Source organism: Dermacentor albipictus, chromosome 1 (assembly GCF_038994185.2).
Source record: "Dermacentor albipictus isolate Rhodes 1998 colony chromosome 1, USDA_Dalb.pri_finalv2, whole genome shotgun sequence".
NCBI classification, from domain to species: Eukaryota; Metazoa; Arthropoda; class Arachnida; order Ixodida; family Ixodidae; genus Dermacentor; species Dermacentor albipictus.
The window spans coordinates 185,930,630-186,145,307 of record NC_091821.1 but is presented as its reverse complement, the minus strand read 5'-3'; the positions used below and the strand labels follow the sequence as shown (position 1 = coordinate 186,145,307).

The 214,678-nt window shown below is 44.6% G+C and overlaps 3 protein-coding genes across 6 annotated transcripts; 1 reads left to right on the top strand and 2 right to left on the bottom strand.

Moving 5' to 3' along the window:
* Positions 1–14,456: 14,456 nt before the first annotated feature.
* LOC135921947 (luciferin 4-monooxygenase-like) lies at positions 14,457–27,830 on the bottom strand. The gene is made up of 10 exons (XM_065456374.1): positions 27,708–27,830; positions 26,340–26,544; positions 22,491–22,597; positions 21,693–21,895; positions 19,482–19,653; positions 18,029–18,194; positions 17,682–17,782; positions 17,123–17,267; positions 16,289–16,549; positions 14,457–15,033 (listed from the first exon to the last, which is right to left on the bottom strand). The coding sequence occupies exons 1-10, from the start codon at positions 27,828–27,830 to the stop codon at positions 14,897–14,899; spliced, it is 1,620 nt and encodes a 539-aa protein (XP_065312446.1). The 3' UTR covers positions 14,457–14,896.
* A 25,810-nt stretch (positions 27,831–53,640) lies between these two features.
* On the bottom strand, positions 53,641–81,376 carry PIG-T (phosphatidylinositol glycan anchor biosynthesis class T). Its single transcript, XM_065456367.2, has 11 exons — positions 81,164–81,376; positions 79,732–79,909; positions 77,099–77,327; positions 69,620–69,706; positions 63,946–64,033; positions 62,345–62,439; positions 61,453–61,654; positions 60,031–60,186; positions 58,349–58,598; positions 54,673–54,861; positions 53,641–53,905 (listed from the first exon to the last, which is right to left on the bottom strand). The coding sequence occupies exons 1-11, from the start codon at positions 81,351–81,353 to the stop codon at positions 53,764–53,766; spliced, it is 1,806 nt and encodes a 601-aa protein (XP_065312439.1). The 5' UTR covers positions 81,354–81,376; the 3' UTR covers positions 53,641–53,763.
* A 178-nt stretch (positions 81,377–81,554) lies between these two features.
* On the top strand, positions 81,555–183,371 carry Jarid2 (Jumonji, AT rich interactive domain 2). 4 transcript variants are annotated; one of them, XM_065456363.2, is made up of 22 exons: positions 81,555–82,111; positions 86,066–86,204; positions 90,864–91,051; positions 91,976–92,160; positions 103,809–104,113; positions 105,989–109,084; positions 116,548–116,618; positions 117,552–117,633; positions 117,730–117,855; positions 118,786–118,989; positions 122,700–122,783; positions 123,022–123,114; positions 124,570–124,688; positions 130,781–130,807; positions 138,393–138,463; positions 138,544–138,658; positions 141,908–142,016; positions 150,555–150,737; positions 162,066–162,190; positions 166,236–166,401; positions 167,499–167,603; positions 173,340–183,371. In XM_065456363.2, exons 2-22 carry the CDS (start codon positions 86,166–86,168, stop codon positions 173,457–173,459), a joined length of 5,613 nt encoding a protein of 1,870 aa, XP_065312435.1. In that variant the 5' UTR covers positions 81,555–82,111; positions 86,066–86,165; the 3' UTR covers positions 173,460–183,371. The 4 variants fall into 4 exon arrangements, with proteins under 4 accessions (XP_065312435.1, XP_065312436.1, XP_065312433.1 ...); XM_065456361.2 differs by lacking the exon at positions 86,066–86,204 and having other exon boundaries at positions 81,556–82,111; XM_065456364.2 differs by lacking the exons at positions 86,066–86,204; positions 122,700–122,783.
* Positions 183,372–214,678: the final 31,307 nt, after the last annotated feature.

Below are 214,678 nucleotides of genomic sequence, written 5' to 3'. Positions count from 1 at the left end.
TTGAGATCCGTTTGATGAGGTGCGTTAGTTGCGAAAGGGTGCGTTCTAGTCTCGGTAGGCTGGCAGCTCCCGATCCGTCTTTGTGGATGTGGAGTCCAAGTATTCGCACGCTGTCGACTTTCGGGATTGTTGTCCCGTTGAGTGTGATGCTGGGGTCGGGCTCTTCATAGTTGGGTGGTCGGCCTCTCGTTCTTGCTTTCAGGACGAGGTGTTCAGACTTCTCCGGGGCGCAGCGGAGGCCGCAGTTTCGGAGATAGCTTTCGATGGTGTCGACAGCTTCTTGTAAGCTACTTTCTTGCCTTCCAACGTTCGTAGCTCTGGTCCAGAGCGTGATGTCATCAGCATACATCGCGTGACGCAGATCTGGTATGGTCTCGAGTAGTGGGGGTAGCTTGATCATAGCTACGTTAAAGAGTAGCGGTGAAATGACCGACCCTTGCGGAGTGCCTCTGTTTGGAAGTAGGAAGCTTTCACTGCGGATGTTGCAGATTCCGACTGTTGCCGTGCGGTCCATCAGAAAGTTTCTGACGTATGCGTAGGTCCTAGTGCCGCAGCCGGTGCTTTCGAGATTGTTGAGGATCGCGTCGTGGCTAACGTTATCAAAGGCTCCCTTGACGTCTATTGCCACTATGGAGTATTTGCTTCGATTGTTTAGGTGATCTAGAAGGCCTTCTTTTAGTTGTAAGAGTACATCCTGCGTTGAGAGGTGCTGCCTGAAACCGAACATGGTGTCTGGTAGCTGGTCGTTGTCTTCTAGGTACTGGGTAATGCGGTCGTGCACCAATGTTCGAAAAGCTTTCCCGCGCACGAGGTGAGGGAGATCGGGCGTAGGTTCTCCAAGCTGAGAGGTTTGTTGGCCTTGGGGATCATGGTGATGTCCGAGTGTTTCCACACAGCAGGCAGTTCTCCTTTCACCCAGCACTCATTGCAGTAACGGAGGAGAGCCTCGGTGGCCTGCTGCGGTAGGTTGCGTAGGTGTTTGTTAACGATCCTGTCTTTACCTGGGCTAGTATTTCTAGTCAGCTTGGATAGGGCTACGTGGATTTCGGCCTCCGTGAAGGGTCGGTCGAGTTCTGGGTTCGGTTTTCCAGAGTATTCTTTGCAGCGAGTTGACGCGGTAGAGGGTGCATCTCCGCATAGTTTCTTTTGTAGTTCTCGCAGGAGGTGTTCTTCTGATCCGGCGTGGTTGTGGATAAGACTGTGAAGATGTTGCTTCTGCTTCGTTTTGGTGGGTTCAGTGGCGAGGAGTGCGCGTAGGAGGTGCCAGGTCCTCTTCGTGCTCAAAGTCCCCTGTAGCTTGTCACAGAAAGCGTGCCAGTTCTGCCTGAGGAGGTGTTCCGCATAGTCTTGAGCCTGCTTGGTAAGGAGAGCGATGCGTGTTTTTAGCTTTCTGTTACGCTTTTGTCGCTTCCATCTCTTCAGGAGGCCACTTCTTGCCTCCCAGAGATGTAGGAGGTGCGCGTCGACCGCGGGTGTATCGGCATCGAGTTGTATGATCTTGGTGTGACGTTCTGCTGTGTCTAATACATTTTTGAGCCACTCGTCAATGTCACTTATGCTTGCTCCGGAATCTAGCTTGTCCCTGAAGGATTTCCAATCGGTTAGACGTGCAATTCCGGTCTTGGTCTGTTTACGGGTGTGTGCTACATCTAATTGGAGAATATGGTGATCGCTACCTAAGGTTTCCTGGAGTCGACTCCACTCTGCCCAGGGGACGTCCGCAGTAAAGGTAAGATCGGGGTTTGTGTCCCTGGAGACGCTGTTTCCAATTCTCGTGGTCTGGAAGGGATCATTCCAGAGGGTGAGTCTGTGTTGCTGTGCGGCATCGTGCACTCTAGCACCCTTCTTTGTGGTGGTAGGATAGCCCCATGCCGTGTGCGAGGCGTTAAAGTCACCCACTATGGCGAGTTGGTGTCCATTCGTGGATTTCCTGATTTCTCGTACAAAGTGATCGAAATCCGGTAGCTGGTCGCGAGGCGGGCTGTACACGCTGGCCACGAATAGGCTTTTCTGCGTCTTTCGTTCCGGTAAAACCTCGATTAAGGTGTGTTCGATCTGGGTGTTCTCTATGTCATGTTTTTGGGCTGTCAGAGTTTTCTTCACCAGTATGGCAGTTCGTCGGGTTTGTGCATATGTGGCGTATCCTTGCAGTCGGACATTCTGCGTATTCGTTTCTTGTAGTGCTATGACGTCGGGTTGATTCAGCTTGACGAATTCTTGTAGATTGGCGTGTCGAGGGCGGTATGATCGACAGTTCCATTGCCATATGCGTATAGTAGAATGCTGTTTCTTTGCCTTGTGGTTAGGAATCGCCATCGTCGATGGATTCGAATTCGCGTCGGCGATCGCGAGTGGGCGAGACCGAGCAAGAATCGCTGTGGCTGTTCGCCCGTGCCTTCTTCCGACTCGTGGGGCGCGAATTGTCGAGCTGTGCCTTGGTGATGTAGTTGTTCTTTACGTGCGCGATAAAATTGGTGAGCTGTGGTGCGATCCCATCTATTTTGGCGTTTAACGTGGCGATCTTGTTTTCGAAGGTAGCGGCTGTTTTTTCGACTGCTGATTGTACAACTTTTTCCAGTGTGGCGTGAATGTTCTTCATAAAGGCTTCTTGAAATATCAGGCACCTTGCATCTACTATGGCTTCAACGTCGGCCTTAGTCAACGTCGTTCCCGACGCTCTGTTTATGTTTTCGAGCTCCTGGCATTTTTGATGCAGCTTGTCTGTGAGTTCTTGTTGCTCTTTGCATTTTTGAAGCAGTTTATCGGTGAGCTCTTGCTGTTTCTGTTGACTGCGGAGTAGCTTGTCTATGAGGTTTTGCTGGCTTTGCAATTGGCTGTGCTGATTCTCCAGTTTGCTCTGCTGGTTCTGCTTTTTGTTTTCTAGGACCCGTATGACTGCGGCTTGGGCCGATGCATCCATGCTGCTCGTACCACCCGAGTCGCTCGAGCCGCTTACCGCGTCGGCGTAGCTCGCGCGCTTGACTGAGCGGGAGCGAGAGCGGGAACGTGAGCGCGAAGCACTTCGCAGTATTGGCTTGGAGCTGCTGCGTCTAGGGGAGCTGCTCGCGCTGGTGGCCGAGGTGCCCAGCTCCGGGAACTCTTCACTGCTGGAGTTCCAGTGGTTGTCTCTTTCTTGCAGTCTGTTAAGGCGCTGTTGGCGTATATTGTAGGGTGGAGGACCGGAGGAACCCCGGAGGAGAATATATTTTGAGTATAGTTACAGAAATACCCAATTTTCGGAATGAAAATTCTGAATTTTTCCTCTGATTTCTAAATCGACGGCATGCCAGTAGAAAGTGATCAAAGCGTCGGGTGCCCCGCACAAGCATTGCGGTAAAAAAGAGGAAGAAGGTTATCCTATCCTACCTTATTCACTTCGTACACGCCAGTGGCGTAGCCAAAAATTTCGTTTGGAGATGGGGGGGGGGGGGGAGCTTACGTATATAGAGTTCGGCCTCCTCCTTATGGAATTTGTTGAGGGATCAAATACATGAATAATTGCATTGCTATTGCCAAAGATGCTGCAAACGAATTCTTGAACGCTACGCACTATCGGAACAGGTAAAATATGCATTTTTTATATAAAAGAATATACTAGTATGTCCCAAAAATTGCGCCCGAAATAACTATCAATGCTTCTATGTTTTTTTGTCAGTTTAGTGTGTAAATAAAATATTACACGAACTTGTGACATATATCAGTTAGAAACCAGTAAAGCCGTGCATGCTGCTGATATGAAAAATGTAAAGGCCATAAAATGAACAAGTTGAGGACAAATGCTTTAACGCAACTTTGTCATTCAAGAACGTTGTTCAGATTTTTGTACATACGCAATGGACAGGGAAAACTCTCAATGACGCTGTCCTTTGTTCCAATACATTGCGTAGGAGCAGCTGTCGCCGGTCCTGTATTGTGAGTAATTGCACCGAAATTATAGTCTCAACAGAGAGAATATATATAGAGCAGAAGTGCTGCAAGACATACAAGGGCGAGGCAAATGAAAGTGAGCCAATGCGAATATATGACCAAGTACTTTATTTAAAGTAGCCTGCGTGAGCATTTAAACATTTGTCCCACTGACTAACGAGTCGTATGATTCCAGTCTCATAAAACTCCTTGTGTTGCTGCTTCAAAAAGTATGTAATTATTTCACGTAATCGTCCGACACGAATCAGGTTCTCTTGAGCTGTTTTTTTCAATTGCCCCAAAATGTGGAATCCCAAGGCGACCTGTCTGGGCTATATGGCGTATGTTGCAGCGTTTCCTACTTGAACTTTGCCAGTTTTGTGTTAACCAGATCAGCGACGTGGGGACGGCATTGCCGTGGAGCAAGATGACCCCATTCGTAAATTTTCTACGTCGTTTGTTCTTGATTGCGACACGCAGCCGATCCGGCGTTTCACAATACGGGAAACGATTGATAGTCTCTCCAGGTTTAGCAAATTTGATCAGTAACGGCCCCTGACGATCGAAAAAAGAAGTCAACAACACCCTTCTGGCGGTAATGACGGCTTTTGCTTTCTTTGGGGTTGGTGACTTCGAATGTTTCCACTTTAAACTTTGCCATCGTGTTTCAGGTTCGTAGTAGTGGTACCATGATTCGTCCCCGTTCACAATTGCAGACAAGAAGTCGTCACTCTCATTGTCATACCAGATCAGATGAGTCAAGGCAGCGCCAAACCTCTCCGTCTTCTGGTGGTGGTTAAAAATGTTGGGCAACCACTGCGCACACAAGAGCCGATAACCGAAATGTTTATGAATTATGGTGTGAACCGAACCATGGCTGATGTTCACACGCTCTGCCAGTTCATTGATGCTTATCCTTTGTTCTTGTCTAATCAGCTCATCAACCTTTGCGATTGTGTTGGGGATGATTGCACGGTGACTTTGCCCGGTCTTGGATCGTCTTCGCAACTCTCACGTCCTTCTTTGAACCGTTTGCTCCAACGCTTCACAGTGGCCAATGAAATTCAATGTTCCACGTAAAAGGCAGCCATACGGCTACAAATTACTTTTTGGGAAACACCTTTCAGCTGTCAAAAACCTCGCGACACCACGGTGTTCAACTTTTTGAGCGTCCATTATATTACGTAACCATGTTCAATCCAGTGTATGAAAGCATTAAAGAACATCTATCCTCACACGTGCGTGTCACTTTTGTAAATAAGAGATGCCTGTGTGCTACGCGCATGCCTCGCAGATAATGAACCGAATCATTATTGCGTGGGGTGGGTTGGCTCACTTTCATTTGACTCGCCCGCGTACAACAGAAATGCGAAGATACAATGAAATATACAAATGTGAAGATACAGCTTGATAAAGGGCAAAAGAGTGCCAGCGGAAACAAAGTTCACTGCACGTATACACAAAACCTAGCAACAAGAAAATTAAATATACGTATAAGTCTCGAATAAATCTAGGTATCTAAGAAAAAGTCACTATATGTAATGCGTCAAGGAGAGTAAACATGTTGCGAAATCACAGATCACAGAAACCTAAGGCCCGCCACCCCTCCCTCCACTCCCTCTGATAATCGCGCGCGGCGGAAGGCGGCGCGCTTCCTCCCCGCTTTTCTCCCTTGCGCACACAAGCCACCATCGTCGGCTCACCCATGCCACCCCTACGCTTTCACTCGCACATACAGCATGCGGCGCGCGGTCACGATGTTATCACCCTTGGACTTCATACGGGAGATGAGGGAGACTGTGACGGCAGGAATGCGCCTGGAGTGTCCACATAATTGCTATCCCAATAATATAATGAGAGTATCCGGCAACGTGGCCGACTACTTTCCGCAAAATAAGAAGTAACAAAATCCAACTCTCACCACGCGACAATTCGCTGCGCCACAACAATGTCTTTTCTTTCTTCCTTTGTGGGGCGGGGGCACCGAAATGAAGAAACGCGAAGGAAAGCATGTTGACCACAGTCGAATGCCTACTTTGGGCACCTACCGAAGGAATATCGAAGAAAACGTGAGACGTTTTGTCCAAAGAGAACCATACGCATACTGCTCGGTATCCTACATCCGCGAGTCAAGATTTCCCGGGGAAATTGCGCTCAAGCGAACGCGTTGCAAACCGTCGAGCCCCCAGGGTGAAGGCGGTGAGCGACCATTGTTTCTTTTTCTCGTCTGCTAGCCAGAAAGCGTCCAAAACACTGCCAGGCGAAAATCCACTCGGCCAGAGAAAAACGAACGCCCACCGAAGTGCGCCGCGCGGTGGTCGGGACAACACGAGAAAAACGCATGCGCTCTGACTGGCTCTGACAGCCCGCGGGTAACGAGAACAGGAAAATTGAAGGGGATGAATGTGTCCTCGCGAATAAAGGTCAAAGTAGAAAAATAATTAAGAACGTAGTTGCCTTTGCTGGCTTTAGTGTTTTCACATAGATGCTTTGGCGCAGGTGAAAAGAAATGTTGATATTCTTTTCTGTTGAATGACGGTACATACACATGAACCACCACAACGCTTCGTCTCATCAGACCTCGCTGCGAGCTTTGTCAACTTTAGAGTAGTCAGCTTTAGCTTGTCTCGTTGTATGGTCCGATGCACGACTTTAGAAAAGTCTATGCACCTTTGGCGTCTAATGTTTATAACAACATTAAACCCACAAAGTTCCGGAATTGAAAATTTAAAGGATGCCTTTGGAAATGTCAATGCACCTTTCGCCTCAAAAGTTTGTAAGAACATTATACCCACAAATTTTCGGAATTGAAATCCATGCGATCCGTAGATTCCGCGGTCTCCGCGAGATGCCGCGACGAGCCCACTCACCATCGAAACGCCCTTGAAACTTTGTGCTCGGATGGGGCTCCTTGCTTTATGTGATTCCCGGTGCATGAGCGTTGCCACGAAATGCAGCCAGAGTTCGCAATGATCGCGCCGAAATGTCTTTTCGAGCATAAAAAAGACTTTCTAGACGAAATCCGGAATGATTTCCGGATACAGGGATCGTTTTGGTCGGCGGTGCATGACAGCACGAAAAAATTTCGGGGAGAGGCTGAAGTCCCGTCCGAGACGAACAGAACAACGTAAGTTCTCTTTGTATTATTATTATTATTATTATTATTATTATTATTATTATTATTATTATTATTATTATTATTATTATTATTTCTGCTCGCTACTTGATTAAGTACACAAGCTTTAAATGTACACTATCCTGTGCGCTCATTATTTGTAAGTTCTCTTCGCCTTTCGCACCAAGTTGCTGCAGTAAAGCAAGCTTGCGTGTATCGATACGGGATGATGAAACTGCTTTTATTCGAAACGGCAAGTGTCAGAGGAGCTTATCTCCCCTCCCTTAGATGGTGGCTAGGAGCCTTTGGGTCCTAGCGGCATCTTCGGCTTGCCTGATGACTTGTGGTTGGACTTCTCTGTCTGAGCTGAGCAGCGCGGTCTCCCACTATGTTGGGGCAAGCTGTAGGGGTTGAGGGACGGACTTCGAGATGAAAACCCAAACTTGCGAGTATTTATTTTACATTATTTACAAGGAGGTGAGCGACAAGTAACATTCGTACAGTCGTTACGGGCCGGCAGCAACTCGGACGCTGCGGCCCGCGGCAAGAAGTTCGAGAGAGGTGAATCAGGGAATCAGGGAATATCCTGGTCTCTCTGGAAGGCTTCTTATAAACCCTTCGAGCACTGTAAGTCACATCATGTTTGACCAATAGGAGAGTCCGCTCAGATGACGCCATTTTCAGCCAATGGTAGGCGCCCGTGTCGCGGTGTCACACCTGGCGCCTCTCTGCGGTCTTGCCTCGCAGACTGGCAATGCACTTCTTCTAACGAGGAGAAGGGGAGGGTTGCTCATGCTCCATTGTCCGAGGCCCACCTGCTCCCGGTGCTACGGCCCCACAGCGGTAGCAAATGTCTTCTTCAAAGGCGAAGAGAGGTACGCTTGGGCCTTCCCGGCACGTCTGGCTGTCACGGCGCATTACCGCCGTCTTGGTTTGCACCTGTCTTGTGGCCTTCAACTTGTTTGCCTGGGCGCTCCTCTGGAATGTGCTTTTCCTGCTTCTGCATTCCTCAATTCGCTGTGCTGCGTTTCGAAGTGGTTTGGGGAACTCGAAGTAATCGCAGGAAACAGCTCCATATCTAACAGCTCGTCCTCGCCCCGGTTGTTCTGAATGGCCGGTGAACTCAATTCGCTGGCCATGAGGAACGCTGAAAGAAGCTGCAGGGTACTGGGGTCGAGCCTCGTTTGACAACCCTCGGGATCCTGGGCCCTGGAGAACATACGTCAAACAAACCAAACAACACAGCGCTGCACCACGCGTAAGCGCAGGCTCTTCACCCCTGGCTCGCCAGGCTATTACTGAGTCAAAATCAACCCTGATCTTTTAGTTCCCCAATTTTGACAAAACAGTTGTAACCACCCTTCCAAACAGCCATCCATTTCTCCTCGAATGCCGACAAGACCAGAGTACTATTGTTGTTGCAAAACAAAAGGGTCGTTGACGATGCAAACAACAAATGAAAACAGCCGAACATAACTTAAGTGGCCTAACTACACGAACAGCATGTTTCCAATCTATCGCAGTGGCGTACTTATCGCACGTAATGGTGCCACTGAACAATCTGGTCAATCTCACAAGTACGTAATCACAAGCGCACTAGCCTTGTGGTCACTATCCAGAACGCATACTTGTGTCGTAGGCAAACTTTGCATTCACGCTTACTCACGTTTCTTCCCTGAAAGTCCGACAGGACACGTGACTTAAACGAACAATTAAACTTGCGGGACTTACACACTCCGCAGAACCCTTAAACTAATGCGTCTTTTAATAACTCGTTCCACGCGTACTTATCAGAGAAGTCAGGGTACGGCTGCCATCAACACACACGAGCAACCCAGTCCTAAATCTGCTTCCTTCAGTCCACACAGGACATGCGCTAATGGAACTAAGAACGCTTCTCAGTGCAAATCATGCACTCACTCAAATCTACGCGCTTAACCTTACAAAATTCAAAAACGCTTAAAAAGAAAGAAGGTTAAATAACACACACGCGCGTTACGATAGGCCTTTCAACAATAACCTTGACCCTGAGGTTTCTCACACACGCAAAAAAAAGCCCATCTACTTATTAATGAACATCTCGGGAGACTACAGGTTTACCTAAAACGCATCTTTCAAATCTCGAGCTTCTCGAACGAAAACATAAACAAAGTTCAAACCTTACACATAGAAAGAAATCCTAGTCTCAATTCGCGAAAACTTTCCGATGTTCAAAAATAAAACAAAATAACACGTTTTACTTCTACGGAAGCTCTCTTGGCTTCCCGTTCCCGATTGCTTACGACTGACTCATACTTTCAGCCTGACCCGAGGTGGGCGTGGTTTCAAAGCTACTCTGGCTGCCGAGAGACAACAAAAGGGCTGATTCACTATCAGCTCCCCCAAGACGTTACGGTCTCCTGCCAATTTGCGTCCTGGCGCCCCGCTTTCCTCACAAACTCGACTGACCGCGTCGCTACTCCCCACCTGGTCTCGTCCTGCCACCTTGCGTTTCTTCGAACTGCACGCTGAGCTATGAAAAGAACTACGGAACGACGAGGAGTTTATCTGCCTCGTGCCCTTTGTCCGCGTCCGTGCAGAACATGCTTCGCGGTCCCCCTTTGACCTGTGGCTCGAACGTTCTGGATGCGTCAACATCGTCCTTGACGACCGCACCTTTTTTCTCCTCGCGCCCTGCCCATTTGGGTTTCTCGCCATCTTTGGCGGCGCGACATTAGTTACCGTCTTTCGGTCTTTACCGCGCTTCTTTTTACGGCGCTTTCTCTTCGCACTCACTTTCATGTCGCCTTCTCGTGCCTCGTGCTGGCCGGTACACGTTTCGTCGGCCCGGATCGGTCTCTTACCCGCACAGTCTGAGTGATTTACATTTAAATCAACACTCTCTCTGCCTCGACTGGCGGACAGCTCAACCGACTCTGGCACAATGCAGCAGGCTTTACTCGAGTTATGCAACTCGCACTCTTGCGAACTGCCCTCTACTACATTGCCCAGCGCACGCTGTGCATCGGCACACAGCCCGTCGGTATCGATCGCTGTCTCACGCGCACAGTCCGAATGATTAATAACTGAATCATCCCTCTCTAGGCTACCTAGACTGGCGGAGAGCCGCACCGATCCCTGAACAATGCAGTTGTATTCTCTTGAGCTACGCAGCTCGCAATCCTGAGAACTACTCTCAACTGCATCGCTCAGTTCGCACTTCACTTCTGCACGCAGATCTGGCTCTACATGGGTGCTCGCTTCTGTCGGGTCAGAAGTACCCTCTTCTTCGCTAGCAACCTCGCTAACATTACCAGCGACGCACACACGCGGTAACTGTGCCAATTTGTTCGCAGCTGGCCTAGCTGTCTCTACAGTCATCTGTTGGCACAGCACCTCGTCGCTCTCACTACGGCCTTTAACGGCCTCTGTTGCCACTAAGGCATCGTTAGCAGCTAGCCTTTTCCCTTCACTTAAGAATCTGCAGCCAATCTCACAGGCACTACCCTTTTCGTCGGCTTCTGGCGAAAATCTGCTAGACACTTCCTCATTCTTTCGCTCTGTACTTCCTACAGAATTCTCAGACAGCCGTTGTCTCTGTGCCAATAACTGATCACAATACTGTATCTCTTTGATCAGTGTTGCCTTCTCTCTCTCATACTTTTGCTCACGCTCAAGCTTACGTTCCTGATACTCACGTTTGCGTTCATTCTCACGTTCGTGACGCTCACACCTAAGAGTAAGTTCTTGAAGCTCATGCTTCCGTTGATTCTCGCGTTCTTCACGCATACGCTCACTCCTAAGTTCACGACGCTCTCGCAAACGTACACGACGCTCCCGCTCCCGTGGCTCCTGTATCACCTCCCAAGCAAGCTCAATGCTTTTGCCATCATTGCCACTATCGTTAATCGCCTTTATGATAGCCGGCGTTTTCATCCGTTCGTCCGCCTCAACTCCCAAATCGTCGCACACCAACAACAAGTCCAACCTCGTCAACCTTCTAAGATCCATGGCAGCTGCCCCGACAGGTGGTTAAAACTGTTTTCCTTAATTAATTTGTGCAAACACACAATGCATCAAACTCCCGATTCCCAGAACCGTCAAAATGAACACACAACATTTGAGTCTGGCGAATCATAAGGAAAAAAACCACGCGCTCACTTACGGTTGCAGCACCCTGCCATCCGGTTCATTCGTCCGCTGTTCCCGGTTCCTCCGGACTCCCTGGGTCGAAGGCTCGCTCCTTCTTCGCTACTCCCAGTTTCTTCGGACCTCTTTCGACGAAGGCTCTCTCTTCTTCGCTCTTCCCGGTTCCTTAGGATCTCTCTCGACGAAGGTTTATCCGTAGCGCTGCCACCAGCTGTTGCATTCGGAGGCGATCTCACCGCTGCCAACCAGACGTAGGGGTTGTAGGACAGACTTCGGGATGAAAACCAAAACTTGGGAGTATTTATTCTACATTATGTACAGGGAGGTGAGCGTCAATTAACATTCGTACAGTCATTACGGGCCGGCAGCAACTCGGACGCTGCGGCCCGCGGCAAGAAGTTCGAGAGAGGTGAATCAGGGAATCAGGGAATATCCTGGTCTCTCTGGAAGGCTTCTTATAAACCCTTCGAGCACTGTAAGTCACATCATGTTTGACCAATAGGAGAGTCCGCTCAGATGACGCCATTTTCAGCAAATGGTAGGCGCCCGTGTCGCGGTGTCACACCTGGCGCCTCTCTGCGGTCTTGCCTCGCAGACTGGCAATGCACTTCTTCTAACGAGGAGAAGGGGAGGGCTGCTCATGCTCCATTGTCCGAGGCCCACCTGCTCCCGGTGCTACGGCCCCACAGCGGTAGCAAATGTCTTCTTCAAAGGCGAAGAGAGGTACGCTTGGGCCTTCCCGGCACGTCTGGCTGTCACGGCGCATTACCGCCGTCTTGGTTTGCACCTGTCTTGTGGCCTTCAACTTGTTTGCCTGGGCGCTCCTCTGGAATGTGCTTTTCCTGCTTCTGCATTCCTCAATTCGCTGTGCTGCGTTTCGAAGTGGTTTGGGGAACTCGAAGTAATCGCAGGAAACAGCTCCATATCTAACAAAGCACAGATTGTGTGTCTGAGGTCCGCCCGCTGATTAGTCTTTACATATATCTGAGTATAGTTCTGGATAACAATTATCATAAGCGATCGGGTTTGGGAAGGTGTATGTTTGTAGTAGGCGCCATGCCGTCGCCTTCTGTTTAGTTAATGAGGAGTGTGGTAGGGGTAATACTGCCTCCCTAATCTGTAGTGTTTAGTGATTTCATTACATTTGACCATACGGTCTCCACACTCGGGCTCCGCGTTGTTCCTGGCCCTGCTCGGGTCGCTAACTCTCCAGCTAGGATGTGTGCGGTTTGGTTGCCCGGGAGGGAGGAGTGGGCGAGCGTTCATATGACATGAACGTCACCCTCCCCGCGCAAGTTAGTCATCATTCTTAGCGCCTCTTTCGAGACCCTCAGCGAAGTTATGAAGCATGGTTTTAGAGTCATTGATTACGACGCCGGCCACTGTCGAGGCGAGTGCCAGCGCGATGGCCTCCTCCTCCGCGATTTCCGAATTTCCTGCTTTAATGGTGCCGCTGGCAAGTTGGCGGCCCGCTTGATTTCACGCGACCACTGCCACGTGTCGACCGTCTGCATACTCCGCCGCGTCTACATAGTTTCGAAACGACCACGTCCGCGTCGTTTCCAAACTTCTTGCGTAGTGCTTTTGCTCTTGCATTCCTCCACTCTCGGTGATGTTCAGGGTGCATGTTTCTGGGTAGCGGGGGTGTGATGATGCGCTCTCCGTTTTCTCTTGTATACTGGATTCTTTTTTTGAAGGTAGCTACGGGGTGAAATTCGGGGTGGGGGTGGCGGGGGGTAGGGGGGGAAAGGGGGGGGTCAGCCAGTAGTGGGTACTTTTGCGTATATCTCCGCTCGTGTTTTCAAGCACACTAGGAGGGAAAGTAATTTCGTCACCGTCGTGTGACGGCCCAGGCGCCGGTGTTGTCCGTGCCCTCGCATTGCGACACCCTTGGTGACTGCTGCGCGACAAGTAGGCTCCTGCTAAGGTGACCGTATATGAGAAGTGGTTTTACTTTAATATCTGAGAGCCCCCCAGAAAACGAAGCTACGTGCTGTGTGTGGTAGTTGTATATTACTTTGCGCATCTGATGGCAAATCAAATTCTCAAAGCTTTTTCTTTCTTAAAAGCTGTCTTTGATCACGTTTGTGCGCACTTGATCACGATCAAGTGCGCACAAACAAGGACAGAGTGAGGTGTAGACAACACAAGCGCTTACGACAGTGAGGAGCCCTTCTCCGTGCTCTTCGCTGTCACAGCGCACTGGCTGCCCGCTGCTGGGTGACGTAGGCAGAACGTCGCCTCGAGTTGCGTGGTTTGGCACTCGCAGTAGTCTCTCAGTTTCGGTTTCGCGCGCTCTGATAACCGAATTTTGTCGTGCCACAGTTCCGCAGGCAATCGCATTTTTTTTTTCTTTTCAGATCCAAAATTTGATATGGCTTGCACTGGGATGCTCGCTTCAATTTCCCATTTACGATGATCCCGCTGAAACGAAAAGTTAATTAATGTATTTTATTGTTAATCAGCGACTAGTTACCCCGCATTACCTGACGGCATGTCTCCGAAGAACCGTCCTTTTATTTCAAAACGGATATTTTTAAATATTACTTAGTGTCTTCGTAGAAACACCCGGTATCTGGTATAGCTGCTTGATGTACAGTAAAGAAAGAAAAGAAAGGTCGCTGCTTTTTTCATAGTGACTGCAGAATGAGCTCGGCTCGATCGAAGCCAGCCGGCGACGGCGAGAGAAGAGCAGGTAGGAATAGATGCGATGAGAGGTGGCCATCGAGAGCAGCAGAGGCGATGCAAAGCTGTGGCGATGGCACCGTCGAGTTCGTCAACACCGTCTACTGGCTACTGTCGCGTACACCTTTTGACGGTGCTGCCGCGTGACAAGTGAGCGCTTCCAGTGTCTCAGTTGCGCATGAGAAGTATAAGCCGTACTTACAAGTGCATTGAAGTCGGGCTCTGGACGAAATGACTGGCGTAGAGTGTGAACAGGGAAACTGGGCGTCCCCCGGTGGACGCCGCACACACTTCGCCGCACGATAGTTGGGAGAATCCTTTAATTTTCTTGACGTGGTACTCAGCAAGAAAAACAAATATAATTACATTATACAAAGAAAGTGTGAGCTATACACTTCTTAGACTACTCTAGTACATACAACGCATTTCTGTTCGAACGCTCCGGTACATTTAGACGCGAATATGCTACGATGGCTCCAAACAGGAAGACAAACGCCAAACATTGATTGTATCAGTACGTGTCTGGTATGTTATTTTTCAGCCCCGATAATGAGTGCAGCGCCTGTAATGTAATCGACAATACACACATCTTGCTCGTGCAAACATAAAAAAGGTATATTAAAAAAAAAGTTTATTGCAAATGTTTTACCATTTTGGTTTGGGTTATTTATTGTTTCCAATCGCGTTTTCGCCTTTGCAAATAAGCGTACGGTCGCAACATTGTGTCTTGAAAGCTGGGCGAGGCTGCTCACTCTGTTACGTCGGAATGTATGTACACGCTGCTATCAATTGGGCGTTCGGCCAGCTACGTAAAGCAGTGCACAGCGTCTCCATCAAATTTTCTAAAACAGAAGTCGCAGCAATTAGGGGACAACTATGCGGTGAAAATTCTGACCGATTGATTGAAGTAAAGGACCGCGCTCACAGCACTGCGGATCCAGTTCGTTCGCTGTACTGTCAGAAGCTGTGATTAGCACGTAAACATGGTTTTTCTCTTGAGGCATTCCGTGCATCTGTATTTCAGATGAATATATGCGATGAACGGAGGCCAGCTTGTATGTTTCACTGCCTCATAGAAAGCTGCCTTCGGATGTGCGCATCCCTGAGAGCTGCACGAATGCTCTTGCCTGTCTCGGACTTTGGTATGTGGTCCACAAACTCGATTCCTCCGTGCAAGTGCTCGTGGCTCGGTAGCACCTCTGCAAGGAGCATACAAAGTAAAGGATAATTAAAAATATCAACGAGGTGATGTCTGTGTTAGGAAACTGCTTTTTTTATCCTTCTGAAATGTGGTGCGGAAGGAGCAACGAAAGCATCAAGGAAATACGTTCGTGTGCACTGGCTGGATCAGACTTGTACGTAACATATTATTTTTTAATCAATTACATTTTTCGTAGTTTTGCAATTGATCGATTACTTGTTTCCACTCCGTAACGGTCACCGTCATTCAATTTCTTAGTAACCATTTTCTTCATTGACGAGCCAAGCTGTAACAAGCGATGCAGGTTTGAGCATTCGAATTTGGCGGGAACTATACAGTATAGAACGCCTGCGGTCGTGTGCCACGCAGCAGCGTCGCGGAGCTCATGTTCAGACAGGCAGACCGGGGCGCTCAGTATTTGTTCCCTCATTCTAACGCTCCACCAATTGTTGGATGATCTTTTCAGCTTTTCATTATCCCTGCCAGCAGAGCATTCACCGAGCTCCAGCAACAGTGAAGGGTCGCGCTTCACGGGTGACCCAGACGTGAGAATCGCGGCATTGAGTAAGCGCAATGTCGTGCAAAAGGTGTTCGTACGTTGCCACCGACGCCTTGTTCCGTCCAGCCCACACACCTAGCGAATTTTTAGAGTGGCTGCTGATGTCTTTACAAGAAAACGAGGGATTACCGGCGAAAAGTTTACGATATACAACGTGTGAGGTGCTGCAGAGGATGCACTGAAAGTCAGTCCAGTTCGTTTTATCCTTTTATTTACTCTACATTTGTGCAATGTTAGCAAAATAGGAAGGAAATGGGAGGAAAGTGACGTAGAAGTTATGAATTACTTTTTAGTAATCCTTCAACTACTTTCGGGGGGCAGTAATTGTTTAACAAATAAAAATTTAAAGACGAAATAATTGTGATTGCAATGGGTAACTTTTTTTTTCTCTAACGTGTACAAGTCTATGGCTGAAGAGCGTTGTGCAGTCACTGATGCAGCTGCCCATTCACTCGGTCGCTATCTCTTTCCCTCTCCTCTTTCACACATGCATGATCACTCACAAGCGCACGCTATGTATGTATGTATGTATGTATGTATGTATGTATGTATGTATGTATGTATGTATGTATGTATGTATGTATGTATGTATGTATGTATGTATGTATGTATGTATGTATGTATGTATGTATGTATGTATGCATGTATGTATGCATGTATGTATGTGAACGAACGAAGGGGCCGACACACGCACCAGCCACCGCTCGCCGCAGTCTGTCCTCGGCGTCTCCGGCGGCGGCCGCACTGCCGTCGCGTAGGACGACGAAGGCGCGCGCTGCTTCGCCGAACCGTTCGTGCGGCACGCCCACCACGAGCGCCTCCCGCACGGCAGGGTCCCGCAGCAGCAGCCGCTCGATCTCGGCTGGCTCGATCTGCAGCTCCATGCACTTGATGAGCTCTTTCAGCCGGCCCGTCACGTACACGTTGCCCTCGCCGTCGTAGAAACCCACGTCTCCTGCAAACACGCACTCGGTGCCGGTCTCATTGTGCGCTCACTGTCCCGTGGTTGCAGGACGCCAAGCCAAATGGCCAACTTTATTTATGGAAATAGTACTCTTTTCGGAAGCCCGCGGAGGGACGCTACATACTGCAGTGGACAGACGTAAATAAGTTACTGTATCGCTCTCCTTATACAGCGGTGCCAGTACAACACCTCCTGCACGCGTGCGCGGAAAGAAAGGCAGTCGAACCCTAATACTTCCGTTTCACTGCTTCGTATCATTGTGAGGCAGCTGTTATACCTCAACGCTTTATTCAGCAAGCGCGCGCTGAAGATGACTCTGGCCGTGATGCTGAACATATACAGATGAAGAAGATGAAAGGTTAACATAATGCTCACATGCACGTCCTTATATAATTAATTACTGTGTAATTTCGCAAAAGTCGCGGTATAGGGAAGTGCATTGCGATCCAGTATGCTTTACGTCTCCCGCGAACATTTCGTGCTTCACGAGTATGGGTAAACTCTTGCTTGCAAATGCAGCATCGGTTTAGGAGCAGTGTCAATTGATCGACGTCTCACGCGTACCTGTTCGAACGAAGCCCTCGTCGTCGTACGTAGCGGCCGTCTCCTGTGGCTTGTTCACGTAGCCCATGAAAGTGAACGGCGCTTTGACGCATATTTCGCCTTTTTCTCCGACGCCGAGCTTCGTTCCGGTTCTTGAATCGATCACCTCTCATGCAATGAAATAAAACGAGCACCCTACGACTTCGAACGAGTGCAGGAAAAAAAATATATTCCGTCTGCTCGCAAAGCAAAAAAGAAAGAAAAAAATATGGAAAGAAAGAAAATTCGAGCTCTCTTTTTTCCTTTTTAATATTGCTCGTAATGTATGCGAAGTGCTTGCCGAGTATACTGAAAAGCAAGTCCGATTGATTCCAAGCGTTTGAGTGGCATTTAAGCCCACGTCCTTGTGTGTTCGCAAACGCGCATGCTGACAGGAGAAGCTGCGTGAAGAATTCACTTTACATTCTGTCGCCCCTCACGTAACTGTTTCGATTTGCAGTTGTGTCTATAGCGTTAGTGTTGTCGTTTATAGTGCTGGAGATAGTAAAAGTCAGGCTTTGGTGAGCCGTGAGGGCCTTACTTTCAGCTGTACCATTGGAACTGGCTTCCCCACGCTCCCGAATCCGCAACTCTTCAGTCCCGTAGATGTCACGCTGCCACAAGCTTCGGTGAGACCGTAACCTTGGTACGAAACAATATGTGCAGTGGCGAATTAAGCAAAATGGTACCAGACAATTTTTTGTTTGTTTGTTTGTTTGTTATTTTTCTGACTTTCAAGTTCAGTCTGTCGCAACTTGTGCTTGAAAAGAGCATTTCTATCATCGGACACACAAATCAGAGTCGGTGTCACATCACTGCCAGCGTATGTGATGCCCCCTAAACGGGGATCCTTAAGGTAATAAAGTGAAGTGAAGCTTTGGCGCTTACCTTGTGATATAAACTTGAAACCGAACTTGTCTTGCGCCTCATGTAACAGCGATACAGGGGCGGTGCTTCCGCCAATGAACATCTTGTCGACGCTTTCGAAAGCGTCTGATGGCGCACTGTCGATGAGACTTCTCAGGTAAGATGGATATATCATGATGGTAGAAACCTGGAATATATAGCGAACGTCATTCACTCCAAGAAGAAGATAGTAGAAAAAGAATGGAAAGTAGGGTATATATAGTTAACCGATCTCATGTCGGGTTGGCTTTTGATACGCGCGGGGAGGAAAATCAGAAAGAGGAGGGAAAGTGCAAGAAGTACTGATAAGTGAGTTATACTGCTCTCGAAGAGCCTTTTTTATGTACTGCAAGAACAAACTAGGCATAAGAACGATGTATTTGTGGCACATTTTGTGGACCTGCATGATGCTCTCTGACGAAACTGATGCTCTCTGAATCAATTAACATGAAAGAGAGAGATAGTTGCCAAACTGAATTAACGTGCCAATTGCGCACTTGCTGGCTAACTTTGTGCAAATTGAATATATGCCCAAGAATAATTAATTGTAAACATATTTAGTAACATTTTGTTATTGGCTACCTGAGCTTTGTAAGTTATCATTTAAATCATGCTATAGCGTTTCCAAATAACAGGAAATTAGAAGCTAAATCGAGCCATGGTAAAAAGGAAACAAGCCCATATCGGGAAGTATATAGGGGAAAGAGAGTACACAAGATGTCGTGTTGGCGGGCATGTTTGTACTGTTTGAAACGGCTGATAGCGTGCGCAGTGCAGCATGCAGGGTATGCACGTCTGCTGCACTGCACTCTGGCTTTCTAGTCACTGAAGCTAACGGAGGACGCCTGGATATCAAGATGACCTTGCATAATATCCTTGCGTATACAAAAATGCACCCGCGTCCGCATTTTTGTCCTCGCATAAAAGGCGAGTTTTGCAGAATTATCAAGTACAGAGAGAGAGAGAAAGAGAGAGAGGGGGGAGAAAGATAGAGATAATTTATCAGAAAGGCAGAGAGGTCGGCCTGAGCTAGCATGCTCTGGCCTGCTACTCTGCACAGGGGAAAAAGGGGACAGAAAAGAGTGATGAAAGATGATGATGAGGACAGGAAGAAGGGATGCATATATACACAAACACAGTAGTTTCCTTAAAGCCTTGCGGCTAGTCCGGTGATATTTAAGTAGTCTAGAGCAGCCCTTGTAGCTATTGATGCTACTGTACGGTCACACATTGTGGACAAAATAATACTTTCAGACAATGCTTGCCTGCAAATACCTGCTAGCGTCGGAGCCAGTGTCTTCCGCTAATATCAAGTACAGTTTTCTAAGCATACGCAGGTTGCGTTGTGAATGATGGGGCTGCTTAACGCGCGAACTCATTCATCAAAGCCCAATTTGCTTCTTCGCGGAGAACGGGCGGCGCGATGGTTGCTCACTTTACGTTTGCGCACTGCCGGCACGAGCAGGGCGGGGTCGAACGACGGCAGAAGGAGCAGCGGGACGCCCAGCGTCAGGCAACTGCAGCACAGCCAGAAACCGCTGATGTGCGTCAGCGAGGCCGCACACAACACCAGGTCCTCTGGTCCCACCTGGCCAGCCGCCTGCTCCCTGCGTTGTCCGAAAAAGCTATAGACTCCGCTCAAAGGCTACAGACGCACATGTGAAATCCAGCTCTTGATTTGATCAATAAACTTGATCAGAATAAATTGATTAATCAATTGATAAATTTGATCATGGGTGTCTCGAATTATGTGCGATTTAAAAAATAAAACATTAAGGGTGGATTAAAATGTGACGGCCTCCAAATTTGCCATTTAAACAACTACTATAAAAGCTCTAATAAAAAGTTATAAACTTTTTTAATTAGTCTTGGAAAGCTCACGTTTTTAGCGGCAAAGTACGTCGACCTCACCTGAAAACTCGTCTGCATAAACGCCACATTCGCTGCGATTGTAGCTTTCTTTTGAAAAATGTGTGTGGTCTGAGAAAAAGAAAAAAGCACCCTGTATATACGCTATGCGGTGTATATGCTTTGAACTGTCTCCAGAAGCCCCTATAGCAGTCGCACCACTTCTGCCAAAGATGCATCTCTTTCCTCGCAAATCGCGCCGTTACCCCGGTAGATACACTACAAACAACAGGGGAAGCAGGCTTGAACCGGCGCGCTATATATTATTTGATCTGGAGGACAATCTCACCGGGGTCCACCAGTTATTGGATCTTGCCGTTGAGTGCGGGAGTTGGCCGACGTTGAGGAGGATATTGAGATGAAAACTGGAGGTTTATTTACATTATTTACAGTAAGAATACAAAGAAATTAACAGTAATAAAGTCATTGATGGCCGGCAGCAAGTCGGACGCTGCGGCCCGTGTTAAGAAGCCCGAGAGATGAATGAATGAATGCTTCTCTCTGCTCCCCGTCTCTGGCTTTTAACCCCTGCAGTGTCTCGGGGTCAAGTCATTTTCGGCCAATCGTCGAGCCCGCTCAGGTGTCGTCATTTTCGGCCACTGGTAGGCGCCCGTGCAAGTGCAGTCACATTCGGCTCAGGGGGTCGCTCCAAGTGCTCCACTGTTCGAGGGATGACTTGCTACCGGTATTGCCTCCAGGTCTGCAACTGCCGTCACCGTCGGCAGATGGTGTGGCTCCGAGGGCTTCACGGTGACTTGCAGCCGGCGTTGCCTTGGTGTTGTATCCCCTTCTGAAAGCGCTCAGCTGGAGGAGACGGGTTGCTTTCGAACGAGCCTTCAGAGCTACAAAGCAGCTTTGTTCGGGACCTAGCTTACCTGGAACCGTGCCAGGCTCCCGTTGCACTTTCGGCAATAGTCAAGCAGGGGGACAATAGCTCCACGTGCGGCGCACGAGGTGGAGGCCGCAAACTTGTCTGGACGTGCGGCGCCTCGAGTGGGGGTTCGCCAACTTGTCTGACAGGTCCAGGAACGTGTTAGACGGGCTTCTGCGCACCTTAATTGGGTGCCACGGCGATTCGATGTGGTCTGGTGAACTCGAAGGATGCCAGGAAAAGGGTCCGTATCTAACAATACAGATCACGAAATTCCCACAGAGTCTGCTACTATACAGAGCACACAGGACGGGAGCTGAGCAACACAAGAATCTATCCTCACTGTACATGGTACATACCGTACTTGTATCCACCTGAGACTCCACCTCGACAGAGCTCCGTGATATCCTCTAGCGTTCAGCATTTTCCCCCTGACCTACACTCCGACCCCAGTTATTTTCACCCGCCCCTTGGCGGCTTGCAGAAGAAAAGACTTTTGCATAACGAATTCTCCGCACTCATTTTACAACAGCTACAAGAACACTTAGACCAATAGCGATTGTCTGGCCCTCGAGGGACTGTTAGGGAATAAAGGAGCTGTGAGATGTTAACGCAAGTTCCCGACAAATCCTGCGAAGCCCGGGCACGTATAAAGGTACCCGGGTCGCTCGGCTGTCGTGCACTGACCAAGTGGTTGTCCGGCTGTCGCCGGAGCAAAGCAACTGGATCTGAATAAGCGGGCCTCACTTGAAGCCGCGGAAGACGCTTGAAGTCGACACGAGCCCGAAACTGGCGTATACCCTTCGAACGACATTCCCGCCTCAGGCGACTGAGGCAACCCAACCATAGCGAGCGTTGCGCACACACCTGGTGGCCAGCAGCTGGGCGATCCACTGACGGTGCGAGATGGCTACCCGCTTGGCCACGCCCGTGGTGCCGCTCGAGTAGAAGGCGCCCATCATGGCGTCGGTGGCCGCGCCGCGCGGCGCGCGGCATTCGAGCGGCCGAGCATCCCTCAGCAGCTTCGAGAAGCTGACCAGGCCTCCCACCTCGCCGAAGACTACGACGTGCTGTAAGCGGGGTTGGAGGACCGTTTATTGTGGGCATGCGCTGAAACGGCCGCAGCAGAATGAAAGCGGTCGGCAACAGAGCGCGCCTCTGTCGTCCTGCAGCCTGCACGGGTTTTCTCCCGTTTCAGTATCGTCGGCAGACAGTGCGCTCGCGACCAGGCGGTGCGTCCGCGCTGCTTACCATACGTGATACGCGCATTTGCCACGCTCATGGACGCGCCTAGGCAAATCTATAACAGAGCGGACGAACAAGCACGCAAACAGACGAGAAGGTACAATCGCAGTAGTTCTATATACATAGAACGCTTGCTTTCACCATTTGCGCCGAAGGGAGAACTCCTGAACATAAATATGTGAATATGTTCTTCAATCAAGTCCAACAAGAGGCTATAGTGCAATTCCTTTTACATGTCCGTTGTTTTACGTTCCGTTTATTCTAGCGTTCAACTTAACCGCTGTTACAGGTTTTATCGCGTGACGCGTTCAGTGAGTATAACGCTGCTGCTGTCTCCTTAACTTTGTCTCGTTAATTAACTTGCAGAATACGTAAGGTTCTTTATTTTCCCAGCAAACTGAAGCGGAACGTTGCTCTTACCTTTACTGAAGGCGCAACGGCGCGCGCTTCTTTGCACTTGTCTGAGTTGCCAACATCGCAGAAGATGAAGCTGGGGCACGTTTCTTCTATTTGTTTCCGAAACTCTCCTAGGCGAAAAGCAAGCAAAATTTTGTCACAAATACCACAATGTGTAAAGAAAATGAAAAGGTAGAAGGGGAAGGTTTAAGTGTACACTCGCAAATAATACAGATTTGCCATTGCAGCTAATTTGTACGGCACCAAGAAGCTTTTGTGCAGGCGCATTTTACTATATACTGCTATGCCGCATGTAGTTCTCGGCGTTTTCGACTAGCTCCAAGAATATAAGGTAGCGCGGTAATGCTGTGAAGGCACCCTATGCTGCTGCGGCTGACGCAGATGACATGAGCATTTCATTGGAAACGTGGTGGTGGCCTCGTTCTTTCAATATTTGTGGCGTACACTCGAATATTCAAATACCTTCACACACGAAGCAACATTATTCGCAGTAGAAAGTTCGCATGCGTTCCATCCCATTGCGCCACCAATCTTCTAGCCGTCTCAACTGCGAGACGACTCCACTGCAGTATAAGTTAAAATTGACTCTCCATGGCAAAAGCTACCTGATTCCACATTCATAGCTGGATGGGTACCCTGCCATTCAAACATAATATACTCAATGGCATCTGTGCCATTTCCACGCGGCATCCACGAATCGTCTTCTGAACAAAAATATCATATGACTACGCGTTACCAAACACCCTTATACGGTTTCAAACAGTATAAATAACTGCTCTTTGAACTATGGTATAAAGGCTTTCTTTTCTGACTACGTTTTTGCTGTATGTAGTTCCACAGCTGGCTTCCTCTCCGTTTCTCCTATCCCCTGCAGCGTTTCTGTAGCTTTGACGTTACATTTAACGCCTCTCTTTCGCGTTATCCACCACATTGGCGTAGAGGGTAGAGAGAGAAAGAAATGAGATGCGAAAGGCAGGAAGTTTAAGCGGAGAACAAACATCCAATTTGCTGCCCCACATATTAGCGCCTACACTGCGTATTAACGTAGCATTTACTGGTTGATTTCCTTGTCATTTGTCTACACAGCGAATTATTATTATTTTTTATATACAGGTAAACCTAAAGTAGCATAGCTGCCCATATATTTACGTTCATTAGTGGCTAGCTCTCACGAGTTACGTCAGTTGGCGCCGCGCGGCCGCGCCGAGCGCATGCTTGCTATACAGGGAGAGTGTCGATCAGCCAAGAGTGGGATGATGCTGCAGGTGCTTGCTGCTCCTACTATAGTGCAGAGGTGAACTACCTTTGGCATGAATTTGATTGCGATAAGAAGAAATATAAATGCCGCACTGTTTACTTTCAACGTTTTGTAAAGTTATAATAACATTTCCCTTGAAAACTTCCCCAAGTTATTTTTTTGCAACTGCATCAGAGCAAGTTATTTATGTATTTGTTTATAAGGGAAGAACTTGCATAATACGTATTTGCAAAGAATGAGTCTGTTAATATGCATGTCGTTATCCAGAAAAAAAACTGCTTTTCGATGGTTATGAAATGGCGGAAACTTTTCGTAGGCGTATAGTGATGTGTTACAATGCTGCCCTGGACAGGAAAGTTAGGCTTGACTGCATCCACCGCGTCAGTATATATACAGGGTGTCCCAACTATCGTGCACCAAGATTTAAAAATATGCAAGTGTCACGTGGCTCTACAGAGCCAAGGTAATGTTGTTTGTCGTCGCTTGGAGATACTCAGATTATTTTTTTGTATTCCGCCCAGTTACATAACTCATATGTAATTAGATGAAAAGTGTCAATGACATAATTGTAGAGCAACACGAAAGACACCCGATACAGTTTTCTGTTGCTCAATGCGTGCTGCATAAGAATGTTTTTCCGAGCGCGAAAGAAGCCTGCGAGTACACGCAAGTGCCTCGAGCGGCCAGTCGCGCGGCAATTTTGCGTGCATTCGCGGGCTTCTTTCACGCTCGAACACTCGAGGTTCGTTGCCGCCGTCGCCGTCGCCGTGATGTCATGTATAAAGTTAAAGTGCGAAAACATCGTGGCCGCGCACCGTGCACTATGTGTGCGAGTGAAAGCTTGCGAGGGTGAGCCGACGTTGGAGGCTCGATGTCGCGCGTGCTAGGGAGGAAGACGGGGAAGAAGCGCGCGCGCCGTCTTCCATCGCTCGCAAGGTGTCAGGGAGGCGCGGCTGAGCGCGGCCCTATTTTGAAAGCGATCTGCGATGGAGACAGTCTGTAGGTGCGCTGAGGGCTGACAGCTTCGTGCGTGCTGTCTTCTCTCCCCTTGGTTCGCATTGACGCGAGAGGCAGCACGAAGGTCAATTCGCTCGCTGCTGTTGCCGCTCTTCCTCACGCCAGCGTTTTGACAGCGAGTGTCCGCGGTCATCGAGCGAGATGCGTTCATGTTTGTCCGTGTGCGCGTGACACCATGCTTTTTAATTTAGTTAGTAAACGAATGTTTGCAAGTTTATACAACCGATAAAACTACCATCCTTACTTCGTACAGCTGTCTAATAATTTGCTATCGCAATCTATGCTTCGCTTTTCGGGCAAAACTGCGACTTTTTCTGGGACAACAAATTGACAGCCATAAATTTTGCTAGGCATTTGCTCGATCTCTTACTGTATAAGGTATATACTGTTGGTGCGAGTAAAGCGTTCTTGAGACAAAATATTGCTTGCACGCTATGCAAATATAGCGCCAAAAGATGACAATGAAGTGTATAGTGCCCTTTATCTGCCTCTTGGACATGGGAAATGAAACTTCAGCGTACCAGAAGTTACAGCTTGAGTGATATTGTAAACAAACATTAGGAAGAACTCGGAAGCAATATTTTTTGTAACTTGTTTGGGCAATAACTAGCGTATGTAATGCTGTCCCGTACAAAGGGTTGGGGGCCAGGAACCGCAACTAGTTGCCCAGATGATCTCGTTTTGTTCTCGCAACTTTCGCAGACGTTCCCGTTTGAGTGCCCGGATAACGGCTGTGTATTTCATGCTTATAAAAAAAGCATTTCATGCTTAAAACACCGATTCAACGCATTTATAGTTTATTTTTTGCATTCTCGCGCACACCGTTATTATGGGGTGTTGTGAGAAAAATGGGTGCTGAATAGGTGTAATGGGGCTGTAAACGGGAAATATTCTGTTTTAACGCCGTTTTCTCAACTTTTCCACAACTGTAGCGGCTCATAGTATTTGTACTATGCATTGCATTTTAAACTGATTTGCTGCTCTGCTGAGATGTTTGTACCTCTCTTTTAGTTGTTCTTCATACTATATCCGTGTGTATGAGTGTTAGTGTTAGTAAATAGCATAAGTAACGGTAGTGCTACTAAGAGAATAAATAAATAAATAAATAAATAAATAAATAAATAAGTTAAGGGCGTTAACATGTTTACGAAAGCTCGCGCATGCATGCGCACTCTTGCAATATACAAGCAAGTGGGGAAGCGGCGGCTGTAAACGCCGCGTCCCGCCCTTCCTGTCACCGCTCCTTTGTCGCTCTCCGGCGCATTTCTCAGACGCCGGCATAGAAACAGGTGAGCGTAAGTGCACCGTGGAAAGAAGTAAGGAAGGAGCAAGAGGCTGCCGGCGCCTCTCCGCTGCGTGGCAACGCTCTCTCGAGGAGGAACGGGCAAATAAGCGTATAGCGCTTATTTCACAGCATGCCATCTTTACCGGTCTTTGGCGGCGGGATATTTTAGACGCCCGCAATGCAGTGAGTGCATATTTTTCATCCCCCCCCCGCCCTCTTTTTTTTTTCCTTCTCTGCGTTAATAAACGAATGAACCAAATGAAGAGCCACATTGGGCAGAAATGTAACGCACGGGGCGTCATGACTGCCTTGGAGAAGACGACGGCGCCCCCGGCGAACAACGCGCCGCCGATGGCCAGCAGCAGGTCGGCGCTGTTAGCGGCGTGCACGCACGCCCGCTGTCCGGGCCCGAAGCCGCGCCGCTCGAGCGCCTCCGCCACGCGAAGCCACCCGTCGAGCAGCTGGCCGTAGCTGCAGCTGGTGCCGTCCGCCACCGTCTGCGGGCGCGCGCGTGGCTCAGACGAGGGCTGCCGCACCGCACCGGCCGCCGCATGGCCGCACGCGTGCGGCCGTGCGAGGAAAAATTGCGCGCGTCGCACACTGTTGCACAAATTTCGGTTTACGCTGGGTCCGCACGCGCAGTGCAAACCTAAATTTGTGTGCACCAGTGTACGACATTTGTGCAGCTTCTTAGCACGGCCGCACGCGTGCGGCAGGTGGCCGGTGCGGGGTGCGGCTCGAGCGTAGATCGGCCGGCCCTATAAGCAAACAATTTCCACGCGTACTTTTGTGCCAGTCCATGCCTGCGAAGGCAATTTATATATATATATATATATATATATATATATATATATATATATATATATATATATATATATATATATATATATATATATATATATATATAAACGAGAAGAAAGGGGGTTAACCGAGGGACCCGATAATTATTAGTCATATAATGAGAAGCCAACAAACACTGACACCAAGTACAACATAAGGGAAATTGCACGTGCTTAATAAATGAAATAAAGTAATGATAAATTAATGGAAATTAAAGTGGATGAAGAAACAACTTGCCGCAGGTGGGAACCGAACCCACAACCATATTATATATATATATATATATATATATATATATATATATATATAAGCCTGCGTAACTATATATTCGTTACTTTTAAAAAATTCTGCGACTTATTTACCATTGTAACTTGTTGGTGTCGCGAGCTTATAATAGATGCCTTGTTTATGTCGACATTAGTAACCGTTCTCGTGTGCTACTTATTCGGCGAATATTAATTGCACCCAAGGAACGGCAAACCGAAATATGTAACATATATGAAATTAATGAGATTAGATAATGACCTGTGTTGGTGCATTTGTTTTCTTTTCTTTCTTCAGCACTTTAGTCTTATGCAGGCATTCAGCGCATTAATCTTAAAAGCCGTGTTTTCTTCCTTTTTTCAGCATTTTAGTCTTATGCTCTAGTTTTGCTTATCAGTGCATTGATCTCCATGAGTTTTATTTGTTTCTTTCTTTTTTCCGTTTTCGGGATTCCGCTTCGCTATATGTGCCCTTTCTTCCTAATCCCTACCTATCCGTGCTATTTAATGTCCTCTTGAGGTTAAAAATTGGGTAACGTTATATCGTCTGTGCATACCACGGCAGTGCGATTCCCATACTGCTCGCAGACGTTCCAGAGGAAAGTACCGAAGTCCACCTCCGGAATGTCCATGTCCTGGATCCGGTGCCTGACCACGCCAGCTTCGATGGTGACAGCCATGTTGGCGGCCCGCTCAATTCACTGACCTGACCGACTTGTCCGTACTGAAGGGTCGAGGTAACCTGAATCGAAGTTACGTCGAAGATGAAAACCGAATATACAATTAAGAAGTGTGCGCGCAGTTGCCAAATGGTACAACCTATACTTTACCCAAGGGCTTGTGATTCGCCCTTATTAAGTTACGAACATATTATTCGCCTTAATAATAATAATAATAATAATAATAATAATAATAATAATAATAATAATAATAATAATAATAATAATAATTTCTTTTTCTGGCATCGTCGCTTGCTACTTCGGGATAAAAGTGAGCGAATTCAGAAAGCAAATCGAGCGCAAACGTCTGTGACAGACGGTCACTTACTTATTCGACTGTTGGTCGTTCATTCTGGAAAAATACCTCGCAAGCAAATCAAATTTTCATCCAGGTACAGGTGCTTCCTTGGTTAGTCAACCAAGGGAGCAGCCTGGCTTCAGGAAAGGATACTCTACAATGGATCACATCCATGTCATTAATCAGGTTATCGAAAAATCTGCAGAGTATATGGCTTTCATAGATTACGAAAAAGCATTTGATTCAGTAGAGATACCAGCAGTCATAGAGGCATTGCGTAATCACGGAGTACAGACCGCTTACGTAAATACCGTGGAAAATATCTACAGAGATTCCACAGCCACCTTAATTCTACACAAGAAAAGTAAAAAGATACCCATGAAGAAAGGGGTCAGACAAGGAGACACAATCTACCTAATGCTATTCACTGCGTGCTTGGAAGAAGTATTCAAGCTATCAAACTGGGAAGGTTTATGAGTAAGGATCGACGGCGAATACCTCAGCAACCTTCGGTTTGCCGATGACATTGTTCTATTCAGCAACACTGCGGACGAGTTACAACAAATAATTTTAAGAGACGGAAAGAGAGCGGTTTGCATCACAGAGCAAACGGGTATAGACGATATTGTAATAGACATTAAGAGAAATAAACGGCGCTGGGCCGGTCATGTAATGCACCGATTAGATTACTGTTGGACCATTAAGGTGACAGAATGGGTACCAAGAGAAGAGAAGCGCTGTAGAGGACATCAAAAGACTTCATGATCCGACGAAATTAGGAAATTTGCGGGTGCTATAGTTGGAATCGGTTGGCGCAGGACAGGGGTAATTGGCGATCGCAGGGAGAGGCCTTCGTCCTGCAGTGGACACAAATATGATGATGATGATGACGACGACGACGACGACATTCTGCATGCGAGGCATCATACACAGACGCCTTGGTCGTGTACACATACCGACAGGTCGTACAAATGAAGGGTGCGTCACTGACCGTCGTGTTAACTCAGAACGACCGTCAATGGGCTCCAAGTATGTGATGCCTCATTCGCCTCGCCGTAAGCTATAAACGAAACGTTGAAAAGAAAGAAATACCCACAAAAGTGAACCGTAAATACACAATTCGAGGATCTTACTGCAAGAAGCGCTATCCGACAAACCTGAACGTTCGTGCCAACTACTACAAGGGTGCCAACAGATGCCCGCCTAGATGTGAGACGCGCAAAGTGGGATCGCGCAGTATAGTCGCACAAAGTAGGGCACGTCCTTATTCACATATAGGGCTGCTGTTTTATTTAGCGCTACGTGTCTGTGAAAACATTACGGCAGCGTTGCGATGATGTCATTTCCATCGCAAAACGAGGACGAGAAAAATTCGGGTCATAGATCGCTCACTCAACTGCATACATACCCCGTGTGCTACATTACAGCGGCAGATGGTGCAGTACTTAGCCGTATTCGCCGCGCACTAGTATGTAAAAAGCGTTGCACTGGTTACTTATTAAATTATTCTGTTCGTTCACTTATTCGTTCTTCAAATGTCCCTGTGGTGGGGCGTTACATGACGGGTGGGTGCATATGTTGCAGGCGTGTATATATCTGCATAGGCGCCGACTACGGGGGGCTCCGGGGCCCGAGCCCCCTTCAGAGTTTTCCGGGGAGAAGGGAGGGCGATGCCTCCCCCCCCCCCCCACACACACCTAAAGTGTCATTACTACAGCTTTTTCACCCACATCATTTAAAGTTTCTTTGGACTTGCCTCGACCAATGGTCTCTAAATAATAATGTATTTGCAAGATCCGTGTCTACTAAATTTCTTGGTGTAGTTCTGTATGAGAACCTAAAGTTCCAATGCCATATTCAATCACTTATTCAAAAAATCTCATTTGGTATACACATCATAAAAATTATCTCTTTTTTTAGCAAACCATTTTCATGTCTTTATATTACGCGCAAATACACAGTCATCTCTCATACTGGCTGTCATTTTGGAGTAATACATATGCCATACATCTTCATCAGCTAGAAGTTTTGCAAAAGCAGGCATTACGATTAATTGCATTCCAATCGCATACATCTCCATCTACTCCCATATTCCGTTCCCTAAACGTTTTACCTTTACTCATGTTATTCAATCATAAGCTGTCACTATACTCATGTTTCGTCTTATAAATACCGAGTTTAATATTCCAGGTTTTATTCGCTCTAGCCTCATCAATTATAACAACACAAGATTTTCAGCATAACTCAATCTTCTCCTTCCAAAAGCAAGAACTAATTATGGAAAATTTACCTTCGCGTTATCGGGCATTTCTGTTTGGAATTCAATACCATCTGATATGAAGTCATCTACATTATTATCATTCAAGCGTAGAACGAAGGAACATTTCATGAACACTTTATCTGACGCATAATATAATTTAACGAGCCTAGAATATAATTAGGTTTTGTTCTGCTTTACCATTATGCAATGTACTGTTCAAATTACCGAGTCACTGAATTTTGCCTATAATTGATAATTCTCCTCGTTGTTAGATTACGGCGAGTTTATCCTCGTTTGAATTTCTGCGAGTCATTTTTAAGATTTCTTCAATTTTTTTGTTCTTTCTTTTTAACTGTGTTATTATACCTGTGATATTTTTAATATATTTTTTTCTCTCTTACCATTTATTTCCGATGATGATCTAGAAATTGTATATGACATGACTCACTGTTTGCCGCGATCTTACTATCCCCTTTTCATGCCTTGTTAGGAGGTCCCCCCGACAGTTGTTACTTTGGGACCTCCGAATGTGTACTTATACCCATCTTGTATTTGATTTCTTTAAAAATAAATAAATATTGATTGATCAATTTATTTATTTATTTATTTATTTATTTATTGTTTGATTGATTGATTCACCTCTTCACTTAATATTTATTGTGGCTAATGGTTACTACATCATTGTTGGCGCGGACGTGCATGGCTTTTATTTCGTGCTTTCGCTTTATTTCTGCAAATCCTTAAAATAGGAGGACAAGCGCATTAGAAGCACCAGCGGCGGCTGCCTCATCCGTATTGTCTGACTTCAACGTTGTTTTAAATTTACATTGTAAAAATTATGCACATATAAAATATATTTAAATACATACACAGGACAAATTTCATTATATTTTTGAAAGAGAAAAGGGTAGCCTATTAACAATTATGCCTAAAGGTTTGGGTAGTCTATGTATAGAGAATGAATATGTTGCTGTATGTTTACCTCGCTTCAAATTCCTTTGCGTGCTTTTTTGACCTTGAAAAAAAAAAACTATAGACTTCGGTGACCCTTTCGGCAGAGCCTTTTATCAACAGCGTATGAAATGCACGTGAATAATATGAGTCTCAGTATTGCTTCTCTTTCCAGTAAACAATGCTAAAGACTAATGAAAAAAATTCTAATAATTTATAACATTTATTAGGGATGGAAACATCGTCACTTGCATCCAGAGGTCATAAATATACATGTATACAGAGTGTCCCTATGAACTCTCATTCACCAAGATTTTAAAACGAGCAATATGTTGCTCGAAGAAAATCTAGTGCATATGGTTTCCAGTACCGTGGAGTAGCTGCCAGCAATTTTTCGGTTACTAAGATTTCTTCGGTCATTGTAATTCATTATGTAACTCGATACGTACTATCCTAATTATCAGAGCGTCAATGAGGCATTTGTAGGCACAGAAAAGGGACATCTAACTGCGGTGTTTTCAGCGACGTACTAATTGAGAACTAATTTTTACAATTGATAACTAAACCCTGCGGAATATGGAGAATACCACGTGACTGCGCCCCCACCCGCATCACAAAGCAGCGCCCTCAACATGCTCCCTCCGAGTTTGCCAGGACGAAATAAAGGAAACAAAGAAAAACAGCGTGATCGAGCTAGTGCCTTATCTGCCGCGCCCTGGCCGAAGTAACACGCCGCGTTTGGTGTCAGTTGGAAACAAGCTGCGATAGCTGTTGTCTTAGCATAGATAAAGTGCACGGATGGTTATTTTTCTTTCTTATTTTGCCACAAAACCTATCACCACAAAAGCGAATTGACAACGTCAATGCAAATGTTTAAAGGTGCATTTTGGTCCTTTAAAGGTCCCCTAAAGGTTCTTTTGATAGGGACATGTCTAATCGACTAGATTTCTCGAATTGGGTCCTCACAAAAGCTGATGCGTCCCTGGACTTCTTGAGCAACATCATGTGCACAGATGAAGCCAATTTTCGCGGAAACGCTCAGGTGAATTTGTATAATGCAAACTATTGAAGTGACTCCAATCTACACGGCAGTGTGGATTGGAGTCCCCATGGGTATAGCGCACTCGGCACGAGTACCAGTGGTCGATCAATGTGTGGTGCGGAATTTACGCCGGCGCTATAATCAGTCCCATCTTCTTCGATCACACACTGACTGGACAGCGTTACGTGGACGAAATCCTTGAAAGAGTGGTTGATGAGTTCCTCAGTGAAGTCCCGTAGTCCCATCTTCCACTTCTGTAGCATCAGCAAGACGGGGCACCCGCACACAGCAGCAGCTGAGGACGAATTCGGCTGGATGCGACTTTTCATGCGCAATAGATTGGAAGGCACGGGCCTGTAAATTGGCCGGCTAGGTCACCTGACCTTGTTTCACTCGCTTTCTTTCTTTGGGGCTATGTCAAGGATCGTCCTTACATTATCAAGACGGACGTAAGATTAGCTTAAGGCAAGGATAACGGATGCCTGCATGCTGTATAATTCCAGCGTCTGTCATCAAGGAAGTCACTGAAGATGTGATGAAGCGGACTCAGTACTGCGTAACTGCAGAAGGAGACCTATTCGAACACGTCCTTAGGTAGCAGCTGGTGTTCAACGGGGTTTACGAATTCTTAGATAAGGACATACTGAAATCTGATGTTTCTTTTTTGTGCAGGTATACCGATTGCCAATTCGGCTCATTTAGAAGTGGTATATTTTCTTGCTTGAACGCATCAGTTTTGCCTTTTCTCTACGCGTGGGTCACTTCTCGGTCTGTTTGTTTCGCTTTTATTTTTTGCCACGAACCTGTTTTTACAGCAGGCATACACTTTCATGAAAAATAAAACTGTCACTTTAATTTGGCTTTAGTCCGAAGCAAGTTTCTGGCGCAAAATATAGCTGCGCGCGCACTATTTCGACGCGGTGCGAGCAGAGCCGGGATTTTGAAACATTTTATGCCTGTTCCATTGCTTTTCTCGTTTCGTGCGTGGTCAGAGCGGCGCTTCGGCCGCGTTATCAAGGGCCTTCTGTTATCAATGTGATCTGTCGGCCTCGAGAGACGGATATTAATTAAGTCTGTTTGGATTTATCGTGTGTGCAGTGTGTTGCATGGTGGAATGCGCGAATATTTTATCAGTGTGTGTGCGCACGCACGCACGCTGCTGTCTCGCATCGTTACAGCTTCACCCTTATGTCTGTGCTCCTGCGTTTAAAATTTTTGTTATAACACGAAGACACCGTGCATAGTGGTTCCGTCTTCTTTCAATATACAGAGGCACCCTGTTTTCTATATCTGCATTTTGCTTTGTTTTACCGCTAATTTTATTCCCTGTATGTCGCTGTCTGTTTCTGATGCAGATGTTCAGCCTGATCTCGAAAAGCTGAATGACAACACAAGCGAGTCGAGTGCATGCTCCGACGATGACGAAGGTACAGCAAATGGCACAACACCTGACCACCGCCCTATACAAGCTAAGAGAAGGGCTATTTGGAAGAAGGCGAATCTAATCAGAGATCCGCGGACACTTCAGTTCTACGGGCAAAGTGAACTCCCAGAGTACATTTCACAACTAGAGACACCATTCCAATACTTCAAATTTTTCTTCCCCGGCTCGCTGATTTCGCTAATTGCAGATCAGAGCAATTCGTATACGCTTCAGAATGACGTGAGTCAGCCCCTTTGTACCACCGCAAAGGAGATCGAAATGTTTATTGGGACGTGCATGTGGATGTCGATCACTCAAATGAGGAACTTGATGTGGTACTGGAGTGCAGAAACCAGGGTTAGCCAAGTGGCTGACAACTTTCTTGTGGGCCGCTTTGAAGAACAGAAGCATAACATACACTTCATTGACAACGTTACTCTTGGCCCAAAGGACGCTCCATGATGAGACCGGCTTGCGATCTTTCTTTAGGAGCTATCAGTGTTTCGGCCCTTGACAAAATGGAAGTACGCTCCTGTTCGCGTTTTAACGCGATAGCGTTAAGGAGCTCGTGTCGCAGAAAAGCCAGTGTCGGTGGCGTTGGCAGTGAGCGAAAAATGGCGGAAGGCAATTCATAAACAAAAACAACTTGCAAGATGGACTGGGTGGGAATCGAACAGGGGCTTCGGAGTGTGAGACGGAGACGCTACCACTCAGCCATGAGTTCTTTTAGAGCGCAGCTCTTTGGCGTCCGTTCCTGGGTTTCGCGTCGTCGTCGGCGTTGTCGTCGGCCTCGTAACCAGCTCCGCCCCCCTTTCATCCCCCCAGCGCTAGCAGCGACCGACTGATACCGCTGGATGCCGCTGACGCCGCTAGAGAGTCAAGATAACGTGACATGCATAGAACACCGTCGCCGCCATGCGGAAAGAGGAGGAAAGGGTCCCCCCCCCCTGTTCTTGTGTGGCGGATAGGGTGCTCTTCAATTGCCGACGCGCCGGTTATTTCACGTAGGCCCCGGCACGTCGACGAATACGTGACCACCTTCCCACGGCTAGACCTGGTTCTTAGCGCTGCGGAAGCGAGGGTATCATATTGTTTGTGTCGGCATCGGCGGCGTTGTCCCTGAAACCAACTCCGCAGCTGGGGTTGACTCACTATCGGCGTCAGCGGCATCAGTCAGTCGCTGCTATCTCTTCCCTCCTCCCTTTATCGTGTTGTCCGCTTGCTGCGCGCACTTCTGCCCCCATCGTTTGCCGCTGGGTGTACACGCCGCCCCCCTCCCCCCTCTTCCTGCGAGTCTCCGGTTGTCAAAGCGCCGGCTCGAACTTAATTCCTTTCTTCGCTCCTCCTCCAATGCAACCCCTGTGCGGTGGTACCAAGTCGAACATATATCAGTCTATTTCTCCGACCACAAAGCTTCCTTCATGACTGTCAAGAACTGTTAGTGGAGTCTTTGTTAAAGGAATACGTGTGAAAAATTAAAAAAAAATTCTGTGATAGCGCATACATGTGTTGCTCGATTTCTTTGCCTCAATCTATCGAAAAGGTGAAACAGCTTACTTGCTGCGCTCAAATTTCGCATTAGGAAGTAACGTAATCGTCGGTAATTTTTTTTTCTTTATCACATCTCAGCCATGAGTTCGATGCTGATCGTGATGATGCTGATGATGATGAGTGCGATTTTGTCCCGCTTTGAAGCATCGATCTCAGCCATGAGTTCGGTGCTTCAAAGCGAGACAAAATCGCCTCTAGTGAATGCGGTGTTGCCTTAGAAACGTGCCATAGAAAGTTTTACTGCGGTGTATATCGGTAATTGTGAGTATGTAAATTACAGAAGTCGTAGTTAAACGCTTAGCGAAGTACGTTTCCGCTACATTTCTTCTGCGCTTGGCACGCACGCAGAGCCATCTTGCGGCAAACACAGAAGACCCCCCCGCAATGTACGGCGCTGCCCCGACAGGTGGCGCGCCACTCACCCGCTTCGACTATCCCATCGAGGCGTCAGCCCCATGATCGCGTCCGCCTTCATGGCGCGTCGCGGCCCGGCTGTCCGTGCCGATCACGGCGTTTGGCTCACGTAGATCGTTTCTCCCTCCGAGACATCGAGTTCTTTGGTTCGTTCCGCTTGCTCAGGCGCACGTTTCGTCTTTGTGTGACTCAAAAGCATGCCGAGCGAATGAGTGGGCGGTGCGAACGGGGTGCGATAACGCTATCGCGTTCCACTCTTGAAGGCGAAGCTTAAACGTCCTCCATTTTTTTGTCTTTTCTTTTTTGTCGAAGAAAGAAGGAACCAGGTCTGGCGAATAAGGATGGTAATTAATTATGCGGAGTTTTACGTGCCAAAACCGCGATATGATTATAGGGCACGGCGTAGTGGGGGACTCCGGATTAATTTTAACCGTCTGGGGTTCCTAAGCGTGCCCCCAATGCACGGGACACGGGCGTTTTCTCATTTCGCCCCCATCGAAATGCGGCCGCCGCGGCCGGAATTTGATCCCGCGACCTCGTGCTTAGCAGCGCAACACCACAGCCGCTAAGCCACCGCGACGGGTGCCTAAGGATGTCAGTTGTGCAATTGTTTCACCTGCAGAGTGCGACGAGGCATTGTCATGTAAAAGGATGACACTTTTGGCAAACTTTCCTCAACCCGCCGTGGCTGCTTAGTGGCTATGGTACTGGGCTGCTAAGCACGAGGTCGCGGGATCGAATCCCGGCCACGGTGGCCACATTTCGATGGGGGCGAATTGCGAAAACATCCGTGTACTTAGATATAGGTGCACGTTAAAGAAACCCAGTTGGTCCAAATTTCCGTAGTCCCCCGCTACGGCGTGCCTCATAATCAGATCGATTCGTGATATTATCACGTAAAACTCTAGTAAAAGAAGAAGTCTTCCCTCAATGTTTCTCTTTGACGTTTTGCTTAAGCTGCCTCAATAGGCAGGTTGCGAACGTAGTTCCCGCGCCTACTAGGGCGCCCCTCGCGGCGGCGAGCGCGGAACCGGCAGGATACGACCGGCCCGCTTGCGTTCGGAAAGCCTGTCTGGGCACTGTTTCGCGCGTAGCTGTTGCCTTTTCTGAGCAATGCCGACGTGTAACCCGAGCTGTTGAGTAGTGGGCTCGCAACAGCACGTACACCAACTCACGAGGAACAAAGCTTTACAGGTTTCCAAGCCGACCGTATGAAGCAGAACGGCGTCAACACTGGATAGCGCTCGTCCGACGGCATAAGCTGTTTTATGTTCCGGCGTTATGCCAAGTGCGTTATAACGCTGAATTCTTTGCTTTTACAGCAATGATGGCCGCAACGGGACACCTGCAGTCAGTGGCGTAGCTAGGTCGTCTGGCACCCGGGGCCCATAGGTCTTCTGTCCCCTCCCCCGGGTTTATTCGAGGAAGGCGAGGTTATCAACAATTTCCGTGCGTCTCCAGACGTATATGACACCTCACCCCCCCCCGTTGCTACGCCACTGCCTGCAGTCAGTGGCGTAGCCAGAAATTTCGTTCGTGGGGGGCTCACTTTGCCGCTCGGCCTCCTCCTTGCAGAATTAGTCGAGGGATTTTATATATATATATATACATATATATATATATATATATATATATATATATATATATATATATATATATATATATATATATATATCATTCAACAACCTTGTTTACATTTTCGTACATATGCAACGACCAGGGGAAAATCTCAATGACGCTGTCCTTTGTTAGAATGTATTGCGCAGGAGCAGCTGTCACCGCTCGTGTATTGCGAGCAATTGCTCCGAAATTATAGTCGCAACAGAGAGCACATGTAAAAAAGCAGGAGTTCTGCAAAATATACGAGGGCGAGTCAAATGAAAGTGAGCCAATGCGAATATATGATAAAAGGGGTGCTTTATTTAAAAGTAGTCACCATGAGTATTTAGACACTTGTCCTACTAACGAGTCGCGTAATTCCCGTCTCATAAAACTCCTTGGGTTGCTGCCTCAAAAATCTGTAAATGACTACACGTCATCTTCCGACACGAATCTGGTTCCCTTGAGCAGTTTTTTCAAATTTTACCAAATGTGGAAGACGCAAGGAAACAGGTCTGGGGTGCATGAGGAGTGCTGCAACGTTTCCCACTCGAACTTTGCCAGTTTCGTATTAACCACATCAGCGACGTAGGAACGGGCAATGTTGTGAAGCAACATGCTCCCAATGCTCAATTTTCCACGTCGTTTGTTCTTGATTGCGACACGCAGCCGATCCGACCTTTCACAATATCTGAAACGATTCAGAGTCTCTCCAGGTTTAGAAAATTCGATCAATAATGGCCCCTAACGATCTAAAAAGAAGTCAACACTTTTCCGGCAGAAATGACGGCCTTTGTTTTCCTTGGGAGTGGTGAATTCAAATGCTTCCACTGTAAGCTTTGCCGTAGTGTTTCAGGCTAGTAGTAGCGGCACCATGAGTCATCCTCGGTCACAATTGCAGACAAAATGTCGTCACCCTCATCTGGGGTTCTTTGACGTGCACTTAAATCGAAGTACGCGGGTGTTTTCGCATTTCGCCTCCATCGAAATGCAGCCGCCGTGACCGGGATTCAGTCCCACGACCTCGTGCTCAGCAGCCCAACACCATAGCCACTGAGCAACCACGGCCTTTTCAATTGTGTTGGGGATGATTGCATAGTGGCTTTGGCCCGGCCATGGATCGTCTTTGTAACTTTCATGTCCTTCTTTGAACAGTTTGCTACAATGCTTCACAGTGGCCAATGAAACGCAATGTTCAACGCATACGGCAGCCATATGGCGAATAATTTCTTTTTGGGAAACATCTTCATTTGTCAAAAACCTCACGACACCAAGCTGTTCAACTTTTGGAGTGTCCATTATGTCACGCAACCCTGTTCAACCCAGTGTATGAGAACATTAAAGAACATTTAACCTCACCTCTGCATGTCACTTGTAAATGAGATGCGTATGCGCTACGCGCATGCCTCGAAAATAATGAACCGAACCATTATTGCGTGGGGCGGGTTGTCTCCAGTGGCGTAGCAACAGGGGGGGCCGGGGGTCCGTGGGCCCCGGGTGCAGGGGGCCAGTGAGGGGGGGGGGGTGTCATATACGTCTGAAGACACCCCTCTTTCCGCCGGCTACACCCGGTGAGGGGGGTGACAGCAGACCTATGGGCCCCGGGTGCCAGACGACCTAGCTACGCCACTGGTTGTCTCACTTGCATTTGACTCGCGATCGTATATTAGAAATGCGAAGATACAATGGAATATACATATGTGAAGATACAGCGTGATACAGGGCAAAAATTGGCACTGGAAACAAAGTTCACTGCGCATATACAGAAAACCTCACAACAAGATGTTTAAATATACGTAGAAGTCTCCAATAAATCTACGTAGCAAAGAAAAAGTCACTATATATAATGCGTCAAACAAGGCAAATAAACAGGTTGCGCAACCACAGATTTACAGATCACAGCACCCCCCCCCTCCCTCCACTCCCAAAATGTATCGCGTGCGACAGAAGGCGGCGCGCTTCCTCCCCGCTTTTCTCCCTTGCGCACACAAGCGAACGCGTTGCAATCCGTCGAGTCCCCGCAATGCAGGCGGCGAGCGACTATGCATTGTTTCTTTTTCTCGTCTGCTAGCCAGAAAGCGTCCAAAACTCTGCCAGGTGAAAAGGCAGTCGGCCAGAGAAAAACGAACGCGCATCCAAGTGCGCCGCGCGGTTGTCGATGCAGCACGAGAAAAACGCATGCGCTCTGGCTGGATTGGCAGCCCGCGGGTTGCGAGAACAAAAAAAAAAAAGGATGAGAAAGAGGCTTAATGTATCCTCGCGAATAAAAGTCTAGGTAGAAAAATAAATAAGAACTTAGTTACAATGGTGGCTTTAGTGTCTTGACATGGATGCTTTGGCGCAGGTGAAAAAAAATTCATATTCTTTTCTGTGACCTGATGGCACAAATGAACCACCACAACGCTTTGTCTCATCGGACCTCGCTGCGTGCTTTGTCAACTTGTCTGATAGTATGTTGATTTGGCTTGTCTCGATGTACGACTTTAGAAAGGTCGATGCACCTTTGGCGTCAAATGTTTACAACAGCATTAAACCCACAAAATTCCGGAATCGAAAATCTAAAGCACGACTTTGGAAATGTCAATGCACCTCTCGCATCAAAATGTTTTGAGAACTTTATACCCACAAAGTTTCAGAATTGAAATACAAGCGATCGGTAGATTTCGCGGCCTCCACGAGATGCCGAGACGGGCCCGCTCGCCATCAAAACGCCCTTGAAATTTTGTGCTCCGTGGCGCTCCTTGCGTTACGGTATGTGAATCCCGATGCATGGGCGTTTCCACGAAATCCAGCCCAATTTCGCTATGTTCGCGCTAAAATGTCTTTTCGAGCATGAATTCAGGACATTATAGACAAATAAGAGCATGATTTCCATCGCCGGGAGTTGTTTTGGTCGGCGGCGCATGACAGCACGAAAAAATTTCGGGGGGGGGCTCAAGCCCCATAAGCCCCCCCCCCCCCTTGGCTACGCCCCTGCCTGCAGTGCGTACCAGGATATGCAGCAAACAAAGTAGTTTGTTCCCACACTGTACCGCAGTAAAGCTGTGGAACTCTTTCCCCATCCTCTCCCATTCAAACAGCGCTAGGGCTTGCTGAGAGATTTGAGGAGGGGTTGCAGCTGGCTGAGCTGGCATACGCCCTTCTGCGCCCAGCATATCAATGAAGGGGCAGTTGAGATAACCAAAATTTTCGACAACGGGGCTTATTGGAACCTTCTTTGCACGCACTGAAAAATCGCAACATAAAAGTATCGCACTTCCAGTCTCTTGGGCGAAAATATTTTCCCAGCGTAGTCTAACACAACTGGTAAGTTCATCCCCCCCCCCCTTTTTTTTGTGCTTGGGGAGAGCAACGTTAGAATACCTCTGGTAGGTCTTACGAGTCGTTCGTACGCCCCACGTTCTTGGATGAGATGTTTTGGATTCGTATTTGCCGTCCTGTATGTACAGGGAAACTACCGCGGCGTCCTTGCACTTCCCTGCGATGCCAGCACGGCAATCGCAGCTCCCCGCTAGGATTTGTCTGCTGTCGCCGATCTTCAAGGATCAATGTCGCCTATAATTTCATGCGTCCACACCGTAGATAACGAAGTCACTTACGCTGAGCTTCACGCATCTCGCTGGTGCATTATTTTTCGTTTGCGAAATAAACCTAGCAGTCACTTCCGATCAGTGCGAGTTCAACACTTCCCTCACGTCGTAGACGTGCCCTATTTCAAATAGACAGCTTCCTTTCTCTAAATTCTTTTCACGAAAAAAGCTATGAAGATCTTGTAATTCCCGAAACCCGGATAAATTAATATCGGCACGCTGTTTCGCGCCATCGCTACCGTTTGACAGGACGCCAAACACGCAGCGCGGGCTGCTGACGCCGTGAGTAATCCTACCACATTCGCGCAACTATTCGTCAGATGGCGCTAGGGGTCGGAAAGACGGGGCGCCGCCTAGCACTTGCAACGTGCCCATAAAGCACAGTATATCGTCACGTTGTAGTGACGACGAAGAACACAGTAGCGATAACTGTGAATCACAATCATTGGGCGAACCTGTGCCCGCAAAAGGAAATGACACTCAGAGCACAACGATAGCCGCGAGCACAGTCGGCGATCGTCCAAATCTCATCAGAGGGTCAAGCGCATCGGCCTTTATACATGACTCGTCGAAGGTTCCAGCGCAATTTCGCTGGTGCCCGCGTACCTTCCAGAAAGTTACAATCAGATTGCGCAAGGTCCGGTGACAACAGACAACGTATAGAACAATCGATAGCATTCGAGAAATTCTGATATACGCAGGCGCGGCCGGCGCCGAGCGATAACGTTTAACATTTGATAGCCGGTGAAAAGCGGTCACTGGAGGAAGATGAACAAGTACGCGTGTCAATATTTTGCATAAATAGCTGAACCCTGTTGGAGGTAGTCCACCAGCAGAAACCCTTTCTTATTCCAAAGCTGTTGCCATTTGCTTCCACAACGACCTTTTGCGCATGGAACTTCTTAGGCATGAGGCAACCACGTGCCTCCATTCATTGGACTGTTACTTTGTCGAGGTATCACAACGGTATGTTGACCGCATCACCAGTTTGCCCAGGAAATATTACTAATTTCTAGAGCGTGTGTGGGTGTGTGGAAGTGATTTTATAAAAGGAGGCGGAAGAGATGAGTGCAGCGCCGTAACTGTCTCTCACAGGAGGACGCCTCAACAGCACTGCACGGGGAAGGGGGGAATGGGAAGAAAAAGATGAAGGAGAGAAAGACAGGACGAACGTGGCAAGGGGAAAAAAAGTGTGAGTGCGGGGCTCAGAGCCGCGCTCTCAAGTGCGTCGCATTGCAGTAGTCTAGCAGTTGTTAAGAATGGCGGGCTGCAAAACAAGATGGCCACACAGTTACGACAGGGCGACACGACGCGCATCTCCCCCTCACCGTCGCTGCAGCTGGGAGGCGTTCGAAGAAGCGGCCTTTGTGCTGGGATCCGCCGCCTTCCACCCGCCCCATCGACATTGTGACGGAACGAGTTCGGTGTTTGAACAATGATTCCGGAGTTCCCCAACGCGGAGCTGATTTGACACGCATGGACAAGCTGCCGCGGGAACGACGTATTTTGGGGCTTCTCACGCTTCGGCATGACGCAAAACAACGAGCGACCCTCGATCGGCACCGATAGTTCCCGGAACGGCACCCCTCCAACGCCGTCGTTTGGGCTTCGGAATGTGTGTGTCTTTGTGTCTGTAAACTGATCTGCAGACCAGCGGCGAGTTGGTGATGAGTAAACGAACAGTCGCCGCCTCGTATGGCCGGCGGATCGAGTGTATAAAAACTGTGGTTGTGCGAATGCTGAGGACACTTCTCTTGAGCAGTCATGTTAGACTGAGTCACTTCTCTCATGCAGTCATGTTGGACTGATACTCTTTTTCTCAAGCAGTCATGTTAGACTGATTTAATTTCTGTAAATAAACCCTTTTCCTCGTTCTCGATGAGAAACAGTTCTTCACTTCATCCACGATCTCAGCGTAAATAAGTTGGACGACGGCATGGGCCAGCTACCTTCGAATTCATGCCGTACTCCAATCTTGGCAAAGGACCACGGACGATGGGATTGAGCCCCCAATCCTGACAACTGGCTGACAGCGGTGAGATGGACTTTGCGACGTGGTGCTGTATCTGCGGTGAGTGCTTGGTTTTTGCTTTGACTCTCTAGGCTTCATTTTGTTGTTGTTCTGTTTAGAACAGTAGGGAAGCTAGATTGTTGTGTGTTAGCTAGGTTGTGTTTTCCTAGCTAGATTTAGAGAGCAGAATCAAGGCAGTAAAGCAGCAGTCATGGAGTTAAGGACACTGCTGAGAGACGAGTTGTTGATTGTTGGTGAGGAACTGGGCCTAGATGTACGCAAGGAAATGCTCAAATCGGAATTATTGGAGCTAATTTCCAATCAGGCCAGTGAGGCAGATATTGAAATGGGAATGGAACTTCTCAAAAAGAGAGAGAAACGGGAAAGAGAAAGAGAAGAACGGGACAGAGAAAAACGAGAGAGAGAGGAACGCGATAAAGACCGCGAGTTAAGAAAAATGCAACTGGAACTTGAAAGCAAACGTTTGGAGATGTCTCAAGGAAGTGAAGGCGCTCTGGGACGATCAAGTGAGGCAGAATCGTACCGCATGGACAGGCTATTAAAGCCATTTGAGGTCGGGACCGACATAGGCTTGTTCCTAAGCAATTTTGAAAGGACTTGCGAGAAGATGAACTTCGGTCCGAGTACATGGCCACAGCGGTTGCTGTCTATGTTTCCGTGTGAGGCGGCGGAAGTAATCGCCAGATTGAGTGTGCAGGATGCATATGATTATGCAAAAGTTAAGGCTAGTCTCTTGAAGAAATACCGCCTTTCAGCCGAAGCTTTTCGGCAAAGGTTTAGGAGCACAGGCAAGAAAGATAGCGAGGGCTATCCGGAGTTTGCATATAGCTTAAAGGCCAACCTAGTCGAGTGGCTTAAAAGCGCGGAAGCGTACGACAGCAGAGACATGATCATTGAATGCATGTGTCTAGAGCAGTTTTACAAAACCATTCCCCAAGCTGTGAAACTGTGGGTGCAAGACAGAGGTAATGTAAACACTGTGGAAAGGGCGGCTGAATTAGCCGAAGAGTACGCAACCCGTAGAAAGTTGAACGCCGAGGAGGGAAACTGGGACGGTCGAAATGGACCGCGGAAACCATTTCCGTTCAAAAAGGGTGCGCAAACTAGACGATCCGAGCCTGTAGACCTGGCGGAAAAGCCCGCAGAAAAGAGCGAGGAGAAACTTAACGGAGAAACCGCACAAAAAGAACAGAAAAGAAAATTCGAATCTGTTAGACCAATTCGCTGTTACAAATGCCACAAACTGGGACATATAGCTGTAAACTGCGAGAAGTCTAGCGTAGTTTTTTCCTACGTGGAGGAAAAGGATGAGAATATGGAACTTTTAAGTCCATATCTCCACGACCTGCAAGTTAATGGAAAACCATGCCGAGTGCTAAGAGACAGTGCCGCCACGCTGGACATTGTCCATCCGTCTTACGTGATGGTAGATGACTTCACCGGAGAAGTAGCGTGGATAAAACAGGTTGTAGAAGAACACAGCGTGTGTCTGCCCATGGCCAAAGTCAAAATCAGTGGACCATTCGGGGAGCTAGAGACTGAGGCTGCAGTTTCCAAATTTTTGTCACTGCAGTATCCCTACATCTTTTCGAATCGTTCGAATCAGTTACTGCGTGACAGAGGGCTCAAACTGGGAGAGGGCATAGTACAGGCATTGACCAGAGGCCAAGCTCGTAAGATCGCGGCGCTTTCGGCTGAAAATGCTCAAGCTCCTCCAGCTGAAGCAGAAAAGGGGATAGCTTCAATACCCGAATCCGAGCTAGGCCCGAGGGACAAAAGAACAGTTGAGGAGAGCCTGCCAGTTGACCAGCTCAATGAGAGCGTAGCACTAGAGTGTCAGAGTTCTAGCCTGCAGGAAGAGAAAGCAGACGCGCTCACAAGCGAGACAGGGTCGTTATTATCACCGGCCTCAAAGAACTTTGATCAACTCTTACGCGTGGATAGAGAGTCACTGGCAGCTGAGCAAAAGAATGATGAGAGCTTAGCAAAATTACATGACACAGCTAAAGAAGGCATTGCCAGGCGCAACGTAACGATACATGAGAGAGGAGGATTGTTGTATCGGCATTACAGAGATCGAAAGGGTAGGATTTTAGATCAGTTAGTCATACCTACTAAGTATAGGGAGGACCTTTTGAGTCTTTGTCATGGAAATGGGTGGTCCGGCCACCTAGGCATAAACAAATCAAAGGAAAGATTGCTTATGGAATACTACTGGCCTGGCTGTTTCAAAGATGTAGAAAACTTTGTAAGATCATGCGACGCCTGCCAGCGTTCTGGTAAACCAGGAGAGACTTGGAAAGCTCCACTGAAGGTAGTGCCCTTAATAACAGAGCCTTTCAGACGACTTGTAATAGACACGGTAGGGCCTCCTCCAAAAACAAAATCAGGCTACAGGTACTTGTTTACCATGCTGTGTCCGGCTACCAAGTTTCCAGAAGCAATCCCTTTGAAAGAGCTCAGCTCCACCGAAGTAGTAGACGCGCTTTTGACAGTGTTTGCACGAGTTGGGTTTCCAGCCGAAATTCAGGCAGATCAAGGGTCAGTATTCGCGAGCGCACTGACTTCCACATTCTTGCAAAAGTGCGGGGTAAAGTTAATACACAGTTCTGTCTATCACCCTCAGTCAAACAGTGTAGAGAGGTGGCATTCGGTGCTTAAGCGAGTTTTGCGTGCGCTCTGTTACGAGCACAAGGAGGACTGGGAGAACTGTCTGCCGGCAACGTTGTTTGCTTTGCGAACGGTTCCACATGAGGCGACAGGGTTCTCACCAGCAGAACTAGTGTATGGGAGGACACACCGGTCTCCACTGAGAATGTTAAGAGAGATGTGGGAGGAAAGAGGGGAGAGTCCAACCGTGGTTGAATACGTGCTAAATTTACTGGAACGGCTAAGCGCAACCCGAGAACTAGTCGGAAAGAACATGGAAATAGCTCAAAGGAACGCCAAATTCTATTACGACAAGAATGCGAGGCTTCGTACGTTTAAAGTCGACTTAACGATGAAAGCGGAAAAGTGTAGGTTTGGTTGTTCGCAGGTTACTACTTATCTGGGCCATGTTGTCGGTCAGGACATGAGACGGCCGGCTGAGCTGAAAATAGCTACGATTGGAGAATTTTCTCAGCCGCGCACGAAAACGGACCTTCGTTCATTTTTGGGACTTGTGGGGTACTATCAACGGTACATTCCGAATTACTCGCAATTGGCAAGTCCATTAACAGACGCCCTCCGAAAGGGAGCACCGAGTAACGTACACTGGGATAAGGACAAAGAGAACGCTTTCCAAAGTTTGAAAACGCTATTGGTTTCTCGCCCTGTGCTTCGCGCGCCAGACTACACAAAGGAATTCATAGTTCAATGCGACGCAAGAGACAGAGGTATGGGCGTGGTACTTAGTCAGGTCGGCGACGATAACGAGGAGCATCCTATCCTCTATGCCAGCCGTAAACTAAATGTAAGGGAGGAAGCCTACAGCGCTTCAGAGAAGGAATGCGCTTGTTTGGTTTGGGCCGCCCAGAAGTTGTGTTACTTGTACGGAGCGAAGTTCATCTTCGAGACCGACCACTGTCCTCTGACGTGGCTCAATCAAATGTCACACAAAAACGGCCGCTTGCTCCGATGGAGCCTCACTCTCCAAGAGTACAACTTCTCCGTTAGATATAAGAAGGGAAAGTTGCATAGCAATGCGGATGGTTTGAGCAGGCTAATTTGAATTCTGCGTTTGGGGGTCCCGCCTAAATTTTAGGGTTACTAGTGTTAATTTTATTAAGCGAAGAAGAACCCCTCTCATTTGGCAGGATTCCCTCCATGATTGCTGAATGTGTCAGCAGGAATTTGCTTCAGAAATTGGCATAGCGAAATGCAGCATTTTTTTTGTTTCTGCACTTATGTTGTTGTTTTTTGAAGCCTAGCGAGTCTAAAGTGAGAGCCAATGCACGTCATCTCGGCGCAGAGCCGTGTTGTGGGGTTCGTTTTGCAGTTGCCTGTCCTTGGATGTTTTGAGGCGGTGACATCAATGCACAAGTGGTCGCTGCGAGCCAAGACATCAATCCCCCCCCTGACCAGCAGCCGTTCTCTTCCTGCCTAGCGGTTGTCAACGCTAGACAGTCGAGACTTTCCGGGCCATGGAGGCGCTGTTAAGAATGGCGGGCTGCAAAACAAGATTGCCACACAGTTACGACAGGGCGACACGACGCGCATCTCCCCCTCACCGTCGCTGCAGTTGGGAGGCGTTCGAAGAAGCGGCCTTTGTGCTGGAATCCGCCGCCTTCCACCCGCCCCATCGACATTGTGACGGAACGAGTTCGGTGTTTGAACAATGATTCCGTAGTTCCCCAACGCGGAGCTGATTTGACACGCATGGACAAGCTGCCGCGGGAACGACGTATTCTCACGCTTCGGCATGACGCAAAACAACGAGCGACCCTCGATCGGCACCGATAGTTCCCGGAACGGCACCCCTCCAACGCCGTCGTTTGGGCTTCGGAATTTGTGTGTCTTTGTGTCTGTAAACTGATCTGCAGAGCAGCGGCGAGTTGGTGATGAGTAAACGAACAGTCGCCGCCTCGTATGGCCGGCGGATCGAGTGTATAAAAACTGTGGTTGTGCGAATGCTGAGGACACTTCTCTTGAGCAGTCATGTTAGACTGAGTCACTTCTCTCATGCAGTCATGTTGGACTGATACTCTTTTTCTCAAGCAGTCATGTTAGACTGATTTAATTTCTGTAAATAAACCCTTTTCCTCGTTCTCGATGAGAAACAGTTCTTCACTTCATCCACGATCTCAGCGTAAATAAGTTGGACGACGGCATGGGCCAGCTACCTTCGAATTCATGCCGTACTCCAATCTTGGCAAAGGACCACGGACGATGGGATTGAGCCCCCAATCCTGACACAGTGCCGAAACAGCGTGCTTCACGATGGACGAGTGGGCTGCAGGGAATAGCAGCGCGGTCGCCGTATCGCAAGTCAGTCCCAGTCGCTGATAGACTGTACACAAGTCCGTGCGCTCCACACCGAAGGCAGGGCAGTGAAGTAGCAAGTGGTCGAGCGTCTCCAAATCGGCGCAGTTGCTGCACGCGGGGCCGCCAATTCCCTGCAGCCTGTGTGTTCTAGCAGTTCTAGAGCGCAACTCTGAGGCGCCCGTTCCTGCGGCGAACGTCGGCGCTGTAACCGAGCGAACGAGCATAGGGAAAGATGAAAGCGAACGCGGCGCGCAGCGGGGGATGAAAGACGCGAGGAGGAAAGTGCAGGAAGAGGGTGCAGCGGAACCTTGAGGTGGAAAGCGGAGGAGGGAATGGCGAAAGGGTGAGAAGAAAAGCGTAGCGCAGCGACGATAGCTACGAGATGGCGCCAGTGTAGCGTGCGTCTCCTGGGAGGTCTGTCGGCGGCGGCTTCTGCGAATCGCGGCCACGCGTCACCCACGCGCAGACTCTCGCGATCTCCAGATTAGCGAGGCAGTCGCGCCACACTTCGCTCCGTTTGCAACGTGCCGCACAAGACAAACTGTCCGTGCCAGCCAATATATCGGGAATGAAAACACGTGTAGAGCAGCGGTCTCATTGTAAGTGGAAAATCTAAGCGAACTCTCCGTGCAAGCCACATCAACTTTTAAATCTGGAAAATGGGATTACCCGCGGAACTCCGGCACGATGAATTGCGGTTATCAGAGCGCGGGAAACCGAAACTGGGAGGCTGCAGCGAGCGGAAAGACCTCGAAGCGACTTTCTGCTTACGTCACCCAGCAGCGGGCAGTCACCCGCCGTGGTTGCTCAGTGGCTATGGTGTTGGGCTGCTGAGCACGAGGTCGCGGGATCGAATCCTGGCCACGGCGGCCGCATTTCGATGGGGGCGAAATGCGAAAACACCCGTGTGCTTAGATTTAGGTGCACGTTAAAGAACCCCAGGTGGTCAAAATTTCCGGAGTCCTCCACTACGGCGTGCCTCATAATCAGAAAGTGATTTTGGCACGTAAAACCCCAAATATTATTATTATTATTATAGCGGGCAGCCAACGCGCTGCGGCTCTGTGGTCCTCGCTGCGTCGCAGCGCTCTGGTATGGCCCCCATAGCGCTGGCTTCGTAGAAACACCCGATATACTACACCTGGTGTTACAGCTAACTTTAGTCAGAGTTTGAAATTATTCGAATGCCACGTAGCTGGACAGAACAAAGGTAATGTTGTATGCCGTTGCTTGGAGATACTATTTCTTTTCATTCCGCCTAATTACATAATTATAATAGTCTTAACCAATTCATCAACTTCTCAAATATTATAATTCGATGAAAAGTGTCAATGAGAAAATTGTAGAGCGACAAGAAAAACTCCCGATACAGCTTTCTGTTGCTCAATACGTGCCACAAGAAGGTGTTTTTCCGAGCGTGAAAGAAGCCCGTGAATACACGCAAAGTGCCTCGAGCGGCCAATCGCGCGGCAATTTTGCGTGCATTGGCGGGCTTCTTTGATGTTCAGACAAAAACTTTTATGTCGCACGTATTACGTAACAGAAAGCTGTATCGGGAGTTTTTCTTGTCGCTCTACAATTTCCTCATAGACACTTTTCATCTAATATTTGAGAAGTTGATTAATTAAGACTAATTATCTAATTAGACGGAATGAAAAAAAATAATTCGAGTATCTCCTAGCGACGGCAGAGCCATTCAGAGCCATTGTATTCCACTCTGTGAAGGTGGATGACCAGCAGAGCTGTATATAACTATAAAGAAAATAAAATCGAACAACAAAACAATATAACATAAATATGCAAGTTCTCATCTTTATTTCTAAGTACGTTTATCTCGTGACAACAGTAATTAGGGCTTCATGCTCGCTGTGATAGACGGCCATGGGCTTTGTAACGACAGCGAACGTCTATACACGATCGATGCATCGTGAAGACATTGGTCTTCGTGTAACATAGAAGGCCAAATCTTTCCAAGAGAAATGCCAAGAGCCACTTGCCGTCAGAACGAGACACATCGACGTTAAAGTCACACACAATGACGATGGATTGTGGTCCACCGGGAGGCTTTACCTAAATGTGTCACTCATAAAGAGGTCCCTCTTTGACGTTCCGGGATGAACGCATACGGTGGCGACGATTCCGTGTCTGTACGGCGCACGCGTTGGCGCATTCCACGGCAATGCTCTCGGCCGTCGTCGGTAAGGCATAGGGCACAATGGCCACGCTGTCGTTGCTTGCGTCGATCGCAACGCATCAAACCATCATCCATCACCAGTTTTCACACATCTGGCTTCATACGCAGCTTGGACACATAGACATCGCCACCGTTTTTGCCTACGCATATCAGCACTGGAGACTATAGCCTAAGACAGCTCTGCTGGCCGATGCTTCCACCGTAATTAACCCCATATAGTGATTTCTACTTATATATATATATATATATATATATATATATATATATATATATATATATATATATATATATATATATATATATATATATATATATATATATATATATAGCAGTATGTAGCAATAGCTTTGGCTGATATTCGGCGGTCGTCCATGATCATATTGTTACACACGAGGTGTTTAATGCAGAACCAGATGAATCTGGTTGATAGGCGCTTTTCAAGAGCGGTCCCGAGGCAGCTTGGCTAACGTCGTTCTCTTCTTTCTTCCGCCTGGTTGTCTGTGCGGCAGCCGTGGTTCATGAGAGCTCGCGACAATATGTCATGTATACAAAAACAGGCTTTTCACTGGTATCTCACATTCAACACTGAAATGGTTAGCTTTAAGATTCATATGGTAACATATGAAGGCCCACTGTCCTGCAAAGTTTGTGACATTTCATCATGGATCTGCTAAGCACGTTTCCTTTGCAGAAACAGAACTTGATTATTGTCCTATGCTCTTCCACCCTGGGGAGCCATGTTCACTTTGGACTTAAATATGAAAAATAAGCTAAAAACATATAGCTGATTTCTGCACCATTGAAGATAGAGAAATTAGTCCCAATACACGCTGCCATTTAAAGATACCTAGCTCAATTTTTTTCTGGGAAAGGCTCAATACTCAGCACAATGCGTTGGCGGGCTAGTTGGTGCGGATCCATAAATACTTCGTTTAGCGCAATACAACGGACACAAGAAAGCTTCGACAGGACAAAGCACCTTGTCCTGTCGCCTTTCTTGTGTCCGTTGTATTGCGCTAAACGAAGTATGCTCAATACTCGTCAGCACCCCCTTGAAAAATTGGAAGCGCAGGATATCCAGGACACCCAAGGCGCAGTGGGCGGGGGGATCAAAGTTAGAACATAGGCAGTCATGGGTTGGGAATGCCGAGACCGGAGTGTGCCGGGAGGGTTTTCGTGCACAAAATCAGCTGTTCGCTATCTGCGATAGCTCATAGCCCATCTTATAAACACTTCCGGCAGGCTCCATGCCTCGGATGCTCCAACTTAGGGACCAAATTAATCTCGGTTCCGGCTTTCGGGCACCAGTTGCCTCTTGGTGTCCTGGATGTGCCGCCATAGTATATTACATAATGACACATTGTTTACACTTCGGTACTTGCTGAAATTTTCACTTCCCTCCTGGCCTGACAGAGGTTGAAAGCACAGAATGAAATACGAAAAAAGAAAGAGGCGGGCCCATCTGGAACGCACTGTAAAGAACTGCTCCTGCATTCTGTTGCACTCTGGTGCACACAGCATGCTGTGCCTTGTTCAAAGGACTGCACAGAATGTGGCATGAGGTATACAGTATGGTATTCAGAATTACAGCTTGTACTATAGCATATGCCAACATGGTGCTGTACGAGTTTACTGGCTGCAGTCACAAAATGCTTGCAATTTGGTTTTCGCAAATCCCACAGTGCATAAACTTTTGAAGCTTCGCCGTCTAACCATGGCCGGGATAATCTACTGCATATGCGCAGCTAAGGAATCTAGACAAACTCATCTTACATGTGCTATTACTCATGATCGGGCAATGAATGACCGATTTTGCTAAACTTGCATCTGCGCAGGCCCAGCCGTCCGCGCCGCAATGTAGATGGATGTTATGAGCGTCCCCTTTGGAACGGGGCGGTGGGTTGCGCCACCAAGCTCTTGCTATTATACTACTTAATGTTCTACCTATGTTAATATGAAAGAGAGCGGCAGCGCCTCTAGCGGCTTTCCAGAGCGTAACGGAACGCCGGAAAGCCAGGCACACCCTTTCGGTTGTCACTATAATATAAGGTTAGATTAGGGTTTCTTGTCTTACCGGCGGAGCATTCCTAGCTAGGCTCCGTTTTAATGCAATGTAAGCCTATCACTGCAATGCAACGTATGCCCGTCACTACATGTCAGCACAGAGAAATGCTGCTAAAGCGAGTAGCTTTCTTTGGCTACCGTTTTGGCATGGTTGGGCATCGGACAGTTATCTTGTTTGACGGAAAGGGCAGCGCGAGAACGGTGGGAGGAGAGTGCACTCGCCGATTGGCCTGCGCCAGCGACCCTGTCACGACTTAAAGGGACACTCAAGTGAAAAATGATTTCTTCTGCATCAGTAAATTACCGTTCTACAACACCAAAAGCACCACTCTTACAACGACAAGACGTTTGGTAAGCCAGAAAAAGAGCAAGAACGAAACACGGGTGGCGACGCCTACTTAAGTTCCCGAACCTGGTGGCTGTGACGTCTTCGATTTTGATGGCATCTTCTAGAACCTACTAATTATATATAGCGGTACAGATTGACCACATTGTGTTCTAAAGGAACCAAATATTAAACGTGGCAAGTTTCAGGAACCTTTATTCAGCGAACGCGGCCCAAATGCGAAAACATACTTTGGGATCCTTGACTTCACGCTGACGTGTCGGCGCGAAATTCAAATACTGATACTTGGACCTTCATTTTCTCATGTAATAACCAAACTATTCTTTTGAAATGACTGCCTGCAGGGTTCTCAAACAACGCTTCATTAGTCTAAACTGATTTATTGTTTCGCTTTAGTGTCCCTTTAAGCAATTTAAGTCACTCTCGGAAAAGCGGCCGCCGGTGACGGGAGAGGATGGGGGTAAGAGAGAAGGTGGTTGCACAGCAATGAATAAATGTTTTTAGAAAGAATGCTGTGATTTGGTTTTACGTATGCACTGAATGATGACTGTGATGTTCCTGGCCTCTCATGTGCGGTACGGTCTGCGCACCTCCCTTGTTTATTTAAATGTATGCTCCAAATAAAGTTTAGTTGCGAATTAGTGCTAGTCTTGTACCTACTGCTTTTTCCCGTCTATGTACTTGTGTGCATTCCTTTTTTTGTATTGACAGTATCTGCAAGGGAACTTTTACCTGAGTAATGGACAAACGAAGAGCAGGCACATTTAGCATTTTCAGGAGGCACTTCTGCAATCCTTACTCGTCATAAACTATAATATTTGTATTGAACTCAAGCCGTTGATGAGTACTTGCACAAAGAGTGCACTTGCTGCCGGTAGGGGCTGAACCCACAACCTCCGCATAATGCCAAAGTCATGGATTTGGCTCAAACCACTGGCATGTTGTTTTTTCGTTTGCCACCAGTGATGCTGCTCACAAAGGTGATAGTAGCAGGGTACAATGAACACCTGGTGCCTGCCCTGCGGCAAGTGAAACACCGAACAATAACAAAAGCAAAATTTATTAGCACGGTAATTGAACTTGTGTAGCCTTTTATCCACAGGTTACATGCACAAATATGCACACAAAAGTGGTAATTAGTAAATATAAATAATCAAAGCCTAAGTTATTTGTTCTTCTTGTCTTGATCAGAACTGTCGCCACCTCCAGAACTCTCTGAAGAGCTTTTCCGGAACAATCCTTTTGCCTTGGATGCCAAATGCCGTAGCAGTCCCCCACTTCCTTTCTTTGCTTCAACAATGGTCAGCCTGCAGAGACATCAGAGATATATGCGTACAAGCAGGTTCAGGACGATCAAACCACCTTATAAAGAACCGAAATATTTTTACATAGCAAGTACTTTAGTATAGGTATTTAGACATATTGTACAAGGACTTTATCTTCACTGTAAAGAAACACCCAGTAATACTATCTTAAAAACAAGCATCATATTTACTGCAGCCGTACAATTACTGCTTAAAGTAGGTGGAATCTAATTGTCATGGTTTTATGTCTAGCTAGCATGTTTTCCTAAAAAGACAGATGGCATTAGATGTGAGCACAGAACTATTTTACAATAGATGTTCCAGAAGTTACATTGTGTAAAGTAATAGAGAAAATTTCCTTTTCCACAGAGCGTCTAATATCTAGGTTACGTTATATATGACACTACCAAATGTCCATAAACCTAATTCTTCACATCATACTTTTCATATGGTTTTAGACAGAATGTGAGATTCAGTGACAGTAGCTTTGATGCTGAGAAGAGAAACAGAATAAACCATGAAAACAACGTGACATAAACAATGATACACATCCTGCAACAGATGTATTATGCAATGAATTCATCATAAAGAAATGGCCAATGATCTGTGACAAAAGTCCTCAAGGCAATTCTAATCAAAGATGAACTTTTGAAGCTTTTTAGCCGTGATAACTTAGCATTATGATACCATCCATCATTCTAAGCAAGCAACACAGCAAGCAACACAGTTTGTTGGGTACACAAAAACATGAATAAGAAAATACCACTCACGCATTGGTGGCTATGTTATGTATGGGACCAAAGGCCAAAGCAACTACGGTGCATGCCAGGCAGATGACATTGTATGGCATGCTGAAGTCAGGTGTAGGCAGGGATACCAACAAGGTCTCAGTGTAGATGCGCACGAACTGCTTTCCTGGACCGGCTTTTGCGTCAAATGCTGATGCTGTTCCAGTAATACTGAAAAATAAAATGTATACATACAACCATCATCGACCAAGGTGGTGTAGTGGCTTTGGCATTGCGCTGCTAAGACCGAAGGTGCGGAATCAAAACCTGGCCGTGGTGGCCGCAAATAGGGGTGAAATACAAAAATGTCCGTGTACCATGGATTGGGTGCACATTAAAGAACCCCAGGTGGTCAAAATTTATCCGGAGTCGCCCACTACGCCGTGCCTCATAATTATATTGTGGTTTTGGCATATAAAATCCCAGAATGAACAATTAACCACCATGACAATTTTCCTATAGAGCACCCTTGTCAGAACAATGTACAGTGCTCACGGAATGAAACACGTCAATTTATGGCTAAGTAATGCGCATACTTTCGCTTCCACCGGCTGTAGTTCATGTCACATCGACGCAATTTCGGTGCGTACACTTACATCGTAGTCCTTGTCACCTTTGGTGACCAAATTCCTTGTGACATGACATGGTGCTCTCGCATACTTTGCACGTATGCAGGGTTTTACTAAATGCTCCGTGTCGCGTTTCATTCCGTGAGCACTGTACAGTTAAGAAAATGCACCCTTCACATGTGTGCAGGATACAATATGAGGGCTAGGAAAGCACTGACACATACTTTGAATAGCATATATACATACTACACATGCTTCATGCATATTGGTATGGGAAAATAGCGCAAACATTATGAAGTCATCTGTGACCGATCACTACAGTGAGGTACTCCAAGAGTACTCACAGTATATTAATCATTATATGGGAGGAATAACATACATGTAAGCGACTGTAAAATAGTTCTGATTACTGTCCACTCTGTGTAACAGCACCAGCTTTCTTGTACACTCTCTTCTGGAAGTTTCAAAGCCAGCATGTGAGTGACAAGAGTTGCCACATGGCCTTGCATTGGAGTTCTCACAGCATGTTTGATAATCTGAAGAGATCGAGAAGGACTGTATTTCTTAGGCTTTAGGGCTTTAAACCACTGAAAGCCGCATGTGTCCCATCAAGTGGCTTATTACGAGCACCAGTCACACTCAGTGGCTTCAAAACGTTTAGCAAATGTCCTAAATAGTAGTTGTACACAAGAAATAAAGAAAACGTTTTGTGAAACTGGTTCATTTGATACAATGTGGCCGCGGCACATAATTAAATCAACAGTGTGCAAGGTACCAAGTGACACACAAGAGGAACGCACAAACAGCGCCACGGCTGCATTAACTGAAGTTACAGTGAAAGAAGTACTGAGGAGTACAATTTGTTATCCTGTGCTAGCACTCTAAGGCAGCCCAACGATTTCACCACAAGGCGAGGAGGAAATGTATGGTTTCTGGTGCAGCAGAACGACACATGGTGCTTCAAGCATGTTCAGATTGGCTACATGATCATCTATGGAAGTTGGAAAAAAAATGCGTCACAAAATTTTTAGAATTTCAGACACATCTTTCAAGAAAAGCATGAGCGACAGGTGCTTAAGCAACAGTTATTAGTAGATACCACCCGAATAACATGTCATGCAGCCTGCGCAACTAACTACCAGTAGCAATCCACGAGTTGACATCTGCTGAAGCCACAAAGCCACTCACTTGTGTGCTGTGTAAGTGTGCAGGTAGATGACCTTTGAAGACAATGCTCTAATTGATTTAAAAAGGGTAGGGCGTGACAAGCTATCTCATGCCTTGCAGACACTGTTTCATCTGTTTTCGTAAACTTCCATAATTATGATGGTTTGTGCAGACACTTGTGCAAAACACATAGAAATAGGCAAAGAACACTCAACGTATCTACTTTTCTTTAGTGCTATCCTCATTGGCAAACACCTACAAAGGTGTTAAACAATATGTGGCCTATTGCCTGGCTCAGAGATAACAGTTACAAGCAGTGGCTATGAACACTTAAGACAACTAAAGCATGGGGCAAAAACACTAAGCAGTGACTTCTAAATAAAATTAACTTAATAAAAACAGTAAATACCTTAATTTATTATTGCACAAGTTACCCTACACCTGACATGGTGGTTGTCTTACCTCAATCATAGAAGTAACAGTTTGGCATCTGTCAGGATCTTTTCGTAACCTAGTTCTCCGTTGGCTTAAAACGCATTAATTACAGAATGAATGTCAGTTATAGGGAAACTAACAGTATTATTGTTCTTGTTTGAAGCACACATAATCTGGTATTTATCAGTGTGTGGATAGCCGTCTTTCTTTTCCTGCATAGATAGTATGTACTGTTAACACGAAACTGTCAACATTTCCCGTAATGAAGTCATTGTAAAGCACCAATCAAAAGGAAGGCAGCTACGCATGCTCTGGTGAATACATTTCACACTTAAAGAAATGTTGCCCTTTAACTGACAGCCCCATCATAATTATATTTAAACATTTGATACAGGAAGAAGTGCAAGAAATAGGCGCCTCCCTTGATATGAAAGAGCAGCAGGTGGCGGATGACCTGGAACCAGCATGCATGCTCAACATGCTGCCAGCATGCTGCCAACATGCTGCCTTTTGCTGCCAGCAAACTTCATGCAACAGATGGTGGCTCAGCACTGTGCCCTGTGCTGTGACCATATTGGGATGCAGGAGACAGTACTGTTTCTCCTGCTTAAAGGGGCCCAGCAACGCTTCCAAGAAAGGTTGTTGGGTGGCACCGATAGCAGCATCATGATGCAGCGATTTCATGCAATTCTTGCGATGGATGTGACATCAGTGTGTGGAACCATTGGTAAAAAATTTATTGCGTGATTTACGTTCTCATAATATTGAGAGTACTGTAAAAAAAAATATGGCATCACATTTTACAGGCATTTTAACTATCACCTAATTATCATGCAGCCATAAGCAAATTGTTGCAACCATGACAACGACGTGCCAACATGCTGAGCACATGGCATGCAACAAGCTGCTTAGTAGAAGCTGTTGAAACCATAAAAGGGATGCTATGGCCTCCAAGATAGGATCGTGTGCCACCCAATTGCGAATGCTGTCAACAAGCTGAGCAGGCTTGGCGACCATGGTGTGCTAATTTTCATTATGTAACATCCATGCCCCACAGCTATTAGGTGCCACACGTACCAAGTCATGGGAGAGTGAAATGTGGCATCCAGAACCGCGACAATTCAAGTTGTAGGTTACTCTAATTTTTCTTGTAATTTTAACTTTCTGTGACTTGGGTTTATATGCATTGATTACCACAATTTCTTTTGCTCTTAGTTCTGTGACATGCTAAGAAAAGGCCTGAAGCAGAAATAGTGGTCCTAAAGAAGTGTTGCAGGGTGCCTTTACGAATACTTCCTCTATGCCCCTGGAGGTAACACTACAACACACATTCCCAGTGAACGGAGGCATAGATAGCAGTAGCGTAAGATAACTAAAAACAAAGGCATACATGCTGCAATCTTCAGACAAAAGCAGCCACAAGCTACAATGGTAATAGCTTAAGAGCTGTTGTGTGCTACAAGTACTGTGAAAGAGTTACTACTGACCAGTGCCTCAGACTGGGGCAGAGTGAGATGTCACCACTGTAGTTGGCAACAGGTTCATCCAGAAGGGCACTAAGCACAGCTGCCCCAACATAGAAGCCATGGTTGGCATCGGGAGGGTATTCGGTCCATTTGAGGAAGGCTCGCTCAAATTCATATGACACGATTGTCTCTGCTGCCGGAGGGAGAATGAGGGTAAGCTCCAAATGATGTGGTCTCTCTCGATCACAACCTGGCTGGTAGCTGACATGCTCTGGAGATAGAAGGATGAAAAAAGATTGTATGACTACTCAGATGTGAACAATACTTGCATACTCTTTTCAGAGAGCTGTGTACACGGTCGTCCACTTCCAATTTGAACACGGCTCCGGGCGGCCGGCGAGGCCGGCGCTCCGCGGAGCGCCGCTCGTGGGCGCCGGGGTAACTAACGCGCCGGCGCACTGGCCGCCACAAGCCTGGCCGCAGCCGCGTCGTCTGCTACAGCGCGTCTGCACTAGTGTGTGCTGGCGGCTGAGGCCAGGCCTGTGGCAGCCAGTGCGCCGGCGCGTTAGTTACCCCGGCGCCCACGAGCGGCGCTCCGCGGAGCGCCGGCCGCCCGGAGCCGTGTTCAAATTGGAAGTGGACGACCGTGTACATAAGAGCTACTAGAGGATTCACAAAGAACATACCATACCACAGCCAACTTACATGTTTTAATGATGCTGAATGATGATGAGGCAGGCGTAATTTGCATACTTTATTCTTTTTACGTTGCAGTTCTTTCTCTACACTGACTACCTCTGCCTCAAGTGCTTCAGTTGTTCATTAGGTCTTAGAAGAGGACAGAATAAAGAAACATGAGAGTGTGTGGGCTATCAGGTAGCATGAAACACAAAAACAACACATGAAAAAATAATGCACACAGTGTAAGCCTGGTAAAGCACAGGTTGCTAAAGTTGCACAGGTTGCGTGGGTTTATTGACCGGTTGCCTTCACCCAAAAAGATCACGTTCTTGTGACGCCTGCCGCAGAAAGGATGTTCCACGTCCGCCGCCAAGGTCTGTGAGTGGTGCCGCCGGCTAACGCTCAAAGGGTTCTACAAGGAAACATAAATACCCAAGAAAGTGGACGGGAAAACGGCGTCGCGATAGCTCAATTGGTAGAGCATCGCACGCGAAATGCGAAGGTTGCAGGATCGTCCCCCACCTGTGGCAAGTTGTTTCTTCATCCACTTTCATTTCCATTAATTTATCATTTCTTTATTTCATTTATTAAGCCCAAGTAATTTCCCCTATGTTGTCCTTGGTGTCAGTGTTTTTTGGCTTCTTATGATATTCATTATTTCTTTAGTACGAATGGACTATCCGTGGCCAAAAATATGAGTGGTCAATTTTTTCTAACTTTCCTTGATGTGGAATGGTGTTTGAACTTTCTTAGGTTTAAACGAGAAACTTTCCATATCTTGTGTTCTTGAACTACTTGCGGATAAACCTTGACAGTTCAAAAATTATATTTTATATGAAGTATAACAGGTTTGCAAACCAGTACATGCCTTTAGGTTAGAATTACACTCTCAGAAAGTGCTTGTTTTGTCCAAATTCTGATATTTTTAATGTCTTGAGCCTATTGCTGAATGTGTAGTTAAAGCCTTGCTTGAATTAGTGAAAATGCAGTTAACTGAAATAAACCCAGAATGGCTGAAGTACCTGCTTTCAGCTGCCTTGGACCTGAAGAAATCTTCAATGTATGCAGGTACACGCGGAGGAACCAGGGAATGATGTCAAGCAGCACAGCTCGGACAGCTTTTGTAGGGTGATTGTTCTGGATACGACTGACTATTCCACCTCGCTCAAGACCGTAACCTGAAATATAAAACAACTATTCATAGAGCTTTATGCATCTATTGCCAGTACCATTCACGCATAAATCTTACGCAAAATTCTAGATAAAGTTATTTTAGCAACCATGAAAGGTTAAAAAAAAAGATGTGACAGTCATTAGGAAGCAACTTTCTTGTGAGCAACACAGGCATCACAGAAGGAGCGTTGCACTTTCATGTGCAACCACAGTGATGTACATCTCAGTTTCATGCTGTGCACTTAGGCAGTAATAAAATTCAGACCCTTCATGGCTACCATGTTTTGTAAACTGTGGCTGGGTGACTGTTCTGAAGGCCACTGTTCTAAATACATTGTCACTGGGTTGCTGCACTAAATACATCTTGGGGGATTTTTCAAAACGGTTATAATATCTCATAATACTTGCTAGCAGTCAGTTCAAGTAAACTCCTAGAATTCAGTTCAAGAATTGCTAGTTACACTTACCAGGTGCATTACCTTCAAGTTTGTTTTCTTAAACACGAGTTTATAGCATTTAACATTATTCATGCTCCTAAAACTTGCACACTATTACCACTATGCCATAATATGCAGCCTGTAAAGTGTATGTAGATTAGTATTAAGTGAGACAATCCACAATGTAACACCAATGACTACTTGAAGCTACAGCAGTTTGCAGGCTTTTCACCATCCTCTTTTGTTCACTTATTGTCTTTACACCTTCGAATTTGTGAATGCATTATCTTTCATAGTGTTGGTAAAATGTGCACTAGCACTTTTAATGTGACAATTTAACCAGAAGGCTACAGCAATCTTAGAGAAATGACATTTTAAAAGTGAGCACGCCATTAGTGTTTCTATGCAAGTGCTGAATCAAAAGTGCTGCCAGGAGGAGAGCTACATAGGCCTGTTTGTTCCTTAAAGGAAAATACTGCAGGAGATACCTAGTGGCACTTTCCCCTCACTGCATTCACCAAAGCTATAGTAAGGCTTTTATATAACAATACAGTGTGACACTTTCATGCAGTTATCAGCATCATGTACAGTCGGGCACAATGTGCCAATTATTGAGTTATGACATGGCTGTGTAACACATCCTGGACTTGGAAAAAGCGACATGAAATCACTATTGAAAAGAGAAGAAGAAGAAGAAGAAGAAGAAGAAGAAGAAGAAGAACCATAAAATGGCACATTTTAAGAGGACAACGGTCCGTGGTGCAAACAAAAAATTTTACGAAGGGGTAAACAATTTGCACAATTCAGCATGGGTGACAGTGCCTCTCAGCTTACCCCGAATGTAGCGGGTAATGTGCAGGGGCGGCTCTGGGATAAGCCAGAAGATGTGGGGCTTCTCATACTGGGCAGCTAGGTTGAGACGCCCCTGGGCCACGTGGTGCTTGAGGTCATAAATGGCCAGGCTGCGCTGGTGAGCTCCCTCTCCAGAGACTACCAACTGTGTGGGCTCAGGACTAAGCCGGTACGTTCCTACACTCTGCCCCCAACATCAAGTACAGCCACCATTATCACAGCAGCCCTGTGGGCGCAGAATGTGCACTTTGCCAACTGAGAGCAGGTATGCAGCATGTAAATTTCAATCAATAATTTACTAATATAGAAACGAACAAGCAAGATGAAAGAAATCTGAAGACAATGAAGAACAAGAAAAGTACAGTAAACCCTCATTAAAACAAATTCACAGGGACAAGAAAATTACTTCACTGTGAGTGGTATTTTCTTAAAGGCTCTAAAAGAATGGATAGGTGGGCTAGTTGGTAATGCATTATAATAAAAACTTAGAGCACTAAAAACAAAAAGGACATAGAAAAAGAAACACATACCACATGCGCGTGTGGTATGTGTTTCTTTTTCTACGTCCCTTGTATTTTTAACAAAACAGTCGGGCATGGCCAGACTGCAAAGACCTGCACGGCCTTTTTTTAACAGCGGGCATGGCCTGAATGTTCCAACGTGGGAGCGGCCCCCAGCACGCTGAGTCGCGTACCCCAGGACTTTCATTAAAGTTTTGTACCCATCCATCTATCCTTAAAGCCTTCACAAAAGTACCATTTTTTCCAACATGGTAAGAAAAGAGTTAAATACATTGTTACTCTATCAAAGAATAAAAGAACACTGGGCAATCAATGCTAAAAGAAACAAATGATAAATCTAGTTTGTAACTTACACCATTATTAGATATATCAACGTAGATGGTACTCATGGATGATAAAGGGCACGAAGTCTTGATTCCAGCTCCAAATAACTTGCTGAGAGACCATGCTGAAACACAACAATAAAAACTACAGTGAATGCAAAAGGTTTCTGGAGTTCTAACTTCATTACAAAAATTATTGTACTGATCGATAGGACTAATTCAAGTAAGGTACACAAAGTTCTGCTAGTAGACTCTTAGCGGTGGCTGCTAGGGCCACTTAGATTAGAGGAGCAGCTCAGAGTAGACAGCAAGCTGGCACCAAAAAGCTAGGCACAGAAAAAAAAAAAAGCGAGAACTACTATGTACGCAGCTATATTTTGCCTTTAAATGCTTGAGGCACAAGCGCTGCCACCTTCATGGTAGAATTCTAGTTGAGTGGAAGAGCCCAGCTGCATAATTTTACATATTATATATTAATGAAAAAAAAAAGTACTATATACCAGTGCAAAATGGTCAAAAAGGCTTTCTACACACCCTACAGCTGCTTCCACAAGTGTACAGAGCTTCTTGCAAAAGTTGATATAAATAATGCAGCGTCCTTCAGCTGAACCACAATACAACTAATTTTGGACACAGAAATTGTTCAAGCCAGGGTTCTCCCTAAGGGGAAGCTCTGCCCACTAGTCCAGTAAACTGTCCACCCCTTTGAAGGGGTACTCAGCAATCAAAATGGTTGATTTGGTGAAAATTCTCGTTCTTATTTTTTATTTTCATTATTCCCAAGTGCTCCTTTATCATGCGGGGAAATATTTAAAAGAAATCTGAAGTATAATTTGAGAAAACTGCTCTTTTCTAGTGCGCTGTTGACAAAAATTGGGTAGAAAATCGGGCTTCAGAAGGTGCAATCACATAGTGGATCATGAAGCTTCCTGCTGATGCAATGCCACCATCTTGGTATCATTGTAAAGAGATCGAAGCTTCAGATAACTGCACCGCCATATTTTGCTGTGCAAATTAAAAGCAAAAGAAGCAAAGCAAAATAGGAAAAAGTGCCGTTGGAATTCATTACTGCAGTCACGTGCACACAGGAGCTCTCCTATTGGCTGACATAGATTCAAACTGCTATCGCATGTTTCACGTGCATTTTGACAATGGCAAGCACTGCATTTTTTTATGGCAATGTTTGGCAATCGTGATAGGCTGTGTCGCTGGCTCGTGTATTTTTCGTTAATGTGTTCAAAATGCAAAATTGTTGAATGTCCCATTCAAAACGACAGAATGATCCTATAAAAAGAAAACAAAGGTATAAGAAAACCTTATTTGTGTGTTTACCGGCCCCCCCTCCCCACGGCTGGTTTGCAGTTCAATACACAAAAACAATGAGGAACTGGAACTTTCATTTGAAGCACCCTAGCCAGAAGGTGTAATAATAAAGCAGTATACTTTAGTATATACTAACATAGCAACAGCACAACTATGCTTCACTACACTGTAACACAGTTGATAGAAGAGCAAGACGGGGTTAAAAAAAAAAAAAAACGAGAAGCTACCCCACATGAGCTTTGCTACGGAGACACTCTTAGAAGACGCCAGAAGAAACGCTTATTAATACTAGATTGTTGTCAGCTTACTCTGGTATCCATTTTGTGCTGCCACAGTATCAAACACCAATGACACTGACATCTGGAGCTCCAGGGTGGCATGCACACAATCTTCATCCTGATATCAAAGAAAAGAAAGAATGTGACAATTACTTTTATTTGTCGTATGCCCAAACTTGCCACTATTAATGTTTGAACTTCGAAAGATGTTTAGAAAGAAAGGATGAAATTCTTGAATGGGGCATGTAGAGAACAACAAATTGCCAGCTTATTACCAGCAATGGAACCTTACTGATAGTTATACATATGTAAATTCTGTGAGCAGCAGCACACAATTACATAATGCAAAACATGTTTTTCAGTAGGGGTGCTCAAATAGTAAATATTTTGAATTCAATCACATGTGAATATTCAGAGAAAGATTTACTCAATATTGACTAAAATAAAGAATACTGTATCTTCATTTATAAAGCAAGAAAAAGGTTGTATGAAAACGAAGTGGCAAAGCAAGCTAATTTATGTGATTCAGTGCACATAATGTTGTCCACAACAATGTACAATCAACTGGGTAGCTTGAAAATTAGTAGTGAGTGTAAGGTGATAACTCGTACAATCATGATGATGACTAATAAAATACAGTAGTTGCACACTACTAGATGCACGGAGAGAGTTTGTTTCCTTGTGTACTAAACTAAAACCAAAAAATGTAAGCCATTATTATCTCCATCATTTATTGTACCCTTAAAGGCTTCTTGCGGAGTATTACAAAAGGGGTGAGGGGAGGGGGTACGATGTTCAGAAATGCTTGGAGATGTTTCAAATATTATTTAAGATAAACAAAATGTATCATGTAGTGGTGCACACATAGTAAAGTACATTATGAATAGAAAACCTAATTTGGAATAAGTTAAGGTGATTAATCTGAAGGCAACCTAAGTACAGTCTACCAATTCTTTAACAGTACCACGCAAGTGTCAGCTGACTGGAAGCGCAATTTTCGTCTGCTAGGCTCCTTTCACCAGCACGACACAGCTCTTGGCATGACTAACTCGGTGCAAGCTCCCCAGCATATCAGAGATAATGGCTTCCAGTGAATTTCGTGCGCATGTGCTACTCTTGCTGATCTCATCGCTTCGCGTGGTTAGAAGGTGCTGACTGGCCGGCCAGTTGCCACTCGCGCGGTACTGTTAAAGAATCAGTCGACTGTACAAACAACTCTTGATCAAATGACTGCGTGTTGCAGCACAATAAAATTAAATACTCTGCACATTTGCGGCCTGAAGCAGAAGCATTCAGTGTAGTGGCTGCAGGAATGGCTAAGCATTTCCAGCTGACTAGGGTCAAAAATTGACATCTAGAGTAACTGGAATTTGCAACGTTCATGATTCTTAGGTCTAGCATGGCAGACAGAGACGATTGCAACACTGCCAGAATATGGGTTTGGAACAAGGGTGCTGTTGTGTTGCTTTAGTGGCTTCTTCTCTTTACAAAGAATTTTGAACTTTTCTTTCTTTTTGTTTTTTATGCTAGCTACACCACACCCACGCTCCAGCCAATTCTCCTCCTTCTCCTCTATGAGGGATGGGGGAGCGTGAGCTACACGTACATAAAAACGCTGGTAAGGAAAGTAGTTGCTGCCCTAACAAAGACAAGTCCCATAGTCTAAACATTGGCTTAAAGTGACATTCCTTGATGGACTACTGCTCATCATTTCAAGTTTCCATCTTGCTTTGTACTTCTGTCTTATAGTGGCTACAGTACCTCTACGATAAAATGTATTGCCTAGATAAGGAAGTTTCACATTATTATCAACAATGAGTGATGATGAGCACATGTGAAATATCTAATTATGACTAACACTACATGCAGCCTGTTGTTTTGCTTGCATGCAAGTAAGTGCTCAGTGGTTTATCACAAAGCACAAATGATACATTCTGCGCTGAAAAGCGTGGAAAATGCAAACAAGCATGGGTCAATGCAACTTTTGCATGCTCTTTTACAACAGCCCAGTGGAAAGGATCACCATAACTTATAATAATAGAGAGTTTTAGAATAGGGGCCCCCAAACGTTTTGGGGCCCCAAAGAAATAGCGTCGAAGCCACTGCACATGCGCGAGACGCAAACTGCGTTTGGGTTTTGCGTTGGGAACGCTATTTCACCAATTTAGCGGGAGCTCAAATAGCGTTCCCAAAAGCTTTGCGTCAACAAACATGGCGGCACCCATCGAAGCGATGGCTCTAACCTAGCACCAAACCGGGTTCGATTCGCGGTAACGCGTGAAGTTCGCAAGCTAGGAGAAGTACTGCAGTTATCGCTTTCTCTCAACTAACGTGTGTTATGAAGATTGATTCATTAGACGCCGCAGATTCCGAATTCGAGCGTGGATTTTATGGCTCGTAGGCCTAACACGGCTAAGCTTGGCTGGTGAAGGCACATAAAGTTGGTTTTGTTGCTCAAAACTAAGCACAACTAATTGTTTGCTGCTTGAAGAATAACCTCTAAATTGTAATGAAACGCGAATACACGCAAGTCAAATTTACTATTAATATTATAAAATGGTATATTTTATTTTATTATTTCTAATAGCTTTTCTTTATTTTATTTTATTATTTTTATTATTTCTAATAGCTTTTTTTTTTCACTACGCCGTAGTGGCGCTGTCAGCGCAAAACGCTATCCGCAAACGTAAAACCCTATTCTAAATCTCTTCACTCCTGCGTGCCCCAACGCTAACACCCGCAAAGCTCTTTGGGGCCCCAAAATATTGGGGCCCCTATTGCAAAATTCTCTAATATGGTCTTTACCACTGCAGCGTGTCTGTCTAATGAAAATACCGAATGACAGCATATGGCGTTTCTGAAATGCATAGCATATGCTTATGGGGACAAAGTAAGAAAATTAGTGGTGAATTGGTTTTTGCAATGTGACATTTACACTGTTTATTTTTTGCATGTGCGTATACATACTTTTTAGTTTGCAGATATAAAAAAAATTCATTGAGCATATACTGCGATCAGGCCATTCATGTGGATTACCTAGACAGGCAAACATGCACAAAAATAATAATTTTCAGTTACATATTTAATAAACTTCCACAAATATAATTTTTTGAATATTCATTTTGTAAACACATGTTGCAATTGCAAAATTGAAGCCAAGTAGCAGTGAAGCCATCTTTGCTTAGCAGAAATCCTAAGCATGACTTCTCAAGATATCTGTCACCAAAATAGGCTGTAAAATAGGTTGGCATTCCAGTGAATAATTTTTTGAAATCTTCCCTCTAGAAGTTCCAAGATCATATTGACATGTGTACATTGTTTGTCTTTTTCTGGTGACCGCTTCTCACTGGCTAACCACTGTTGCAATGTTATTGCTCGACATAGATGCGCCATTATTTATCCAAACTTTCTTGATCGTTGTTGAAGACTCTATAGCGAAAGAATCTTGTCAGCAATCAGACTGCATGCGCGACGTGAATAGTGGTGTACATTCTAGAACGGATGCGAGCACTAATGATTACTCTGGAATGTATGATCTGACTGAAATATGATGTGACCCGCACGTCAGCTTTCGACGATCAATGACTATGCTCAGCGTTAGTGTTGTGCTTGAGTGTAATTTGCTTTTTCTGGGCATAAGTTTGCTCAGTAAAGAGTTAGTTTCGTAACTCACAGTTGTGCCACTGTTGTTCTTCACTGTCACTGCAGCGTTACAACTACAACACCAATGCATTTTTTTAGGAGACATTAAGGTCAGATGACTCGAAACAGGTGCTAGTCTTGCAATGTCTGCTCAGTGAATACGATTTGATTATGTGGCCTCATTTCTGCATTTGCAACATGCGTGCTCTGATGAATAAGAAAAAATTGAAAAGTAGTATACATATATGAATTTTGTGTATGAAATTTTCAATTTTGCATAGGCCCATATTTTCCAGTTATACATCATAAATCCTCTGTGCACAGTTTCTGTCTTATGTGCTGTGGACTCATGAAGCTACTGCCATTTTGGAATTCTCAGAATTTTGAATATGTCCCTTACTAAATCTGACTCTGTTAGTACATAGAATATAAATTATACTGAACATGAATTATTTTATGCCATATTTACATGGGTGCTTTCAAATGCCATTAAAACAGCAAAAGTTGACACCAACGATGAGTTGACTGGAGTTTACGTGGCAGCCCCAACTGCCATTCACACTTAAATGACAGTTACCCTAAATGGAGGCTGGCAGACATATTTGACAGCCACACTTGTAAACTTTTGAGATTGCTGCCCCCAATGAGGAAAGTATGGCATCCAGAGTGATGGATATAGCAAAGCATTTTGTGCAGATGTGAGCGACGATCGACGCGGTCATACACAACTGGGTTGATTATTTATACAAAAACCACACTGCAATATATTATGAGAAAACAAACAAAACTGAGATACATAAATAAACAACGAGACAGGAAGGCATGAAAAGACACCAGAATAATATATAATTTAAACAGTTTCTAAATGGATTGTCTTGGTTCAATGCCGATTTCACTAACTTATCTCACAAGCCTGTATTGAGCCTTAAAAATGTTACCCCCATCACAGGCGCACCCGCAAACTCCGTTGACATGAAACTCCCTAATGGAGATTTACAGCAGTAGAGTTGTGGCCATGCTACATGGCCCAATGCGAGCTTTCGACAGGCACCGCATGGGACAGAAACAGCGCTGCTGCACTTACTTTCGCATGCAACTGCTCACATATACAGTAGATGTTAAAGGCAGTTTTTTTTTTACGAAATATGTAAGCTAATAAATCACAGCGAGAAAGTTTGCTGTATGTTACTGCAATACTTGTTTTCCAAGCACAGCGAAGCTGAAAGCGATGCTAGCCACACTGCACTCTTGCTTTCTTGCGTGGGCAACGTGGGTCATGTTGTTTGACTGGTGCACTTCGAATTGTGACTCTGTGCTGTGTAATCGTGTGTGCATTTGTGGTGAGCTCAACTGCTTCCAGATGAGTGATGAAACGGATAAACAAACAAAATGGCGGAACGACATTTCCCGATGCGGCATGGCGAAGTGTTGGTGTAGAAGGTACAGGCGCTATGTCCTTAAAAACAAATTAAAAACTCCAATAATGCGGCGCATAAACCAACGCAAAATAAATAAATAAATAATAGTGCTAAAATTTGTAAGTGAGCCAGTTACGATTTTATTACCGTGGTTTTCTTTGCAGCTGTAGCTATCTGGGAATGAGAGTACTCCATCCAGCCGTAATGGTCATTGCCGAACTCCCTTCGCCAAAATCTCCATTTAACTTCCTTGGTGCAAGGGAGACCGTGTGACACGAAGTGCAACTCCCTTGACGTAAAAATGAAGGAGGTAAATGGAGTTTGCGGGTGCCCGTGTGACAGGGGTATATTAATCACTGTAAGAAAGTGGAAGTTCTTTTTCCTTTGTGCTGTATTAGTCCCTGAAAGTGCAGGCAAGTGCAATGCAACTACTACCATATGCGTTACTGTACACTGCCTTCTCGCTGTACTGTATTGATGATCTTCACACCTTAATCGTATGCAACATGTTAATTTTGATCAATGATGAACTTTTTCTATCACAACATAAGAATTGTTGGTACATTATACATTTATGACCACCTACAGTGGTGCTTTGCCCCATGAAGGCAGTCGCTATTCTCATGTATTACTATTTCACATACCTGGCAGACTGTCTTCAGGTCTAGAGCCAGAGACATGTAGTTCGCTGTGAACAGTTGCAGGGCATGCAGCAATGTTGCAAGTCCAGCCTGCCATGAACAGGACAAAAGTTGGTTAAAAAATAAAATCATTTTTGGTTATCAACAGTGAGAAGAAAAGCAAAACAGTGACCAGAGGTCATCATTGTTCACCAAGAAAGTGCCTTGCTTATTTTTAAACCAAACATGGAAAACCACACACAGTGCACCAGACCTTCTACAGCATGTCCATCACAGAAATGCCTAATCGTAAACTGCGGTAGCCTTGTTGCCTCAAAACTGCCTCAAAAGCCATTGTCACACACATCCATTATTTTCACAACATTATAATAACATGCACTGATATCCCCCATTAGGCAATTTCAGCCAACCAATGCAACCCTAAAAACAAGGCATCTACATTGTAGTGTGCACTAAAATATTTAATGTGCACCAAATCGTACAGCTAAATGAAAGAGTCATACTTTGAAAAGCGTCAGTTGCTGAGCTGCAGTGGTAACAGTAAAAGCTGCCACTGTGGACTACTTATGTTTCTGGAATCAAAGTGTGAAAACAAGTTCACATCTATAGGTCGAACTGACCAGCAAGTGCGTCAGCTTTGGTTTTGTTGAAAAACTTGCCAGCCACTTTTCAATCGTACTAAGAAAGGAAAAAAAAGGAAGAAATTGTAAAAAGAAAAACAAGAGTAGTGAAAGTTTAACATGAGCCACTGGCCATGAACTACAGCACCTACATGTTAAAGGTCCCCTCACCAGGCCCCATAGCAAATTTTGGTTACACGCTGGACGTTGTTACAGGGAGCGTTCTGCCGCAAAAGTTTTTCAAATGGGTTCATTAATAGCTGGGATAGAAATATTTCAGTGCTGCAAACCCATGATTTCAGCAGGCGGGCTCCACTGCCAAGCAAGATGCTCTCTCCGCTCACCCCGTCTGGCCTCTGTGAGCGGAATTCCTTCCCTACGTTCTCCCATACCAGACCTCGAGGATTGCGTGACGTATATGTCACAGGCCTTCATTTTTTTTTTCCCTTCACTTCTTTTTTTCCTGGTGCAATGCACATCTGCTGATGGCGGCGCGCACGAGCTGTTGTCACGTTCGTGCAGCGCGCGATTTTGTGTGCCGTGCACAAGGCAACACGACTAGCGGTATAATTCAGTGCTACACGAATACTGAGGCAGAACAAGCAGATCGCAGAGCATGATTACGCGCTGGAACACGGTAGAAAATGGCGCAGTTTCGGTACCTGCGCATGTGACCGCATGAACCGTGGAAATGAGCAGACAAAGCAGAAGTACATCTCTCTTGCTTCGGTGCGAAGTAACACAAAAAACACGCATACATTCCATTTCTGTGTTTTATTATTTCTCTGAACTTCAATTTGTCAATTCAAGCAACAGATCGCACAGATAACAGATGTTGTCTTGAATAATTTTCGAAGTCACGTTTCACCAAGAGCGATGTCACGCTGCAGACACGACTGTGTAGGCGCAGGTACACAAGTACGTCATCACCCGGCTTGGCGCTGTTGGAACCTCAGTGCTGACGCCCGTTATTGCAATCGCACCGCCGGCGCCCGTTGTTGCAAATGGGTCGCAAGCCCCAAGGGTAGCGTTGGCCTGGCGGCCTGGGGCACTACTGGAAGCATCTGAAGGACCTGGCAAAGCATGAGTCGACTGCTAACAGAACAACTTGTTTATTCTAGCATCGCAAAAGAGCGGCCGGTCAGGTCGACCGAAGTGGAGAGACGGGAGAGCAAGCTTCTCGACGGAAGAATTCGGAGCCTCTCTCTTGGCGTCCGGGGGCAGCTGCTCTTATACTCTCGGAGTTGAGGGCAAGAGGGAACGTCACGGGTCGAGGCCACGTGACAGCGAGGCACGGACGAGCTGAGAGACATGTTGAGACGAGTGTAGTGACGCATCAGCCGGGCCGGCGCCGGTCAGACCTCCTCGCTTCACACTTGGGGAGCTCCTCTCCCCGGCTGCCGCGCTTTGACAAGCGTGGGCACACACACACACACGCACACACGAAGACACGTGGCACTGAAACAAGCCTGGACGCGCTTGGCGGGCATGCGTTGCGGCTGCTCCGAACGGGCCAAAATGTCCGCCGCTTTGAACGAAGCCCGGCGTCCGTTGCATCCGCGCCGGCTATACCGCGCGTCGTAGGCGAAACGTAACAGACCGCCCCGCCGGGGGAAGGAGATCCCGATGGTCAGGGGACTGCATCCGCTGTCCGGAGGGATGTCGCTCGATGATGCTCATAAAGGCCGATCCACACGACGGACCAAATTGCTCTTTTAGACCGCGGTCCGCGCATCACGTGATAGGACGTCACCAGTTCCTGCGTACCGCCGTTGGCCCGCGCAAGACCGCGGCCCTCGCGGTCCATCAAATCGCCGAGGCTTTTCCCGCTTTCGTTTTGGCGGCGGACCGCATGCAAACCGCAGCGATTTTGGCTTAGCCAACGAATGTTGTCCGGCAACAAAGTGTCGTCAGCCAAATCCAATCTAGTTTTCGGCTCAGCAAAAGCCAGTCAAGCCAGTAGTTTCATGTCCGCCGTTCCGCCTACACGTGCGTGCAGCAGACATATTTTTTAAACACCGTGTCCTCTTGGAGTGACGAGGAGGTTTTTTCATTTTGTATACCTCGTTGAGCAGTTCCCGGCTTTGTGGGGCTCGAGCCGGAATGATAACAATGATAACACTCTGGCCGAGAGTGTAGCTGGTTGGTCTGCTCTGCTGTCTGCTATGCGGTCCGCCGTGTGGATGTGCTCTGCGCCGGACCGGACCGTGCCGGGCCGTGACGTCGCATCACGTGACCGAGCGGCCCGCGGACTTGGTCCGTCGTGTGGATCGGCCTTAACCGAAGTCGGTCGTCCCTCGGCGTTTCTTGGGCTCAGCGCACCAAGAAGGCCTCGTTCTCACGTTCAGGTTCACACAGGACACTGCTAAGTGACTTCGGGAGAGTTGCCATTTTTCTCTCGTTCCCAGCAAGCGTTAGAACTACGCCGAAACTCAACCGCTCAGTCAGCAAGCACGAAACAACCCTCACTAAGCCATGCCAGGCTCTTTCCCCCTTTTTTTTCTACTGCCTAGTTCCTTACAGTAGTCTAGCAGCACTCAGAACGCGTCCACAAATTGGGAAATTGCACTAGAAAGCACATCATCACTTTGAAACACTACACAAAAGCAATATGTTAAAAATCCTGCCTCAGGAAGAAAAACATCAGTAACAAACAATTTTGAGGCTGATTCCCACGTTAGGGGCTTCGACTTAAGCCATCGGCGTTACCATTGAGACTCCCCTTTTTGTAACGCACCTCAAAGGAATATTGTTGCAAAGCGAGGCTCCAGCGCAGGAGGCGGCCATTTGTGAAAGAGATGGTCTGCAGCCATTTGAGAGGGCAGTGATCCGTCTCGAAGCATGCGAAGCGGAGATCGCAGCGAGCGACCGTACACTAGCTCAGCTGGCGAAAACCCCGTAGCCGCATGCGGCGCGGTCCTCAATGCAAACATCACCCCAGGCAGAAACAGCTCCCAGTCAGTTTGTTGTTCAAACCACAATGCTCTCAACACGCGCTTCATGACGGAGTGGAGCTTCTCAAGAGAATTCGACTGTGGGTGGTACACTGAGCTGTGTAACAGCTTTACCCCGCACCTTTCGAGAGAGGCTGTCGTCGAAGCGCCAGTAAACACTGTGCCCTGATCTGATTGGATTTCCGCAGGAAAACCAACTCGCGCAAATATGGACAGTAGTGCATTGACTATCTCAACTGAGCTGAGTTCTTTAAGCGGCACTGCTTCAGGGAACTTTGTCGCTGGGCAGATCACAGTCAAAATGTGTCTGTACCCCGTGGCTGTTACCGGCAGAGGTCCCACTGTATCAATAACGAGCCGTCTAAAAGGCTCCGTAATGATAGGTACCAACTTCAACGGCGCCCTCAATTTGTCCCCTGGTTTGCCCACCCGCTGACAGGTGTCGCATGTCTTCACAAAGTGGTCTGCGTCCCGAAAACACCCTGGCCAATAGTACTCTTGCAAGAGACGGTCCTTAGTTTTCTTAACTCCTAGGTGTCCGGACCACGAACCCCCATGCGACAAGCGCAACAGATCTTGACGGTAGCACTGAGGCACGATCAGCTGATCGAACTCCACTCCCCTGCGGTCTATATACTTCCGGTACAGGACCCCACCTCTTTCCACAAAGCGAGCATTTTTCTTGGCGATACCTTCCTTGACAATGCAGCGTATGTTTTCTAGGCTGCCATCCTTCTTTTGCTCGGCTATCAAAGCCGACCGGCTGACTTTTAGCAAATTATTAAGTCCGTCTGACGTAGGCGCGATGAGCAAATCTGCAGATAGCTCTTCTAACTTTCCCGCATCGGGAATTTCCTCTCCAGTATCTGGTGCCTTCAACGCTACAGGCTCAATTTTATTCAGTTCGGACGTGCTCTGAATATCAGCTTGCTGCGCCTCTGACCCTTTTTCATTGTTCGACAACGTCGGTCCCGCAACTATCGCCTTTGCAGCGAGCTCCCGAACCTTTGATCTGGTTAAGGCCTGAACGCTAGCCTCACCAAACAAAAGCCCCTTCTCGCGCAGGAGGTGATCGGACCTGTTCGAAAATAGGTACGGGTACTGGGGGGGCAGCATAGATGACACTGCCGCCTCTGTCTCAAGTGCTCCGAAAGGTCCTTCAATAAGCACTTTTGCTACGGGCAGACACACGCTATGAGCTTCCACGGCTTGCTTGATCCATGCGCACTCGCCCGTGAACATATCGGGTTCTACGTAAGAGGGGTGAACTACATCCATTGTAGCTGCGGAATCGCGAAGCACTCGGCACTCTTTCCCGTTCACGAGGAGGTCTCGCATGTAAGGCTCGAGAAGCTTCATGTTCTCATCAGTGCTGCATAATGACAAAAACACTACTTTTGTTTTTGTTTCCGGACACTGCGCCGAAGAGTGACCCGGCTTCTGGCACATATAACACACGCGCGCTTGCCTCGCCTCGAACCGCTTTCTGCGTTCGGCTTCGGCTGCCGCCGTCTCCTTACGTTCGGTCATACTGCTTTCACTCGCATCCGCACTACGTGTGTCCCCCTTTGCTCTCATGGGCGTGAACTTCGGCCTCTCAAACTTGGAGCCAAATTCACCCTTTTGACCGTCCTTAGCTCCGCGAGCCTGACGCGTCACAAACTCTTCGGCTAGCTCAGCGGCTCTAGCCACCGTACTAACGTCTGGCCTATCCAAGACCCAGTACCGCACGTTCTCAGGTAACCGACTATAAAACTGTTCTAGCCCGAAACACTGCAGAACTTTCTCGTGGTCACCAAACGCTTTCTCTTCTTTGAGCCACTCCTGCATGTTTGACATAAGCTTGTAGGCAAACTCTGTATATGACTCACTTTTGCCTTTCTCATTTTCACGAAACTTCCGACGGAACGCCTCCGCTGACAGCCTGTACTTTTTTAGCAGACTCGATTTCACTTTGTCGAAATCCTCTGCCTCCTCTCTATTCAAGCGAGCGACTACGTCGGCCGCCTCGCCGGGTAACAAAGTGAGCAAGCGCTTTGGCCACGTTTCCCGAGAGAACCCCTGCTTTTCGCACGTTCGCTCAAAGTTAACCAGGAACAAACCAATGTCCTCTCCAAGCTTAAACGGCCGCATCAGGTCAGTCATTTTGAACAATACTCGTTCTCCTGCACCGTGTGCCTGACTTCCATTACGAGCGCGTTCCATCTCTAACTCGAGACGCTTCATTTCCAAAGTGTGGTCGCGCTGTTCTTTTTCTTTCTGCTCTTTTCGTTCGCGCTCATCTTTTTGCTCTTTAAGTTCGCGCTCCTGTCTTTTTGCAGTCTCCCTCTCCTCAATGGTCTCAAGGCATTCCGACAGCTCGTCATCCTCAGCTTCTAACTCCAGAATAGCCCTTAGCAGTTCTGGTTTTCTGAGTTTGTCTGAGACATCCAGACCCAACTCTCTTGCAAGCTCCAGCAATTTCAGTTTGCGCAACGACTTCAAATCCATGGCTGCTCTGAATGCTGCTTTCTCTACTGCCTACTATTGTCTTGCCGGAAACTAACCAGGCAGCAACGACAACCACAATTACCAGCTCTGTTTCTGACACTAACAAAAGCCTGGCAAAACTCAGAAGAAGAAAGTCCCGCACTCACCAAACCTCGCAGCCAAGAATTCAGCGCAGTCGTTCCGCTGCAGGCAACCAGTCATCACACAGGGCTCGTTGCACTGCTCCCGGATGGTCGTTGTGCTGCTCAGCATACAGTCAACCGCATATCTTTGCTGCTGGCCTCCGTTGTCGTGATCTCACCGCTGGCAACCAGCTGTTGGAACCTCAGTGCTGACGCCTGTTATTGCAATCGCACCGCCGGCGCCTGTTGTTGCAAATGGGTCGCAAGCCCCAAGGGTAGCATTGGCCTGGCGGCCTGGGGCACTACTGGAAGCATCCGAAGGTCCTGGCAAAGCATGAGTCGACTGCTAACAGAACAATTTGTTTATTGTAGCATCGCGAAAGAGCGGCCGGTCAGGTCGACCGAAGTGGAGAGACGGGAGAGCATGCTTCTCGACGGAAGAATTCGGAGCCTCTCTCTTGGCGTCCGGGGGCAGCAGCTCTTATACTCTCGGAGTTGAGGGCAAGGGGGAACGTCACGGGTCGAGGCCACGTGACAGCGAGGCACGGACGAGCTGAGAGACATGTTGAGGCGAGTGTAGTGACGCATCAGCCGGGCCGGCACCAGTCAGACCTCCTCGCTTCACACTTGGGGAGCTCCTCTCCCTGGCTGCCGCGCTTTGACAAGCGTGGGCACACACACACACATGCACACACGAAGACACGTGGCACTGAAACAAGCCTGGACGCGCTTGGCGGGCATGCGTTGCGGCTGCTCCGAACGGGCCAAAATGTCCGCCGCTTTGAACGAAGCCCCGGCGTCCGTTGCATCCGCGCCGGCTATACCGCGCGTCGTAGGCGAAACGTAACAGCGCGCAGTGGCCGCGAGGAGAAGAAAAAAACGGCATTCGGTTTGAAATTTCAGATCTTTCCACGGCGCGTAGCGATGTAATATTTTGCGGACACGATCATTATCCCGCAATGTATTCTCTGCGCTTGTAAACTCAAAATGGCCAGACCTGGGGAGGGGCCCTTTAACACACTCTACATCCGCATGCATGTACATAACAGAGCTTATGCCTTATCTTGACCTAAATGCACTACTCATCACTGCCTGGCACTTTATTTGATTTTCATGACAAACAAAATAATATGACACGAACATTTGCAATGCACAGTAATGGCCATAATTTTAAAAACCCCTGGCAACAGCAATGGCCAGCCAGTTTGAGCTTTTTGCAAGCTACTCTAGAAATATTACGTTGCTATTTAATGAACACATTACAAGCAAGGCACTGAGAGCCCAAAGAGCGTTTACCTTGCTGCTGCATGGTAAAAGTTTCTTCCATGGAGTCAAATTCTCTGTGCAGACTGACTCGCGGGGCAAGGCAGCATACCGCAGAAGCGATGAGTTTGCTGAGCGAACCCATCCTTGAGGTTGGAAAGATCGCTTAGGACTCACAGTCACTGTATCATCAACAAAGTTAAGCGATGCACACAGCTGGCCTGACAAAGCATTTGTCAAGTTCTTCCAAGCACTGGAGACACTGAAACAGATAAAAAGCTTGATTAGACAGCTAAAAGTGTAGCTCAAAACAGCAGCAGATGAAAATGTGTAACTTCATGGCCAACCATATGGCACATGAAGGCAATAAGCTATGTGCCCACCATAGCACCTGTTTGATATTACCCATGTTAAAAAAACATGATCCTACATTAATTTAACTCCCAGGCTCATCATCATGCGTGATAAGAGTGACATTTTCTTTTCTGCCTGCTAAGTGAACGTGTGCTTTTAAGACGTCATCTTTCATAGGCTATAAAGGCCCAAATTTCGGTCTGGCTTGGTCTGGCTGAGTGCATCATGCAATGCTAATGCAGATGTGCGTCTTTTGTCACCTGAATCATTATCTCATATTTGTGGTAGCCCAAAGCGTTAGTGTCATGACACTGCTTGATGTACTTTGGTAATGGTTCCTGGAGTTCAGCGTCTTGCGGCACTCAATGAATTATGCATTTATTGGCCTTGCAGCCCATGAATGCACAGGTGCATCAGAGATTTAGTTTAATCTTGAACATGGTGACTGTTCCATTAGACACATAGTAATTTAAAAAAATATGAATTTAGCTTTCACACTGCATGTCTTATAACGACAAGTGTAAGATAACCAATGGCAGCACTTCAGACTGCATTCAGATGATTCCAGATGCTTGCAGAGAATTTGCAGACACAAATGTAGGCCAGAGCATATAAACAATGTAAGTCAAGTAGTAAACGAAACATAAGCAATAACATGATCTTGCACAACGCAGTAGGTGGTGCAACTTGATCAGACAATAGCTGTTGAAGACCGGAAGTACAAGATTAAACATTTTCATTGTGTTTTTAGTGAACTGGTGTTTCATCATTTTATAGAGCTTGCCCAACGATCCTACCCGGACAAGGGGGCTGCTGTGGTGCAGCACAACTGAGCTACTACACTCAACACACAAACAGCCATGTCAGTTTTACAAAACTCGAGCCCGACAGACCCTCGGATTGCCTTTACACAAAAGAGGTCAAGGCAAACAACCATGGAGACCACCAAAGCCATCCGCGGGGCAGCGTGACCCCATAGGGTGCACCACGACGGGTTCTGGGTCTGGGCTCCATTAAACCAAACAAAAACATGTGGGTAGACTGGCACACATGGCCAAGTTGAGTGACCCTGTACTTGGTGCAGCAGTGTACTACCCTCTGCCGAGGCAGGGCAGCATGTTTCTGGGAACTGTTGGGTCACTGCAAGTATGGAATCACCAGCTGGAAAGCAAGGCAATTACAGAGGCACTGCCACAATGCGCAAGTGGTGAAGAGAACTTACATTAATGCCAGAAGGTTCAACAAGTAAAAAAAGTTCCATAAGCCACAAATTCCAGCATATCAGCCATGCTTCTGTATATGTATATGTAAATCTGTATAAAAGCGGAGTGTGTTGCAGACGTCTGATGCCTCATGAACTCAACTAAATGAAAGCACCACCTACAGCTGTCATGGACACCACTCCAAGGTGCATGGGCTGATTCCCGAGTCAGTGCAGTACTGCACCGATCCCCGGCAATTCCCACTGCATAAAAGAATGCTTATTAATTCTTTATGGCGTTGTTGATGCATTACAATGTGCTTTGGCACTTTACAGTTTTTTTATACCTGTATAGGTTGCTGGAACAGCCTCTTCTTTCTATGGTGTTTTCTCGCATTACATATAGACTCACGCCATGATCTTTGCTAGAATTCTGTCTATATTGGCTTGGCCACTCAAAGAAAAGCAGTCCTTGTGGTGATGAGTCAATGATGATGCTATGCAGTGAGAGGTTTGAACAGAGTCTCACACTGTTGCTTGTTCTGCTTTGCTCTGGGTGACAAGTTTTTCATAATTCACTGCATTTCTTAGAAAACCGGTGTGAAATTTAAGCATGGAATATTCTAGACCACTACTGTTACAAAACCCAAGACACCTTCAACAGCATCAGTGCATGACAGCATTGTTTATATTTTGGCCATAATATCGGCAGCAGAAAAAATCTGGGATAAACAATCAGCTGAGACACAGGACATACTCTCACACAGAATATATTGTGAAAATGTTGTGTGCTAACAATTCTTGAACAGTTTTGGCTTCAGAATTTTTGAGTGGCTGGCCCAGTCTTTGAACACTGATGAAAAACGTGAGCCGGAAAGGACAGGGCACAATTTCGGTCATATAGAAAGGAATATGATTAACCATCTTTATAAATCGTATATAGTTAATCCTGATTAAATTATTAATTTTATTATTTAACAGGCCATTTAACATGCTTAACATGCTTTAATAATCAATATGCAGAACCAGCTCTGATTGTACATGGTATAGCCAGTCAATTTTTTGCAAAGGGAGTATTTTGTATATGCTGTCTTAGCAATAATAAGCTTACCTCAGGGTGTCAGGGGCAAACCAAGCCCAAAGATGAGCTCCGGGTGGTGCCTCCTGAAAAGGGTAGCCCCACTTAAGATGCTGCCAGCGGCCCTGTGTCAAGGACAGGTGTAGTTCCTGGACCCGCTGCTGGCTCACAATTTCACCAAGGGACAGGGGAAAGAGCCGGAAGTGCTGGACTGCGCATGGTAAAGTAAAATGGAGCATATTTTTGCCTTTTAAGGCTGCAGTGGTTGGGGCTTGCCTCTTTTACAAGTTAGCACATTATGCAAGCAACACATGAAAAAAGAATGTCTCATTCAGAGGGTCTCTGCAAAGGCCCTAGCAAAATGTGCAACTAAGCTTCCCTGTACAGGGTAATTTCTTTTGTAGCTGCCATAGAGAAGGCCTTGAGGCTCCAATATGGTGCAACAGTGGCTGCTTCTAATGTGCATGTGTGGTCACTATGCATCGGCTGCACACTCGCTTGCCCAGACTACACTTCATCTCTTAATTTCCACACGAAGGCTACTGGTGAGATAATGTGCCTCTTCAGGAGAGAAAACGGCATCTGTGGAAAGGAACTACATGGTTAAAAGACATCATGTTGCACTTAATTTTTGTCTTGACGGTGGCCATTCCACCACAATTAAAATTTTGTTTCCCAGGTTTTGCAAAGGGTTCCCAACACAAGCATGCTGTTTTACAACATGCACATATGTATTAGCAATATAAGTAATTGGAGTCTTTGACCAACTTAAAATGGCGTTTTGAGACTCATCCAGGCTTCTAGACATTAATAAGTTCTGACTGCTTCAGTGACATTCATCGAAGTCTACATGCCACGCCGACCTACGCATCGAACAAAGTTATCAAGGCACTGCAGTCACAATGCTCAGACATATCATAGGTACACGTGCTATCGTACTAATTATAATGATATACCTTAAAAATTATAATGAAGAAGCGATGCCTATAAACGAAAATAGCCGCTTTTTATTTATTTCCTTCCTTCGGAGGGGTAGAAGAGGGGGTGGTGTCAAGAACATCAGCATTCCACAAATTATGACAGCAATGTTCCCTGGTTGCAGCCACAGTGCACATCACAAGTGATTAGAAAGTAGAAAAAAACACTGCAAGAGAAGGCTTTGGTTCCCTGCTAATAAGATATACTGGAAGCAACTCACACATCGAAGTATCAAGCAAGCATGTTGTGCAATGAATGCTAGCAATAAGGAGAAACTACCGTCAACGCTCCACATCCAACATATGAGGTGAGTGCGAACGCAACAACCGACACTTCCGCACAGAAAAGACTCACCGATACCAATTTTGCGTTACACATTTGTGCATTCCGCAATGCAACCAGTTCGAGACTAGCACACTGAGGTAAACAGCAACTTTAAACGTCCTGCTTGTGCCGGGAAGCAATATAGTTTACGATATATCCTTACATGTTTGCTTTGCTCTGTGAATGTTCCATCTTGTTGTGAAAAGAAAATAATTATATACATGACCACTAGATAGAGGTTTTATGAAAAGTTCTTCTGTGAAACTATCACTGTGTTGATCCTTAGATATACTGCAGTGAATGACAAGAAAACTACACAACCACCACAAACACAATTTCAAGGCAGACGCCATTTTCAAACAATGCCGGCTTGCATTACATAAAAGCATATATCCAATCGTAACTTTATCAGGCTAATAAAAATGCAAGAAGAACTGATCTTGTTACAATTTTTTTCTAATATTAATAATCTTAGTAATATATTTAAATGTTAAGGAATATAGTATTGCTATTTGAGAACACATGATCGCCAGAAGCAGCGGGCGGCAAGCAAGAACTGCGCGTCTTGTCTGTTAACCAATGCAGGCACCATGTCGCGCGTGTTGTGCGATGGCTGTGCGTGAGGTTGTTTTGTTCCAGTGGCTGCTGTGTTTTTCTCACTGAAGTGTTTCACTGTCAAATTTTAAGTGATTTTGAGACGACAGCGATGTCTACAGAACGATAGTGATTGAAGTGCTTGTAACAGTCGCCTATGCAGTTTGGTGTGGATGAACACCTTTCCCTGGGTCGGTGCGTGCGCGCGTTTTGCACTGAAAATGCTGCCTGGACCGCGTCGGTAAAATGCGCTCGTGGGTTATGCTGGAAAGTTTTGCTTGTTGCTACCGTGACTCAGGAGCATATGATTCAGCCCTGCAGAGCTTTGGCTGTCAAAATGTGGGCAAAACGCCATAACTCCTTGTGAATAGCGACGGACAAGACGAGCTCGTTCTGGTTGGAACAATGAAGTGAATGTGAAAGGTGAAATATGAAGTCAGCTTTCAAAGAACGGCAGCTGTCCGATTACTCGGCAACATCACAGCGGCCTAAGCGTAATGCTTCTACAAAAGGACTGGTAAATATGTTTCTTCTATTCAAGTGAAGGAATGTAGGACGATACTCCGAGCGTCGTCCTGCATACCTAACCCAGAAAAAAAAAAAAAATAGAGAGGAAGGGAGGATGGTTCTTTTTTTCTCGCTTATCCGCAGGCAGTAGACGTGGCGTGGCGACAGTTGCATTCGATTTGTGATTGCATTGTGATCGCCAGTACGTTGAAAGCGAGGGAACCCTGTCCGCAGCGTGTCAACAGTCCATCGTTGGCCATTGCTGTTCCTCGTTGCTTCGTACTTATGTTTTGGATTTCTAAGAATGTCCGCACCTGGCAATATTAGCACCTCTGTATTCTTTGCTAGGAGATTAGTGCCTCTACGTAGGACAGTATAAGTGATAATTACGAGTAAGCAGCTTAATGAGGCAGTCGGAGTAGAGTTGGTGATAGAACAGCGCTGCTGTCAGAGCTTGTGTGGTATTTAGACTGAAAGTGGATGTTGTCTATAAATGTGAACTGTCCCATGTTTCAATTTCTATTCAAATTTTGACTGTGTCGTTATTACCGTCCATGCATCTGCGATGTTATTCTGGCAGTGGCAATAACACAAAGCTGACCATCTGCCAGCTCTACACATACTGGCTTATCTGTGCTCCTGTCAGGTTCATAAGGTGCATATTATCTGGCAAGTGTCAAGGGCAGTTATAATAAGTGGAAATGCGTCAAAACTTGCTATACTCTGTTTCATACTTGGCAGGCAGCACTGTGGAAGCTATGCAAGTTAGTGAGGGTAGCTATGTGGGCTTGTTGGTAGGTAATCTAATTTTTTCTAGTGCAGGTACAATGGCACAGATATGACAGGCACATCAGGCAATACACAGTGTTAAGTTTCAGTGCTAACGGAAATTATGTGGTCGGAGACGTTTCAATCTGTACGTTTTGCACTGCAGTTGTTTCTGATCTGTGATGCTCTCTATGGAATAACTACAGTAGAATCTCCTTAAAAACGAAGTTTCCAGGGACCGGAAAAATATGTTCCGATTAACAGGAGTTCCATTTACCGAGAAAGATGTGTAGAGGTGAAGCACTCGATGTCGTACACCCACTTAACACTGCTAACGTGTTAAGCTTAAAGGAGCTAGTGCAGCAACTAGTCTGTCCTGTGGTTTGGGCACAGACGGTGACCACTAGATTGACTAGACTTTGCTGGTTTCGATTTCAAGAAGGCACTGGCAATGTATGAAAACAAAAACATGCCTCTTACTGCTCCACTTTGTGCTGGAATAACATGTGGTTATGCAGGGGGCATGCAAATAATCAAACAGTGCTCTGTAAGGCATTCAAAATTTCGGTTGTCCGTATGTTGGTCATCTGTGGGGCAAATAGCGGTGCCATGAAGTGTTCCAGGTCTACATTTCATGCAACTAAATTTGTCATATTTTTTCCTCCTTGAGTTTTCCATTGCTTTTGAAAGATGGTTTTCTGGACTGAAGACATATGTCACAAAAATATATATTTCAGATTCTGCCTCTTACTGAAAAAAATTTTTTAAAGCCTACTTCTGTGGTTTCGTTTAGAGAGGGCTGTGAAAATTTGTTCCAATTGATGAAAGTTTTTTTGCACTACCCAAATACAAAACCAGTCAATTTAGGGACTGTTGTTCTGTTTAAGCGATTTCTATTTACCAAGATTCCACTGTACTTCATCTATTACAACTCCAATTTGTGGAGGTAAGGTTACATCAAATTACATATTATTTGTGCACTTCGTGTTTCCAATTTATTATGTTTTGAATGCAAGTACAGGTGGCGCGCCGTAGCTGCTGCTTGCAGAAATGTGTCACTCAGCTCGTTTGGTGGTATATAGAGGTTCAGATTCGCAACACCTTCTATGTTATAAATATGTCATATTTTACACCATTAAAGTATAAAACTTTGTGTTAATCAAATTACATGACGCACACTTGTATATACCTTTCAGAGGTGGTGCATCAACTTTTGTTTGCAAATGTGAGCAGTTGGAGAAGTCTCAGACCTTTGTTGGCTTTCCTGCTATGTATGAAACAAAGTATAAGAATGATGCCTTGCACATATCTTATGCTTTGTTGCAGTTTTTTTTTTTTCGTTTGAGTTGCAGTTTGCATGAAGTGTACTAATCTTTGAAACTGGTATTCCTCATGTACTGAACATACATGCTAGTTAGAAATATTGTGTCAGATATCCAAGCCTAATGCACCAGAAATGTAGGACAAGTGCATGGTACATAAACTATTCCTTGTGTTTTTGTGGCCCTTTTACTGTCACCCTGACAAATAATTAGCTGTGTGGGAATTTTCAGTATTGTCAAATAGCTATATGTGTATTTCTCTAATATGTAAGGGATAACAACACTTATTGGAGTCTCAAAGGAGGGAGAAAAATGAAAGTGAGGACTGCTCTGAATGATTCTGCTGCAGGAGAGCTGCGGTTGCTGTGCTGAGGCACCAGTTTCCGAGTAAACACATGGGACAGATAGCTTCTGCTCAATAATAGGCAGTTCATTGTGAATGCCTCACTTTTAGGCAGCCTATATGCAAATTGATTGTCTCTATGTAGGCAAAGCAATTTATTATTTGACCATTTGCACCATGTTTCCATCCCTTTAAAGGGCCCCTCACCAGATTTAGGCATTGCAAACATGGGCGTGGTGCATAGATTATCCGGTGGCAGTTGTGTGCAAAGTATCAAGCAGCTGCGCAGTGCAAAAACAGCTGAAGTTTCAAACAGAATCCTGTGCCCCCTTGCTCTCAAGGAAGCCCCGCTTCTTGTCAGAGAACCAGGGTCACACACACGAATGCCTCTACGTAAGATGCACTGCCTCTCTAACATCACCGATTATAGCATGTGATTTCGGTAAATTATCCAATGCAGAACGCAAAAAATCGCCAAAAGAAAAAAAAAAAAAAGGCCTGGGCTTGCCACGTAAACCTGGGGTGGTCTCTTGGTTTCTGTATTGTATAAAGCAGGGAAAGAATGTCGCTTGCACATGGTAGTTCATTTGGAAAGTGTGAGTATCTATGTTGGAAGTGAAGCTCACCTCCTCACAGCATGGCAGTGCGACATTTTGATTTCTCCTATTTCTTCTAATGCTGAACCTGTTTGAAGTATTCTAGCAGTATTATAGTGCCCTATCGACATCGCCCTACAACTTCTGGTGTGTATAACCTAAATTTGCAAAGGAGCCCTTCAAACAATGTGTGGTCCTGCAGTATCAGACTTCTGATTTGATGGGCTGTTTCCTTTCTTATCTATTACTGTCATCGTCGCAGTACGCCAGATAACTGAAAGCAGTGGTTCCTCATTTGCCAACGGCATTGCATGCATTTAAATATGCCCGGAAATAATGTAATGAACCCCCTTTTCCTTCGAGGGCCCTACCCAAAGTTGTTATTTCACTCTGTTTAGAAATAATATATTAAAAATGTGCAGGTCGTTTTTCTCAAATATTTGTATTTGATTTGGAAATTTCACTTTTTAAACATCTCTACAAATAATTGTAGATGTAAATGTAGTCGTATGAGCAGATGTCCATCAGAGCATGCTAAGAAAGCTGTTTTATGAGGAATGCAATCTTTGGTCTGTGACACATCCTTATAGAGTCATTTGGGCAGAGGTCATTGGTAGAGTCATTCGGGCAGAGGTCATTGGCATTCTTTTTTTCAACTTAGTTTATCTCAATATGTTTTGATGTTTTGTAATTAGAGCTCCCTAAAATGTTTGACAAACTATTAGTTTGATACATCCTCTACCTTTGTAGAAGATTTATCTGGCACTGGCAGTCTCAAAGTTGATGCTCTTGTCACTGCTGCATGGCGACTCGTGGACTGTGGGCACCATATTTCTTGCAAATTGTGGTGTAGAGATGTTTAGCAGTATAGCCAGCAAGTTCTGTGTGAAGATTTAATGCAGTGTGCCAAACTAAATTTTTTTTCTTCCATTCAGATGCAATGTAAACATTGTATTATAAATGGTTGAGTAGTGTTTACCAACAATATACACTACTTAGGACATCATCGGGAGCTGGTCTGATGGTTCTATAGTTATGGCACCAATGCTATCCTGTTTCCACCATTGTATGTTGGTAAGCTGTTGTGTTGAAAAGCTGCTAAACGTTTTGTTTTTTAATTTACTAATGAGTGATAACAATTTACTAACATTTAACATAACAGCTTGAAAGGTCATGGTTCATAACAAAAGTTTAATATTGCCTTCATGAGCATGGTACACATATCATGGCAGGGCTCATCTTTTTGCATCATAGTTCCGTTTTTTATTTTTGAGCTTAAAGTGCAGTCTGTGGCATTAAAAAAAAAAAAACGAAAAAGGTGCATCTGACGGCCTTCTTGCATGCCTCTATAGTACTACTCTTAGACTTGTTGCAAATGAACTAATTATACCAAGCACCCCAAGTAAAGGCCATGTCGCCTGCTTTGCAGGTGACTTTAAATTTCTGCCTGCAATTGGCTTACCTTGATGTGACAATATAAAAGTGTGCTGCATCTTCTTATAGGTTGGCTTCTGCAAAATAATTTTATAGCTACTATGGATTGCCATGTGCAGCCTATTTGAAGCGAGAAACAAACAAAGTTTGTTGTTTGTTGGGCCAGCTCTATTGCCACGTTAAAGGGCCCCTGAAATGGTTCGGACAAATTTTGTAGACACGTAGGGTACAGCTTAAGTAGAACATTCGCACCACAATTTAAGTAAAGCATTACGTATTAATGGAGCTACAAGTGATTACAAGTTACCCTCCTCCCTAGCCATGCTTTTCCTCCTCAACTCGTTCGCCGAGTGATCGGGGCTAAGCTCCGCCTTCACTGGTTCTGCGTCACGGTGCGACGTCACATCGTCCACTTCCGGTTGTTTTGGAGCCCGCCCCCGCCTGCGAGAAACCTCTCCGCTCGCCGCTTGGCCGTCGACCCCAAGCGAGAGCTATCGAAGCAGTGTGCCTTGTGAGCATTCTGTCGTAGCGCCGAACGTGTCTGGTATTCTGCTAATTACACACTACCTGAATATTTCGACGGAACGGTGGAGGCATAAACTCAAGCTGATGAAGGAACTTTAGCGTAGGCGTACGTGACCTGCCCGATCGGTCTCCACGGTCCAGCCACCCGTTGGCGCAGAGCTTAACCAGCCAAAGAAAGAGCTAATATTGCTCTAACCAAGTATAAAACATTTTAAACATTTACAAAAACAACGTGGTAACAATTACACTCCTGCAAAAAATTTACACCAGCAGCAAAGAAGAATACCTTTTGTTACTGCTACTGTGTGTGGTTAAGCTCTATGCCGCCATGTGGCTGCACCGTGCAGACCATTCACATTTGCACTTCTGTTCATCCCTGAAACGACACGCAAGGGGACACAGCCAGGCCCTGTCCCCTTGCGCTTGCGTTTACCCTAATACTGTATTCGCGAAACGCTATTGCATTGGTAATCTTCCGGTGTAAAGTGATGGCCGCAATCGCACAAATCCTGGTGCTGATCGGATAGCGGCAGTTCGATGCACTGCAGCCAGTCTGCTCGTCTGCTGGCTTGCAGAGGGACACGATGTCGCAGCTTGACATATGGCCAGTCGCTACATTTGCAGTCCACAACGCAACAAAGTCGAATCATAGCACTCGCGAAAAGACAAACCGACACTGACGGCGGAGCTCTCGTCAAAGACGGAGCACATTGTAACACAAGCAGATGACACTTGCTGTGTGCCGGAAGTGCTTAAGTGTACTGAAAAATTGTTCTTGTGCATTCTCTTTATGTTCCTTTCTTTTTATAAAAACAAATTAACTAACATTCCAACTATTACGAACATCATTTCTTTACCATAAAGTTGGAAAACTTAACGATCACGCGCCCTGGTCAGCGAATCGGATAGCTCGCTCCACTGATGTCGTATGGGTGATTTCGGTTGTATGGGTAGGGGTGGCTTAAAATTCCGCCGAGCAGTGTGCTGCGATCGGCAGCGATGTGCATTTTTAAAACCTTATAATTAATTACACGCTTTAAGCGGAGCACTTAGATGTGTCAATCAATGATCAGAAGGACCTACTCTAACGACTCATACGTTTGTAGAAAATCGTCAAAATCATTTCAGGCTCCCTTTAAGCAAGATGCATGTCCTGTCCCATCTCTGTGACTGGGACATGAAGCCTTTTAGATAATCTGCGGTGTATTTCAGTGCAACGCTGCTGACAATCACAGGCATGCTGTCAGGCATGTTCTTTACGTGTTGCAGGCCTTGTTTCCAGTGTAAAAATTTGAACTGCCATAGATGGGGCACCATAAATTATTGAATTTCATGCTTCCGACGGTGGTCTTTAAGCTTACCGAAACATTGGCAGTGAAAGTGATATGTCAAAAAATGTCTAATATATCATTACCAGTTAGTATTAAGCAGAACGCAATAGTGGAAGCATTTTGACATGGGCTGTTATCATGATCTATATATCTTTGGAATCATACATGTCAAGTGCTTTTTTTTTTAAGCAGTACTGAAAGAAAATTTTTGTCTTGGTCTTTATTTGTTTATGGATAACTGTCAACCCAGTAATTATGCAATGGGCCTTACTTTCGAGAGTACAATATATAATTAATTACATTACTTTTTAATGCAGCCAGTTCAAAATGTATACCATGTGCAGTGGGGCTTTGGACGTGTAAAATGAGACTATTCATGTCATCAAAGCCTGTTGTGGCTGTCTTGTGGTACTAGGCAGCTCACACTAGACTTACGTACCAACACACTATGACCGTGCTGCCAAAAACTTCTGTCGGAGATGAGCTCGTCCTGTCGTCTACTCTGTCTTTGTCCCTGCTATTTTGCGCTAGTCTTTAGAATAACAAAAACTTCAGCACTAGATGAAACAGGAAGGGAGAGCAAATTGTCCTGTGCTTCCAATAAAACACACAATTGCAAGGGCCAATTTGGCAACTTTTTGCCACACAGTTATTGTGTGGCTTTCAACCACCACACTGAGCTGACTGCCATGCTTTAAGTTGTTTGATACCACACAACCACCGCCTTTGCTTTTGGTGATGTGAATGGTCTCCTCTTTCACATCCGAAGCTACGCTGCACTTTGTGCACATTTTGGACGAGTCACATAGATGCTGCGATTCATTTTTGTGGTGCTCTCTAGTAATTTAGGCTTTGTACTGTAAGTATGGAGTTGGCAGCTGCTGGGGGGAAAAAAAGAAAGAAAAAAAGCAGGACACCGAATTTTCTTTGGGCACTGAACTTCAATTCTGTTAATGAAGTGCATGGTTTAGCTAGCAACTCCACATATACAAATGTCACAGATTGAGGGCACACTGAAAGGGACATTTATTTGCTTTCAAAAAATTTCTTCAGGTTCTCAAAGTCACATTTAATGGGTTTTATACTTATTAAAAATGTGCAACTATGATTAAAGCAGCTTGGAAAAAGCCCATTTGAACTTCCCACACCCTTGCTGATGTATTATTAAAATCAGACCATGGGTGACTTCTTAGTAGTATTTATTACAGTAGGTGCTACTGGAGCTGTGCAATGGCCTTTGGTGGGACTCAGCTTCATTACATTGGCTCCGTTAGCTAGCTTCACCCAGTATAGAGGTGCCTGCATGTAAAGCACTTGGCACATGGGTCTTTCCTTCAGTTTCTGCCATTGGAGATGGAGCGTCACATCGGCATTCTAAGGAAGACGCCAACTCACAAACTATTACATTCTAATGTTTATGCAGTCTGTCATGTATGTACCTCAACACTGGGGCTTGTTGGATGGTTTTGAATGATTTTTATGGCTGGGGTGGGTGAGCGGATAGATAGATATTATCTGAACTTTACTGAGTTGAACTTGTAGCTGTTGTTGCTGCTCATTGTTGCTATTCATTGCTTTATGTGGGAATATTCGTTGTCTTTCAACCTCTGTTGCCATATGTAAGACAAAACTGAATTTAAGAATGTTAGATGGTTCAAGGAGTAGGGTGATATGGTCACGCATGGGGGTATTATTGGCAAAATAATGCTGGAATGGATTGGAGTGCATATGGCAGGCATTACCAAATCCTGATGGGAGCTTACCATTGTCGTTGGAAAGAAGTGCAATCATTGCATTCTTCTGGTGCTAACATTGGGGCAGAAACTTAGAGGTTAATCAAGAAGCTCAAACAAGATAGGGACCATGCAAAGAGCAATGGAAAAAAAAAATGTTAGGCATAACATAAGAGGCAGGAAGATAGCAGTATGGATCAGAGAGCAAATGAGAATAGCTGATATTCTAGTTGACATTAAGAGAAAAAATAAATGGAGCTGGGCAGGCCATGCAATGTGTAGCGTAGATAACCGGTGGACCATTAGAGTTACAGAATGGGTGCCAAGGAAAGGGATGTGTAGTTGAGGAGGGCAGAAAATGATAGTTTAGGTGATCAAATTAGGAAATTTGCAGGCGCAAGTTGGAATCAGCTAGTGCAAGAAAAGATTAATTGGCGATCACTGGCAGATGCCTTCGTCCTGCAGTGGACAGAAAAATAGGCTGCTCCTGCTGCTGATGAATGCTGGAATGCATACTTTTGCTCGACGTCTCGAGTTTAAACAGTATTGTAATGTTTTTGCAAAAACCCTTTCTTCAAAATGTCAATTATAAAGCTATACTGGACTTTTTTTTTTGCGGGGAAAGGGGGGAGGGGGAGCCTTTCACGAGTTTACGCATGTATTTCTTTGATTTTTAAGGCAGTAAAATAAATGCCACATTTTTTTCTCAGGGATGCAGCAATGGTCTTCACTGGATGGAAGAGAAGCAGCTGAAGAAAGCGCTGTATGCTTCACTGAATGAAACCAAAAAAGCTCGGTTGTTGGATGAGAATACATCAGAAGATAGCCGGGAGCAGACGCCCAAAACTTCAGTAAGCGCAGTTGTCACAAAAAAGGCAACTGACACCGATTCTAAAAGGTAATTGCATTTGAAGCCATGCTTTTATTGTTATTAGCTAAAAGGACTCTGTCAGCTTTACTGTTGCCTTTTTGCCATATTTTCAGAAGCATTGTTTCGCATATCTCAGTGTGGCATTGATATTTCTACTAGTAATAGGTCCTTAATGCATTCACTATAAGAATTCTCTCATGAAGTTCTGCTTCCACTGGATTGTGACCTGCTGATCAGACCACACTTTGCGCATTGGCAATATACTATGTGTATATGTCTGAAGCATGCTTTGGTCTACTGGTGGATAACAATTTAGTAAAAGTTGTTAGTGCTCACTTAAGAATGAAAGAATAGTGGCTTTTTGTCATAAAGAGATGACACCACTTTTTCAGTTGGGGTTCATTGCCAGCATTTCAAAATACCCTTGACTATTCTAAGGTGTCAGTGCATGTCACGCCAGTGAGCCATCTAACACTGGCCAATAATCTGTTAGGAAGACTGATTTTATCACTGAGCATTGTAAACTTATATTGACTAGAAATTAATTGCTTGGATGGCTTGCCTAAACAGTTATAGCAGAATGTGACCGCCTTATTTCTTTGTTGTGTTTACCAATCTATGAAGGCAACACCATTTAGAAGTTTTGATAAAAACAGTTAGGCTTGGACTTGAGGCACTTGGGATTGATGCTACACTAGATGCTCTGTGCTTTCTGATGGTGTGGCGTTGGTCACTGGTAGGCCACAGCATTTTTTTGTGTACTGTTGGAGATCTACTGTGCCACTTGCAACTTGTTGCACCTAAAAATTTTTGACCAGCATTAATTTTTTTGCAAGGTCATTGCTGCTGCACGGGAGTATACTGTGTTTCGGAAAACCTGTTTGAAATTTCTTAAAAACAGGGAAGATGCGATAAATAGGTGATTTCATTTGATAACTGTATTATGCGCAGGATAAAAGTACATGCTCAGCGCAAGTTTGCTCAGGGTTCCAACCCAAGCAGTCCCATGCCAACGCCAGTCAAGCTTCTGCCACCATGTCGAGACGCTAGAGAGACAGTGAGCCAACCTTCAACACTGCTGCCCTGCAAGCGGAGACCAAAAACAGAAGACTTCCTTACATTCCTTTGCCTCAGAGGTTAGCATTTACGTTCTCTTGCTTCAGAGGTGAATTTACTGCCCTTGGTTTTCATACTGCAAACTTGCAATAACCGGCTTGAAAAAAAAAATTTTTTTATCAGCAGCTTCGAATGAGCATTATATTCTATGAACTTACTTTATGAACTATGAACTTGCACTATGATGTAGCTGTGTAGTTCCCTATTGACTTTTGATGCGGTAAGAAGACAATGACTGATTGTGCTGGTAGAAGCAACACACTGAATATAATACAGTAAAAGCTCGGTAATTCGAGCTCGGTTATATACAGTTAATTCGAACTGACGCCCTGGTCCCAGCACAGCTCTGTGTGTTTCAATGGGGGGAAATTCCCGGTAATTCGAACAGATCGGTTATGCACAATGGTTATATCGAACTGGTAGCCCGTGGTTTACAGCCCCTGGTTTACATGGCTTGCGCGATCTCTGTGACTGAGAGCGCAACTTCATGGCTGCGGCGACAGCCTGTCTCCATGGCGCATGCACACTCTCTGTCTTGCATGTGCCTGTGCCATTCGGGTAGCCTGCACACATGCTGCTGCGGCAGCTATTACGCTTCCGTAGCGGGGGCCGCCGGCGCCAGTGCTCTGGTGCAAGCCCCCGCAGGGGTGTCTGCGTGAGCATGCGTTTAGTGTGTTGCGACACCACGTACCCGAGCACATGAGGGTCGGACGCTCCCGCGTGTAGCCGTGTGCGGCTTAGCTGTGTCTGGAATAGGGGGATCCTGGGATTTGAGCTAATGCCGGGTGTTCGGACCTTTAAGGCCCACACCTATTTGGTTTCTGCTTCATATAGACAGCACCCCCGGACTGACACACCCGGGGGAGATCGGTAGTTGCTTTTTTCTGTCTCTCTCTCCCTCCATCCTTCGTCTTTCTCTCACTTTCTATCTGTCCTGTCTTCTCCTGGCTTCCCTTCCAATTTTTTCAGTCAGCAAGGGTTAACCTTGTGTGAATAGGCAAACTAGGTTATTTCATATTTGGTTATAGTGGTAATGTGCAGCTGGCGGTTGCAGGCCGTGTTTCACAAGTCCTGCAGCATCCCCTTGTAGGACTTCACGGTGGGTGGCTGGTATTACTGCCGAAATTACTCTCTTATGGCTACTTCTTTCCCCCCACTACCTGATCGCTCCTTGAACAGGGGGCGCAGCGAGGATGCCTTCGAGTTTTTTTGCCCGTCAAAAAGAAACTTTCCCTCGTTTCCACGTAATCCACTCTGAACAACCAGACAAACCTGTGCGAACAATCTCACCATTCCTCGTGTTTAAGTCTCTTACCCAAGGTTTTGGCACAGGTTATAAAGCATCCAGGATGGCAAGTGGTGATCTCCTCTTGGAGTTCCGCAACCAGAAACAATATGAAAAGCTACCCAATCTATTATCATTTGGGGATGCCCAAGTAACAGTAACTTCGCATCTTACCATGAATACTACCTGTGGCATAGTCTCCGATGATGATCTCTTGGAGCTGACTGAAGCTGAACTCCTGGAGGGCTTCAGTGAGCAGAATGTAATCAACATTAACCGAATTAAGATGAAGCGTGACAATAAGGAAATACAGACCAAACACCTGGTACTTACTTTTGGCACGAGTGTTCTGCCCGAGTCCATCGAGGCCAAGTATATCGAGCTTCGTGTTTGGCCATACGTTCCTAATTCCCTGCGATGTTTCAAATGCCAGCATTTCATTCACAGTTCACAGAGCTGCCAAGGCCGCCAAACCTGCACGAAATGCAGTGCTCATGAGCAGACCTCTGAATCTTGTGAAAACTCTCTTCACTGCGTAAACTGTTATGGGAGCACGATGCATACTCGTGGTCATGCCCATCCTGGAAGAAAGAAAAGGAAATTGTTGCAACTAAAGTAAAAGAAAACATAAGTTTCAAGGAAGCATGCAGGCGGGTATCCTTCCTGCCAAAGAACACCTTTGCCGATATGACGCGTCAGGGGGCAGTGACACAACGGCTTCCGGCGGGTGTCCGGCCCACATGCAGCGAGTCTGCAGTTACGCCATCTGCCCTCCCCGGTGGCTACAGCTGTTCTGCCACCCCAGAAGGGACCATCAACCTCCGGGCCGGTGGCCTCAAAGGTCTCATCTGCTGAGACAAGGCCTTCAAGTCAACAGCACCTTGCAGGAGGCAATGGACACAACAACCAGCAAGACAGCGCCACCAGCGCCTAAGGAGCGGCGAGCCTCTCTCGACCGCTCTAAAAAAGACAAAACTCGCTTCACGGCGCCTGTAAAGCGCCCGTGAGCTAATCCTCGTCGCTTAAACACACAGCACACAACGCATTTATCATAATGGAGACAGAAATAGTACACTGGAATGTCAGAGGTCTCTTCCACAATCTCGATAAGAACTCCTACATGAATATAGTCCAAAGGTGCTGTGTGTTCAAGAAACACACCTCAAACATAAGCAAACTAATTTTCTCCGACAGTATGCTATTTTTCGTAAAGACCGCGATGACACTGTTGTGTCATCTGGGAGTGTAGCTATCATAGTTGACAAAGGTGTTGCCTGCTGGGAATTAAAACTCTGTACGCCCCTAAAGGCAGTTTCTGTCCAAGGGGTGTTGTTTAACAAGCTAGTCACTATTAGCTCTACATACATTCTTCCGAATTACCAACTTCACAAAACAGAATTTCAAAACTATGTAGATGAACTTCCGGCACCCTACATGGTTCTCGGCGACTTAAACGCACATAACGCTTTGTGGGGAGACTCGTTGTGATGCAAGAGGTCGCCTAATTGAAAACTTTCTCTCTTCCTCAGGAGCATGTATAATTAATAAGAAACAGCCAACGTACTACACTGGCACATAACACGTACTCATCCATAGACTTAAGTATAGTATAGAGTACACTAATTCCGTATCTTGAGTGGACCGTTCTGAAGAAACCCTCTGGGAGCGACCACTTTCCAATTATTTTAAACCTAACGAAACAGGATGGATGCTCACCACATTTTCCACAATGGAACATGAACTGAGCCAACTGGGAATTGTTCTGAGAGCTGACGTATTTCGGCGGAGATAACATTGCTGGTTTTAACGTAGACGATGCTGTGGCATATCTAACTGGTTTTATTATTGACGCTGCAACTAAATGTATCAAGCAAACTAATGGACTGGAAAGTAAAAGTTGCATCCCATGGTGGAATGACGAATGTCTGAAAGCACGACGAAATCAAAATAAAGCCTGGAGATTGCTTCGAAATTGTCCAACCGCCGAAAATCTTATTAATTTCAAACAAGTCAATTCACAAGGCTGGAAACACGTCAACATGCAGAGAGAGAAAGTTAGGATACGTACATCTCTAGTATACATTCGTACTCTGATGAAACAAGAGTATGGAATAGGGTAAATAAGTTAATAGGTCGGGAGTCACATCCCCTACCATTAGTAAGTGGCCAAGGTGATAGCCTGGAAAATCAGGCGGATTCTCTAGGCGAACACTTTCAATATATCTCGAGTGCATCGCACTATACAGAAACATTTCTAAGACTCAAAGAATGCGAGGAGCGGTGTCCCCTAAACCGCAAAGGGTCATCAAGTGATGCTTACAATTGCCCATTTACTTCGGCGGTACTTAAGGTGTCTCGTTTCTTGCAACAACTCAGTGCCAGGTGGCGATCGTATCATATGCAAAATGATTAGGCACCTACACCCTGAAACACTGGAAACACTCTCATCTCTTTTCAATATCATGTGGGCAGCGGGGTATATTCCATCGTCCTGGAAAGAACTATAGTCATCCCCGTACTTAAACAAGGGAAAGACCCAGCCTTAGCCAGCAGCTACAGGCCAATAGCGCAGACAAGCTGTCTGTGCAGAGTTTTTGAAAAAATGGTAAACTGGTGCTTAATCAGCTTCTTAGAAAGTAACAACAAACTAGGCCCTCTTCAATGTGGTTTCCGAGAGGGAAGGTCGACAATAGACCACCTTGTCCGCATTGAGGCGAACATTAGAGAAGCATTAATTCATAAGCAATTTACTTTCAGTATTTCTAGACCTAGAAAAAGCGTTCGACACGACATGGTGATTCGGGATCCTACGCTATCTTTCCGCGATGGGCGTCCATGGGAACATGTTAAACACAATTGAAAGCTATCTGTCTAACCGCATTTTTCACGTAAAAGTTGGTAATGCTTTATCTAAATCATTCACCCAAGAAACTGGTGTTCCGCAAGGGGCCATACTTAGTTGCATACTATTTATTGTAAATATGAACAGCCTGCATGCAGTCGTTCCATGCGCAATGTTTTATTCTGTTTATGTTGATGATGTACAAGTAAGTTTCAAATCATGCAATATTGCTATCTGTGAATGACAAGTGCAGCTTGTGATAAACAAATTGTCTAAATGGGCGGATGAGAATGGCTTCAAAATAAACACCCAATAAAGTACCTGCGTACTCTTTTTAAACAAGAGAATGGTAGCACCACTGCTTAGTATTACGATCAAGAAGGACCAACTCTGTGTGAACAGCCAACATAATTTCTTGGGAATCACTTTAGACTCAAAGCTCACGTTTATTCCCCATATTCAAAATCTAAAAATAATATGTCTCAAAACAATGAACCTTCTCAAGCTTCTATCACTGGGGTAGTGATCAAAAGTGCCTTCTGAACTTATATAACAGTCTTGTCCACTCCCGCCTTGATTATGGAGTAATAATTTATAATTCTGCAACACCGAGTGCATTAAAATCCTAGACCCTGTCTACCATCTGGGTATCCGTCTCGCGACTGGTGCTTTCAGGACAAGTCCAATCCAGAGCCTCTACGAAGAGTCAAATCAGTGGTCACTTCATCTGCAGAGGGTCATATAGCAGTTTTACATAGTCAAACCTGGCTATATCAAACTCACAAAAAAACGCCTATCAGTTCGATATAGAGCATAATTTTATATAAGCCTGCTAAATAATTGGATGTCATAAAAGCACATACCATTTATAAAATCACTTTATTGATTAAACTAGCTTAGTTTCGCATGAAATAGTCGCATAGATTGTCTTTTGCTTTGGCGATTTCGCCGCCTGCGACGCACGCACTTCTCCACATTGTCTAAGGAGTCGGAGCAGCTGAGGCCGCAACCTTCCGCATTCCCGCAGAAGCATCGGACTAGTGCAAGCGCACCAATCACTTCGGAGGATGTGGGCAAAGGACCGTCATTGCTTTCCTCATTGTGCCCACTTTCACTTGTACTCGGTACGATGTTGGCAATGTAGTCTTCGTTTTCAGGCTCTCCCGTGGTCGCAACGCCATCATTTGCACTCATGAACTCGTCCACCGTTGATTTGTCAACAGCTTCCGGAAATTCTGACAGCTCGCTCCAAACTTCTGCAACACCAGCAGTGGCTTCGTCACATTCATCAGAATTTACAGTCATCACCGAGCACACGGAAGCCGGCACGGATGAAGCAATTTCGGAGGAAGCACTCGTACACAGCTGTGCGTATGCATTGAGCGCCACGGGCATCGGGTCGCGAGTTTGGCTGCTTCAGCCTTAATCTCCACCTTATTCTTCAAGATTGTGCTGAGAGTGCTCCTTGGAATCTTGCACGCTGCAGGGACATCCGATTTCTCACCGCGTTCGACCCGATTTATGATTTCAAGCTTCACGACGAAAGGCAAATTCTGCCGCTTCATCACGGCAACACTGCGGGAGAAGGCCCACAAGGCGCACACTCAATGATATTGAAGTGGTTCTTGAGGGGAAAAGGAAAGGTTGATGCTATTTTCTGCAGCCGTTGTGTGTGATGTGGTTCTTGCGGTGGGAAAGGAGGAAATGCTGGCACTATCTTCTGCACCCCTGCGGGAGCACGGCTCAGCGCCTGCCACAATGCACTGGAAAAGCGCCGAGACAACTCGCACTTTCGCCATCTTGCACGACGAGGGCACAAGAGCCTCTGATTGGCTGTCTAAGCAAGCGCTGCGGGTGGGCCAGGACAATGTCTCCTTTACTAGATGCCTGCTGCGTTGCTAGTTTTCCCATTGGAGCGCAGGGTCCTGTAGTTCAGGCTAGTCGCAGAGAGATGGCGCTCGCTGCCAGCCCCACTTCCTGTTGCAGAGGAAGTGACTATTACTAGGCTGGCGAGCGCTCGACCAATGGCTTGCGTTCACATTGCGTTCACATTGCGTTCACATTGCATTCAGTTGGCTTTCTTTCTTTCGCAAACAGACAACAGGTAGATGTGACAGTCCGGAAATACATTGATGGCATGGAGTCTGGCAACAAAGCAGTCCGTTTTGGCTTGTCTAGAAAGACTTTGCCCCTGGTTCGCTGTAACACGGCCTCCTCTTGGTCACTCACTAAGAAGTGCTTCTCTCAAACATAGTCACGAGACATTAGCTCTCGATATTTCCTTGTGATCGCACGAGCCCACGCATGCAACTGTGCTGAGTCACTAGGAGCTTTGAAGGTAATTACCTTTTCCTTGCATTATGTGTAGCCATTGCTGTAGTTCAGCATGGCACATTTTTGCCCTATCCTCAAATGGCATGGATGGAAAGTGCTTGCTTTTGTAGCAATGTCAAAAGTGCCTGTGCATTTCAGAGAAACCGGTGGTGCTGGCGCAGTGCTGAAGCCTGCATGAACAAGAGAGACAGAAAGCCTGTAAACCAGGAAGGAAACCACGAGTTTGCTTGTCGGAGCACATCATGCCCTCACTAATTTGAGCTTTGCCTCCCAAGGTCACCTATGCACGCATGCCTCATGTGTGCGAGTGAATTAATTGGGCCAGCAGACATAGTCTACTCAGGGATACTGTTAGTAGCTCGTTTCAGGGGCAGCACAGCTTGTAATTTAAGCATTACTAAGCAATTACTGCTCCTAAAATGTGTTGCTTCTGTTTTTTGACTTTATTGATTGAAATTTAAGAAAATTGACAAAATATAGGATGATATTGCAATTTTTGTCCGTCGTGCCCATAGAAGAGCTTGTAAACGATGGGAAGGCGCCTGCTGCATCATCTGCTGTGCTGAGACGAAAACTGCATTTCCTCCTTGCCAAACTGTGATGCTATCATGCTGCAGGGCAGATCAGATTCCCCTCCTAAAATACTTCTTTCTCCGTACCCCTAGGAGCACGTAAAGAAACCTTGTCCTTGACAACATGCGAAGCCACATAATCCAAATAATGAAAGCACACGATGTGAATGTTCAGTGTAGCAGTCTACTTATGGTGGTCACCACCAAACTTCTGGCAACACTGGCATGGTATGAAGACGCTATGAACTGGTATGCTAAATTACACACCTACTCATCTTGCCACTATACAGTAACTGTTCTCCTGTACTGGCATGATTACATCTCTGCAGAGCTTGAATCGCATGTGCAAGCATACAGCCGCTGGGACAGGTCCTCATTGGTCTCCCAGCAACAGTCCTGCTCCTTCGTTGGACTCCCTTCCACCCTTGAGTTCTGATTCATTGAGCACTTTGTTGTCTAAGTAGATAAAATGCTCCATAGGCACTCAATACGTCGGATGCATCAAAGTTTTCTCCCACAATGTCTTATGCTTGAGGAATCGCCACCTGGTCGGTTTTAAGTTGCGGCTGCATACACAGCGAAGTCTCGTTTTGAGGAAACATTATAACAAAGTAATTGTAGCTTCCCTTGCAATTCCCATAGGCATACCTGCCAGCTCTCCCGAAATTTCTGTAAAGTTTTTATTTGCAAATGTTGTGTCAAGCTTTAGGAAAGTGAAATTTTGATCTGTAAAGAAAGCTTTGCTCATTGGACCCTGAACCTTCCATTGGAAGTGTTCTGATAATGAGAGGAAACCAGAGGGGTACTTGCTTTCAAGTTCATACAGACAGGTTCCTGAAACAGGCAAAATCAGCAACAGCAAAGTTACTGAAGATGTCACTTAAGCACAGTTTATTGTTTGTCAGTTTCTACTGCTTCTGTACTATGTCTAAAGCTAAAACATTGTTTATACAGTGCATATGTACCTCACAAAGGGTGTGCACTTCGGGGCAAGCTTTAAAATATGAATGCATCGTATCCCCTCCCTCCTCGATGTTGTGTCTGCTGAATTTTTACTAATTTTAAAGTTCGCAGCTTAGCAAATATACATAGAAATCTGTGAATTTAAATTGAGATGCTCAGGAAGGAGAAATTATTGCCCTTGCGGAGAAAAGGAGAAAATGCCAGCCCTTCCTATCAGGTCAGCTTCCATAATCTCCCACGCAAGTTGTGATCAGTGCTTTTTTAGCACTTCACACCGATAAAGATCCGGCTTACATTCACAGTCGCGACAGTGAATTCCTAAGTGTCCCTGTATAGCTCCATGCATATTGTAATCATGTTCTTTTATCCTTTCATTGAGGCAGCGACCATTTTGGCGTATATATCTGTTCCCACATGATAGTGAAATTGAATAAACAACCCGAACAGCGCTATACCCAAAACGCTTCTTGTGCATGGTCGAACAGACAGTAGTTTGGATGGAGCGGATTTACGAGCATACAGAGCCTCCGTAGCATATCCGGCACAAAAAACACAACTTCCATGCTACCCTTGTGGCCAGTCTTCTTTAATCTGTGAGAGACATTATGCAAATATGGTATGACTACCAGCCTATTTCGTTCATTATTTCTTTGCTGGGCTTCTGTGTTACCGTCCTTCTTTATCTGCTTTAATAGCTTTTCAGCTATAGCTGACATTCGTGTAACCGGGTATCCGGCACACAAAAGTCGATGAACTTGACCTGCGAAACTGCACTGCATGGCATGATGAAAGGATTTCCTGAGGGCATTATTAAGACAAAGATTAGTGAAGCTTCGCTTAACCAGCTTATAATGGGCTGAGTCAAATGATAAAAGAGATTTCCCACTTCTTGGTTCGTACGGTATCCAACATATGGTATACTTCTTTCACATGACCATAACATGTTTTCACACGACCATAACGTGTCCAGAGGAAAGTGTGAGAGCATCCCGGCTGCATACAGGTCTCATACACGGAAGCGTTTAGGCAGTTGCAATATGGTATGTTGACACATTACTTCTATGCTTATCACAGTCATATTGACATTCATTGTGAGATGGGTTCAGTTAAAATATCTCCATGCTTGATGTGAAGGTGATTGATCTAATAACATTGCTGTAAGCAGCACACAAGGCATTTTTCCATGCAGGCTGGAATATTTATGATGCGGATTTGACTCCAACTACCACCGGAGAAATTTAAGATTTTTTTTGTCATTGAAGAGCGGCACATATGCAGTGGCGCATACACAGTAACTCAAGTTGGCATCAAAAAGATTCATCGAAGAGCGACACGTACTCAGTGACCCAAGTTGGTGGGAAACGGGTTTATTGAAGAGTGGCAAGTATGTTGTGGCACATACCAATTAGTACATACCCAGCGACCCAAGGGTTAAGAGGTTGATTGAAGAAGGCACATACCCGGTTGCACATAACCAGTGACCCAAATTCTCATCATAGAGGTTCATTGAAGCTTGGCACGTACCTAGTTTCACATCTGCAGTGATCCAAGTTGGGATGAGTGGGTTTCATGGAAGAGTGGCACATAAGCAGTGCAACATACCCAGTAACACAAGTTGGCTAATTCACGGTTGATTGATGAGTGGCACATGCACAATGTCACATACCTGTGACCTAAGTTGGCCCAACAATTGATTTTGAATCCAGTTCCCTCATCGCAGCCGCCAGATGCCCTAACTAAAGCCCCTACATCCATGCGCCACCGCCGACCAGGTTAAGTACCGCCAACCTACCCTCCTCCTCCATGCTCCTCTCCCACTCACCCCCTCAGCTTCCGGCGTCAAGCGGAACATACGTAGCTTCAGCTTTCTGTTCCAAGTGGAAGTGATGCTATGTTTTTTAGCGTTGTTTACTTTCGCGTCTACGGAGAGGCTTTAATTGCACCAGCTGCGGTTGAAACTGTTAATGCGATTCCATCCAAGAACCACCGCCTATTGTAATCGGCGATCTGGTCGTGTTCGCTGCTTTGCGTCAACCTGCGACGGCTTGTGCCACGAAAGACAACGTACAGTGGAATGTAGTGCCTGGGTGCTTGGAGACCGCTCCCGTTTTTCTTGCATTTGGAAAACAGCGACCGCAAACTACTACTTCAGTGGAATACAACAGCTTGTCCCCTTTGAATTCTTCTTGTTTTGAAGCATACATCCCCTCCAGCCAGCACGTATGGAGGGACTTTAGTGAAGGAGTTCGCGATGCCAATTTGTACGGCAGACGCATAGAGTTTATGCTGTTGATTCTGAGGTTGAACTTGTCTCGTACGGCAGATCGAAGGTAACGAACGTCCCAAGTGCGAGCACTGCGTGAAGAACTGCAATAACGTGAAGCTATGAAATATAACAAGTTCAAATTTGCGTGGAGGGAATTCAGTGACATGGTGAAAACAAGTGTGCTTTTCTTGTGCGATATGAGCGGAGGTGTGCAGTGAATTGGTGCGTGCGCGCGTGTTGTAGCGCGTGCAAAGGTGTACGGCGAATTGTGTTAGTGTTGTCACGCGAGCAGATGTGTACGGCGAATTATGTTCGTGTGTTGTGCCCCAGCCCATGGCTCTCCGCATTTTGTCAGGGAAAGGGGACGACAGGCAAAGCATGCGTGCGCAGCGTACGCAAACAAGCACGTAGATGCACACGAATGACGCTTGGTGGAATGGCTAGAGCGAGCTACTCAAATTAGCACCGGTTGCTAAGCACGGGCGTGTCACCATCGTCTGCAATCACAGTGGAAATTCTCGCAGCGCAACTCCAGGAAGCGTAAACACCGGAACCGGAAATCTTAAAACCGGACATGCCGGAACCGGAAATGCCGGAAGCGGAAATGCCGGAACCGGATTTGGTGTGAGGGGAAAAGGCAGTTGTCGCTACTTAAGAAAGCGGCGGTGGCTCATGGATGGAGGGGCTTTAGCCCTAACCATTAGACCATGGACTGCCATGTGATCCAAGTTGGTGGGAAAACGGTTAGACATTGGCAGACAGACAGCCAGCCAGACCGACAGACCGACTGACCGACCGACCGACTGACCGACCTCGAAAAAATGAATGAAGTGCCCAAAGAATGCTAATCACATAATACTGCTTGTCTCTAAAGTTATGTGCTGGTGTCTCGGTGCTCATGTGCTTGCGAGCACCACTGAGCTTGAGCATGAATAGAATGAACTCGGCATGTGTTCCAGCAGATTTCACTGTGAGAATTTACCTTTCTGCTTGTGATGGGTCCTTCTTTAGAAGCTGCCATATGCGATATGTGATATCACATATGAGTGCATATGTGATAGAGTAGACTTTGTAGAATTGAATGCAAAATTAGTTAGCTAAGTTGAGGATAATGCATGGTCTTATTTGTAGTGTATGAAGAGAGCAAAAGATTTCTTTAATAGAATATTGTGTTAAATCAAGGTTCAGGTGTGTCAAATAATGAGGTAATCATGTTTAGTTGCTAAGACATTGTGTTATACAATTTTTATCATTGTTTTTCATCTTTGATTTTGGGGAACATTGATATGAATATTCCTTGCATACTGATTACATTTATCAAACATGTATACAAGTGCACACAAGTGTGTGTATTCATAATTGTCAATGTTTTTGCATAAAGTTGTTCCGACTTGTTCTAATTTCAGGCACAAGTGCTCTTCCACCTGCACTTGACTTTATGAGTGGCACAGCTTTTCCTGGTTCATCGTCCTCTTCGGATCGAAGTAGCAGTCCTGATCTTGATGCACCAGTGACGTCAACCAGTGCTGAGATTAAAGATAGGGGTGCCAACGCAAATTCACATGGGGGAACTACTACTGCTGAGCTGCGCAGTGCAGCACAGCGTACTTCTGCACGTGTGTCGAAACAGGACCGACGACCCTTGAGGCTTGATAATGGGGAAGAAAAGCAAGGGACCGAGCATAGAGCCAGCCGGTCTGCCACAGTGAAGGTGATCATACTTGTCAGTGCACCTTAGGTAGCTTTATGTACAGTTTGCAGTAAAAGTTAGTAAACGACTAGGTGATGAAAACACAAATTTTTCTGGAACCCTGAGTAAAAATGACGAATGCATTGCTGTTCTAATACACTCAGTCAGGATTCATTCTCGATTTCACACTGCCTGCGTAGGCTACGAAATAACTAGACTTGCAAGTGGTTTAGAAACATTTGTCTCATTTTATATCGAAGATTGGAGAAGCAAAATGTAGCTCAGCCTCACAAGTATTGCCTTTTGCACAAAATTGCTGTATAACAGAATACTAGATGGGTTCACTTTCACACCTAAGTGGTTGTGTATCAGTCTATCGGAATAACTACTAGGGATATGCGAATATTCAAATTTTTGAATACAAATCAAATTCTCCTTGCTACTCAATTCGTATTCAATTAAAGAGTTCACTTTTTGAAATTGTTTAATCTTTGTTTCTGCTTGAATATGAAGTATAACAACCCTTATTGTATTCTTGAGGCAGAGACTGATGCAAATGGGGGCTTTCCATATGATTCTGCTGCAGGAGATCCACAGTTGTTATGCAGAGGCACCAGTTACAAACCCATGGAGTGGATAACTTATGCTCATTAATCAGCCTGTGCAGGGTGTTTCAGAACATGCACCTAAAAATAGGGAAAATGTCATAGTTTTGCGATATCTTCTGAATTGATTGTACCACAGAGGCATACTATACTTTAACATGACTCGGAGTAGTAATTATTTTTAACCGAACAAGTCAGACAGTTGATCCTAGTGAAATACTGAAGCCGGTTGTCCAAGGATTTCATTACCAGTTCCAGACATACAAAACCCTGATGCTGCTAATTTCTGCAGTGTTGTCAATTACAGCCAATTTTACCTCGAAAACAAATTGCGCTGCTGAAGAGTGCAACTGGCATGCCCTTAGCAGGCACTCATGAATGATGTCACTTTCCATGCCTCACCCTCAGCAGTCACATAGCTGGCTGCTATGGGTGGGACAGTTATGCTCTTCATTAGTTCTGTTCTGAATTTATGGGTGAAATTGGCTCGAATTCATTATGCTGCTAACATGAGCAGTATCAGATTTTTGCTTCTCTGAAGCTTGTTATGAACTTCTCGGATGATGGCCTTTAAGTGTTTAATTGGCATCAATCATCTGGCTATTTTAATTTAAAATGTAATTAGTTTAATTTTAATATAATCTCATTACAGCCTAGAGTCTTCAAAAAGTATGCCCCTGTGGTAAGAGCAATCCTAGGGAAATAGCTTATTTGTTGCATCTTCCCTTTCTTTAAGGAATATTGACTGCTTTTTCTGAAACACCCTGTATATAAACTTGTCTCGATTTAGGCAATGCAATTTATTATTTGGCCAATCTTACCATGTTTGCATTCATTTAAAACAATGTGCAGTGCCGTGTAGTATCATACTTCTGTCTTTTGATGAACACAACACACTATGTGCATCTGGTGACATGCTGTTTCCTTGTTTCATTAGTGTCACTGCCATGGTGTAGTCGCTTGTTATACACCTCTTGAGTCCCTTGTTATCCAAACTACAAGAAAAAATGCTAAATTGCAGTGATGCAATCTTCTATCTGCACGCGCAAGATGCCTAGGTCGGGTACTAAAGCTTGCTGTTACGAGCAGTGTTTGTGAACAAGGCCTTTGTATAGCAGCCAGAACACCTAACTATACTAATTGCACTTAGTACCGACACCTTTTTGGTCAGCATTCTTTCATTTCTTTTCACATGAATTTACTACCTGAAACAAGATATCATCAAACCATTGATTTCAAGAAGTTGAAGCATGATTTTACAGTTTTTTCCTTTTTCTTTGTCCGTTTTCAGAAGATAGACAAGAAGAAGGTTGCACCTGAAAAATTGAAGGAAGCATGCAAAGCTGGCAGCATTTCAAGAAGTCATGGCAAGCCAAGTGCAAACATGGCAGCACTGCAAGAGAAGTACAAACAGCGGAGGATTGCACAGCGGTCTGCACCATCTAGAAAGCCATCAGCTTTAGGTCTTGGAGGAGGACATGCCCTCAGGTCGCAAGCCACCCGTGAAGCGTCTCACTCAAGTTCAAAGGGGGCACTAAAAACTTCATGCGTGAAGCCAAGGGAACAGTCAACCAGTGTGCCAATAATTCGACACCAGATTTCATCAAAAGATGAGGATATGGCTGCTAAGAACCGATTGGTGCTGAAAAGGCAGTTGAGTGTCCAGCTGACGCGCCTTCACCCACGCATTGCAGCTGGCTTGCGATTGCCCATCATGGCCAATACAGGAACCGGTGTTGTTACACGTAGGCGCTCTGTTGGGATTACACCACATTTACGCAAAGCCAAAATGGTTCCACCAATTGTAGACTATGAATCGGAGAGTGAAAAAGACCTGTCGCCATTGTCCCCTCCAAGGTCCCCTGTCATCGCTGTTCAGCCAAGGTTACGAGCTGCAGGAAGTAAGACTCTTAACGCATCACAGAAGCCAAAGGGCAAAATTACTGCTTCAGCACCAGCATCTAAGAAGAAGCCTACTTCTGTTATTGCTAGGAAGCTGCTTAGTCGTGCCACAACAAGGATGCGACCTTCATCAAAAGCTCGCAAGGCTACTAGATGTGCAATGTTCAGACGCAAAACACGAAGCCTTGGTCCTGTAAAGGAATATCCGCTTGTTCTGGCTCTACCAACCAAGCGTGGAGCAGGTCGCTTCGGTGGTACAGTTTCAAAAAATAAAGCTGACGAGCTTGCTGCGAGGTTTGCTAAATCAAAAGCTCCTTTGACAAAGTGCAGTGAGTTAGTGCCAATCTCAGCTAGAGCCAGCTCTGTAGCAGTAGAACAGAAGATTAAAAAGGGCACAATATTCAGGCATAATGACAGCATGGTAAAACGATCCTCTCGTAGGAATTCAAGCGAGTGTTTAAAGGATACACGAAGCTTGAGACAGAGGGGTGAGGTTTCTGCTGCACAGTGTACACGTCAAACTCGTAGAGCATCCATTGGAGTGTCTGAAGAAGCACAGAAGGCCACTGTTGCAAAGAGACGTAGAACGGAAGGTAGCACTAGCACCACTGTGCCAAATCGTGTGTTCTCTGACAGTGATGATGAACCTCTTATCAAAATGGCTGGGCGCCTATCTGAGAAGAAAACTGGGTTGGTAGATAAGGCAACAGAAGATTCTAATTCACAACAGAATAAATCTGGTTCTGCTCAAAGATATGGCGTTTTGTGCTTGCCGGCTCCTGGAATTCTTTCACGCAGAAAAGCAGCGTCTGCTAAAAGCAAGAGTAAGCCCCCTCAAATTGATAAATCGAAATTGTTCAAGACAAGCCTGTCATCTGAGGGTTTTTCAGAGCCATCACCATCATCTCTGTCAGAAACCATTGCAGATGCTGCAGGAGACCCTCTTGATACTAGAGCACACTTTGAAGATCTGGAATCAATGTCCGGAGGTGTGGAGGCCTTAGATGCCCTTGCAGGTGAAATCTCTCAGGTTATGTCATGTCGCTTAAGTTTTGGCAGTGCACAGGAAATTCAGAGTTTAATGACAAGTGAGTTCTCTGGTGCTTTTGATGAAAATGTTACCGGTGCCATGCTTCTTGGCACTCAAGATAGTCGGTCGGCATCTTTCGAAGGAGGCTTGAATCTTCTGAAACGGGATGATACACCATCTAAAATTGATGCGTCAACAAACACGAGCGATGAAGGAATGGCTCTGCTTGCAGCCTCAACACCTGAGGAAGTTGTCATGACGCCAGAAGAGGTGTCTGTTGGAACACAGACCGGCATATGCACAGACGGGCTAAGCAATGATGCAGGTCTTCAGGCACTGCAACCAACTGCAAGGAGGCTCTCCTTTACTACTTCGGAAGCAAACAGTGTAGCAGCCCAAGAATTCAGCCCTGAAATACAGAAGTCATCCCCTGCATCACCAAAATCAAAACCTACATCGCCAGTGCAAAAGCTTGTGCCTCCTCTAAATTGCTCGACAATGTTTGATGCAAGAGCAGACCATACAAGTGTGGACCTAGCATTGGAAGTCAATGCTAGGAACAGTTCTAAGCAAACTAATACTTCCTTATCTGCGCATGCTCCCAGTTCAAAGTTGGGAGTGGCAAAGGCTGTGCCAGAAATGAAAGGGCTTCATATATCTGGTGCAGCCAAGAGAACCACTGTTGATGCGCCAGTACAAAGGCATGGCTCACTCAATCCAACGCTTGGATCGAGGGCAAGCGTTGTAAGAGCAAGCGTTGCAAGAGCAAGTGTTGCAAGAGCAAGTGCTGCGAGGGCAACTGTTGCAAGGGCAAGTTTTGTGAGAGCAAGTGCTGCAAGAGCAAGTGCTGCAAGAGCAAGTGCTGCAAGAGCAAGTGCAGCACGAGCAAGTGCAGCACGAGCAAGTGCTGCAAGATCCAGTGCTGCAAGATCCTGTGTTGCAAGGTCAAGTGTTGCAACGGCAAGAGCTGTGAGAACAAGTGCTGTGAGGTCCAGTGTTGCAAGAGCAAGTGCCAGGGCAAATGTCACGAGTGATACAAGGACCAGTGATACAAAGGCAAGCAATTTGAGGGCAAGTGATGTTGAAGCAACTGATGCGAGGACAAGCAATGTGAGAGCAAGTGTTGAAAGGGCAGGTGATGTAAGTGCAGGTGATCGAAGGATGGGCATTGCAAGGGCTCCCAAACCTTGTTCTGCCAAAATGGCATTCACTTTTACTAAATCTGGACCTTCCAAAAGGGGCAAAGCAGCCTCAGACGAGACCAAGAGGATCAAACTGACACCTTTGGACAGCAAGAAGTTTCCAAGTGTGTATGACCCAGCGTGCCTTGTGGCTGCTCCTACATACAGGCCCACAGCGGATGAAATGCGGGATCCTATTAGCTACATTACCAAGATAAGACCAGAAGCAGAGAAGTTTGGCATCTGCAAAATTGTTTTGCCACCCTCTTTCCAGGTAGGTTTTTTAGCCTGGTCTGCTATGGTGTTTCAAAATTAGTTTTAATTGCAGTAAAAAAAAAATTTCTCTTAGCTGCTATTAACACAGCTAACTGCATCCACACTAGAAACAGTTCAACTCTACATGTATTGTTTACCTTATGTTGTGAGTTATATGAAGTGCTTGAATAAATTGACCTCTTGTATTATACTGTGTGACCATATTTAAGTTCTACAGAATTTTTAAAAATAATTCATAATTGCATTCAACATAGTTCCATTCCTTGAGCTGGACTATTCAAAGGGGCGGACATTACTTGCACGAGAAATCGAAACACATATTCAACTAATTAATGAAGATGCACTAATAACTTTTTATGAATTATTACGTTGCACATATTACAATTTCGAATTGTAGCCGGTGAGTTTGCAAGGTGTATCCACTTAGAATTAATTTTCAGTATGACACCAGTTTTGAGATATTCATTGCCAGTGTGCGACGAAATACATGGGCGTTCCAGTTTTGTGCTTCAGTGCATCAGAGCGTTTTGTCAAAAAAGCTACTGGAACAGGGCATTTTTACCGGGAGTTTGACAGCACATATCTCAAAAGTCCGTGCCTTCCCCAAAATTTGTTCCTAGTCGATATGCTTTGCAAACTAACTGGCTACAATTTGTAAATTGGGGTATATGCTGTTAACTAATTAAGAAGTTAATTAGTGAATTATCATCAATTTGTTGATTGTGTGTTTCCATTTTCATGCAAGCAATGTTCACCTTTTTGAGTAGTCCAGCTCAAGGAATGGAATTATGCTATCGATCACAAGTGATATTAAAAAAATTATTTCTAACTTAAAAATTATCACCCCATATATCTTGCAATGTTTTCCTTGAAACTGTGCTGCACACATCCTTTAAATTTTTTCTGCTTCATAAGTTGTGCTTAATAAAATGTGGTTGACTGCTTGCTGGTTGGTTTACAGTTAGAGATGGTTTTTAAGAATCGTCAAGATGTGACTTCTGCTTATTTACGCTCATTTAGTGCAAGCATTTTCATTTGAAAAAAATTGATGCTAGCTTTGAGCCAATTTCATCAGCAAGTGTGAATATTTGAATAGTTATGAAATGGTGTGGGAAAGAATGACAATTTGTGCATAGTGGCTACAAAAGCAAATGTGGGAACAAATGCAATAATCTCTGTAAACTTAAATTAGTGAAGCAAAACTGCTATAACAATGGAATACCCCCAGAATTGCTTAGGTTCCTATTTAAAGGTATTCCCATTCTCACGAGTCTCATGCCTAGGTAATAGTAACCTTAGGCCAAGTTTATTTTTAAATTAATCATATCTTCATGTAATTAAATTTTATACAGCTACTATATTTGGACGATTGTAACACACAGCTATATTACTATCCAAGTATCAATAAAAGAGTAACTTCGTGCCGACTCTATACTGCACACATCAAGTAACGAAACATAAGTCAATGCGTACCATGTTGAAACAATTTTATGGAACATACAAAGGCACACAGACATGCACACAGCTGAATCTTAGCGGCTAGTTGCTATTGAAGTCCGACGACACCTCCTTTTCACTGTCTATTAACTACAGAAAGTCATTTTCAGTTCTATCTAATGCATTAGAAATGCCACACGTACAGAAAACTGGAAAATGCCGACTAACCAAGGCATAAAAAAAACAATCCCTTTAATGGCATTGTGACTAGCTACCTTACATTGAGCTGCTTTTTTAAGAAGAATCGGTTTTGTTGTTGATTTTCAGTATAATCGGTTACGATTGTAATGTGCATGCAAATTTTAATGCACTTTTTATGTAAAGAAACATGCACTCTAATTTAGAATCATGCAAATATGGTAATTCTCAATAAAATGAAGTCTGTAAATTGCTTCGTTTTATTGAAACTGTTATGCTGAAATTTAATCTTTCGTGCAAATAATTGCCAATAAATTCTTCTTGTACAGAAGGGGTCGCAAAATGTTCACAATTATTGGACAATCGGAAACGGCAAATTTGAATGCCAGAAAGATATCTTGATGAAATTACAGTTTATACCATGTTGATGATATTTCATTTCATTTCATTTTATTACCTTAAAGACCCCATTCGGGGTATTACACAAGGGTGGTTAACATGTGGACACAAGGAAAGGCAGGTGTTACATTGAAATACAAGTTTGAACATTTTCTAGAAATTGTGAATGACATGTGATTGCAGTGACATCGAAGGGTAGGTCGTTCCAATCATTGGCAGCTTGAGGAAAAAATTATGATTGAAAAGTGACAGTTCGTGTTCGAGGACAAGAAACTTGGAGTTGATGGCTGGTGCACTGTGACATGCGGGAAGATGATGGCTGGACGTAAGGTGGATGGGTTAGCAAGCTGTAAAAAAATTTATGATAAAGAGAGAGCGTGGCAATGCGATGACGAAAAGCAAAAGATGTCAAGGTAGATTGTGCCTTACCGTGTGAAATGCTGATGTTATAGGAATACGAAGAATAGATGACTCTGGTCGCACAATTCTGTACTGACTCAAGTGCATTGGTGATATATGTTTGATGAGGGTTCCAGATGGCGGCGATATATTCCAGTTGTGATCTGACAAATGATTTGCATGCGAGTAGTTTGACGTGCTGTGGAGCATGACGAAGGTGACGCCTCATGAACCCAGGGGTCTTGTTCGCCAATGAAATTACGTTAGTCGCATGCGCATTCCAGGAGAGGTCGTGGGACAGGGTTACGCCTAAGTACTTATAGGCTAGAAGTGATTCTACAGGGACATTTGCTATTGTGTAAGTAGAGAGATAAGGATTACGACGGCGGGAAATCGAAATAAATTTGCGCTTGTTAGGGTTCAAGGCCATTTGCCATCGGTTGCACAAGTCCTGCACGTTATTAAGGTCATTCTGGAGAGATGCTTGGTCAGAGATGTTAGTCGCAGTTTGGTAAATCACACAGTCATCAGCGAACATGAGTAGTACAAGGTACATGCAGCGTAAGATTGTTATAGGAAAAGAAGCGGTTCGAAGACTGAGCCTTGAGGGACACCTGAAGTGACAGGGAGGGATTCGGAGGAGACGTTATTGACAAGGACGAACTGGGAACGATTAGTAAGGAATTCTTTTATCCATTGTACTTTTAGTAGCAAGCGGTTATGAGGCACTGTGTCAAAAGCTTTAGAGTAGTCTAGAAAGATGGCACTGGCTTGAGTGTTATTATCAAGATTAATGTGGAGATCATTAAGGAAGATTGCTAGTTGTGTTTCACATGAAAGCCCTTTACGAAAACGATGTTGCGAAGGATGAAAGAAGTTTACCGAGACTAAAATGTTCATGTTCTGTGAGTATGTGACATGCTCCATGATTTTGCTAGGAACACTAGTTAACGAAATGGGGTGGCAGTTTAAGGGGGAGTCTTTGTTACCTGCTTTGAATACTGGAACGACCTTTCCCACTTTCCAGTGATCCGGTAAAGCACCTGTAGACAATGATTGCAAGAACAACAGAGTGAAACATGCTGCGGATATATGTTTAGTATTCATTAGGATCTTTGAGAATTTTGAGTAAGTAGCTGGGGTAGGTCGATATTATAAAAAGATTTTTTAGCAGTGCGAAGGGCACTCAGGTAGGCGTTCTCTGCCATGTAGTATTTTGACCATGCCTCGGTGCTTCCAAGACGCGTGGCTAGCCGGAAGCAGCATTTCTTTTGGTTTTCAAGCTTTATTATAGCTCTGGTGAACCATGGCTTATTTTGATTGGTGTGCATAATTATTCTTCGTATATGTTTGTTTACGAGTTCATTAATTTTGTTTTTAAATAGTGTCCAGTTTTCTTGAGGCGAGTACATATGGAATAATGTCTCAAAAGTTGAAAAGAAGTCGCCTAACTCGTAATTAATAGCTTCGTAGTTCCCTTTATCATATAGGCATATAGTTTTGGTAGAATTTTGTTGTCGCATGGGTTGAAAGGTGAAGGTAGCATGAATTACTTCATGATCACTTACCTCATGGAGGTATGTTATGGATGATAGACTGTCAGGATCACTGCTTAGTATAGGGTTGAGTACATTAGATGTGTCTTTTGTAACCCGCGTAGGCTCTAGCACAAGTTGAGTTAAACTGAAATTAAGACACACATTAACAAGTTCTTTAGTAACTTCATTGCCTGTGATTAAAGAACTGTTGTTAGTCCAGTTGATTCGCGGTAAATTAAAGTCACCAGAAAGCAGGATATCTGCGTTAGGGCGTTTTTCACTAAGTTCGCTCAAGATGTTATAAGTTTATGCGAAAAATCAAGAGTGTTATGTGGTGGTCTGTAACAAACGCCGAAGAGAACAGTCTGTGATGAAGCACGGCAGATTAGCCATGTTATTTCCAAGTCAGTCTCAATGGTTGCAAGAGTGCATGATAAATGGTGATGCGCGGTGATTAGCACACCACCACCTCGTGAGATTTCGTGGTCTTTCCGGTAAATGCAGAAATATGGCAAGTCAGCAAGAACCTCAGTATCGGTAGTGTCGTCAGTCAGCCAGGTTTCAGTTATTATCAGCAAATTACTGTTTGACGACAACACGAGGTTAGACAGAATATCGCCTTTAGGAAGGAAGCTGTGTGCGTTGGCAAAGATTACGGAAAAGTAAAGGTTAGCTCGTGCCGATACCGTACGGCAATGGGGTTTTCCCGCGTCGAGTTGGCTGCTGTTGCGATTCTTTCGCACTCTGTGTGCGTTCAGCAAAAATATTGCGCTTATTGCCTATAAACAGAGTTTTAAAGCGCAGGGAGTAAGGTGCCGATTTGCTTTTTGTGGATGAAACAAGGTGTCTATGGGCCAATTGAACAGGACGGGTAAAATCCTCGCCAACACTGAAGTTCGTTCCTTTAAATTTACAGCCGTTTGAAAGAACAAGATCTTTTGTTTTATGAAAGGTGAACTTCACTATTATGGGGCACTTACGATTAGCTGCACGATTGCCCAAGCAGTGCACGCGCTCAGTTTCTTTAGGGTCAAGCGTGATGCTCGTATGTTTGCGACAGTGGTCAATGATTACACCCTCCGATTGCGCAAGGGACTCTTGCCCTGAAGACTCATCAATACCACAAAAAATTAGATTGTTGCACCGAGAATGGTTCTAGGCATCATCAAGACGCACTTCCAGCCTCTGTATTGTGTGTGCTGCGCGGGCAGCATCGCTCTTCACGCTTTCAAGATCAGAACGCAAGGGGGCTAGGTTTTGGTAGTGGGTCTCCAGGTTAGTCATGCACATGCTCAGATCGGATATTGCTTTGTCAGTTTTTAGTAACTGAGACTTGAGGCCTTGAATCTCCGTGATCAGTTGGAATTGACCTGTGGATAGGCGCTTAAGTTCTTTTAGCACGACTTGACTATCAGGTCCAGGGTTAGTTTCGATGTGACCCGCCAGCAACAATAAAGAGTGAATAACATCGCAACACTGAACAACAATGGAAAGGCAGCAATGTGAGTAATGTCACGTGGTAGTGACGTATAAAAAACACAGTAGCAATACTGTGAAAGACAAAACTAACTTTTATTGGGCGAACCTGTGCCCACAAAAACAGGCTACACTTAAAGAACAGCGACAGCGGTGAACACAGTCGGCAATCGTCAAAATCTGATCAGCGGGTCAAGCGCGTCGGATTTTATACATCAGTCGTCAAATGCTCATGAGTAATCGCTGGGACCCGCGTGTCTTCCACAAAGCTCTACATTATTCGTGTCGCGCACACATGCAGTCAGATTACACAAGGTTCGGTCACAGACAGCTGTGTCTGTTGGTGACAGACAGTTTCTGGAATAACATTCCAGAAACTTCCGATACATGCAGGCGCGTCCTGCGCTGTGCGATAACATTTGTTACGCCATAAAACGTGGTCGCCCGATAAAGATAAACAAGTAGACATGCCAATATTGTCACATCGGCAGTATGAAGCAAAGCCAGCCATACTTTCAAGTCCACTCCACGTGGAACGACGCTGTCATGAAAAGTACCGGCAGCAGGGAGTGAATAGTTTGTCTGCCTCTTGCTTCAACGTGTCTACAAAACTTGAGATTATGCAACCTCCAGCACTAAATGCTCGGGCAGACAGTGCACAATGCTACACCATCTTAGCTCGCCCACCCCTTGCATACTCGACAGATTATGTACCTCTAAAATAGTATGTGCGAGCTGTGTATGTGCTCAGCCATGTGCTTGCCATGGAGACGCCAACCAGCCCCCGCTTCGGCAGTTACTCTGTCACGGCGTGACTTGAGAGGTGCGTTTGCAAGCAGCTGCACAAAAGTCAACCATTTGACCATCTGCGTCTGCAGAAGTTTCCGTTTATTGTCTCGGTATTTTTTCAAGGCAGCAGTGAAATTTTGTTATGTTGATATCAGGTATAAACAAATTTCATTATATTGAAGTTCAATATACATGGTGTTCTATGGACAAGAAGTTATAAAAAATTAAATACTTCGTTATATAAAACATTTCTCTATATTTAAGTTGTTTATATCGAGGTATAACTGTATCACAAAGTTAATGCAGATGTCTACAACCTTATTGTTTTGAGGTTTAACCACATTAAGATTGTAAATCGATTATCAAAACACATCAGCTTAATAGAAATTCTGATACTTAAATCAATTGGTGATGCTTATTTTGAGAATCCTGACAGCTTTAATATTCAAGAAGTGAGAAGTTGCATTTGACAGCCTCAGTTGTATCATTAGGCTTGCACTACATTAAACATGTCCATCCAGTATGTACTGTACATAGTTCTGTCCGAGAGTCTGTAAAAACACTTTTTGGGAAAATGTCAGAAATTCAAACATACTTGATAGCATATTTAAGGTAGTGTATCTACAGATTGGTGCTAGTGTTAATATTGTTGATTAATAGACATTCTTTAAGTACTGGCTGGCTTCATTTCCACAATTTCGTCAATTAATCATGGGAGTTTTCCACGAGCACCCTTGTCATCATTTTGCATGTTATATTGAAATGGGATTTCTCCAAATGTGTGCTGTTCTCATGTCTATTTTTAAGGTTTTCTGCGGTTCATTACCATTAAGACATGCACACCATTATAATTTTCTTGCATTTGGCATCTGAAAAGTGGTGCAGGGTCCCAGTAATTACAGGCAGGTCATTTTGTATGCACATATTTAATGTAGGCCAAAGGTGTAATTTTTCTTCTTGTCATATGTGGCTGTTTTCTTTCCTTCTCTGCATGTTTGTAGTGTTCGAGTTGACTGAATTTTAGTGCAATACTTAATAAGAAAATTCTTGGGTACAGAATTATTTGCATGTCTCAGTGGCTCAGTGTTGATATTTGTTCTGTCTATATCCAATATCCTTGCATTAACATGTAATAACAAAATTTGAATCTTGTGTTATACAGTGCTTGTTTTCTTAATTCTTTGCTGCTTGCATAAAAGTGCCATTTCTTCCTTTTTTTTTTCAGCCTGAATGCAAGGTGTTTGATGACATGAGATTTACTGCTTACAATCAGTACATTCACAAAATGCTTTCAAGGTAACTGTTTAATACTATTTTTAATGTAATAGTAAACGAGAGCCTAGGACTGAGAATAACTGCATTTAACCAGTCACCAGATTAGAAATTTTCAAGTATAATACCTCGGTAAAACTTTTGTTTAATTCGTGCCACTTAAAGTGCACTGGAAGGTAAAGTTGAGTGATCATGTCGCATTGGTTATACAAGTGCCATGGCAAGCCAGGTGATTTTGGGATGAATGTGAATTTCTTTGCACCTTTTTCGCTGGTAGCCATTGGTATTGTGCATGCGTCGAATCCTTTGGCCCTTGTCACTTGAACAAGTGTTACCTCTTACTATTTAAATAAACTGGTGATGCTTGGTTTGAGAAGCCTGACAGCTTTAATATTCTACGTACTGCACTATGTCTGTTGCACATACTTTGCCAGTTTAGGCTAGTAATTGATCCAAATACCAAGTGACGTGCACATGATACTGATATATACAGCTTCTTCTCAGATCATGCACCTTGTAAACTGTTCATGTGGATAGTATGTGTGTGAAGATTTAATTAATTAATTAATTAATTCATTCATTCATTCATTCAAATAAGCTGCAATGCCTAATAGAAGGCATCATTGTTCGGGGGTAAATTGAAGAATGGTGCATCACAATGAACGATGTGCACACTTAAGTGAACAAAATAGTGTTTTGGATTCTCTTGCAATTATTAGGTTCATTAAAAGTAACTTTCGTTGGGATAATGCATACATTGTTGCATGCAGATTATTTAGTTTTGATGATGAACATTGTCCTTTAGTTTTTTGGTAATTATGGCTAGGTCTGAGGAGATATCAGCATTAAATTACTGCATTTGTATACAGATTGACCTGGCTCACTTAATTGCTTAACAATAGTGCATAGCTGTAAATGATTGTGTAGTTATTTTTGTTCATTTGCTGCCTTTGCCAGGTGGGGCCCAAATGTGCAGCACATGGCTTGCATCAAGCGCTGTTTCACTAACCAGGGTATCACTGATGACCAGCCGCCTTTGGTAATACTTAATTTTATTTTTTGCATCTTGGGTATTTTGCATTCTGTACTGCATTCTTGCTATTCAGCTGTAGAACTGAACTTTTGTTTGTTTCAGATAGGTGGCATAGAGCTGGACCTCTCTCATCTATACCACACGGTGCAGAACTTTGGTGGTATACAGCAGGTGATGGAAAAAAAGAAATGGCACAGGGTAGCTGATGCCATGCACATACCCAAAGCTGTGAGTCCTTGCTGACAGCTGCCTTATTTCCGACTCATATTGATTCCAGCCAAGGCCACAAATGATCTAGAAGCTTAAATAGTGCAGTACTGGATGTGGCATGTCTTTTTGTGGCCAGTAGTCTCCCCTACTAGAGCCTTATAAAGAATGTTCTACCACTGAAATATTAGCTGGGTGAAGATAGATATATTAGTAAAGCCTCATTATTCTGGGATTTCATGGAACTGGAATGTGATGTCCAAGTTATCTGAACATCATGTTATTGTATGGACAAGAAAAACAATCAAAGTTTACCAAATCAATTGCATAGTTTAGCAAAGGGATTAATTAAACAATCAAAGTTTACCAAATCAATTGCATTAGTTAGCAAAGGGATTAATTACCCTAGTTTGGATTTTGTGGGCTTCAGCACGTAATTATAATCGTGTATAATGCACTTTATGATCAGTGAAGTGTTAGTACCTGTTTGCCTCTGAGGGCTAATAAGTTCTCCAGTCCTCACTGAGTTGTCTGGACAATTTATTGCTTTCTAGCTACCTACATTTTTTTTTTAGTGATTGCAGTCAGTTTAATAGCTGGTTGCTCTTTTTAGTTTTTAACTAACAGTAATAATAATAGTAATAATGGCAAAGAATTGGTGCACAAGCAACCAGCTGGCAGAATAGCTTTGGAGTGTTCTTGCTTTTGCAAAGGTTGACATTCTTGGCCACTTTTACATAGTGCTTTCGTTTGCCTGCTGCAAGTCCATTACCAACTTTAATGTGTTGGCCATTGTGTTAGATAGAAAGTGGTGATTACTGTAGGTGTCTACAAAACAAGGCAATTATTGGTTACTTGGTCATTTGTTCGTGTGTTTAATTTTTTTCACCTGGGCCAGGTATATTGTTTTCAAGAGATAAGGTACTAACTCTGCTCATCAATGGCTAACAGGCACAAGACAGGGTGTCAAAAGTGGACGACGCCTATTGCAAGTTTGTCCTTCCTTATGACCTCTTGTCGGTCGATGAGAAGAAGGCAATTGAACGGCAAGTCGTGGCAGACAGAGACCGTCAAATGGCTGCTGACAGTGAACCGTCGTCCACATCAGCAGATGAAGAAGAGGAGGAGGAATTCAGTAATGAGTGTGTTGCAAAGGTAAGGCTTTGTTGCATACCACCAAAAAATATGCAGCTTGCCTATTTAGCTAGCAAGCACCCTTTACTTTTTGTTGTGGATTACTTCAGAAAGTTTCAGTGCAGTAAAGTCACCCAAACCTGAAAACCTTGTGATCTGTGTCATTTTTGTATGTAGTAGCATATTTATCCATGTAACCCTCTTAAATGTGATGTTCTTCATGCACTACCACTTTTTCACTCTTTGATAGTTTGGTAGCTTAGTAGATATCAAAAATCAACATTCTAGCTACTAATGCCTAAAAGAGTGCTGACATAAAATTGAAAACCTTAGCTGTTTGTGTCATTTAATTCCTCTCTGTACATTTAAGTACCTACTAATAGCATTGCTAAGAATGTGTTTTAACCCTATAAGCATGAGACATAAAAATACTTTAAAGAAATGTTTATTTTTTCTTGAAATGTGCAAAATACATTGAGAATAAAGATATTCAATAAAAAAAATTATAATTTGCAGAAACTTTTTCAACGATGTGTTTGTTGCCAGTGGGCAGTGCCAGGCAGAACACTGAAAGTAAGCTTTGCCCCAAACCACCTGTGGCTTCATGCGGAACTTGCACCAACAGTTCTTGTTGGACATGAAACAAGTGCAAAGCATTTTGTGTTGATTTGTATTCTGAAACACATCTTTCTTTTGGAAGGTATATCTGATTTTTACAGCAAAGCTGTTATTGCAACTAGATTCAATGGAAAACACCCATTCAAACATTGGTGAAAATCCATCCAAATAGCCATTCAAGGTAGTGCAAGTTTCGAGGGGATGTTAGGCATGGCCAAGTTCGGCAATGTTATGAGATAAAATTGGAAGTTGTTGCCGAAGTTTAAAGTGTGTGGGTTAACTGGACATATGAAGATTGATCATTGTACTAGGAGTAAAGCGCGCATTAATGGAAAAATGCTGATTTAATTTTAAAGGTTTTATAAAATGAAGATTACAGGATTCAATGTCCCAAACTGCTTAGCGGGTTATGAGGAAAGATTTAGTCTCTGGAATAATTTTGACCAGCTGGGGTGCTTTAATGGCATCTAAAGCGTGGCACATGAGCGCTTTTGCATTATGCCCCCTCAAAGTTGGTGGTTTATTGGGGAACCTCAGGAAATTTCGAAAGGGCTATCAGAGCCTTTAAAATGTTGCTTCAAGTGGAGAAATAAATTTAGGAATTGTTGCTGGAAGTAAACGGCTTAATATTTCAGCTTCAAACTTTGCACACTTGTACCCTCTACACTTAAAATCAAGTGTTGAAGTTATCCTTTGGAGTTCAGAAGTGTTAAATTGAGAACTTTGTAAGTGTTAGAGCATTCAAGTCCACTGGAGCAATAGCTGTATCTTGGAGTGACTTGCATGCAGAGGGTGGATACATGCGAACTGTGAAAAAATTCCACTGGATTCAGAGAGATGTTTTATGATAGTGATAGTTTGTATTTGCCAAGTTGAATATTTTTCAAAGTTTCCCAATACACATTGTCAACCGTGCATGATCAAACATAAAACTGAAGCAAAGATACAACAACTTTATTGCTGCCATTGTGGACATAAAGCATGTGAAGTTGTGTATTACAGCATGCTTCATCACTCAGGGAACCAGAGTTCTACAGCTAAACAGTGATCACTTTGCAGTGAAACTTTGCTTAGATGCAACATTCGACTGCAGATAACGTTTAGTACTATTTATGGATGGTTTATTTATGTTTGTTCTTCCTGGAATAAATGTGAATTGTGCTTTTTTGCAACTACATTTGATATAATGAAGAACAAAATGTGTCAATTTGGTGATAAGGCAGACGACAGCAATGATGATTACACATTTGCAGCTATATTGTACATAACTGCTGTATTACATTGGTATGTCTTACACTTATTTTATTTGCCTTTATGGCTATTAACACTCGTAATGCACTTAGAAGATAAACTTATACGTTTTGCTGAAGAAAACTAATTATGCTCTTTAGTGATATTAAGTATTCTTAGGCATGTGATTTGTGGAGCATTCTATACATCATAGGCTGATGGCTAATTCCAGCTTCAGAACACGTGTTTAGAAAGAAAATGAGGGTGAATATAATGACTGTCCACACACTTAAATACAGACAGTTTTTTTTCTACAGCTGAGGCATTATGCTTGATTTCTAACATTCGTTTTGATGTGTGTGGGCAGAGATGAAATTTTTTGCCAGTTAATATTGGTAGCTGATTTATATCTTTCTTTTTTGTAATGGTTCCAGTACCATTGCATAGCTTAAATTTGTATCCAGCGTTAGAGACGTGAGAACTTAAAAAAAAATAAAAGTGAAAAAAGTGCTCGTGTCTCTGCCTTCTGGAACTGTCACACTTGTCATCATGCACCAACTGGCCCAAAAAACCATCCTACTTAAATTTCTGTGTTAATTTTTTATAACTTTTTAAAATTATTTATTCACTCTTTCTGCATGTGCATGCCCTGCTTTTTGACAATTGGACTGTTTGTGCAACTTGTGATAGAATGCCCTTGCACAAACTATTTGCCTGCGGTGAAACATTTTCTAGCTTATATACAGATGCATGAGCATGATTTTTTAGGACTGCTGACAGTATCAGCAATGTGAATGTGCATTCTAAGATTCCATAGTAATTGGGTTTCCTACTACATCCTTTTCACAGGGTGGTGATTATTCTGAAATTGATGCACTTTGACGGTATATTTTTATATTAATATTTTTTCCCATGCATTTTCCTCAATGGCAATGTCTTTTGAACTTATTTATAGTTATTAATCCACTTCTTATTCTGGGGTTGCTTTATATAAAATTTACTTGTAACCTGTATTAGGAAAGGTATGGAAGGATACTTGTACTAAATAAAGCAATATGTAAAATTTCTTATTTCGGCTTGTCATTGTTTCGATTTTTTTGAAAGGATAAAATCAAAACCACGAAGTGTATTCACCTCATGATTTTGTTCAATTCCCTAAGGCCATGACCCTGCATCATCTCAGCTGCTTTACTTGCAGTGCGAGCACATGACCCCATTAATAGTACATGTCCACCTTCATGCACATACACATTCAGCATGATGTTGTGAAACTCTGATCAGTTGTCATTTCAGAAGCATTATGGGCATTGCAGTTGCATGCACCAAAATGTGCTAGCAAAATCTGAAATGACGCGTATCCAGTGTGCTGTCAGGGCATTCTTCTCGCAATCCATTGGGAGAGCCATGATGTGCACATTGTCATAGCATGCAGGTCTGGGCCTGTAAAACGTCTGTCATGTGATATTTTCTGCATTTTAAAGTTACATGCCTGTGGCAGCTTCTATCTTGTTTTTCTGTAATATGTCACTGCCAATCGTGAGTTTTTAGCATTGTAACGAACACCCATTGTATTTATCGGCGGTGATGCTATTTTGTGCAGTAACATTGTCCTTCCTTAGAAGTAGATATGAGTATTATTATTTTTCTGTGTGTGTGCGATTTGCCCGATTGGAGAATAACCCTGAGAGAAGAAAAATGCGCACTCCTTTCATGATAGAAAATATTTTGTTTTTAGAGCATTTGTTCTGCCTGGCATTCTGACTGAATAAGAGGCATACTTGTGGAGATGATGCATGCAAAGCATGAATTAATCTCATTTGTTTTGTTGTGTTAGTTTAGGCCACTTATATTTTGTTATGTTTGTTTACTCTTGCTTTGTGAAGGTATCGAGGCACTTTGCCAGTCGTGCTTCGCACGGACGCATGAGGCAACCGCCAGCATGGACGGACCAAAGCAACACACGCAAGGCACCAATCTCTCTCTCTTTCTCTCACACACACACTCTCATGTCACTCACCCTATTGCTAAGATTTATTGTGCGTCCTAATGGCTTGTAAGCAAGACAGAGGGCACATATTGCTGCCAGAAACTGCTTTCTATTTGACGCTCTACTACTTATTAAAATCTCAGGCATCAGATATGAATGGAAAGCTATGTCCAGACCATTATTTGTTGCAAGTGTTTTCTTTTCCTTTTTTGTTTCAGGGCCGCAACATGTCATTAAGTGTGTTCTCCAGAGTAGCTCGCAACACAATGTCAATGTGGTACAAGCATGAGCCTTCAACGGAGGAAGTAGAGGTATGTGAATCATATGGGGCTAGTTGCACAGTGAACATTTACTTATATTTGCACATTGCATAATACAGGTGAACTGTATTTCTTATAAAATTCATTGACCTTGTCTGATTTTGGCTAAATAAATATTATTATTTTTTCCTTCGTGTGTAAAGTGTTTCAGTGTACAGGTCAACTGTATTTCGTATAAAATTCATTGACTTTGACTGATTGTGGCCAAATAAATCTTTTTTTTTTCTTTCCTTCGTGTGTGAAGTGTTTCAGTGAAGACTTTTTCTGGTTGGGAATTGAGATAAAACATTAATTTTTGCTGGCCTGAATTTATAGGAGCAGTGGACACCAGTCTTGTGCTTTGAATGTAAATCTGCGTTTAATTAGCAATATTTTGCTAATGAACTTTTAATAAGTAACGTGAGCATGCATATTGCAATTAAGTGAAGGCGATCAGTGGTCAAGATGCATTCACTTAGTAGGAATTCTGAGAATTGCATCAGTTATAGCATACTTGTTTCCAAATTCATTCATGAAATGCATTATTATTTGACAAAAAGATGGATTATGGGGTTTTATGGGCCAAAACCACAATCTGATTATGAGGCACAGCGTAGTAAGTTACTCTGGAATAATTTTGACCACATAGGTTTCTTCAACGTGCACCTAAATCAAAGTGTAAGTCAAACTCTGAATCTAAACCCATATTTCCCTTGAAATAGTGTGTGGAAAAATAGCACATGAATGCATTTTGTTGCCAGCTCAGAGGCAGTCATCTTGAAGCTAGTGCTAGTCTTAGAATTCCTACTTACTGTGCATGGCTTGAGCACTGACAGGCTTAAATTCTTCAATTGTGATATGTACAGTAAGGTAATTAATGCATTTTGTTGTAATTATCATGCAGCTTCTTATGTCTGCCACTGATGCTATCTTGAGGCAACCACTGGACCGATTTGAATGAAATTTGTTGTATTTAAGAGAACGCTAAATTTCAGCAACTGTAGGAAGCAGACGAATTTGATATACGAAATTGGAAAAATTTATGAGTTTACAGCTTTTGTGAGCTTGTTACAGTGCTGATGACGGTTTTGCAGAATTTTATAAAAAAATTTATGAAAAATAAGAATTCAGTGTCTACAATTACTAGATTTTGACTTTTTCCTTTACATCCAACAAATCACATCAAATTCGCTGCAGCGGATGGTGAGAAAAATAATGTCTGTTGCCGTGTATTTGGGTAGAAACTCTTCAGCTAAAGCTTCGTCTTAGCACTTGGAGATAGTCATTGCTAAAACAACTGGTATATTTTATGGCTCCATGGCTCTATAAACTGTAATTTACTGTGCAAAGCTGTGTTCTCAGTAACAAAAGATGTATGAACAGTTGTTTGTAGTAATGAATGTTCACTTTGTATCATACATTTACTTGAGTGATAAAAATAAAGCATTTCTTCTCCTTTTCTTCCAGAAAGATTACTGGAACCTGGTAATAGACCAGAGGCGTCATGTCTGCGTCCATGCAGGAAATATTGACAGCAGTGTTCATGGCAGCGGCTTCCCAACTAATCGGCTTGTCCAATTCGCCAAGTGAGCTATGTAGTTAAGCTTTTTTTTGTGTGTGTCAAGCTAGTGCTCTATTTAGGTGAGGCATATGTTCCATTTTAAATTCAGGTTTACAGGTGGTTTGCTCTCCTGTAATGTTTCTTATAGACCTGCATTTATTATTTATAGTATGTAAATATCCTGTTGGTACATTTTAAATCGACAGTACTAAACAACCTTTCTATACAGAAAGCTGACCTTCCTTTAAATTCAAAAATGTTTACAAGAAATTAGCAGTGATTGCAAAAGGCAGAAGAGTCCAAAAGCCTTACCACATCAAATGATTACATTTTTTCTTTTTCATTTATATGATATGCAATTTTTTGAATTCATGTGTTTCTATTAGTAGGCCAAGCATAAACAACACATTAACATAATTGGTTCTCAAGTTGCTTATACCAGTAATAAGAATTCTTGACATTTCATGTACATGAAGAAATAGAGATGTGAGAAATGCATGCTGTGGCTGTATGCTTTTACTGTCGTATTGTATATAGGGACATTAATGTAAGTGGGCAAACAATATAGAACTCAACTAGAATTAAGCTTATGATCAGAGTTCAACTTAAAAGATGGTTCAAGAGTTTATCTGGATATCACCGTATTTTTCCACCTATAGCTTGCCACCACGTATAACCCACATCCCCAATTTTAACCGCCTAGAAAAAAAAACAGCATGTGTAACGGAAATAACTGAGTACAACAATGCCAACGTCTTTGCAAATACAGTCTCCATTCGCAGATGCATGACTTGTCCACGTTGTATCTTCGGCCTGTGGCTGTGTGTGTGTGCCCTGCCTCTTCGGTGATGCTGATAATCTTCAGCTTCTGCGCTGGAAAGGATGGCCATTGAGCGCAGCTCATCTTAATCTGAGTTCTAGTTAGCTGGTGCCGCGTGCACTATTGCAATCCCTGCATGCACATTGCTAACTACTAGATGCAAAATAGTGACCTGTAAATAGGAGAATGCGCGACCATAAAGGAGAGGAGAAGGGTGCTTCAATACACAAGGGTGAGGAGAAGATGGGGTTCCCTTGAAGATAACGAAGCTCTGAATGGCTGAGAGCATTGCCTTGAGGTGCGGAATCAGGGCTGTGCTGCTGTGAAGCCACACCTCGAGGTGAAATTTGCATATAACCCGCACGTTGATTTTACTGTTAAAATTTTGAATTTTTGGTGCCAGTCATAGGCGCACAAATGCGGTAGTTTTTTACAGTAAGTTGACCTGGTTGGAGTTCAGAGAGCAACACTGTTTAATCCTACACATCGAAAAAGGGCTGACCAAATGCTTCTAAAGGCCTATTGAGTAATTAGCAGTTTGTAGTACAAAAATTCCTGAATTAAAATTACGATTAAAAAAAGCACTGATGTCCCCCTTTGCATTGACATTGGGCAAGAGAAGTCAAGGTGACCCCATAATTCAAACAAAGCGTGCAACACGAAGCAGTTATGTGAAAGTATAGGTAAAAAAGTATGTTTTCGAAATTCTCAGAAGGATGTTGCCTTCCAACTGCTGATTCCATGCAGCAAACGAAGGAAGGCATGCTAGGTAACTTTAAAGGAAAAAAAGGTGTACCAAGAGTTTTTATTGATGTAACCCATTTTTGGTTAGGAGCAGCCTCACAGCGAACAGGATGCATCGCTGTCAGGAATCAGTAATTACGATCATTACTGCTAAGCCCAGCAGTGATCCTGGTTTGTTCTTCAGCACCAGTTTGTATGGCCACCACTGCTGGTGCCACTGATCTTTTGTGCAGTCATTTAATTTGACTAGAGGAATCTTCTTTTTTTCCTATTTAAGTTCACCCTTAAAGGTAAAAGGTTTTCAGAAATGTGTGGTATTCAATTTCATAAACTTCCATTTCCAATTTCCTAATGCCACAAAAAGGAAGGTGGGCCACTCGCCTAAAGAATGACTTTTCCCCATACTTCTGAGCTTATATGCTTGTCTTCAGAGTTATTTTATGTAGAGCAGAGATTGCTGCAAAGGGCAGTAAAGCATGTGTGCTAAAATTTGTCAGTATGACCTACTTCCTTGAACTTTACCATCTCTTTTCAGAGATTATAAGAAACTGCTTTTCTTTAGTGCATTATAAAGTAATTAAGCCTTTATTTTTCCGCTCCACAAGGCTTCTCAAATGTGGTTTTTCTATCATGTGCATAACTTAGTATGTTGGAGTAATTGCGTCATGTTTCTCCATTTCTGCCTGCTCTACAGATGTTACAGTAAAAGAGGGAATATTTATGTGTGCGAAGATGAGTGGAGCGCCTTGTCATGTCTGTATTTCTTCTTGTGTGCCGTCACTTTTGGCGCTTATTCTATTGAAAGCACTTGCTTTATGCTGCAAATGAAATGTTTGGGGTAGCTGTGGCCCTAATGTGTGTTGATAAAATGGCCCTAAATTAAGATCTTCGTTTTATAATTGTGTCACTGGTTTCAGGGAAAAAAAGTTTCTTTGATGATCAACAGGTTGCTGTAGCTGTCACTTGGGGACACAGGTTGGATGTTTCCAATTTGTTCCGAACCGCGACATATTCTACAGAATATAAATGCACTCACGTTTTGTTGTTCAGTATTGAAATTCACTTGCAGAAGCAGTTGATTTTTCAGTGTGACTTTTATCATGTCTGAGCAGAAACAAAGTTGCTCATAAGTGTTGGACATGTCACCAAGCTCCTAGCTTACTTAGCTGTCATCAGTTTTCTGAAAAGTTGAGTCACATTTCACTTTTGTCACCATGGCTGCTCATTCAGATATCAGCAAACTTTGCACTTGGGATTGCCATGTTATATATTCCTTGATTGCATGTTGTTATGCTGGGCTCTGTCACATTTCAATTTTGTTGCCACAGCTGCTCTCATTCAGTTGTTCTTCTCCCAGCAAACTTTACACTTGTCGTTTCCATATTATATATCCCTTGATTGCATGTTGTTACCTTGTGCTCTGATTGGCATGTCAAAGTTGTTTCCATGCGGCATCACATTCTCTGGTAGCTTCTCGTTGTATTCTCAATTCTTCAAGCTTATCAATTGCTGCTCTGCTCCTGCTCGCTTAACTTTTTTGTAGGCTGCTGCTGTCTCTTCACCAAGCACACACTTATGTTCTCATGCTTTCATTTCTACTGGAGCAGTGTTTACTGAAGTGCATTTGTCGGCAAGCTGAGGACATTTCATTTGGCCACACTAATAAGGGAATAGGCCCACACCTATAGCAGTATTCAGCCAAAACAACCAGTACAGTTTGGAGGGTGTGCAGCGACTCCCAACAGGACACAACTACCGTCACTTGATTTTATATACGTGATTATCTGTTTTAATTTGAACAGACTTATTTAAGACTTCCCGTGATAGACATTGCAATTCTGTCACATCAGCTGGATTACTTAAATTGTGGAATCATGTCCACTAACTAAAAACATTTCATTAGACGTTTCCTAAGTGATCACTTTAGAGTGCATATTCCAATTACAAAATTGAAGCCAAGCATTAGCTAAATGTGTCCATTTGGCAGAAATTTTTTGCTTAGCACGAGTTTCAAGACGTAAATCCTCAAAAATCTGTGATGACAAACAGTAGCCGACCGATATGTTGCTGTACCAGTTAAGACGTGTGAGCACTTTGTTTTCTTCATTGCTGATAAGTATTAGCTGGAACATCAATACATTTTGGCACAGATTTCGAGGCATATTTCTTGGAACTCGTGCTAAGCATAGGAATTTTGCTTAAATGGATATTAGTTCATTACTGCTTGGCTTCAATTCTGCAATTGAACCATGCACTCTAAAGCGATCAATTACAAAGTTAATTAAAGAGATTTTGTTACTTAACACTACTCTTCAAGCAATCCAGCTTATGTAACAGATTTCTAATGTCTAACACAGGAAAGTTTTTATTCAAATAATACAATATACTTATAGTACAGAGGGGCCATTTGTTGATTAGAAGCCTCGTGCTTTAAGTAGATTTCTTAGTGCCACTCTAGGAAGTGATCATTTCTTTTAAGAATGATAATTATTTGAGAAACTTTGTAGTGGTGCAACCATGCCATATTTTTTATTTAAACATGGAATCATAAGGCAAACACTTGAATACAGTAGCAAAGCAATTTTTGGGGCCTCAAAGGGGATCATCAAAGCTGACCAATTATTGAGGAGTCGTTAACACCTTTTTGCTCATTGCGCTAAAGCACGACAATATTTGCTACAACTTTTTATTATTGACATCTTTCACATTCTCTGTGCTGCCCATCACGCTTGATCACGATGTAGAGAAGTATGGAGTACTAAGCTGTCTAATGTGTGCCACCAACAGTCCACAAGTTCTGTTGGCAAGTTGTGGCAATGTGGAATATGTTTAGAATGACAGAAAATGTTTCTCTTGCACCTTTTAAGTGTGTAAGCAGATTTCCTCCTGGTGGTGTGTCACAGATGAGCTTGTCATACCTAAGAAGCCACTGCCAACCGAGCGCATATGCTTATTATCTGCAACTTTATCTCCCAAGAGCTGACAGTGTAATGCAGTGACAGTTGATGGGCTTGCTGTCGTATAAATTGTGGTTCATGTAGCTCAAGCACGACTTCAAAAAATATATAGTATATATGTTTCCCCTTAGGCTTTGCGGGTAAACATCACTAGGAAAGCCGACATATTGCCCTGCCTGCAAGTGCACGTCGGCAAGTGCACGTCGGCAAGTGCACCTTTCAGAGATTTCAATATTTAGCAATTTTAAGAAACTGCTTTTCTTTAGTGCATTGTAAAGTGGTAAGGCCTTTATTTTTCCACTCCACATGGTTTCACAAATGTGGTTTTTCTGCTGCATATAACTTACAATATTGGAGTAATCTTATGGTCCATTGAAAACACATTTTTTTAGCCCTAGCTCTGCGTGTAAATTGTCATCCATTTCTGCCTGCTCTACAGTTTTTACAGTAAAAGAAAGGAAATGCTATTTATGCGCGGGAAGAAGATTGAGGTGCACTTGCTGGCTAATGCATCGATATTTGTGATATGTAAGAGTGACATTCACAATGCAGCATGTACCGACTTCAGACAAACCATCTAAACCATCTAATTTACACGGGCCCTATGCAGTCCGCTATGGTGCCACAACAAAGTCCAAATAATCGATTAACTTGGAAGAACCCTGTGGTGAAAATAGTAAACAAAGAGGTAGAATACACTGGCACAAGCTGGAACTAGCAAGTAAATATTTATTTTTCAAAAAATGACGCCTAATACCCTCCAGCCTGACTATGGAACACATGCTAAAATTTGCAGGAAAAAAAAATGAAGAAAAAGCAACTGACACATGACCTTCCATACAACCACTACATGATGTAGGCCTACATAACACCACTAAGAAATTTTCACTCCTTATAATTGAAGCTTAGGGTGTTGCACTGATGGTTGTGTTTTCCTGCTGAATGGTGTGGAAAGCCTGAAAAATTTATCTTCTGTCCTCGCTTTGCCGGGGCCAACAACCGCTGCACCTCTAAAGGTTGGGGTACACCTGCCCTGCCTACACTGACTTGGCACATGTGCAGTATCAGTTGTGAGGAAAGCCTTGTGCTTTCTGGCGTGATCGTTACCTAATACACCATCCAATTTGTATGATGCAAAGCTTTCCATAGGATAAATGAATATAATCAGCTATTTGTGTCATGCTGGATGCCAATTTCACATGATTCATACCACACGTGCTGCTTCTTTGGGCATGCTTGCCATTTTTTTTCGTAATGTAATTTCCATAATAACGTCATTCTTTTACAGTAAATATTTAGTTGCTAGTTCCAGCTTATCCTACCGTTTTCTGCCTTTTTCTGTGCCGTGTTCACCACTGGTTCCTATTAATGTAATCGTGCACTAATTGGCACAGCTTGCCACCTTCTTACTCCTAATAGTCAAGCAAGTCTGTAAAATTGGGCAGCTACTGCATGTAGGGATTGCTCATCTACAAACAAACCATATTTAATTACCTTATATTTTGTTAACACATTGTGTTTCTTTTAGCTATTATTTCTTTCGTGACTGATCTTTAATCCAGAACATGTTCACTTTTGTTTTTATAATTTGAACAGGAAGAGGAAATACACAACCACGAGCAGGTATGGCTGCCTGCAGTTTTACTATTTTAGTTATCTTTCATTACTTTTGCTTTGTGGACATAATGTAAACATACTGTACTGTGTAGGCATACATTATGAACTCTTTGGATTTCTACTGTGACCACTTTTCAGCTTCATATCACAGTTTCTTTTGTTAGTTATTATTCTTCTGAGGCATAATTCCCTACTAATATGCAGTACTGCTATTATCACAATTCCTAAGCCTGTAATTCTATCTTTACCTTGCATCATGAACCATCATCTCATGTAGGATGCAGTAATTCTTTCACTGAAATTATAAGCTATAGAAACAATTAAAGGCTGTATATTGCATATACAGTAAAACCTCGTTAATTCAAAGTCGTCAGAACCACAAAACATCTTTGAATTAAGCGGGTTTTCGAATTAACCGAACACACAAAAAAATACAATCCAGGCAAAAAATTTCGCTGCAGGAATGCGCTACTTTTATTCGGCGATCATTGGATTACTTAAAGTAATCAGAGATGCTTGTTTGCCGCATCTTGTAGTTCGAGGCTCCAAGGGTCATGTTTTCTAGTTGGCCAACTACATGCAGCATTTGAGAATTTCCACTGTGGCACTCAACAAAACTGCAGACAACGTTCAGCAATCCGATAACTTCCCCGAGAGCGGGTGCTCAGGAGGGCTCGTTAGCGTCGTCGTTGTCGCTGTCATCGCACATGGTTGCATCAGTGGTAGCTTCACTCTCCAAGTCTGAGTAGCACGTTTGTTAATCAGTTTCAAAGTTCACATACTCAGTGAAGCCGACTGCACCAGATTCACTATCCTCTACGCAGAGTGCATTGATGTGGTCGTAATACTCGGCTCCTTCTTCATCAAGTGCACATGAATAGTCAGCATCAGCATTGACGGTGCTTTCCTTCGGGAAGCCAGCGTGTTCAAAACACCACATGATCAAAGTGGGTTCCACGTGCTTCCTTGCATACACAATAAGATATATGGCCCCAAGGAGGTCGATTGAGTACTCCTTGTCATTGTCGTGGCAAAGGAGCATGTGCTTGAGCAGGTGGTGGCGGTAAATGTTCCTCCTGTGGTGAATGACGACTTGGTCCATTGGCTGCGAGATCGACGTGGTGTTCGGAGGAAGAAATACCATCCTGATAGCTTTCAAGTGTGGGATGTCATCATGCGCTGGGCAATTATCAACAACGAAGAGTACATTCCTGCCTGTGGCCCCGAACTTGCGATCAAGCTGCCGAACGTAATCTTCAAATATTGTGCCTGTGACCCAGGCTTTCTTGTTGTGCCGGTAGATAAGCTCATCCCTTGGCGGCAGCCATGCATATTTAAAGCAGCGAGGCTTCTCACTCTTTCCAACTACGAGTAGCGGCAGCTTGTGTTTACAGCACATGTTCGCGCCGAACAGAACAGTAATTCTTTCCTTGCCCTGCTTTCAACCCTTGACCGCAGTGTCTTTCACTGCGAGCGTTTTTGTGGGCAGCATCTTGTAAAAAAGGGCTGCCTCGTCAAAGCTGTGCACGTCGCCTACACCGTACACACTAAGCAACGGAGCCAATGTGCGTTTCTTCCAGTCGTCGACGACACTCTCGTTTGCGCTGCCGCTCTCGCCACAGATGGCTACGAAAGTCAAATTATTGCGCTCTTTAAAACGGCTCAACCCTGCATTGCTACACTTGACCTCTTCATGCCCAAGTTGTCGAGCCAACTCGTTGGCCTTCTCCTCACAGTATCATTCCATTGACGGGAAGGTGGGCTGCGTTTGCTTTCTGCAGCCAGCGAAGTAAAGCTGATTCCACATCTTTGTACGTGGGAGCCCGTACTAGCAACAGCTTTGAAGAATATGTCTTGCTGTAGGCCTCCAGTACCCTTCGACGTGTTCTTCAATATTGTTGACAACGTCAAGAGGGGCACTCTGTGCCTTTCAGCCAACTTGGTCTTGGAACACGTGTTCTTACCTGCTTCTTGGATCAAGCAGAACTTCTGCTGCAGTGTTAAAGTCTTATACTTTGGCATCTTTGCTCTCTGGCACTTCTGCACAGTTCAGAAAGAAAAAGAAGAACACCACGCTAACTGCAACACCCCTAACCACAGCACACAAAGAAACTGTGCAGACCGGCGTTGCATGCGCACATGTCACCGCGGAGAGAGAATGGACAAGCGGCAGCCAGTGGAAGTGGCACGGAACACACACTGGCGCTGCAACCGCTGCGACTGCGAGGAGCGTGCAGCGTGGGGGACAAGAGCACGTGAGAAAAACCAGTATGCCCACTACGTTGCAGTGAAGCACGTCTTCTCCTCTGCAGGCGCGCGTTTCGGCAATGCGCAGGCAGTGCGGTGGACTGATTTTGTGCTAGCAGTACTACGGGTCGGGCGCTTCGTGTATAAATAATCGAGATTGCTATGTGGCGTCGCCTCGCAGCTCCGAATGGCCGTCGTTTCGTCAGGTTTGCGGTGAAATGGGGATCGAGATGTGCCGCATAGCACCCCAAATCGTCGTATTAACCGGGTTGACCTAGGCCGCCGGTTCGAATTATCCGGCCAAACTTACATTGGAAAATAAGGGACCACAGAAAACCTTCGTATTATGTGATTTTGAATTAACCGAGTTCAAATTAACAAGGTTTTACTGTACTTCACTACACAACTTAATTGCACAACTTCTGAAAGGCTAGACAAGAAGGTGCTAGTCAAAGGTCACTTACTTTATTTTGTGCTTTTATATCCTTCAAAATTGAAGGGGTGAAAACTAGGTGCAATTTCTTTTATGCAGTCATTAATTTGGAAGAATTTGAAAATTTTTTCAACCTGTTGTTCCAGAATTTTTTGGGGGGGTATTTCTACAAATGTTAACAATAATAAGCAACCTTTTGCTCGGCTCAATGCACTTAATTTTCACAGATTACAAAACATTACAAGAAAGGAGCATTCCTAACTTGAATTTTTTTTCTTCTAACTTCACTCACGTGCATAGTGACTCATAAGTAATTTTATCAACTTCCAACAGTTGGTTAAGGGAGCCTTTTTTAAATGTATCCAGAATACTAGTTGCTGATATATTAATATACCTTACTTGTTTCTTCCTTTTCTTTTTTTCTTCTGTATAGTAGATGTATCATTCTATTTTGACGTCCCGTTTGGTGCCATATATTTTCGCCTTTTTTTAAGGTTTCCAGGATACTTAGTTGCTAATATACCAATATACCTTACTTTTTTTCTTCTTTTCTTTTTTATTTTTGTAGACTAGTAGACGTGTCATTCTATTATGCTGTCCCATTTGGTGCCATATATTTTAGCAACTCTTTAGCTTTTATTTATATCACAGCACTTTTACGTTGCAAAGACAAAATGACTATGGCTTGATAGTTGTTCTTTTTTTTCGGTTATTGTTTGGTGCTACTAAATATTCATCTCCAGCCTAACATTGACAGGCTGATTGAACTGCGATATCAAAACTGCAATGTTCTGAAGTTGTTGCCTCCACTTAAGAGCGACAGAACATCGCTCACTGAAGCTGCACTTGGGAGATCTTATCAGTGCTATTGTGTAACTTTGCCTGTTGATAATGATGTTTTCTAGGAAGTGTCCTTGCAGGCGGAAATTTGTTGCAAGCAAATTTTGTTAAAATAGCATAGGCAGCTAAAACAGTGAGGAATGGCGTCTTGTCCTTAAACAAACCAAAGCACCATACATTTAGGGTTGGCCCTCCATTAGTTTGGGACATGTTCAACTTTTAATTTGGACCTTGCATAGTTCTAATTTTGCATTTCTTCTCAGGGTTGAAATACCTAAGTCAGTTGTATATATATTCCGGAGGAAATTGTATCATTTCTAAGGGGCAGGCTCCATCCATTACTTCAATATATGAGCACTGTTTATGTATCAAATGTATTTTTCGTTCTTTTTCTTTTTTGACAATATATTAGCAAGGATTCAGCCTGTGCTCATACAAGAAGGTGATACCATATAGCTTTGTGCTGATAGAATTAACATCTTAGTCAGGCACTACATTACTGTAAAAGTACCATTACCTTGGTTCTTTTTTAATGTTATGTTCTAAAGCACAAAAGGTTCTGAAATCTGAAATCTGATTTCAGAAAAACATATACTCAACCACAAGCTGCGCCATTAGGACATTTTCACTGTTTTATTGTTTGTTCTTTAACTTGGTCTCTTATTTACGCTTAGAACAATTTTTAGCACTTTCAAGTAACATAGGCTGATGCTCAATATTTACCTTTTTATCTCATTTTAAATCATAAAAGTCAGTGTCTGTCCAGTGATTGGTATGAATTTTCACCCATAGCTGATGAATTTTAGGGGATGCTGTAAAATACAGTGTAGGTATGTATGCTGTAAATGCAGTTTAGCAAGGAGACAATGAAACTAAGAATGTTTTAGCTAATTTTAAATGATTAAAATGAATTTTGATATGGGCCATGTAAAGAGAATGTATTGTAGCCAGAGATTGAATCTCTGATGTAATTTTTATGTGTTTCTGTCATGTCAGTAGAGCTATACGGCAACATAGAGCTTTATAGAGAGCTGTGTAGATGTATAGATATATTTATTGTGATGGTGCAGTAAATTCTCTTGATTGTTTGTCAGTGCCTTCATTCATATTTTTCATCCCACCATTTCGCACTGTTATTAAGATGAAAGCCTTGTATGTCTCATCAGTAAGTCGGCCATAGGTGGGAGTTGAACCCATGACCTTTGTTGTTAATGAATGCAAAGTTATTTAAGGCACATTTAATTAAGATAGAGTTAATTAAGGCACTCGGACCCACGACCTTGGGTGGGAGTCAAACTCTCGACCTTTGTATTAAGGGAGATGACTAAGCAAATTAAGAGGGACGATTAAGCAAAGTAGACTAAGCTAATTAAAGAGGATGTGTATGTCATGTGTCCATGTTTCATGCATCAGCACTTGGGCTTTTGCTTTCAAGTTGTCTTAGGGGTAACATAAAATACCCTGGGATTTTTTTCTTTCTAAGCTATGCAGTGACTTGAATTTATGCTTTTCAAGCTTTACTGAAAACATCATGACATACTATTCACAAATTCCTCTTTTTAAGATGCCTTATGCTCCTTGGCAGATGTTATGTCTGCAAAAAGTTTTACTTGTGAAGTGTGTAATTAAGCAAAAAATCTTTAACCTAATTATGGACTTTAGTGCACATATACCTGTGGAATTGAAAGTGGTGAATGCTGGAGATTTGCCCATTTAGTTAGCTTGCTAAAATTAGCCCTTCTTTTAAAGTAGGCAGCTCAAAGATACTCTACGAATACATTTATTTTCTAAATGCCATTTTCCTGCAAAAAATTCTGTGCGTAGTGTGAGATGTCATTACTGCAGCGCCAAAATTAAACAATGCCTCGTAGTGCACTGCTTCTCTATTTTTGTGGAACCCAACAGCAAATGAGGAGCTGGAGGCATTTTTATGAGCAACCATGTTAGTAGAATTTTTGTGCGCTGCTGTAATCTACCTCATGCTTTCCTCTGTATTCTGTGTAAGCACTGTTAGATGGTAGCGCACTGTGCCCTATTTACTTTTGCTGCGATATCTTTTGGGGCACATGACCAGATGTTTTTGTGATAAAGCCATCATGGCCAGCTACATATCAACCTTCTACCTCGTGCCTTGTGCCTCTTCTGCTTTAGATTGCTTCAGTTTATAATGGTGCCACCACACACGCACACCGAAGCAGGACATACCACAGCGAGTTACGCCGCAAACTAATTGAACTGCACACTGCAGCCAAGCAACAGTAGAGTGCCCAGTGCCAAGAGCAGCACACTGATCAACACACAGAAAAACTTCAGCAACAGCAATGGCCACAGAGTGTCGTGTAGGAAGCAGGTTCACATACAATTGTCCTGTGAACATAGTTAAGCATATGCAAGAAAACAGCCGTGTATCTGTTCTTATGTTTCACATTTGAGCTGAAGCCCATATCTGAACCAGCTTATTGGCTAGGTGCATGCCACTGATTGTCTTTGTAGGGCTCATGGTGGGCCTGCACTAAAAACACACCACATTTCTTTGGTAGTCTAAAATTATATTCTGGGGTTTTACATGCCAAAACTGCGATATTATTATGAGGCCAACCGTACTGGCGGACTCCAGATTAACTTTGACTGTCTGGGGTTCTTTAACGGGCACCCAATGCATGGTACATGGGCATTTTTGCATTTCATCCCCGTCAAAACACACATTACTAGAAGTAGTCCACATGTATAGATAACTAGCATGATGAAGGGAAGTCAGTAGTTCTTGCATAGATAGACTAAAAGCAGGTGAAATAAATTTCTTGTGGTTGAAATTTATTGCTCAGAAAAAAAATCATTGTTGTTATAATTTTAAAGGGACTAACAAAAAATTTTTGGTACCTATTTTTTATTTACTGCAGGGAAAAGCTTACTGGTCAGAGTGTTAAATCATGCAGTGTTGATGCATAAAATGCAGTGGAACATTTTTTATCAGAATTTTTCTATCTGCATTGATAATATAGTTGTTTACTGGAAGCATGCTGGAAAAAGTGATAGGTGAATGCAATAGCGAATATACACTGGCACTGTTGGGAGGCAGACAACGAGTGCGGCTGTGAGAAAGTATTATTTTTCTTTACCAAGCCAATGTTCCTGCGATTCATGTTTTCCGAAGTGTTAAATTATTTCTATAATAATAGCTACATGCTTTTGTGGTTTCCTGTCCAGTGGCTTATGTCATTAACAAGTCAAGGGTGCTTTTGAGCCAAGCCAAGTTCTCTAAAGTGAAACGGCACTTTTACTTGTGGTGTGCAGTTCAGCATGTTGCTGTAGTCGCATGTACATTTTTGATTTCGAAAGCATGCCTTCTCTCGAAGACCTGAACGAGCTGGAACAAAGGATTTTAGCTTGCATGCGTGCTTAGAATTTCGCACACGTACAACAGCTATCATGTACACCACCATGCATTGATAGACGTGAGCGCCGCTGGTTAGCGTAGACGTTTTCATTTGTTATACACGTAGAATGAAGCGTAAAGGCCCTATAATAATATGCAAGCTGCATTTTAAGCAATAAGTATGCTGTGCTTCATAATCTGTGCCATAATAATCTGAACAACTGACTTATGTAATCTCATGTACTACATCTGAAGTACCAAAGCTTCACCGCCAGTTCGCGCCACTTACTGGTTTTTGAGACTCTCTTTACCAATTTAAAATGATAATTCTTGCTTAAATCGCCAACAGCGTGCTCGATTCCATCACTATAAATCATGGTCATTTCATTTAAATCAACGTCTCACAACACATTCTGGCCAGTTGTCAGACCCTTTAAAATACAGTTGTGTAAAAGTTGGCCAGGCACATTTATTGTCAAAAGTTATCTTAGTTGGAGGGGTAGTTAGCAAATCAGTGTGTAATATGTTTCCAAGGTTGGAGTCTCATATATCGAACTTGAAATGGTTGTTGAAACTATCTCAACTATCTCAGTGTCGTTTAAGAAACAGAATATGTGGTTTTGCTTCACAATACGGATGAAAAATGCATAGCATTATTTGGATTTATTGCTTTTGTTTCTCTCCTTCTTCTAAAGGCATCCATGGAACCTGAAGGTGCTCACCAACAACCCAGGAACTGTTTTACGCTGCATGGGACCTGTGTCAGGTGAGATGTTGAATGTGTGAAAAGAAAAAAAAAAAGTCTGACAACATTCAGACGCATTTATACAAAGTGACATGTTGCAGGGGTGACAATTCCAACATTGCACCTTAGTATGCTGTACACAACCGGCTGCTGGTACAGGGACCCTCACTGCTTACCATGGGTTGAGTACCTTCACACTGGTGCAAACAAGATCTGGTAAGTGCTGTATGAGAGCCTTGAGGTCATTGTCTTAACTGTTGTCCTCTTGGTGGAAAGAATCATCACAAGTGGTGTGTGTTGTTAGTGCCAGGTCATCAGTACTGACATAAGTATTGGCATTGGTAATGAGTTTTCCGCCTGCATGCCGAAAATTCTACAGGCATCAATGTATCCCAGCCTATTAGGCTGGTATACAGTGCTGTCTTTGCGCACCAGCTGAACCCACACTTTTTTTATTGGTGGCATGGACTTGCAGGTTTAAAAATCGCATTTAGTTTCTCTCTCTCGCTGTTCCCCTCTGTCTCTCTCTCTCTTGGCATCTGCAGAGGAATCGCCGTGGATGAATATTGTTGTCCAAGTAGGCTTTTTTTTCATCATCATCATCAGCCTATTTTATGTCCACTGCAGGACAAAGGCCTCTCCTTGCGATCTCCAATTACCCCTGTCCTGAGCCAACCAATTCCAACTACCGCCTGTGAATTTCTTAATTACATCGCCCCACGTAGTCTTCTGCTGTCCTTGACTGCGTTTCCCTCCACTTGGCACCCATTCTGTAACCCTAATGGTCCACCGGTTATCTAACCTACACATTACATGACCTGCTCAGTTCCATTTTTTTCTCTTAATGTCAATTAGAATGTCGGCTATACCCGTTTGCTCTCTTATCCGAACCGCTCTCTTTCTGTCGCTTAGCGTTATACCTAGCATTCTTCGTTCCATCGCTCTTTGCACGGTCCTTAACTTGTTTGTCAGTGTTCAAGTTTCTACCCCATATGTCAGCACTGGCAAAATGCACTTATTGTACTCTTTCTTTTTCAATGATAATGGTTAGCTTCCAGTCACGAGCTGACAATGTCTGCCGTATGCGCTCCAACTCATTTTTATTCTGTGAATTGCCTTCTTATGATCAGGGTTCCCTCTGAATAATTGACCTAGGTAAACATACTCCTTCACAGACTGTAGAGGCTGACTGGCGATTCTGAACTCTTGTTCCCTTGTTTGGCTATTGATAATTATCCTTGTCTTCTGCATATTAATCTTCAACCCCACTCCTATACTCTCTGTGTTAAGGTCCTCAATCACTTGTTGCAACTCATCTCCGGTGTTGCTCAAGAGGACATTGTCATCTGCAAACGGAAGGTTGCTGAGATATTCACCGTTGATTCTTACTCCTAAGCCTTTCCAGTTTAATAGCTTGAATACTTCTTCCAAGCACGCAGTGAATAGCATTGGAGAGATTGTGTCTCCTTGTCTGATCCCTTTCATTATAGGTATCTTCCTACTTTTCTGGTGTAGAATCAAGGTAGCTGTAGAACCTCTGTAGATATTTTCCAAGGTATTTACATAAGCGCTCTGTACTCCTAGATTGCGTGATGCCTCTATGACTGCTGGTATCTCTACTGAATCAAATGCCTTTTCTTACTCTATGAAAGCCATATAGCGAGGCTGATTGTACTCTGCGGGTTTCTTGATTACCTGATTGATGACATGGATCTGATCCATTGTAGGGTATCCCTTCCTGAAGCTAGCCTGTTCTCTTGGTTGACTAAAGTCCAGTGTTGCCCTTATTTTATTGGGGAATGTTTTTTATAATTGGGAGTAAGCTAATGGGCCTATAATTTTGCAATTCTTTAACGTCTCCCTTTTTGTGGATTAATATAATGTTTGCATTCTTTCAGTTTTCTGGAACCCTTGCAGTTGATAGACACTTCGTATAGAGAGTTGCCAGTTTTCGAAGCATAATGTCTCCTCCATCTTTGATTAAATCGACTGTTATTCTATCTTCTCCTGCCGCTCTTCCCCGTTTCATGTCTTGCAAGGCCCTTCTGGCCTCATCGCTAGTTATAGGAGGAGTTTCTGTATCCTGTTCATTACTGTTTCGAATGGATATATCCTGAGTCCTCTGGATACTGTACAGGTCAGTATAGAATTCTTCCGCTGCTATTACTATACCTTCGAGATTGCTGATGATATTACCCTGCTTATCTTTCAGTGCATACATTTTGGTTTGTCTTATGCCAAGTCTCCTTCTCACTTATTTCAGGCTGCATCCATTTCTTACAGCTTCTTCAGTCTTTCTCACGTTATAATTTCAAATCACTTTTCGCCTTGTTGATCAGTTTTGACAGCTCCACGAATTCTTTTTGTTGCTGCATAAACAGCATGGTTCCTAAATTTTATTTATTGGTTTATTAAAGTGTGTCTCCTGCTTGAGCTATTCTGTATACCATCTCACAATGAACTTGCAGCATAGCAATGCCATGAGGTGTGGTTCTACTCTGGAAGTAGGCATAGAAGCTTAACTTACACCGATTCCCACAGTGGTCAAATCTGCATGATTTTTCCATTGAAACCATCAGCATTGTCAAGTTTAAAATGTTGGTAAACAATGCTCACATGCATCAGTATTTGCACTAGTATAATGTGTCTTTTTTCTTAGAAATATCCAGCCTCAATACACACCTCGAGTTGCATTCAGGTTCATGACAAGTACTATAATCATATTTTTTCACCTCTCCAGAGAGACCGAAAGTCTCTCCTTGTGTTACATTTCTGGTCAGATTATTTACTTGCAAATAGGGTAATTATTTGTACACATCCATCATCCACGTCAGAGCAGCACAGGTGCAGATTGCTACGTTGCAAACTGGCATCATCTGCACCTTGACTCCTCTGATAGGCTGATGCATTCCGTAGCTTTCACTACACTTCAAGTAGATTGTGATACGGAGTATAAATGAACAATTTTAGATGTGCTAATAATCATATATTATGAAGATTTCTGCACAATTTTAGTTTAACTTGCCCTCAAAGTTGTGTGATTGTTCTATACTGGCATTTGTTATCTTAAGGTTCTTGTTAAAGTCACTGGGAATGAATGCCAGACTAGCATGAAGCACAAATAAAGCTGACTATAGCTCACTGCTTGAAAATCACTTTTGCATCAAGTTTTGGCAACCAAAGGCTCACCTTGAAACAGCCCATTCTGTTGCCGTCAGATGCTTATTTTGTAGCACCATAGGTCAGTATATTTCAATCAAAATTCATCAGTGGATTAAGTGCTCTTAACACTACTCCTTGCAAATGGGACACACTTTGTTGACTCTGTTTTGATTCTGTTGTAGTGTTTAGTTGAGCAATGTTATCACTGCGTTATTTATTGATGTTTAATGGCTCAAGGGCCAGGTATGACCAAAGAGCACCATGCACTGCATTATTGCCTGTATAAATGTTTTCTTCGTGCAGGTACAGTGTTCCTGCACATAGCTCAGACCGGTTTCGTGCAGCGATGAAGGAGATAATGCCACAGGTTTGCAAGGACAGTGTTATCTGGCTGCCTTCAGACTGTGCCATGGTAAGGCTAGCCTTGTAATGGGCAGTTTGTTTAAGTTTATTGGCAGTTATTGTTGCTCTTTTGATCATGTGCAGCAGGCTCTTGTAATATTGAGCTTGCGTATCTCAAAGTATTGATTAGTTTGTTTTTCACACCATTAGGTGAGCTGCCATAGATACCATATGTTCTGCATGTTTTTGTGTGAAAAGTTTTTTCCAGTAGACCCTGGGATACCTTGAAACCTTCGTTGATCAGAAAAGGCTGGTACAGATGGGTAACCCTAGCAATGAATAAAAGATCACTCCTAACACCCATAGAAAAATGAAGTCACAGTTGCAGGAATGGTGATTTTCTTTTTTGTTTTTTTTTATGTGTGTGTGTGTGTGTGCGTGCGTGCGTGCGTGCGTGTGTGTGGAGGGGTGCGTGTGTGTATGTACTGAGTAAGAGGCTAAGCCAGATGAATTCGCAGCATAGTATGTGGGAAGGGAAGAAGTGAAAGGGTAAAGTTTCTTGGGAATTATGGTAATGATAGCCCTACAGTGAAGGTTAGTTGCAGTGCTCCAGCTTTTTACAACATCTGTAGCTCAAGGAGATGAGTGCTGGTTCTCTTGCACTTTTGCTTCAAAAATAAGAGCTCATTGCTGGCAAGTCACTGCATGGAAGGTGCATGTTAAGACCAAGTGTGTTTCTTTATCTGCCCGAATAGATCACTGCATGTAATTATTTCCTAATGGACCTGGGCAGATTTATGCTAAATTAATCCTGTACTTACCCCACCAGCAGCCATTGGCATAACACTATTCTCAACTCTTTTCGCATTTGATCTCTTCCCTCTTCAACCTTCATGCACTCGAACAGTTCTTTCACAGAGCCCAGCTTTTCTGAATAAACCTTGTTTACTCCTCACACACGTGCACGAATGCACTCTATGATATTTCTGAGCAGTCTGTAACATTAGTCAGTAAAACCAAAAATTGCACTGTTGTTCACATGTGCTGCTAGAGGCTGTAAATGTGAATACTAGATTGCGTTGTGAGGCTGCGCAGATATTCACCTTTTTCTCAAATCTCGTGTTCTGTAAGATTTTGTGGTTGACTGTACATAAGCAGTAGACATCTCAATCCACACAGTATTCACAAGCATGCACACATAAGCCTCAGATGGTCTACATTTTCAGTTGAAAGTATGTCATTGCAGTGAAGACTTGTCCATTTTTATTGCCCTTTTGTTCCAAGTTTTAGTGGCGAAGAGCTTTCTATGTACTCAGTTTAGCGAAATATCAGAAACAGATATTTTGCACATCTGTGGAAGGTAAATAAAGGAAGCTTGCATAAAATTAGGACCAGAAGAGACGAAACAAAAATGTACTGTATATTCCAAATAAGCACATAACATTACAAATAGGTACAAGTTTTCAACAACGTATCTCAAAGAATAAAATTTTTTTCCAAGACCCAGCTTAAGTGCCTTACTTTTAGTGCCCAGCTTGGGGCCTGAAACGTCACTGTTTTTATTCTGATGTGAGATTTGTCATAAAGTAAAATTTTCTCTCCATTCGAGGCCACTTATGTGTGTTGTGATTACAATATCCTGCTCCCGTCATGTACATAGTGAAAGTCAAGGTGATCCCATGTAGGTAGCCTGACCAAAGAGCACGGCGTAAGAATATTATGTGAGGTGCCCGTCCCAGCATACCGGTCTTGCGTGCGCTTCAAGCAGTTTCCATAACATGGCAAGCTCATCTTGGGATCATAAACTGTATGCTTGGGACCATCGGCGAACGAGACTCGAACTAGACGCGAACGAGATGTGAATGTCGAACGGCGGAGACCAGGGAGAGCAGCCCCTTCATTGACGTGTGTACGGGAAACTGGCGTTATGCGGACCTGCCCGATCGCTCATTTCCTACTATCGTCTGCTCGTATCAGCCCTCGCTCATGCATGTTTGGTTTGGTTGGTTTGGTCTCGTTCACGCTTGTTTCGATTGTCATAGAAATGGGTGAACAGGTTGACAAAACTATTAATACCGCAAGAAACCGTGCAAAGGCAACACACGTATACCAGCACAACGTGCAGAAATACTCGCAACTGCATGCGACGAACGCGAACGATGATGTGATATCGATGTGGCTACACCCTTTAGAACAAGCTAGTGGCCCCAAACCGTATAGCGCCACCCCTCGGAGGATGGCTGAAACACACGCAAGTTGTCGACCTGCTCTCAGCAAGGTGAAGTGCCGCCGTTCATACACCTCTCATAATATCCTACACCATGCCAAAGAGCCACGAGTCGGGCTTTCGCTTCTTTTTTTTTTTTTTCTCTAATAGCACTCACGTTTTGGGGAAAAGGGCCATCAAAGCCAGTCATTACTTGTAAAATGTCAATATTGCAAGAGTGACAAGTCTAGCAGCAATTTTGACATATCTGTTGATATCCAACATAACATTGGTATTGACATAACATTGGTATCCACTTCGTTTTTTTTCCTTCGAGTTTAAGGAAGGCTCTTGCGGAAAATATATCGAAGGCCAATGTATTTTGCCACTGGCATTTGGTGGGCAGATGTGTTGTGGGTGTTCTTCAACTTTTTGATTCCAGTGTGTGCTCTAAAGTATACAATGAAAAAATGTTTGGCAGATCTTTGTTAGCTTATTGCTTATTGGGATTTTTGTGTGCAAGTAGTATTGGAATTGGGGCCATCTGCGATAAATCACTATGGTCAGGAAAATGAAAAGCCTGGCATAACAGGCGTCTGCAATGATCATAATATACAAATGATAATGCTTGTTTCCTATTTTGTTCTTGTAAAGTTCTTAGCGGCCCAGTGCTCTTTTGGGTGGAGTTACAACTAGTAGATGGTTGTTGATGAGTCTTTGGAAAAAGCACGCAAGAGCAACCAGGTAAAAAGATAATCCTTTACTATTGGAAACAAATTGGTTGAATTCTCAATGAACTAAAGCCATGAAGATGTTCTGTAAGTGGGGAACCTGCCTGAGTGAGCTTCAGGTTGTCTTGGCACTGTCAGCAGTGCGACAGAAATAAAATGCAGGAACCACTACTGGTTGGACTGTGGTTAACTGCAACTTCTTAGCTATTTTCGGCTTGTGCATTGTGGCTGTCTTTTGCAACAAACCCATAAGTAGCACTGAGCTGTGCCTGTAACCTCGCCTGTTACAAGGTGTGCAGATATCTTTGTCAACTTCAGTTACAGAAGCAATTCTTCCTCTTTGTTTCAATTTTGAATTGAACAACTGTTGGAATGCTTGATATGTGCTTGGATTCTGGTGCTTTCCTTGAACTGCATCAAGCTTTTTCATTTAGTTTCTGGTGTCGTCGTATACTCACAAGAATACCGAGCACCATGGGTTTGGGCTTAGCAAACCATAGGGCCACGTCAGCTGCCGCTTGGGACAGGATGTTTGTGAAATGTTTGTGCAGGCAAATAAACCTGTCTTCGTCAACTTAGGGCAATACAATGCTTCTTTCGGCACAGCGCTCAGCGCTCTTTTGGTGCTTAACGCATGCAGCAGTGCGCTAGATTTTACTAGGCGATGGCTAGTGCAACCCTATGGCTCACTAATCCCGAACCCACGTTAATCGATAATCCTGTGAGTAGTATAAGAGACACCACAAGTTTTTTCTTTAATCGAAATTTGTTGAGCATACCCCTACACTGGTGTCACTACTGCTTATATCATGACAGACTGCCATTATAAAAAGTGTCCCGGGCAGTGTGACATGATGAGCTTGTCCATGTTACTACTGCTATTCAGCATTCAGATAAGAAGAGCTAAATGAAAATGTAATCTCATGCTTTAAAAAGGAAGAGGAACTCACAGCTATGCTAAGATTTTTTTCAATGTGGAAAATTGTCGCTTGTGCCATTACAACTAGGGCAAGGACATTTGCCATACTTGCCCACCGAGCACATCATCAGAGTTCAAAAGGCCCACGAATGCACTGTGTGTGATCTCGCCTCATATGAATCATGCTGTCTCCCCCTCTCCTTCTCTCTCTCTTCTTTGCTGAGGTGCCAAGTAAACAATTTGCAATTTTGCTGAAATGTGAACCATTGCATACATTAAATAGTGCTGTATTATACACACTAAACACTTGCTAGGTAGTGCAAAGAAATTGTACATCACTTTTCATCTGAAGTCAAGCTCTGCATAGGGTAAAATTTGGGTGCCGTAGTCTCGGAGTTGGGCATTACATAGAGGGTTGTGCTCTAGGCTACACTGCTGGTGCATCTCAAAACGGGTAGCTGGCCTTCACTACCCTTCACATGGAGGCTAAGCTGGCCCACAGCGTCATCCTAACTTTCTTGGCAAGAGTTGCTAACTTGGTGACCAGTTACAAGGTAGGTCGGGAGGATGGAGAAACTAAGCAGGTTTATTTACATAAAATTAAAGGCAAACTTTTTTAAAAGAAAAAAAATTACTTGTACTGGCAGAAATACAGAGCGCAGTACATGATAACATTGTAGCCCACAGCTACATTGTTATGAAAGCACTTCTACATTGTTCTATCTGAGCACGCTACATCATTCTGGAGGAGCACATGTCTGCATACTGGAAGTGCACACATGCCAGCATGCAAGATGGCTCCTTAAATCCCATCAGTTTTTCCTAAGTCACTTGCTAGGGAAGCAGTTCATGTCCTGATTGGCCTATCTGGTGGTCATGTAGATGTCACAGAACTCTGCCTTTGAGGAGGAGAAGTCCACACAACACACACCCTTTGATGATCGTGGACAGTGGGAAGCAAATACCGCTGACACATTATTCCTGCAGTGACAGGAAGAGGGGAACAACACAAGCCACCAGAAGGAAAGCTCCTCCCGAAAATTCCCTGTCGCTTCTTGATTGGCTTCTTGGGTTGGCATGTAAATTATTGGGTTTTACGTGCCAAAACCACGATCTGATTATCAGGCACGCCGTAGCGAGGGACTCTGAAAGCTTGGACCACCTGGGGTTCTTTAATGTGCACCTAAATCTAATAAGTACACTGGTGCTTTCGTATTTCGCCCCCATCGAAATGCTGCCCCCATGGCGGGATTGAATCCCGCGACCTCGGGCTTAACAGCCCAACATCATAGCCACTAAGCAACCACAGCGGGCTTTATGGGTTGGCATAATGCACTACACTTGGCATTAGTAATTTGCAGCCTCTCAGATGCAGTTGGCTTGGGCAGCTTGCTGAATATGCACGTACCCCTTTTTTGGCAATTAGCCCACACCTTGAATCACACATGCCTCTGAAGATAGCTTAACAGTGATGTCATGGGCAAGTCGCTGGGGTGAACCAGAGGCACGCCTTTTGTAGGAGTGCCGAAATGGTCAGCATCTCAGTTTCCACATTGACTTAGTGGAATATTATTTGATGTTGATACCGCAATGACACCAGCCTCTGCTCTGGCTTTTTGGATATGACAGTAGTGAGCGACACCTTTTGGATATGACAGTAGTGGTGACACCTTTTGGATATGACAGTAGTAAGGTCCAGGACTGCTCCATACAAGGGGAGTCGGCGTCCACACACAGCTTGCAGACTGGTTTGCATACAAGCTTTAGGTTGGCCTGAAGCCCTCGCTAAAAACATGTCACAAGGGGTCATGTCATAATCTCTAGTGCTTCCCTTCGCTCCAATCTGACACCCACAGCTATGGTTGTTATCTACTCATCTCAAGAACCATCTTTTTCTTCTTCCTCTTTTGTACCCCGAGTGTCAGTTAGATCATTGGCTTTGCTTAATTTTTCTCATAGTTCTTGTTTGTCAGTGCCGTGTTTCATCCCTTCTATCCTCTCGTGCCCAAGTTTTACTTTCATGCTGTTCAGTAAGTACCGTATTACACGATTGTAAGTCAACCACCTTTTTTAAATTTGAATATCTGAAGTGTGTGTGTGTGTGTGTGGGGGGGGGGGGGTCGACTTACGATCGAAACCAAAACATGGCGCCGCCAAAAAAGTGAGACCAACAGGAGCTACAACGTAGTTAAAATTTTATGTTTGCTCTATGGCCCTACCCATAGCTTTCTCTATCCTGCATGTTTGTTCGCTTTTCGGAAGGGTTTTTCAACATTTTTGAGAGTTTTACAGTGCACACAACACTCATGAGGGGGTTTCGATAGTTGATGGAAGCGCCGCTGCTCCATTCGCGGCGGCACCCTCAAAATGGCGGCGCTTGCGGGGAGTATCGGTAGTTCATGGAAGAGCAGACACTGCTGGCAGGTTTCTCTTTGCCTGTTGCGCTTAGCTTTCTTTATTGGCCTTGAGCTCCACCACTGGAAAAGCTGGCGCCACCGTCAGCTTGACGTGGCATGAGGGATCACGTGGACACAGCGGCCGCATCGGCTGCTTCGGAACCATCGAAGCAAGCTAAAAACCAAAGTTTGAAGTTGCACCTGCGCCACGGTTCTGATTAAGTGGTGCGGCGTTACTGCCTTGGGTGTCTGCTTGACAACATCTGAAACTACTATAATAGGTAGTGGCTGCCTTTGGAGGCGTGCAGCATGGTGGGTTATTGCTTGGTGCTACAGTGCCGTACATACGCAACAGAGCCCAGTGTCAGCCTTATTCACACATAGCCGCATGGTAAGGAGCTGCGTGAAGCTTGGCTGGCGAAATTTAGAGCCGGTAGACAGCCATCGGCTACAGCTTGCATATGCAGCAAGCACACACGTGAGGAAGATTTCTGCTACGGCGCCGGGACTGCGCGATGTTCAGTGAGTAGCAGAAAACGTGCACTGAGATGCTCGCCTGCGCCTGCACGTGCTGCCCGGCTACTGTCACAACGCTTTATTAGGTCCATGAACTTGTTGATACTAGATTCTGGCAAGTTCACTAGAATGGAAAGGGACCGGTAACAAGCGCATTAAAAAAGGCATGGCATATGGTCATGTTTGTGTTATGAATTAATGCACTAGATTACGAAAAAGAAGCATAGGGAAATCGCATGCTGAGAAAACCGGTAAACATACAGTGTGATGCAGCTTGAGAAATAATATTGAAATGTCCAAGAATTTAGAAGACAAAAAAAGATTGAATCGTTGCGACGGCACATCACAGTCGCCGTAGGCGTCGAAGTCTCTATGACGAAATTATTTTTGAACAGGTGTGATAGTGGTTACGCAACAATGGTTGCTAGTGTACTGTCACATGCTCATATGCTGCGGCTTAAAGCTCACGGCATGGTGCGAAAATGCGCTCACAGCGAAAGTAAAACATTGTGCGCGGACATGCATGCAGATGCGCAGTCGGTCGCCGTGAACCCACGCGATGGCTGCACGCTTTGAGGCTTCGTCTGTTATGTCTATTTGGTTATACAGACCACCTACTATAAGAACATAATTCACAGTTTGCACTCGGCAATCGCCGACCTTTCATGCAAGAAGCCGGTTTGGGAGACTCCATCGCGGCGACCGCGCGTAATGGCGTTCACAGTACGTATTCAGTAAAGAGATAGCGTCTGTAAACGATTCTGTGCTCTCAGTTTGCCCAAGATTATTATATCGACAGTCAAAAGCTTCCCTCGTTTTGAAAGTACCTACATAAATGTCCAGGAGGGCTGCCACGTGGTTTTTTTATTGAGCGCCGTAAGTGAAACCTACGGGGTGTGCGCCGCGTGATCCCTCATACTATGCAAGGGAGGCGCTTCCGACAGATGGTGACTCCGGAACTCCTCGCCGCCAATAGTTTAACGAAAGGCATTGGTTTGACGTGTTCCACTTGACTGCCGGCTACGTGCTACTTCTATGCTTCCTCAGTCGTCATGAGTGCTCCAGGCCCACTAATCATTCGGCACTCGTTCACAGCAGCATTCAAGAGGGCTGCCATCCTTTACGTTGAAGAAACAAATCACTGCGCAGCGGGCCGCAAGTTCGATGTTTCTGAACGGGTGGTGCGAGAGTGGCGACTGCAGCGAAGCGAAATTTTCACCTGTGACGGCAAGTGAAGAATTTCCAACGTGCCGAAGTCTGGACGCTTTCCAGAGCTGTAGGCTAAGCTTCTGGCATACGTCGCTGAAATGCACGATAGGCCCCTGCCAGTGAAGTGCAACATGGTCATGAAACAAGCCCGGATCTTCGCCTTTTAAGGACCTGCTCCGCCGTGAGTACAAGTGGCTGGCGGCAGAAGGGCGTGAAATTACGCCAACCGGACGTGTCAAAAGAGCCTCCCAGACAGCTGTGTACGGTTGGGTGCATTCGGCATAGGCTGCTGTTCTACAAGATGTTGTGGTGCGGTCGTTTGCCAAATGTAAAATTTCGCAGGACAACGACGCGCTGTGGGACCGTAGAAACGATGACGATGGCAGCGCTAGTGAAGATGAGTAGTCCAGTGACCGTGTCAGCTACTAATAAATTTTTGTTATCGAATGCGCCCTCAGGTATGCTCTCTTCTTCTTCTTTCTTTCTTTCTTTTTCTCTTTTTTTCTTTTTTTTCCTGTCGCACAATTTGGGGAGGTCGACTTACAATCGTGTAAATACGGTATGTCCAATGAACTAGCCCAAACCTGCGTCCTGCATCACTGTAGACACATTTTTTTCTTCTTTGCGATAGGTGCCTCCTCCTCAGCTTGTGGAACATGGCTGCCCCTTGAGCCGTTTGGTCCAGGAGAAGGGGCAGTTCGTGGTCATTTTTCCAGGCGCCTTCACCTCCACCATTGCATGTGGCTACTCTGTGTCCGAGTCTGTCTATTTTGCCACCCAAGACTGGTTACTCCAGGCAGCAGAATGCTTCGAGGTGGGTGATGCGGATTGTTCTTTCAGTAACCACTGTACATTGCTAACTTGAATACAGTGATTTTTTTTTCTGCCTTTTTAAGGAAGTGTACATAATTGGTGTCGACATGAGGTCATATTTTTAAAACTTATGGCATTAGATAAGCATGCGTATAACTGTTAGGGGCATTGCATGCTATATTTTGTCAAAGTGTGTGTTGGGAGGGGTTTAACCCGCAAATAACAGCTGTTATGAAAGTGGCACGACAGGCTTTGTCATTTCACTGCATCTTAGCAGTGATTGATGGAGTTACGCTATAAATGCCTTACATCAGGCGACTGAAACTCAAGTCAGGTGTGGGGTCAAAATATTATGATATGGCTCTCTGCAGGCTGCATGACGGCATTTGAGAGGCCGTCTTGTGAAAGCTCAGGCAAGTTATAAAACAAGGAGGAAGGGTGGAATAGTGCAGGTTGGATGCAGTTTGCATTGCACGCAGAGGCTTCATGGGCAGTGTATTTGAGGGCCCTGTATTGAGAATAGATACTTTATGCTGTAATTTTCGGAGTAATGCATGTAAACAACATCACTGAGTATGGGAATGAGCAAGATCTTCCCATGAGCAGTCGTATTGAATGTCAGTGCATTTCTGCTCTATAGCAGTACGTTTTATGCTTTATAATGTAGCAGCAGTATTTGCCAGTAAGTGTGGATGCTGTCTCCTTTTTATTTTGGGGGGCACACTACCCACGTAAGTGAACTTGAACCGCTTCCTGAATAGCAATGAAAATTAGAGCGAATGTTTAGAACAATATTTAAGTCCCGGGACGGGGATTGTAGTGCTAAATTTTGTAGTACAATTTTTTATTAGAGTTAGTAATATTCAAATCTTCTAGTGAGTATGCTTAGTCACAGAAACTATCGTTCCAAAAATGACACCAAAGGCATTATTGTGTCAAATATAATGTTTTCCAGATTGTACAATGGTTAAATGTCATGGTTGTGACTCAAGGTCATTATGTTCACTGTGGTAGTACAGTGAAACCTCGTTAAACCATAGTTGGTCAGAGCTTTGAAAAAGTACGTACTAAACGGTAGTACTGCTTAACCAAAATAGCATGAGATTGCCCGCTTACCTGTCAAAAACAAAACTCAGACAGAATGCGATGAAAGGGCAAAAACATGCAGTATTTATTCACTTCGCACGACAAAAGTCTGCTATTTTCATTTTCGTTTGATGTCGTGGTGCCCTTGCACCGACAACAGTGGCCTCAAACTTGCTGAAACTGCGAGCCACATTTTCAACCAGCCCCCTCTTCTCGGCAAATGCTCACATGGCAGATTTCTCGTTGGCATTGCATATTCTCCATGCACGGGCATGGCAGCGCTGCAGAAGTCACGGAGCGTCTTTTTCATTGCAGGTGCTGTTCTCGTCGGTATGATTGCATTCATGACACTGACGTAACGTGCATCTTCCGCTACTGTCAGGACTGAATCGCTCGTGCTGTCGCTTTCGGTGTCGTCCTCATCACTGTCGTTAGGCAACACTTCGGCAACGATGGCAAAACGCTGAACCTCATAGGCGACATCTTTTCGCAACTGCGCATTCCAAACACCACACACTGTAGGCAACAGCAGATGCCTGTCGCGTGCCAGCACCGTCTTCGTGCCACGTTCGTTAGCACGAACGATGTCCAATTTTTCTTCTGTGCTGAGCACCCGGTATTTTTTATCTGAGCTTTGGCATGATGCAAGTCCTAGCTTGCATGATGCCGAAATGGTGTTGATGTGGCTTCATGCGCAAACGCACAGGGCGCTTGGAGGCCGTTGTTCTGATCTCTAAGGCCTGTTGTTCTAACGGGCCACCCAATGAGGACGACGCACCGCCCGGATTGCAAGACGAAAAGTGGAAACACTACGTGCTAACCTATACGTACGCAATAAGCTGGTACGGTTTATGCGGGTACAAGACGCATAGTATTTAATGGTTGCTGAGTCAGGGATTTGACTTTACTACTTTTAACCCTTTGAAGGTTTTTGCCGTATATGTACGACGGCGGTTTTCTGTACCGCAAGGTCTTTGCCGTACGGGTGCAGTTTCAACCCTCCGTTTGAAATTTCGTGCCATAGTGATGATGCGTGCTCACTGGGAGGTGCTGCCACCTCTTAGGACTTACAATAAGCGTTTGAAATTTGTGATACCTTCTTGCGGAGATAAACAAAACTGATTTCTAGCTTCAGTGCGTTGCGCAGGCTGCAGCAACACCCCTTCTGTGGTTTCGGTTTTGCCGCGTGATCGCAACTCCCTTGGAGGGGCAGCGGAAGTTTATTTTTACCTTTACTGACGCTGCTCTGAGCTTGTTTATCACCGCCGCTCACGAGGTATTCTCGCTCTCTGCGGCAACGCGCTTACGCGGTTTCGGTTCCACCGCGTGATCGCAACGGAGTCGTGCGAAATGCGAGTTTTCTCTTTGTCGGCACTCTCTTGCAGGGCTGGCAGAAGTTGATTTCTATCTTGATTGGCGCTGCTCTTAGCTTGTTTATCACCGCCGCTCACGAAGACGCTCTGCTTGTTCTCGCTCTGCTTGTTCAGTGAGTTTCCATCGAGTTCCTCAGATGCACGGCAAAGCGGCGATATGGCCTAACGCACTGCCCGTTCTCTTGACACCGACAGCGATGACTCTTCCGACTCTGATTTTGCTCCATTCACCGAGTCTGAATTGGAAGACAGTTTTTCATCAGAAGAGGACAGCTCATCTTCGGACGACGAACTGCATTCAACCAGTTCGACCTCTGACCTCAGCGCAGCCGCAACATCTCGAAAGCGAGCAAGACGCGACGACACCCAGTGGGACACAGGTGATTTTTCACCATCTCTTTTCACTTTTAACAACTCGCAATCAGGGCAGGTTGCAGCCTCTCTGCTCCCGCCAGAAGCAAGTGAATGGGCTTATTTCCAATTGTTTTTCGATGAAGAACTTGTGTCGCTCATCGTCACCGAAATGAACAAGTATGGGAGTGAGAAAGCAGGCGCATGTCACTCCGGCGCATTGCGGCTCAGAGTCTGGGCGACCGTGGACCTCCCGGAGCTTTACTGCTTCTAGGCAATAGTGTTGCTTATGGGCCTGGTGCGGAAGAACACACTGCGGGACTATTGGTTGACGGATCCGATGCTGATGACCCCGTTCTTTTGGGAGATTTTTTCTGTGAACCGCTTTGTTCTTCTGCTGCGCGTCCTGCCCTTTAGTTCAATAACGGAGCAATCCGATCGCCTAAGGGCCATGGAGGCCATTCAGGAAAAATTTTCCAGACTTTCTTTTCCACACCAAGATTTATGCATAGATGAATCTCTGATGCCTTGGAGAGGCCGTTTTTCCTTCCTGCAGTACATACCTTCCAAAAGAAACCGGTTCGGAGTGAAGATGTTTATGATGTGTGACGTGAAAACTGGGTGTGTACTGAGGTTTCTAGTTTATACAGAAGCTACAGTTATCCTGGCCAAAAGAAAAGCTTGGTTGTGCAGGCTCTGTTGCTGACCTTCTGGCAGACTTTCTCGGAAAAGGACACTCTGTTTGTGGACAATTGGTACACAAGCCCAGTGCTCTTTGAATTTCTGCAGAGCAACAGAACAAATGCATGCGGAACTGTGCGTATCAATAGGAAGGGCCTACCCTCTTTCAAAAAGAAGTTGAAGAAGGGCGAAATACAAAGCTTCCACAAAAGCACTCTGCTTGCCTTGAAATGGCGTGACAAGCGCGAAGTCAATATGTTGACAACAATGCATGGACCGGATATGCAAGATTCCGATAAGGTGGACAGAGCGACCGGAGAAAAAAAAAAAAAAGCCTGCATGTGTACTTGAATACACAAAGAAAATGGGACTCGTCGACAGAGTACATGCAGCTGAGCTTCAGTGAAAGCATCAGGAAAACTGTGAAGTGTAACAAGAAGTTCTTTTTTCACCTGCTCAACATGACATTGCTGAACGCATTTATTCTCTACCGCGAGAGAACTGGCACCCCGGTAAAGCTTGCTGTGTTTAGAAAGAGAGTCGCTACCCAAATATTGGAACTGTGCCAAACCCAAATCGAACGACCAAGGCACGGAAGACGAACCACAGACCTCGCTGCGACTGACAGCGTGCCACTTCCCAGAGACGGTGCCTCGGACGTCTGCCCAAGGCAGCCGCACGCAGAGATGTCGTGTGTGCCAACACAACTCGTCGCTCCAAGAGGAAAACAGACACGTGTTTTAGGTGTGCAGACTGCGATAAGGCGCTGTGCGTAGACCCGTGTTTCAAAGAGTACCACCCTGTGAAATACTATTAAACATTTTGCAGTTCTGAGTGATGTCGACACCAAAGTACTGTTCGTAATTTTTTTTTACTATTTATTCCTGATTTTATACATTTTGTACATTCAAGATCTGCAATAAAGTAATTTGACCACCTGGGAAAGTTTTTTTCACAATAATTTGGCTCTCAAAGGGTTCAAACGAAACTACTGTTTGGGCGGGTAAAGTTTAACGGGGTTTTACTGTATATCATACCCCTCATACCCCTTACTGTATATCATACCCCTAGAGCGATAATGAAAGCTATATGAAACACTACCACTATTAGTTTCATGTGGCTTTTTTTTTTTTTGACCTAGTTGTTACTGAATTTTTCTTTTGTGCTTGTGGGAATAGAAGCCATCAGTTATCTGTAATGTTGTGACTTCATGTCTGACACTGATGCTGTGCCACTTCAATTAAGTGTTCTAAAAATAACTCTTTTCACTTGAGTCAAGCTGTGTTGTGGTTGCTTGTAATGAGATCTTGTATTTTAAATGAGCATTTCAAAGTGCCTGTTGCTATATTCATGTATGCAAGAGCTGACCTCCTTTATAACTGTACTAGTTGGAATGAGAGGAGTTGGTTTATACATGAACCAACTTGTCTTTTTATTAGACACCTTTATTTCTCCTTGAACATACTGAAAGTGAATTGGTAAACCTCTCTTTTGTTTAACTGACATTCACTTAGACATGTTGGCTAAAGTATGGGTACGCTGCTTTTCAAAACTAAATGGGCCTTGCAATCTGGCTGTTTTCTTTTCCTCTCTCGAGTAATTTTCGAGCCCCGAAATATGTGGCGTACTCAGCTCAAGTGCCGAAGTTGGGGCTTTCAGTAGCTGTTTGTGAATGGTAAATTTTTTAAAATAAAATTGAAAACAAGTACTAGTATTTGCAAATTATGGGCTTCAAGTATTCACATATACATGCAAAAAAAAAAACTAAATATCTTTTTATTCACAAAAAAATATGTGCACTAGAACAAGAAAAAAATGTTGATTTAGGTCCTTTAATACATGCAGTGCTTTTTCAAGTGGAAGCCCACCAGGCAGCTTGTAAATGAGCAGTAAGATAGGTCACCACAATTTAAGAGCATAACAATGACAATTAATGGAAAAAGGAACATTGCAGGATTAGATGGCCTTTAGAATGTTTTTCTGCCTAAATTCTAATGCTTGATTTAAAGTAGTAACTCATATTGTTCAGAAAATAAAATGAATATAACTACAGCATCATGCAAACATGCTGAGCTACACCAAAAGAACAAATAAAACTTTTCATTAGTCAAGGTGATATGTTTGGACCAATTTGACACACTGGAAGCTTAGGAAAATTCACTTTAGTACATCCAACTTTAGCATGACATGAATGCAGTGCTCCTTTAGAACAATATTGGGAAAACAGGCACTCATTTTCTTGCCTAACTCATAATTCACTAGCAGCATGTTTCACTTTTGCCACAAAGCTAAAAAAATTTAGCATGTTTAGATGTTTTACAATGCGCACAATGTGTTGTTGCATAGCTAGCAGATAATGCGCTGGCTGCGATGGGCCAAATGTAGCAACAGTAGCAGTGTTGCTTTATGTGCTCTAACATGTGCAGTAGATTGCATGTTTCACTAATTTTGGTACTGGTACTAACTGGTATTGGTACTGGTACTTGAGTACTGGTACTTGAGTACCAGTGTTTTCTTTCAACGAAAAAATTAAGCACATTGTGATTCACACTTTTCTCGTTAGGTGGTAGGGAAAGTCCATTTGGCGCCAAACCCGTGTATGCAATTGACAGTGATGGATTAATAAAGGGAAAATCAGACATCCACCAGTTTGTAGCAATTGCTACAAAGGTTGCTGCCACGGGTTCCTCGAAAGAAAAGCCTCACAGGTGAAGAAAAATTCGTCCTGTTTTTTTTTTTTTTTTTTCCCCTCCACCTGTGAGGCTTTTCTTTTGAGGAATCCGTGTGGGTTTCCTTTGTAGCAATTGCTACGAACTGGTGGATGTCTGATTTTCCCTTTATGAATTACTTCTCTCCACCTTGCAGGTTTCTGCAGAATTATTACGTTTCACAGTGATGGCTTATTTGCCGCTGCACTGCTCTCGTTTGAAAAATCGGGAGTTTACGTTGTGCTATTCTAGGCATTTTGCGTGAACTAAAGAAACATATGTAAATGAATATAAGACTTTGTCTTGTTAATGGTTACTGTGTTGCAACATCAACATAAATATTCTGTAATTGATTGTACTCCCAAATTTGTTTCTGTTTACTCTTTGTGGAAAGTTTAAAAGAAGCTACGCATTATCTTATTTTGGGGTTTATAAATGCCAATGAGTTTTATTTTCTGCAGTGAATTTCTATACCATTCGAGTGCTCAGCATTTTCACGTCCATGGTGCTGAGGGTATGAAAAAGTGGCACATTCTTTTCAAAGATGAGAGCTATCACACTGTCATTGTTGGCAATGGTTCAATGCTTCACTCTTGCTTCACTCTTGTACCTACCATTGCTTTGCTAACACAGCAAGCAGTAGGCAGCTAATATACAGTAAAAGCTCGTTAATTCGAATTCTGCTGAGATGCTAAGAAAATTTGAACTAATGAGAGCCAGAGAAAGAAATCACTCGGTTAAGGCGCATATATAGTCCGACGTGGTGTGAGCGCGCGTGGACACACAGTATGTCACGTTGGTGAGAACTTCTATAGGCCGAAGCATTGGTGTAGCCAACATAACCGGACCCGGCCAACGTGGCCCAATGTGCCTGATGTCCATTAGGCTCTTGCTCAATCCGCGCATTCGCCACGCCGACTGCGCAATGCATGGCACGAAAAAAAGGTGCCCATGGCGCTTTGCGACGGTCACAGGCAACCGTTCAAAGCGGCACGCTGGTTGGGGATCTTTCTGTGCATGCTCCGAATAGCCAACGGCGCGCGCGTTGAAGTCTAGAGGGAACGGCATTTCGGCTGGCTCAGCGCAAGCGCTGTAGCATGACTGGCCGCACGCGATGCACACTGATGCTCACGGCAGCAACTGGAACTACGTGCTAAAATGAACTCTCGAAACGCATCACAGCCTACTGCAACGTTGGTCTCCATTGTACTTTCGTAGACGCACCACTTGCACGCTGCTGAGTTTCACTGTACACATAAGTGGCGCCCAAACATATATCCCAGTGAAACTTTCCTTTGAGTAATAGCCACGAATCTCAAGGCTGTGCTTTTTGGTACTGCGAGTGCTGATAAAATGTCACGGCTACCGGGTTAGACATGACCTGGTGGTGTTTCTCGGCAGAACACCTCGTAGATAAAGAGCATAGCCTCCAAGATGCAACATGAAAAAAGAAAGGAAGATGCAGTTTCGCCCGAAAGGCGAAGTGTCGATTGCGGTAGCAAATTAGCAGACAGCCGCATGAAGTAAGGATAGTACTTTTATCGGCCGTATCAACTTGTAAACATTCACTTGCTAACTAAAATACTAAGCATGGTGTCAACGCACACAGCAAACATGTACACATCACACCCGATGACTACGTACACTCGCTGTCAAAACGCTGGCATGCGGAAATGCGGCAACAGCAGCAAGTGAAGTGACATTCGTGCTGTCTACCGCTTCAGCGCAAAGTAAGCGCTGAGAATACACAGCTCGCACAAAGTTACGGGACACCGATGCAACTAGACTCAGCCCCCAACGGCCGCTCGACTGCTCACATCCACGTGTGCATTTGCAGCCGGAGAAAACGCCCCCACCCCACCTCACATGGCACCTTGCAACATTGGGTGCCTCACGTGGGAGAGAAGACCGCTTGCTTCCTCTTCGCATTTGTCCCTTTCATGCGGGCGAGATTGAGCTGTGATCGACGGCTCGCCTCGCACGCTTTTACTCGCACATACAGCGTAGGGTGCATCGGTATTGCAATAAATAAATAAATGAAAAAACATGCAGTGCCGTGTCTGGCGTTTTTATCTTGGAGGTCTTGAGAGAGGGAGACAACCGACCTGCAACAGATGGCCACAGATGGAAAAAGCAAAGCTGTGCGGTGACGATCGTCGCCAACAAGCTCCCACGCACTAACTCTGCAGAGTTTAAATTATCGGTGCTGCGGATTTCAGTGTGAATTAGCGGGATACATTACATATTGCTTTCAATACATTGTTGGACGGACTGCCCTGACTACTTTGAATTATCCGAAATGTCGAATTAACGAGTTGTGAATTAACGAGCTTCTATTGTATATGCTTTTTCACATTGATGCTTTCTGCTTTGAGTCTTGTCTGAGTGTTATAGGCGAACCTCACTATACTCTGTTTCATACGTAGCGGGCAATGCTATGGAGGCTGTGAAAGTAGTGGACAAGTTTTCTTCTGCGTGTTTTGCAGTACAAGCATACAATAGAATCTCGATGATACGATCAAGCCTGATACAAAGTTTTCAAAAGACCCGGCCTAAGTCCATTAGCTTACAATGTGCTCGAATGTTCCAAAAAAAAGAAAAGCTTTTGCCTTGTGCAGTATCATGCAACTTGTCGGCCATTTTCAAACACCTTATAACTTTATTAGGAGACGGAAATCACATGTGACCCAGTCTTGCTGCGTCAGCAACATCGGTGGCATTCGCTTCCATGGGTAGCCTTATCTCTGTATTACACACCTTGTGTTGTCCTTCGGCGGCCGCATTTCGGTGGGGGCGAAATGCGAAAACACCCGTGTACTTAGATTTAGGTGCACGTTAAAGAACCCCAGGTGGTCGAAATTTCCGGAGTCCCCCACTACGGCGTGCCTCATAATCAGAAAGTGGTTTTGGCACGTAAAACCCCATAATTAAATTTTTTTGTGTGTGTTGTCCTCGGTGCTCGATGGCAATTCAAAACTTTTCTACCTTTTCACCTGTCAGATCTTATGATATGAAATAGCTTCTCTGCCCCAAAGAAAAGCAAACAGATTCCCTTATGTTGCACAAAATGCATCCTTATCACCTTCATGTAGCAGCTAGGACGCACAAATGAAAGAAACTCAAGTTAACCAGACAGATCTTGCAATGTCGGCCTTGGAACACGCAAAGTGCACAGCTCGCCGCTGCCAAAATTTGCGTGAAGCAAGCTTGCCAGTGATTAAAATTCAAATCAGCCAGTAGGAGTGTGCCACGGGATTGCAGCAATGATTCACGACGCTAGTTTTCCTTTTTCGCGCCTGCTTTTGTTGCTTTTATTTCTACATCGAGAAATACAGTACTGTGGCTGTCAGAATCTCTGATCTTGTGTTTATGGAGATACTAAGGTGGTGGCGCTACGTCAATGGAAAGCCAGGGTCACACACGATCAGCGGTGCAATAGCGCCTCCCGAAGCCCGATTTTCTTCCCGATTTTGAACACAACACACTAAGAAAGTGCAATTTTCTCAACTTCTGCTGCGTATTCCTTCCAAATATTTTGCCATGAGATAAGGGAAAGTCTTCAGAATGTGTGCATGGGGGAATCTGAAATTTGGAGCAATGCGGCTCTTTCATTGCAGCACCCGCCCTCCCACCTATAACTTTCAGATTTTTTACATTTTTGGGTTATGTGAATTTTTTCGCCATCCCGAGAGATTCATATCATCAAGATTCAACTGTGTTTGACTTGCAGCATTTTGTACTGCGTAACTGCTTCAAAGGTCATAATTAAACTTGTGGACGTAATAAGGTTTCGTGAAATTGCATATTATTTGATCTTCTTTATGCTGCCCATATGAGACACACTATGCTATAGCCACAAGAGCAAGTTGTGCATAGTTACCATGTCGCAGAAAACGTGTCGCTCCGCTTGTGCCCTGATAAGTGGGTTCAGGTATACAATGTTTTCCGTGTAATATATGCGTCATATTTTGCGACATAAAGGTAAGAGACCTAATGTTACATTATATTAGATGACGCACACCTATGCTTTTTCTGTCATACGCAGCAACGCACACTACTTTTGCTCGTGGCTACACACAGTGAGAAAAGTCCCTCAAGCATTTGTAGCATTGCCTGCTATATATGAGACAGAGTGTAGGTGTCTACGTCTGCTGCTCGTTACAGGTGAGGCATCACGGTGCTTAAAGGGGCCGTGACATGGTCATCCAACTATTTATAATTGCAACTGAGAGTCGAGGGGCCAGTATGACTTTCACACAAAAAACTGGGCTCTCGCCAAGCATTTTAAACCAAATTTTCAATTTGAAATTGCTGCATCTAAGCCGCCCCCTCTTATCTACAACAGTGCTATTTTGGCATGACTGGTGTGAAGTCAAGTTCGGGCCCCTGCTGTGCCGTCTGCTCCGAAACAATAGCAGCACCATGCCGACAAGGCACATGCCATTCCAGCAGAAACTCTCCATGCTCCACATGCTCTAGCACCCAATGGAGTAGAAAAGGCGTTGCCCTTTTATTGTGCCCGCAGTGGAGGGCAATTCTTTCATTCTCGCGGTAATGCGAGAATGGCTGCAGAAACTATCCTGGGCTAACCTCCGAGACACGCATGCAAGTACTTAACACATTGACCCCACAGAATGAACTTCATTCCTTCACCTGTGAGTGTTGCCAAACTGCTGTGCAATTCAAATACAATATATATATTTAAAAAATCAAATCTAAACGTCTTATTGAACCGAATGAGCTAAATTTTGCTAACTTGCTGTTGGACATGTTCAGTTTAACATGCAATGCATCATTCAAGCTAAAGAATTTGGTGTCCTCGCCCCTTTTAACTGATGGTATAAGGGAAAGTATGCTGCAGAACAACCTTTTCTGTTAGGTGCTTCTGACTGGGTAGTACTCGTATTGCTCCCATTGCCTTTACGCCTTTTGGTAAGCTTTCACTTGACAAATTTCATTTGCATGGTCTTATTTTACATGCATTGCTTATTTCTGGAATATTATCTGGTATTATATATATTCTGTACTATTCTGCCATACCACTGGTATGCCATATTGTGTGATTTTGCTACATTTAATCATGTTGTGAAATTGCCTTAGTATAGCAGTGTCATCCTTTATTGTGTGCAGCACATGAAAGCGAGCTGTGAACCACCGACATTCTCCTTTGAAAAATTGATCTTGGGAATTGCGACTGAACTTCGAGAGAGCCTAGAGACCTGTCGTTGGACCCTTCCACTGCTTCGAAAAATGTGGTGCGTTACACCGGTTCTGTTATGATCTAAGTAAAATGTTCGCCTTATAAGATTTCTGATATGCCCACATCTTGCAGTATAAGAATACAATAGAGTCTAAAATTACATGCATTTTCTTTGGCTATGTACTACTGCATGCTTCTGTGCAGACTCTCAGTTTATTAAAAAAATAAATATTCAAGGTAAGAAGGTAATTTTTACTGATCAAGCATTGGCAGACATGATTTGTACGATGATGGTCAATGCAATTGCTAATTTAATGGAAGTCCCCTAATTATGTTATATTTACTTTAGTGGCCATGTTGTAATTGTAAAATTGAAGTCACCAGTACTGAAAGCACATTTTTTACTAGGAATTTTGTGTGTAGTGCTAGTTTAAAGAAATACAGGCTCAGGATATGCGATGAAATGCATTGCTTCTCCTGTTTAGAGCTTTACATATTGCATTGGTCCACATATTGGAAACATATTAACTGATATATTTATTCTTGTGAAATCTTGAAGTCTGCTGGTGGTTTGTGCTTTAGCTTCTAGGATTAGCTGAGGATGCACACAAAAAATAAGCGGGACAAGAAAATAGCAAAAGTTTTGCTGAAATATAAGCATGCTGTCAGGTAACCGTCTCGTCTTGCTTTACTAAAGGAAGTACGTATCTATTTGGTGCTGTGCCAAGCCAAGATATGCCCCCCTTAAGCAAGTGTGTAAAGACTTAAAGTTAGTGCAAATAAAGTGACAACCATCAAGTATGACAATCACGTAAATTATATGTTTTGTAACTAGCAGGTTACATTACAAGGTGATCCTTGCACTGCTGTTGCATTATAGCGTGTCTTACAGTTTGAGCTCGCAAGGTCAGTCCTGATGTGGTTCTGAGCAATGTGCATATCATCGCTGCAAGGTACTGTTGTTACATTGGCTGTGTGTTACCTGGCCTGCAGTCTCTGATTACTGTTATGGCAATTAACCACATATTAACCTGTCATCTCTGGTTCAAATTTTCCTATGTCCCATGATATACATGTAATTTACTTGTGTGAAAGTTGTGCCTAAGCTGTCATTGTGACATGGTTGTTTCTCTCTGAACCTCCACAAAATATTTTTCATGCACTTGGCATATGTTATGTTCCCTCTTTGTATACAGCCATATTTCTAAATGGATTTGTCACTTCAGAATAACAGAAAACACAAGTGCAGCTATTCGTGGTGTCATAATGGAGAGGTTACAAAAAAAACTGGACTTCCGATTTATTCTGATTTGTTGCAAGACTTCGAAAGTTGCATAATTTCGGGTTATAAAGTGGCAGACAGCATCAAAGAGCCTAAACTTGAGAATTGGCAGGTTCACGTATACATTTTTTTTTTAACCTTTGGCCAAGATGATAATTATGCTTTTTATATTTGTTCCCTTGAAACAGGAAGGTGAAAAATAGTCGCCTATCCTACTTGATCAAATCAGGCTTTGCTACATCTATCGCAGTCAAGCATCTTGCCAATCTTTCCGTGATGTTTTCTTTCATCATTAAAACTTCTATCTCTGTACTGTAGAGTTACCTGTGCCCAAAACGACTCCAGTTATACCACTCTCTTCCCTCCTTTTTTTTTTCCACCCATACACTAGGTGTTTTTTGCTTATCTCGACTGCTGTACAGTGCTTTCATCCGCCTTGAATTCCAGCACTTCTGGAATGCGAACATTTTCTATGGGTCTTGCTAAATAAGGCCATTGAAAAGCCTCCTTATGTGAGCTTGAAGCATAACATTTAACAAAATACAGTTAAACCTCAATATAACGAACTTCAATATAACAATATTTTCAATATAATGAAGTATATAACTTTTCGTAACCTCTTGTCGATAGAACACCGCATATTTAGAACCTCAATATAACGAAGTGTGTTTGTATGCGGTTTCAGTGTAATGAAATTTCGGTTCCGTCACATAGGAAGGATGAGACAATAAATGAAAACTTCCACGGACGCAGATGGTCAAATGATTGAATTACAAGCAGGTGCTTGCAAACGCACCTCTCAAATGGCCCACGGCGTGATAAGAGCGACTGCCAAAGTCGGGTTGCATCATGTTCTGCATAAAGTCCAAGTGTGATGAGTGCCTATCACGCCCCACGCACTTTGTGCTTTAGGTTAGGTGCGAGTGAAAGTGCGAGGGTCAGACAAGATAATGGCTTCACGAGTGCCACCTTCCCGCACGAGCAGAGGGAAAGAGGGGGAGGTGAGCGGGTTCGCCGTAACGTGATCAACTGCGCTCGAGGGAGGGGGCAGGGTGTGTAAGTTGGCACGCGTGGTGATCTCTGACGCGCCTCTCGACTGTGGCTGCGCATGGCTGTAAGTGCAGCTGAGCGCATACCCAGTCGCATGCCCTGCTTTAGAGGTAATCTGCTGCTCCGCGAAGAGAGGGCGTGCCGAGACAGCGTAGCACCATGTAAACTGTCTTCCCGCGCGTTTAGTATTGAAGTTCGCGTAATATTGAGTTTCGGTGACCCGTAGTAGCGAGATGCTGACGAAGTATTTACTCCCCGCTGCCGGCGCTTTTCATGAGAGCGTCGTCCTAGTGCGGGCGACGCTATCAGTCGCGGGGGCAGAGTGCACATGAAAGCGTTACAGGCTGCACTTAATTCGGACTGCCTATGTGAAGATATCGTCAACGTGGTATGAAACCGTATCATTAATTCCCGACTCCCAAATTCATCAAAATGAATTGATTTCTCTTTCAAATTTGCTTCTTTTTTTTTTAGTGCTTGATAATTCGGAAAATTCTGCGGCCTCTTTCCGTGTAAGAAAAATCGATGGGCGACTGTGCTTATTTGCATCAACTTTCAATAGAATGCAATTTTGATATAACAAAGCAAATTGGTGATTTTGCCGACTTCGTTATATTGAGGTTTAACTGTATTACATTTTTTACATCATATTATTGATGTGAGCAAAATATAATACCTAACTTACACATTATTAATCTAAAAAAGGAAAGTAAAATAAAAAGTGACACTGAAATTCATCAGTTTCAGTTTCACCATGTAGGGTGTACATTACATTTTAGTCTGTAACTTTTTAACAACATAAGGTAGAGGCATGATTATTTTTTCTATATGTAGATAAGTGTGTGGGGTTGCACAAAAACAAAAGATAAAAATGCAATATTTTCAAGTGTGTCCTCATACTTTGATCAGCCTAAACTTAGTGTTTATTTTTAGTGTCTCTTTAAGGTATAGGGGTGACTGGTTAAGGGGGGAGAGGGGGGCAGTTTGTTTAAAAAACTTCTGTGCGCGCCTACATGTTGAACAACTTACTTATGTGACCAAAATTTAATGTCTGAAGACAGCATGTCAAAATGTCTTTTTAGAGATCCTAATGGCCCCATGACAGTTTGGTGTAGATGTACTTACGGTGCGCATGCGACCTTTAAAGTTTTTCTTTGTAGCTTCATGCTACTTTCAGGTTGTGCTAGTCGTTTAATTTGGTAAACCTTCGATCTCATTTTGGTTGAATAATAGCGGGCACTTGTATGTCGCAGCCTGTTTAGATAGTATGTGCGGCCTCGTCAAAATGTATGAGAAAAAACTTTGGCCTTGTTATTTTATCCCTTAATGCCAATGACGAGGAAACTCCTCACTGAGCGTCCTCTGGTGCCTATGAGAGTTAAGTTGCCGTGAACTTTTCACAATTTTTGCTGATGTGTATCAGGTGCAGTTTCACGTAATTTTGACAAATAAATAATACACAATGGCATTGCTGTATATTTTTTCTAAACAAGACTAGTAAAAATGCAATAGGCATTCCTGGTATCATAATTTTTTAGAAAAAATTGCCACAATATATCCAGGCCTTACCAAATCCTCCACATTAAAAAACAAAATGTTTTTTAAATTTATCACGGCAGTTAAGGGGTTAATTTCACACATAGTCGTTCCAGGGCATATTATGGAGCTACGGGCATTTGTATTGCAAGTTTAATACTTTTTAAAATTTGCTATTGAAGCTCTTGAGAGGAGGAAAATGCATGCCATGTTTTTTGTGTTTTGCATGCAGTGAAAACGAACAAAGGTATCGTACCCAGCTTGTGGAGATGGGTCTGAAGACATTTGAGCGCCTTCGCTTTGATGAAGCGGCAGACCCAAGAAAAGCAAAGCGGCCGAGGCTACGACCTGACAATCACGAGTGTGACTTTTGCCGCATCAGCTGTCATGTCTCCATGGTACGTGTTTCCGTCCTTATTCAAAGCTTACACGAATATCTTGTCTCTGTTAATTAGGTAGCTGTCAACTTCACATTGTGTTGGGTTTGTTGTTTTTTCATTATGCAATACCATTGCTAAGGGATGGTACACAAGGCGAAGTCTGTACTATAACTGAAGCTTCGTATTATGATATGCATCTGTATAAATGTTTTCAGCAGTATCAAAACACATCTTTGTCTATTTCAATACTGTTGTGAATATCTATTCAGACACACATCAAAACAAAGCTTGAATTGTTAGTTCAGCCCCATGTGTGGCCTGCGTCTCGTGTCCCGTTGCCTAGCGCTTGTATTGCATAATGTCGACTTCAGTAACGGTACTAAGCCTCCATCCTTCAAATGGAGCCTTTGTATGTGCGCAAATTTCAGTGCGGCTTCGGACGTAAAGCTTTACACTAGCATGATCATGTCTACTTTCTTATGTCCACCTGCGGGTTGAAAGCTTCTCCCAGTAGTCTCCAATTACCTTTGTCTTGTGCTAGGTAATTCCAAGTTGTGCTCACAAATTTCTTAATTTCATCCCCCAGCTAATTCTCTCCCGTCCTTGACTGTGCTTCTCATCGCTTGAAACCGATTGTGTAACTCGTAATAGACCACCAGTGGCCTGGCCAGGTCCATTTTTTTCTTTTCATATCAACTAGAATATCGGCTACCCCCATTTTCTCTCTGATCCACCCCAATCTCTTCCTTTTTCTTAATGTTACGGCTAACATTTTTCGTTCCATTGCTCATTGTGAAGTCCTTAAACTTTTTTGTTAACCTCCAAGTTTCTGCCCCACATGTTAGTACCGGTAGAATGTAATGGGTGATTCCACGAGAGATCAAACATGGATGTCCGCTTCTTACACCTGCAGCCGCCTGGTTGTTCACCTGTTGTTGCGGGATGAAAAAAACTTTTTTCTTCTCGCGGGAAATTTAACTTGCGTAATGATCACACCCCTGAATTTGCGGCAGTTTTTTTTTTTTACAGAAAAGACCGATCATTGTGTGAGTAGATACGGTATTTTATGAAAACTTTGAAGATATGACATACGAGTAAAGAGATCATTTGTGCAGGTTGTGAGCATGGAAGATGACATCTTGTACTGCCTAGAGCATGCTGTGCATTGCCTGCAGAGGAAAAACATGAAGTCTTGGAAACTTCTTTATACCTATGACATGGTATGAATTTTTTATATTTTGTATTACTCTGTATTTTGTTTATATTGTCTTACTTAACCTCTTGCAAGGTGTTGCGATATGGCAACATACTGTCTCAGTGAAGCTAAATAAAAAAGGAACACTGTAGTGGAAGCCATATTTTAACGCCCTGTATAGTTGCCCAACAAAAACAGATCTAAACGTCACCATTTATGACTTGGCAAACTATGCTGTGCACACAGCATAGGTTCTCGTGGGAGCTTTTAGGGAAAGTATAGTTATTTCATTACTTCTATTACTTTGTTATAACCCATTTTATTATAACAAGGTTTCACTGTACACAGTGTTGATGACAGCAATGTCTAGCTACTAAGCATGTTTAGTTACTTACCATCTCCAGAGACTGTGCCAATGCTTCTTTATTGTAGTAAAACCCACTTTTTTTTTCTTTATCCAAGACTGTGTATTACATCACGAGATAATCGCTATCGATATTCATATGCATTTGCAATCAGTGTAGCCACTTATCAAAGTGATCTTCAAGCATCTGCTTTATTCTCAGTCAACATTTTTGGTGATACTGCTGTCACTTTCTTAAGATTTTGCGCAACTCGGCACCAGATGCGTTGGCGTGTATGGCCACCAGCGTTTCTCGCGCTGTGCCATGTTTGCTATTCGTGCACAGTGCCAGGAACACTGTAAGCCGCATACTTGGACAAGTCCGATGCAGAGTCACGTAAAACCTCACGACGACAGTGATAGTAGTATCTATAAAACGATCGCTCGAGAATACCGCTCCTGTGACCTTGGTATCTGTGGCGAATGGGGCACAAATGCAGACGACGTTGCGATGCTTTAAGAAAGCTCATTTACAACAAAATTGCTTCTGTGAAGGTAAATTGTGCCTGTGTAGTTTTCTTTGATTGCAAACGCAGGAGGTATGCTATATTGTGCACTTTTAAACCCATGAAAATTGGGTGCACGTTAGATTCAAGGGCTCATGAGAATCAGGTAAAGACGATGCTTTTGCAAGAGATCGATTGCTTTGTATGCTATAGCCAACACAAACTTACATGATGAATAATACTTGAATTCACGCTAATGCTGTTTGCTGCATGGTTCGTCTGTAACAAAAAACAGTCCTCATCACCTTCCCTCCTCCGGTTCACCTCGTGGAATGTTGCATGGCAGTGGTGCTCCTTCTCCCCATCACAACCTTAGTGGTGGTTCCCACCACTACTCCCTCTCTTTCTAGAATGTGCTACAGTACTAGATGGCTACTGTCATACCTGCCAACTTTTCCGAATCTTCCATAATACGTACAAATTTCGAGCAGTCTTACAATTTTACGAATCTTGTTGAAATTTTACGGAAAACATATTATTTGCGGAAAAAAAATGTAATAATGTAGTAAAACTACACCCTGGTACCTTGCGCTGCCGCAAGAGCGCAATACGTATGCATGGTATCATCATCAGCAGCTGCGTGGTTGTAGTGACTTCTGTTGTCTACTAGGGGGGTCACGAATCCATATCCAAGGCCCAATAGTGCCGATAGCACCTCTAGTGCCTCCGCAAACCTGTTGCCATGCTGTTAAGTTTGTTCGCGCGGATGCGCGGGTTTGGACTTCAGTCACGGCAGTGTTGGCCTCACCTTTTGTGTGACTAGCTGCCACGTCGGACACAGTGCGACTCCGGCCTGTAGCGGCTTCACAGTGCAATGGCACGCTCGAAGCCCCAACAGTACTTCCAAGTTTTTTTGAAATCGTACACGGCAGAATTTCCGTGCTTCATGCCGTTGAAGAAAGAGGACAAGTTAGGATTCTGCACCACGTGTGCCTGTGATGTGAACATCTCGCATGGCGGCAAGTCTAACACCAAGGTCCACATCGCTTCGAAAAAGTGTCAGGGATACGTGCGAGCCGCGGACAGCCAGCCAAGCCTAGCAAGTTTTGTACACAGCAACAACAACCTCGGTGTGATTTGTGCAGACTGCCTCTTCATGGCATTTTTAGTTGAACACAATATCCCGCTGAGTGTCAGCGATCATTCCGGATCGCTTTTCCGGAAGATCTTCCCCAAGTGCAAGGAAGGAAAACTCTATGCCTGTGGACGAACAAAGACGATGTCAATTGTTCGGGAAATGGCTGCCAATGCGGAGCAGAGGCTTCTTTGCTGGATGCCCTAAAACAGCAAGTGTTTTCGATCGCTGTGGATGGCAGTAACAATAGGGATACGCAGCTTTACCCTATTCTTGCGACATATTTCGTTAAAGAAACGAGTAGAGTCGAAAGCCGCCTTCTTTGCCTCAGGACAATCCAAGGGGAAGCAACAGGTCACAAGATTGCAAATCTGGTTCTGAACGAGATGGTCTCGGAATTTACCTGTTGGAAACCTTTTGGCTGTGTGTTCAGACAATGCCAATGTCATGATTGGCAAGGAAAACAGTGTTTCAACATATTGAGAGAGGCTCAACCAGGTTTGATAGGGGTTCGTTGGCCGTGCAATCTCATCAACTTGGCTGCCCAAAAAGGAGCTTCATGTCTTCCTGTAAAGGTTGATGATGCTTTGGTTGACTTTTTTTTTTTTTAACCTAGAAAAAAGCTCGGAACAGAACGATAGACTGTTCCGAAAAATGCATGACGCCGAGATCAGAAAGATGTTGAAGCATTTGCCGACATGTTGGCTGTCGTTGAGAAAGTGTTTGAAGAGGCTGCTCGACCAGTGGAAATCACTACTCAGCTTTTTTTTAAAATTTGAAACAAAGCAGTGCAACAAGCAGAGCCTATTTTTGGAGTCATACCAAATTCCGAAGACTTCCTCACAAACCCCCAAGAACCCTGCACTGACCCCAAAGTCTGCTACACATCTTCATAAGACTGCTGCAGGCCTCGGGAAAAAAAGCACTTACGGCGATGAACTCTCGCTAAAGAGGAAAGGAGCTCATTCTGCACTTCAAGCAAAAAAACTTAAACTTCATCCAAGGATTCTGGGGAAGCCAGCCACGTGACCCGTGAGGAGCACCTGCTTTATTTTTTTGTCATTGGAGCTAAACAGGGCATGCTGTCGTTTTCTTCAAAATGTTATACTGCTCTTTGAGAAGGCAGACTGCCTTATTCAGGCACAGGCTCCCCAAATCCATGTACTGAGGGGCCTCTTGAACCGATTTTTCGAGGATCTCTCGACTAGATTTGTGCGCCAAGGTGTTGTCAAGGCATGTCATTCATTGCTGGAAGTTGACTACGGAGCTGCAGAGAACCAGAAAAGCGATGAAGACATAGTCATTGGCAGCACAACCTACTCTGTGGTTGAGACAATGAGCTGTGTTGAGAGAGAGCAGTTTTTCTCTGCTGTACGTCTGTACTTAATGGCAGTATGTGATTACATTCGCAACAAATTCCTGCTAGAAGACGTCAATGTCAAGATGACTGAAGTTGCTCAAGTACAAACTCTGGAAACTGTTTCATTCAACAGTACATCATTTTATTATGGCGTTCCCTGCTATCCTACCCTAGCAAAGTGGAGAATCAAAGGAAGCAATCGACGCACTTGGGGTCGAATTTTCCAACTTGCAAGCATATCGGGTTCCAGCCGACATATTGAATGAGCCATGGTGCGACGTGAAGTGGTCACAATTAGGAGGCGTTCAAAGTGTCGGTGTATCGCTCACGTTCCACAGAATTTCAATGGTTATGTTGAGTATTCTCTCCATTCCCCACAGCAATGCTGAATGTGACAGAATATTCAGCACTGTGATCAAAACTCAAACAGAGCTTCGCTCGAAAGTCTCGAAAGTCTGCTGATGGTCAAGGGACACCAAAGTGGTACTTGCCTTGAGCAAACCTACACAGAGAAGTTTCTGAAGCAGGCAAAGTTGGCAACAGCAAAATCATTGCAAAAATAAATTGTGCCCCAGTGGAGTTTTTGCTCTTTACTCTCCAAAACATGGATTTCACTTGCGGTTGTGAAAATGTGAGTAAGCTTGTCACAAAAGGCAAATCCCTTAAAAAAAAAGAAAGTGCTGCTGCGCACCCCCCCCCCCCCCCGCCCTACTGCGATAGTTTTACGAATTTCCAAATCTTTAGATTGGCAGGTATGCTACTGTATGTGTGCCCGCTGGGAGTAGAGTTGTGCAAAAGTCCACCATCTTGTGTACATAGTGAACCAAGGTTGTAAGGGAAAGCCACATGACATGTTTACAGGAGCAAAGCTCTTTGCAATACCAATGATCATGGTTGACCTGTGCTATCCCTGTGGTCAAACCAATTTATCTGAGACACTGAAGGACCACTTCATCATAAACTTACACATATAAGCTATGGTAGTTGTACTGATTTGCTCTGAACGAAGGGAAATATCCCATTGTATGTGCTGAGACATCATGTAGCACTGGATCTTTCCTTGCCCACAGCATGGTAGCACGATAATCTGTTGAAACACATGCAAATCTGCAAACCTCAACAAGTTCAAAATATAAATAAAAAAAGTGTTTGTTATGCTATTTTAGCATTGAAAAAAGAAAGAATGAGACAGACTAATTTCGGAAGCAGTCTGGAAGTTAGTCATCAAAGAAAGCGCCAAACTTGTTTATCTATGCCTTGGTGGCGTCTTCTCCGCGTGGCTACGTTTGACGAGGGAGGTGCAAGCAAGGAATAAAAAACAAATGCGCAACTATACCGTATACAGTAACTCTATCTTCGTGGTGGTAGAGGCTAATGTCTTGCACTGAATTCCTCCACAATTTGACGGCAATTCTGCTAAATTTTTTTCCAATTCCATGTAACACCTCATTAGTGCAAAAACATGTAATAGGGTGTACAACTGAGCAAGTTGGTTTATCTTCATGGTAAAAGCAGTTCAAAAAGACAGCAGCAGCACAAGACACAGAAATGCACGGGACAGGTGCTGATCCTGTGTATTTCTCTTTGTTGTGCTGCTGTCTTATTGTGCTGCTTTTACCATGAAAAAGACAAAAACATAAATCACCACATATACACAAGAGCTTAATCACCTTGTTACTGTGTTGACAGCAAAACACCTGCTTACCTACTCCCTGTTTAGGGTGTGTGGCTGCTGAAAGCTGTACTGACCTGTCCCCCCTACTTCCCCGTCCACTTTCTTAATTTCTACGTTTTTAATGCGAAAGCATTATATACTCCATGAAGCGGAAAATATGGCATCCAGCGTTAACATCTGATGGCACCAAAACTCACGTGATCAAGTGATGACGTCACATTCCCGGCACTGTACCTGCTGCGGCTCGCACTGCGGAATCCAAGGGTGAACAGCCACGGCGTTGGACGGATGCCGTGGCCCACACCTAAAAAAATTCTCTTTGCCCAATTCGAAAATTTCATTGAGCCACGTTCAAAACTACCAAAATTGACTTGGTCCAACACCCGAAAATTTGGTGGTCCACACCCAAAAAATTGACTTTGCCCAATTAGAAAATTGAGTTGCCCCACCCTTAAAATTTGGATGGCCTACCCCCAAAATTGACTTTGTCCAATTCGAGCACATGACCAAGTGAAAAGTGCCACGTGGTAGAGTCATACTGCTTTCGCATTCAATGCATGTAAGGAGACTTAAGCGCCTCTAACTTTTCTTTCTACCAGTCCTATCACCTCCCATATTTCTTGCTGTGCTTTAAATGCCTCATTTGTATAAGCAAGTGTGTTATATAACTTAGTTTGGATTGTTTCTCGTACAATACTTACAGAGCACATATATTCTTTTTCTACTTTTTTTTTAATACAAGGATGAGCTCAGGTCCATCCTGCGGAAGCTTGAGCAGCATGTAGAGTCCCAGGACACTTCTCAAATGAAGGTGGACTCTGAATCATCTCCACTGAAGAAAAAAATTGCCAAGAAGAAATGAACAGAAAGAAATCATCAGTCGATACTGGATGGTTCATGGTGTATATTCCAAGGAAGTGTATTGACACTGAAGTGTTACTAGATATCATGGGGACAGCCGTTATGTTCCGTGTCAGGAGCAGGGGTGATACCAGTATTTTTCTTTTTGTCTGGGCGGGCGGGGGGTGTAACAAGCATGATTCTCTATTTCCGTTGGGGGTGCAGCAGGGTATAGCACTCTGTCACTTGGCACTTCATAGTTGTAGGAGAGGGGTGATGAGGAGGAGGAAAAAAGACCGTGTTAAAGGGCCCCTCACCAGGCCCCATAGCAAATTTTAGTTATATGCTGGAAGTTGTTACATGTCCTCTAAGGAGCGTTCTGCCGCAAAACTTTTTCAAATCGGCTCATTAATAGCCAAGATAAAGATATTTCAGTGCCGTGAACCCGTGACTTCAGTAGGCGGGCTCCACTGCCAAGCAAGACGCCCTCTCCACTCACCCCGTCTAGCCTACGCAAGCGAAATTCCTTCCCTGTGTTCTCCCATACTGGACCTCAAGAATCGTGTGACGCACATGTCACAGGCCCCGCCTAACACGACTAGCGGTATAATTCAGTGCTACACGAATACTGAGGCAGAACAAGCGGATCGCAGAGCAGGATCACGTGCTGGAACATGGTAGAATATGGCATAGTTTCGGTACCTGCGCACATGGCCGCACGATCGTGGGAACAAGCAGATGAAGCAGAAGTACATCTCTCTTGCTTCGGTGCGAAGTAAAGCAAAAAACACACTGACACTCCGTTTGTGTGTTTGTTATTTTTCTAAACTTCGATTCGTCAATTCAAGCAACATATTGCACAGGTAACAGATGTCTTAAATAATTCTCGAAGTCGCATGTCACCATGAGCGACGTCACACTGCGGACACGATTACGTAGGCACAGGAGCCCGACTACGTCACCGTCCCTCTCCGGGTGGATTCACCGCGAGTGAAGACTGAAACGGCATTCAGAGTGAAATTTCAGGCCTTTCCGCGGTGCGTAGCGATGTAATACTTTGCAGACACTATTGTTATCGTGCAATGTATGCTCTGCACTTTTCAGCTCAAAATGACCAGACCTGGTGAGGGGCCCTTTAAGGTGGTCGGCTGCTCCCACTCTTAGAACTACCCCTGGTTTAGAGCTGATTGCTGCATGGTGCACAAAAGTGTTCGTTTTGCTTTAAAAGCTGAGGAGTGAGTAGACATGACTGCTCTTTTGTCTGCTTCACTGGTTGTCTGAGCTCTATGTCAGCTACTAACAGAGCCAAACCTTTCAAGTGAAACAGAATACACGAAGCACAGGACTGTGATATAGCTGCATTGGTAAGGTTACCTTTAAACTCAAGGTGACATGGTATGTTTATGTGCAACTGTACTAGTATATTGCTATTTTGCATATTTCATGCCTCCTAATTTTCATGAAGTTACATGTTACTGCAGCTGGGTCATAGCATCATGGGTCAATTACATTTTGTTACTTTTGTATGTGTGAACTTAATTACTTTGTGGCTCAGTGAATGTGCTTTCTAATGTAGTTATAACCTTGGCATCATTGTTGTTAGGTTCAGCTTATTTCTTTAGGTGTGTTATGTCATGGTTACCTGGTGTGCTTCATTTTACTACTGTGGTAGCAAAGCTACTTTACTTCCTATTTAATTTTTTCCAATGATTCGAGCACAAATAAATGGTACAAGAAATATGCACACACAGACAGGACAACGCCCTTAAATTGTGTTCTTTCTTTTATAATGCTTATTTGCAATACTGCCGTCATAAGAAATTGCAATAGCAACTGGCCCAGGACCTAAATGTGCTTTGTCAGTCTGTCAGCCTTTGTGTCGAAACAGCGCTAGTGCTAGTGCTAGTGTCAGTGCTAGAAGAGAATATGGTTTTGGCTTTGGATTGTAGAATTCCATTTCAACTGCCTTCCACTTTGACAGCCCTACAAGTCACATCTGTTGAAAAACCTGTTTTTGAGCCATCTCATGTGGTTTTACGAAAGCTCAATATAACATAATTCGCTGGTGTGATAGTTGTAAAGGGAAACACTTGATCAGGCTAAACTCGTAGATTGCTCTTTCAGTATTTGGTCAGCATTTGTTCAGTGCAGAAAGGATTGATTATATTAACTTTGCACCTAAGCTACTTCACTGATAATGTTGATACAGGATTATATTTTCATGTATTTGCTCCGTCTTTGCGTAAGTGCCCACAAAAGTTGCTAAGATGCATTTTTCTCATTTGCGGATGTGGTGTACTAATTAACATTTAACTAGCCTCTTCCACACTCTGTCACAGTCTGCAGTGCCACAAGGAATTGGTGCGAAAGGTGGCCTCAGTATACATGTGCTTTTATGCCATTTTCTGGCATACAAAGCTTCCACTCAGAAATAGTGACCTATTCCGTATTTATGTTTGTAGTGATTGGGCACTTGTAACTTCGTATTTTCTGCCATGTCCCTTTAAGGGGGGATAGGGGTTTGAAAGCTGTCTTTTTTACTTTTAAACCAAATTTGATAAAAAGTTGGCAAGCTTGTTTAGTTTCTTTTGAATGTAAAAATGAATTTCTTTTTTCAGGTTTATTATTGCTTAAGATTATTTTAAAAATACTTTTACTTTGCTTTTTGAACAATTTACAATCAACAATTGCACATAAATATACAACTAGTATATGGATAAATACTGAAACGCATAAGGCACACAATGATGGAAGCACTTTTATGATAGGGTCATTGTTTCCTATTTCATAGCACACTGAAGTCCAATGTTTTGAACATGAACAGACAGTATTCACACAAAAAAAAAACAATTTAAAATATTTAGAGCAAAATTTTAAAAATCTTCCCCTATCATTGTGTGCTCCAAACATCTGACTCCATGCTGAAAAGAAAAAAATGTTATAAATGACCTCATCCTAAATGATGAGGTGACCTAAAGGGGCCCTGAAACACTTTTGAAACGTAATAAAAAAAAATTTTCCCAATCTGTTAACGAGACTTGTGAATATGTGAGACAGATATTGCACTGTATGCTACAGCAGAAAATTTACAATCTCGTGTCAAAAGCGGTGAACAGTCGCTTGCTCTTGCATCTGCTACATTGTCATCGAAAGCAGTTTGCCAACCAACACTATTGGCTGCTTTTGTTATCGCGAGAACATTGTCAGTAATACATAATTGCTAATTTTGAGTTAAATAAATGAAAATATATGTATATCTGCGATCTCAAAAAGACCAAAAAATAATTTAATCTTTGCACTGCACATAGCTGTGTCTGATGCATTGGCCCCTTAGATGACAGCGGCATGCTGCATAGCGTAGTCTACTGCAACCACCATGGGGTACTGTGACCAGTGGCGTAGCTAGGTCGTCTGGCACCCGGGGCCCATAGGTCTTCTGTCACCCCCCCCACCCCCACCCCCGAGTGTAGCCGGCAAAAAGAGGGGTGTCTTCAGACGTATATGACACCCCCCCCCCCCTCCACAGGCCCCTTGCACCCGGGGCCCACGGCCCCCCGGCCCCCCCTATTGCTACGCCACAGACTGTGACAAGCCCTTTCGTCGCCGCAACACTCAACTTTTGTCTGGAGCTTTGCTCTTTTGCCTTTTCCTGTGTAGCTTCTAGCGCGCTGGCAAAGACTAAAAGAGAAAGCCGGGTATCGGTATGATAACTCCACTTATAGTTGAAGGATTGAAAACATTGTTCTGGCATGAGATTCATGGGACGGCATACTTTAATACTGAAGCCATTGTAAGATTAGTTAAAAACGTGTTTCAGGGCTTCTCTAAAGTTCATTGTCCATACACATATTTAGTATAGCATTGGTTGCATCTGACTGCTGTTGCTGGTTTCCACTAAACAATGCAGGATTGAGCTGGATGTTTTGTATTGATGTCCCGTTTGTTTGATCACATATTGTGTGACTGTCCTTAGTATGATGCACATTAACACACATTATCACAACACCTTATCATTATCCAACACATTATCATGATTGGATGATCGGATTTGAAGTGCAGACTTCCTGGAACAGCGACCTCAACATTTATCAACACAAAAGACTTTGCAGGTGCTACTGTGTTTTTAGGTTAACTGGCTTGTGTGATCACATTTGACCTCCTGACATTTGCAATGTGTGCGCATGTGTTCAGGTAACCTTCTCTCATTTCTATTCCATTTTCCTCTGTATAGGATAGCTAATCGGGCACTTTAACTACCTCTCCATATTTCTCTCTTTCTCTCTCTTTCCATTTTCTTGACTAATAAGTGTAATACCTATGATTGCAAGGATAGCTGTAGCCCCATGCAGGTGCTTTTTCTTGTAGATAAGGGGAAGACTGCAGAAAACAATTATCTTTGGATGACTTTCTCTGAGCATAGGGTAAGAGGTATTTTTTGTCTGCAGTATTATGCTCTGCAGCGGTAATGAAAAGTCTAATTTTGAAATTATTCATTAAGCTGTGCTTTATCAGAGTTTGTACAGCTTTATATATGAAGCAATATAAATTTCATTTGTGTCATTTGTAAATTTCAGTGTCATTGCTTGTGAAGGTGTGAAGCAAATTCAGCACCATGGTTTCCTTAATCGTTGTCAGACACGTTTTTGAGGGCACACATTGAGAAGCAAGACAAACCTCTGTCTCTGTTGCTCACCACTTTCACATAACGTGATTGAGATATTTCAAATTTCCTGTATAAAGGAGTAAAATTAAGAGCACGAAACGGGAAGTGTTGCCGCTATCACTATTTATTGGAACTACATGGACTCACAGGAACGGTGGCTTGTCACGTGTCTCAGAGGAGACCCAAGCTCTTTTTTTGATGCATTTGTAATTAAGGTAAGAAACATGTCATTCTTAACTAGGTCATTGAGGTAAAAAGCAGCTGTAGCAGTTGTGGTATTAAACTTTCGAATTTTGGGCCTAACCATCGTGCCTTGGCAGGAGCTTCACATCTAAGTTTTGAAATGCCCCTGATCTATATTTTATGCTCTGGTGCACACAACTATTGCCAAGCTGCTCTGTAAATAGCATGTTCATGTTAAAGGTTACAGTGCTTGGAGTTGTGTACATAATACTGTTAAACTGCATGCAAGCCCACTTTTCATGTAGATATGTATTTTAAGCGTTTGTTATTACAGTGAAAAGGCAAAACGGGCAGTAATCATAAAAAATGAAACTGTGCTCTTGCAACCATATAAGCGCACACAAGAATAAGGGCTCCAAAGGTGTGGATTTCAACGTCCTTGCACTTTATGCTTTTACATTCACCCCGACCCCATTATTTTAAAATCGCTTAATACAGAGAGAGTCCACTGACACACAGCAAAATATTGCTAAATGGTGACTGCCACATAGTTTTAACATTTCAGGGAACATTTAGTGTTGAGGAGGCTTGCCAAAATGTTAACCAGTCGTAGCACCTGCCTACAGCTGCTTATTATGTGCACATTTTGTTGCTTTCAACTTTTGGATGAGCAAATGAAAGGCGAGAAAAAATTTTGGAAGCATTGGTTTAATTTCTTACGGAATACTAGCAGCAGTTTTTTCGTGCATATGCAAATGTTTTGCATTTTCATCTGTAATAGTTTGTTGTTTCAGTGCTTATAGCATGTGAAAATCAACTTTGTTAAAAATGTAATACCAATTGCTTCTAGATTGCACACACTAAAAAAAATTTCTGAACAGTTCTCGCTCTACATAGTTAATCAGCATTGTGCATGTTATTTCATGCATTATATTTAAGACATTGTCACCACAAATCATTATTTTGCATTGCATTCCACTTGTTCAAACTGAATCCATGACATTTTCTTCCTTTGACTTCTATATGCAGCTTCTTTTTACACGCACATATTTGTATGTTATCACTGCAGTTAATTTATAACCTGATGATCTGACTATGATTCACTGAGCTGTCATTCCAGTATTAACTTTCTTGTTGTAATTTTAACAGACATGATTGTCAGGGACCTGTTGTGAACTTACGTATGAAAATTCTGTATAAAATCTTTACCAATGCCACATTTCTTTCTTATTTTAATGTAGCTTAGCTTTACAGCAAAGAAAAGTGGCCTTTTACTTTTTTTTGTTTTGTTTGTTTCATTTGTACATAGAAGGAATTGCTATGGTGAATACAGTATTTACTTTTTTTTTTCATTTGTGCATGTGTGTGTGTGTGTGTGTTGTGGAGGTTTTTGTTAATGATTGGTGCGTAATGTGGCTAGTGTTCACCTTGTGTCATTTGTAAGAGACATGCATGAATTAACATTAAGATGTTCTCATACTTCCTCTTTTTTTCTTGGAGATTATTCATGCAAAGAAATTCTTTGGCCTGAAGGCATATGTGCCTCTTTTAAAAATAAAAATGCCAAGGGCCAAGAAAAACATAATTGATATTAATGCATTTTGACCAAGGGGAAGGCTTTGGCCTATTGTCAGCATTAGTAAAAGCATCAAGCCATGGCTTGCACGCTTTAACAGTGTACAATCAGTTTACTTATCAAGTTGATCCTGCCTTGCAGTTCTTTTTATTACATTCAGTTGTCTTTCACATCATTATGTCACAGAATAATTTAGCCTGATACATATTGAGCTGTGGGAAAATGTAGGACAACACATGCAGAAACATCAATCAAGTACTCATTCTTTGCACTTTGTTTGGAAAACAAAATATATTTCATATTAATATGCATGTGTGGCCATCAAGAGACAAGATGGGAGAATCAGATAATTGTTTTATCCAGCATATTTATAGAAAGTGATGCCTCCTTTTAATGTTCTGTATTTGTCTGCAAACATTTGGGCTTCCTGAATTGCAAGTTCTTCCCAGAATGTACTGTGTAACATTAAGTGTGGTCAAATTGTAAACTCTCGTAGCACAAGAAACTTATAATGATCACAGACAAAGGTTTCATCCACTTGTGCAGTAGTGAGAGAAACGGCTTGAGAAACATCAAGGGCGGCACCTCTGGTATAAGTAAAGATTGCACTCCAGCTGTTATAACCTAGATTTATGTTTCGGATGTTGATAAAGCTGTGTGCTATGCAGTTACGCTACTGGTAGCCAGTACAAACATTGCTTGCTGATTACTTTATCTAACTTAGCACACCAGGTTTTTCAAATGGGCTAAGCACACAGAACTTTTCACTGAGTAGTGCTTTCGAATTGTGCAAGCTTTGCAGTTTAGTCATCACCTGTGTCTGGGGTTCAAGGTTACCACAGTAAACAGTGTAGGAGCATCAACCAAATTAAAGTTTTTCCAATCCATCAACCAACTTGCATTGCCGCATCAACTATGACTTGATAATATGCTGTTCAGAACATGTTGCGCATTCATGGCGAGTTTGCTGGAGCTTCATACAATGGCTCACATGCAGTGATATCTCATTCATTTGGTGCTGCAGTGATATGAGCTATTATATTATTTCGTGGTTTACTTTGGAGTAGCGAGAACAGCACTTGGTTGGTGCCAAACTAAGCAAAGGGGAAAATACTTTGCATAAAAGGGGTCATGTGAGCTTGAGAACACAAAATGTGTATGCCCAGCACAGTCTTAAAAATTTCTTGGCATCTAGATGAGGCAGCTGTGTAGTTTCCTGTACACTTAGTATGCATGGTTTGTAGGCAATAGGCACAGTAATGCTTGTTCAGATGTTGGGTGAACATCCCACAAACTTTTGTCCCCGTCTCCATTTCAATGTTTCTTTTCTACTCTAAACACTTTTCTACTCTGCGTTTACAGGAGTGATTTATTCAAGGCTCAAGGCCTTAGCTTTGAATGTATCTTCTGATAAAATATGTGCTAACACCTTTTTCTCTTGACATTTGTTGTATATAAATGGACTTCTCAAGAGAATTTTTCTTCTCTGTGTGTAAAGGGCTCAGTTGTAACAGAAAGCAAATGTTAAACCTGACTCAAGGTCTAACACTGCTCATTTTTAGCATTCAGCTGCTGTTCTTTTTTTTTTTATCTGGCACAAAATAGCATCACAGTTCTTATTTCCTCTCTTTTTAATAGTCGTGAAGTGCTTTTATTCATGTATCTGTGAAAACAATAGTCAGCTAAGAGATTTTGATACTGCCATGCTTATCTTGCTTAGAGAGGGCTGTTTTTATGATGTTTAATACTGTGGGGAATAGCATGCAGCATGTCTATTATATATTGTCATTTGACACAGGAAAACGGAGATGCATGTGGTTGCCACAGTTGTGAAATGTTGTTAACGTTTATTGTAAACATGCTGGCTATGTAATTCGATGAGACACATGAAACTGATTTTTGATATTGTGCTTTAAAGTGGTTTGCTTATGTTATATTTAAGCTTTAGGCATGACTTCTTGATCTCTGAATGTGTGTATATGGGGGGTAAGCAGCATTCATGGGTGCTTTGCGTTTTATGTAATCACCTATGTAGCTAGCAGGTTGTTCTACAATAACAGGGTACAGGTAATTCCTGGTTCTAGAACCACCACTGTACAAAGCCAAAGACAGTCATAACTTCTGTTAGGACTGCAAAGTAGCTCTCGAGTGAAAATGTTGCTGTCAGAGCTTTTTGCAGAACTGAAAGCCAGTGTCGCAGAATGCTAAGTGCTCACAGTAGTGCCTAAATCTTGTGTTTGCACAAGCAGATTATATTGGTACCATTGACCATGCTCTCCTTCACTTTTAAATGTGCAAATTATGGTTTTAGTCTAGACTTGTGGGAAATATGGCATTTATTGCTATTGTTATGCCCAGTTTTTCCGCATGGCCAAACAGTTCACATTTCAGGCATTGTGCTTCAACCAGTTGGAAGTTATGATTCTCATATTGGGACACCAATGCTGTTTTAAGCAATGAAGCTGGTTTTTTTAAAGAAGGGTGTAATGCCCTGAAACTCGCATGATGTTTGACGAGTTTTAAAAATATAATGCATATGTTCTGAGAACATCTTGTGCAGCGCTGTAATGAGTAGCTCAAATGAAACTTGTACCAGGAACTGGCATTTAAATGGAAGTTATTTCACATTTTTTGTGCCTCAGCCAAACAAGTGATTTTTCTATCAACCAGAGCACACATGAAACGCTTACCATAACCGATTTGATAAAATCCTAGTTCTAGACTTGTGGAGCTTATTTTTCTTCCCCCAAGATGTGGGCCTGTGTGTGGAAAAGACAGCAATGGTGGTACAGTAACTATTGATGGGTGGACTCATTTATGTGCACAAAATGCACAAGTGATAAATGCTGCTGGGACTACTACTGCTATGGTAGATTTGGGTAACATTCTTCGTAACACATGCTATGCAAGGTCATTTGACCATTTCATATAGAAGTCTGCAAAAACTCTTGTCACATTAGTCATTTTCAAAGCACAAAGTGGTTTCATGATACACTTCCATTGTTTCATTCAATGAGCGGTTCACCATAGATTGAAATGACGATTTTGCGTGTTTTATGTGTACTTGAATGTAAATGTGGCTTTATTATTTACTTAAGATATTTTGAGGAACACAGCACAATTTTTGCAGTGAACCTTAGCAGATAAACTGCGTAGTAGGCGATGACCATGTTTGGACTTTTTTTCAAGACATAGTGCATGTAAAACATGAGCCTGGAGAATATGTGCATGGCAGTGGAATTTCTGCATCTGCTTCTTAATAGTACATGTCTCTAAGAGTCATTGGCACAGCATCATGTTGTGGTGTCTTGACTGGTGAATTGACTGAAGTATTATGAACTGCAGTGAAATGTCCCTGAGTGTAAGACACTTTTGATGCATTCCTCGCGTATCCTGATGCAGTTTTGACAAGTTTGAATGTCATGTTTTAAGCAACTATGGGGTGTGATGTGGTGTTGATTTTTGTGTAAATATTGGTATTGAAATATAGTGTTTTCTCTTTGGATTACCAACTTGTGTGTTTTTAATTGAGCTCATGTATTTTCTCTTCCTGTATAAAGTAACTTCACATTGCTTATCTCTTAGGCTACAATAGGTGCATTTGGTCATTTAGCCCAGTGCATACATAGTTTCAGGTAAAACAAATTTTTCTTTAATTTTATCTGCTGACCCAGTTAACCGGAGTTTACTGTTAAAAAAATGAGGCTTCTCCCAAAAATCCACTTATTGGATAATGTAGTTATACATTAGCAAATCCTAAAATTTCCGCGCGATAATTGGCTTGAGTGAAGGAAAAGGGGGTTACATGGCATGGCTTTTTCAAAGCAAGCTGCAGCTCGAATGTGTAATAGAATAAACTGGACAAACGCAACCGAAACTATCGTTACGACTATCTTTACATGTCAACCGTGCAGTCGTAAAGTTTTATAATCGCTTGAGTTATACTTTCTTTGATAGCAGCTTCAGCAGCAGAAAGCGACAACTCTCGCCATTCTTCATGCTTACGAGCCCCTCACTCCCAGCAATTTGTGCCTCTAACCATGCTTACTGCTTGAATACATGTAATGCGAACCTTTTGATCATGATTTCCTTCGACTCTTCCATCTCTCTCTCTCTCGCTGCGTATTTTTCTGTTGGTCAGTACGCCTTTTAGACTTGCAATCCCCTAACATTCCTTTTCTACCCAAGAAGCGTTGATTACATTCGTTGCCTGTGCTGAGGAAGAAAGAAAAAAGGCCAAATTACGTATATACAATCAGATGCAATGCAAGACATTCAATGTCGTGTGAACTCTCCCGGCAGGTATGTCATCCATTCCAAAATACCAAGCTGTGTGCCGAGTCATCTATCGTAATTTTTTTTAATAATAAAAGAAAAAAATCCCGTAAACCCATCTCGCAACGGATGTAGATATTAATGCGATTAGCATTGAATAAATGTAACGAGACAGTATTGCAACTGCTGAAACACGTTATGAGGCACGTATGCAGCCGAGCGGGCCGAGCTGACCCCGCGCGCTGAATGGATGGATGTTATGAGCGTCCCATTTGAAACGGCGCGGTGGGTTGCGCCACCAAGCTCTTGCTACTATGCTGCCTGATATCCTACCTAGGTTAACCAATGAAAAAAGAAAAGAAAAAAAACTATGAACTAACACGTCCAAATTTTCTGATCCCCTATTGCGAACTGTGCTTTTGTACGTCTCCGTCTTTTGTCGTTTCCCTACTTTTCTTCCACCAATCCTCCAGTCGCCTCTTACTGAACTCGCCTCTTACTGCGCTCATCTGAACACGCTGCGCCATCTAGCGCTGCTACATTGAAATCCCCGCATGCCTCGTGTATGTGTATGTAAAGTTCAGACAAGATCTTTATTTATTTATTTATTTATTTATTTATTTATTTGAAATACTGCTTACCCCAATGATAAGGGTGATGGAATAGTGGTGCAAACATAAATGCATGATCGATCATAGGTGGAAAGTTCTCATTTTTCCGGGAGGAGCTAGGGCACGGCCAGCCTTTCTGAACCCCCCATATATATATATATATATATATATATATATATATATATATATATATATGACAGAGAGAGAGAGAAAGAGGGTGTCCCAGCTAACTTGGACCTTGGAGAAAAAAACTTGGAGAAAAAACTTGGAGACAAAAACTTGGAGAAAAAAAGCTATGCGTTCTTCAGAACAGAAATCGCGTGTATTTTAGCGTTTATCTAAACTTACAGTACCGTTTTTTTGCACGTCTTTTTTTTTAGTAATTACCCGAGATAAATTAACGAACTTTTTAAGTATAGCTTGAAACGCTCAGGCGTCAATAAGAAAGTTGTGGAACTACACAAGTATTGCCCAACCCAGGCACTTCCAACGAGATAGACTTAGCGTGGCCGTTTTTATTCGGGAAAAACGAAAGCCCGCGGAGTTTAAAAAATGCCACGTGACAGCGCGCTCTGTGCGCCCGAATGCGCCACGATTACAGTGCTCTCAACCGTGCATTGTAAAATCGTCGCTCTCTTCACGACTGAGCTTCGCATTGTGCTTGGTTCCGAGATAAACGCCAGTGGTTCCGGGCGGCAGTTGAAATACAGCGCGGCTCCCGTTTTTTCGGCGATAATTGCACTCTCACGCCAGCAGAATGCATGCGCAGGAAAAATGACAAGCTCATAAGTTCGAATTTGGGAGCAAGACCCGAACAAGCAAAAACGCATAACGAGCTTGATAGCGTCGTGTGAATTACGCTGGTTGTCGCAAAAGGAAGAATTGTAAACTGACACGGAAACACGGAAGGTTGCTTTTTAGCTTCCTGTCCATTCCTTGTCGGCAGAGAATTTGTAATTTCATGTTACTTACGTGCCTTTTCCACGTCGTACAAAAGTTTCACACAGATGGCTCTTTTCATGGATAACGGTTGTAGAGATTTATTCACTGTGGTGTCTGTCTAAAGAATGCGTTCAAACAAGTCGCCCTCTGCCGTAATGCAGTATTGGCACCTTTTCAGCACGTCCGATGCAGCTTTTTTGATACGCAAGACGGTATCTCGCTGCAGGCCTCGGCAATCTCTGCCTTTAGCGCTTCTGGTGTAGTAGGTTTGCGGTACACTCGGTCTTTCACATGTCCCCACAAGAAGAAGTCAAGAGGTGTCAAGTCCAGTGACCTTGCAGGCCATGCCACTGGTCCATGCCGCCCGACCCACTGGCGTTTGAAAGCTTCGTCAAGCCAGGCTCGGGCAAGGCTGCTGCTGTGAGCTGGTGCACCGTCGTGCTGATACCAAGTTCGCTTTAAAAATGCAAGAGGAAGGTCACAGCGAAAATCTTCGACTGCGCCTTCCAAGATGTTCACGTACCGCTGAGCAGCGAGCATGTGGTCAAAAAATATGGGGCCAATTATTCTTCCGTCAAATTAAGATACCGCACCACACACTGATGACCATTGAATGACGACTGGTGTCTGGTCTGCGTCACCCAGTGCGGTTTCGTATCGCTCCAGTAATGCGCATTATGGATGTTGACTTGAGAATTTCTGGAGAAGGTTGCCTCATCTGTTCAGAGCACTTTGTCAACAAAATCCGGTATTTCGTCACTGTTCACAAGGATCGCATTTGAGAAATCAAGCCGCCATTGAAAGTCTTTCTTGCTGCTTTTGATGCAGTTGGAGGTGATACGGATGCATTTCAGCCTTCCTAAAAACTCTTGACACTGAAGACTTTGAAATGCCGACCTCGCCACTCGCATCACGCACGCTGGAATGAGGGTTTGCAGTTATGAAAGCCAAAATGTCTCCTTCAGCCTCTTCACTCATGGTCCCATTTCTGTGCCACGTCTTCTTGAATCTACCTGTTTCTTTCAGCGTCAAGTAACTCCTCGTGATTGTGTTCGCGCTAGGTCTTCCCTCGCATTGCCAATGTCGGTATACCTTGGCAGTTTTCCTCTTATCGCCCCGAGCCGCTCCCAACGCTAAGCCCATGTTCGCCTTTTGCTCGCTTTAGTGCGGCATGCTTTAGGGCACTGCCAACAACTTCTTCGAGACGGTTGCGCGGCACGACAGCAATAGACAGTCGAGCTCGCATGCATCTAGCCGCTGGCACAGCTTGGAAGAGAAGCGGCGTTGTAACAAATGATGCCCTCTCCCGCACGGGTTCCAGATGTATGATGCATGTTTTGCGCGTATTTTTTCTATTCAGCATCGACTTGAACGCTGGAACAAAATTGTTCTTCTCATCACATCGGAATAAACGGCTGATGAGGGCGCGTTCTTCGGCGACAGGCGCGAGCGGCTGCTGACGAAGCGCTTTTTGAGAGCGCCGTCGCCAGCGGCTGCCGGTAAAGTCAGAGGGTCAGAGCCGAGCAAAGGTTGAAGGCCTTTCCATAGAATAAATGGCCTTTCTCGTAAGTGGCTCTGACGATGTTTTTAGAAATCACTCCTGAGAGCGCTGTAGTCGCGGCGCATTCGGGCGCACAGAGCGCGCGCTCGCGATATATTTTTAAAACTCCGCGGGCTTTCGTTCTTCCCGAATAAAAATGGCCCCGCTAAGTCTATCTCGTTGGAAGTACCTGGGTTGGGCAATATTTGTGAAGCTCCACAACTTTCCTATTGACGCCTGAACGTTTCAAGCTATATTTAAAAAGTTAATTAATTTATCTCGGCTAACTACTCAAACAAAGACGAGCAAAAAGAATGGTACTGTAAGTTTAGATAAACGCTAACAACATCCACGCGATTTCTGTTCTGAAGAACGCATAGGTTTTTTTCACAATCTTGGTCCAAGTTAGCTGGGACACCCTGTATATATCTTCCACTTGAAGCTTCGTGTGAAGTGAGGGCCTCGTATGAGAATTTACAAGACCGCATAGTAGGAGGCAGTTCAGTTTCACAGCCTGAGTCTTCTCCCACCACCAAGAATCATGCGTCTCTTGTGGTGTAATCTTCCTTCGTGTAATTGTCGTATACTTTGCTATCAATAATACTTCGCATTTCCGGCGAAACTGCAGCCTCTCTGTCTTTTTCTTTTTTTGTGAGTCCGAATATAAGCACTCCTGGGCATGATTGCTGTTGATTCTGATTTCGAGTGAACCAGGCTTGGCCTCATTTCGGTTATTGAGTGAATTACACAGGGTGTCCCAACTATCATGCCCCAAGTCTTTAAAGGAGAGCCATCGCGTTACTCGAAGAAAGCCTAGTGCATATTGTTTCCAGTACAGTGGAGTAGCCGCCAGCAATTCTTTCGTTACTGAAATTCGACAGTTTCAATTAATCATCAAATTTGAGAAGTACTGTGCTAATTATCAAAGTGTCATATGTTTAGGCATATGTAAGCACCCCCAAAATGACATCTAGCTGCTGTGTTTTCAGCGACGTACTAATTGCGTGCAGTTTTTTCCGACTGGCAAACAAACCTCACGAAATATTTAAAAAAAACTCAGTGCCCTTCCACTCTATGAAGAAGGATGACCAGCGAAGCTGTGCATGTGGGCCCCTTAATGGGCGAAATGCACTTCCCCCGCGGGTCGGCCCAGCATTGCACTATCTTCGGGATCGGCCCACGTATGGGAAGTGCTTAACGCCTGCTTCACCTCCGCCGCGGGTAGGGCCGGTATTGCACTATCTGCGGGATCGGCCCGCGTATGGGGTTTGCTTAATGCCTGCTTCACCTCCGCCGCGGGTCGGGCCGGTATTGCACTATCTGCGGGATCGGCCCACGTATGGGGAGTGCTTAACGCCTGCTTTACCTCCGCCGCGGGTCGGCGTGGAATTGCATTATCTCCGGGATCGGCCCACGTATGGGAAGTTTTTTGCTTATCACAACGACACGAAAATTGCCTTGGACGGTAGAGGTATACAGCTTCGCTGTAAAATACCACGCGATTGCGCTCCCACCCGCGTCCATAAAGCAGCGCCCTCTAATAAGCTGATTGAAAGCAACTGCATTGCCTGTCGCAACCCCAAATAGCGAATCACCTTGACAATGGTACGGAAGGAGCACAACAGCAGGTTTCGTGGCTTTGCAGCTATTCCTTCCTCTCTGCTTCGCACTAATTAACCGTCTCTCAAGGCCGACTGATCACACTGATAAAAGCCCCATGATAACGCGGCCGAAGCGCCGCTCTGACCACGCACAAAACGCGAAAAGCAATGTAATAGGCATAGCATGCTTCGAAATCCCGGCTCGGGGCGCTATTCTGGACATTCCGCCATTTTCTTCGGTGTGTGACGTAGGCGCGACGCAAACAAAATGGCGCTGGTGGCCCAGTTTTGCTTACGTAACGTGACGCCAACTTGACGTTTCGCCTAAGAAACTGAAATGAAGGCACTGAATGTAGCGTTATCGGTAAAGCAAAACAGCTTTCCTCCGCAGTAAAAATAAAGCAGCTATCTCAAAGCGTATGATTGTTCCGCCGAAAACGCTTCGCGCTTCCGTCGTCTGCTGCGTACAAGCCGTCGTCTGCTTCAATAGCTAGGATGCGTGTCCCCGGAAAATGCAATGAGTCATCGCATGTTGGCGCCAACGCGCTTGTTTTCTTGCTTGAGACAACATACGCGACCTACCAGTGGTGATGCGCGCACGTTCTAGGCCACGTTATCACTATCTCGTGAAACGCAAGGGACTCAGCCCGACTCGACTGGCTGAGAAACGGCCGAATATCACCGATAGCGTTGCGCGCGCCAGAGATATCCACTAGAGTGACGCAAGCGCCGGCGCTGCCATCTCTTGTTCATTTCGCTGGTTACTCGCACCGAGAGAGGAAACTTCAAGGCGCCGCCTTGCGTACATTTCTTTTTATAAATTAGAAAGAGGCCGTTGTCATAACGTTTCATTGTGCGAAAAGGCGTTAATCTTGATTACAATACGAATGCAGCAGTGAAAAGTGGACAACATTGCCTAAAGTTTGCTATGTTCAACCAATATTATTTTGTATAAACGCGTTCTTTTAAAGAACGATGGCCCCAAAACAAATGCCAACACTACCCGAGAGCCATGCAAATACTATGAGCACGCGTTATGAACAAAAGATTTTCGTGGCGCCAAACGACGGGGAAAATGTGGCGATACGCATTCCTCTCGGCTGCCATTGCATATGGCTGCTCATTAGCATAATTCGCGCGGCTCGTCGCAGCAAAAATTATGGCGGAAAATCTCAGCAATGGCGGCCCAGCGCAACGTCACACATCGTCAAAATGGCGTTTACGAAACAGCCCTTCCTGTGACGCTCCTCGCGAGATATTCCTTCAGCCAATCAGCAAGCTGGCATGGCGCATATCTTGAATCGCCACCACATATTCGCGCAATTGCAGATGCATTGCACTGGCTTCTGCACGCTACCGCTCACATTATTTTTGAAGCACTAACATCACAATATATCTGCCAAGGACCAAAAAAATGTATTAGTCCATAAAATTTGCAGCTCCACGTCACGTTTCGTCATCTTGATGAAAACGCAAAATGACATTTCGCAAAACTTCCGTTTCCCGGCAAAAATTTCAAGGCACGTGAGCTCGCCACAGCCAATAAGAGAGTAAACATGGCGGATAATGGCGGCTGTGCAGCCGCCATGCGTGTCCAGAATAGCGCCCTCGATCTTCTCGGCCCTTTCCGACGTCGAAATCTGGCGATAAGTGGGTCGTTGTTGCGACTGATTACAAGGTCGATTCAAATAGGTCGCGAAGCTTCGGGCAAAAAGCGGTTCAGTACAGATTGTCACCGACGTCAGCATGGGGGGTTATGGGAGCAGTGATTGAAGCGCGACTATGTTTGGAGGGAACAAACATTGGGTAAGAAAAACTCATTTTTTAATTCAAACGAGACACAGTTAGATTCATTCAAGGAAAATAAAATTCCTAGTCAATTTTATATATTTGTGACGAGTTAAGAAAATACAAGTTTAATTTATTATTATTAATAAATGCATTTCTTTTCAGCGCCCATTGCTACAGGGGGCGTTGACGCCACTATCACTCGCAATGCAATGCACGTCTTGAAATGGGCAGAAAGGCGCACTCGTAAAGTTCACCTGTTGAAATACGCCCCCCTCGCAGTTTGTGCTTTCTTGCTTGTAGAAGTTTGTCTGAATTTGGTGACGCGGGTAGCTTCATCGCTTCTTAATCTGTTCAGTCAAAAGTAGTGAGTTACGACCGCCAGATAATTGTGTAGTTGTTTTCGTGCGACTGCGCTGGCCGACGGGCTTGGCATCCGACAATAGGATCAGCACTCTACACCTAAAGCTTTCGTCGGCCTCCAAAGAAAGTATGTTCTGTGCAGGGATGCGATTTCGAAAACCGCACGGCTGGCCTTTTCCTGTATCGCTTTCCCCGCTGAAAGCTCGAAACGCCCATCAAGTCGAATGGCGGGGCATTTGAATATATAGCTCCCAATGAAAGACAAATTTCGCGCCTTCGAAAACAAAATGTCGTCACTTCTGCTTTTAACGGACATGGCGTCACATTATTTTTTCTACCGCCGAAAGTGTTCCCACCACATACAGATGGCGCTAAGCCCCATGAACCGCCGATGGACCGCCATGTTTTGAACGTATGGGCTCCTATGGAAGCTTCGCTACCACGTATACCACCTTGCTGATTACGCGACCCGGTACGAGATCACGCGAGCTTTGCGCACAAGCTGGCACAAACTGAGGGGGCAGATTTACTTTTACGTGACGTCATCCTCCATCATGACGCACCCCGGCAGCTCCTCACTGATCGTGGCCGCACCTTGTACCGAGTAGTAGAAGATATACTTCGCTCCTGTTTTGCCCAGCACAAGCTTCCCACCGCCTACCACCCGCAGACACGGACTGACGGAGCGGCTCAATCGCACGTTGACAGAAATGCTGTCTGTATGTATACGTTTCTGACGACCACAGTGAGTGGGACAGCACGCTACCCTGCGGGAGCTTCGCCTATTATTCGTCCCGTCACGAGACCGCTGGCTTTTCACTATTTTACCACCATGCATGCTTTTACCTCCTGTTCGGCCGCCACCTTTCTTTGCCCTTTGACACATATATACATATCACTGGCAATAAATGTTTCTACCACCACCACACGGCACACCAGATTGCCGGCTTCCGGCAATCCGGCAATAGAGATTAGTAAGAGGCGATTGGAATATTGGCGGAAGAAAAGTAGGGAAACGACAGAAAACGGAGACGTACAAAAGCAAAGTTCGCAATAGGTGGTCAGAAAATCTGGTTGTGGGAGCTCATATTGGTTTTTTTCTTCTGTAGTTCTTTTTTAGCTTAGGTATAGGACATTAGGCAGTATAATAGCAAGAGCTTGGTGGCGCAACCCACCCCCCCTTTCCAAAGGGGACGCTTATAACATCCATCCATCGCGTGCACTCTTATGATGTTGCTTTACTTCAACCGCAAATTTATATTCACACCTTTTTTGCTACGTATACATATTTGAGGCATGGGTTATACAACATGACGTCTTCAATTTCACTGTCATTGTCCACTAGCGAGTGCGCGTTCGGTGCGCGGGAGCTGGCGCCCACCCTGTTTTTCTAGCAGAAAGTTTGTGCGGTAAAATTTTTTATGGTTTTACTTGCTTCGGCGCGCCCGCGACTCTTGTCGGTCGGTACCAATCGTAGTTTTAGCCAGGTGAGCTGCTATTTTTAATATTGTTTTCTAAAAGTAACACAATTTTTGCGACAGAAGCCGCCGATCTGCAACATGAAGCTACGTAAGGAAATTTTATTGATATCGTGTCATCTTACGCGCCCTTCTTATTATGCAGTATTGATCAGGGAAAATAATAAAAGAAAACAATATTATTGTGAAATAAACCAGGTTTATTAACTGTGTGGCGCCAAGAGATGCAGATGACAAATGCACTTAAAAAATTAACTTATGGGGTTTTACGTGCCAAAACCACTTTCTGATTATGAGGCACGCCGTAGTGGAGGACTCCGGCAATTTCGATCACCTGGGGTCTTTAACGTGCACCTAAATCTAAGTACACGGGTGTTTTCGCCCCCATCGAAATGCGGCCTCCGTGGCCGGGATTCGATCCCGTGACCTCGTGCCCAGCAGCCCAACACCATAGCCACTGAGCAACCACGGCGGTTTACAAATGCACTTCCAGGTAAATCCAAGAATACATATAGACATATATATTCACGACATATATGTAAGAGAAAAATTATCAAATATTTTAAATGCACTGATTCAAAAAGTGAAAACTCCCGACAAGAATAAACGTGCTTTTAAAAGCTGCACCAGCCCCAGGTGAACCAATCGACTTATCGAGAAAAGGAACCCATGCAATTATTGGACGTTAATATAAACAACAGTGTTCGGGGAAAAAAATGTAGTCAAGTGTTCGACGAAAACTCGTCTCGCAAGGAAACATAATGGTGCCAAAAAACGTGCACTCGCCAAGAATAAAATAAAAATAAAGAACCGACGTTTTGGGCCCCGTACGGGTCCCTTTATCACAATGAAGATGTAAGCATGAGCGCGCGCCTATTTATGGTTGAGGTGGCGCAGTGTTCGGGTGTATATCTCGGGAAGATTACCCCGCGTCCTGTTTATCGTGTGTCCAGTTGATTGGATGTAAAATTATTCTAAAAGCAAACGGGCAGATAAGTGTTTTTCTTTTGCGATGATGGCTGCCTAGTCCCAGTCAATCATGTGTCCGGTTAGTTCGTGATGTTCCTCCAAGGCGTTCGCTGCTGTGTGGCCTTTGGCGACGTCATTCATGTGTTGTTTCAAGCGCCGTTTAAAATTTCCGCTCTCGCCGACGTATGACACGTCACACTCCTTGCAAGGTATCTTGTATATCACTCCCGGGCAGTCCGTGTGTGGCAAAGGGTCATTTGCGCGTACCAGCTGTTGGCCAATTTTACGGGAAGGCACGTGGGCGATTTTAACACCGTAGCCCTTGAAAATTCGTGCAAGGGCTTCGCTTGTTCCCACTGTGTAGGGTACCGCCGCGCGCTTCACTGTTTCTTTCACCGTTTCACGGCGGGGCTTCGCTGCTTTGCGCTCCTGCGTTCTGAGCAGTTGTCGAGGGTAGCCATTCTCCAACAGGTCCCTTTTCACAACCTGTAGCTCTTGCCTACGTTTCACGGGGCTGGAGCAAACGCGGAATGCCCGGGAGAAGAGTGCTGCTGCGGAGGATCGCTTTTGCCCAATTGGGTGCGCCGAGTCGAAGCTCAGGTACTTTCCCATGTGCGTTGGCTTTCTGTAGACACTAATCATCAAGCCGCTTGAAGTCCTCTCTACGAGGACATACAGGAAGGGAATTCACCCATTGTTTTCCTCTTCAGCCGTGAACTGTATACTCGGCTTAAAGGAATTTAGGTGGTCCAGGAAATGTGTTGCGTGCCGCGAGGGATAATGCAGAAGCAGTCATCCACGCATCTTAGAAATAGCTTTGGCCGCGCCCCGAATGAAGATAAGGCGGCACTTTCTAGATCCTCTAGAGCACTGTTGGCGCAAATCGATGGGAGCCTCTGTATCCGTCGTTCATGGCAGAGCCAGACCCACTGCCATGAATTCGGCTAAAAAGATGGGTATAAAGTCTGGCAGTCGAAGAGGAAATGTCCAATCAAGAATCGGGGAAAATATACCTACACTTGACCTTTCTTCACATTGTGAAGCATCTGTCGCAGTTAGGATGTTTGTTTGAAGGTTCTGCAGATTATATTGTAATGGACCGTCTAGAATGCGATGTAGAAGTAATTTTTCATTATTAGGAAAAATATCATCAATTGAATATGCGTGGTAACAGCCCTGTCGGGAAACGGAAGTACATCGCATATGCGCACGTCCAAATAAGAGTCAAGTACTTTTGCACGAATGTAATTTGCGGAGTATGTAATCGCGGCCAGATAACACCAAAAACTACACAACCTGGGAAATAAATATTGTTTGAGAACATCGGGCAGCAGTGATTCATAAATTCTCAAGAACGTCATAAGGCGGAACCTGCACGGAAGAGAAGCAACACGGGATTCTAGATAAATAACAATTTGCAACACATTTAGGAAGCCTGTTGCGACGCCTGTTTCTCGAAGCTCGACAGGCGTTACTATTGGGTAGCGTGGCGTTGTTGGTGGGCTGCAGGCGCCCGGTAGACCAAGAACATTGCGGGGCCCCTTAAATAGGCCCACTAAAATTGTACACAGGATCTTGCTCACGTCAACGTCACGTGACATGCACTTAGTCTGGTCGGGGATAGACGGCGGATCCCTTCTCCCAGGTGAGTTGGCACGGGCTTGCCTCCTCTGGCGGCAACCCACGGAGTCTGGTCGGTGATGGGCGGTGGATCCCTTCTCCCAGGTGGGTTGGCAAGGGCTTGCCTCCTCTGGCGGCAACCCGCGGGTCCGGTTTGGTTCGCGGAAAGCGTTCTCCCCTAGAGTTGGACAGTTCGTGGAAAGGGTTCTCCCCTTGGTTGCACACACAAAGGAGCCTGTCATCACTGCGGGGCGCCTTCCAGACCGGCAATCACACGAGACAACCATGGCAAATTAGGAATCCATCCTCCGTTGCGGTTGAGCAGGGTCTTTCAAGCATCCTTTTTGCCCGGGATGTTACACGACCACCGTAACAGGATCTCCGGCGGGGGAGGAAAATCCCGACGCGTAAGGGCCAGCAACCACTGGACGAGGGATCGGCGTTTCAGCAGCAGAATTTCCCTCAGGGGTGACGAACCCTTGGTTCGTAGCTGGTAGATTCCTGGGAGTCGTTCATCAGTCCTCGTGCCGCTCTTGTGCATTTTCTCCCTGGTCTGGTCCGGTGAAACTGGACTTGCAAATAGGTCGCGCAGCTTTTCGTCTGCCGTTTGGGTAAGCAATGCCTCCAGAACAGTGCCGGACCCACAACCACAAAGAAAGCGAGCACAAGGCCACCCTCCCCCAAGACACACCAGGCTTTACAAAAAGAAACCCGCTACTGCTTTCCTATCCCTTTCGCGCGTCCTCCCTCCCCCCCTACACATTAAAACAGCCATCTCTTGGAAGCGCTATGACGTGGTTACTAAAATCAGCTACCAATCAACTACAACTTCGCGGTAATAAAAAAAACGAATGAAAAAATGCAAACGTAAAAATGCCACGGAAACCAAAGTGAGCATGAGACTTTCGCTACTCTAGGGACAACGACTCAGACCATCGGCATTCCTGTTAAGTTTACCCTTCTTGTAGCGAATATCGAAGGTGTACTATTCAAGAGCCAAGCTCCATCGCAAAAAACGGCCGTTTTTCGTAGACATGGACTACAGCCATGTGAGGGGACAGTGGTCAGTCTCTATGGTGAACCTTGAACCAGCTATATAGCAAGCTAGCTTCTGCACCGCCCATATTACGCAGGCGCATTCCTTTTCTGATGCACTGTATGCTTCCTCACGAACTGAAAGCTTTCTACTGGCGTACAGTACGGGGTGTTCGTCTTCGTCATCTCTCTTTTGATAAAGCACCACCCCCATACCCCTGTCGCTCGCATCACACTGAAGAATGAATGGCATAGAGTAGTCGGGCCCGTTCGACACTGGCTGACTCGTTAGTGCTTTCTTCAATATACTAAAAGCCTTTTCTTTTTCGTCATCCCACTTTACCGTGTGCGGTTCTGTTTTTCTGAGAGCATCTGTTAAAGAACTTGCAATCTCGGAATAACGCAGGATGTGTCTTTGGTAATAACCTGCCGAGCCAAGGAATGACCTGATGTCCCGCTTGGTGCATGGTTTCGGGAAGTTGTCTATTGCGGTCAGCTTAACCTCGGAAGGCCGACGATGGCCTTGCCCTATTATATGACCTAGATAAACTACCTCCGCACGCCCCAATTGGCATTTGGGAGCCTTGACAGTTAAGTTGGCCTCTCGTAGACGACACAACACGGTTCGCAGCTGTTGCATATGGTCCGCCCGTGATGAAGAAAAAATTGCTATGTCATCGAGTTACGCAAGTGCAAAGTCCTCCATTCCCCGTAGCACCTGGTCCATAAGGCTAGATAAACAATAGGGAGCATTCTTCAATACAAAGCTCAGGATTTTCGGCCTAAAGGTTCCCATCGGGGAAATAAACACCGCAAGCCTGCTTGCCCTCTCGGTCAACGGAACCTGCTCTGTGACTAAATCAAGCGTAGAGATGAAATTAGCACTGCTCACTTTCTCAAGCCTTTCCTCGATATGCGGTATCGGGTCGGTCTGGTCCTTCGTGATTAAGTTGAGCCGGCGCTAGTCGATACTCGGTCGCGGCTTCTTTCCTGGGACCTCAACCAAGATAAGAGGCGAGGTATAGTCACTCTCCCCTGGCTCGATTGCACCTAGCTCTAACATCTTCTTTACTTCAGCGGCCATGACTTGACATTGACGAGGTGAAACGCGATAAGCTTTCGAACGAACTGGGTCCGATGAGGTTAATTCGATATCGTGAACGATCGCAGTGGTCCTGCCAGGTGTGTCTGAAAATATGTTACATTCAAACACGAGTTCCCTCAGTTCGACCCTTTGATTGGGATTCAACTCTTCCTGCTCTACAAGCTTGTCAATGGTCTCGTGAATGTCTTTTGCCCCCGTTGTTGATGTTAACTCCGGAAAGTCGACAGGCATCTCCTCAGGTTGGTTAAGGGACATGTTCACAATGGCCTCTCTCTGCCGGTAGGGTTTAAGTAGATTGCTGTGGCACACTTGGGGTGTCCTTCGTTTTCCCGGTACCATGATTACGTAGTTCGTTTCAGATAATTTCTGAATTATATCAACCAGTCCCCACTGAGCCTGTTGTTTGTTTTTCAACGAGGGTTTAAAGATCATTACCTTTTCCCCAACTTCAAAGCGTCGCGTTCGAGCCGTCCTGTCATACTAATGCTTAGCATTGCTTTGGGCCTTGCGCATTTCCTGCACTGCTAATTCTTGAGATGTGTGCAATCGGTATAACACCTCTAGCACGTAGGCTACAACCGAAGGATCGTCCGCCTGGTCTTCCCAGGCTTCTCGAACAATGCGAAGAGGAGACCGAAGGTAGCGACCGTAAACGAGCACTGAAGGTGAAAAACCTGTTGACTCGTGCGGTGCAGTTCGAAGCGCGAACATTGCTGCAGGCAAGCAAACCTCCCAATCGGCTTTGTGCTCATAACAAAGGGCTCACAAAAGCCGTTTCATGACTGAGTGGACTTTCTCTACCGCGTTTGACTGCGGGTGGTACACTGAGCTATGCATAATTTTAATACTGCACGTTTCCAGAAACGTCGAGCTCAGTGAGCTCGTAAAGACGGGTCCTTGATCTGACTGGATTTCTGCGGGAAACCTTATTCGCCCGAAGAGACAAAAGCGCGTTGACGACCTCCACCGAACTTAGTTCTTTGAGGGCACTGTCTCTGTGAATTTCGTTGCGGGGCATAGTACAGTGAGAATATGCCAATATATAGCAAGACTTCTTTGCAGGAAGTGGTCCCACTGTGTCTATTATGAGCCTGCGAAACGGCTCTGTGATAATGCGAACAAGTTTTGCTGGCACTTTAGCCCTACCTCCGGGCTTGCCTATGCGTTGATATGTGTCACAGCTTCTCGCGAATGCTTCCACTTCCCGAAAGCCGGGCGAATAAAATTCCTGCTGTAAGCTGTCCTTTATTTTCTGAATGCCCAGATGCCCTGTGCAAAAGCCCCCGTGAACCAGGTGCATGAGCTGCTCACGATAGGGATGCGGCACCGCGAGTCGGTCGAATGCACTCCCTTTCGACTGGCGTAAGAGGACACCTGCCCTCTTGAGGAACTTTACGTTCTGTTTGGCCACACATTCTTTCGCGTCTGGCCTTAGGTTTCGCAGGGTGGAATCTTTTTCCTGTTCAGCAATCATTGTGGCAGGGCTTACATTCAATAAGTTTTTTTCTGCATTCTGCCTCTCGAGACATTTCAGGCTCCGGTGCTTTCCTGACCTCTTCATTAGCTAGTGTACTTTCCGCAATATCCCTTATAGGGCTGTCCTTTTTGGTGCTAGTTCACGAATTTTCAGTAAAACCTGTTTCCTCCACCACTGGACATTCGTACACTGCCTTGGCCGCGAGCTGCCTTGCCTTGGAACGAGTTAGGGCTTGCACTATTCCTTCACTAAACCCGATTCCCCTGTGTCGCAGCAAATTCTCAGATTTGTTAGAAAACAAATATGGATACTGTGGCAGGAGATGTGCCGAGACGGCGGCTTCAGTGTCCACTACTCCAAAAGGGCCTTCGATACAAATGTTTGCCACAGGGAGACAAACACAGGAGGCCTCTACTGCTTGCCTTATCGAAGCACATTCTCCCGTGAACTGACCTTCATCTACGTACGACGTGTGCACCACGTCCATCGTGGCTGCCGAGCTGCGGAGCACCCGACACAGTTTGCCGTTTACCACGAGGTCTCGCATGTATGGTTCTAGCAATGTCACATTTTCCTCGTAACTAGTTAGTGACATAAACACTAGTTTGGGATTTTTGTACCCCACGGAGACCTGCTCCGTTTGTAGCAAACTACTGGTTGTAGCAAACTTGTAGTTGTAGTTTGCTACAACTTGTAGTTGTAGCAAACTACTGGTTTCTTTGCCTCGAAAACTTTTTTCTTTTGCCTTTCTGCCCTCTGTTCGGGTGACTCCTCCTTTCCCTTGCTGTTCTCGTCACTAATTTTCACCGAATGTGACCTTTCCTTGGATTTATACTGACTCGACTTTGACCATCGGTCTGGCTTGCTGGGTCTGTATTTATTCATCTCCTTCTTAGGAGCTTCGTTGCCTTCGAACCCACGGTGAGTTACGTACTCCTCAGCGAGATCGGCCGCTGTCGTGATAGTGTAGAACTGTTATAAAGCGACGCACTGCATTGTCTTTTCGGCGTCGCCGAGTGCACCCTCTTCTCTAAGCCATTCTTTCAGGTTTACCTCCAAGGTGTCTGCGAAATCTGAGTATGACTCACTTTTGGTCTTCTTGACCTACCTGAATTTTCGCCTGAGTGCTTATGCTGATAATCTATACTTTTTAAGCAGATCCACTTTGACTTTATCGAAGTCCTCTGCTTCTTCTTTCCTCATGCGGGCAATGATATCAGCTATCTCACGTGGCAGCAACGTAAGCAATCGTTGCGGCCACGTGTTTCTCGCGAATTTTGCCCTCTCACACGTGCGCTCAAACTGCACCAGAAAAAGACTTATGTCCCCTCCTTCGCAGGGTGCCATCAAGTCTGTCATTCTGCCCTCGCTTTCTCGTGCCTTTGTGCTAGGTCTTTCAGTATTTTAAGCCTTCAGAAACGTAATATCTTGGCGCCTCATTTCGAGTGCGTCGCGTGCTGCCCGCTCGTGCTCTTCTTTTTCTTCTAGGCGCTTACGCTCTTCCTCCTTATCCGCAATGCTCTCTAGGCATTCCTTCAGTTGATCGTCGTCTGCCCCGCTCGCTTCGATCGCCTCAATGATATCCGGCTTTCTCTTTGATTCGGCAATTTGGAGGCCCAATTCTCTGGCCAAGCTAAACAATTCCGGCTTCTTTAGTGCCTTCAAGTTCATGGCTGCCCTTAGTGCTGTTAACTCTTCACTCTGTAACAACCTCGACGTACTCAAAACTTCCGTCCACGGTTAAAGAAAATCATTGCTCTGTACTTTCCCCCCAAAATACGTAAAGCCAAGTGATATCTTAGTGAAGAAAGGCCGCGCACTCACTATATGCAGTCATGAATCCCGACACCTTCCTTCCGAACGTTGTCACCAGGACGAAGAGGAGACGATCTCTTATATGTCGTCCAAAGTTGCGGTCTCCAGGGTTGTGTATCCCTCCGCTGCCAACTAGTTGTTGCGACGCCTGTTTCTCGAAGGTCGACCGGCGTTACTATTGGGTAGCGTGGCGTTGTCAGCGGGCTCCAGGCGTCCGGTAGACCATGGCGACCAGGCAGGGACGAGCCGATTTCTAGTGCGAAACTTGCACTGTTTATTCAATGGTGTGTGAAGGATGAAAAGAAGAGTATGAAAGAATTGAAAAAGTACATTGCGTGGCCCCTTGAATTGGCCCACTAAAATTGTAGGCGGGATCTTGCTCACGTCAACTTCACGTGACATGCGCTGAGTCTGGTAGAGGATAGGCGGCTGATCCCTGCTCCCAGGTGAGTTTGCACAGACTTGCCTCCTCTCGCGGCAACCCACGGAGTCTGGTCGGTGATAGGCGGCGTACCCCTTCTCCCAGGTGAGTTGGCACGGGCTTGCCTCCTCTGGCGGCAACCCGCGGGTCCTGTTTGGTTCGCGGAAAGCGTTCTCCCCTAGAGTTGGACAGTTCATGGAAAGGGTTCTCCCCTTGATCGCATACACAAAGGGGCCTGTCATCACTGCGGGGTGCCTTCCAGACCGGCAACCACACGAGACAACCATGGCAAATTAGGAATCCATCCTCCGTTTCGGTTGAGCAGGGTCTTTCGAGCATCCTTTTTGCCCGGGGTGTTACACGCCAACCGTAACAAGCCCTAAACATAAACGTAATGCTTCCCTTTCAAAGAGCATCAGAGGACGGGGCTGGTAGGCTGGAGCTCCAGGGAAGAGCACACAACCAAATTTTAATGCAGGACTAACTTACATATGATATAACATTATATAGTGGTGTCATGTCATGTGTCATTAGTGCGCAACATGCCAATTGCACGGATACCTTTCCAGTCACGTGATCTATGTGTGGGCGCCAGTTGAGAGAGGCGTTATAAGTCATTCCAAGGTATCTAAAAGACTCTACCTGTGGTATTTCTTGAAGGTGGTAAGACAATGGGATGTACACTAGGCCATGAATCGGAAAGACAAGAATGGTACATTTGCTGGCATTGAGTAAGAACTGATTAGCATCTAATCATCTCTCCAGGGCACAAAAATAAGTTTGCAGTCGTTGGTATACGTGTGGATGTCATTTGCACATGAGAAAAACGCACTATCGCCTGCATAAACATAAGTAGGTACTTTTTCATTACGAGGAAGTGTGCTCATGAGAATATTAAGAATGATAGGGGAAAGGACTGAGCCTTGCGGTGCTCCTCTCGATTGTTTATACCTAGGAGAAGAAAAGCCGCTTTTGTCAATATGGTGTGCTCCACGGAATCGAATGCTTTAGCGATATCGAGCGTCACTAAGGCAGCGTAATGCTTATGGCGTTGAGCGAGTTGTAGCCGGCTTTCTAAGTCGACGTCGGCATGCCAGATAGAGCAGCCGGCCCTGAAACTAATCTGACGGAGACTAAGAATTGAATTATCATTAACAAATTTCATGATAGAAAGGTGAAGAAGCCTCTCAATTAATTTTACCACGTTTGGCGTAAGTGCAATGGGCCTAATGTTCTCGGATGTACACCCTCCCCATTGTTTCTTAAGCATCACTATTACTTTGGCAAGCTTCCATTGCCACAGAATCCAAGTATTTTAAATTGAAAAGTTTACCAGGTCTAAAACAACGTTAGTTGATTCCTGGAACGATATTTTTAACATTGTATTAGTTGGTCACTCCGTCAGGACCAGGTGCTGTATTCGACAAGCACAGTGCAGTCTGATTTAGCTCAGGTAGTGGAATTGACGTGAAGCCGCCCGAAGGGTCTATTGCAAATTCAATAGTCGAAATCTGGGCTGCAAATCGATTTTCTAAACCTTTGGCGATCTCTTCGCGCTTAAAACAGTTGCACCTTTGGGGTGTGTATTTGTTCCACAGCAATAACCGCCATCTGCCTTACTTGTGTCTCCTTTCTTGAAAACTCAGCGCTCGCTACTTTCCTGTCGAGAATGCTGTGTCACGCTGATAACGCGCAAGCCGTTTGTGACATGGAAGTACCGGGCTCGCAGAGAGAGAGAGAGAGAGAGAGAGAAAGGCAAAGGAAAGACAGGGAGGTTAACCAGAGATTATCTCCTGTTGGCTATCCTGTACCGGGAGAGGGCCAATGGGATGCGATAGGGGAGAGAGAGAGAAAAAGAATTAAAAAAAAAACTAGACACACATACACACGATACAGAACTGTTTCTGTGGGCACTGTCACGCAATCTGCGAAGGCAAGACGGATGACGCTCATTGTTGTGGAACAAGATAAGCCCCAAAGGGTGTAAATTTCTTTGAGAGTGTTCAGGGGAGGCGCTCATTTCTTGCGGGGTCAAAACAATCGAGCTAAGGACGTTGGTAGGTAGCACCTTCCTAGCACGAAGACATATGCGAATGGAACGCTTGCGTTTTTTATTAGATAATCGTAATTCCTAATATCACATTCATACTTGACTTGATTAACAGTACGCTTAAATATACCAGCGGAAATCTGATCATTTTTCCAATTTGTCGGGCATTGGTCATGGAGAAGCATTTTCCAAGCAGCTTTTGCGGTGCAACAAGCGTTGCCTTTAGCCGAAGGGATGACAAATTCAGTTTGCTTCCGGGAACCCTCTAGAACCAAACTAATGGCTGAAGCGATTTCCCTATCATTGGTATTGGCAAGTCTCGAAGCGGCTGAACGCTAGGAAGGCTTAAATTTATTGTGGTTCACAAATGTGCATGCCTGGTATTCTAAAGATGTTATTTGACAAATTATTTCGAATGACAAAGGAAAATGATCACCGTTGGTTGCTGAGTCAAGCGCTAACCACGACGAAACATTGATGCAAGCTCAACAAAATGTTAAATCTAACATTGAACGAAAGTGACCACTGGCAAATGTTACGGGTCCTGTGTTCTGACATGAAAGGTGACTTTAAGGTGACTATAGTCGCTTACCGCACAAATTTGTTTTTAGCCTCCATGACACGTGATGCGAATTAAAAACCCCTGCAAACAAAATTTATTTCCTACAAGCACCACAGCCTTACCAAGTTGACGCGTATTTTGCACACCGGTGGGGAAATAAGCATTTATAATTGAAAATAGATGATACCCAGGGATACATAAATCTATTGCCAAAGTTTCACCGTTGGAGTCCTTGATTTGAAAAGAAGTTTTTGCCTAGTGACAAATTTTCTAGTAAACAAATATCAATAATCCTCCGCCTTTCAAATGAAATTTTTTCTCTGGTGAAAGCGAAGTTTCCTGAAGAAGTATGCCATTTGGGTTAAGTTGATTAGATAGGTAATATAAACATGTTAAAGCTGAGAATATAGAGCGACAGTTCCACTGCAGTACTTTCAAGTGTCCAATTGTGTAGCAGAGGGAACTGCTGCCTTTAGAATACTTTAATCATAGGCGATGGTTGACTATTTTTTCTTTTGTTTTCATAATCATAGAAATTGGGGATCCCATGCGTTTGGGAGCTCGAGCGTCAAGTTCCATATCTGTAACACTAACGGTGTCTGAATAAGAAGACTCATCCTCGCCTGGTTGGACTGGCGGAGTAGTGGCTGTCGACTGATCTGTAGATGTAGAAGGCGTCTCTACCTCGTTCCTAGGCATTCGAGGTGTGGCGCTATGTACTGAAAACTGCATCGGTACCTTAGTGGTCTGCATTATTTGTATCACCTGACTGAAAAGTATTTGCGCCAAGCATTCTCATAGATTGGATATCAACTAGTCCATAGCTTTAGCCGTTGCCTTTTCCACAGCAGAGTCAATTGCTTCCGAGAGATAAAGATCCATGCTTGGAGTGTTGCACGCTGTAACACTGGAGTATCCTAAAGCCCTGTCTTTAACAACTGCAATTGCATCTCTTTGGAAGCACCGACGGAGGTCGATCATTTCAGGAATTTGTATTTCTTGAGCATGAGCTTAGCAGTTCGAATAGTCTGCTGGGTGTGTTCCCCCACAAGCAGCACCTTTGAGATTATGCGGAGCATTCACCTGAGGAATGACCATCTGCACGTGTGCGGCAACGCAAGCTTCCCGAATCTACAATTGCGACATTGTATTGTACGCGACGCGAGTGGTTCTACACAGAACACAAGAGGTCGTACCTTTATTTCTGACGGACATGATGTTCCCACAAACGTGGCAATTACTGATTCAGTCGGAATCCTCTGGTTATTTACAAGGCAATTGCAACGGTAAATACAATTACGTCCGCTGCGGAGAGCTTGTCTAGAGTTTCAGTTGGACTTATGCGGGAGTCTACTCCCCGTACGAAACCCTTGGTACACGCAAGGTGAGGCGGGATAAAAGCACTCACCGGGGTGCAAGCGAATAAATTAAGTGCATTTGAGTAAGTCTTCAACACAGGTCTCATCTGGTGACCGACTCACTATACCTCCCCGTCCGAACGCTCGCACGTCAGTGATGGTCTGGAAGTGATTGGACATGGTCTTATGTTCCTGCTGGAGAGCTTGCGGGTTTGTAAGCCTGATAGAACCTCCATTTACATGCACCAGCGCAAGAGGAATGGTGCTGATGTCACTGCGAAAAAAAAAATCAATTTAGAGGCAATTCATTAAGTGGCAGGGATGCTGATCAGGCGGATCGCGCCTGGCCAGGAGTGGTCGACATCCGCCCAAGACCGCTGATGCAAGGAATGCTAATAAATGAAGGACTAAAGTAAGGTTAGCGAGAAACCTGAAACCACCCGCTACTTAGCCAAAACACCACTGCTGGTCAACGATGCTTCAAGAGGCACTGAACGAGAGGAATGCTCTTTCGTCTCCATTGTGTTTCCATTGCGAACTCCGCGAATCCCCCCTCGCGGGTACGTGCCATTAGAGGCAACAACAACGATAGCAGCCAGCACATAATAGATAGTGGCCCAAGCTAGTAGGCAACTTGGGTCACTGGATACGAGTAGGAGGTTAGATACGGACAGACACACACACCGCAAACTGTGTGAAGTTCCCCAAGAACGCTAATCGCAATAAACCAGAAAAGTTCATGTTGATGATGAACCTCTGCCATGGATCGCACCCACTAAGACGGCTAGGCCAATAATCAGCGATTGAAATAGTGGACGTCATCGTTTTCAGGCTGCTGTTGGTCGGCAAGTTTGAAACTTTCACATTATTTATCGGCGTTATCAATTTTCGGTGCGCCCGTCACCTCGTCATCGGCTAACAGCGGGTTTCAGCCGCGCCGGCTTTCGATGAGTTCCTTCGGTCCCCCTTGCTGCAGTGCGAATCGCGGTTTCGTGCAGCTCGGGAAGCCACAGTGGCGCCTTGGTGCACTTGCTGGCCTGGGGACACTCTCTTCCAGAGCAGTGACAGCGAATAGAGGCGTTTACGCTATAAGTAGGTTGGGGAATCCCTCGGCGGTTGATTGTAGTGAAGCCCATGCGCTATGAAATTGTGCACAGACCTTGGCAGAATCATTGCTTACCAGCTTCGTCACGCTCGTGACTTGTTTCCCCACGTGAACTGACATGGACTAGAATTTTGTCCAGTCCATGTCAGTGATGAATTCCTGTTGGTATCCTGGCTTGTCCCTAATGCACATACCGAGACATCTTGTTATGCCATGCCAGCTAAGAGATCACAGAGCGTCTCCTTGCAACCTACAGGAAATTCGTGACCTTTGTTAACAAACCTGGCATATTCTTGACCTAATTACTTACAAAGGACAGCAGAGTCCATGGCAAGAATTGTTGCAGTGCGTTGCGCCAACGGCATCAGGTAGGAGCAGTGTTCTTGCTGACCAGTGTATGATCGCGAAGGCGTGAACTCCCTGCGCACAAGTCATAAATTCAGTTAATGCGAGAAGCGCCTCTGAAGTCTGGTCACAGTGCTGGTAGGTGTGCTGCATGGACAGCTAGTGAATGCACCAGCTCGAGGCGTCCGTCATGCTCGTGACCCGCGGTGCAGTGCTGGACGACGACGACGAGGAGGACGACAAGGCAGCCGAGGCAACCTATCCGCGACTGTAGCAGCTCGAGGCTGAAGCAAACGGCTCGGAGGCCCAGCAGCGGTATACCGGGTGGCCAATGAAGCTGCTAGTGAGCCTGGCCCGGCGGGGACTGTTGACCCCGTCGTCAGAAAAAGTGGAGGGCTTCCTTCGGACGCTGGCGGTGACGCTGGACACGGAAGACGTGCGCGCCTTTGAAGCGCTTCACCGCAAGATGCCGCTCATGGGCGGCGTGCAGGGATTTCTCGTCGACGTGGTGCCACTCGTGTCGCGATGCCTGCACAGCCGCAACCGAAACCTAGTGCTGGGCGCGCTGAACGCCATCGATGAGATCGTCTCCAAGCACGGCCGCCGTCTGAGCACGTTCAGCCTGACGCGCATGCTCAACGATCTGCTGCTCTTCGACAAGGCGGACGGCCTGACGTACGTGCGAGCGAAGGGCTTGTTCTTCAAGATGATCGAGGTGAACCACAACTACACGCTGTACCCGCTCGAGCGACTCATGGCTGTCTGCGGCGAGGAGCTGCAGCTAGAGATCGTCTTCCTTCTGTTGGAGCATGTGATGAGCACCAAACGCGTGAACCGTGTCATCGTCACCGACGGCTGCCGCATCGCTCTCGAAGGCCTCTTCTCGGGCTCGCCGCGCATCCGCTTCGCCTGCCTGGATCTGGTGTACGCGCTCTTCTACCGCGGCACCCCCCGGGAGGCCCTGGTGCGCTTCTTCGTCAAGCGCCGGGTGCCTGAACCGCTGCTGGGTGCCGTGCGCGCCCGGCTGCGGCGACGTTACAAGCCGCCGTTGCTGGCCGCGCTCTGCGCCCACGACGAGGACGTCGTCTGGGCTCAGAGCCTCGAAGCGCACGGTTACTGACGCCAAATTAAACGGTTCTTTCGGTGCTGCCACTCCAAGGGCGCATGCCGCCTCGGTCCCATCGCACCTCCGGCTAGAAGGTGTGCGGGATGGAGCGTCTAGTTATGTGTCTCGATCTGTTGGGTTGCTGTTTGTAGGCTAGCGTTTGTTCGTTTGTGGGACCCACTATAGATGCATGGTCGTACCACAATGGCAGTAATACTGTCAAATCAAACGGAGCAAACCGGGCTTCCTTCGTGACACACACAAACACGGCGTTCAGCTATAGCAAAGCTTTAGAGAGACAGGTTCGGCGAGGACGGGCGCAGACTGCCAAGTGAGCCACAATATCGTACGATTCTCTTCCTTACCAGTGCTTTCATCAGGCGCTTTATATGTATAGAGTGAAAAACAACATTTGGGAGTCGTCGCCCATCGTTTTTTCCTTTGCCTGTGTGTGTGTGCGTTTTTTTTTTTTGTCTGACTAGCCCTTTCAAAAAGTACTGACACATTTTGTCTATTGTTTTATAAAGATCGTTGTCAGCAGAATAATCACAATAGATAGTGTGCCTTAACTGATGAAAGGTGCAAGAAATAATTAACGGCATTTTTGAAGGCAAGCATTCCAAAACGGGCGGAAAGTGCAGCGTAGCTTTCGCCTTGAAGTATTCCCCTTTGCGACATGTGTTCAAGAGCACAATAGCCCTTGGCGCATTATAGTCGGAAGTGGCTGCTGTGTGTGTGTGTGTTTATGTGTGTGTGTGTGCGTGCACGTGTGTGTGTGTGTGTGTGTGTGTGTGTGTGTGTGTGTGTGTGTGTGTGTGTGTGTGTGTGTGTGTGTGTGTGTGTGTGTGTGTGTGTGTGTGTGTTTGTGGCGGGGGGAAGGGGGGTGGACATGCGTGCGTTGTGTGTTTCTGCGAGTTTACCGTTCCAGCTATAGGTTCAGTTATCTCCTTTTTATGTATTTAAACATACTGCGAGTCCTCCTCAAACCGAACTACGGCAACGAGGCTATCCATGCCATGATCCATGCGCCGGCGAGCGAGCTGATGCATTCCCGCTCTTCCCGTGCAGTGCAACCCGAATCTGCCCCTCCTTTGCCGACAGATCCAGATCGCAAGTGGTCTGAGGCGTCTGCGCCGTTCGGCGGCAGACGCCATATGGGAGACGATCCCACGAAACGAACACCCGTTACAGGAAGGCCTTCCCAAAGGTGCTCAAGTGCTCGTCCACCAAGCCCGGAGCGGCTTCGCGCTCACTGAAGATATGCTGTAGAAATGACGGGCTTACGGGCCCTCTACTTTCTGTTTCCCTATTTCTTTCTTTATCTCATATTGTTTTGTGTACAGCCTTTATCGTCTCTGCGCATTTTGTCACTCGTATATTACTATGTGCACGGGTACGAAGGCTCCGTATAGCTGTTCCTGGGCACTATAATAGACATTTAATCATCATCGTCGTCATCATCATCTGTATTATTATTATTATTGTAGTTATTATTATTATTATTATTATTATTATTATTATTATTATTATTATTATTATTATTATTATTATTATTATTATTATTATTATTTAGGTCACCGTTGCATTGGTTGAAAATTGCGCCGCTACGTATTAAGCTATTTCCTCCAATACATCTTTGACAGCCACCCGATTTATGGCCAGTCCCATGTATGTGCCACTGCCTTTGACGTCGTCATCACCTCTGCAATCAACGTCACCATGCAGTATCAGCTCCCGGTCTATTATACAGGATTTTCAATGGTATCATTGTTTTTTATTTTAAAAAAAATTATGGGGTTTTTACGTGCCAAAACCACTTTCTGATTATGAGGCACGCCGTAGTGGGGAACTCCGGAAATTTCGACCTCCTGGGGTTCTTTAACGTGCACCTAAATCCAAGTACACGGGTGTTTTCGCATTTCGCCCCCATCGAAATGCGGTCGCCCTGGCCGGGATTCGATCCCGCGACCTCGTGCTCAGCAGCCTAACACCATAGCCACTGAGCAACCACGGCGGGTCGGTATCATTGTTATTGCGCTTAAAGAAAAGATGAAGCGGAACAATACCAGCGTACAAATCACAGTAAACGTATTTTTCGCCACCCGATTCATGGCCGATCCCCCAGAGCAGGTTGCGCCATTTCACTAAGGGACAAGAACAAGCTGCTCGGTTTCGTAAGCATGTCATCATGCAAGCAGTGCCAAACTCTGCACTGACTAATTACACGGACTACCCTCTTTTATATCCCTGGCGCAGAGAACTTTCCCAGACACGAAAAATGGAATTGTGCATCAATAGGTTGCGCTGTCGTATACCGACGCTAAATTTCTATCAACATATAATAATAATAATAATAATAATAATAATAATAATAATAATAATAATAATAATAATAATAATAATAATAATAATAATAATAATAATAATAACTTCTTTATTTCCATCAGTGATGGAGGACTGTGCGGGTAAAAGTCGCTTTAGAGGCAAGCGACATGACTAAAGCCCGCAGCCTCCTTTACAAGGCAAACAGCGATTGAACAGGAGACACATATACATAGCAATTGACGACATGTGAAATTTGCACAAAAAATAAACGCAAAAACACAAATTACCTGAAAAACGCTCTTCAATTATTTAAGAAAGATTGAGTGACAAAATGTTGACGTAAAGCTCGTACATCAGTTGTATAAATATCAAGACTTGATTTCAGAAACAAATTTAAAAGTGTTGGTAGTGTATATGATATCTTTTGTGTAGAATAATTGACACGCTGTGTGACCACCTTCCACTGTTCCGTACACCTTGTGATGTAAGAATGTGTGTTCCTGGTGAGATTAGATAACTCATGAAGAAACTTTAAATTCTCTTTTACCTTCCGTTTGAAAGCTTGACTTAACTTGTAATGATAAAGGTTAAACACGGGTATTATATTTGCTTTCGGAAATAAGTTTGATGTGTGGGCATTGTAAGGCAGGTTAATTAGTACTCACAAAAACTTTTTCTGAAGTATATGTATCTTTTCTAGATTCGTACGTGATGTGGTACCCCACACGAGCAGACAGTAATAAAGTGTAGGAAAAAATAGGGTGGTATAAACAAGAACCTTGATTCTGTAAGGTAATAGTGGTCTCAGCCGCACTATCATGCCAACTACACGAGATAATTTGCCCAATATCGATTCTATGTGCATGTCCCAAAGCATATTCTGTGTGAAAGTAACTCCAAGTATTTTAAAACTATCCACAATTTCTATGTTTACATGGTCATAAACAAGGTTGATGGAACTGATTATTTGTTTAGATTTGGGCCTAAAGATTATTGCTTTTGTTTTGGTTATATTGATGTGTAGACAGTTTTGTTTTGACCATAAATGAAGAATTTTCAGAGCAGTGTTAGCTTTATTCTCAAGGCTACTAGAGTCAGGTGATGAAAAAAATATACTCGCATCGTCTTCGTACATTACGTATTTCGCATCTTTATAGATATTTACTAAGTCATTTATATATACAATAAACAGGAACGGGCCAAGAATACTACACTGAGGAACGCCTCTGGTGATATGTTTCAAATTTCAGCGGCTATTGTTTATTTCAACATATTGATAGCGATTATCAAGATACAATTTTATAAGGCTCCCACAGTGCCCTCGAATAGCGTAGGTTTCAAGCTTATCAAGCAGAACCGAGTGAAGGATGCAATCAAATGCTTTAGTAAAATCAATATAAATACCAAGGACAATGTTCTTAATTTCAAATTGCGATAAAAGAAATTCTTTTATCTATAGGTCTGGACTTGTTCCCTGAGTACTGTGCTCATATTGTGGCGAGATAGACGCAATAGATCATTTCTTTTTTCTATCTCTCCTGTAGACGTAATAAGAGAAAGATTATTACAAACTCCGCTACGCAGTGTTGGTATAAATTGTCCGTACCTGTGATCCTGTCTTTTGGAGCCTCTATTCTTGGATTCAGCAACAGAAATGTTTGCTTGGCAGTTAGAAATTTTCTTAATGAATCCAATCGATTACCCTGCTGAATTTATTCCTAATTTTTTTAAGTTTAGCGGTTGGTGTATTTCTTTTTTTCTTCCCCTCCGCACACTTTACGTTTTATATACAATTCGCAAATTATATATATGTATGGTTTCCCTCTTCAGGTCCTTTTCGCTTAACCACCTTATTGATGACCAATCGCCCGCTGTGGGTATGCGCCAGAATTATTCGGGATAACAGCAACAACAACATCAGCGAGCGCTAGTGAGCTAGTGGACCTTGTTGCAAGCGCGCTGTGTCGTCGTGCATTTTGGGCGTAGTCGCAAACTTGCGACTTTGCGAGTGCGGCAACGGCATTGTGCAACACAGCAGCCATGCCCTGGTGGCCCTCTGCCAGGCCGCCGATGTCTGCCGCCGCCGGCGTCGTCGACGCCAAGCCGCGCCGAACGCCATTCTCCTGGTGCCGCCTGCTTACTGTCTCGGCTGTGGTCGCGGGTGCAACGGCCGTGTGCTTGACGACGTTCCAGGTCCTGGTGGAACGAAGCGCCGGGCCCTGCACCACGGACGCGTGCCGGAGTGACCACCGCCGACTGGCCGCCATCGTGGATCCCCACAAGGCGCCTTGCGACGACTTCTACGGCTTCGTCTGCAGCGGCGCTAGCTGGAACCCCGGCGGCGGCGCCGTGCTCAGAGAAGTGGAGCGCGCAAACCTCATGAGGCTGAACGCCTCGCTCGTCGGGTACGCCGCCAGCAAAACCGCGCACGCCTTTGGTAAGCTTGCCACATTCTACGCGTCGTGCCACAGTGCATTCACGGGACAGCACGACCTCCGTGCGACAATAAGCAGCTTCCTTCGGAACCTCGGTGTATCACTGAGAGTATGGCTTCGGGCCAAGGCTCTCGAAGACCTCCTGGATCAAGTTGTGTATTTATCCTTACACAGAAGTATACCTAGTTTTCTCTGGATTCGGACTGAACCGTCGGGCTTAGTCTTCATACAGCCAGCGCTTCCACTGTCGAAAAGGCTCAGGGTCCCCGTGTACAACGACATTCAGAGGCTGCTGCAGAGCTTTGTCAGTGCTTTCGAGGAAATCAAGAAACAGGAAGAGCGGATTTTCGACCTCCACGTAATAAACGTTCGCCTAGAGGCGGTTCAGATTACGGAAGAATGTCTTGTAGTACGTGTCAGACAAGCATTTAGGTTCCTTACACCCCAAAACATGACACTGTGGCTATCTAAGATCAACAAGTACCTTCCGAATAAATCACGACTCGCACCAGATTCACTGATTGCGGTCAGGAATGTGGATCTTTTGTGCAATCTGTCGCGCTCTTTGCAAGCCTCTCACCGAGAAGTGAGAGGTCTCTATATCCTTATGACACTGCTCGAGGCTGTCCTAGAGTGGGAATACGCACGCTTAAAGCTTGCAGGCTCCGAGAACGTCGCCTTCGACACGGTAAACTACTGCGCTGCTATGAGCCAGTCGCTGATGACAAAACTCTGGACAGCGTTCGTCGCCCGCACCCTCGTCAGCCGCGAAAGAGACGCTCGAGCCATCCGAAACGTTGTTAGCGCCGTGATGGAGAGGTTTAAGCACGATTTTATTGCCGTCACTTGGCAGAATGAGGTGGCTAAAGTGAGAACACTTCAATGGATAAGCGCTATGCGCTGGCGTCTCCCCGACGAGAGAGACTTCGATGTGGACGCCGCCCTGGCGTCCATCGCTCACGTGCCAGAAATGTGCGGATCGCACTTTCTGAATGTGGGCTATCTGAGGCTACTGACCAGCACGGACGCCGTGAGTGTGGGCGAGCACTACGCTGCGGAGAAACCTGTTGTCGCGTACGACTACCACCGGAACACGCTCACAGTTACCGTCGGTGCGCTGGTGAAGCCTCTCTACTACAGCGATGGAGAGCTCCACTTGAACATGGCGTCGTTGGGCTTTATCTTGGCTTACCAACTGTGGAATGCAGTCGTGAGGCATGCGACGTGGGGGCAGCAGCCGCCTTCTCCCACCCTGTGGGTCTTGGAAGAGGAGGCGGCCTGTTACATCAAAGGATATCGCAATCTGTCGGAGGATTCCGTTTCACCAAATGCATTTCTCAAGCTGGAACTGCACAGCCGAGTGAAGGCGCTGAGGACGGTCTTAGACGCTTCGTCCGGATCCCTCGATATGCGTATAAAGAAACCCGCTCCAATGTGGCCGCAAGTCACGCAGCTGCAGTTCTTTTTCATCCGCTACTGCTCTATGGTGTGTTCAAGGCAATTGTCCGGCTTGAACCGCAGTCTCTTCTGTGACATTCCTGTATCATCAACATTGCATTTTAAAAACGCCTTTCAATGTTCGGCAAATGGCATCCTAGGCGCTAAAAGCGCATGTGATGTCTCATAATTCCGCCCTTAAATATCCAACGTCACATCCAGCTGCAAGATTTAATTTACTAAACAATTTGAAACTGTAATGATGGTTTATGTCATGTATGACAAACTGTTCGTACGAGTGTAGTTTAGACATCAACGCTGGTAATCGTTCGTGACTAGGCGGCGGTGCCGGTGCCTGAGGATCTCGTTAGCGAAATATGCGATAGCACTGTGGTGCCATCACAGCACCGAGTGCTACAGTATTGTTGCGCTGTTGTTACGTAACGGCACGTTACCGCTAGCACACAAGGAACTGTTGTTACATGCGAACGGCCAAAAGTTGCTTCCTCATTAGTTCATGCCAGGTTTGGCTTGCATACTAGAAACTACAAACCCGGGAATCGAGGGCGTTTGAGCAGAGTTTGCCTGCTCCATTAGCACGCGGCACTCCTTGAGCTTCAAAGGAGTACTGACACAAAAAAATTATGTGTTTTGCTTTTTAATGCGAAGCATCGCTTCCGCGAGTTTTTTACTCGCTGTTCGGCGTCTGGCTAGCCTCAGTCGCGCACTCTGCGCATCACCCGCAAAGGCTGTTGGGAGCAGGTGCGTGAGATTGACGTCAAGAATTTTCTCCCTCGCACCCTGCTGTCTGAAGCAGGTGTGACGTCTAGTTAAGCGGCGCGTTAGGCGTGCGACTATTTCAATCCCAGCAATTCCGGACAACGCCTTGAGTTCGCGACTTTCACACCACGTGGCGTACAGACCTTCAACATTCAAAATTCGCGTGATGACACACGCAGTGTACTGGACGAAAACGGAATACACATAATGATAGCGTTATGCCGTGCCCTTGTCTCTTTGCTAAGCATTGATGAAACCGTAATGAAACCGAATATAT

Coding starts and splice junctions, on each gene's coding strand:
- LOC135921947 (XM_065456374.1), bottom strand. CDS start 27,830: ATGGCTGTCACCATCGAAGCTGGCGTGGTCAGGCACCGGATCCAGGAC. Junction 21,896..22,490: donor CCGTTGCGCCTTCAGTAAAG/GTAAGAGCAACG, acceptor CCCCGCTTACAG/CACGTCGTAGTCTTCGGCGA. Junction 16,550..17,122: donor CGAGGGCTTCGTTCGAACAG/GTACGCGTGAGA, acceptor GCGTGTTTGCAG/GAGACGTGGGTTTCTACGAC.
- Jarid2 (XM_065456361.2), top strand. CDS start 82,025: ATGAAGTCAGCTTTCAAAGAACGGCAGCTGTCCGATTACTCGGCAACA. Junction 116,619..117,551: donor ATTCACAAAATGCTTTCAAG/GTAACTGTTTAA, acceptor TGCCTTTGCCAG/GTGGGGCCCAAATGTGCAGC. Junction 130,808..138,392: donor AAATACACAACCACGAGCAG/GTATGGCTGCCT, acceptor CTTCTTCTAAAG/GCATCCATGGAACCTGAAGG.
- PIG-T (XM_065456367.2), bottom strand. CDS start 81,353: ATGGCGTCTGCCTTGAAATTGTGTTTGTGGTGGTTGTGTAGTTTTCTT. Junction 69,707..77,098: donor TTTTACCATGCAGCAGCAAG/GTAAACGCTCTT, acceptor TGTTCATGGCAG/GCTGGACTTGCAACATTGCT. Junction 58,599..60,030: donor TCCAAGGCAGCTGAAAGCAG/GTACTTCAGCCA, acceptor TTCTATCTCCAG/AGCATGTCAGCTACCAGCCA.